This window comes from Perna viridis, chromosome 1, assembly GCF_037379345.1.
Source record: "Perna viridis isolate PV_CMFRI_1.1 ecotype Kerala chromosome 1, ASM3737934v1, whole genome shotgun sequence".
Classification (NCBI taxonomy): domain Eukaryota; kingdom Metazoa; phylum Mollusca; class Bivalvia; order Mytilida; family Mytilidae; genus Perna; species Perna viridis.
This window is the reverse complement of record NC_142445.1, coordinates 31,418,084-31,647,059: the sequence shown is the minus strand read 5'-3', so window position 1 is coordinate 31,647,059 and position 228,976 is coordinate 31,418,084. Positions and strand designations below refer to the sequence as shown.

The window sequence follows — 228,976 nt, the reverse complement described above, 5'->3', positions numbered from 1 at the left end:
ATTACCGTTTCGCTAATTAAGTAGCCCCCAGATCATCAGATACGCCACTGTTGTATTTTTTCTTACTTCCTAGGGTAAAATCCGAAAAAGCGGTCAGTGTTTTAATGGGCAACTCATCGAATGTGAACAGCCAACAAAAACAAAGATAAAACGAAACAGGATATTGACCCCATTGAATCATGCTTCATGTGTAGCAAAGTCTTCGTCTCTTTAAATTTTATTGGTGCTGTTTGCATGTTTCAGTCAAGACGGACCGCATCTTTAGTTTATTTTTATGCTACTTAGGGGCAATTCTTTCGCTGTGTATATGATGTTTTTGTTACCAGCTGCAGCCTGCCCTGTGCACGTGGTGTGACGGTTTCCACGTCGTTCCAATTGAGGCCCAATGGCTGGTATTGGGCTGACATTTTCATCCAGGTGGGGAAATGGGTCTGTCACTCGAAAATGGTCATTTTTGTCCGTTTCTGGTCATTTTTTGCTACATGTGGGGTTCAAAGGGAACAAAACAAGAACCAAAACACATTCTTCCATAACTTGTACACTGTGAAGTCCATTGACGCCAAAGAAGGTTCGTTACAGTGAGTGGGAGGCCAAGAGTCCACTGAAGGGTCACTCGTGTGTAAAAATGAGGATTTTTCCAGTATTTGGCCTAAAACCGGAAGTAGTCAATACAAGAAGTCGTGGGCGCCATCAATCTTATTTAGATTCCAGACAAAAAAAAAGCACCAAAGATTAATTTTGCTCTGACGAGGGGCCGAGAAATGAACCTTACTCCCTAAAAAATCTTTTTTTTTTTCGGAAGCAGAAACTCATTACTACTTTTTTTTTTAACCCTCCAGTCATTATTTTTTTTACAAAATGTATATCAGATAAGTCTCATTTTAGAGCAAAGTCACGCTTATTGCAGATGGAAACAAATTGACCTTTCCTAAACTAAGATGAACACTGCCAAAACCAATGAAGCGGAAACAGGGCCAATTCAGCACAAGGGTTTATTCAGTCTCTCAACTTTAAGTATAAAGAAATGTGCTAAAAGGTAGTGTTACTGTTTTGATCACTAGCGATTTTTGTTTTTTTGTTTTTTTTTTTTTTTTTTTTTTTTTTGGTTTTTGTGGTTATGCCGTTCCTAATCAAGTGCATAAAACTTAAAAGTCTGGTCAATTGTATTTTCCTGCTTTTAAAAAGTTGAACATTTAAAAAAGCACGGTTTCCTCTTGATAAAGAGTGTTGAAAAGTCACACACGGTAGGCAAACAAAATATTTATCGGCTACGGCGTTTCCATTAAAGCCCGTCTTTTTAAGTGATGGTTCATAGTTAACCAACGAAATTATCATTACCACAATTACAAATACGCAACTTCCTCTATCAAATCAACGGTTCCAACACAAACAAGATTGAAAGGATCGCACTCTCAGTATTTTCCTTTAATGTTTTATACTTCCGAGATAAATCCTTTAACCGTCTTTGCTTTGTGTCACCCATAAAATGGAAGACGTTTCAGTTCGGTGGTCGACGGCTTGAAATTGTTTATATTGCAAACCCCGTTTTCTTCTCCTTCGGGTGAAATTATTGAGCAAATTTCACTGATTTTGTTCCCTGTCATAAGCGAAGTTAAAGTTACTTGAGTATTCAATGAGTTTCCTGCTGTTTTTGATGTACTAGAAAGTACTCCAATAAGTCTCCTGTTGTTCGTTCTCCTGTCCTCTAAGTAAACAGAAGCACCAGAATTCCCAGTGACCGTGTCACAGTGGCTTACTAATATATTCCCATGGTACCACACCCTGCTTCCCCAACCTGAGCACTCCGATTTCCACAGTTGTAAATACGTTAAAAGTGAATAACCCAGAAAGTAAATGTCATCTGATATTATTGGACCGGGTACATATAAAGGGGTGAATGAAGTTCGCCCCCTTACCGGTTTCTGTAACTTTATAAGTGCATAATCATAGGCTGGTTGGAACGTAGGCGGGTCGTTACTAGCATCTAGCCAAGTCTTGGGTACTATTATTTCTTTTACGTAGTGCATTCTATAATTTATCCGATGAAGCATTTCTACTTTCAGAAGGTTTATCTTTTCTTTGAATTTTTGTCCGTCATGAACACAGTGAGCAGCCGTCAAAACAAAAGACGGGGAAATAAGTGTCCCCGTACAACCCACAGACAGACGGACTATGTTGTAGTAAGGGTATTCTCTAAGGTCGGCCGTTGGTACTAGTTGACGATCATCCCTCCCACTTATAAAGATTCTATGAAAATATCTAGGATGTCTCTTTTCTACGTTACTTAGTTCTATGTACACACTGTTACTTTTTTCACTGCTGTCTTGTGGGAAAATATTTCTGTAACTAATATAGTAAGATGGTGTTTTGTCTGTAGCAGGATCATTAGGCACATGGACAAGCTCATTTGTTGTATGGATGATACGCCGTGAGAGTTGATCAGTAAATTCTTGCTGAAGCTTTCTGAGAATTTTTAGCGTTGTTTTGTTAGTGGTATGCATAGAGGAAGCTATAGTGAGAACGAAGAAAATTTTTAAGAATGATTGAAAAATTTCAGAAAACGTCAACATTCTGTGGTCCCAGGCATCAGCGGTTTTCCTCTCCAATCATCTTCCTACAAATAAAAATATTACTTAAGACTATGTCTTTCTCTGATAAGTTTTTTCCTTTGTGTTTTAGTATAATCAGATATATAATAGATTAAATTAACGTTTCTAAATGTCATTTTTGTGTTAAGCCTTCAACTTTAGAAATTAAGCTACATTGCATAGGCTTCCAACATTTCGTCTTTGGAGATATTCATTATAGATCGACAAATGTAGTCTTCCTACATCAATTTAAGTTACGTATGTTTATATTGTGTTATTGAATTTCCATATTTTGATATGGCGTGGATATAAAACAGCCATGAATCCACCCACAAGTTCGTGTACAGTTAAGGCGCTCAGCTGGCACAATTTGTCAATATAAAATTAAAAAGGTCTTCAAGTATACGTAAACTCCGATCTGTAATAATGATAACAAATGGCTCTACCTGAAAACTTCATGTCAATATTGAATAAAAATACACAAACCAGTCATAATAGGGAAAGAAACATTTTGGTAATAACAAATTATGCCCGAACTTACAAACACATTATTTCTTTATATACCGAATTATCGTTCACAATCAGTGGCGGACCCCCGACACCCCCTCCCAATTGTTAGAAGCTTTTATTAATTTCGTGCAAAATTACGGCGTAAATGAGCATAAAAAAATAGACTGGACACCTCTGGTCCTCCCCATTTTTTTCAAAATAAATAATAAATCATAATAAAATGCGAAGAAAAGAGGAGAAGACGAATAACCACTCATATGTCAAACATATATCTATAGCTAGCCACTCGAAGATTTTATTTCAGATGGTTTTTTTTCTAAGGATTATTTTTTTTTCATTTTGTCTGTAGGATGGTATTTTTTGTTCTTTTATCCATTTGTGTTTTATTACACTATTAAAAGAAATTTGAAAACACATGTGCCCTAAAACTAAGTTTTCCATTACAGAAAGTTAGTGATTATTAACTAAAATGTATATTAAATAATATTGCGCCATCCCTTTCGTTGTAAATTTTCTTTGAAATGTTTTTTTTATTATCATTAAACGAACATATGTTTAATTATCATGTATCATTACGTTCGTTGCAATGAAAACAAAAATGAAAGCAAGTAAAGGTGAATTCAGCTAATTGTATCCACCTACGACTCAAGTGCACATACACCAAGAATGAATTAAGTACCATTACGTGTAAAAATCAGGTAATGGGTAGCACATCATTGATCTCAATTTAACTTTTAGGGCTAAATATTTTCAATACATCTAAAAAACAACCGAAAATTTAATTAAATTCATCCTGTGACACGGGTATTTTTTTAGTTTTTATTCTTCATGTGCCAAACCTTAGACACATATTGACTGATTCTTAGGCATAGAAGTACTTAACTCTTCTACCTGACCTAAATTAGATTCATTATTTGAAACCATAAATAAGAAAAGGGATGGCTAGAGCTCAGAAAGTAAATTTATTTTACCTACCTGTTCAGTTTGTCAGTTTTTAAGTCAGTTATGAGGCACATTGCAGGCATTTCAGAAAGCATCAAAGTTATAATTATAATTTCATATCCATGTTCCTATGTGTGCATGTTTGTGTTTGTTAACAGACAAGAAAAACATCAAATTATAATCCGGTTTGTTGATCATCTGAATTAACAAAAGTAAGACTCCTTGAAAATGAATATATAATCTAGTTAACGGGTAGATATGGAAGGGATTAACCGACAAAATGTGTACATTGCATCTTTGTTTTAGTAAGGTATTTACAAATAGGGTTGTCATCTCAGTAGTGTTTTCTTAAAACTGAAATTCTCTGAGTTTTTTTTTCTGAGCGTGAAAAGAAACATTTGTATGTATTGTGTTGGTATATATAACACAAATTTAAAGCCAATTCTTGCCTATTTAGCACTTGGTGTTGTTACTCAAAACCCAGTCTGCCGGAAGTTTAGCGACTATTTCTAATGCTGGTAGCTTTGATGATTTCGTCACTCTTTTTGCTCTGAGCTAGATTTCAGTGACTGCGAGCAATCTCTGTCTGTATATTGTTTATTGAGATGTTCCGTGGAGGCAGTTTATGAATTATTAAGTAAATTTTACTTGGTGTCTGTCGTTAGTTGAATTTGTGAACTTGCATTAAAAGTGGCACAGAGGCTTCATTCCTTGTATTGCGAATAGTAGAACCTCTTGGTAGTGAATTTGGCTTCCTATCTCTTTAGTTTTGGTTTTGAGTACTTCGTGTGTACAATTATTTTTTTTAAGATTTAGATCTTCTTATGTATTTGATTCTAGTGCTACTGATTGAAAGTTACTCCTTGAAACACAAGTACAGCATATAGACATTTCCAATATTCATATAATTGGTGTTTTTGTATTTAAAACAAGTTTAATCTCATGGCAGGTTTCACAGTAAGCAGTTTGTTGGTCATCAGTTGTGTTTTTGTGTCGTTACTTTTTAATTTGATTATGAGTAGTTCTGTAACCATGGATTAATTCTAACTTTTTTTTGACGGGGCATTTTAGAGCATGTCATTACTCATACTGAAGACTTTAAAGTGACTTCTGAAAGTATTAAACTACTTTGGATTTAAGTTATGCGCTGATGCATTCGTTGCGTTTCACCATTTTCTCCCATAATTAATACTTTCGTGGTTCCTTTGATGACTTGTGGCGATTTTCATATTCAAAGCTTATCAAATATTGCGAAAACAGGATATTCGGTTGTGTTTGTGTGTGTTTTTGTTTAATACAAAAATGACTCTAAAAGTTATTGCACGTTAAAAACGTCTAAAACTCAATATCATTCGATAGTTTCTGCATCATGAAACCAAGAAAAACTAATTTTCATACACGATTTTTTTAAAGAAAATTTAAGATATTACCCCTATTCCTATGAACCATAGCATAGTAATATAAAAATTGACTCTACAAGTTATTGCACGTCGAAAACGTCTAAAAATATCATTCGATATATAACATACATTGTGAAATCATGAAAAACTAATCTTCACACAAGAATTTTTTTTAAAAATTAAGACATTACCCTATTCCTATGAACCATAGCATAGTTTCTCTGTTAAACTCAGTATGGATTTTTTAACATGATAAGTATGTATTCAACATATCTAATAAATTCTGATGCTTACGTTGCAATTATTATATAAAAAGAAGATTTTCTTTTATTCCACCCTTTCTTGTCAGTTTAAACAAGCTGTTATACGATAAAATACATGTATATAGGTTTCATAGCTTTTGAATTAGTCCAAATGATAAATATTTTAAGTACCGCAAGTTCATTGGGAAAAAACTACGATCTGTACCTCAATCAATGTTAACGAAATTGCTGATCACTGTAACTTAAACAGACAATGTTTAAATTTCGGTATATGCAACATATTTGTAATTTCAGTTGTTGAATTCTTAGTTTCCAGGTGACAATAACAACCTTATCGAAAAAAAAATTTAAATTTGAGATTTTTTAACATTGTACCTGTAATTCGCATTTTTTTTCAAATACCATATTTGAAACAACATATATAAACTGCATCTTTGGCCCCTTCACCTATAATGGGTATTTGTACAACTTCAAGGGCATTTAGGGCAAAGAACGATACCCTTACCCCGCTATAATTTGTCTGTATTTGAACGGAAGTGACCTGGGCCATTTTCCCCAGAGTTCAGACCACAAGTAAGGTCAATTAAAAAAAAAATTAAAATGTCTGTATATTAAAGCTTTATAGTTCCCAAAAATGAAAATTTGTGAAAAATCAAATGGAGGACTAGTGCAAATGTTGGCAACTAAAGTAATTGAAAATACATTTTTGACATTTTTGCACCAAATTGAAAATACAGAATCGGAAATTTCCAAAGAAACACATTTGCAACCATTACAATGTACTGGCTTTTGCGTTCTGTGGTTCAAGACAAAAATACAGCATCTATAAGCGCAAGATGGTTGGTGATGTGCTTTTAAGTGAAAATGTTAATTTTTGATGACAAAAAAAATTAAGCACCTAAGCATAAAACCTTAAATAGCTTATTATGACAACTTTTCTGTGTAGTGTTCGTAGTCCAGCTGATCTTACAGTTATACTACTAAATAGTGTTTCGTAATTCATTCTCGGTATAAATGCTTTTTAGTTCGAGTCTGACCCTGGTAATTAATCAATCAATAATCACTTCGTGACGTATTGAAATGCACAATTTTAGCATTAACTCGTGTGTACATTTTAATGAACGAAGTACCGGAATAGTTGGCCCATGTTCCTTAGCATATGACAAATAAACACAATGCCTTTCTGACATTTATGATGAAGATATTTATGCATCAAAAATATTGTCTAGCATGGGTGTTATATTTCTCTGCTTAAATATCCAAAATGACGACAAAACATTAACGAAGGAAATTTCTTAATAATTACAGATTATCACCAATTGTACCAGTTTAATAACCAGAGAAAACATTCCATGGTTTATGATAAGGTCATAGTGTCGCCTCAAAACTGAGAATTAAGCGTGTGAAATTAATGGGCATATGTGTTTGGATACATAGATATTTAAAATCAGAATCCTTAAATTGTCGGTTTTACAGTATTTATTCGCTAAAAAGCACATTTTTGTTTATAATAGGTTGTATTTTATGGATGGGGTGGCAATTTTCTCCCAAAAGACTTTAGATAGTCAAAACAAATGACTTAGGGTCCGTAAAAGCTAAGATCTTATATATATGCACTGTATCGTATAAACGTTGGTTCGAACTATACCATTTAAAAAAGATACAATAACGATTGAAATAGAAGAAAATCTGAAATGGTGAATTCTTTTATTATATGATAACTGTAAAACGAAGAACTAAGCACACGCATTGATCAGATATGTTGCATACATCGTTGTCTTTATAATGAATGCCCATGGTGTGAGTTAAACAGTATAACTATGCTGTGAATGAGCATTTCGTTTCATACTGAGAGCTGTTTTATAGTTATGAGGGTAATATTTGTTTTTTGAAAATTATTAAATGAAGATTAGTTTGACCCTATGATGAAGCAATTTATCTATCGAATGACACCAAATTGAGATGCCGGTATTTTCGAAGTGCAATAAGCTAGTAGTGTCGATTTTTACTACTTTTTGTGAGGAAATCAAATATCCGTTTTAGCAAATATAAAGATCACCACAAGTCAACAAAAGAACACTTAAAGTAACAATTGTGATATACTACTAAACACAAAATACCAAAATAATCCTTTTTCACTGAAACACTAATACTCTAGGGCTTTTTTTTCAGTTTAAACGATTTTCCTTTGTTAGGTAGGGGTACATATTCTGCATTTAACTAAAACCTGTATGTTTGATCGCAACCTCCTTGATACCATTAGAAAACTGAGATATTAAAAAAAATTCTGCCTCAACGAGATATGTAAAGTAGCCAAAACAATATATAAATGCATAAGTTTATTCGAAAAATGGGAGGCATAAAGGTACCTGAAAATCATATTGGTGTTGATGCCCTCTACATGACTAAATAGATATTGTTATTTAAAAAATTTCGCCATGAATGATATAAATATAAATATTTATAGATCAATGCCAAAATGCGTAGATATAATAGCCAGCTTCTTTATTTCGTAATTACATAATTTGGAACTCCGAGGACGACACAAAACCGGAAACACAAAGAAAAAAAAAACGGAAAATAAGTTACACAATGGAACTAAAACAAGCAGCATGACCCCCAATAAAACCCGGATGTGAACCAAGATTATCCAATACTTCAATTGTTTTAACACATTTTAAAGGTCTCGGATTTTGGACACAAGCACATCTAAAGTTGATATAATTCCATTAAGTCTGCAAATCATTCGCGCCTTTTCCCATTTCCATACCGGTTTCACTATCCCTACTTGTTCAAAATATTTTTTATTTTATTATTTTTTTATATATATTTTTAGGCAGCAAAGTTCCTTTATAAAAATAGTGAGAATCTAAATCTACCCAAAGACCAATTGGAGAGATTCCAGACACAGATACATTTGTATATGCCGTTGTGTGAATAAAGTAACACAAAAGAAACATGATAAAATGAGGTTGTTTCAACAAGGGAAAAAATCAAATACTTTTCTTACCTTAAAATGATTTGTATTTTAAGCTGTTCCTCTACTGATAATTGTATGTGATAAATGATTTGTTTATGAAATAAATTCTTCATAGTTTGTAGAATACTATAATAATAACACCCCCACAAATCTGCGTCGGTGTTCGTACTGGTCAGAAGCTACCACCAATTATTCCAATGGTTCCACTATTTTTCCACATTCAATTAATATCGTAGTAGAACAATAATTTGTCAAGGAAAATTGAAATTCGGACAGAACTAGAAATTCCAAGTGAACGCATTGTCCTATACTACTTCAGAATTTTCCCTCTAAGATCTTGATAATTGACATCTATGAAATAATTATGAATTGAATTTATGTCTAGATTTCGACGAGCGTTTAAGACTAGTGGGTGTCCTTATACAATTAGTAAAAGAATAAAATTACTGAATGTATATATATGATAGCCATTTAGCCGTAAAATACGTCAGAGAATTCTGCAATTGCAAATAAAATATTCGTAAAAATGTTTGAGAAAAAGACTACTTAAAAGTTAAAATACAATCTAAGACATCAACGAATGGGGAAAATTGACCACAAACGCAAAAGAACAAAGGAAAACACATATTAATCAGATTTAACACGCAATTATTTAAAAATGAGTGTTAGATGAGAATACAATTTAATTTCAGGAAACAACAAAGGAATTTAAAACAAATACATATGTGTTAAAATAAATAAATGAGTAAATAAGACACCACTACAAATTCAAACTATAAATCATGTGTGCCGAAAAGGCGATTAACATTTGATTTTAATTATGCCTTTGAAAATTTTACAAATTAGTAATTCCCAGTTGACTTCGAACTTAATGTTGAAGACTTCTATTTATGTTAACTGAGTGAAAATGAGATATGATTGTGTAAAGGACACATAATAGCATCATTCTCTTTGCAAAAATACCAATAAAAAATATTGGAAAGCCAATAGAATTCTCTACTCTTAGGTGTATTTTCTAGGTGTGTTGAAGGAATTTCACTAATAAAAAATTGCAAAATAATCAAGGTGTATCTGATCACTACCTGCATGAATTTTGGACGGATATGTGCCCAAAATGCATCCAACTGGTAACTGAAACTTTCATGTAAAGCTGTGTAGATGCAGTCGTGTCTGCTCGAAAAGTTCATCTTTTCCCCTTCGTCCGCATTTATTCAATCTTTTTTTTGTACTAATGCTGTGTTGGAGTACCATGACTGATTTTAAGCAGTCTTTTTTTCGAGTTGTCTTTATCTATTAATTGTTCGTTTGTTTTTTAATTCGAAGCAATTTTGTCGACGGTGTAATTACGCTTTGTTTGTCTGGAAGATAAGGCTGACGTGCGGAACAGTCTTCACACACAAGTCAAATTTAAAGCAGTCTTCTTGCCATTTGCTGAGCTATTTGATATCATTTTATAACATATACAGAACAACCACAACAAAGCAGGGTTTTCAATTGCGTAGTTGTTCAAAGCAATTAATTATTCAGTATACCATACACAATTGTTCTGATTCAAAACCGTGTTGGATTGTTTTTCGTTATGAGGTTTTGGTGTGGTCAGCCTTGGGAAACGAAACTGACACGTATATGTCTCTTTTTATCAATTTAGATCGAATATCAGAATTGATATAGCAGTCACCGGAGCCTTTAGATTTGTAAAACCTGATAGTATCTGCAATTAACTAACACTACCTCAGGAAAATAGTCTCATTGGCATTCCCCATTAAGGTTCAAATGCAGATTGTTAGGTCCACTTCGTAGGTATTTCTAATATATCAAATTCAATTTTATGTTATTTACGCCAATAAACAAACCAAATAAACAACTATAATTTTCTGCGAACTAAATCTTCTGATCAATTAGATTTATTTTAACAACGATTCAATTAAAATAGTTGACCGCTAACCTCTTATCAGTACTGTACCTGTTTGTTTCTATATATTTACCCGATTAAGCCAATCGTTCAGTGTCGATATATTCAAGTTGCCCATCTATGTTTAGACGCATAATAAATCATTTGATGTTTAGCTAGAAATGAAAAGCCTGTGAGATTATAAATAGTTATCAATCATAGAATTGAATTATGAAAAGGAATGCAGAGTACCAATTGGAATACCAGATATTCCATGCAGACCATGGTGGATAAAAGGGGCAGTGGTTCCGATCAAGAAACTTGTATGTAGAAAGGGGTTTCAGGCTATTACTTGCCCTCATCGTTTGGCCATTTTTTACAAAAGGGTAGCATAACCCCCGAAACCATCCTGACGTATCACCTACGGTATCGTGTAGTTTTATTACGGTTATCGCCTCGTAACATCTGAAGCCCGTAGATGACAAATTAAATGAAACTTTACCTAGACGATGGCATAGGAATTTCGATAATGCATTTCTCCGGAATTGGGTCATTTTTGGGGTAATTTGTTATTGCTTTTTGCAAAAATGAATCTACTTGGCTACTATAATAGAAATGTAAGTGGTCCATGACTTAAAAGTACATGGCTAATGTTTACTGCACCAGACATGAATAGTGAAATTATATTATAAGACATTATCGTTTATGTTAATGTACGTGTCTGTGGAGCTATAGCTAGGCGCCCAGAAACTAAGCGCTTTTACATGGCACATAGACGTCTATGGAATAACTTGTAGCACTTCAGCTATAAAGCTTATCAACTGATAAATGTAGCTTGTAGAGAGGAACATTTAAGGATAAGATTCATTTCAATGATTGCGGATTAAGTTTAAATGATTTAACAGACGGTTTCGACCTAGAGGTCGATAAATTGAATTTCGACCTGAAAATTAAAAAGCAAACTGGGAATGGCCAACTAGTAGTTTGTAGTTCAAGTATGCACTATGTCCGAGAGTTTTGTATTCATTCATCTAAGTGTCCTATGAAAAGCGATATCGAATCTGAATATTATGCAAACTGGCGCACTGCTACGATGAGTTTTGGTGTGTGCATTTCGTAATCAGAATAGTGAATTTAAAACAAATAAAACAAATAGATCGATATTACACATTTATAATAATATCAAGCTTGTGTTAAGAAAGTTTGATTTCGATCCCCGTACTTCTCTTTTATCCCAAATTTTTGCAATTAACGATTATTTGAGGCATAAAAATTCAAACAATCGATATAAGTTGATTCAGTACATGAGTACTTTGATTTAATTTAAAATAATTTTCATCAAATCTTCATTCTTAAGTGATTTGATTGGTTAATATTTGAATTGAGAAATGATTGGATTGTTACTTCGACGCCGATTGGTCCGCAGTCCGCGATTCAATACTTCCAAACTGATTTTTTGTCAAGAATCAATTTGGACTGGAATCGATTATGAAAATAAATTACAAGAATTGTTTTTAATTTTTTGATCAAACTACTATTGCAAATTCAACTTAAAGGACAATTTACATTTGTTCCTAAACTGCCACAATGTTAATTAAGCGTTAACTAGCCAAAGTTGATTATATAAAAAATTGAAAAACAATCCTTCTACACCAACCTTTTTTTTTAACTTAGCCAGCGTCACTTGTAAATAGAAAAATAAACGAAGTACACGATTGTGTTTGGGGTGGTAAGGAGAGTTTTCCTCTTTTTTTGTCTCATTTTTCTTCTAAAAATGTCATACATGTAATTTGTAACATTTTAATAGCTGCCCGTCGATAAATTATTGTGGTTATGATATAAGAACTCAAGCATGACAATTGTTTCTATCAAATGCACCTTTTCTCCGTGTGCATCACTCTTTCTTAACACCACAAGAAAACCTGGAAATATCATCTGTATATTTATTTTTTTAAGAACTTGTATTATCACGAAAAAGAGCAACTGCAGCGCGTCTCAAGATTCTTCTTCTGTGCATCAGAAAACAACACTCCATCCCAAACCAAATGATGATAAGTCCTATTGTCATTGTGGCACAAAAAAATGAAAATGCTATACAAATAGAAAATATAATGTTGGAGTTGTCGATTTGGTCTTGTGTTACCCATGGATTTGATGAAAGGCGTTCGAATTCTCTGTCTGCACTAACAGTCAACATAGCGGTAACACAAGTCACAATGACCAAAAATACAATAACTGCTGTCATTATTGCACGTTTCCGTCTATTGAATGGACGAGTCCTCTCAATTTGCCATGCTAAATTGTCTATTGCCTGCAATTCAAGTTGGTAATTACTAGCAAGCAATAATGTAGCCTCAGAGATATCAAACATTCAATACCCATGGCACTTTCGCAAAATTAAATCAATAAGGAACTAAACTTTATTCGTTTGTTGAAAGTTTGTTGAAATATTGCTTTTATTCGTCTTCTGCGAAGTTATTCTCTTAAAAGTTTCTGTAGGACGGACGTTAACTCGTGTTCATTCTATGAGAACCAAGGAGCTTGGCTTTGTGAATCCGGAAACGTGGATAACGGTCGTTTTAAAATCGTGAAATGGCGACTCCTTCATGCAGTTTTCTAACAAATAAATGATCTACAAAGATACGATTACTTTAGAAGACTTTAGAAGTATGAGAAAATATTTACCTCCCTCTGTAGTATTCCTGGCGAGGATGGAGGAGTTACAGAACTGAAGCGTCCTTGACATATCTCACATCTGTTGGAACCTTTGTAGTAAACCCATTGCCTTAAACAACTTTGGTGGACTGAGCTCATGTTGCCACGACAATGGCATTCTGTCGTTTTCATTTCTTCGCCTAAAATAATAATGGTTCAAGTTAATCTTTCAGTGAAAAAAATTGTTTGTAAAAGCTTTCTTGGAAATACCGAAATGAAACACTATTTTCTTTCGATTTCGATAGTATTGGCAGTAGTAAGACTGGTGTCTATAGAGGGAAAAGTAAGCAGATAACAAACAACTCTTATAGTGTGTGTTTTAATAAAAGTTTGTCTTGGTTGTGTGGTATTACACTGAAAAGAAACATAAAATCCAGATCATAATTCATTAATGTGGATATTAAGCCCTTTTGCTACTGAATAATGAACTTTACCTGTTTCTTTCGAAGCAAGTTGACAAATTCTACATACTGATTCTGTAGACGACGAAGAATCTGATTCACCAATCAAAAGTCTATTTTCACTGTCTTTTATTCCTACAGAACTCTCGGTTTCTGTGCTACTGGAACCTGTTTCTTTTGAAGCATGTTGACAAATTCTAAATACTGATTCTTTAGACGACGAAGAAACTGATTCACTGATCAAAAGTCGATTCTCGCTGTCTTTTTTTCCTAGAGAATTTTCGGTTGTTATAGTACTCGGTGGATCGTTAATATCCTACAATGAATGATTTGATTATGAACGGGTGCATCAATAAGGCAATCGTTACAGATGTAATGTATGGAACATTGGAATTTCATTGGTTCACCCGTAAGATAACTCCTTACTCACCCACATCCATCTAGACATTCAAAATGGCACATTCATCTTTTTTTTTCGGTACAGGAAACTACTAAGTAGTTCGTTCTTCTGTTTATTCTTAGAATCCCATGAAGCAATACTGTGTTTACCACAGAAAGCAACTATAAAACGAAATGTAAGTTTTTTTAAGAATCAGGCAAAATGGGAAAAATCAGAAACATACATGTCAGAAACCCATCGATCTGACAATATAATTTCACTCAAGGATGCTTTACCATAATTTGATCTCTGCATTACTGAATTTGCTTATTTTTTTTCTCAATAGAACTTAGGAAAAATGAGGTTTTTGACAGAGTTATCTCTTGGAATGTTCACTTTCAGTGCATATTTAGCAAAGTGATTTAAGAAATCTTGTCTTTTTTCCTTTATTCTGATTGTGCAAATAAGCAAATTAAACTTTCAAACTGGTGGTATTTCTCATACCATGTTTCACCAACAACCTTGTTTTTACGAAGAATGACACTTAATAACGTTACCGATATAGCAAGAAAGGCCCTTAGATACTACAACAGTTTTAAGCTTTGCAATACAAAAAGCAAACTAGCTTTAGTACGTACATAGGTCTATACAAAGTACATAATGCACTATCCCCTTCACTAAAATTATTTTTATTGGAATTACAAGTACTCAAAATCGTTTCTTTCAAATTGTGTCCAGTAAGGCTACCTGGGCATTTGCAAAAAATAAACTAATTTAACCTCTTGTCTGACATAGGGTCGATTCCCTAAACTGCATAAAAATAAAGGAAATAAATACAAGTGTACTACTTACTGATTTGTACAGATCAATTACGCTTAAAACTTACAGGAGAACGGAGTGTATAGGGGACTAATTCAAGACTTCACATACAATATCTGATATGAGTACATACTATAAGGGTTCATGCGCGGATGCAGAGTTTTGGGAAGAGGTGTTCCACGCTATTATTGGCATTTTTTGCAGGCCAACCGCAAGCACCTCCCCCAATGCAGAGGCGGGTCCAGACACTTTGAAAGGGAGGGGTGCCAGCCGGGGTTCCTCAGAAAAAGGGGTTGGTAGGACATTATTTACCATTTTTTTGTCAATTTTACACATGAAAATGACGAAGTTTCCACCAAATAAAAGGGTTACCCCCCCCCCCCCAGTACAATCCCTGGATCCGTCACTGCTAAGGATCTTTTAATGGGGTTATGATCGTCAAATTGAGAACACGTATGAGTTATAAAAGTTCTTTCGTGGGACATATGATATTAACAAAAATACCCTAAAATAAGTATGATTTTTTTTTCTCAAAATGCAGCTTGTCCGCTTTTAGCTGGCCTAATACACTGAATGAGTAGTAACTTGGTCGTGACAAAAAATGGTGCATTTGCTTTTACGAAATGAGTATGAGGGGTATTAGAAATTGATTGCTTAACACCTTTTACAAATTAATTGAAATTTTACCTCCAAAGGAATTTGTTCCTCCTTTTCCATACTAGACATCTCTATGTTGTTATTTTGTATAGACGCGTGGTCTTCATCCGTATCTGTTTTAACAAGGGGATTATCGTCATCTAATTGATCCATAATTAGATCCTTGAAAGGGTTTTACAAAGTAACAAACTTACTGTTTACAAGCGGAACTGTACTGTTATATCATTCATAACCGTAACGGTCAACAATATAAAGACCGACGTCATAATTACTGAAAAAAATGCGCGAATGTTGGGATTATAAATACGAGATTTTAGGGCGATTAGCACACCACACCTGTAGCCAATTTCTTAAAGTCGGTAAGTGAAAATTTTGTCGTTAACATCGTAGGACTCAAGGTTACGGTATGTACGCCTACTGCAGTTCATTTTTCATTCTTATTTTTCACTTTTGTTTAGTCAAAGAAGTCCCCTGCCCTTTTTATAAATCTCTGGATCTACCACTGCTATCAATCGAACACCAATGCTTCGTTTAATTTTAAAAAGTACTATTGATTGCATTTATCTTTCTTTTCTGTATTTTGCATAAAATATAGAGATAAGTTGCACGACAATTTACATGCAAAGAAATCAACGTATTGATTGTCATATACATGTTCACCCAAATCGTGCGTGAAGCAGTCGAGTTGAATTCTCTAATGCGGATAAATCTCTATTTGTTACAGGCATGCAGGCGGAAGATTGATGATTTCGGGAGGTTCCAGCAAAAAAAAACCAAAAAAAAAACCGAGAGTCTCGACACCTTAAATGATGATTCAGTTTCAGAGGACTCAGGCGGATCCCCCCAAAAATGTAAAAGGTAGAGAAAGGGGTAACAGGCTTTCTTTTGCCATTTTTGACAAAATTATGCACACAACTCTAAATTTTCCAACAAAAGGAAAGGGGTTACAACCTCGGAATCCCCCTTCGATTCGCCCTTGGCTTTAGCTTTTCTTATTGTGACCGCTTTTGTTAACTAATACTGTGAGCCTGTCGAATACAGAACACTCCGTATGCCCACTACGGGAAACAGAAAAATAAACATGAAAAACTTTTCCTTTTTGTCCTTTGGAATGGCATTGTCATTTTTAGCAAAGATCATTATTTAAGTGCACAATGGATGTGCATTTTTTAAAAAAATAATGGCTCATTTTGTAGCAGTTTATATGTTACTGATACATTAAGCAATATATTGGTGTTTTTAAACACAATCTGTCAGATACAATCAAAGGAGAAAGTTCGGTAAGAACCTCTTTTGGCTTCTTAATTTGGGCATTTTTGAAAATTCGATTACAGCGGATTTCTAGTTAGTAGTAAAATAGTAAAATGGTCGCAAACACTGAATATAAGATGTATTTGACGAGATTTATAAAGGTTATTCCAGAAAAAACATAATGCGTTTAAGTAACTTTTACAAAAACCTTTACTTTCGCCATTTCTGCAATTTTTAAGATGTTCTTTATGTGGAACGGAGGTGGCCATATACACAAGATTGTTGACTAAGGTATTTTACACGATTTTTAACTGACAATTATACACAAAATTTGGTGTTTTCCAGCCTTCTTAACAGATTTTCCCAATCTCAGCCTGGTGTGAAGGGCATGTAGGACAGTATATGTTCAAATTATTACCATAAACCAATCAAATCAACTATAAAACACATTAAAGAGTAGGAGAAACATTGTTAATTCTCTTCTGGTAGACTGATTTTGAGACCAAATTTTGCCCTTACCGAACCAACTTTATCTTGCATGTTTCATAATACCGAGTGTAAAAAGAAAGTTCTCAGTCCACGACAATAACTAGTTATCAGCTCGCGGCTGATAACCGCTTTTAAGTTCCTGTTACTGAGAAAGTATGGGCATTATTATATCAGGGTGGATTTGCCAGTTACATGTATTTGAACTGTAACAATAATACAAGTAATGAAATTAAAAAAAAACTACAAATAATAACACAAATATAAAAGCTTTCAAGTCTCGTGAATCTAAATTTTCTGTTCCTCCAGATGCTTTCTATTAGAAATGAGACAATCGATATTTATATAGTATTACAAGTGACCAGAAATTACATTTTTTTGTGATGAAATATAGAACTTCTTTCCATTTTTACTCGAGAAAAGCTTTTGTTCTTTCTTGGCTTGTTGGTACTTATACATTTTAGTTGATTCAACTGTCGATAACTGCATTTGATAAGTGTGTAATAAATATGTTGTTACATGGCATATCAGCTAATTACAAGTATTACAGACGCAGCTTGATACAGCTCTCCATATGGATAGTAATTAAATACTTGTCAGAACTGAATTTCAATTTTAAAATTATAACGAAAACAAAACTTGACTACCGAGTTAGAAGTGCTAATCCTGCCTTTTTCTACACGTTTTTTGGCCACAATCCCTCAAATCAAACCCTTTCGTTTTGGTATAGACCCTTGTAGCACAATGTTACTGCCTGGCCTTCACGCCTGAAGTTATAACCTTGAAATCCAAAATCCTGGTCTTAACTTAACGTGGTATTTGCCATTTGCTACATTTTCATTAATACATACACTGTTTTATAAAAATGTTTGCTTTTGGCCCCTTCTTTTGTCTTTCTATCCTTAACAGTAAGTGGCGTAATCCAAAAATAAACAGACGACTTCTGAAGGTATGACAATTTGTAGTACAATTTCAAAGATCCACTTTTACTCAAGCATTTGTCCGGAAATTGGAAACCTCATTTTTGCCGTTTGTGCCCTAATTCCTAAACAGTTATGGTAATTACTGCCAAAATCAGTCGAAGTCTTTCTTAAAAACCCATACAATTAAAGCTGCATTAGCTGTCAAATTCGTAATTTTTTTTTCTGTTCAAATATACCTTTAACTTAGAATTATTTCTACTAATTTGCACTTTTCCTGTATAATTTCATTTGATATCCACTCATAAAATGCATTAAATACATTAAATAGGTTTTTATATATTGATGACCTTAATACGCGCATGTGCTGTAAGGGTCGCTTCTAAAGTAACAAATCTGATTGCAAAAGCGGAAGTGGTTATTCAACGGCAAGGAAGACCGAATGACTCAAGTCGTAAAAGATTGAAGTTCAAATATAGCGCAAGGATTCTTTTGAAATTTACGTATTGTGATATAAGTGGCTCAAATATGGTCATTATTCATTTGAAAACTAATCAAGAAATAGATCAATGAAAACAAAACACGTGTTTACCTGTGTAGCCGTTATTGTTATTTTTTTTTATACCAAGGTTAAAGTATTTTTAACCCACGTGTATGTCCTGTCGGCAATCTTCGGAAGTAATGGCGAAAAATAATTAGATCAGAGATATCGATCTTCTCTGATTGAAAAGACGTTATTTTCACAATATTCTGCAGGTATTATCGACATCGATTGCTCCAATTGCAATACTACAAACTTATTTCATTGAATCAGCAAAATTCAGTAGAATCAAACCTGACACAAATTTGACAGCTAATGCAGCTTTAAATAAGGAGTTGGGCCAGAACTACCTAAATTGGTCCTGTTTATACAAAATGACAGATGTTAATTAAGGCTAACATTTATATTTTTTTGGGAGTCAAAACCGAGAGTAAACTAACAAACAGAAAGAAACTATTCCAAGTTTTACAAGAATCAGTGGAGTATTTCGAGTAATGGTGTGAAGTGGGAACAGCAGTCAGACACTGGTATACCATAATGAACTGCATAATTTAGTTGCAAAACTAAAACTTTTTTTACTCAGATTTATTGAGTATTATCAATAGATACTTAAAATATTTTTACAGCAGATTTCAGCATTCATAGTACTTAAAAAGATTTTTGGTTACGTAATGTGTCGATATTTTCAAGGATCCCAATATAAGAGAAAACCAAGGACACTAAGAAATCACACGAGTCACGAGAAATGGTCAAGTACAAATCTGGTAACAGAATGTTCAAGACAACCTTATGAAAATGCAGAAAACTGATTCTGAATGAGCAACAATGGATCCACCATAATACCTATATCAGGTATATCTGTAAAGCACTGATTTCATCCTGTTCATCACGAAAAGTATACAATGGAGGAGATCAGGGGAATTAGTATTTAATGTGCACACCATACCAACCATGTTACTTTTTTATGCCATGTGATAGCTCCAAGTAAAATAGATCTCGGACATTTTGTAATCTGAACTAAAAATGTCAACTCTCAATACTTGATACATTTGTATTGCCTACTATTTCTTCCAACAACATAGTAAGACACGCTCGTGTTGTTGCATCAGGCAAAACCCAACAGAAGGTGAGCTACTTTTATATCTTTCTACATATTTGTACAAACTTGTTTACAACTGTACATATTTACATGTTACAGAATATTTACATAACTTTACAATAGAAATGAATATTTACAGATGATATCAAATGATATATACAATGAACATAGACAGTACTTACAATATAATACAATGCAAGGCATACTGCTAACTGCCTTTGAGATCATAGTTGAGTGATGATGCAGTATGCTTTACCAATAAATAACTATAGAAGAATATTGAGCCATGAATGGCTGAGAAACAGGCTTAACATACCCCTTGTGATTCTAAAAGACGGCTCAATAACTACCAGCATCATGTGCTTCAGTTTAAATTTAAATGAATGAAATATCTGGTAATTTATGAAGTATGCCACAACAGTAGTAAACAAAATGCTCAAATTGTACAATACATGAACAAAGAATTGCTTATATATTAATTTGCTGCCCAAAAACATTTTCATATAAAAAAATACTGCTGTTACATTAAGGTAATATACAACTCTTGAGGGTCCAAATCACTCACTAGGATGATAACCATAAAACTTCCTCACCTGTTATCTTATCAATATAATATAAGTATGCCCCAGATCTTGTTTTACTGAACAATTACAAAACTTCATAAGTAAAAAAGCTAGCTATCTTAACCAGACACAACAATGTGCAATCAACACAGATCATCTTTCTGGAGAGATAACAGGGAAAATACTGGTTTATAAACACACTTCTTTCATGTTTCTACATTGTTTGAGAAGTAACATGTGTGAAGTAAAAAAAAGAAAAAAAAATTTAATAAAATTTTCTTCTGTAAATCCCATAGGTAAAATCAAAATCCGAAGTTCCAGGAGGAAGGAAACACCCAGTGAAAGCTTTTGAGCAAATTGATTATATGTGGGTTTTAAAGTTCATGACGACAAATACTAAGTGATACCTCCAAAGGACCTCTAGTCCAGGTGAGTTAATAAATTAAGTATAACAATGCCTAATAGTTTCAGTGATAGTGTCCTCCTCCAGAATCTTGGTAACTATTATAATGTTTCCGTTTAAATTTCTTTGATTTTTTTCGTTGATCTTGTGTGTGATAATGCTTTTGAATCGGCTGTTCTGAATTGTTATATCCATGGTTATAGTCACAAACTAATGGACCATTGGAAGGTCTATTTGTTCCATTAAATGTCTGTTGTGTACCATTGGAGGATGGGTAAAATGAAGTCTGTGGGGTTGTTCCAACTGGCGATTGGTTAATGTGATTAACAACTAAAGACTGGTTTGATGGAGTATCTGTAAAAGGAAGAATCACAAGTTACCATAACAATATCCTCTTTTCAAAGCCCTCAACAAATGTTTGCCAAACCTTTTTATTGCATCAAATTTAATGAACAGCAAGGAAGATGATTAACAAATCTTGACAGGTAAAAAATCCAATAAAATTATGTGCCCTTGTAAGCTTCCAGCAATAATAATCTTCCTACATGCACTTATACATTTAAAATGATTTTTTTTTATAATGGTTTGTCACTTAACATTAGTCCTAAAACATCATCACTATTTTCATTGCTGCATCATGATTTCTTACCTTGACTTTTAGACTGAAACATATTTGCTTGGTCTACTCCTGAAGGGGGTGTTGATCCTGTTTCACTTCCATTAGGAAGATTCCTGGAAGGAAAAGTCTTGATCGATAAAAGTGAAGGAATTGCTTTTCCTCCACTGGCTGGGAGCAGTCCTTGTGGCTGAGGAGCCCCATTAATTAACAAATGAGATGAGGGGCCTTTGGAAGAAAGTACAGGTGATGACCCCATTGGTCCTGCTCCACCACCATTCATATTGGTCACAGTAGGTACTGGCCCTGGTGAGGGTCCATTTGGTACCAGGCCAGGAGTGGGTCCCCTTAACATAACAGGTGGATGTTGGAATACTGGTGTTTGTTGTACAGATGATGTGGCTGGGGTAGACACAGCTTCTACAATAAAAATATTGCATTGTAACATATTTTATCAAAAACAATAGCTATATTTAATTTGTGTAAAATTGAAAAATATTAAGAATAATTAACTAAAATACAGCAACTGAAATCAAAGCAACAACTGACTAATTTGAATTGGCTTTCGATATACTGCAGATGAATTATTTCGGGTACCAATATCCACGAATAACTACCTGTATTATGACCAATCATTTCAAATATTTATATTTACCTGTGCCCTTTTCAGTGTCTTTTTCTTCTTCTGAATCTTCAAGTCCAAATTCCATACGTAATCTTTCAGAAAGGCTTAACTGAGGTCTCTTCTCCTTTACACTATCAGGAGACTTTCTTCTTATCAAATCTGATGAACCTGTAAAAACAATTAGATGTAATCATTGAAAATTCAAATTAACTTCAAGATGGTTTTCTAAAAAAATAACTGAAATGTTAAAATAAAGATTCAGAATTTGTTTTTGTTTGCAGTAAAAATATAGGAATCAACAGCAGCAATAATGAAGGTAGCGATATGATCTAAAATCAAACTGAGTTTGAAAACAAGGGCATAAAATGGTTTGAATACATTGTTTGTATAATGCTTTTGATTGGTCTAAATCCGTGGGAATGCAGAACAAGTAAGGATTCCTATAATCAAGACTAAATGTACAATGCAGGTCAAATTTCCACTATGCTCCGTAAGATCAACCAGAAAAGGTTGTTACATTAAGGTTTTACTATACTTCAAGTTTTAAGGATCAAAGTGATTCTATTCATTTCCAACACTAAACATATAGATGACACATCAATTGATAAAACTCACTTTTAAACTGATATCTAGAAGAATGATCTTTTGTTGGTGATGAATCGAACAGTGGCAGAGATGGAAGTGTTGAAAATCTGTGGTGTCGATGAATTGGGGAGGTTGTTGATGAAGGTGCACTGACACCTGCTGAGCCTGAAGACTTGCTACAAGATGGGGTAGATACCGTAGTCTTATCCTTCAATCTTTTCCTGTATTCTAGCAGACTGACCTGGAAGTAGATATCAAGATATAATTGGGCCAGAATTTCAATTCTTAAAAGTAATGAACAATTAGCAAAAACATAAGTTCAATCAAAATTTTATGCTGAGAAGAAAATCTTGTCGCCCCCTAATATCATTAAACATCATGTGTATGAGGTGCCAATTTTTTGCAAAGATATTAAGATGCGCCACAGTAGAAAGATAACATTTACCTTTTTCTTTGTAGGTTGATGGGCTTCTTGTGGAGTAGATGGTTCCGAAGAGACACCAGAATCTTCTGCAATTGATGAGCTGGCAACTGGTTCACCTACACTTTCAGTAGCACTAATATTATTTACATAATGAACAGAATCCCCAGTACCAGAAACATCAGAAACACATACATCAGAAAGATCTGTTTTCTGATCTGACATAGAACTATCAGCAACTCCACTTTCTTGCAAGTTTGAGGTAGCACTATATAAACTACAAGTTTGTTCAGTTGAAGACACATTGACACTATCAGTCACTTGAGATGATTCCACATGGGTAGCAGACTGATTTGACTCACTACTGCTACTCACATCAAAGTTACTAACCAGTACATTTCTGTCACTACTACTGCAGACATTTTCCGGCAATAGAGAGTCATTGCCTCCTGACATGTTACCTACTATCGAGTCTGCATTAACCTGAACAACCTCACTAGACTTTTCAGACATGTTTACATCTGAACTACTGTCTACTAAGGAAAGTTCAGCAACAGTTATTGACTGAGAACTACTACATGCTGGATTGTCCTCTACTTTACAGGTACTATCACAAAGTGCTTCCTTTTTATCTACTTCTCGACAGGAATCACTTTGTGTGCTATCAACTTCCATAACTTCTGTCTTATGACAATTAGTGTCACAGGTATCAGCAATGTCCTCCACTGAATCTATTTCCTGTCTACTATCACATTCATTTGAGCTTTGAATAACTGAGTCTGTATGACTAGTTACACAACTTGAACCAGTGTCACATGTCACTCTCTCTGCTCTTGACACAACTACATGATCTATGTTGTGTTCAGGATCACTGCTTATATTTTCTTCTGTATTTACAACACTACTTGAAGCATCCGCCCTTTCTTGTTTAACATGAATATCCCCTTCAGGCTGGTCATCAATGTGGTCCTAAAATACATAATATATATCTACATGTATATAGGTATTAACATAAATACAAATGAACTTAGAAAAGTGATATAAAGCTGAAGCCAATTAAATAACAATCCTGTGTGAATTAAAAGGACTTGTACATGAGATGATAGTATGACTGTTTAACATCATGAATAACACCTGCATGTACCAATTAAATTCAAAGCAATAGGCTTACAAGTTACCTGAAAGTTCGTGAGTTGCTGAATTGAGGGCATAAGTTCATCATCAAGAAGTGATATGTCGCGGAGAAAATTCAGAACAACGAAAACAGTCCCCAGTAGAGAGCTGTACTTTAAGCGTATGATATGCCAGTTGCCCTTAATAAAAAGTAAATAAAAAAAGCAAAAAAAAATTGGAATTATCAAGGCTACCTCAAGTTTAACTAAGTTTGTTTTCTTGATTTTTCACCCATGCATTTCTATCTTGTTCAAAACACTTTTATGACAAGGTTACCAATTTTAAAAGATCTACAGTGTTCAACAAGATGTAAAAATTGTCTTAAAACAGTTTAAAAACAAATTTTGACATAAAAATTACAATCATCTATTACTATGATGAGATAATTGGCGGGAAATTTTCTATGTCTCACTAACCACTTCAGGGTCAAATGGCCCCCCTGTATCTAGTACCAAAACAACCTGAACCTAGATCTAAGCATTGCAAGTGCATTAAGTGTGTTGGTCAAAAGTAGTCAAAATAAAGCTTAGAATGTGCTCTTAAAAAAAAAACAAACTTGTATTTTATTACAAAACTGTATGAATACTGTTCACATGTTTGAGTAATTTGCCTCCATGCCGTCAGTTAGCAGAAAAGGTAGTAATGTGGATTTTTACCATTTCTTTTATTCAGGCAAATTTTGTAAAAAAAAAAATTTAACAATCATCGTACCATTAGTATAATGATTTTGAAATGCTTACTTTTCAAGCTTTGCAATGTTATGCGACTCTTTCAGATGTCATTCGCGCTGGGAAATCACAGTAAAACTTTGAAAACTACTTTTAAACATGTAAAGTAATGAAAACGTTGGACATGATTAGTGAGCCTATAGAGATGTGATAGGAATTTTAGTTTTTGTTTTTGTTTTTTTTTTTTAAATATTCCAAGAAGTTAGGTGACCCCAAATTTCTTCATTTTTTTTTCAAGTATTAAAAAGTATGTCAGAGAAGTGTTCTTCATACTAAGTTTAAAAACATTCAACATGCCAGTTTTAGCAAAAATTACTTTTAAAATATATATCATAAGTTCCTTATATTATGATCATTTTTTTTGGGGGGGGGGATCCCACAACATGGCATACCTACAGGAAAAATGTGTTAACATTTCAAGCCGTTGTGATTAGTTGCCCAGAAAAGTGTAACTAAAATTTAAACTTTCAAAAATAACAAGTCAAAAAATAAAGTCCTAGGTATACAGAAAGTTTTTGGCAAATTTTTCCGAAAATGGATCCCATCACATGGCATACCTACAGGTAGAATGAGCCGATGTGATGAGTAGTTGCTGAGAAAACTGTGACGAAAAAAAATTGTTATGGAAACACGGACAAGGGTAAAATAGTATACCCCCACTCCATAATCCATATAAAATTTACAGTATGTTCATTCAAGGTTGACATTAAGAAAAAATAGGGAAATGTATAGACAAAAAAAATAAAAGGTATGATTGACCTTAAATATCACGAGAACTGAAAGTACCTCAAATGTTCACCTATCAGAACATCACATTTCAATCAATTTTGTACCTTTTACTTTCATCCCTAATATATATTCTACAAATAATAATTTCCTGACTACTGTTCATGCATGTGCCAACAACTATTCATCATTTATATTGAAATTGGGTCAATAAGAAATACTGTGCTTCCTTGTAGGTAATGCCCAGTCCATAGTAAACATACACATCTTTCAATATACAGATACTGTGTCTGTCTGGTCTTGTGACATACCAGAGTGCAAAAAAACAATAAAGGAGTATTATACCAGTACCTGAATTCCTTCAGATGATACAAGCTCAGAGTTGTTTGTATCTAGAGCCTCATCTTCTGCAGCAGATGATCCAATATCACTGGTCCCTGTATAGGGCTGGTCCAAGGATTCTCTGTAACTAGCAAGTCTCCTTTTCTTAAGTGGAGTAATATAATCTGAAAGACAATATTTCCTTCAGAGCAGCAAGGATTTTTCAGTTCGGCATTCACTGCATTAAATACTTAAATACAGGTAAACACTATGTGTATGCCAACATTACTGGATTATTATTAGATTTTCTATTTTAATTCCTTACTGGAAATGACAAATATCTATGAATTTTTCCTGCAATGGACTAATTAATAAAGTATAATTTTAATGATTTTTGCTTCATATACATATACTAACCACCAGGAGGTGAGCCGCCAGGGCTAGGTAAGCTAACATGGGGGTTTGGACTAGACCCACCAGCAGGTCCTAAGGGAGACATTGGTCTTGACAGGGTGCCAGGTACAGGTTTATCAAACATTGCTTGTCGAAGCCATCTCTGGAAATATACAATAATAGGATTTTAATATGAAATATCAATAAGCCTGTTAAAATAATAAAAGAAAAAACATTGACAAACAATCTTAACCTGAGGATATTTTTGGAAAATATACGAAGAGGAAATATTCTGGTAAACTCACTAGACTTGCCATATTCTAACGGATGAAATCATTTTTTTATAATCTGTGTTCAATATCCAGTGTCACTTTCTTGATCACACTCAATTCAGTTGGTGAACATTGTGAGGAAATTAAAAGCTGTAATAACGAACTATAAGTTTTGTAAGAAAAAAACAAAGCAAGAATAAGCTTAACTGAACTACATCTAATTAGCAAATCTAACATGCTTACCTTTTTGGCAGAACCAATGCTGTTTTCTCCACACTGCTTATTCAAAGAAGCAAGAGAACTATACGGACTACTTCCAGAACTTGTACTGTTTCTTCTCAGATGATCTAAAGCATTCCGTGGGCTTGGTTTACATGCAACATACATTACTTCCTCAACTTGAACTTCCAAAGGTTCTATTTTAGATGGATGAGGAGGCGGCAATGGTGCAACATCCTGATTTTTCTCACTTAACCATTCATTCATTAAATGCTAAAAATTAAGAAATTACATACATATCAATAAATAAAGCAAAAGCTAGTGCTACATAATGTATAAGGAGGTAATACCTTCTATCAAAAAATTAAGTAGTACCTTCAAGGCAGAGAAAAAAAAAAAACTTAAGTCATATTTTCAATGTTCTGGTGTAATGAGAATAAAAATCAGTCAGAATTTAAGTAGTACTCCAGATAAGAATCATGCAAAATGTGATTCATGTTTGGAGAGCCTACACATTTTTATTTTGGATATTTTGCTTAAAATGCTGCAGTAAACAGAAATCAACATATGGCTTTTTATATGACCCTTGTTTTTAGGAGACAAGAATTAAATAGAATGTACTATAGAGTTCAAAAATAAGGAAAATAACTTTGTAAATGACACTAAAATACAATTGAAACTATTGGATTTGCTATGTGGAATATCTCCCAAGAGCAGACAGATTGGAATGAATTATTATACATTATATCATATAAACCTATAAAGAAATGTAATAACAAAAATAAAAAAGTGCAGGGGTAAAGATTGACTTTTTGAGGCCAGTAGCTACCTGGGCTACCAAAGTATAAAATCAATTAGCCAAGAAAAAAAGTTGGTAGCCCAAACGTTTTTGAACAAAATTTTGGTACATAAAAATACTTGTTTGAGCGTATGAACCATTTGTTCATTGTTGAAGACCCTCATGCAACATCAAGATGCAGAACAGGAATAAAGAGCCCAGTTCCTTGATATTTTTTTTTCACTGTATGGTGTGATTTGTTGTCACACACACATTCACTCATTCACTACATAGCCTCCCTACTAATATGCATCATGGAAAACCCTAAAATGTGCAGTTGGACTTGTGAAATGTGCTTTGGATAATATATCTGTTTCAATGAATTAAAATTATACAACCAATTCATATAATTTCAAAACTTTAATACATAAAACAGTAGACTGTTTGAATAGCCTAGAGATTAATTTTTATTCAGATTCTGAACAAATTAATCTCTAGAATATTCAAACAGTCTTGTACAAACAGAATCCTTTTCTAAATCACTATCACACTCTGACATGTCTGACTAAATTCATCAATACTGGAAGGCTTCTAACTTGTCTGTAAATAGTTTTGTATAGCATGTATTTTATATATGTTTACCAAGTATGTGGTTTATGAGAATAAAGATTGTTGTCGACTCATAATCGTTGTCATCCTAGCTTCTCACTCACTTCTACCCTTTATTCCTGATTCTCTGCTACCTCTATCTCTTCTTCTATCTGACTCTCTCTCTCTTTTTCACCTGACTCTCTCCTGCTGCCTCTCTCCTTCTCCCTGTCCCCCTTCCTCATTCTCAGTAGCAAACTCTTAAGACTTTACCTCTTCCCTTCCTTATCATCATTAATATTCTTTTTGGTACGTCTTTCTCTTGGCTGTGGTGTTGGTTTCTTGGGGTTTTTTAACCCCAGAAATAAAATTCCACATTTTACAAAGTACCGGATGTGGAAATTAATAAGCAATTCTAAATAAGAAACTGACATCGGTTATGAACAATTTCCGTATTATTAGAACTGGTTACCGATCAAAATTTAACAAAGGACACTACGTTTCTGATCAAATGGTAACCAGTTAAAACTCTGACCACATTTTTGTTTACAATATTTTTTTTTGCAATTTGCCAGCTGGGATATTAAAATAAAAAAATGGTCACCCAGGCACATCTCTGGTCGCCACTGGCGAGTGGATGACCGTTAATCTTTTTCCCTGATGTGTACCTTTTTTGGGAGTCTCACATACATGTATTATAGAATTAGCATGATTCTTACAAAGACTACTACCTACAACACCTAAAATTGCTTCCCATTACATAGGAAAACATTATCACTATACTGGTAAATAACCTAAGTGCTGTTAGCAATGGGGGAATTTGATTCTTGCGAAAATAGTAGCATGAACGAAATTTCAAAGTTTACATGATGTAAAATAAAACTATGACCATACATTTGCATTTACAACTATTTTTGCGGATATGTATATACTGAATGTCAGAAGTAAAAATATAATCGATAGTCAAATGGTATCCAACATTACACACATTTACAAATTTTGTTCTGTTTCACCTTTTTCCCCTATTTTTAAAACCTCCTATATCTACCTGTCCAAAAGTTAATTTTCAATCACATTCTAAAGTATCAACAGAGCATTATCCCATGACTAGATCTTAATTTTACTTGCAGAAATAATAGATTATTATTAAGCAGAATAATTGCCAAAAACATATTTACAGGTTATAAAAGACGTATTGGATGATATAAAAGAAATTACATTGGACTATATTTAACAGTAGGGAAGTTCCAAAGCATGAACTGGTGATAAATCAACCCCCGACCACCAAAATGCAGACCGTATATGTATCATAAAATCTCTAGCGAACACCTGTTCTGGGTAAGTGTTTGCCATTCATCTTTACTTAAATACTAACCTTTTTTGTTTTCAAGAATTTAAATGATGGAGGAGTATTTGGTACATCTGGGGGTGCTGAAACAGGTGTTGATGGACAACTAGGAACAGTATTACTTCCTTCATCATGTGACTGAGGTTCTGATTTTACAGTATTTGTACTCTGAGCTCTGGTTTTTCTGAAATATAATAAAATCAGGTGTAACTGGTCTTAAATTGTTAATCAAAGCTACAAAATAAGATCAATCATAGTACTTGACATATATATCAACATCTAGTATATAAAAGTCTGAAAAGATGTTAGAACTGTCAAATTTGCAATGCAGATTTTTGGTTGTTCCCACTGTGGGACTCTAAACTCGTACCGCTGCGACATCTATGGCTACACTGCCTGCACATAGTCCAGTGCCCTAGACCAATCGGCCAGCTAGGCTATAAATCTATCTATCTATCTTTCTATAAAAGTTAGTTTTCTTCTAATTTAACCATGTGAATCTCACTGTTATAGATATAAATACTGTTGTTTCATATCAAATCTCTGTATGGAGGAAATAAATGAATGAATGTCTAAAATTGTTAATTACAAGACAATTAGCATCAACAATATTGAAAATGTTTATTCAAGACAATGATTGGCTATATACATGTGTGTGTATACACATATACACGTTAATAATATTCTGCTATGATCTAAATAATCTGATTTTTCAATTATTAAACAGATTTGTTCTTTTTATCAGGTATTTACTTATATTACTTACCTTTTAGATGAAGATGATGTCCTTTTTCTTTTTCTGAAAGTATAGAACAAAACATGTGTGCTATGAGTAGTCAATAATCATGTTATAAAATAATCTGGAATAAAGAAGATCAGCTATCATTTAAATAAAAGAGAATAAGAAGTTTCTGGATTCAAGAGTTTTTCGAGCATTATCTTGTAGCATCATAATCCTTAGAGTATTTTAATGATCTATTTTACACATTTTTTGCTTATATTTAGGACAACACAGTGAAGTTCACTCTGCATTTATATGAACCCAAACCTTTAATCATAAAAATTATAATGTATTTCTTAGGTCTATGTATATGTAATAATTGATTGATTTTGACTCAAGAATGCTCACAAGGGATTTATATGAATGCAAGAACTAAGTTTTCATTTCATTCCTCATAATAAACAAATATTAAAACATTTTGAATACATTTAATGTAACCTCGAATTACATGCATAATGAAGTTAAATAAACTGTGGTCATAAAAAGATTTACTGCAGCTAATAACATGTGATAGAAAAACCTTTTTTTCTTACTTGTGAGAAACTTTAACTTCCTTCTTAGGAGACACAAGAGGTGGAGAGGTATCTTTAATTTCTAACTCCACTTTCTCAGACTTTACTTTTGCTGCTTCTTTCTTTTCTTCTTCAGCACTATTGTCACATTCATTTGCTTTTTTGGACTCCTTTGGATCTTGATGAACCTGAAAGTAAATGTAACACTAAAGCATAATCATAATCCAAACCAAAAAGAACAGTTTCATATAATTTGATCTAACAATATATTGTATGTACGTGTAACAAAAAGAATTAACATCCAACAGACTTAAAATTAAGAACAAGAAAGTTTAAAATATGGAATGACGAATTTTTGCCACTTATTTTCATCAACACGTACAACTATTATCTGATTAAATCAAAGTAGTTTACCAGGTTTAAGAGTTCATTATTTTGTTTGTTTGGAAAAGGAGTATTTTCTTACCTTGCTTTTACCCTTTTCTTTCTTAACATCTTCAGCAGTCTTGTTACTTGTGGGTTTTTTTGTTCCTTCAATTCTTGCAAGAGCTTCCTTTCGCCTTTCTTGCCTTTTTTCCATTTTTTCAAAAGCTTTCATAATTGCTTCCATCTTCCTATCTTCCCTGGACTACAAACAAATACACAAAAAGTTTTATATCTCTGTATTGATGCAAATCAAGTTCTTAACAAATCTTTTTCAAGGAAGAAAGATGCTAATGAAAATACTTTGTTAAATTTTTGAAGGAACGTCGAATGTAGAAGGAAATCATATAATTATTTTAAAATAATCATCTTCTAGAACGAAAGAATAATCTGGACTTACAATCTTTTCGAAAGAATAAGAAGTAAGTCATATGCAACATCACTTCCCACAAAGAATGATATTACTGTATGATTAGGAAAATGCTACATAAAGTATTCATATCTGTTTCGTTTATCATAATAAATGTAAACACTACCATTCTTCTTGTTCTTTCTGATGATGGATTTTCTTCACTTTCACTATGAGTATCGTGATGATCTGTACCACTATCTGTATTGTGATCAATGGGAGCTTCCTGCAAGGACAAAACATGCTACAATTATCATAATATAGTAGTAGACAGAATATTGAACCAAATCTTAGGATTTTAAAATTTTAAAGTTTGAAATTAACACCTACAGTCAAACTTCACTCGAACTCATCAGCCATTTTGTCAGCTTGGGTTATAAAAGGTGTGAAAAACTGAAATCCTATCATTAATCAAAGAGTCATTTTAGTTAATTACAGGTAATTTAAGTCATGATCACTAATTAGATAGTTTCAATCTAACAAAGTACTGAAAGAAGTTTGAGAATGTTCTGAAGTCAGCATGATGAAAGCATGAAAGAAATTTTAATGTCAACAAATTATTGACGAAGGAACTTAACTCTGAAAGTTTTTGAAAGTAAACACAGCATTTTAAAGTCAACAAATCAACACAACATTCCAAAAGCGAATAAAAAATAACCAAGACCAAAAAAAAAACTTCATAGGAAGGAAGCAATTTCTAACAATAAAGTCGAACTCGGATCGGCAACGAAAAAAAAAATCAGGAAATCTACAAACATCAATTTCTCAAACTCCCTCTAACTCAAACAATCTTCAATGGTCCTTGGAGTTCAAGCTACCAAAGTTTGACTGTATAACATTCATAAGGTCTTTGGGCTGTTCCAGTAAAACATATGAGGGTTCTATGGGTGACCCTTTGCGATAATATGCCTTCCCCTGTTACCTCATATTTTTTAATGGAACAGCCCCTATTGTTTTACATTATAACAGTTCATAGAAACTGTTGGTGCCAAAATGTTTCCCCTACACCTTACCTCTTTGACCTCACTTGCTCTCTCCTCCTTCACTGGTGATACTACAGAGGGAGGTGGAGGAAGAGGAATTTCAGGTTCAATCTCCTCTACCTCCTCCTTAATTGTTGATTCTTCCACACTAATGGACTTTCTAATAGGTGATTTTGTTGGAGAATGGGGAAGACTAGAAGCTGGTGATTTTGGTGACTTCGGATGTTGATTTACTACAACTTTAACTGAATTTCTCCCATTTTTTGATGGAGATTTACCCTGTCTTAATGATCTCTTAGTAATAACCTTCTCTTTCCTACAAAAAAATAAGAATGAAGTAAAAATCATGCTAATGGTCTGACAATGTGGGCTGTATAATTGTGTTTAGATATCAAACCAATGTCAAAAATTTCTTTTTGCCATTCACAGGCAACATACATAGCAAAGAGAAAGATTAAGTAGTTCCTGATCAATAAAGAAGCTCAAATTTGTTGAGAATATATATTTATAGGATTGTGCAGGAAGAAAACAAGTTTTCATCAGATACATGTATTATACAAGTAATATAAAAAGCTGCACATCACATTCATGAATGTGTGCTAACAAGTAATTATGTGGGGAGATAACTATCTCTAAACCGGTAAGAAGGAATGATGAACTTGTACGACTATTAAACAAATTCAATTTTTATATAAATACATACCTGTTTTGTGCATTTTGCTTCCTCTTGAAATATTTTGCAACTGGGCAATTATTTCTAAGACAGGCACATTCAACACAATAGGTGCTGAAATAAAGTGCATTCAATATTGTTATCACTGACATAAATGAAATTTTACTTCACACATTTTTTCTAATTGCATACTAATTTCTATCTCAAAACCTTAAACTATCATAGAGACCAAATTGTAACAAGATTACTTTTCTAGAAGCATGAATGGAAGAGTAATCAAGGGAACCAAGGTTATAGCGGTAATCAAAAGAATATAATCCAGGGACAAAGACCAGACATGGAAAACAGACACACACAACAAAGAACATAAAGTAACTAAAATCATATATACAAAGTAACAGAAGTAAATGGGCAACTCGGACCACTAAAAACTGGGAGCATGGACCAGGTGCACCGGTAGGGTAAGCGTCCTCTGCTTTTGTAGAAAAACCCGCCGAGTTGCTCATAAAAAGTCAAGTCCGGGGTAGACAAACGAGGAAAGGCAAACTATGACCCGTTGAATAAATCAGTTTTCATGATGCTGATGGATACATCATACCGATCCATGAGTTCATGATGACGACCATAAAACTTTTGTAGTGCTGACTTCAATCTTGTAGCAACATAACCCTATTCCAGAAGCCTATTTGTGAGAGTTCTAGCGCAATACAAAAAGTCTGCGTAGTTTTGGCAAGCTGTATGAGTTGTGATATGAACACTCCATACGCAGGAGCCGAAGGGATGTTGCCGCAGATGAAAGGAAAGTTGACAATTCTGAATGAAAAGTCATCACGTTTGTCGTAAAGTTTGGTCAATAGTTTTCCTTTACCATCGATTTCTAAGTGTAGGTCAAGATATGAGGCTGACTTCACAGTGTCTGTAGTATCCTTTATCTCAAGTTCTTTTGGGTAGATGCGATGACTTCTGGAAGACTTCCAGTAAATCAGACCATCATCATTAACTTATCAAAAGGTCCGAGTTCCAATAGTAACTTGTTCAATACTTTATACATCTCATCCAGAAGACATAAAAGTTGCATACAATTTTAACATTTGTTTTTCTTACCATTCTTTGTAGTTATAATCATATGGTATTGTAATTTCTGAGCCCCTTGGTATAACTTTAGTAGCAACAACAATAAAAGTCAGTTCTCCATCTTCAAATGTATGTTTGACCTACAAAAAAAAAAAAAAAAAAATCAACAAATTTAATCCAAAATGAAAATGTGTTGGTAAGAAGAATATTAAGATCCACAAAACCCTGTAATGAAAATTCAAAATATGAACTATATATATCTAAAATCCTTATTGTGTTGTAATACACTTATCTACATTTCTTCCTCAAAAATCTTTGGCAAGGCTCTAAATGGTAGGTTTTTTTATTTTCCAATTTGTCTTACTCATTATAACCCATGACTTTAAATTATGAACTCAAACGGAAGGAATACTAAAGATCAAAGACTGAAGTTTTCATAGTCAGTTATCGTCAGATTTTCTCTGTCACTGATTTTGGCTTACTTTCAACATACCAAATGGCATGAATGCGATATGCTCTAAAATCTGGTGATTTTTGCTTAAATCTTGGTTCCCTTGATATGATGGCATACTCTTTTGTAACCATGATGACCCAAATGTTTTCAATTACCCAGAACCAGCTAACAACTGGCAATGGCTGGATATGTAGTCAATTGTAATGAGCCTTGTGTTTGAATCGGAAACTGGGTAATATTAATCCAATGCTAACCAATCATTACATCTTTAAAAGTTAACTTTCCATTCTCAAACAAGCAAAACAACACAAAAATACACGTGTATGATATTTTTTAAGAGGTACAATGTAGCGATCTTTGGGTAGCTTATGATATAGACCAGGGAACGAGATTAGGAACCAGCTTAAACTATTGGCAATGAATATTCACTTGTACATGACCTATATAGTCTTGTAATGAGCCCCTGTGCCTGAATTGGAAACTGAGTTATGTTCAATGCTAACTGAACACTTCATGTCAACTTCTTGTTCTCATACAAGCAAGAAACACACATGTATGAGGTACATTTTTATCTCGTACAAAGGTAGAACTATGACGCTATGGCAGTAAACAAGGCACAGATCTGCAATATTGTGTGGAGTATAAATATATAATTATGCAAATTGTATGCAAATATAACGTACTGAAATTACAAGTGCAAGAAGTCATTTCGATATAAGCGAAAAATGGCAAAAAGGAAATAAAATTTAATAGAACACTCATTTTCCTCTTCCATATTTCTAAATACCATGCTAGCAAATATATCATGTATTGTGTAGGAAGTTTTGATAACTTAAAAATAATTATTGTATGTGTAAAAAATAATACTAACCTCAGCATTTGATTTGCATGATCGCCTAATAAACCTGGCAATATTTCCATAGGAAGTAGCATCAATGCACAGCTCTATGTTGTCAAACATCGAGTTGAATAAAACAAAAGGATTCAACCTAAGGGAGAAAATCATGGAGTTGTAACCTTTCATCTCATTTGATGATAGGATAAACAAATTTATCAAAACTTTACAAGTTTGCATCAATTACAAATTTCGTTAGATACTTTTATGTGAATAGTTCAGGATAGGTTTTCTTTATATAAATGATACTGTGAAAGTACTATTGTGGGTATCAATTTTTGTGGTTTTTGTGGGTAAGCCAAAAAATGAACTTTTGTTCCAAACAAAAAAGAGATTTCCATTGACTTGTATACTAAAAACCTTGCACCCAAGAATTCAAGAACCCACAGAAATTGGTATCAACGAATTAAAGTACTTTCACAGTATGTCTGTTTCAAGAATAGTATTGTACTGTTGTTGATTTAGTCGTTTGATGTCATTTATAGACAATTTAGGAAAAGAAAGCTTGATAAATCCAGTGGTTCCTGCAATGAGAAATGCAGAAAATTTACTTAATATTTAAATTATATTTTTTGTATTCAAACAAGCATACAAAATACACCGTCCAAAAATAGCTGTATAAACATTACCTCTTGTAAAAGCTTTCTTTATTGAACTGTTCTCTCAGCATAACATGACCAGTGTATTCAATGATTGCCTCCCCTTCCCCAATGGTTTCAGATGCTTCTAATCCCTTAAAATGCAAAATCAGGCAGAGTTACAGCATTCACACTTCTCAATGATACTATAAAAATCTAAAATAAATCCAGTATGATCTCAATCAATCTATAAGCTTATTTTTTAGTCTGGATGATTATTCAGTTAAAGAACCATATAATTTTGACAACTTTAGAAGTAAAAGAATATAAGCTATTCATTTAAAATTACTTTTTAACTTTTCATTGTTAAATGCAAACCAAAAAATATCATACTTTTCTGTTTTTGTTCACTTCTGTAACATGGCATAACTGTACAAGTATCCTTCCATTTCTATTATAATTGTAATTTCCAGACTGAAATTACAAAATGTACAATTCAATTGCTAAAAATATTTGGCGAACATAAAATGACAGTATGAAGGTTACATGCACATGCATACATATTTCTCTAAAATGTGATATTAATGAGGATCAAAATTGAATTCCGACATGTCAACACTGAATTTTCAGTCCACATTAAGCAGACATAGAAGACCCTTGGTATATACTTGCTCTCTTAAATACAGCAATTAAGCCTTTCTATGATAGTATAAACACTTTTTTTTTATTTTATGACCATATTTATATCGTAAAAAAAAACCTTACACTTGACAGTGACCCATTCAGCTTCTTTAAGCCAAGTATAGCTTGCATATCTGAACTATACTGGTTCTCTTTTGCTTCTTCATACTTGTCAACCCAAGGACTAAAATACAAGACAAAAACTATCAAATATATAACAAGTCGTCAAGTGATGATTTTATTTAGTAATTTTTAAACAAGAGTTTTTTTTTATCACAACCACTGTGCTACTAACATATAAGTACGATGTTCCATGTCGTGATAAGTTTACAGAAATTAAAGAACCTTAGTGAGCATGCTCACATACCCCACACATTCCCATGTTGGATACTCAAGTAAATTTGTTCCAAATATAATTACATGTAGAAAGACCCAGATAAAAAAGGAATTACAGATTGTTTTTCTGGCATTAGAAGATTGCAACAAAATAAAATTTAAAAAAGAATTTTGAAAATGATTTTTTCTTTATCTTCTAATTTCTGTAACTCAAAATGGTAGTTTCAAACTCCAGACTGTGATATCTTTAAGTTTTAATTAATCCTAAGTAAATATCATCATAGTGGAACAAAACATACACTTGACCTGTAACTTATCATGATCAACTTATATACCAAATATCATGTCACCATCTGCAAGCATTTCGAAAACACAAGAGGCTCCCAGGAACCTGAATTGCTCACCTGGTTGAATTTTGCCTTTCAAGGGCAATAAATTAGACAAGAAGTTGTCCAACAATTTTGACTCAAGAAAACTTTAATAGGACTTATTATAAGGATCATTTCAGTAAATGAAAGTCTAAATCTATCGTAGTTTTCAAGACTGGCTGAACTGTAAAAAAAAAAAAAAAAAAAAAAAAAAAAACTGTCATTTTCCCCTGATAAGGACAATAACTCTTATAAGAAGGCGTCTGACTTATTCTATGCCTGCAGACTTAAGTAGTCCTAAATAAAAGGATCATTTCAGCGATCGAAAGAATTTGGCTAAACCTAACGGTTTTGGAGATATATATGCGAAAAACTACTGTGTGATCCCTATGTTCTATTTTTAGTAACAGTGGCCATGTTTTTTGACGGATCAAAAAACCACACTTTGACTCTATGCAAGATACCCAAATGAACATTCAGACAAAGTTTGGTTCTAATAGGTCTAGTAGTTTCAGAGGAGAAGAGTTGTGAAGAATTGTCAATGACGACGACGGACGACAAGTGATGCCAATAGATCACATGGCCTTCGATAAGGTGAGCTAAAAAAAAAAAATTTCCGTGAATTTTGCTGAGGCCTGTAATTTGGGTAAAAATCAGAGAGGAACAAAACACAAACATGTCCTATAACTTATCATGGTGAATTCATTTACCAAAAATCATGTCAATACAGTGGATTCCGCTTAATTGCATAGCCTATTTGCCTGTAAAAATTATGCAAATAACCGGGCTACTCTTGTAACCGAAATTACGATTTTACCGGAAGTGTGAGTTCAGGTAAGACGACAATACTGTGGATCAACCAGGGATATCACTGTTCAACATTTCTGATCTTGTATTTAATTGTTATAGAATTTCTCATTGTATTGTTCTTTTATCAATAAATCATAATATATATTGTGTTTGTCTTGTTTATTGACCTTCTTTACGTTGTGCGTATTTATAAGTAAAACCATGTGTTTCTCATCTATAAATAGTCAAGTAATTTCCTGACCTTTCTATGAAAGAAAATCCCATATTTCATATTTCAGCTGGGATTCAGTGTAATATTCATCAATGTTTGCAGTTTCTGGGCTTTTGAAATGGTCTGTGCATTTTTGTTCCTCTGTTCAATCACCATTGTACACTAATAGTTGTGTATTATACGAGTCATTGACCTCGATATATTCCTATGAAGTGTGGATCGTATGGGGCACCTGAGGGTACTTAAATTTCATTAGACATTGTACTGCATGAATGATGACTTTTAACTTTCGGTTGATATTTATGCCTAGTAACCCAAGCTCACTAAAAACTGTTCAACTCATTGAAGAAAATTAAATTTACATTGATAATCATTTGTAGTCGGAAGAATTTAAATAGGGACAAAAAATAACCCAAGCCGCATCATAAGGTGATGTTTGGCATGTCGTCAGAAGCCATTGTTCACCTAGGTGCTTGTTTATTTTAATGTAATTAGAAATCATTTAAATTGTCTTTTATGTCCATTATGTTTTTAATCCATTATTAACACCTCCTGATTGATGATAGTCTAGTTTTTACAACAATAAATATGATCAACATATTTATGACCCGAAGCCTTAAAACAGAATTTGGGAAAACCTGTCTTTACCTGGATGAGGCAAAACTCTCTATGCAATGAACCGAAATGCACCTGCAAGGCCTATGCAAATAAGCGATTTTTTCCCTAATAGAATAATAGGAAATGGTTTTGTGCTGGAGAAAATTATGCTAATAACCAAAATATGCAATAAAGCGATATGCGATTAAGTGGAGTCGACTGTATCTGCAAGCGTAAAAAAAAAAGTCTGGAGAACAAAAGATGGACTGACGAGTCAAAAACATTATACCGTCTCCACCTTAGTTACGTGGGGTATAATTATACCTCGATTTATCAGCCCTACTGAACTATCCAAGGAGAAAACTTGAGACTATAAGTTGAAGTTACACACTAAATCTTTTGATAATACTGTACCTATTAGAACTGTCCCAAGGATCTTGCTGAGCATTATCATTAAATTCCATTGATGATAATCCAGGCTTTTTACTTTGCTGAATATATAAAAACAAAATATATCAATCATAGGAAAAAATCAACAATAAATGGTGATATAAACACTTTTTACCCGAAATCAACTTTCTTTGTCAGCATTAAATTCATTCTTTCTGCACTTGATTTATTTGTTTACAAAGTTATCAAGCACCAAACATTTGTTCTATTTGTTTACAATGTTTTCAAGCACCAAACATTTGTTCTATTTGTTTACAAAGTTCTCAAGCACCAAACATTTGTTCTATTTGTTTACAATGTTATAAAGCACCAAATATTTGTCCTATTTGTTTATAATGTTATCAAGCACCAAACATTTGTTCTATCTTTAACAGTTTCAGGTTTCTATTTTACTTCCATTGAAGTGTACATTTCATTATACTGTCATTGGGCTAATATGTTCTGAGGCCTTACTTACTAAATCAGATCATTCTGCACTCTCTTTAAAGTGAATTTGATACAGAAAATTTAAAAAAAAAGAACAAACATATAACAGTACCTACCTTATTTTTCATGTTCTTCCTGAAAGACTCTTTTAAGGAAATCTGAAAAAAAAAGATAGCATAGTCATAATAAAAGTTAACCTTTATAAAGAGTTTGAAATTTAAATTTGTGAAAAATTTAACAAATAATGTTAACAAAAAAACTTTGAATTTAAACAGTTTACTACCTATGTTATAAGTATTTCACCTTTAAACTGGCATGCAACACCAAAATAGTTTTTACATTTCAGACCATAAAAAATGACATCAGATAAAACAAAAAATCTGTGAGGGACAGCTCACTAGTGATATCCAAGCATTCCATAACGAAATAAGGAAAATTCATTTCACAACACAAGATCCCTATAAAAAGCTTACTACAATATATTAGCAACTAGTGATTAATAAAAACTGAGAAAAATGAGACTTAATTTACCACAGTATATGGAAAAAATTTTTTTTGTGATTAACAGGGAGTAGATGTCATAGAAGTATAAAAACCCATTCCAAGATTCAGTATACTCTTACGAAGTTTAGTATAAAATATCAACAGCCTAGGAGTTAAAGAAGCTGAAAATTTTTTGACATAGGTAGAACAGTGCCCCCCCCCCATTTTCCCATATAATTATCTTTACTTCTTACCAAAGAGTGCATTTGATATTGGGTAAAGTATGAATAAGCTTCAACCCAACTGAAAGATTAAGAGCTTTAAACCACATGTAGCATGTTACATACTGAAGATAATTTCTCACCCTAAGTTTTTTATTAGTATCTTTATTTTCCTTTTCCTTTTTAATATCTTTTCTGTAGTTTGTCATTCTTTTTCCTTTTTCATCTTTGATCTTCATAGTCTTAGTTCTTCGTTTGGTCTTGCACTTTTTTATCATATCCTGTGACCTTCTCCTATTAGCAGGTTCTTCTGGATCTGTGTCTGTACTGGAATCAGCTGAATAATGTCGAAAAAATTAAAGATCAGTAGAACTTGTACACAGAAATTCATAATTCTACATCATTTAATGTTTGCTAGGATATCTTCTCATTTTTTTTTGCAATTCAAATATACATGTAAATTCACAGATATGAATTTAATACAGGAACTTACCTCCTAAAATAAATTCCCTTTTCCGTACTTGAATTTGCCTAGCTCGTTCTCTGTCCATAGGTCTAGGTTCACAAAGCTCACAGAAGTAGTTATCTGGAATATTTGACCTGTCAACTGCCATGCAATCAATGTGTTGCCAAACACTGAAAATAAACGTTATAGTTCAGAAAACTGAATGTTTACTGAGAATAAAAAATATGAAGTTGCATACCTCCACTTCTACAGGAAATTGATGTGTGATCGCCTACAATGTATGCTCAATCTTTATTAAGCCCCACAAAAAAATTTGAAATCAATCCATACATCGAGTTAAAAAAAAATTTCCAGATTAATTTTTGTGTCTGCTCCAGAAAAAAGTTCCTATTTTGAAAATTTGTCATCAGGATTGTTTGCATCTTGACGGGAAGGTTAATAAATGGTTCAGCAAATGCAGTAACTTAACCTCAATTAAGACACAGCACTAATTTTAGTGCTAAATTGTTTACTCTATCGAGATTTCAATACTATGTAGTATTATTCACATTCCTGCACATGCACATTTTCTGAATTGTAAAATAAATATTTAACCAAAAAAAAAAAATATCTCCGACATCAATTGTTAAAAAAGAAAAGTGGCCTGAGACTTATACATTTTGTAAATCCTAAATTTGGTATTAAACAAAACAACAGATAAATCTATAAGAGAACAAAGACAACTATGTTACATAGTGAAATTTTACTTCTTAATTCCTAAATGTCAAAATATTGTATTTTCAAGAGAATAATATGCATTTATATATCGTATGCAGTGCAATTTTGAAGGTCATCACATGTGAAAAAGTTTTTTTGGCTTGAATGCAGTAGAATTTGTAAAATGAACGATCAGTATTTGAACTTGGTTGGTCAATTTATTTACATTGATACAGTATTTTCAACAAAAATGTAAAAGAAACTTATATTGCCACAGGATGTATGAGTTGGCTTATAAAACTTAAAAAACAAAATCAGAAGTCCAGAAAAATCAGAATTTCCATTTTGGTTTTAACATTATTTTCATAATTTATTAAAATTTATATCAAAACATACTTTTAAGGAAAATAAACTGTTATCACAGAGATAAGCCTCCCCTGTTCAATATTGTCAATTTAATGGCATGTTTGTTAAATATTATTTTTTGTGTTGCTTTCATATTTTGAATAATAATAAAAAATTATAAAATTATCATTTTTGTGTAACCACTACAAAATGCCACTAAACTTGCGGAGGTATAAGCATTAAATTTGCACTAATTTGTGATGCAATGATGGTAATGCATCTGTACACCAAATATCATTGATTAACGTAAGGGGTTCATGTTGAAATGAACTTATCAGAAAACTTAACATTAAACTGTAACATTGAATTTTTAAGTCAACAGACGATGACTATGGGGGTATATGTGTAAAATTGGCATAAATTTGTGATGCAATTATGGTAAAGCATCTGTACACCAAATATCATTGACCTAACATAAGGGGTTCATGTTGAAATGAACTTATCAGAAAACTTAACAATAGGTTTGTGGACGTCATCGGGGCCGGCGGAAAAGCAAAACCTAAGTCTCGCCTTCTGCGACTTTTGTCACTGTTGAGACAAAAATCATTAGAAATAATCAAAATAAATTTCAAAATACTCATTTTCAGCAGCAAAAGCATTTCATAAACAGGGTTTGACAAAAGAAGACTTTTTACTTTTTGGTTAATAGTTGTTTCATTTTATTCTCTAACCCTGTTTTATAAGAAAATAATATTGTGCAATTCTTGTCTTCAGCATGTTATATTAAGACATTAAAAATGATTTGAAGAAAACATCATTTAAAATTCAATACTTATTTTTAAGATGTATATGATGATTAGATAAACCTTCTTTCAGTAACATTTTACTGCCAATTCGTTTGTTCACATTATGTGATCTCTTTTTCTCTCACACTACATTTTTTTTTGTGGCCAATTCTCATATACTGATGCATTACATATACCCCCATGCTCTGCAAATGATTTCTATGTATCAATGCGTACATTATACACACCAAAATGCCATAAAAGCCAAATAAGAATGGAACTTAATTCTTAACAGGCTTTTATAATTTTATGAAATCAAAAAGAATTCATATACACCAATTAACCTCACACCGAAAGTAATTTACATGGTTTTTAACAACACATGCATACATCTCACATATCCTATAAGGGACTAACAATTGTTAATGAGGTAAAAAATGTGGTATACAAATTTATCAAATATTATCCCTAATATTTGTAACAACATATATAGTCAAAGGAATTAAGACAACATATATACAGGACAGTAGGACCTGTAAACATCTTGTATTTACAGGACCAAATCAAAACATGAAAAAACACTTACATAATATAGCATTTGCTTCAACCTACGTTACTTTTCTCTTCATGGATTTTCCAGGCATAGCCCCATCAATGTATTTTACCATAAATGCCAGTTTTTAAATTGATGAACGACACACTTCTTGATCAGTGATATATTGAGTGACTGCCAAAGACCGGAAGTGATTCCGAATGAAAAGATAAAAACATCGACCAATCAGCACTCATTTCATGGTCAATTTTAATTCTAAAAATAGTACAATGCATCAACTCAAGATAACCAAAAAAAAAAAAAAAGGTCATGATATGCAAAAAGCATATTTTATTCTTGGGTAAGGGCTAAAATTTCACCAGACTGATGGACCTACAAAACTTCCAGATATATCAGACTGCAATATTTTTTAACCAGTCACAGTCTCTTGGACCGGTGCTAATTTTGATAACTGCATATAATACACTCTCCCTGAAAAAAAATAGTGGTGTTTAATTGTTAAAACTTGAAGAACTTAGAATACTAAGAAAACCTAAAAATGAAAACATGAACACAAACCTGCATTTGTCACAGCAGATCATGTAACCATCATCATGAGTAAAATCACAAATACATCTTGTAACACTATCATCAACATTGTCACTGGTTATATCTACATTGGCTTGTTGTACAATACGGCTGGTTACGGAAACTTCTTCAACTTCAATATGACCATTAATCTTGTCAACAAATCCTAGAGGAGATGAAACCTTGGGAGGTGGCGTTGCTGGAGGTGGCGCGCCATAGTTATGGTCCTAAAAAGGTAAAAAGATCATGGCAGCTGAAAGTGAACTTGCTACATATCTTTACAAAAGCATCATAGTGGAAATTTTCAAAGTTTTGTTATCATTCCTTTTCAAACATACTCATCGGTTTCAAAATGTCACTGTACATTCTTCTTAAATCAAATTTCACTACATCAATTTAGTAAGGGAATATTTTCACAATCTCAAACTTGTATTCAAATGTGAAGAACATTAACAGTCTACCTTAAAGTTTGTTATAAATCAATAATAGATGAATTAGCCTTTGCATGACTATCAAATTGATCAATATGCAACGTTTTTTTAAATGATACACTAAACATTATTGCATGTACATAACATTTTAATGTAACTAGATTCTTGGGTCTTACATGTAACCAAGATGCATTTTACCAGGATGTCAAAATTCATATTTCATCTGGAGTGGTCATTTCTCTATATTCTTCAGTAAAGTAAAACCAGACTAGAACCTTTCTATTGAACGACCATGTCATTTCTTATCTGTTTGATGATATATGAAGCATTTTAATAAACTGACAATGTCTACAAGAACAGCTTGTAAAATTATGTTAAAAACCATCATTTTTATTATAAAGGTATGATTGGAATTGATTTTTTAAAGCAGAAATTTTCATACGTTAAATGAAAACCATTGGTAAAGCATAACATTGTCTGCTCTTTCTTGGCTACATGTGTTATATGATTATGTCAATTTTCTGAAAAGTGTAACCTCCTTTGAGAAACTACTTGATATTAGAGGCCACCTCTGCTAGGTAGAAGGGATGATATTTCAAGACTAGTTCCACTATATAGAAAATGCACTTTTATTTTTGCCAAACGAAGTTTTTGAAGATTTATTAAAAAAGCAAAGAATATCTTAAATGGGATCCTTTACATCAAATATGTAATGTAGTGGCAAACTTAGGTCTAAATAGAGTGTATAAAGGTGTTAATTCATTTAATTAACCACATTTACCTGATAAGGCAATCCAAAACAGCCAGGAAAATAATGGGAGGGAGGTCTTGAATAATCCTCAGGAGCACTTCCATCATCATAGGAGTCAATGCTGAAAGCAGACAATCAGATCCACAAATTTATTCCATTTGTGCAAGAAATCAAATTAAGAACATAAAAAATGTTCAGGTTATTAAGTAGTACTCCAGCTAAGAATCATGCAAATTCTGTAATATGATACATCCCAAAAAAGGCTACACATTTTTATTTCTGTTATTAAGTTCCTTTATAGGTCTGTATGATGAAATGTATAATCATTCATTACAATCTGTCTGCCCTTAGGATAATCCACATTGAAAATCCAACAGTCCCTATTGAATTTTAGTGTCTTTTACTGAGTAATCTCCCTTGATTTTGAATTCTACAGTACATTCTATACAATTTTTATCGCCTATGAACAAGGGTTATATAGTTCACTTTGTTAATCAATCCAAATGTGTCGTTACCTGTACTAATCACCTATTTGTCTTCCAATAAAATGTATTAGACAAAAAAAGAATCTCTTACGGGAACAGAACTTGCAACATGTGAAACGGACAAAGCTGAAATTGCAAATTTACTAGTCAAATTCCTGCAATGCAACGTATGCTCAAAATTGTGTGCAATTATATTTTTTAGCATGAAAAAAAAGGGAAAATTCACATTAACATAAACACTAGGTAGTTAAGTACAGAGATGACCTATCGCCACCAAGATAACACCCCAACCAAAATCACCCCCCCCCCCCCACCAAAAAAAAGAAAATTTGCAGATCCAAGAAAACTTCCATCCCTGTAAGTAGGACAGTGGAAGAAATCTAAGTATCAGACCCTGGGTACTAAATTCTTGAAGAAACATAAATCAGCCAAGGTCCATGAAAAGTAAATTGAAATTTGAAAACCCTGAAATGCTCAAACAGTACTACACTGTAGGTTCAGGGCAAAGAAATTCAATTGATATTCTAAAGTATTATATGTACATTTTGTACACTAAGCTTTGCAAGAGAGCTGTTTAAATTACTAACTAGCCTAGCTATATTTGTATTGAAATTGGAACTGGCCTATTTCAAATAGCTGTAACAATTTTTCATATTGCAGTTATGAACAAGAGGCTCCCAGGAGCCTGAATCGCCACCTGGTTAAATTTTGCCTTTTAAAGGCAATTAATTTAACAAGCAGTTGTCCAACAATTTTGACTCAAGAAGTCTTTGATAGGGCTTATCATAAGGATCATTTCAACAATTGAAAGTTTCTTTTAATTTATCATAGTTTTCAAGATATTGACTGAAAACTGTTAAAAAATTGTCATTTTTCCCCTTTCAAGGGCAATAACTTACAAGGAGTCATCTGACAACTTTCAGGGATAAGACTTGTAGTCCTAATAATAAGGATCATTTCAGCTATTGAAAGAATTTGGCTATACCTAACAGTTTTGGAGATATCTGCGAAAAACTACTGTCTGACCGCTATGTTCTATTTTTAGTAACAGCTACCATTGTTTTTGATGGATCAAAATTCCCCACATCAGTTCTATGCAGGATACCCTGAGGAACATTCATACCAAGTTTTACTTGGTTAAGTAGTATCAGAGGAGACGATTTTTTAAAAGAAATAACATTAAAAATTGCAAAATTGTTGAAAAAGGCCAATAACTCAAAAATTGCTTAGGTCTCACTAACCACTTCCGGGTCAAATGGCCACCCCCCTATGTAGTACCAAAAACACACTGAACCTTGACATATGCATTGTAAGTGCATTATTTGTGTGCATTATGATTTAAAGTAGTCAAAATAAAGCTGAGAATGTGTACTTTAAAATCATTTATGTAATTAACTACGCAAGTGTATGAATATTGTTTACATGTGTGAGTAATTTGCCTTCATGCTGTGTCAGTTAGCAGAACAGGTAAAAATGTGGCTTTTCAGTATTATTTATTCAAGTAAATTTTGTGAAGAATTTCTACAATCATCGTACCATTTAGCATAATGATTTTGGAAGCCTTATTTTCCAAGCTTTGCAACGGTATGCAACTTTAAGATGTCATTTGTCCTGGGAATTCACAGTGAAACTTTGAAAATTACTTTTTTAACATGTAAAGTAAAGGAAACGTTAGAAGTGGTTAGTGAGACCTTAAAGGATTAAAAAGAAAATTTGACAAGAAATATATCTCATCATGTTCAAACACTTTTACCTGGGTCAGAATTTAGCTAAACCTAATGATTTTTCAGATATATGCAAAAATCTGCTGTCTGGCCCCTAAGTTCTATTTTTAATAGCGGCCATGTTTTTCAACGAATAAAAAATCCCCACAACAGTTCTATGCAGGATACCCCAAGGAACATTTGTAACAAGTTTGGTCTCAATTGGTCAAGTAGTGTCAGAGGAGACGATTTTTGAAAGAAATAACATTAAAAATAGCAAAAATCGTTGAAAAAGGGCAATAACTCCAACATGGTTTAACAGATTAAAACAAAACTTAAACCAGAGATAAATCTCATCATGCTGAACACTTTTATTCTGTCTGAATTTAGCTAAACCTAACAGTTTTGGAGATATATATGAAAAACTACTGTTGGACCCCTATGTTCTATATTTAGTAACATTTTTCGACGAATCAAACATCCCCACATCAGTTCTATGCAGGATACCCCCAAGGAACATTTATACCAAGTTTAGTTCTAATCAGTCACGTAGTTTCAAAGGAGAAGAGTTTTGTATAATTGTTAACGACGACGACAATGGACGCCAAGTGATGGCAATTCCCTTTGGCCAGGTGAGCTACAAATGACTAATTTTATCAATAGTCAGGGCATCACAACTAGAGGTTAAAAAGTCACTATGATGTCATAAAAGAAATGAAATGTAGTGCTACAGGTACTTACTCTGCACATCCTCCATCTTTACCAAAGTCCGTATGAACTGCTCCAACTCTCAAGACAACACTCATTGTGATAAACTGAAGTCTTTCCAAAGATCAGTTAACAGCATTTTCAATTTGTAGAGCTGCATTTTAAGCTAATTCCTGAAAGATAAGATACATGCTGCATGATACAAAAAATGCCAAAAAAAATAATAATAATAAAATAACTTAACATTAGTCCTTCAAAAGACTCACAATTCATTTTCTGGTCTTGGGAACTTCTAATTTTCAAATTAAATCCAGTAATTTGTTCAAAATTCCAACAATTGACTGTCTGACATACAAAAGGTTTGAAATTAAATTTAAATTTAAAATTTCTACTGTGACTGTAAAGAGCTATACATATTGACTACCAAAATTGAAGCTGTAGGCTACAATGTACCAAAGCCAAAATTTTAGGTTAAAACCTGGAGTCAGGGTACTGTACCAGAGTTATCTGTTGGTCCTGTTTCTACTAATTTTAAAAGGATACTGTCAAGAAAATTTAATTGGTACCACAGTTCTTTAAACTACCTACATGTAGCCAGAGACTAAGTGTCAAATCCTGGGTACTAAATTCCTAAATAAACATGAATCTGCCAAAGTCCATGAAAAGAAAATTGAAATTTGAAAACCCTGAAATGCTCAAACAGTACTACACTGTAGGTCCAGGGCAAAGAAATTCAATTGATATTCTAAAGTATTATATGTACATTTGTACACTAAGCTTTGCATGTAATAGTACATTTTCAACTTCCCATCAATGTAAAGAACTAATGATTTAATTTTACACAAGTATCAATAGTATGGTTAAATACATATAACAGAATATCACATGCAGTAGGTAAGGAATTGTGTAGTGATGATCTTAACAGAATGTATTATGTTAGTTATCATATTTATGTGCAATAAAAATAAAATAATAGATACAGTGTTCTAGGATTCCTATTTCCCGTTACCTGGGGCAAGTGAATTTTGGGTCAGGGAAAGTCAGGTACTTAGTTACACTTTCCCATGGCAAGTTGAAAACTTCATATGCTGTAAGGATTTGTTTTGTACAGAAAGCAGTCATTGACTGTGGGAAAGTTGATTTTATATGGATTTTTCCTGAGGAAATTTCAATTTCTGAAAAATCCTAGAACACTGAGATATTTATGTTTTATCCATATATTCACTTCAGATGCTGGGCACATGCCACATTACCAAGTTTTTAAAGAGTAATTGAGGGAACGAAGATTCTTGTGGGAAATCAAAAGAATGTAATCCAGGCACAAAGACCAGACAAAACAGGCATTAACAACTAAATACATAAATAAATAAAATAATACATAAAGTAAACAAAAGTAAATGAGCAACTGGACTCCACTAAAAACAGGGAGCATGGACCAGGTGTCCTGGCCGGGTAAGCATCCTCTGCTTTTCCATATAAAGTAAAATGTAAAAAAAAACCATGTCTACATAGAAATTCAGTTGGATCCAATAATAAACGTAACCCCTGTTGGGCATTTACCGAAAGACACCATCAAATTAATTGCAAAAAATGACTTTTCAGACAGGGTATACCAACAATAACCCGGCTTTCCCATACAATATTTCACTTTACTGGGTAACTTGAAATGGGAATTTTCATGCCCTGGGTTCCCTTGATTACAGTTTTAAAGGGGAAATGTTAAATTTACATGCTGGTACTAAATGGGAAGTGCCAACCCTCACAATGTTCATTGCCATGATGTGGTGTGGGGGATCAACTTCTGTTGTCCAAGAACTAACACATTGGGGGATAGATGGTCATAGTTCATGACCATGCCAATTCTGATATTGTGACCTAATAAATTATTGCACAAACAGCTTTCTGCTTTTTTGATTTATATGTATGGCTTTTTTTCCCACCAAATATACATTGTATATTAAAATAGAAGATAAAAAAACTTCCTTGCATTAATGACACTTCTGATACTTCAGTAGATTTAATTAATACTTTCCTTTATTTGGAAGACAAAAAACGTTTCAACAAAATATTGCAACTTTCCTTTCCTAGACTGACCCATGTCATAACTAAATCAAATTCCTGTGCCTTATTCACAGTTTAAATGTAGAAAACACAATAAATGCCTTAATTAAATGAAGATCCAAAGAATATGTGAAGTAAAATTGCAACATTTAATTGAAATGATCAGTATTTCTCATTTTGATAATGCAATCAAGATGTCACATACAGTGTTAAATCTAGGATTAGAAAAGGGCATGGTAAAATTTTTTTCAAAAGGGCACTTTTTGTCGTGATGTTTGATGTTAAGAGCACATTGATTGGTTTAAAAATCAACATCTTCAGGACATATTATGCAAACTGCATGGATTTACTGTAGTAATGTATGAATGAGACAATAACTGTAGCAGTAATAGGCCTCTTTCAGTTGAACATGTGCATGCACTATCATAGATTGAAGTTTGTAAGCCCCCAACTTGGTGTTGGATTCCTCCCAATCAATTTTAAAGTTTTTTTCAAATAAAAAAAAAAAATAATGAGAAAATTTATTTAAAATCAAATTCATTTTTACGATTTGAAAATTAATACATTGAACACTTGTTTCCTTCTTTCCATTCATGCCAGTTGAGGATGTCTGGAATATTCATCATGTTCATGTTGTGAACTTGAATTCTACAGTTCTGCAAGTATTTTGGGGTTAAATAAATCTACATCAGCTATAATGATTGTGTGATGCTTACAGTACAGTTACAGGGAAACTTGGGCAACTCTAACTTTTCATTAAATGCTACCATGAGGTGCAGTATTTGAGGAAATGTAACAAATTTTAAGAATGTTGAAACTGAATTTCCAAAATCATCTTTATTGGAAAGGAATGTCATTCTTTTTAACTATTGCAAACAAAACTTTTTGGAAAAATACTGAATTGTTGAAATTACAAGAAACGTGAAGACTGCAGGGGAGGTAATTCATTTTGTACAAACATTTATCATTTTAAAATTTGTTTACACACATGGTTCTACAAATTCAAGACCTGTTCAGATGACAGTATTGTCAAATTGAGGAGTAGAATTTAATCTTTAGAAAATGATTGGATGTTCATAAAATTGTGGTAGATCCATTCGGGTTTCATTTTCTAATTGTCAAACCCTGATCAGCTGATTGCTTCTGGGAGATTATTTACCTGTCATGAAACGTAAAACTTAGGCCTTACCTGTTTAGACAGCAATTAACACCTATTGTGAGATTAATTAAAGAAATGAGATTGAAATGTGAATTAGGGGTTTGATTACAGAGTTTTTCTGTAATTTTGACAAAATTTGACCTAAAAATCGTGTCAAGTAAACGACAAAAATGGTTTTTAAAAAAGTTTCATGGTTTCGAGAGGGCTAAAATTCTAACAGGCACATTTTTGTGACTGAAAACGGCAATTAGCATGTTGGAAAAAGGGCATGGTGCCACGCCATGCTACTTTGCTTTAGATTTAACCCTAACATAAGTATGATGTACAAGTAACAAAAATCCAATTTTAAACAGATTTTTTTTTTTTTACAGCTACTCCAATCAGTGGGAGATATCATGTAGAAATATTACTTCATATTTTTATTAAGTGATAATGCAATCTTTTGATATTTTAATTTTGCATTAGTAAATTGATAATTACTATTTATAAATATAAATAAAACACTTTGAAAGTATTGATTTTTGTAATTTGATTCGAGTGACGGACTTGTAAAAACAGTCTGGTGACACTTTTAGTTTCTGAGTTATAATAATTGAACGACTTTTCTAGAAATAAAAAAAACTAATTACAGGCCCAAGATAATGTGTACATGAGACTTGTAATGTAGAAGCCATTAATCAGGACAGAGAACATTGTCAGTAGTAATTATATAAGTTTAATACAAGACGTTGTCCAAATGAAGATGAGACGGCATCCTCTGCTGGTCGTTTTCGGCCTCTAAAATGCTTCAAATTCACTCTGAGAAATTTCTTACATAAAGTACGTTTCAAATACAATCTACATATGTCTTTATTTAAATTAAGTTTGTTAACGGTTTCGAACTTTCATTGATGACGACCAATGTTTACTCCTGTATACAAATAATTCCTTGGCGAACCTCGTACATGTATAGTTGTCTGGTCTATTTTTTGAAATTTAAATAACACATTGTTTACAATGTCTCCTATGCCTGTCTGGTTATCTCATGGACTGCAATTAATTATAATTACTCAATACAGGACAGTCGTGAAGTATATATCAACGATAAATGTCCTTTTTTTTTTTCGATTTTCACATTACATTTGTCAATCTTTAATACCACGTGCTAATCGTCTCAACTGCTGTTTTATTGTGCCAACGGCTTTTATTAAAGTTGGGCAAATCAACTAGTATCACTTTTGGCGATAGGATTACGAATTTTCACATGTCCTCTGGACTCCCTTGTAGTGGTTTTCTGGGGTCCCACATGAATTTTCGTCTATATTGTTGGCGAAGATCAATGAGATTAACTGCAATGTGCTGGGTGATTTTTCACCCAGGTTGGTGGTTCTCCGTACACAATAAAAACTGGAATATATGATGTCCCAGCTGGGTGGGTGTAACTCATTTCACAGTGAAAAATCCGACTGACCGTGGTTCACTGACTAACACGAATTTAAAACTCCAACTTGAGTGATAGAGAAACACAAGTCGCAGAGTGTAGTGTATATGTATGTGACAGCAACATTAGGACATAAAGCTGTTTAGTTTACAAATAGAGGCAAAAATACATATTGTCTGCAATTAAATGCAATTTGTAATACATTTAGACAGTGTGCCATAAACATTATCAGTTACTAGCCCAAACAGTCAACTTCAATAATAAATCTAAAGAACCAACTGTAATTTTCAGATTTTTCAGTTCAAACAATTATTAGTAGTCTTGGGCTTCGGGCTAGTGACAAATAACTCCAAAATTAGTTTTTATTTAATTTACCAACTAAGTAATGATGATTGGAAAAGAAGTACAATTTTATTATCTGCATTCCTGCTTCTTAATAACTATGTAAAATAAACGACCGCCGCTGTCGATTAACATGGCGGCGGTGTTTTTTTTCATAAATTGGTCATGTCTAGACAAAATTATTTGACAAGTTCGCTTTTTCTTTGAAGTGAAAGCACATTAAGTGTATGTACTTACCTCTTAACTATTCCAAATTCAACAATTATCCAATGTTCATGCTTAGATACTCGTGGTATATGTGAAAACTGAAGTATCTTTCGATATAAACACAAATGTCAAAACAAACCATTTTAAAAACATAGCATTTCAAGATGAAAATTATCGGATATAACAGTTTGCATCAATTCCATACAAAAGTATACACATTACACAAACCAAAATATTGTCAAAACGACCTTGTCATGCACAACCAATGTCGTAATTGGGCAATATAAGCCGATATTTTGATACTTTCAGGTATAACAACTTAGGTCAGCCGCCATTAAAGCCAAAGTTGGGGGTTTTATTTTGTCTGCAAGGGCTTCGTTTCCGGGTTATTTTTTTTAAGTTTGTTATTATAATAATTGTCGAAATTTCATTTAAATGAAGCAATATTGCCACAATTTTGGTTTTAAGGGATTTTAAAAATATTAAAAATTAAAGTGTTCGGCATTTCAAGTGTGCACACAAAGAGTCAATGGGTACCTTGGACCGCCTTACTACTTACACGTGAGACCTACCATTACATTCGACCGAGAAAAAAATCCGATTTTAACTTACTCCAACGATGGTACCCTTTTAAATTGATTTTTCAAATGTTATATTTTTTTTATGAAAATATTGGAAAATACTCAAAAAGCAATACAGTTCAATTTATTGTCAAGCAAATTCGTTGTTAAACGTATTGTTAATGCAATTTAATACATATACATGTAACTTGCATATTTTGGAATAATCTTTAATTTAAATATTTGATAATTGGAAATAGTTTACTTGTTGAACCAATAAAAAAAATTGAGTTGAACCAATAAAAAATTTGAAATACGAAAAATAGTACAGTGATCACACAGTTTACCAAATAAAATCTTAATCAGATTTGGTATTTATAAAGCGTGATTTTGCGTGGGCTATCTTTTTCAAAGATAGTACTTGTTTTCACACTGGTTTTTCTTGGGGGGATTTTGAGGCCTAGCTTGGTCCCTTATTTCGTAGATATAGAATTCAGTAAGATTTCTTTTTTTCCTTATATTCTGTAGGGTCTCGAAATTGAGCGATTCGGTACTCTAGGAATCTAGGAAGGTCAGTACATAACGATACGATACGTCGTTTTGACATTAGTCTAGCTTAAGTATATTAGATTGGCCACATCCACCCCACAGTTCACATGCATATGAATTCAAGAATCGGCAATATGTGTGTAAAATATAATTTCTCTTGACTATATCTATTTAATGAACATTTCAATTTTCTTAAAATGGATATTTTTTGCGATTCATTTCTTGATACACAGATATTTATATCAATATTAGTAAGTGTTTTGAAGAACATTGATTCAGTTTTAGACGGATTCAAGTCATCTAGCCATTTTTCATAAAGAATATTATAAGAGAAATCAATATAAATCTTTATCTGTATCCTTGTACAATCTTTTAGACTTATATATAATCGTCTAAATAGAAGTCAACAATCACTCTTTCGGGGTGATGGAGCATTAAAAATGATGCTGAACATAACCAAAAAAAATAAATAAATAAACGTCTAAATATGTTCAACATCACCAAATGATGGTAAAATTTACATAAATATTTCGGATAACAGATATCCTTCTTCAGCATAAAATTAACAAAATTCAAGATCAAAACATTGACTCTGAAGCTGAATCACGCTGTGGGTGATTGTACCTTTAAGGGCAAACATAAGCAAATGATAAGGAATTTGAATGAAAACGAGACGGGGTGTTTTAATCAAAAACTAGAAATGAATTAAATGTGGAAAACAATTAAGAAAAGTCAAATTATAGTAATACGGCGTATTGATGTATTACTATACTATTATATATTATTATATAATTATGTATAATTCATTGTTAGCTGCTGGTCTAAAGCTGGTGCAGTACTATAAACTATAATCAATACGCCGTACTACTATAATTCATTAATACTATATTTCACAACTCATACGTTATGCCAGAACTTGCCATAATTACGCAGACTTTTCTTTATATCACTAGACTTCTTACAGTTAGATTTCTGGAACAGGGTTGTGCAATCTGATTAAAACCAGCTGTTAGGATACGCTACAGTACAGGGGAGCGTAAGGCATTGTAGCGTATCCTAACAGCTGATTTTAATCAGATTGAGGGTTATGTTGCTACAAGATTGAAGTCATCACTACAGAAGTTTTATGGTCGTCATCATGAACTCGTGGATCGTTATGGTGTATCCATCTGCACCACGAAATTGATTTTTCAACGTGTCATAGTTTTCCTTTTCTCTTTCGTCTACCCTGGACTTGAATTTTTGTTAGTAACTCGGCGGGTGTTTCTAGAAAAGCAGAGGACGCTCACCCTTCCAGTGCACCTGGACCATGCTCCGAACTTTTAGTGGAGTCCAAGCTGCTCATTTACTTTTGTTACTTTATATGTATTATTTTGGTTTTTTTATGTTCTTTGTTGTGCATGTCTGTTTTCCATGCCTGGTCTTTGTCTCTGGATTACATTCTTTTAATTTCCGCAAGAATTTTGGTTCCCTTGATTATTCCTTTATAAACCAAAAACAATTACTCCCAGGCTGCAATCCAAGGCCGGTACTATAAGTTAAAATTATTGCGCAGATATTGGAACTACTTTTATTACTTAGGGAATTTTTTGAGCGTAAAATTATTCTCATGTGACATCGGATTCGGAAGCTGAGAAATTATTTTGCCTTGCGCAGTAAATTGAAAATTGTCAAAATATCAAATGTAAACAGATTGTAAACCCTTTCCTTCGAAAATGATAGATCCGTCATCCAGTGAAGAGGAATCTGAACAAGAAACAAACGAGGATGAAAATTCAGATGTTCATAGTTTGCACAATAGTGCTGAACGTGGAAGTTTATCAGCAAGCGGAGATAACTTGAGTGTAACTGGTCCTCAAAGATCGAACAGTATCCGACCATCTAGCCCAAGTCCATCCCTTGTTAGCGATAGAGACAAGATAGAAGACGCAGAGAAAATAGAAAGGGAAGAAGAAGAAAGGAAAAAGAAATTGCAGTTATACGTATTTGTTATGAGATGTATTGCTTATCCATTTAATGCCAAACAACCTACTGATATGGCTAGGAGACAAACTAAAGTAACAAAACAACAACTACAAACTATTAAAGAAAGATTTCATGCTTTTTTGAATGGGGAGACTGGCATCATTGCTGATGAAGCATTTACAAATGCAGTTCAAAGTTATTATGAGGTGTTTCTTAAAAGTGATCGAGTTGCAAATATGGTAAGAAGTGGTGGTTGTTCTGCAAATGACTTTAGAGAAGTTTTTAAAAATAACATTGAAAAGCGAGTGAGAAGCCTCCCTGAAATAGACGGTTTAAGCAAGGAAACAGTGTTAAGTTCTTGGATGACAAAATTTGATGCCATTTTTCGTGGAGAAGAGGATCATAGAAAACAGCCACAAAGAATGTCGACAGCAGCATCAGAGCTTATTCTTAGTAAAGAACAACTGTATGAAATGTTTCAAAACATACTAGGGGTGAAGAAATATGAACATCAGATTTTATACAATGCATGCCAGGTTTGTTTGAAAATTAGTTCATAAAATGTAAAATATAGTTATTTGAATCACCTGGTTTTTGTCATACTGTAAAAAAGTTATGTCATTCTGTAAAAGTACTTTCATTCTAGACATGAATTTCTTCAGCGTAAAAATAAATTTTGATTTTTCAAAACTGAATTTTACCATTCCGTTTCTTTCAGTTTCACCAATTTCTGTTTTTTTCTTTTTTTTTTGCGTTGTAAAGTTTTGACTATCATTTGCAGCTACCTACAAACATGTTGTAACATTGTATGTGTATACATTTCTGTAATTTTGTTAGTTCTTGGATTTCATGAGGCCCACTAATTTAGTGATGACAACTTCACATTTTGTTGGAAACTGAAATCAACAGTTTGTCCAAATCATGAAAACCATTAATCATCAGTACTTCCACAGTAACAAACTGACATTGCCCCACTTAGATTGATTCAGATCCTAAGACTAATTTATTAAATAAAGGGGAAACAAGATGCTTTTTTCTACAGATGGCATCTGTTTAACATAGAAGCATGTACATGTACCAGTATTTAAATAAATTATTCATAGAAATAATGTATATTATCAGATACATATAATGCATGGGTACATGTACATTTCTGCCACTTTATGGAAAAAAGAAAATGTCCATAAAAATTTATACTTTTCTGAGAACAATGTAGAACATAAATAATTGACAACTGCTCTACATGTATACTACCAAATTTACCCATCTGTCATATCAGCATGTACAAAAAATGTGCATGTACATTATCATCACCCTCCGTATATTTCAATCTACTTACATATATTACCAAGCTTAACCTCTTATACACATGCCCCTCGGTCCATTTTAATCAAGCATGGTGACAACTGCCCATACTTCCAAATTTACCCATCTGTCACATCAGCATGTTCAAAAAAATGTGCATGTACATTATCATCACCCTCAGTATATTTCAATCTACTTATTACCAAGCCTGACCTCTTATACATGTGTCCCTCGGTCCATTTTACTCAAGCATGGTCTTAGATACATTTTGTGCAATTATTAACAATAACATTACCTCATGTTAAAGTTCACATGTATTAATACATGTACCAGGTATGTACAAAAAATGTACATGTACAACATTATACATTTGTATATACATTGCATTTGTACATGTATTGGGGTTACAATTCCCTTTAATTCTGACCGTATTGACTTCAAAGAAGTATTGCAGACCTTGAAAAGTTGCACACTAATGAGAGTATTATTGTGTTCCTGAAGTACATGTACATGTATAGCAATATTTTTTTCTTGGCATGTTATGAAAAAAGTCCAGATGTATGTATCAGGTGAATTAAATTTCAGCTGCATTATTGATCTTGAGCTTGCCTTAGTTGTTTTGCGCATGGTCGTGACAATGTAAAAAAAAAAGAATTTTATTTGAATTTTGATATCAATAACATAATATTTCAGTGTAGCAAATCAATATGAATGAACTTCTTGTTTTGTACATTGTACATGTATGTACATGAACCTGAGGAGCAGTGATCCATGAAGAATCATAACCTTCATATGAATATTGGATGCCTAATTGAAAGGATGTTCCCATTTGTATTAAACTTTGCACGTTTTTTCCTTGAAAGACTTCTAAATGTCAATATTAAAGTAGCATAAACAGTGTGCATGAAATGATTCGGGTGGTGGGTAAAAAAACTTGCAGAAGTGCAGCTTAATACATGTACTGTGATTGATTTATCTATTATTGTTGCATAGTTTTACCCCTGTATTTCTAGATCATTCACACTTGTTTTCGCACAATGATTGGGTGAATTATTTTTTTATTATGAAGGCCAAATAAAATTATACCTCTGTTTCCTGTCAACCCACCAACTTATGCCCTTGACACTCTGAGTGACTTATTTTCAAGTTAACAATTCAAACTACAGAAAGTACCACCAAACATCCTGACATTTTACAGATGGGAGTCAATTATCGGTTTCCACAAAGTCTGGGTTGTTAGTAATATGTTTTTGAATTAGTTTTCTGTGAAATTTGGGAAAAAATCAGTAAATAAAATAAAATGAAATCCTGACCTATCAACCCATTTTTTTTTACATGTAACAGGAAACAGGTAAAACCTTCAACCTTCATCAGAGGCAAAAAAGTATTGAAAAGAAGACTGACAACTGACACCACAGAGGCAAGGTGCCCTTCAAAATGTTTTTGCATACATATAGCAAAACTTGTTTTTTTTTGTCATTTAGGAATAAGGTACACAGGGGTATGCATCTTTTACTACATCTCTGAAAGGAAATTAATGGAACTTCATAGAATCTTTATTACATATTGATAATCACATCATACACCTCTTATTTTAGGTCTGAAAGTGCATATTATCAAATGGGGGAATGGGGGAATCAATTACGTGAGAATAGTTTTTCTAGTTCATATTATACATTTTTTAACTTTATCAATAAGACTATACGTGTATATATCTGAAATTTGCCTCCACCTACATGACATTCAAATCATTGTATTGCCATGTAATTATGGTGAAAGGTTTATTTCTTTTTAGTCTATGCTTAATTTCACTTTTTAATGTAAGTTTTGTTGGAAGTATTTAACACAAGTTATTTGACCACTTCCATTATGGTCAAAATCTTAACTTTTGTAAACATTTTCAGAGCTGTATAGAGCTTGAAAATATGGATTTTGCCCCCATCTGTTCAGGTTTGAACTCTGCAGGCTGAAAAGCATTTTATGCTATAACACAACATTTCCCTTTTGATCAGCCCTGGATAAACTTATAAAATATGAAGTGTGTGGAAGATGTAGGAATTGTTCCTTTTCCTAATCAGGGTTAATTTGCAGAACACTTCAAGTTTAGAAATATTTTGTTCAATTGTATTAATGGGTTTATTACACTGACATTGTAGAATTGGTTTATTACACTGACATTGTAGAATTGGTTTATTTAATCAAAATCTTTTCAATAACATGAATCATACAATGATGCTATAGGATGACTATGCTGGTACAATTTGTAACACATGTCGCAAATTAGTTATTGAACAGTTGACAAAAATTCCAAAAAAGTTTTTAAAATAGAAAATTCTCATCATTATCTCTCCATATCCCTCTCTGGAAGCAATCTGATTTCTGCTTCTCTTCATGTTCAACATTAGTTGTCTTGGCAACAAAGTATTGATCTAGTTAATTGTATATTAAGACCAAATACTGCCTTCAGCTCTCCCCAGAATAGGTTTTATTGATGTTGTTGGTATAGATTTTTCCATGGAACAGCGTGTCTGCATGTATGAATATTGAATGTAACAAATAAACAAACATGAATGAAAAATATTTGATATCCTGCATAATAATATACTACTTGAAATTATTGTATTTGTTCAGTTCTATTTTTTCATATTTGAAAAAAAAAATGTTATAGAAGTTTAAGTTTGGATGACATAAATGTTGGATTTCAGAGAAATCAAGAATGTAAAAACCTACAGAAACCAACTGAACTTTGCCAGGGCACTTTTATCTATATCTAAAAATATGGTACTTTTGTAGCATTATTGATTGAAAAGTAACAAAACTGGAAAAGTTTCATGTTTAATATTTGATTATTGACATATAACTCTTGATTCAACTTTTGTTATTACATGTTAATGCTGTTACAGTTTATTTTTAGAATCTAAATGAAATAAGGTAATGGTATCATTTTTTTTCTGCCCAATTAACATAGTTACCAGGTAATCTCTACCTGTACTAAGAGGTTTTACACACATGTATAGTTTTTTATCTGTCTGTCTGTCTGTCCAGGTAATCTCTACCTGTACTAAGAGATTGTACACACATGTATAGTTTTTTTGGTCTGTTATCCATACTTGGTCAGGTGCATTTTCCACAGACACATATTGTTTTTTTAAGACTAGCATCAATAGTTTTTCAAAAACAGTTTTAGAATATCTCATTTTGAGGCTTCAATCAGATTTTTTACTTTCGCAAATATCATGAAGGCACTATTTTCAAGGACTACTAATTTGATTGGAGTTCTTTAAACTTTAGATAGTTCCTTTGAAAGTTTTTCGTATTAATTTACACACATACATATACATTTGTACATGTATAAATGTTTTCACATTTATCCTCTGTCCTGAAGCTTAAGAGGAGAGGGTCCAAAAGTTAGAAATGATTATGAACAAATAGATGTGTAAATCTTAAAATGTAATTGAATTTTCATGATTTATATATAGTAGTAAAGATGTGGTTTTGTCTTTTTAAAAATTATCCCATGATTAAATAAAGCTAGTCATATACCGTAACTGTGTATGAATTTCCTTGATATGTGCTGTCTGTAATATGGGCAATTTCATTCAAGAATATGGTTTTCTTTTATTATAACAGTTAGACAATGCTGATGAACAGGCTGCACAGGTCAGAAGAGAGTTAGATGGAAGATTACAGCTAGTGGAACTTATGGCTAGGGTATTTATTAAGTAGTCTTTGTATCAGACAAAAGGTGATACTGTTTTATAAGTTCTGTATTGGTCTGTTTGAAAATAATATGGTGACATTTTATCGAAGTTACATGTATGTGGATACAGATAATTGCTGTTCATTTATACCAGAAGAGATTTAACTGATACTTGCAGTTAGTGTTGCGCAAGAGTACAATGAGTCACATTGTATATGTAATTAACTCTTGAGGTGATAGAAGAAGTCATTGACTTATCTACAAATTGCAATGACTAAGTTACAAAGGATACATGCATGTCAAAAACTTATGAAATTTACTTTTATTTTTTATTCAGAAACAGCTACAGCCTTGTCTTAATTAATTATTCAGCTATTGCATTTTTGAAACAAAAATTATGTAGGTTATATATGGAATTGCGCTTTGCAAGATGGGTTATTCATTCTTGATTTTGTTGATTTAAAAAGGTGATGAGTTGTAGAGCTATAGTTTGGTGAAAATATAGTGTATGTAGACCACAAAAGTTTTGTTTGTTCCATGGGTTTTTTGCAACTTCAATTTCTTCTATTATTGGCAGTATCTGAATTTTATGTGGATGAATACTTCAGCTATATGAAAAGGATTGGTGAGTTCAGACTGTCATTCAAGTCAAAGTCTGTCTATTTGTGGGTCGTTTTCATACTATGTGTTTACCTCTTCATTAGTTTTATATTTCTAGAATGTAGACTATGATATCATCCAGATTATGTAAACCATAACTGTGATCAAACTGAATTCTTAAGTACTATTGCATAACATGAACTTGCTGCATTTGATTAAATTTGTCATGACTATCAAGTGTTCAAGGGAATGTCTTAATATCATTTGCATATATGAATGTTTTCTTCTAAGTCTTGCATTGTTATTGGTGATACCTTTTAATTTCAATCAATAATTGAATTATGAAACCTGTATATTGTTCACACTTGTCTCATTGGTCAGGGTACATTATTTTGTGGTCTTTAGTAACTGCATTATGCAGAACATTTAATTTTCTGAAAATATGTCAATGTATTTAAAATTTAAGTAACTTATTATACCAGTTATTGATTGCAGCATGCATACCAGTTATGACAAATGTACTGAAATAACAGATTTTTTATTTACAGCAAAGAAAACATCCAAAATTTGTTGTAAAAGAAATGGAAAGTATGTATGTTGATGAACTGAAGGCCGCCATTAATTTGTTAATGGCAAATCTAGAGAGTTTACCTGTTTCTAAAGGAAGCACAGATTCAAGACTTACAAAATTTACTGGAAAAAGAATGAACAGGTAAAAATGTGAAAAAATGAAAAAAAATATGTTTGGAATTATTTACTGTAATCCATCAATGGCTATATTGTTCATTAGATTAAGGAATTATTCAATTATTAGACTGTTAATCTCTATCTAACAAACTGTGTAAGTGACAGGAAAAATCTGCTTATTGTGCCATTACTGCTGTTTAATCTGTTACAGTTATCAGTAATGCTGTTATTTTGTTAACAAAGAGTAACTTATGGCTTTACATTCATGATACGATACCAGTCCCAATTTTCAGTGTCTCTTTATTTTGATTTCTTGCCAAAGGAAGTTTCAAAATCTTATTTAAAGGTTACACAGTATAGATTACATTCTGTTTTTAGCAATTACCCTAGGTCTGAAAATGTCATTGATAACCAAGCCCAAGGCTTGAGTAACCACACTGGATGCCATTTTATACATCAATATACCTTTTTGTCAATACTTTCAAAGTTATGATACCAGTAGTAATAATACTACGTAATAATGATTAGGTACTATGATACCTGAAGCTGGTTGCACATTTGGCTTGTATGCACTTAATACTTGTTGTTTTAGTATTAACATAAAGGTTTCTCTTAATTCAAGTTTTCTCAATAGTTACATTTGGATTCAATGCTTCTGCTACATAGTAACCTTTTAATCCATTTTTTTTTATTTTGCCTTATAGTGTAATATTTATTCAAGCACCAAAATACTTTGAAATGATTGAAATATTTTTTTACAATTATTACTATAGATTACACACACATCTGGCAAATAGAAGGTGACTAAACCCCTTTTCTTTTTTTACAGCCTTTGCTAGGGATGTGGGTACTATTGTCATATATACACAAGAACAATATACTGACTTTGGTGATTGAGATAATACAGACATTTTAAGGGTTCATTTCATATTTGCATGTAGTCCCTTTGTTTATTGTAAAATTTTATATACTTCCAAATGCATATGATGTTGGTAGCAACCTAAATTTCATTTTTCATTAACTGGTACATGTACATGAAGTTGATCTGTGTAAGAATTGACAATTTGAGAATTTTTAGAATGTGAATGTACCACTGCAAATCATAACTTAAAAATTACTAGAATATAGTCAAGGTCTCATAACAATACAAAATATGACTCTGATATATACCTAAGATATGCATCTTAAACCCGAAATATCATTGCCAGTATATCATCAACATAAATTAATCATTTGAAAAATCTGTATTAAGGCATTTTAATAACTAATTCATACTTGAACCCCCTGCTTTTGTTACTATATAACCAACCTTACCTTACAGATATAAGGCAAACAAGAGCTTGCTCCTCAATGTAAGTTGTGATCTGCTTTTTACAGCATTAAAGGCTAATATATGCCTTCATATAAAAAAGAAAATATTGTGCACTTAACATATTTTTCTTAACAGGTTTTACAAAGTTTTGCTTAAATCCTCAATATCATGTCATTGCTTCAGTAACTTTACCTCAATCTCCTCATGTATGTATATATATTGAGGTATATTATTTCTATTGAACTTTGCCGGAGTCATTTAAAGTTACATGAGGTCTTGAAAGGCTGTAAGTTTTAATATGGAAATCTTGTGATTGTTAGAATATTTGTTTGAAATAAGTGGCTTTTTGAAAGCTAGATTTCTGAGATTTCATATAAAAAATGAAATTAAGGTCTAACACATTCAAGAATTGATTGTAAAAGATGTTTTTATTGTCATTCTTATATAGAAATCACTCAAAGCTGTATATGATGCCCACTTGCAAAATCTCTGTATGTATTTAATTTAAAAAAATGGTTGAATATCTAATATGACTGTGTCAAAATTTTCATCAAATTACATGTTTTATTTTTAGGACCCACACATCATCTCTGTCAAAGATGGATATATCTGATGATGCAGAAACTGGATTATCCAAACTAGATGTAGTGTTGTCTTTTACTCTAGAGGTATTTAACTTTTAATCATTCACCCCTATTATATTAAGATTTAGTTCACTTGTCACTGTTTAATGGATGAAGAGTTTTAAACACCAAACTGAGATATGAAAACATCAAAATTACTGAAACTGGAATTTTGTAGGTACATGTTGTAGAAGTGAAAGGGCTGAAATCATTGGCAAACAATAAGATAGTCTACTGTACAATGGAAGTTGAAGGTGGAGAGAAGTTACAGACTGACCAAGCAGAAGCATCTAAACCATGGTATGGTCAAATGATTAGTGAAAGGTTTAATCAAATAGTGCAGATGCAACATTGTTTTTTAAGTGAAATAAGAATTTTCTGATAGTGTTTACATCAGTATGATTTTTTTGTGTTTATTATCAAATCTAATGTATTTTCAGTTTGATTAGTAACCTCATGTTTAAGATTTCTCATTTATATGGTTTCTATTCTACATTATATAGAGGTTATACATATTTTATGAAACTTGTTACAAATGGATATTATGATTTTATTATGATCATGATAGTTATGTACAATAAGATGTTGATCATGATTGTTATGTACATTATACTTTGAAATGATCATGATAATTTCCTGCCCATGTAGAGCATCTGTTTACATTAAAAAAAAAGAATTTTACTTCCAGTTGAAGTAACAGAACAAATATATTAAATAGTTAATACTTGTATTGTTAAATATTTTTCAGTTGGGATACACAGGGAGATTTTACAACAACCCATCCATTACCAGTTGTTAAAGTCAAGCTTTATACTGAAAGTTCTGGCATGTTGAGCTTAGAAGACAAAGAACTTGGAAGGGTATTAGTTATACTGTAAACATAGAAATTCTGGCATGGGGGTCATTTAGACAACATTTGCAGACATGAAAAAACCATGTGAAAATTTCCTTGTGTTTCATGTTTAAAATGTTCAGATGTCTGACCTTGAAATTTACACCCATGCCAAATATTTGACCTAGCAATTCACAAGTACATCCTACAAACATTTTCATGTTTATAGTATTTATTGCTATATCATTTTTAACACAGCCTGTGTTACACTTTAACTTAAAAGTGAACTAAACAGGGACTCAGATTATCTAAACACAACACTTACTAAGTAATAACTTTTGTTACTACTTCGTTAACGAATTATATAAAAAGTCTTTAAATTACATGTAAGTTTATAGCTAACATGGAGAATACCCAGTATGATAAATATATTTTTATATCCTGTTAGATGCACTTGTAATTTTTAATTATTTTTGTAACAGTTATTTTTTATTTGTCAGTTTGTTTTCTTTTTGGTTGGTGAGTTATTTATTAAACAGTTAGTTTATTTTTGTTCAGGTTGTTATAAGACCAACAGCTAACAGCAGTAGACAGGCAGACTGGCACAAGATGGAAACAAAGAATTGCACAGATCCATTGTCGATTAAAATTGCTGTCAGAATGGATAAACCTCAAAACATGAAACATTGTGGGTAGGTAGTTACTACTGATATCTTTTTAAATTATTTCATTTAAAAATAATAGAATGTTGACTTTTGAAATTAACCAAATAAAAAACTCAAAATGTCTCGTATTGAAAACTTGGTTTATCATAGCTTAATTTTGATCATGTTAATTGGTTATATTTTCTTTATAAAGTTATTGTATAGTCTTTTCTACTTCTGTTTCAGGTATTTATATGCTGTTGGAAAAAATGTGTGGAAAAAGTGGAAAAAGAGATATTTTGTTCTTGTACAGGTATAGTCGAATGATGTTGATTTTTTTTCTCAGGTACATGGATAAAATATATTTATATGCGAAATATAGTTTCATTCAGTATTAATAGATGTATGTACTTTATTTCATGAAACACTTTGAATGTAGTAGATAATAGCTATGGAGTAAGATTTCATGAGACAATAAATTATTAGTTGTCTCACTTAAGTTGAAAGCAGGTCTTGTAGCTTCTCAACTGTGTTTGTCTTTCATATTTAGGGGGTACATACTTTGTAATCTGTAATTCAAATAGTATTGAACCAATATTATTCAATTGTTGTACATTGTTTAAATACATATTGAAGATATGCATCTTATATTATGGAGAAATTTGATGAAAACTTTCCTGCCATTTTATGCTGTTGAACTTATACATTTGTTGTCACTTTATGTTGTGTAGGGTACCTCAAAAAGTACTCAAAAAGTATTGAACCAACAACGTGCAAACATTTTTTTATTTCTTATATCATTGTCAAGTTTTTACAAATCTTTGTACATTGCTCCCTGACAAGGATATTCAAGGAAATATGTGTATCATACAAACTTTTCTCAGTGTATAGTACATGCTTTTTGTAATCTGTAACTTAAAAAGTATTTACCAATGTTGTTCAAACTTTGCACAGTGTTTATATACATATTAAGATTATGGACAAATATTACGAATATTTAATATGAATTTCTGTCCATTGAACCAATTTGTTTGCTATCGGAAGCTCATACTTAGGTAATCTTGCTTATTGAAGAGTTGGATGTGCTGACAAATTTATGATAGTGATATAGATCCAGACATGTTATCAGTCTTGTTCAAGGTAGAAAGAACCATTTCAACAGCATTCCTACAATAAAGTTGCCACCATTTTCAGATATTCCAATGTACAAGGTAATTTATGATTATATCTTGTCATTTACAGGTATCCCAGTATACTTTTGCCATGTGTAGCTACAGAGAGAAGAAACCAGACCCTACAGAGATGATGCAGTTAGATGGCTTCACTGTAGACTACTGTGAACCTTTACCAGGTAAACTCACCTACTTATTAAGCACTTATGTTCTACAACTGTTTCCAGACATGATGTGCAGTAAAATAATACATGCAGTGTTTTATTTGTATGCCTTATACATATTTTATTTTATTGTAAGTCTTCAAGGCTAAAACGTGATCAAGTTTCTGTGTGTTTACCTATCTTGAAATATGAAGACACGTTTTGCATTTCACTTAATTTTTTTATGAAATAATTTAAAGTAATTGTTGATGTTGACTCTTCATTATTCAGAGATCATTTTAATAACTGTCTCCTGTTATGGATTTTATATAAAAAAAGTTATTCTAAATAGTGCATTTTTTCTCTTATTAAAGTTAATTAAAAGACTTTATTATTATTATTTTTTTCATTTTAACCTCTTTTAGCTCCAGATAATCATTTTAGGCTGTATATAACCTTATTTGTATCTATTACAGATGTTGATGGAGGAAGATACTTTTTTAATACAGTTAAAGAAGGAGATAATGTAGTACTAGCTACAGATGATGAAAATGAGAGAACATTGTGGGTTCAGGCAATCTATAGAGCAACAGGACAGACACATAAACCAGTACCTCCAGTAATACAAACAAACAGAATCTCAAATACTCAAATATCTAGAATGCAAGGAGGTAATCAGTTATATTATATTATTTTTGTTGTATACCTTGTTTTTTCTACTACCTTTCTCTATTGGTACATTAAATAACAAAAGTAACCTTCGGAACATTTCTTGTTGAAGATTCTTCCCCCTTGACACTGTCTCATGTAGAATTTTTAGGTAGTAGCAAATTTTTTACGTTAGAATTCAATTTTTTATTTGTTTTCACAGAGAATATAGTAGTTTTAACCAAAAATCCTACCACTAATCATACATTTTCATGCAGGAGTTTCTAAATTTTTAATTGAATTTGTGGGAATCTCCCCAATAATGTGGGAGGATTAACTGGTGTGGAAAATTATATAATGAGAAGTTTAGCATTATTAGTAGAGTAATAAAAGGTTCACATCTAAGTTATGAATGCTTTTTTTTCAATTTTAATTAAGATTCAATTGAATTGGTAATGAAGCTTTATCTTAAATTAAATTGATGAGAAATCAGAATTTAAAATAGACATTGAATTGCAAATTTTGCAGATGCTGATCGAGCAAAGAAACATGGATTAGATGAGTATGTACAAGCTAATCCGGCTGAATTTGATCATCATGAACTCTTCCAATTAATGCAGACATTAACATTAGACTACAGATTAAACGATGCTTACACATGTCTGGTTAGTATGTACTGTTTATCTGTTTATAGTTAGGGTTAAGATGATATTGTTTATCTGTTCATAGTTTTGATGATACTGTTCATCTGTTCATAGTTAGGGTTTTGATGATACTGTTTATCCGTTCATAGTTAGGGTTTTGATGATACTGCTTATTTGTTCACAGTTAGGGTTTTGATGATACTGGATATCTGTTCATAGTTAGGGTTTTGATGATACTGTTTATCCGTTCATGGTTAGGGTTTTGATGATACTGTTTATCTGTTCACTGTTGGGGGAGGGATTAGTGAATGATTTGGTGGTCTATAGATAGTATGTTTTACAACAAGAGCAGAAGCTTGTGGATTTTAAAAGTACTATATTCATATGTCTGGCATTCTTTCTTAGCTGGGTCATGAAATATCCAGTTCATGGCTTCGGACTTGGAGAAGAATATTCCATTTGATTGATCATAACTTGGAGTTATTATCCTGAGAAGTAGGAATGGTGTTCCATTGGATGTTACACTTCAATCAATCAATGATGTTTTTTTGTTTAAGTGTTTTTTTTTGTTTTTTGGTCAATGTTTTAATTTTTTATATATATAAATTCGCTGTAGATTTTTTTTAGATGTTGACACTTAAAAAAAAAACACCTATCCTATTTCCCTAAAATTAAGAGTTATAATCTTATAATCCTTATATATGGTATATCCTCGGGTCTTGAAATTTATATCAGGCCAATTAAAAACACCAATTTTTTAAACAAAAACAAATATTTTCAGTCTGCAAAAATTTTTAAAAATCCAGCTCTATGGTGTATTTTTTACTGTGTGAAATATTTTGAACTTATCGACTAGTTTCATGTGTAATATAAAACACAAGTATATTGATTACATGAATTGGAGGAGAACTGAGAAATAGAAATGGAATTCTGATCAAGTGTTGTTTGTTTGGTTAATGTTAGTATTTTATTTTTGCTCTGTTGGACTTGTCTTGTGGGACAGCATATAAACTGCATTTAAAAATAATGAAAAATTAAGTGTTTTAAAATATAAATTATTTGTAGATGAATGAATACAGCACAAATCGCTTACAGTAATCCATTGAACTGAAATTAATTTATGTATATGGTGTTGTAAGAGTTTTTTTTTAATTAAGTAAAATGTATTTGTGTTTCAGGGTTGGTTTAGCCCTGGGCAGGTGTTTGTCTTAGATGAGTATTGTGCAAGGTATGGTGTTAGAGGATGCCACAGACATTTGTGTTATTTGAGTGACTTATTAGAGAGAGCAGAAAGTGGGATTTTGATAGACCCAACATTAATTCATTACAGTTTTGCTTTCTGTGCTTCCCATGTTCATGGAAATAGGTATGTAGAATTTAATGAAGGGCAAGTGTGTAATGAAAAGCTATAATACATTACATATTCATTTTTCTAGATTTCCAATTTTCCAGCATCAGGACAATTAGAAGAATACTAAAAGCAAGTTATTTTTTAATATGGAAATAACAATTAGAAAGATGAATTTTCCATTGTTTAAAAAATGATTAAATCAAAAGTATATTTTGAAGAAAAAAATATGTGAGGATTTTTTTTTCTATGTAGTTAAAATGTTCATTTTATAATTGTATAATTATTCACAGGCCTGATGGTATAGGAACAGTGTTATTACGAGAAAAAGAAAAGTTTGATGAAATTAAAGAGAGGTTACATATTCTGCTTGAGAACCAGATAACACATTTTAGGTATGGATTATTATAGAGTAAAATAGTATACATCACATAAGTATTTATTGTTCATAAATTTTAGAACATAGAATAATGTAGAGATAGACCTGTTATATGACTGTGTACAGCTTTTATTATTTACCAGATTTGGGATATGAAATAGACTTTGATATACAACTTCTAATTCATCATGTATTTATTCCCTGAAATTGTAAAAATTCTGTTTGCTTAGTTTCCTTGGAATTATGTGAAAAAATGATGATTGATTCAGCTTTTTTGTTCTTGAAGGTACTGTTTTCCTTTTGGCAGACCTGAAGGAGCCCTGAAAGCTACTCTGTCCTTGTTAGAAAGGGTTTGTATACAATAAATCTGAGTTGATTTTCTAACAAAAGATATTTCTTCAGAGTAAGAACCTTTCAATCAGCATACAATATTTCCTAATTCATAGTTTAATGAGTATTGAGAGTTTGTGTAAGGCAGGTTTTGCTAAATTTATTACCTTCTTGCACACAACTTTTCAATTTTCAATGCCCTAAAGGAATAAATATTCAGGCACCAGTTGATAATGACACAAGTTGTACTGCTTATGGTAATTTTTAGCATTGGTTTTCTCTGAAGCTATGATAACTTTATTTTATTGTTGAAAAATGTGTAGTGTTAAAAATTGTTACATGTAATTATAGCATTTTAGTAACTTTAATATGCCAGTATTTACTACAGACCATGGTTCATTTTGATTCTTTATATCAGAGAAGATTTTGAATGGGATTGAAGAGTCTAATTTTTTTGGTAACTGCATTTTGTTTTTATCCATATTTACAAAGCATTACATAATAAAAAGGTCATTTAGTACTACTTAACAAATATCTACAATGCAATCTGAAATGGTAAAATTGGTACATTTATTTCATTATTTTTGTTGTTATGTAGGTGTTAATGAAAGATATAGTCACCCCTGTGCCACCAGAAGAAGTAAGGAATGTCATTAAAAAGTGTTTAGAAAATGCTGCCCTGGTCAATTATACCAGAATATCTGAATATGCAAAAATTGAAGGTATTGCTTAATAAAGGTTTTCTGTTTGATGAGCAATATTACAGAGATTACAGTAATGATGTTCATTGGATAAAGTTGGTTTTCCATTCATTAAGTGTCAGTCCCTGTAAGAATCAGGCAGTAGGTGAAACAAAGTATGAAAAAAAAAACCATCATTTTGATAGTGTAATTTGACTATTTGCACCATCAAAATCAAGGAAAACAGACAAAATTAAATTTTCCTTATCATGCCAGCCATTGAGTTACAATTTCATTGAAATGCACTGAAAATGAACATTTCAAGGGCAGATAACTCTGTCAAAAACCTCATTTTCAAGATTCTATTGAAAAATTTCTGAATAAAGCCAGTGATGCAAATGTTAAGTAGTGTTATTTTAAAATAGTGAAATTATCTTGAAATGATATTACATTGTTGATTGTTGGGTTTTTGACATGCATGTTTTCTGATTTTTCCCATTTTGCCTGATTCTTACAAACACTTACTCTTAAGTAACAAAGTAGTTTACTGGACATTTGGGAAAGAGATTTAAACTTTTGTCAGATTAATAGATATTGATAAAAAGTTTAAATCTTCTTGTCAGTTGTCCAGTCAAATTCCTAAGGAAGTTCATCAGGTGAAAGTCATTCAAAAAGTGAAAGTTTGAATACCAACTCTGTGCCTTGAACATCAAAAAAGAAACTCTGAATTTAATGGCTTATAATTACCTAACTAATGCAAATAAGGTGATTGCCATATGATTTGCTAATGACATGACTATTATATTCTGCTTCGGAAGTAGTTTTGATTTGAAGAAAATATCCAACTTTATAAAATTGTTAATGAGTAACAATATACAGTATTCAGCATGTACTAATGTAAGTCTTGGATTAAAATGTTGTCACTGAAAATCCTTCACAAAATTCTATAAGCCCATATTTATAAAGTTGTGTGGCATATTGGAAACTAACTTGGCATATACAGCTCCCATTATCTTGTTATTTATAGTTCAATTTTTAATTTTACAACACATTAAAAATCATTTTTAATAGGTCTTATACACTTGTCTGGTAAATATTGCTGCCATCATTACTGGTTATTTAGCCTGAAATGAGATTATACCCCCCAAAGTATATAGGAATCACCACATCTATCTGTCAGTCCATCCGTCCATCCATCTGTCTACATATTTTGTCAGTGCAACTTCTCCTAAGCACTTTCCTACAAAATTTTGTTAAAAAATGAGCAGTTTAGGAGGAGTTGAGCTGACAAGGTTTTAATATGTAAAACCCTCAAGTTTTCATGCACATCTACAACTTCCCTGTACAATTTCATCGAAATCTTTTGAGCGGTTTAGGAGTTCCCTGTACAATTTCATCGAAATCTTTTGAGCGGTTTAGGAGTTTGTGAGCTTGCTCACAATATTTCTAGTTCATAATCATTTTCTGGACAATTCAGAATTGAAGATTCTTTAACACTTATCATAATTATTTCATTAAAAACTGAGTTGTATTATGCACTACAAGCTTGTTAATGTAGTAAATGAAACAATGAAACTGTTACCTGATAGGTTGTAATTCTGTTTTACAGGAAGGAAAGGTGAATTCAGTGTCAGATTCAGTTACATTTTATAGCACTTAGTGTTTTATAGTCATGGTTTTTAAATTATTACATTTTTATATTATATTTTAAGTTACTATTGTTTTATAGATAATCCATTACTTAGAGAAACATTGATAACTTTCCTTATTTATGGCTCTCTGAAAACCTGTTTCTAGAATTCCCTAATCTTAAGTTTTGTGCATAATAGGTTGCCACACTAACAGTAGGGAATTTTAAAAGGAGAAAGTTGTTGTTTGGCTTGTATCTGGTGTAAAGAAAGGCTGTCATCCCTGAAATAGAGCCTTGAGACATTTATTAAATTAGAACTCTACAAGCTTCATAGAGATGAAAGTTAATGTCCTCTTTTTTAATAAAAAAAATGAACCCTTTCTGTATTTTGGCTCATGGAATGTTTCGAAAAAAAACTGTAAAATTCCCTCACCAACGTACAGCATTAGTATGATTACAACTGATTCATCAAAATCATGAGAGGACATCAAATTTATTTTCTTCTCTTAAAATTGATAAAATGTTCAGTATTTTTACTTAAAACTCAAAATTCTAAATATTATAACAGAGGTAAATTATGAACTGTTTGATACATTAAACAGGAGCCGGTTCGAGTGGTATGTTTCTAGCATGTTCTGATTTGTTCTCTTTATCATTAATGCTTGATATGTGTTTTGTTTTAAGTTGCATTGTTTTGATTTTTAGCTTCTATTTACTTTCAAGTCTGTGTTTAATTTCTCTAGCAATTGCTTTGTTAAATTTATTACCTTTAGTATAATTAATCTGACCATATCCTTTTATATCACAGTGGTAAGAGTAAAGATTTGGTTACTGTAAACATGGTAATCAGTTTTTTTTGTGCTTTTTGCAATGACCAGGAAATTGTAAAAAGTAGTATCAGTGAAATTGATTTTCAACTCTGTATCATGCTTATATGATTTTTTGGAAGCTTGAATGTGGTCTGCATAACAAAATTCGCAACAATCTGCTGCCCCAAAAATATTGTTTTACAGTTAATGGCAATAAGGCAATAACCTTGACAGTAAATGCCAAATCAAAGGATAATAAAGTTCCTTGAAAGTCCTCAATGTGGTGTCTTAGTGATTGCAAGCTTTCCTAATAATGTTCAAGTTTAAAAACTACTTTTGAGTGATGTTTTGTTTTCAGTCTATATCTAGGTGATATATGTTGATTTCCAAATTAAACCTCCCTTTATGTTTTCTTTAAAATTGTTTTAGTTTTTTTTGTTATAATTGGTATTGTGCATTTAGTCATTTCAAATATTTGTGGGAAATCATTGATAGTTACTTCATTATTGTTCTGATGCTGTATTAGACTTTCAGAGCTACACAAATTAATTAGTCAAGATTGAAAACAATTCTACAAGAAATGTCCAAAATTTTGTCTTAAGTGGAACCTTAATTGTTCCTCTAAACCATCTATAATTAGAAACAGCCTAAACCCTTGTGAGTCTTAGACTTCATTAGCCCAATTGACCCAATAAATGTGCTAATGTTAAGGGATAATCCTATCACGTCAAGGATATTTTTTTAAAATAGCAAAATCAAATTTGTCTTAAATGATATTGCAATAGTTTCTTTTTTTATTTATTTCTCCTAATAATTTTTTTTATGTTTTCAGAGTCATACAATGAGAATGTTTCACCCAAGAAACGTCTTGAGGATGTGATGCACTTAGCAGAATTATGTATTGAAGTTTTACAACAAAATGAAGAGCACCATGCAGAGGTGAGGTTTAAAGTGTGTGACAGCCTCTAATTTATTGCTTTGTAGTTGTACCATTAGTTTGAAATGTTGTTTTGAACCCTCCTTTAACAGACATATCAGGATCACATTGGACCATTTTTAAGTACCGGTCCTTATAAAATTCAAACACTGCCTGTTGTACCTTCATGGTGAAAAAAAAAAAACACTGAACAAATGATGCTTTTTCAGTCTACGTAAGCTACTTCATGATAGTTTTTTCTGTATTCAGATCTGTATTTTTGTGAGAAAAAAAACCTTACATTCATATCCCTCTGAAAAATCAACCAAATCAAGAACGATAACTCTTGCAAAGTGCTAATTTCATACACAATCTATGTAGTTTTCATCATGCAAGTACAACAACCAAATGAAAAAACTATGCCTGTTAATGTGGTCTGTAATTGTTTCTGAACAAGAAATAAAAGTAAATTTGGCAGGTTTTTGACATATTTGAATCTCTTCCTGTCTGATTTTTATAAAGACTGCTACTTAAGTATTTATCAGCTTTATCTTAGGCTGATTATTTGGTATGACATCTTTGATTACTTTGTAACCTCTAAATTCTAAGTACAAATCAGAAATTTGTTCTTATTTGCTCTCATGCTTTTCATTAAATGACATTTTGGTGTCTTATGATATCTATGATGAAGCACCTTTTACAAAATTATTGTTCATAGATATAGATGAGGCATGTTACATTTGTATTCCATTGAATAACACATGTGGTTTATATTGTACAGTAATATTGATATTTATTGATTGAAATGAAGAAACCAGGTGTCATTTTATCGAGAACAGTGACTTGAGATTTCGATTATCATTTACCCAAATTTCTGTAATTTCTCTTTTAAAAAAATTATTAAGCATGATCTAAAGAGTAAGTTTTTGTGAATATTTCTTCAGATTTCAGTATAGATTGTATCAGCTTAAGGATGAAAAATATGAAAAACTATATCTATATGTTATACTCCATCTTGTTAGTGAGGCTCTCTATGTGGTTAATGTTAATATTTTGAAAAGAAATTCATATTTGTGAAGTTTTTTACTTTTCTGATCATTATAAAAATAGGTTTTTCATAGGACCAGTTTGTTGTCTCTATGAGCTTTACTTCTTACTACACAGAAAAATAAGTTTCCAAGGGATATAATGATTTATATTAGATCTGTAGCATTTTCTTCATGATGGCTTGTACATATCTAGATATGACCTTCAATTTTTTTTGTTTGACTGACAGTTAGTTTGAATTCAAGATGATGAAAGGTGTCTGTGACAAAAACATTATAACCTTTGTTGATTAATTCTACATTTTCCTCATGATGATTTAGAACTTTTTAGTGAAATAGCAACAATTTTCATTGATGAACATTTAAATGGTATTGTCCATATATATATATATGTGTGTGTGTTAGATTTGTACATTTTTCATGTTCATACGTATGAACATTTTGTACTTGTTTTTTTTTTGTTATTGTTACATTTGACTGTTTTCAAGGAATCATTGTGAAAACACTGAAAAATTTGTGTTATTCAATATTTTAAATTAATTTTCAAACCATTTGATTTATAAGCAAAACTCTATTTGTATGGTAAATATGAAAATATTTTGCTAAGTTGGTTGGGAGTATTTAACTTATTATGCAGAAAGAAAAAAAAAAGTTCAGTAGTTTATTTGATGTTGCTAAATCTGTGTTTTGCATGAAAGTTTTTAAGTTATTTCCCAGCGAGCATGCTTAACTAACCCATGCCTTTGTATTTTTACTTAGTCTTTTATATCGGTGAGTCTCTGTGTTTTTTTTTCAAAGCTTCAACACAGTTTGCACTCTATATTTACTGTGGCGTGCATTTCTAGTGATTAATCTTCATGAAACATAGATAGTTTTTTTCTCTGAAATTAATTTTACTAGCAGACTCAGTTCTATCGCACAGTCTTTTGTTTTCTCTGTGTGTTACGAATAGATAAAATAAACTAACATTGAAGACCCATGGGTGACCTTGAGCTGTCATTTTTTATCATGGTGGGATTGTTGTCACTTTGACTCACTATATCCATTCTCATTATAACAGTGAAGGTACTGATAGCCCAGTTAATCAGTAGACTATCTCCTACTTTCACAAAATTATTGATTAGGCAGGTGAATAGTTTCTAATTTTCTAATGGTGTAATGTGTACTTGTAAGAAATGGTCTAGTTCTCAAACCTCTTCCCTTTTCAAAGTTACAGATCTGTGTTTAAATATTAATACTGTATTCCCTCAGTAACTTCTTTTTGATATCTCTTTGTGAACTTTAAATAACTCTCCGTCACTTAACAGATTATACAAAAATGTACCTTTTTTTAAATCTTTAAATCTTGATTTAATTAACCTTCACATAATTTGTCTTAGTTTTTCTTGCAAATATTTTTGATTTGTTTTATTGCATTTTGTTTTATTTTGTTTTTGTTTTGTTTTGATTTCCCTTTTTTATGAAATTAAATTAGAGACTGAATCATGTCATCATGAATACTGGAAGTACAATGAGTCAGACAATTGTTTGTTTGTTTTCAAATGATGGTGTTTAACTTATAATATGACAAAGGAAATGTGAGATTTTGTTAAGTTTGAAAGATCAACGAGAGAAACACAATAGAATGTCACCAAATCATTCTCTAAATGTGAAAGTCTCACACAGAATTTGTGAGAGGTAGCATTATTAGTTTAGCTTGAATGAATAGTGTCACAGTTAAACAGAAAGCTCTTCATCTTTAAGTAAAAATATTCAAACTTCATTGTGAGTTTCTTTCCCTGAATCAATGAGATGCCTATTACAAAATTTCCAAGAATTTTAAAGCTAGAAAAGGTAATATTATATACATTTTATTCAAACTGGCTAGTGCTACATTTAATCTGTAGTCCAGGCCTTGGTTTCTAAAAAAATGTCAACTTGAGAATTTCCTCAAGTCCTGTGTTTTTCGTCAAATCTTCAATTTCAATTGATCAGATTGGTCGAAATTTGAGTTGAGGAAGGATATGAGAAAAATCTCAATTTGAGATAATTATGAAACCAGACCCATTTTTAATAAAAATATAATAAGCTCTGTATTCTGATTAACCCTTGTCAGCGAGGATTACATTACATTTTGAACTACATGAACTTGTACTTGAAGTATCATGCTGTACTTGTCTTGTTATTTCCATTTTTGATTTTCTTTAATTAAATTATTTTTTATTTCACTTGAACACCTATTTCCATACAAATTAGTTTATTATGTCTCTGCTTCTCCACATATTGGTTTTATGATTAAAGTTGTCAGTTACAATTGCCAAGTTTAACATTTTTAACCAGTATAAAATTATATATTTTATTCCATTTTATTGATTGATTTTATGACTTTGTTTATGTTTGGAATTATTTCTTTTTAATTGCAATCAAATAAAAAGACCCATGTTAGAAAGGAACCCCATAAGAAGAATTCCAAGGAAGTACAACCCATTTTACCATGTGAAAAGTACATAGTAGATATTGTCCAATCAGGGTTGATTTTAGAACCTTCAAAGGTATCAGTGTCATGCACAGTTATACACAGGCACTTTGATTGGATGTTTATATATATAAACTACTACTTCTACAAATGCATGACTTCTTGATGCAAAGGTTTTAATTTGTTTGTTTATTTATCTATTTCTGGCATATTTGACTGGTGATATAATGGTTACATTATATATAACATTCAAAGTTTTAGGGCTGATTATGAATTTCACTAGCATCTTTCTTTGAATGGGAAGCTGCAACTCTCACTGGCCTGAATGTGCTTAACTTCATTTCATTGCTGCCCATTTTCACAATTTAATCAAGATTAAATCTTAAATGTTGCTCCCCCTTTTTTCTTATCTCCTTAGAAAACCCAACAGCAGTCTATTTGGTTATTAAATTTAGCAATCATACACCAGAAGTTTTCTTTAAAGTCTTATTGAAATCAGTGGACTCTGCCATTATGAACCTTTTGTGCCACACCAGAAAGGGTAGTCAAGTCAAGAATGTTATAAACAAGCTTCCAGTCAGCCATTAAAAATCCTATAAGCAGGATCTTTCACATGCTAGCTTATACAAGCAAGAGATGACCATTATGTTTGAAGCCAATTAAGATTATTGTGATAATTTTAAATCTTGAATGAGGGGACAAAATTTAAAGGGTGAGCAAAATTGAAAGATTTAATATTGAATGGATTGCTGGTTTTCTGAAAATGCATTTTGTAAATGTAAGTTTGTTTGTCTTTTTGGAAAGAAATGTGTTCTCATTTCCTGTCTGATGATGATTTGATTCCATCTTACAATGTGCAACTTTTAAAAACTATTATGATTTTGTATTGGTAACATTGACATAAAATTGTGTTACATGTATATATACTGTGTAAGGTTAACATATGTGGGTGGAAAAACCAAGAAATAGTTCTTTTTTGTTTTATTTAGAGCTTTTACACGTCAGCACAGTTTCTGTATCAGTACTGATTTTGATCTAATCTGGATGAATTGAAGTGAATTATTACAAGATTATAGTGTATTATACACTTGTTTGCCCATCTTTTGACTTACATGTTATGGTATACCTCTGTCTTACTGTATGTTGCTCCATCCACTTTTGACAATGTATTATCTATCAACACTTTTGGCATTACTCAAAAATACATTGAAGAAATTTAATAAAATTTTGGTACAATGTTTGTCTTTATCGTATTGATAGAAACCCTTTTTGTTTTGGGTTGTTTTCTGAATTTTTGTTTCTGAGTTAATTAGTTGGTAGTTGGTCTCTAAATGCTGAAAAAAGAGATAGGGATAATTGTGTGCTTATGTGCAGCTTTTTATTTTATTAGCCATTTATAAATGGATTGTCATGTTCAGTTCAATAAGTTTAAATGTACATCTAAGTCTACAGCAGATTTTGTTAACCTTTTGGGTCAATGTTTCCATTTAAGTACTTGCAAATTTCTGTATTTTGGTTATGGTCCTTATTAAAAGTTTTCTATAAGCATTTTTACGGAACTTCCATATTTTCACTTGTTTTCTTTAATTGCATGGATAGTCATCTTGCTGTAGAAATTAGCATTAAGAATAATTTAGAAAAAATTCTGAGTAACATGTACATATCAATTTTGTCTCAATTTAACCACCAATCATAATTGAGACTTTGAATAAGTTACCGTTAGTTGACAGTTCCGGCAGTATGTCTAAGTTAAAATCTGTTCTCAGACATTTGCCATGGTTGTTCAAACAAATGAGATGCACCTTCATTAACACTTTTGTTTTGACATAGTAAAAAATACATGATTTTCTCTTTTTCCTTGTCATCTAGCACGCGTTTATTTATAAGTATGTTCGTTTTTAAAAAGTTTTATTTTAATACTTCTACACTATATACATTGAGCAGTTTTAACTAATCATCGGGCAAGACCATTTGATCATTGTAATCAGTTTGAAGGAAAACATGGATGCAGATTTTGCTGGTCTAAGTTTTAGCTCACTTAGGAATTAGTTTCTGTCATCAAATTATGACATTACAAATTTTATCTCTGTATTACCCGTCTGCAGTTCAACTGTAAGTGAGTGTTGATACTGTGTTTTGTCCTGCTGTTATGATCGCTTGAATTTCCTCTGAACTTTTATTGGAGTAATATTGGAGTAAATATGTGTTGGTTAAGATTTAATCAATTGATTTCCTCAAATTTTTATTTTAAGCATTTTGATTGATTGAGATTTTAGTTAAGGAAGGATTTGAGGAAAATTTCAATTTGAGATTTTATATGAAACTGGGGACAGGCATGCCTAGTATGTCTTAGTGCTTAGCCTTTTGAGCATTTCATTTGTTAACCATTGTCTTGGTGAAAACTATCTGACATTTTTTTATCTCTGACTGTTCTAAGAATATCGAAGACTAAGATAACCACTAGTCTTATATTTTAGTTGTGATTTTCACTTTGAAATGTTAAGGTCAAATGTGTATAATTATCAACATTTGATGTTATGAGAGTAGAAGGGACAACTCACTTTAGTACATGTATCATTGAATTTTATGTTCTTTTTGTTACTTAGTGCACCTTATTGTTTTTGTTTTTGTCCGCAAAATGTTCTACATCCAATGTTTATTATCAGAGGTAGATGTAGAAAATAATAGCTGTGATAAGACCTATACTGCTACCACTCTCTCCAAAGAAGAGATTGTGGAAAACCATAAGTCTGTGCTATCCTCTCTTGGTCTCTCTACCAAGAACAATGATTGTGATTTACCGTCTATGTACTGGATTCCTAAACTCCACAAGAATCCATACAAACAATATTTCATAGCTAGATATGCAAAATGTACCACCAAACCTCTTTCAAAACTTTTAAATTCTATACTTACAACTGTCAAAGAGGGTCTGCAGTCTTACCACAACACTTGTTACTCCCGTAGTGGTATTAATTCAATGTGGATCCTGAAATATTCATAAGATCTTTTGGAGACAATCAGTTCAAGACTATTATCTGAATATGATAGCATTAAAACCTATGATTTTTCAACACTGTATAATTCTATTCCCCATACTCAGTTAAAATCCCAACTTAAAAACATTATACATCGTTGTTTTTCCAAAAAAGATGGTACACCTAGATAGAAGTATATAGTTCTTGGTAGAGATTCCCCATACTTTGTAAGAAATAATTCCAAATCATCTTCCAAATATACAGAGGAAGATGTTTACAAAATGCTGGAATTTTTAATCGACAACATATTTGTCCAGTGTGGTGGATGTGTTTTTAAACAAACGGTCGGCATTCCAATGGGAACAAATTGCGCTCCTTTACTTGCTGACCAAATCCTTCACTCTTATGAGCCTGACTTTATAGCTGATCTGATCAGAAAGAAAGAATATCGTTTGGCTAGATCCTTCAATCTCAGTTTCCGCTATATAGATGACATATTATCTTTAAACAATCCTAATTTCGGGGATTTTGTACATCGCATCTACCCAAAAGAACTTAAGATAAAGGATACTACAGACACTGTGAAGTCAGCCTTATATCTTGACCTACACTTAGAAATCGATGGTAAAGGAAAACTATTGACCAAACTTCACGACAAATGTGATGACTTTTCATTCAGAATTGTCAACTTTCCTTTCATCTGTGGCAACATCCCTTCGGCGCCTGTGTATGGAGTGTTCATATCACAACTCATACGTTATACCAGAGCTTGCCGAAACAACGCAGACTTTTTGTATCTTGCTAGAACTCTAACAAAGAGGCTTCTGGAACAGGGTTCTGTTGCTACAAGATTGAAGTCATCACTACAGAAGTTTTATGGTCGTCATCATGAACTCTTGGATCGTTATGGTGTATCCATCTGCACCATGAAAACTGATTTATTCAACGGGTCATAGTTTTCCTTTCCTCGTTTGTCTACCCCGGACTTGACTTTTTATGAGCAACTCCGCGGTTGTTTCTAGAAAAGCAGAGGACACTTACCCTACCGGTGCACCTGGTCCATGCTCCCAATTTGTTACTTTTTGTGTATGATTTTAGTTTCTTTTTGTTCTTTGTTGTGTATGTCTGTTTTCCATGTCTGGTCTTTGTCCCTGGATTACATTCTCTTGATTACCGCTATAATCTTGGTTCCCTTGATTACACTTTATTTCAAATAAACAGCTTTAAGGTTCTTGTGCCATTATTTATTTTTTGTTGAAGTATATTGGGATTTCAGTGGCACATTACAGCCTTGGCAATATGGGATTGGCTCAGGTTCTTGCACTCTAATTCTTGCACATTATTCAATTTCATTGTTTAAGAAAATTTTACAAAAATGTTTTTATGGTGACATTCACAAATTTTATTTCATAATGTTTAAAATTAAAATTAGTGTTCTATTGTTGGTTGGAACAAGTTTGCCAGGTCTATTGTTTACACTTTCATCTTGGCTGAAGCTAAATCATGGTCATTGTATAGTAATCTCATAAAGTTACTTCCATATATTGTTGATGAGAATGAAATGTTATTATAATTGTAATAAAACTTATATTTTGTATTACTAGTACATACACATTTTATTTTTTTAAGTCAACTTTATCCTTAAATTGGCCATTACCCATGTGTAATACAAATGTTTGTGATTGTCATATGTGTTATAAACTTTACTAAAAGTATTTTATTCCTTAAGGCATTTGCATGGTTTAGTGACTTACTGGTTGAGCATGCTGAGATTTTCTGGTCCCTGTTTGCTGTAGACATGGACTCCTCCCTTGATATGCAGCCTCCAGACACATGGGATAGTTTTCCACTTTTTCAGACTCTTAATGATTATCTTAGAAATGATGGTATGTGAGGTTTGTGATGACTTATTGTTAATAGACTAATCTATAATGCTTCTTTGTTAAATACTAATACAATCTCTGCCTTTAGCTCTTGACATTACAATTTATAAAGTATAACAAAACATGAACAGGTTGGTGGAAATACATTCAGTTTTGTTAGCTTATACACATACAGCAAAAAAAAAATAAATTGAAATTTAGATTTGGGCCACTGAAAGAGTTTAGACCACTTATAGATAATCTAACAAAAGCAGATCTGTTAATTAGCCTTGGTTGCATGTAACTTGTGTTCCTTCATAGTGATAAACATCTACTAATTTTGACTTCTAAAAGCAGCACGACAATCAGTTATATAACTTCATGTAGTGTAGTTACTTTGTGGTGCATACTGGAAAAAACTATAAGGAGTTTTCTTTCCCTACACACCATAAAATTCTTTCATGCTTTGTAGCTTGTTGAAGTATTATTCACCTTTCTACGTATAATTGTGTATGACTGTATGCAATTTGTCATTAATTGCGAGTAGTCTTACTTAAAATATTTAGTAACCTAGTTTGCACCTTCATTTGATAATTCCTAAACAGTCTCTTTATTTGGTAGTATTTTCTATATTTCAGAGAATTTGTGCAACGGAAAATTTCATTTACACCTTAGAAATGTATTTGCCCCTCAAGTTGTGAGATACGTAGACCTTATGGAATCATCTATTGCCCAGTCAATACATAAAGGTTTCGAGAAAGAACGATGGGAACCTCAGGGGTATGATTTTTTTTCTTACACCACCAAGTTGTTATAGAACTTCTTTAATATGTTTCTATGTTAAATAAAGGGCACAACTGTCTGTCCATCCTTTTATCTTAACATTTTGACCATGTGAAATACCAGTATTTCTTTAATGTTGAATTAAGGTGAAGGTAACAATATGTATCCCTTATTAAACCTTCCATCATTCTGAATCAATAGTAGAAAATACCGTCATTATTTATCAGTCTTGATTAGTTATTATAGAATTTGTAAGTAAACTTATCTTACAGGGTAAAATAATTCAAATTTAACAAAAATTGGGATTTTACATAGTGGATTAAATACTCTATAAGCTTGTTCTTAATCTGAACAGCTTTGCTAATTCTTACAATACATGAAATTGTCTACCTACACTCTATGTTCATGTTACTTTCTTCCTAAAAATAAACTTTCCCTACTTTTGATGAATAATACTTACTCTTGTTGCAAAATGTACTCTGCACATGAACTGAAACTTATTGATATAGTTGGAATAGTCTTTTTGTATTTTTGGCCCATTAAGACTGGACCAGTTAGTTTTTAAGATGAAAGAATTTTTAATGATTTTATATTAATCTGTGTGACATATATTGATTTAGAAATGGCTGTACAACATCAGAGGATATGTTATGGAAGTTGGATGCTCTTCAGTCATTTATCAGAGACCTGCACTGGCCTGAAGAAGTCTTCGCCGAACATTTAGATCACCGGTTAAAACTAATGGCTGCAGATATGATAGAAGCTGCTGCTAAAAGGTGTGATTATTTTTCTTTTGAACTTAAGTGTAAAGTGATGTATTTTACATGTATGTTGTCGTGAAATTGTCTATGAGGCCACAATGCCAATAATAAAATCTTGATCAAAATTACAAGAGGGCACCATCTATTTTCATATGACTGCATAAAATTGCAATCTTATTATGATGCTGTTATTATTGTTATTGTTGTTGGTGCTGTTATTGTTTTCATTTCAATGCTATAACTTAAGTTGTAGTAAAACAAATGTCATGAAATTTTGATATATTGTAACTTGTTTAGAGGAAGCTTGCTATTTAACATGGGGTCACTGGCCCCTACCGTTCTGCAAAAAAGCCACTAAAAGATGTAAAGTAGGTGTTTATTTAAAATTGTTGTAGAAGGTTTATTCCTCATTCCATTTTGACAATTCCGGTTTTGATTTGTTTTTTTTTAAATTCTGTTTTAAGAATATGTAACAGATCTTTAACAGTAGATAGCATTTTCAATCTATAGGGGCCAAAGTGGAGCCACACCCTAAAAATCCTAAGCCATCCCTGTTTCTCAAAGTATTCCATTTGACATGCCTGTACTGAATGAAATTAGTTCTTAAGCTGGGGAAAAAAATTGAATAATTTGGCATATATTAGCAATTTATGCTATGTTCTCAATGTACAGTAAAACCTGTCTAAACTGAACCCTGCATAATCTGTCTAAATTAGATACTACTTGGTCTCTTTTTTAATGTACTTTAACCTGGGTAAACTGAAATACTTTCTAAACTGAACAATTTTAAAGTCCGAAAGGGATTCGGTTTAGCCAAGTTTCAATGTAAGGAATTTTTATATTTCATATCTGTAATGACTTCAGTTTTTCACTTTTGGACTTTCTTGCTTCAAAGTGTCACAATTTTTTGCTCTTGTGACGTGCATATTATTTTATGTCACTGATATTTTATACACCATTCAGGCTAAGTGTTTAAAATAATCAAGGGAACCAAGGTTATAGCGGTAATCAAAAGAATGTAATCCAGGGACAGAGACCAGACATGGAAATCAGACATACACAACAGAGAACATAAAGTAACTAAAATCATACATACAAAGTAACAAATGCAAATGAGCAACTTGGACTCCACTAAAAACTGGGAGCATTGACCAGGTGCACTGGTAGGGTAAGTGTCCTCTGCTTTTCTAGAAACACCCACTGAGTTGCTCATAAAAAGTCAAGTCCAAGGTAGACGAAGGAGGAAAGGAAAACTATGACATGTTGAACCAATCAGTTTTTATGGTGCAGATTTATACACCATAACAATCCACTAGTTCATGATGACGACCATAAAACTTCTGTAGTGATGACTTCAATCTTGTAGCAACACAACCCTGTTCCAGAAGCTTATTTGTTAAAATTCTAGCATGATGCAAAAAGTCTGTATAGTTTCGGCAAGCTCTGAAGTAGTAGAATATCAATTGGTAGTCATGAATTACTAAAATATGGTAGCTTGTGCTAAGAACATGAGGAGATTTTACTAGTATACAGAACAAGTTAAGGGCATTGGTTAATTAAGTCTTTCATCATCATATTTTGGTTAGTTGCTCTTGTTAAATAATATTCTTATAACTTGTTTACAAATTATATCTTTAGGACATTAAAGGCCTTTGAACAGTGGTTACGGAAAGGTGGGAAAGGAACAGATTATGTTATATACTCAGAGATCTGTGTGATGATGAATGTTATCATTGATAGTAAAAGTAGAGTAAGTATTTTTTACTACATGCATGATACTTTCCTTAAATTTTCCTTATTTCTTTCTCCATACAGCAGTATGGAGTCAGTAGTGTCTATTTCAATGTCTTTTTTTCAATGCAAATAATCAACAATGTCCCATATAAGAAATCAACAAACAGGTTTTTATTGGTCATCTTTACTAAGATGTTGAAAATATGTTGCTAAACTCAGATAATGACTAAATTTGATATAATAAAGATGATCATCGTTAATTTATTGTTGGTATATCAAAACAATTAGATAATGAATACTTCTAATTTCTGTATTAATCATGTATACATGCTTGTATTTTGTTTTCACTATTTGACTTTTTTTAACCAAGATATTATTATCTTCATAATCATGACATCAATCTTACCTGTTTTTCCTGCTATTAATATCCCAACTAAGATTAATTTTGGCAAAACCATGATTACCAATTATTAAGGTTGTGTCAGTGAAATGAAAACAAAGATAAACATCTCTCACCATTTCTTTCTGCCCATGAACTACTGAAAAAAAGACACTTTTTTGGGCAAAAAAAAAAAAACAGTCAAAGAAATGATTGCCTGAACCAAAAAGTTAACTTTGAATGGTCTTTGGAGTGCAGGTCCGGGTGTAAAAAGAATAGGCCTGCAGCAGCGTTAAGCTTGTCGTAAAAGACGACTAAATAGTGTTCAGAAACCTAGGCGGGGCTAGGTGCTCTGCCCACAGAGCAACTGGGATGTGTGCCCCAGGAGGTGGAATGGGGTACCCCTGGCATGTTACATGCTGGGGTTGTTGGGCTATAATACTGAAAACCTGACCGCAAACCATGGTGCACCATGTTGGGAAAGATGCCACGTTCCTCACATATTAAAGAACCCTGCTGTGGTATCCGATAGGAGTAGGAACCTTTGTGCTCCGCCACAGGAGGCTAAATTGCCCGACTTTACCCATCTCTCCCTTTTTCTGGTGGCAATCAAAATTTATCGACCCGTTTGTCCTTGTGTCCCACCCTTTTTTTTTCTATTTCGTCATCATTTCATGTTCATTTTATCATCCATCTCATGTTCATCATCTGAATATAGCTGAAATATTGCTGCTCGGACTTTAAACCCCAACAATCAGTCTTTGGGGTGTTCATTTTGTATCCCTGCGTCATTTAACAAAAGTCTGAAAATTGGTTTTAATTGAATATGAAAGATTGCATTAATCTATTAAAAATTTATTTCATTGGTAGTTGTGAATTACTGAAACATGATAACTTGTTGCAAGAACACTTATTGAATATTGTTAGCACAACATATTATTCCATTTTTCAGGCTTTACACCTTTGTGCTTTAGACAGTGGAGAAAATATGGTAAGTAAAAAAAAGATGGAGAAACATTGAAAAACATGATCTAGTTTACTTTTATTGACAAGTAGCCAGCTGCTTTCATATTTAGGTACTTACAATGACACTTCCATACAACAATATGTCATGAACCAGTTCATTAGTGACATAAGATGCAAAGATTTAATCTGTAGCAACTTGTATAATAAAAGTTTTCAATTTAAACTGAATTCCTCCAGTAAAATCGCCTCAGAATGTATTTTTTTATAGTTGATTAAAGGATAATTACCTGAAATATAATTAGAATGATTTGCAAGTTTATTACCAGTATGTTAGAAGATGTACATTTACTATATTTTGATTTTTTTCCATCATTGTATTTAGCATCAATACCACACTAAAATAGAGGAATTTTTGGAGAGAGTTCAGGCTCAGATGGTCAAATGTTTGATTGAGAAGGTAAATAACACAATCGAGTTGTATTATCTATAATAATTAATTAAGATATTGTTTTTAATCAATTTATAATTTGTTATTTTGGCTAATATGATTTTGATTTTTTCAATAATGAGAACACCGCCTTATTGGACTTGTGGTAACATTAGTGTGAGAGGTTGTAGACTATGTCCTGGCTTAGTTACACCAAAGGCTTTTAATTGGTAGACACTGATTCTATTAGAGATAGTATAATAAAATCTCACTCACTGTGTCAGACTTATACAAAGTAGTACCTGTTTGATTGATCAAGCATTTTCATCCAGAAATTATGAATTATTTTCCATATGTTGTAAAATCACAAGCAATCAATATTGAGGAAAAATTCCTTTTCAGCTAACACTGTATTATCGTGTGTTTCCAATCTTGTGATTACAGTTTACAAATTTCTATTTCAGTTGCTTTCAGTACTGGAATCTGTGCTGAGTAAACTTGCTAGATATGATGAGGGATCATTCTTTTCATCTATTTTATCATTAACTGTAAGTTTTTATATAAAGAAAATGGCTAATATCCATTTGATTGATTTATGAAATTATGGCACTTGTTTGCCTATGAATTGAAACACAGAAGTAATTCGAAAGGACTGATTCTTTATGAATGAGGCAGGGTAATAATATTGGTTAGACACATTTCTTCCTTTGGTAACAGTAAATTAACAATGTAGGAATAAAACAATGCATTTTAAAAACAAACGATCTTTAACATAAAAAGAATTGTAGTAATTAAGAAGAAAAGGCAGAAACTAATTGCAAAACCAAATTTGAAGGACATATTATTTATCTTATGGTAGAAAGTGATAATGATAAAGTCTGAAATTTACCTGTGGTTAAAATTCTCATAATGACAACTGAAAGTTAAATGTTTACACACTTCAAACTTATGGGTGGTTATACCAATTTGTCACCTTTTAATCACCATATGGTTCACACAACCAGTAAATCTGAAGAGTTTCATTCAGTAGTACCAATTCATTTCCAGGAATAATAAATGGTATTGATTACCTTCACTTACAATTCATTTCAAGGACTTGAAGTAACTTAAGTTGAAATCTGAAATGTTATATAGATCCGTTAGTAGCTTTATTTCTTTTTTACTTTTACAGAAGCCAGTAAATGAGCTGGGTAAATCATATGTAGATTTCATGAGATGCAGCCTTGATCAGATTAGGCAAAGAATTGCTGACGAATTATTTACTTTGTCTATTTTTGAGGTAAGAGAAAATCACTTTAAAATATTAACTTTAATGTTTGGAAATTTTAACAGATTCGGTCAAAAGAACCTATTCTTGAGTATTAATTTTTAGAAATATATATTTCTTTGTATGAAAATTCCATTATTTGTTTACTGTCACAGTAATGTAAATAAGTAGACTTAGAAAAAGGCTTGGTTCACTATAGTCAGCCATGGCTACAGAAAAACAGGTTTTTAACTGAAGCCATGTTTTTCTCTATTTTTATATTTACTGAAAATAGAACATAAAGGGTCAGACAGAGGTTTTTCCCATATATCTCCAAAACCGTATGGTTGAGCCATATTCTGACATGGATCAAAGTATTCAGCATGTTGAGATTTTTTTGGTGGTCAAATTTTTGTGTAAATCTGTGAAGCCATGTTGGAGTAATTGCCCTTCTTCGACATTCTTTGCCATTTTTAATGTTAAGAAATTTTCTCCTCAGAAACTTCGGGACAGAATTTAATGAAAATTGATATGATAGTTCCTTTGGTATGAGTGTTAGAAATTTTTGATTCAAGAAAAAATAATATTGCCTATGGAGCCAGTTGAGCAATTCAGGCTCTTTAGAGCCTCTAGTTTTGTTAAGGTTCATTAGTTATGATGTTGAAATCAAATAACTTGAATTGGTATTTTGTATGATATTTAAATTTCACTCATTATCAAACTTCGAATTCTACTTTTGTAACAGAAAATTTTGCACAATTGGATTTTGTTTTTGACCTTCTGCTTTTTCCTTATAATATGATCTCATAATAGCTATCTTTCATAATGAAATACATGTACCAGTAAGTTCAGATCTCATCCTTGTCTTGTCTCTTTTCAGCAATGGTATACTAGTCAGATGAAGATGATATATGACTGGTTATCAGATAGACTGGACTTGTCCTTACATCCTTACCAGTTAACATGTATAATGACTATTGTTAGAGTAAGTTTTTGTAGATTTAAAGACATAGTAAAACTTTGAATAACATCAATGGTCCGAATTTTGTCCCATTTATCTCTGCTCCCAATGGATTGATTAATTTTGAAATTGGTGTGTGGATTTATATAGATTGTTCATACAATGTAAGTTATTTTAGGTGCTATCCATCATCAACTTCCTGTTTTGAGGGACTGAACCATTTTCACTGTATGGAATAATAGAGAGGATAATCTTGGCTCCAAATAAATGGATTGATTTCAAATTTGGTGTGTGGCTTTATATTGATGGGGCATAGGTTATAACAGATTTTGGTTGCTGTCCAATATCCAGCTTCCTGTGCAAGTGGGGGTGTACCTAGCATGATAACACCTGCAACTTCATGTTTTTTTTTTACTGTTCTAAGCAGTGAAATGGGTATTTATATTTGCTTTACAGAAATGCTACTCTGATTTTGAATTACAAGGTGTGTTAGAGAATATATTGAATGATAAAACGTACCAGAATATCTGCAAACGACTACAGGTGAGTCAATACTAAAGAAATTACATTTTACTGGTAACCGAACCTTGAACATGGTTAGCAGAAAAAGGTCACTTTGTATTATCTTGATTTTCCTTTTTGTCTTATTGTTAAAGTTTTGTGCTCATTTTACCCCATGCAATGAAGTTGTGAAAGGTTTATTGATTTTGATGTGTCTATTCCTTTGTTAGTCCTTTTCTGTCACACTACTAAACAGAATTTCATGAAACTTAGAATGTAGTAAAGACACAATATACAGTTATACTTAAAACATGAAATTATGATCCCTTCAATATTATGGGAGTTATATTCTATTGAACTCAGTTTCCCTTAACATTTTTAGGTCACCTAGACAAAGGCGTCTGTCGTCTTCATTGATTATCGTTAACAATTTCTTCTCCTTTGACACTACTTGACCAATTGGAACCAAACTTGGTATAATGTTCCTTGGGGTATCTTGTATAGAATTGATGTGGGGATTTTTTATCCAACGAAAAAACTTGGCCGCCATTACTTAAAATAGAACATAGGGATCAGACAGCAGTTTTTCGCATTTATATCTCCAAAACTGTTAGGTTTAGCGAATTCTGACAGGGTAAAAATGTTCAGCATGATGAGCTCTACCTGTGGTCAAATTTTTGTTTTAATCCATTAAGCCATGTTGGAGTAATTGCCCTTTTTGATGTTTTTTTTTTTTTGCTATTTTTAATGTAATTTTTTCAAAACTTTTCTTCTCTGACTCTACTTGACCAATTTGAACCAAACTTGGTATGAATGTACCTAGGGGTATCGTGCATAGAACTAATGTGGGAATATTTGATCCTTTGAAAAACATGGCAGGGTAAATAAAAATAAATCATAGGGGTCAGTCAGTAGTTTTTCACACATATCTCCAAAACCATTAGGTTTAGCCAAATTCTTTCAGTATCTGAAATGATTGTTATTATTAGAAATACAAAAGTCTTCAGGGATAGAAGTTGTCAGATGACTCCTTGTAAGAGTTATTGCCCTGGAAAGGGCAAAAATGAACTTTTTTTTAGTTTTCAGCCAATATCTTGAAAACTGTGATAGATAGAAAGAAACTTTTGATTGTTGAAATGATCCTTATGATAAGTCCTACCAAAGTCTTCTTGAGTCAGAATTGTTGGACAACTTCTTGTTAAATTTATTGCCTTTGAAAGGCAAAACTCAACCAGGTGAGCAATTCATGCTCCTGGGAGTCTCTTGTTTGTAAAACTCCCCCCATTATACAGTCAAAAGTAACCATACTGTTTTACTTGCTTCATCAGTTTATGAAAACGTCCAACTTAAAGCTCAAACAAGCTCTTCCTCCAATGTTGGGTAATAGGATATGTGAGTGTACAGACCAAGTTCTTTCATTTCGTCTTTTCAATATGTTATAGGTTGAGGAAGCAACACATTCAGTAACCCAGAGTGAGAAGCGATCTTCAGGCTTTATGTTGGGAGGAACTAGTAGTAATGTTAGCAATGAAAGTGAGGAAGAATCAGATTAACAACTTTATACCTCAGCATCTGATCACTGCTTAAACTTATCCAGAGTAGACTCGGAACTTCAGTACTCTGTAGTAGTTAGAATTTATTATCCTGTATTAGTACTCCAGAGTAGATTGAATTTTGAAGTACATTGAATTAATGTTACAATGTTAGAAGTAAGTGCTTGCCAATGGCCAGCCAGAGTTGAAATTAATTGGTGCAACTAGCCATCAGTTACTCTGAGCAAATTGCCTTTTTACAAGACAAAGAATGAAAATTATACATTGAATCGCAGAGACAGAGAGAGATTTCATCAACCACTGGGCTAGATGATATTCAGTTTAACTTTTCAGGCAGATGACCTTTGGCAAAAAGTTATTTTTAACACTGTTGTGCCTAGTAGATATGAATTAGGATTCAAGGTCCAGTGATTTGGTGGTGGACCTTCAGGTTAAGGAATCTAGGGTTTTCTGGCCTTATTGATCATTTCTGAAACTATTGTATAACTTATAGAATTACATCTCTGAATCTCAAACATTTATCTACTCTTTAAATTTAGTTTATTAGCTCCAATATGTATCTATCCATGGTTGGTTTAGTGACACGTGTGATCAGTAGAAAAAAAACATCATCTTAGTCTTTTTTTCTTTCAATTTGTTCTTGTTTTGTTTATCTGCAAGCTGGATTTGTGTTGGTTTTCAAGCTTCCAAAGCTTTTTTTTATTGTTATGGAACTATTTTCTAAAATCATATAGCTTTTCCGGCTATTAAAACCTTCATTTCATTTTATATAACTATTTGTAAAACTATAAAAGAAATGAAGAATACACTTTCCTAAGTATAATGCATGTGGTAGAGCACAAATTTTTTTTACCGTTGTTTAGATATATGAAGACTAAATAACTTCAGAGTCTTGTTTTTAGAAAATATCTGATCTATTAAAGAATACAATAGAAAAATGACAGGCAGATAATTTAAACAGAAGCAGCTTACCATTATCTACTGTTGACCTCTATCTATAAAAGTCAGACTTTTTACCAACTATTTAATTTAATTGTACCAAAGTATTTTTAAGCTTGGACCTATTAACACTTGGTGTCCAGTACAGTAAAATGTCTTAATATGGGTTCTGATAGTATTCTTTTAAACACAGAAAGGCATATTAGCTCTGATTGTTGCCTTTTGTTTACTAGTTTACTGATATGACTGAATATGATCTGTGCACCTACAATATTTATCGACATTAGAATGACCTTTATTTATGTGGTTCAGCTTTAAATAGAAATGATTGCAGTGCATTCCAACATTCAGTTAAAAATCTTGCTTTAGCATGTGATTAGATAATTTTTACATTGGCAGCTTTGAGTAGATTTTTGGCGAACAAAAAGGGTTGTTAATGATCTGAAGTTGTGAAGTTACCATTTAAAACTTTATTTTCTTTCTTTAATTTTGCTCTTTATCCTTATGGATATGTAAGGAAGTTTTATAAGGATTATAAATATCTACCATAGGTGCTTTTAAGTTAGTTATTAATGTCATAAAACTTGTCTATTGAGACTATTCAAGTTTTGTGAGAAATCCCGATGAATAACCAATCCAATTGTATAGAGAACATTTTTTTTTTTTTGTTATACATTTTAAATTTTATTTTATTATTTGTTTATTTTTATTCATTCTGCAATTAAGATTTCAAATGTATTTTTTTGTGTCAGATAAATTTGAATCATTATTTTCCACTTTGGTTTTAAAAAATTATATGTCCAATCATGAAAATTGGTGCATAAAGTCAATCATGTAGAAAATTAATATATAGTCAATGAAGTAGTCTGGTATGACCTAGTTGTGGTATGTACAAAAAGTTGTAAATGTAAAATTGGTTTGTAAGTGATGATATCACAATGTTTTGACTTTAGACAACCAACTTAATACTATGATTTTTTTTAAATATAACAATGTATGTATGTATATCTTTCTTGACTATCTGGTTAAAGATGGATGCATATTCTTCATTACTACCTAGTTAATGATGGATGTATTTCCTTTATGACTACCTAGTTAATGATGGATATATTTCCTTTATGACTACCTTGTTAATGATGGATATATTTCCTTTATGACTACCTAGTTAATGATGGCTGTATTTCCTTTATGATTACCTAGTTAATGATGGATATATTCCCATCATGACTACCTAGTTAATGATGAATGTATATCGTTCATGACTACCTAGTTAATGATGGATGTATTTCCTTTATGACTACCTAGTTAATGATGGATATATTTCCTTTATGACTACCTAGTTAATGATGGATGTATATCGTTCATGACTACCTAGTTAATGATGGATATATTTCCTTTATGACTACCTAGTTAATGATGGATATATTCCCGTCATTACTACTTAGTTAATGATGGATGTATATCGTTCATGACTACCTAGTTAATGATGGATATATTTCCTTTATGACTACCTAGTTAATGATGGATGTATATCGTTCATGACTACCTAGTTAATGATGGATATATTTCCTTTATGACTACCTTGTTAATGATGGATATATTCCCGTCATTACTACTTATTAAATGATGGATGTATATTGTTCATGACTACCTAGTTAATGATGGATATATTTCCTTTATGACTACTTAGTTGATGATGTATGTATATCCTTCATGACTAATCAGTATATCAGTGTTGTTGGTTCTTTTCTAATGGTTGTAGACATGTAGTAGTTGTGTATTCTACCCTTTTTCTTGTTTTGTCTTTCACTTTATTGTTATAAAATGATATTTAGACCTAAATATGCAATTGATGTGCAATATCTGTCACTTTGAAATGGTGCAGACCTTTATTGTGGTATTAATAGATTGTTACAAGACTGTAGTTGAAGTTTTGTTTTCATTGCCATGCTGCACACTTAGGGAACAACCATTTGATTTTAGGAGGGATTGATAGGTTTATTACAATTTTAATCTTATGGCAGATTTTTCTGGACAAGAATGTACTAGTATGATGGCTTGAACAGATGCTATTTTACACTTGTCTGACAGGCTGAGGAAGATTTTTATTGTGCTAGCTCTCAGGTAGGCATGTCAAGCCACTCCAGCACACTATTTTGACTCAGAGCAATCAAATTGTCACTGTATCTCTCATATGCCACATGATTGGTGGAATGGCAGTTGCTACACATTTTTAAGTCTTCATTAAATTTTGTTTGTAAAATTGGTTGTAGGCCCAACTGTTATGGAATTAGGGGCCAAAAAGGGACCAAAACAAGAAATAAAATTATCCGACTCCAGTAAAAGCAAATGGATGTCTATAATATTGTTCTCCAATATTCTATATTCACAATAGTTAATACTTTATGCACTAAAGAATGAGGGACCAAAATGAGCCTATGAAATTGTACCACAAGGTGCCAAACTTCTAAAGGAAGAAAATATGTCAGGAACCATTTAGACATTAGGGCCACTTTTATTCTGGTCAATTTCCTATCCTGTGTATTACGTTTTATCATAATCAAAATTCGAAGCTGTATCAAGCTTGAATAGTGTGTCAATACATGTCCACAAGTTCAGGTTTGGCCTCTGCAGTTGTACCAAGCTGCACCCTGCTAATCATGTTATTTTTTATTCTTACTACACCAGCTTTTGATACTTTGGTGGCCTTTATGATTTCTGATTGTGGATAGATAAGTTTACCGAAAACGATATCAAAGATTTGATTCAAGCCCAATTCGGAATTCCAATCTTTTCTGTTCTAGGCGTATGAAGCCTTTTACATTGCAGAATAAGAAATGAAAAGAATTGCCTGAAAATTGATCAATTGACTGAAGTAATATTCGGACAGACAACTTCTCAAGCAAACGACTGACCAGACATGGTGATTGCAGATGAGCATCCTTCACTAATTTATTAGGATAAGGATATAATTATTTTTTGCATGTCCATTCTGGTCTTCCGTATTGTCCAAATTATAGCACGGATGACCTCAAAGGAATAGGACCGCATTAATGTTTAATTTCACATTTAGTTAGAACATGTTGTGTTGTCAAGACAATGAAAATGGGGTTAGTCACAACCATACCCTTATTTTAATTATAGGTCTATGGCACAAGTAATACAACTTAAAATACCTTCTCTACTACATAACATAAAACATTACCAAAAGATATTATGGGTATGTGCGTTTGACAGTCCATTGATAAACATCTGTATGTCTTGTTTGACAGTCCACTGATAAACATCTGTATGTCTTGTTTCGTTTTCTCCTTTAATATATTGTTTATGTTACTTGAGTTTATATGGGCAACTTTCGCTGTACCTGTGTATAAAGAAATTTACCTTTGATCCTTGATACATTTCTAGTATAAAAGACTGCATAACGTTAAGCAAAGCATTTGAACGAGTATGTATTCGGGGTCTAATAAACCCAATATATACACTTTCAAATGCTTTGCTCGACGTTATGCATGCGTTTAGCTCGTATATCAGTTTGTTGATGAATAGTAAAAAAAATCAAGGAAAAATCCAGACTGGTATCTACAGACCGGTGCACCTGGTCCATGCTCCCAGTTTTTAGTGGAGTCCGAGTTGCTCATTTACTTTTGTTACTTAGTATGTATTATTTTGGTTATTTTATATATAAAAACTTAATATTCGCCAGTTTCCAGTTGAGATATATTACACCCTAAAGACTTATTGAAAAGCAGGTACAATTGCTGTGCTTGTTTATTACATTTGATTATTAATGAATCTTGCCCCGCTGCCTTTTGTTGACTCTAGTAATGAATACTATTTCTGGGAAGATGTCCTCTAACACAAAATGCTGGTAATGTTTATCCCTATTTTCCTAATCTAGTGACTGAACAAAAGTAATCGTATAGCACAATGCATTTGTATGAAATATCAAATACATTGTACAAAAAATATGCCATTTTTGGTTATTGATTGCGTAAACTCTATGCAAATGTACTTAGAATGGCATTTTGAATTCTTCTACATTTCAAGCCATGTACTCAACAGATAGTCATTACTGACCAGTAGTTTCACTTCATTTATTTTGGGGCCCTTTACAGCTTGCTTTATGCCAGTTTATGATATGGGTTTTGCCCATCATTGAAGACTGTGTGGTGGCCTATAGAAGTTTAATTGTTCGTTGCTTGGCTTTTGGTGGATGATTGTTTCATTGGCAATCTTACTACATCTCCTATGTAAAAATATATTAGTATGTCACTTAGACTGACACTTAGCTGCAACTTTACAACATACGTATGGGGAAAGTTTCAATAAAATATGGTCACAATTCCACAACCATTCTCATAATTATTTAAAAATGTAACCAGTTGCAGCAGGTATGTAAAACTTGTGTTTTGAGTACTGAGAACATGTTTTGAACTTTGTTCACGATCATGTTTAGGTTTGCTTCCTCCTTCGCGATCATAAAATGTTATTTTATCTAATTAATGAAAAATTGTAGCATTAAGAAATTAAAATTTGTAAACTTTATATGTAAAATAAATACATGTATGTGAAGTGTTAACCAAAATAGTACTTACATGTATTCCGTTTACACTTAAAAAATAACGTGATTTGTTGATACATGTATTGTTTTGGTGTCATAACATGCAGGGATTTGTGGAAACTGTGTGGTTTCATAAGTTGGCTATCAATGGGAAATAATGTGTACGTAACAGCATTTCGACAGACTTCTATTTTTTAATAAAAAAAACAACTTGTAATCTAATTAGTAGACATTCTGGGTGACCCTCATGATCATTTCTTATGCACACATCTTTCTGATATAACTCAAGTTGAACAAAGGTATGCAGAAAAAACTAATTACTTATATTTATAAATCGATACATTGTATAATTGTACAATTTCTCTCGCTTGACAGTGTGATGAGGTGTACATAGATAAGTGATAATTATATTATCGAACGGTGAACATTATAAACATTTATCTCGTCACACTGTCAAGCGAGATAAATGATCGTGAACAGATCGATAGTATATGTCAAGTATTGCAGGTTGATCGTAAATTGAAGAAGTTAAGGGTAGTGAGCAAAACTTTTGTTACTTTTTCGACAATTTCAGCAAACCTCCAACTTTTATAAACAGATCAAAGATGTCTGTTATTTGAATTAGACATGGAAAACCTTTTTGAGGTATGTAAAAATATGATTTCTGCTTTTGAAAATATGTCTCCGTTATTTAAAAAGTTAAAATATTATTCCAACTCCGAGCAGTACACTTTTGTTGGCTGTATGTACCTTTAGAATCAAAAGAAGGTCCACACCATTGAATAATTGTTGCGTTATGTACAGGTCTTATGTCTGTGTATCTTGTTTTTGCTTGACCTATTATGGGTGTATTTCGCAAATAAAGATGGTAAATGTCGGCGTATTTAGATATCGATGGTAAAGGAAAACTATTGACCAAACTTTACGACAAACGTGATAACTTTTCATTCAGAATTATCAACTTTTCTTTCATCTGTGGCAACATCCCTTCAGCACCTGCGTATGGAGTTTTCATGTCACAATTCATACGTTATACCAGAGCTTGACGTTAAACTATGCAGACTTTTAGTATCGCGCTAGACTTCTTACAATTAGTCTTCTGTAACATGGTTATGTTTGCTACAAGATTGTAGTCATCACTACAGAAGTTTTATGGTCGTCATCATGAACTCGTGGATCGTTACGGTGTATCCATCTGCACCATGAAAACTGATTTATTCAACATGTCGTAGCTTTCCTTTCCTTTCCGTCTATCCCGGACTTGACTTTTTATGGGCAACTCGACGGGTGTTTCTAGGAAAGCAGGTGATGCTTACCCTATCGGTGCACCTGGTCCATGCTCCCAGTTTTTAGTGGAGTCCGAGTTGCTCATTTACTTGTGTTACTTTTTATGCATTATTTTAGTTACTTTATGTTCTTTGTTGTGTTTGTCTGTTTTCTATGGATTACATTCTTTTGATTTCCGCTAAAATATTGGTCCCTTTGATTATTCTTTAACACACAATTCATTCAAATTAATTAATATATAAACATATCAACATAACACGTTTTAATTTTCAGCTTAGTAGTCTATAGCTAATTAACTCGAGATGGTGAAAGTATTCACTTGACCAAGTATCAAGGAGTAAACCCTCATCAGCAGCATAACATGTTGTACCATAAGAACCACAAGTTTGATCAGAAGTCGAACTAAATACTTCAGTTAAAATTAAATCATGTGTTGAGTACATAAGTTTAACTTATAGGCCTAAGCCAGTGGCGGATCCAGGGTTGGGCGGGCCCCTTAGAAAAAAAATGTTAAAACATTTGTGTGTTAAATCATGAAAACACACTCACTTCGTAATCCTCACCGGTGATCGTGTCAAGAAATTTTTTTTGGGGCCCCCCTTACCTAAAACTCTGGATCCACCATTGACGGCAGTCTTGTTCCGGTTAGTGACAATCATTTTACGTACGTTTGTGACGTTCCGTTTCAACGATGACAACGAGAGGCGTCAGTGAGTAGGAGTGGTTGCTCACTTAGACAAGGTAAATATGTATTTACTTTTTTGATTTTTTTTTTTTTTTTTTTTTGTTGATTTTTTGTGTTGTGTTTTTGTCAGGTTCTCTGTCTAAAAAGCACCCGAGCAAACTTGTAGCTTCCATATGTTTTAGATCTTACTTATACGTGCTTTTTATGAATAAATATATACATATTTTCTTACCACCCAAATAACAATCATAGATATGATATTATAAACAAAAACATGAAGCACGTAAGAATTGTGTACACATTTTGGTGCTTTTGTAGTTACGCCTTCTAGTTGAGATACCAAATTATGTCAATACCGCGAAAACGTGGATTTGCGCGGGGATTGATTGCCAAAAAAGCCTAAGTGTGATGGAAAAAGCAAGTGGTTAATACCTTGCAGAGAAGTCTAAGATTTCTATTGAGCTTCAGATAAAATCATTGGCATGTCATCCTCGATGAGACCGAGATCCATGTGTCGGTTTAGTTTAAACATATTTTATTTGTAATAAACAAAATGTATCAGACGCAAGTAAAATATTATGCTTATGAAGTCTTCTCCTGAAATAATAATAATTACAATAAAGTGTAGGCATACAAATTCAGTAGTGTTATTTATTTATTTATTACAAAGTTCAGACGAGACAGTAATAAATAACATTAGGTGATGTGGTGAGATGTGATGTGATGTGATGTGTACTAATTCAGCTCAAGCAATAAAGAATCTTTTCGTGCATTTAACGAAGGAATATAAACGGTCCAACACAACCTGATTTTGTTTTTCTGGTAGATTTTCTGAAAGACCAACAAGTAGATGTAGGTCTATATTGCAAAATTCAAGAACCCACTGTAGGTATCTCATTAGTTTGGTTCTTGCATTGCTATGAAGAGGAAATACAAAAAAGTAATGTTGAGCAGTCTCGTACTTATTACAACAATGACACGACGGACTTTGTATAATATTGACTCTATACAAATCAAAGTTTAAAAAGGATGAAAAACTACGAAGTTGAGTTATCAATAAATTTAAATATCTTGGGCCGTAGCAAAAATATTTGGGAAAAGTTAATTTATCACTGGTGTTCAATAAACACGATTTAAATTGTTTGGGTGCCTGCATCTCCCTTAATGTTATGTCTAGTTTATTCCATTCAACTATTGTTGATAGAAAAAGGATTCACGAGTCACCGACAGCCTACAAAAGGGAACAATATCTTCACCATTCCGAAGCGGGTATACTGTAGTAGATTGAATCTTCGGTGGCATTAGATCTTGTAAATAATTCGGAACCATTTTATTATATATTTTATGAAATTAATTTAATTTTTTACATTTTCGTCGATCTCCTAGTTTTTACCATCCGATTTCTCGATAGACTTGCTCCGATTTGGTGAATATCGGTAAGCCAGTTATTATTCTAGCAGCTTCGAGTTGTAAAGTTTCTAGCTTTTGAGTGTTTACTATCCCACAATTTTCCCAGACTTCTGAGGCATATTCAAATAAAGGTCGTATATACACTATGAATAGTTTTTCTAAGTGATTCCGAGAAAGTTTAAATTTTAATTTTCTAAGAATACTAAGATACTTTCTAATCGAGGTGGCTAGATTTTCTATGTGATCTTTCTATCTTGCGTCGTCACTAAAAGTAACTCCCAAATATCCATGAGTTTTGTTAAGCGGAATGTCTTTTCCGTTCAGACTGAAATTTATAGTTGGAACAACGACTTTTGAAAACATCATAATTTCTGTTTTATTTGGGTTAAAGTCCATTAACCATGTTTTTTACCATTTGTCCAACGATAAAAGATCGCGATCAATGACATTTTTATTTCTGTTATGTTGTTGCTTGAGTAGCCGAAAGATGTATCATCAGTAAAAATTCTACAAAGGGAAAATAGATTATCTGCTATATCATTTATATACATTATGAATAAAAGAGGTCCTAATACTGAGCCTTGCCGCACTCCGGCCGACGTATTGCAAAGATCTGACGAAGAAGTCTTTATGACTGTCTGTTATTTCTTATCTTTAAGACAGCTATGAAACCAATCCAAAAGTTTACCTTGTATGCCATATGATTTCATTTTATGCAAAAACCCCCGATGATATACTTTATCAAAGGCATTTGAGAAATCGCAGAATACAAAACATGAAATTTCTTTCTTTTTCAATGATTTGAGTATATCATGTCTCGGTCTTTACTGATAACTGTCTGATCATAATATGCCTAAGTAAAGGGCCTTTCAGAGACCCAACTTACACAGGTTTCTTTTTTTTTTACTTTTGCAAAATATTTTAAAAATGCCTATTTACTAGACTTACGATCTATTTAGGTGAAAGGGTTATAGTTTACTCTAGTCATTTCAACTATAAACGGCGAGCTGAAGTTAAATGTAAACAAGAAATGTTTGTTTGTTTGTTTGTTGGGGTTTAACGTCCGAGCAGCAATATTTCAGCTATATTCAGACGATGAACATGAAATGGATGATAAAATGAACATGAAATGAAAAAAAGGATGGGACACAAGGATAATATGGTCGACAAATTTTGATTGCCACTGGAAAAAGGGGGTATGGGTAAGGTCGGGCAATTTAGCCTCCTGTGGCGGAGCGCAAAGGTTCCTACTCCTATCGAATACCACAGCAGGGTTCTTTAACGTGTAAACAAGAAAAAGACACTTCCAAAAGTACAGTGTTAAGATCAATATCTCCCGATATCGTTGACCAATCAAAAAAGAGATACGTACATCAAACGTTTAAACCTTCGTAATTTAGGGTATACCATGATAATAGTTCCTGACTGAAATGATAGGTATAAATACGACTCAGGTCCCACTAAAATTAACAATCCAGGTTTACGGGGATGTTTTGCACTTTTATTAATCTAGATAACACACCACCACCCCCTTAGACAAAAAATGGTTGAAAATTGTGTGTGTTAAATCATGAAAAAAAAAACTCACTTCGTGATCCTCACCGGTGATCCTGTTAAGGAATTTTTTTGGAGCCCCTTCTTACCTAAAACTCTGGAACCCGCCACTGTCAGCCACCTTTATGGGTCTCTGCTAAACCCAATGGACAAAATACGGAGTCATATATGAAAACCTATAGTCCTATAATATTCGACATGTTGTATTGTTAAATGTTCTGATTAAAAGCCTTTCTGGTTTTATTACCACAGTGGCAGTAGACTAACTCATGAAATGTCAGCATTGCAATCTCAATCTATGAACGACAACTTTCTACTTATACCAGATGTCGCTACGTTCATTTATCATTCAACATGGCGTCTGCTTCAGCTCAGCTGGATTGGGTTCCTGATTCTTTGTATAACACAGCTGTCTCTGCCACTGTTGCGTCATATTATAGACACAGAAGAGACGTTAAGACATTACCAGAAAACGTCCAGTTTGATGTTTATTACAAGGTCATTGTTTATAACATGTTAAAGTAGAAACGGCTATCGTAATTTCTGATTTTGTTTACATTTTTATTGGTGGCAGTCACAATCATGTAGTCATACCCCTAGGGGCATGGTGTTAGAGTTGTATTTGAATAATAGTTTTGATCTTTTTCGTCTTCTTTTCACGGATTTTGTATAAACTTTGCCATGGGACTGGATGTAAACTCATAGTCATACTACCCAAAGACTAATTGTATCTTCACACAGAAATTGTAAACTCTATTTAGAAAAAGTCGTAGATGACACCCATAATAGGGTACAGCGTGGATACTCAAAAGGAGGCAATCATTGTCAGACATAACTATGACATTCTTAATTTAAGCAAACGTCTGTATGTTTTACTTTAATGTGCACTACTTGTTCAGGGAACTGAATGGGCTTTGCCAATGTCGCAATTTGCGATTTTTATTTGATCTGGCAACAAGAATAAACTGTTGGGGAATTTCTTGGTGCCTAGGTTTTGTATATCAAAATTGACAAGAAGTTTGTCAGCAACGGGCATCCCCTCCAATCAAGCAATTGTGTTGCATCTGGTCAAGAGTTAATTGATCATACCAATTTAAGACTGAAGCCAAGCAAAGGTTATTCGACTGGGTGACCCTGTCTCATAATACATTAACACTCCTTGATACGTTCAGGTTTCCCGCATGCTTAATGCTTACCAAAGGCACAATAAACAAATGCTTCTATTGTGTGTTGAAACAAATGCTCCTATCGTGCATTTAAACCCTTGATAAATGAATGCTCCCAGCGTGGGTTTAAATGCACGATAAACGAATGCTCCTATCGTGCATTTAAACACACGATAAACGAATGCTCCCAACCGGCATTTAAACGCAAGATAAATGAACGCTCCTAGTGTGTGTTTAAACGCACAATAGACGAACGCTCATACGGTGAATGCGCGATACACAAACGACGAAAAAATAATAATATTGACATATAATGAAGACAGAAAAATACAGAAAATGAAATTAATGAAATAATATAAATTAATAACAGCAAAAAGTATAAAAATAACAGTTAAATCAAGGAAATAATCAAAGTACAAAAATAAATGAACACTTCTATTGTGCATTTAAACGAATGCTCGTATCGTACGTTGAAATGAACACTCCTATCGTGCGTTTAAACAAACACTTCTATCATGCATTTATCGTGCTTTTAAACAAAGGCAAAACAATGTGTAAACGCAAAGATTCACGAAGGCTAAAATGGGAAACGTGAACATCTCAAGGAGTGTAATTAGTCATCCCTTCAAATAAATTTTCATGGGAGATGTCAATCAGATGTAAATATATAATTGAACCAATCAAAACTCATTTTGTGGTTAAAGGTAAACACATTTATGGCCATCAGTGATTTTGTTCAACTTAATTTACCTCCAAATTTCGGCAGTTTCCCTAAGATAATTTCCCAATTCTGTGTATTTATTACCCAGAATTATAAAAATTCCCAATGTAAAACTGGTAAATATTTGGTTGTTTGCTTTTGAAAAGCCTCTGCGTAGATCTCAAGCGTTTTGGGATCATGTTAATTTTTGTTCCCTGAACCGCTCAAGTAATTCAGATCGTTTATTTTTGGCCCAAAGCACGGGTATGATATTCCATCCGGAAATTCAACTTTACTTCGTTGCACTTCCTAATACACAATCTTCCCCAGATATTTCTGGAGACAAAACCATGTCTCACAACAGCAAATACTACACCAAAAAGTTAACTTAACGTGATGCAGCAGGTTCTAGAACCATAAAGGACCTGTTCTGTACATCCTCATCTACAAGTAGTGATAGAAGTGACACAAAGCCAAGGAGATTGTACAGGAAATTGTTGATGGCATTATTCTAAATGTGTTTACATCTTTCTCCAATCAGTCCAGTGTTGACATTTGTAAATCAGATGACCATATTGAAACGCCTCCATCAAAAATGAAGAAACTTACAGTAAATAAACCACCTCTTATGGATCCTGTGCAATTACATTTTTATTTAGAAGTCCAGTTGAAAAGTTTCAAAATTCAGCTTTTTATGTTGAGGTATACTGGTCTGCTTGTCAACCATTTGACTTGTAGCAGCAGTGAAAAAAAATTAAGAATCTGTTTACTCATGTTTCATTTTAATGTTTTTACTAATTGTGTTCCAGCCAGGAGTACCTGACTACATGAATCAGATACATGTCAAATTTAATCATGACTTTTTCAACCTTTTTTATCAAAATGTCCAAAGTAAACTGTGTTTGCCTTATTATAATTGTCTAACTGCAGAAAAAAACAGGCTTAGACAAACAAACCTTGATGCAATCATGAGAATTTGTCACAGAAATGAAGAGTTAACAAGTGGAGACCTACAAAATGTAGACAAACTTGTTGAAATGTTTAATGGACTTGAAGACAGGAAAATGAATCTATAGTTAACAAAGTGAAACTGTACTCTAAACAGTATTAAAACACGTCAGATTCACTTGTTCTCTTTAATGTTTAAAACAATGAATCAGTTTTACATGCAAATACATTTTATTTGTATGTACAAATGTATATGGCTGTTATTTGTTTTGGCGCTTTTGTCGTTGTCTGCATATTTTTTTCTTAATTTAGTGTAAATTTTCCCAATGAAAAGGGTGGAGGATGCTTTGAAAAAAAGTAACAAATCACTGGCCATGTGCACATGGCTGCATACAAGCTTCACAGCCCTGTTAAACTGTATGGTACATTCAGAAACAGATTTGCCTTATGGAAGAATATGTTAAATCTAAAACACTTTGAAATGCAAGTATTGATAAATGAAGATGGATTACTTTTGTTTACACTTTTCTTAAGATCATTTATCATATTGGCGAGAAAATCAGTAAACAAATAGAAAATGGTTCCCCAAATCCAAATATAGACATAATGGAAATGAAGTAATAATATTCAAATATGAAATAGTAGTATAAGAAAACATGTGAAAACAAAAAAGGGATGCAGTTTATGGGCCATGGTAGTTTGCCATAAATTTTATCCCATGAACATTTTTTTGAATAGAGAGAATTTTAAAGTTTGTTGAAAATTTATAAAAAAAAAAAAAACCAAGTTAACTATATTATAGGATAAATTTAACAGGACAGAGTTCAACATGTTTCATAATCAGAGACTATAGTAATATAAAGTCACTGATAAAATAAAACACTTATTTCTAGATCAAGGGTCAGGCAATTTTGACAGTACATGTTGGGCATTTTATCGAACTTGAGCAGATGTTTGTGTAAGTCTTTTTCATGCTTGAATCGAGAATAAACTTTAAAAAAACACCTGTTTTGTAGTTATTTAAAGATAAATGTTGGATTTTGTGTCATTTCATCAGATACTCTGTCTTATACAAAATATCTGAACGAGCCAATGAGTTTGGTTTCGACCACACATGGACATTCTGATATGTAAACAAAACATCGTATCTCTTGGGGTTTTTCACAACATCCGCAAACTGTCGAAAACTTCTGAGTGATAAAAAAAAGTTGATTATTATTTGTAAAAGAAAATCATGAATACACTTTGTATATTGATTTAAATGGGTTGCTGACTTCTGTGTTAAAAAGATTCAATCCATAAGTTAATAATTACAAAACTGAGACTGATTCGTAGTTTCAGCACCATGTGCCTTGTTACCACTGAAAGATCTGCGGGAAATTGATGGATTTGTCAATCTTTTTCTGATTTAAAGCAAGTAATAAATGTACGAAAATGCTCCAGGTCACTTCCAATAATTCATAAGCACAATGGTGCTGCACATGTACTGTTAATTTAATTATGCTATCAACAAATAAGTTGCTGGTAAATCACAGTCACAGGTGGCTGCACATCGGCTAATATTGGTGCCTCAAACTGTCAATTTATTTCCAATAAACAATTAGGACGCAAGTAGATAGGATGTTTATACACTAATAAAACCATGAAGACTCTAATTCATAAGGGTTTAATTTTTTATGTCCGATATTGGAAAATGGTGGTCGGTCATTTGCAAAATACTGCCCTTCTTTTACATCTTTTGCTATTTTTAAAGTTTGCTTTCAACAAATTTCTCCTCAGAAACTACCAGGGGTTGAAATTCCGAATTTTTACCATTAGCTAAATTTAGCAAGTACTGAAAATTGACACTCACTAAATTTAAGTTTTTTTTGTTATTTCTAGACTTTACCTATATGGCATTCAGAATTCCACCAACAAATTTCTGCAAGATGAAAAATTTTCTACATGCAAAATTGAATTTCAACTGGCATTTAGCAAGTATTTCCCCTTAAATTCTATCATTGGCTACTGGACAGAATTTAATGAAAATTGATATGATTGTTCCTTTTGTATAAATGTTAGGAATTTTCATCCAAGGAAAAAAATGTTGGCTTTTACAAAAATAGAATGTTGCTTATCACACCAGGTGACCGATTCAGGCTACTGTTTACTGGAAATTATCCTTTTAAAAATAGTGCTGAAAAAGTCCGTAAAAGATACTTGTTTAAAAGTTACGAAAGTTTTGTTATTAATTTTTTAAATTTCATAAATATTATTAGTCTAAATGATGACTGACTTTTCAACATAAAAAGCATGTAATTTTAAAGCTTTACTTGTAGTTTAGTCCTGGCAATTCAGATACTGAATGAGTTGTATCTGGTTGTTGAAAAAGAACATTTACATAGTTTAATCCACATGATCTACAATATCATAAATAAATAAATGCAGTCTGTCATTATTCTATAAAAAATTAACTGATACATGTATATACTTCAGTTTTCCACCATGTAATATGTATATTCAAATTTAGATTCAGGCATAAGTTTATTGATACCTAGATATATGTCATTACAAAGTACTATGTATATTATAACAAAATACAAAACTGTTGTTTATTTGAGAACGACTAAAGAGAACAGAGCCCTGTATGAATTTTGAAGTAGTTAGAATTTAAAGTCATTTAGTGACACCCATAACATTACAGACTAGACATGAACTAAATTCAGGAATGTTACATATCATGGGTGTAAAGGCCCTTTCTGCACAATTTTAGTAACAGGCTTAAGCACAAAAGTAGAGGGATTTGGGCTACTAAGGCTCCATTGAGTTTTTTTCAGATAGGATACAAGCTTAGCAAAAAAGTATGTTGGCCAAAATACTGAAGTACAAGGTCATATAGCCAGCTACCGTCTTCAAAAGAAATCACTAGATGTAGACACATTTTACCTACCTTCTAAACTGTAGTTAACATGATTAAAGAATGTGTATGCCTTAAATGAAATTGTGTTCTTTAATTTTAACCAGTGCTAGGGATAAATTGACTTGGCTGACTGTTCATTATTGAAAGTTCCCAGTTTAGGACCACGTATATATTGGCCAGTTTTAACTTTGTACAACTATTGTGAAACTTGGTTACATTTGTACTTCATATATAAACTTTATGTATATATATTGAAAATATATCCCAGAAACCCTGTGTATATGTGATAAAATGCTCTATAGAACTATTTGTTTTTATTGTAGTTATACAACCAAGGGAGGCTTTGCCAGCTTGGAATGGAATTCTCTGAACTTGACACTTTCTTGAAAGTGCTTAATGTTAATGACAAGAGGTAGGAATTTTATTCTCCCAGTGCTCGTATTAGTTACATGATTGTTGTCTAAGCTTTATATAACTTCTACATTCTTAATTATTAAATCCTTATTTCGTATTGGACATCCACATGTACATATTTATTTTATATTACAGTGAAACTGATATGAATTATACCCCTTATATATGTGAATCAGAAACCTGTTTTTACATTAGTTTAATTGCATTTTAAGCCTGTAAACCAAACACCTGCTGATAATTGAACAAAATCTTCAGTCTGAAAAGGGTTCGATTGAGACAGGTTGTCCTATTATCAAAGAGAAATCTGCTTTAAATTTTCCCTACTTTAAGAGGTGAAATTCAAATTTGTGACTAGAAACATTGCCTCAAGATTAGATGATTAAAATAGAGATTTGTATGGTGTGCAAAATCCTTGTTCTCTCGGTATCATATTTGTGATTAAGGGTTCACCTCATCGACATCAATACAATGGAAACAGTAATGGTCCTCATCAAGGGTTTTTATAAGAAATTTATAAATATTGTATAAAAATCCTTGATCTCATGTACAATGTACATAGATTTTTTCCCAAAGTTGCAATTTTCAGTTGCATTGGCCTTAGGTCCTGTCCCCTAAACAGTAGAAAAGTCATAGATCTCTCTGCTCCCACTAAATGGATTGATTTCAAATGTGGTATTAGGCTTTATATTCATGTAGATAGGGCATATACATTGTACTGTAAGTAATTTTGATTGCTGTCCAATATCAATTTCCTATGCAGGTATGGTATACTTAGCACAACTATGCATGTAACTTCATGTTTATTGCTTATTTCTGTACAAACAATGTTTTTTTTTTATTTTAGGCATTTATTACACCACTGCTTCCAAGCTTTGATGGACCATGGAGTTAAAGTTTCAGATATATTAGCTGATGCCTTTGTAGGACAGTTTTCTTCCTCTATGCACAGCGATGAATCATCTAAAGAAAAGTCCATCCAACTAGGTTTATCTTTAGGTTTGTGGAGTTCTTTTTCATGAACATAAATGGTCAATACAAACACATATCTGAACAAAAGTTTTAATTTAGGTACCATGTTTTTCCTTTATCTAGTGTTTAGATTTATCATTGATCATGCATAGTATTAGTAGCAGATGTATGGATGTTATTATCATTTTACTTATTACTACATGTATGTACCAGTGTATTTCAATCTGTATAAATAACTGTTTATTCCATTTTGATAAGTAGATTACATGTAAGAAAATAAACAATAAAATGTGAAATGAAATCAGACAGAAAACTACATGGTACTGATTTTTCTGATTTTCAATATTTCCTTTAAAATTTATAGGTGGATTCTTAGGAGATGCTGGATGGTTTTCTGCTGCTGATAAAGTTTATAAAGTGTGTTTAGAGATTGCACGAACTGAATCATCAAAAGCCAGCCAATGCAGAGCAATGGAATGTAGTGTCAAGTATGTCATGTTGCATTGTGTTAAGATTTATTTAATAATGGTCATAGAAAAATGTTTAATCTTGAAATTTTATTGTGCAATGTGTAAGTTGCTTTATGAAACATTTTGTAAGTTTTTAAGGATAACACTAATTGATCCCTTAGAAGTTCTCAACTACATTTGTTCTATTTTATTTTTTCAGTCTTTAAGTAACATTTTGTCATCTGTTGGATGTGTTTCTTATTTTACTTTTAAAGGAAATGTCATAAGTATTACATTTACATTTTTAGATACTGCTTTTATTAACAAAAAATAGCCAGGAAGATGAATACAAATTTCACCTTATTGTTTATATTGCTTCTATTTTTAGACTTTTACATGTGCAAAATGCTAACTGTAAATACACAGAGGCCAACAGTACTAGTCATTTAGCTTCAAAAATACTATTGGCAGTCACTAATCAGGGAATTAAGGTCAACACATCAGCCTACTACATGGAATGCTGTGCTCTGCTGTTTGCTGAGAGCCAATATAATGAGGTATCATTTCGTTTAATATTGAACAATATTACTTGGGTTTCATTTCTATGTGCTAAGAGCCAATATGAAGAAGGGATATATTATTATAAAAGTTAATAATATATGTATGTATGGCCAAGAAAAAAATATGTCTGTTTTAAGTTTCATAGGATGAAAAAATAGGATATTAGTAGGTAGGTAAAATCATTTTCATTTTTATGTAGACATCTTAACTTTAATAAGGCTCAACTAAAAATGATAGTTAAGCAACATTCCATAAATATACAAATAAAATGTGCTATGTTAGGCAGAAGCAATAGGATAGGTAGGAAAACTTTAAACAAACATGTTTCTTTTGCTGGCCTTGTAAGGGTGGTATAATTGATGGGTGTCATTTGTATCTAGCTCAGCATTTTGTGCAGTGGAAATGCAAATAATCAGTTTATGGTGAATAGTCATGGTTTTGACTCTGTTTTTTTTTAATCAACTTTCAGGCAATGAAGTTTTGTCGGTTGGCCATTAAGGAACTGTCCTTGGCATTACCAAGCAAAGTAAGTTGTGCTTATATGATATGTAACATCCTTACAGCACAGTTTGTCAGGGAACAACTTACTAAATTAATCAACCCCTTTGATGTTTGTGATCATGATCATACTACTATAATGAATAATGATATATTTTTGCTAGTAATATCTTGAACAGTAGATTGATGGACTAGTAATTATGTCTCATATTGTTTTTGCCATGTCTGTCTTTTCTTTGCACTTTTGTATGTGCAACTCCTCAGAAACCACTGCACAAAATTTCATGAAACTTTATAAGTAATTAGGACATGATATGTAGTTGTTCCATGATAACAAAATTTGATATCCACCTAATTTTGTAGGAGTTATTCGTCTTTGAACTCTGGAGGTGGGGAGACCTACATTTTTTGTTGGCAAAAACAAACTTAAATATTTTTCATTGAATAATATATTTTGCCATTTTATATGTATAATATGATTTTTTTTTATTTTTCAGACCATTGTGAATGTATTAAGGCAATGTTCAAAGGTAAATATGTAAGGACAGAATGTTTTTTGGTTAACTTTTAATTTATTTCCTGCTTAAAAAAAATTGGTCCTATGATGAGTCTTTTTTCACTTTTCACAGCTGATTTTTTCATTTTATGAGAAACTATCAAAATGACATGAGTGCAGACATGATTTTCTACTGCTTTAAAATGGAATTTTTATTTTTGGATTTGATATTTTCTTTTATTTATGTGTGGTTTACTTTTGATTTTGCCAGTTTTTACTTTTTTGTTGACTATAAAATCATGTCTGATTAATATATTGAATAAATGGCTTTATCAATTCTCACAGGTGTTTGAATTGATGTCTTGATTTTCTGGAATCCTGTACAATCTTACACTCTTTGTTTTTTTTTTGTTTGTTTTTGTACTTAATTAAGTACTAGTCAAAACTAGGAGTGGATTAGATAGCAGAGCAAGTATAACTTCATTGTATATTTTCTGTTATAAAAAATGTATTTTTTTTTTTAATAAGGCATGTGTTGTGAAAAGAGAATTTGGAAGAGCAGAAACCTTGATAAAACATGCTGTTAATTTTGCAAGGTACACTACGCTCTATTTTATTTAGCTATATGTGATGATAGATATCTATAATTCAATTATGCAGAATAAATTTTGAAGGTAGAATATTGAAATCATTCAAATTCAGAACGAAGAATTCGAAGTATTAATAAGAATATAGTGGCTAAATCATGGAAAATAGTGCTTTTACTGTTTTTTCAGTCTATTGTACATGTCAAACACTTCGTTTAAAACCCTATATAGGTGCAAGATTAGAAAAAGTAGAGGTCACTTAAAAATCTTTTTCAGTTTTACAAAATTTAAATTTGACAAATCTTATTTTTACAGAGAGAAATTTGGAGTGCACCACCCTGTATACGCTGATGCTTTGTTAGATTATGGTTTTTATTTATTGAATGTAGATTCTATAACTGCTGCAGTCAAGGTTTACCAAGTAAGTTTACTTTAAAAAAAAATAGACATCGAAAATTTAATAAAGTGCTAATGAATAAGTTTTATTTTCTTCTTGCTTCCAGGTAAATCATTCATTTGCCCACTTATTCCAATAAAACAATACCCTTTAATTGATTTTGACCATATTAGGTACAAAATTAGTCCTTTGTAATATTTTGAATCATATAAAATTTCGAGTTCAAAGGTGAAGGTTGAAGGGTCAGATATATAAGCAATATGAATGTTGTGATTTACCTGTTATTTTTTTATTATGTTGAGAAAGTTATAGCAATTTTCTAAGTATCACTATAAAAATGAATAGAATGTAGTTAAACCTTTGCAGTGATGATGAAAAATTGAACTATAAGTTATAATTTAGATTCATGATTGCATACCATCGTGGATCTAAATGTATATAATAATAATAGTTTTTATTTAATTTTTCCTCTTTATTTACTATAGCAGTTTTTCCATGGGCATTTTCTCCACATTTATCATTGTAGATTGCATTAGACATCAGAATGGCTGTATTTGGAGGGAAGAATCTGTTTGTAGCAATAGCACATGAAGATTTAGCTTACTCTTCCTATGTAGCAGAATATAGTACAGGGAAGTTCAGGGATGCCAAGTAAGTATGAACATTTATAAATCATGAAAGTTTGAACAGTAGGCTTAGACTGCGGAGCTTAATCTTGATTTATGTTGTTGGATATTTTCACCCAAATAAGGTTAAGGGATAAGTACTTGAACTTCTCTACCAGTGATATAACCATCCAGGTTTGGTGCAATAGTTGTTGATCTGCTGAACCAAAAGTACAGTAAGCAATACTAAGCATTATGAAATTATTACATGTAACATAACAAATGTCCTGTGAAAGTTATTTTTGAACCAGTGTTGTCCAGGCATACTGCATTTTAATTTTGGAGAGGCACTGTTTAGGACCTAAAATTCTTTACCTTGATTTAATGAATATTCTATCTTTTTCTACCTTATACAATAACTATATGTGGGTCTTTCTGTTCTTAATAACAATAAACAATAAAAGAAAACCTGTGCTATATTTTTCAGAGAACATGCTGAAATGGCTATAGAGATATTAGGATTAATTTTACAAGAAGATCATTTGTTATTATCTTCTTCAAAAAGAGTCAAAGGTTTGTACACCTGATGTAATGATATATTTCTTTTAAATCTCTCTTTATAAATGGTATTGTCCATCCATATATAGTATGGTAAGAATTCTGCATGTACATGACATAGTCGTTACTCTCCTGGTGTGACGAAAAAAATCATTTTACCCCAAAAATTTAATTTTATTTTGTCAAACAAAATGGTGGAAAGCCACCTTTACAAAATTCTTCAAAATTTGATCACTGGTCTCTGAGGGATATAAACCAATACTAAATACTATTAAGACACCATGCTAAAACAGTCAATAATATAATGCTTGAATTTTGTAGAAATTTAGACTTCAGAAATAGTGTTATCATTATTGTTGAAGTACTGCTACCTGTTAAAAATGAAACCTGTCTTCGTGGCACATTTCATGGCTTTAAACAAACTATGATATCTGAATTCTTAAAAAAAAAATGCATATAACTATCAAACTTTATGCAACTTAGTTTTTGGATAGTTTTTGTTTGCAATTCTTACCACCACAGCTTTTCTAATTTAATTGTTCCTCATTGGCAGCTTTAATCTTAGAAGAGATAGCAATTGATAGCCATGATAAAGAGGATGAAGATAGATACTTACAGGAAGCCCAGGACCTACATTTACAGTCCCTTGCTCTTGCCAAAAAAGCTTTCGGTGAAAGTAATGTACAGACTGCCAAACATTATGGAAACTTGGGGAGATTATATCAGTCAATGAGAAGATACAAGGTATGGTGTCAAAGAGAGAATTTAATATACAGTAAAACCTAGCAAACACCTGCACTCAGCTATAACCTATCTTAAAATACTGATTAAAATATCTCTATGTAAAAATAACCTGTTTATCAAAGAACCCCTGTCTAATTTGTCTATTTTGTTTTTCCTTTGGAAATCACTTAATACAAGTTTAACTGTATTTATTACTAGAAATTATTAGGACTGATGTGTAATAACATTTAAAAAACTTGCTTTAATATCTAGTCAGTCTTTAAATTCACCTTCTAATTGAACAAAAAATGGCATTGCGTTTCATTTATTTATTTTATTTTTTTTTGGAAGGGGGGGATAATGAATATTTCTTGCAGAAAGAAAATTGGAAATTTATAAATTATTTTACAGGAAGCAGAGGAAATGCATTTAAAAGCCATAGCGATCAAAGAAAGAATTCTGGGTTCTGATGATTATGAAGTAGCTTTATCTATAGGACATTTAGCCTCTCTGTATAACTACGACATGGAAAAATATGATGAAGCAGAAAAGTTGTATCTTAGATCTATAGCAATAGGTATATATGTCTGTGTTATAATTATTCACCCACTCAAAGAGATGTAATACAAATTACCAAAACTTTTATATGCAGACTTATGATTGGTTTTTCATGGATTTTGGTACTGAGGTTTTTCAAATCATGCACATAATTTTCCAGAAAACTCATTATTTATGTGCCTCAACCTTTTTTTCTTTTGCTTACTTTTACCTATACAATTCTTTTTTTTACTGAATATTTACCTCGGATTTTGCCAATTTCTTTTTTGCTTGTTGTACTCATAATATCAGATATTGGTGACTAAACCAAAATTTTGAGTACTTCCTTTTGTGTTTTGTTGTTTCGTACATGTTGAAATCAGCATTTATGTAGCTGTGTTTGTAACAGTCATGCAAGTTCTGTTATATGTGATACACCCCAAAAAGGCTACACATTTTAAATTTTGTTATTAAGTTGATTTATGGGTGTATGTGATGAAATATATAATTATTCATTCCAATCTGTCTGGTCTCACAGATAATTCAACAGTTTCTTTGTATTTCAGTGTCATATACACAGTTATATCCCTTAATTTTGAATCCTTCAATACACTCTGTATAATTTATATCTTCTTAGACCAAGGGTTATATGAAAAACCACATGTAAATTTCTTTTTTCTATAACATTTTAAATAAAATATCCAAAATAATGATATGAATTCTTTCCAACCATGTATCAATTTTGCATGATTCTTACCTGCAGTGCTTTTTAAATTTTGTGCAGTTAGAATATATGTGTTTAAAAAACAATTGTTTGGAATGCTTAAGTGTGTGTTCTTGTAATCACTGGTATTGAGCACTATTTGTAATTTCTAGAATTGTCTCACATATGTTTACAGTAGAGTGGAAAATAAAAAGAAAGTTATCATCTTGTTGACACCATTGTTTATGATGTTTTTTTTTTAAGATGCATATTTTTCTTCAGGAAAACGTTTGTTTGGTGATGGATATAGTGGATTAGAGTATGATTACCGAGGACTTTTAAGACTTTATCGAACAGTAAAAAATGATTCAATGGCTGAGCATTATCATGATGTATTACAACAATGGAATCAGATAAGAGACAGATCAAATCAGGCAGAGGTTGAACCACTAGAATTTACTGTGCATTTAACATTAGAAGAACTTGTTAAAAGTGTATTTGAGGAGGTTCCTTGAATGTTGTAGATTTCAGCTTAGATCTATCTCAGTTGCAGTATTAGTGGTTTAATTATGATTGACCAGAATGAATCATAATGAACAAAGTTTCGAGAATTGTACTTGTCCACAAGTTCCTGGTAATGATCAAGATATAATGAATGATGTAGTAGAAGAGAGATTTACTTGTAACATTGATGTTTTCCAAGGCTGTTATTGATCATGAAATTTTGCCCAGAAAAAAAATCATGGTTTTGACAAGACCTTGCCAAAGTAGTTTATGTTGATACTTTGTTATATAGTGAAGTTTGTTAAGTGTTTGTTACCTATTTGTGATATATGACAGTGCTTTCATTTTTAGAGGCTGTGGTCAATGTTAAGATATTGTTTTTCATTTTTGAGCTATATTGTGTAATGTTTAAATGTATGTATTGTATTTACCATAACTGTGCTGTTTGTCAAGGCTTAAACTAGAGTGGTCTGTTTTCATAGTTTAACTTTAAAACTAGGAACTTAAGTATAACTTTTATATCTAGACCTTTTATGTTAGATAAAAAAAGGGATTCAACTTTTTTTATGTTTAAGTGATATATTTTGGTAGCATGATCTTGTTTTTCTTTGGTCAAAGGAAAGACTGAAGTAACAAGATATGTCGAATTCAATTTATTTCAGTCACATTTATAAGTTGGGCTTTTTTTTCATTTTTGATTGAAAACATCAAAACAGAGTCTGTACACATACTGAGCATTTTTTTAATAAAACTTGTAAAGTTAAACATTATAATTCTTAATTGGACAGGTCAGTCATTATTCTGTCTTTGATATGCATTGTTTGTTTTAAGTGTAATTATATGTGTGTTTAAACAGATGTGATACATATGAAGTTTCTTATATAAATGATTTTGATCTATTAAATTGGAGTACTGAAGGAGACCACCTCTGAAAATGAGATATTTCACCACTTGGAGAGAAATTCACCTTTATGTGTGTCTAACTTCAGAGGAAACATTTTCTTTGATATCTGTCTGTTATTCATGAAAAATCACCACCATTATCTCAATCATGACATTTGTATGACTATTCTATACTATGAGTAAATGTGTTCGTGCATATGACTGGAAAAATGTACCAGTATTTCTTAGTAATTATCAGTACATGATAATTGCATAAAATGAGGCATTTTTAATTCCATACAGTCGAACTTCACTCGCTCGAACTCGGATGGCTCGAACACCCGGGATTTCTCGAACACAATTCAAAGTACCAAAATTTTCTCCTATATAATCAGTATAAATAACCTTGGATTTCTCGAACTTCCATTTCTCGAAAACTTGAACTGACTAGTTGGTCCCTTCGGTAATAAATCTCTGAGAATAAACCTCACTAACTCGAACTCGTCAGCCATTTTGTCAGCTTGGGTAATATAAGGTGTGAAAAACTGAAACCCTTTCATTAATCAGTGTCATTTTAGTTAATTACAGGTAATATTTAAGTCATCACTTATTAGGTAGTTTTGATAAAACTGATTGAAGTTCGAGAGAGTCAGTATGATGAAACCATGAAAGAAAATCGGATGAAAATAAATTATTGACCAATGAACCCGCACTCTGGACGTTTTTAAAAGAAAACGCAGCATTTTTAATGTCCACAAATCAACATAATCTTCTGAAAGCGAATGAAAAAGATCCACGATCTGACATAACTTCGGAGGAAGTAAGCAACGAAAGAAATCCGGAAATATACGAACTTCAATTTCTCAAACTCCCGATAACTCGAACACATTTCAATGGACCCTTGGAGTTCGAGCTACTGAGGTTTATCTGTATTTTCAACAAGTTAAACATTGCACAATTTATAGTGATGAAATTGAGAATGGGATTAGTGGCCTGTCTGTTTGTGCACACCTTGGTCAAAATCTATTGAAGGATGTAGGTGCATACTTAATCTTAACATCTACATAATGTATCTAGAACCCTGCTAACGTTTAAGGTTTTTCCTTTTGAAGGTCAAGGTAACAGATTTGAATTTTTTCATGGGGAGGGGTTGTCATGTTCTGCATTGCCTGTTATTTATACTAGTAGATGAGTGTGTGTGTGTGTCTTCCTTTTTTATCTGAAAACTCTAAAGCACTTTTGCTCTTCTGCACAAATACTATTAATGGTCTCTGATTTTCTTTATTAACTCTTGTACAAACTTTTTTTATCATTTATGAACTGAACTCAGTCAAATTTCCAATTTGTTATCAGCATTAAGATTTTACCCCTACTACAGTTGATTTGTGAATCTCAGTCTAATTGAGAAGGACTCCATTTTCCACTCATAATTAAGGAAGAAAGGTCATTTTTGAAGTGAAAATTGATTTTTGTGTTAAGGCAAATGGAAATAGGGAAGGGTTACCATACAGGCTCTGTTTTCATATACCTGTTTGATATGCAAGAGAATTTTTGTATGACTTGAGAATAATTTAGATTTTTTGATTTTTTACACATACTGCAATTCATGGTGCTCTATCAAATAATGCTTCTATTTCATCATCATTTTTTGTCAAGCCATGAACATTGTATTATTGTTGTATGCATTCTTATTCCATTTTTTCAATCATTTTAGTAGTATACAAGTACTTTGGTGAGAGTTTAATTTATTTTTTTGTGCAAGTATTTAAATGACTTTAAAATGTGAACTAGATGTTGCCATGTGTTATTAATGTTAGGTATATTTTTTAACAATAAATATTCTTTTTGGGATAAATTTAATAAGTTATTCTAATGGCCTATGCACTTACAAGGTCCATGAAAGACTGTGTCATGGAATATCTTCATTAACATGCAAAGCTTGTGCTGAACAAATAAATGGTCACAGTGGTAGCATAAATTACAATTTTTTATTATGTTGTAATACTGAAATAATGTAAATTTAGAAATTTGTATTAAAAGCTTTTTTATAACTCTGGAAACTGAGATATAATTGCAATGATGAAGTAGTTAAGTAGATATTCATAATGTGTTACCTCATAATTGTTTACTTTGTACTCTAAATGTACATGTATATGACAATGGTTTTTCTTCATTGGTTTCAATTAATGTTTATTAAAACATTACTACACATTTACAATCATGTAATTTATTTGTACATTTATAAATTGATCAAGATTAGCAATGGTATACATTTCTTTGTCAGCATTTTGTTCTTGTATTTTGACATTTCTAGTCAGTTTTTTTGTACCTGTTTCAATACATAAATATTTCTTACCATTGCCATTGTGTAATAATTTTTAGAAAATTAACATCTTAATAAGGATCGTAGATATAGCCATATTGCCAAATAACTAGCTTCCAAGAAAGTCTTATTATAGTACAACACAAATTTATCAATATTATTTTCATCATTGTTTTAATTTGTAAAGTAAGAAACAGCAGTAAGGTAACTGTGCCTTTCACATGCATATTTTTATTTAATTGAATTATTTTTTTTGTTGTTAGTTTTGATTAATGTCTTTTTGTTAGGTCAGAATTTGTATCAACAAAAAACTTGTGTGTATGATTGTGTAGACCAGAGTCAAATAAATATTACTGAGTGCAGTTGTTTTATTTTTCAGACTTACTCCCATTATGTAGTTTCAGTCAAACAAGTCCTTAAATTTTCTGAAGGTGGATGATAATTGTTTTGTTTTTTTTTTATTTGTTACTGGTATACTGTCAAAGTTGTACAACTTTTTCTCACTTATAGTTCATGTCATCAATAATCCATCAACTGATGTCTTTAAGAAATAAATCTTAAAGATCAAAGTTTGAAGTTTGTTTTACCATGAATAAATGTTGAGATAAACAGAGATAATTAGTATTGTTTCCTCTTCCAGGTAAATCATGAAGTAAATTATCAACCTATAACAGAAGTAATCATGCATCAATAAAATTTTCACTAATTATTGTGTTTGGTCAAGAGTTCGACCCGCTTTCTGTTCAAGTACTTTCAATTTCTCATGTTTCTATATTTTATCATACTATAATTGTTTTACTACATGTACCAATTATGTTTTACATGTACTTCTCTTTCTCAATATTATTGTAGTATGCTTTAAATGTGGTTAGTGAATAGGCATTGAGAAAAAAAAACATTGATGTATGTTTTAATTGTGAGTCCCTCTAAGTTAGGGACTAAAAATTGATAATCATGTCATTTGAATATTAACCAAAATTGCTTGATATTAAAGAATAAATTCAATTGTTTATTATGTTTTTCTTCTTAGTTTCAACAGAATCTTGGTTCGACTGGGTTAAGACATCATCTTTCTCTCAGAAACCAATTTACATTTAGCTTGAAAATTCGCTTGGCTTCGGCACACATGATCTTAAGGACAATAGCAAATTATCATTGTTGAACTTTAACACTATTTTTGTGAGTTTGTTAGGTGTGACATTTTGGCAGAAATTGAGCATGTCACACCATATTTTATATAAAGACTATAATCCATGAACATTTGCATGATTCTAGTGCACTCTAGTGTCTGTTTCTGTTCCTTAAAGTAGCAAGCACTGCCAAACTACTGATGAAAAAAATTTCAAAATATCAGCAGAACAGGGCTATCATGTAAAATGATCAAAACTTTAATCAAATGTGAATTTTTTGTAATGAATATGATATCAGCATACTGGAAAATGAATATGGAATCTTTTCTAAGTGGGTGTGACATGCACAATATCAGTCGGAAGCATTTGAAGTGTGGTACTTTTTGGTACATTTGTATATCAAAAAAAAAATCCTACTGTTCGTGTATGGAGGATAATAATTAAATAATGAAGGCAGTAGTCAAAAGGAACAGTCTAAAAGGAAAGTCTGCATAACAAATGGCAATACAAGGCATAAACCTGAAAGTTGGTACTCCACTGCAATGGTCCTGACTTGGTGAATGCATTTCAAAATAAAAGGTGGGTTAAACCAGGTTTTCAAGCATGCTGAACCTCCTGCTTCCTGGCATTATGGGTAATAATTTCTGGTATATTTCGACACAAATGGGCAGTCTAAAATTACTACCAGTCAAAATTGGTAAAGCCAGTAGTCAACACATGACAAAAGATAACATGTAAATCCTAGACCACTGGAGTGGGGTGTACCCACTATGTATTTAAACATTTCAAGTAGCATGGATTTTTATAGTTAACCTTGACTGTAATAGGAGAGTTCTTCTGATGTCATCACGCCCCGTGCAGGTCCGGGTGTTAAAAGAATAGGCCTGCAGCAGCGCTAAGCTTGTGAAAGGCGACTAAATAGTGCTCAGAACTTTAGCCGGGGCTAGGGCGCTCTGCCCACAGAGCAAATGGGATGTGTGCCCCAGGTGCTTGAATGGGGTACCCCTGGCGTGTTACATGTTGGGGTTGTCGGGCTATAATACCGAAAACCTGACCGCCAACCATAGTGGTGCACCGTGTTGGGAAAGATGCCACGTTCGTCGCACGTTAAAGAACCCTACTGTGGTCTTCTCACAGAGTAGGAAACATTGGGCTCCGCCACGGGAGGCTAAATTGCCCGACCCTACCCACCTCTCCCTATTTCCAGTGGCAATCAAAGTTTGTCGACCCCATTGTCCTTGTGTCCCATCCCTTTTTCATTTCGTCATCATTTCATGTTCATTTTGTCATCAGTTTCATGTTCATCCTCTGAATATAGCTGAAATATTGCTGCTCGGACGTTAAACCCCAACAAACAAACAAACAAACTGATGTCATCACTCACCTGTGATTTGGATTTGGTTGGCAAAAAATTCATTGAGTGGCATGGGGCATCAACTTTAAATCATCATAACTTTTTCGTTTTTTAAGATAATTGAAAAATTATTTTGGTTCACTACACTGCCAATAATACTCTTTTTATCCACAGAATGTTAAAATAAATATTCAGTAATTAGACTATGTGAGCATAAAAATTTTAAAATTTTAATGAAAAAAGAGGTTTACATATAAATATCATTTCAAATTTATTTTTTAAGTGAAAGAGTAAAAAATTCACGTACAAAATATGAATTATTTTATCTAAATGAAACATTTTACAGAACCAAACAACACAGCTATAAAGTTTTGAAAATTGGGATTCTAATCATGAAATTGTTAATTGTCTATTTCGTTGTTTATTTTCCAACCAATTTGACACTTAATGATATGCAAATTTGTGAATATGACATCACTAATGAGATTGGCGAACTCTCCTTAAGCAAGAGAGTATATACAATTTACATTTTATGTTAAAGAAAGTAAATTTTGTTTTGTCTCGTTTTGTTAATTTTATTTTTGTCCAGTTTCTACAATATAGAGAACCTTTACACTGGTTCACTGTTCATGGAGATCATCAACCTCCTGCTCTTCCTTTGGCGTACCAGTGTAAAGGTTGTTGGACGGGAACCAGATCACTATTGACTTAGGCACGTGAAATAATTCCTTTCTCGAAGAATCCATTTCCAAGGACACATTGTGGTCAGTTATCTAATATTCGAAAATGTCTTTCAAGCTTTTGCTTAGATTGTCAACAAAAATTCCAAAAAGTGTCACGAAGGGATGCATAACGTCGCTATTTAACTCCACTTGTCCTCGTCCGATTTTGAATGGTTTGGTTTCAAGAGGATGTTGTACGGTAAAGAAATTGTGGCAAAGTGCATGTGGTACACACTTGTCATTTCTTTTTTTAGGAAGCAACGAAGTAAATCTTTATTACATTCGGTACTGTCGACTATATTATTAAACAAAAAAACTCATTGGTTTATAAACTCCCAAATTACCAAATGCAAAACTGTGTGTGCCACAAAGTGACAAACTGAACAACAAATTTTTCATTATTTTTTTTATTTTTTTTTTTTTTTTGGGGGGGGGGGGGGGAGATAGGGTTACATTACAGTGCATGACATTTATTTTGCAGTTCTAACTTTTTATATGTTAGTTTCGAGCAGACTCTTTTAATTTCTAGTTCAAGAAAAGCGAACTAAAAATTGTACGAAGTCTGTGAATTTTAACCCAGCTATAAATATTTATGTGTTAGTGTGTGCATCTCAGATAACTGTTTTGATTTACATGTACATATAGTTCTTTTAAATGATAATATATACATTGGTACATTAGCCATGAAACATCCAAATCAAAGGTCATGTATGAAGTATAACAGGTGCAAAACTTCATGATGCAATCAGCTGATTAGCACATGGACTATCAGGTGATAACATTGATAATTACCTGTAGTCAAATTTTCATTAACCTTTCTGGTGAGTAGTAGAAACTTAAATGAGCATTTTCTGAGTAGGGTTATACATGTATGTAATAGTATAGAAAGAGTGAAGCTTTACATGTGTAAGTATCAAGAACTAATTGGGTTTTGATTAGTAGTACATGTACAATGTATGCTATGCATTTGAGCACTTAGTTTTACGTTTTTTACCAAACTAGCTCTGTTGTACATGTATATGATATGACTTTACAATGAGTAATTCCTGGCTGTTGATTCATGACAAAAATTTGTTTGATAGTCGAAATTTCAGTTTTAGAATTTCACATATATTGGACTTAATCTAAGTTTGCATTGTTAATACTTTCACATGTTCTAACATTTCTGAAGAATACTTTGTGAAATTGACATCAGACTTTATACAATTAACTCTTTAGACTTTCAATTTGTATTCTGTTTCCTTATTCATATTGTTTGTTTTTTTTTTTGGTTTGACAACATGGTATAGCTTCAAGTGAAAGAAATTTCTTTGTTTCTATGAAAAATGTATCTTTATCTCGATAAGTTTGTCATTAATGGCATAGCTTTTTTTATTAAATACATGATACCAGAATTACAATCACTTGCAATTTGGTCAATTAAAATTAAACAAGAAATTAAAAAAAAAAAAATACCCCAAAAAAACAAACTGTATTTACAACATTAACTATGAAATTAGTTTGTTACATACTGGTATGTTGAAACCATTTCTCATAAACAGAAGTCACATGCGAAAAATTGAATTAACTTTTTAAAAAACCTTTACTTTCAATGATACGTTGTGTATTAGCAGTTACCCACACTAAACTGGAAAATAAAGGGATTGTAAATCTGTTAGTGAAGTTCAATTTTTTTTTTCATTATTCAGTCAACTACATCTTATGCTAAAGTTAAGATAGCCAAATAAAATTTAATTAGTTGATTTTTAATCCCTCCTGCCCCTAAAAAATTGACAAAAATGAAAAAAATTGGGGTTGGAATTTCTGTCAGGATATTTTTTCGTGTCAGTTTCTAGTATTGAGCATTTGAGATACTGATATGCCAAACATAAAAATATGTTTGTTTGCTGTTTCCCTACCCTATGGTTTGAAGCTTGGGTTGGTAGTTAGGGAAAAAAAATATTTTATTGAAATTTTGGAGAGGAAGAAATGCAGAATTGAACATATAAGAGATGTGACATACCGCTATGCAAGGCAATAAGTAAGTCTCCGTATCTTTGAGGACTTGTTATTATATTATCTGTATTACTTTGTTGTTTATGAAGTTATACAAGAAGTGTGTATCAGTTACATCATTGAAAAGCTAATTTGTAATGGTAATGTTCCATATCTTGAATCATAATGCAAGTACATCTTTCTGTATCTTTTGTCGGTGTTTGATACATGGACACGAGAATTTGAAATTGATAGCAAATGATCTAATAGAATGGAACAAATTGTTTATTTAATATCAAACAAAACTAGCAATGTCTAGAAACATTTACTAGTGAATGTTGACAATGTTGTTGCTCGACCCATCATAACATAAGCACTTGGTCAAGGTCTTTAGTTATTGTTTGTGTTACTGTTGATTGTTTTTTGGGGTATCTCTCAAAACTTCAAAAATTAAATATTTATGTTTTTGATCAAAATCGTGAACCACTGTAATGGCCTCTTCCAAGTCCTGTTTAAAATTTACTGAGAAAATTTATGACCTTATCTATTTCTCACTGTGGTCAAGGGTCAAATCATTGGGATGTATTCAAACACATCTAAAGATCTTTCCATGCGAATTTTGTTGGGAAATTGTAAAGTACAAAAATGTATATTTATAACAACGGCACAAATTTTGAAGTGTTCCTGTATTTTATTTTGACAGAAGAACAGAACGTAAAGACTTAGCCTTGTTGGGCTGAGCATCCATTAAAATCACATTAAGTCAGTCGAGATAGTGCATTAAAAAAAAGATCAATTACCAAACTTTCAGAGTGTTTCACGATCAGAGCCCACCAAAAAAAAAAACAAAACATATTTGTAATTTAGGCCTAACACACAAATCTTTCATTTCTTAATGACTAAAACAGTATTCCTTATCTGAAATGTGGCTATTGATTTTGAATATATCTATACTTCAAATAGTTAAAAATTAGGTTAGCAAATTTATTTTTTGTATCTGGTATGAAATTAAAAAAATAAAATGAAATCCTCCCATCCATGCCATATTTTTTATTTATGAAGATCGGATGAAAATCTACCATTTAAGGTTACTTAGCCTAAGATTGTTCTGCAAACAAAGGATATATCAAGCCATAATTTTTTAGACATTTGATTTCGGCAGTTGGTAAACCAACTTTTTAACTGTAGGTAAAATGTATATATACTACATTGTAAGAGGCATATGTTTAACATAGACTGGCCATGTTATCATGATCACGACATCTCAATTACTAGCTTTTGTTTTGCTTAATGGAGACAGAATGCAATTTTCAGGCTTTGTTATCTTGAACTACTAACACTGTATTATCAATGTAATATTCATAAATACCATGTATAATTATATACAGGACCCACAAAGGGTAATACACACCTGTATATTCCATACACAGTTGTTCCAGTAGTATGAGATATATACTATTAATTTTAACCCTTTGTCCTTTGATGATGGTCTGTTGATCAAAAGCAGTGTAAAAACATTCTCCATGTTAAATCACCTTGTAATAAACAGATTACAAGATGTCTATCTTCACATTGTCCTGTAGAATGTTGTTTATTTGAATTGTTCTACTTACAAATGTAACTGCTTTAAGTACAGTTGTAATATGTATTTATTGATTGATAACATGTTGTGTAATTAAAGTGACCTTTTACCTGAGAAAGTCAATTAATGCATTTGATTTTTAGATTTATCGATAGAGTTTTCTTTAAAAGCAGATAGGTGTAAAAATGATTCATTAAATATTGAGTATATATGTATAGGGAGTATTTGAGATTACTTAATTTACAAGATCGTGTCATACCCATTACACAAGGATACAATTTAAATTTTACTGTTGAGGATTTTGAAGAACCAGTCATGCCGGTAAGAATCCTTAATTTTACTTTTTGTACTACAGTGGTTCCACTTAATTGCATACCTGTTAATTGCATAAAAACATTTCATAGCTTATCCATGTTTAAAATTCCCCTTATTTGCTTAGCATAAGGCAAAACATGAGGAGATTCCTCTTAATTGCACATTTTGAAAAAAAGAATTACTAAAAAATGCACATAAATGGGTAAAAGCACAATACATTGTTCTTGAAAGCCTCAGTGTTCTTAAGAAATATGTTTCTACAACATTTTCTCTTTCGTTTGACTAGACACTAAAGCAAGAATCTAATTAGACATGAGGAAAGAATATACCTCACTTAAACATTGAAAATATCAGGTATTTTCCCCTTGAAATGACAATTTCTGTTAATTGCAATTTTTTTTTAACGCAAATAGGTTATGTGATTAACAAGAATCCACTGTATATACTTACAATAGTAAAGGATACATGTATAATGAAAAAAATTCTTGTCTTCAGGGTTTTTTATTTGCAATGCAGGTACGGTTGGTTTGGTAGGAGGTACTTTTCATCATTTTCTTTTATAAACATACAGAGATGTTAATACAGTTGTATTCAGGCCTTTCATTAAGAGGCAGTACCAGGTTCTTTTACCCTTCTTAACTACTGAAAGGTACCTCCAGAATTTTAAAATGTATATGAAATTTAAAAATTCTGGATGTATCTTTCAGTAACTTAGAAGGGTAAAATTACCTGGTACCGCCTCTTAATGAAAGGCCTGGTCTTGACAGAACCATTTAGGGTGTGTTTATAAAGCTGATTTATAGTTTTGTTAAAAAAATCATAAAAGCATGACTGCAGTAATATAGTTTAGATCCAGGGTTTTTAGAAAGATATACAATGTACTAATATTAACTGTTCTATTTTAAAGTGGAACAGATTTGTGATATATTGTAAGTACAATCCTGTCTTCTCAACAATTGCATCTAATATTAGATTCCTATGAAATGTTAATATAAAGGACATAAATGAAACGTGGATAAGCATGTTTTATATAGATCTGTTCAGTTTTGTTTGCCCAGACAGTGATAAGTATGAAAAAGTGTACAAGTAATAGCTCTGGTTGAAATGTCCATGTTTTCTCTCATTCAGACATCCTAATTATTTAGCACACTGTAGTGCCTGTGTGTGTTTTTGTACCATTTTTTTGCCCTTGCTTATGTGTTCAAAGGGCATTCAGTTCTACAGCTGTCTACATGAACTAATGTCTGTCTCATAATTTAAATGATTAGGGAAACTTGTTCAAAAATTAAGCATGATTGGTTGAATAGAGTGTGCCACATTTTCAGGGTCTTCCAATCACTTTTAAGAACAGGAGAGTCTGTTTTAATTGCAGTTAGAAACTGGTTTTACAGCCTCTTTTGGGAAAAAAATGACAATAATTGTTTTGATGTCTAAACACAAATAACATGATTTCTTTTTTTATTGGTAGGCAATGTCCGAGTTGAAACTTACCAAACCTGCCCCTGAATTTAGAGGAACAGCTGTAGTAAATGGGGATTTCAAGGAAATTTCACTTGCTGATTACAGAGGAAAATATGTGGTCTTCTTCTTTTACCCCCTAGATTTGTAAGTATCTTTTATATATCATTCTAAATCATTTATACAATACAAATTTGATTATTGAAAGCAATAATTTCTTAGGAATTAATATACCCCTCACAAACAAATGGCCCTCATTTCAGGCACTGTATAGGAATCACCCTGTCTGTCTGTCTGTCCATTCATCTTTGCACATTTCTTGTAAGCACAACTCCTTTTCTACCTCTCATATACAGATGTCTATGAATATAATTAATTCTGAAGATTTTAAAGGGAAGTAATCAAACTTTGATAAAGGGTTTACCTTTTTACATGTTAATATAGCTTAATTACAGCTCTTCCTGAACTGCTCAAGAAGTCAAAAAGGCATAAGATGAGCTTGAAGAAATATAATTACTGGCAGAGGACATACTAATTTAACTTAAGGGTTTTACATGTAAATTCATTTAGTAGATGGGACACTTTCTTTGTTAGGCAAAAAAAATCATGTCTGTTTCCTGCTACCCTATGTACCCTTTTTTGTGATAATCCTAAACATTTTATGGCAACTTTGACTCAAGCATTGTTAAAGTCTAGATATATAGTTTCCTTATAAACTTAATGTAAATATTTTTTGAAAAATAAAATAATTTCCCTACCTACATATACATGTGCCTACCCTATTGTTTTCTTGCTCGTAGCAGGAAACAAGAAATTTTTTATCTAACATAGTTGGTATTGAGTTTGCTTTAACATTATAGGACACTTGTGATGCTTGACTTTGGTAAAGTAATCATTGGAGCTTACGACCTCTCATTTCATTTGACAAAAGTAATAGCAACTGTAACATTCAAATCTTCACTGAGGGCATTGGTATCCAGAATATTTTCTATCACTTTCATATGTTAAATAAATTATAAATAGTTTACTTGTTGAACCAATTAAATACATGTAATTTATTGAAAGAAATATGAAACAAAGCACACAGTTTGCCAAATAAAATCTTTATCCGATTTAGTATTTTAACCATTTACATCACAAAGCAAGGAAGTGCATCCTCTACTTTTTTTAATGATATTACTGGATTGGCCTGAGCTTGCTCACAGTATTCATAGTTAGACTTAGTTATATAATATAATCTACAAGTACATGTAGCTCTGCAAGATATTAGTTCAGTATTATTTTCATTTAAAGTTGAATGTTTTAAGTATACTTCTGTGATCGTTTGGATAGAATTGGAATCACAATGTCTATCCATGATGTGTCTGTCTTCTACATATTAGTCTATTTTTTACAACCCTCCTCCAAGTTACCTGCTGAATTGATTTTATTGGAACTTAACATGAAGGTTTGGTATCATGTGTGGATGTGCATGAATTTGGAAGGTGATAATTGTTAGTGAGGGGTTAAATGGTCAGCATGTGGTAAAACATTGATAAAATGGAGTTTCCATGATTTATTTTGATTCTCATATGAGTTTCTTCGTATTTTTTAATAGACACAGCATGTGTGTTGCATGAAATGGTGACTGTTTTGGAGTAAAATTTTGGTTTGACACATGTAAAAAGTCCCGAAAAAGACTGTCACAAGTCTATGACCTCGGTCATATGTTTATCAGTTTTTTACCACGGCTGGGAAGCATGTCATATTAGAATATTAGAAAATCCAATGTAGTTGTTTACATTTTAGGGGCATTGGTTTTGTGAGCCTGCCAATGTATTTCTAATTTCCTTTAAAAGGAAGTTTGGTTCCAGATAGCTTGAGAACTTGTATTTCTCCAATGATTGTATTGAACAATTTCAAAGCTCTTGAAGAAATGATTTTTTTTATTTGTTTATTTAAATCAAAATTTTAAATTGACTTTAAACTTGAAAAATGAACTCAAGTACATCTTCAACAAATACAGTTTTCATCCACCATTCTCCATTGATCAGAGCATTTGTTTACATTTAGTTTGTGAACTACAACTGTGGTAATAATGCTGAAATGTGTTTTCTGTTTCTAGGTCAAAACTTTAATTTGGTATAGGTATAAAATGGCTTTTTTTTTGTGCACAAACAATAGGTCTAGAAATGCTGGTTGGATCTGAATAGAAAAAAAGGAGAGAAAATTCTTAAAATCTTGTGTTTACATTTCATGTGAGAAACGATATATCTCTCCATAAAACCTTTAAATTTACTCCTAACCTCTCATCTTTTGTCCTCAGTGCATTCCATTCCTAACTTTGGTCTATTTCTCCCTGATTTTAGTAATATAACAATTACTTTACTCACACACATACACTCAGGTGGGGTGCTGGTGAATTGTACAGAACACATTCTGTCTATTTTCATCCATTTATCTGTCTACATATCTTACAAACACAATTCTTCCTAATCTACTCAATTTACAAAAGTTTTGAATTTTATGGAAAGTTTAGGCATCAGATATATACAAGTAGATATGTATGATCAGATGATACTTTAAGGATTTGTGTTACACTGATTTATTTTGTAAAAAAAAAATCCTCTTTGCACTGTGATTTTCCAACCTTTATTTTTTATCTGAACTTCAGTCTCATTCATAGAGTGAAAGAAATATGCCCCTAATTTCTGATATTTCATCTATGAAATTCTCAGATGCTCCAGATTTTGTTGTTTTCTTATCCTATCTTTATGAACAAACTGATTGTTCAGAGATTTTCATCAGTCATCTGTAGGCACAAGACTGTAATTAATTTTCAAGTGCATTTCAATATACACATTTGAGCAGATTAAATAAATTCCATCGGCGCAAACGGAATAAAACTTCTCTGGCCTAAAGATATGTACAAACAGGATTTTATATATAAATTGTAGAAAATTTTATCATCATTTTCTGAAATTAATATATATAATTGGGAGATGGGGTAAACATGACAAATGAACTGAGTTAAAAGTCCTAAATTTTAATCTTCCTCCACTGAACCAAATCAAAACTTTTAGTCAGAATTGATTAATGAAAAAAAATCCCATGTAATTTTAACCTATTTTCTATCAGTTAGAGGCAAAACTTCAGCAAATAAGTTTCCAGTAAAAATATGAAAAAATGTGGAAGGTACCTACTACCAAAGTTGGAACTATATTCGTATACAACGAAAACCAAGGGGAATTAATTGTGTTCTCGTACCTGTACTCTTCATGTACTATAATTATTATATTGCAGTCTATTTTAATCTTAAGTCGACCTTGAGCTTGAAATGAATGTGAGCACAAGTAAAGCTTAAAGAACAAGCAGAAAATTGAAACATACAATATCATGACTATCAGTAGGCAAGTTTGAAGTATTATGTTAAAGAATTCAGAGCCTGATGGTAGCAAATGTCAGAAGGAAGAGACATTCAAGTTTAAAATTGTGCTTCCTTCTCTGTTTTAAAATACTATGATCCCTTTACCAATAGCACAGAAGATTGGCAATCAATATAATGGAAAGCTTGAATTTAATATTATACATGTACATTAAATTATTAAAAATTCATATGTTTCTTATAAAACTTCAAAATGTTCATGATTTGAATAAAGATGTGATACAAAATTCCTTTTACACTTATATCGTATACTTAATGTACACTGTATCTGTATTGGTATCTAGAGTCATACAAAATTCACCTCATGGAATTCACTTCAGGGGACATAGTGGTGGTTCTCAAATATTTATGTTTAATTCTCTGAAATCACAATTTTAATCACATTTTTCTCAATTGCAATTGCCTTGGGTATGTACCAAAAACCTAAAGGATAACCACTGTTGTTAGTAGTGTAAACAATAATATGGTTTGCAGTTGAAACCATGAGATAGTGATAGGTGACTAGTTTGCAATAATAAGATTGTCAAACAAGTAAAACAAACACATGAAATGGTATTTTATCTATTTTCAGTACATTTATTTGTCCAACTGAGATAACAGCCTTCAGTGATAGGGCCGAAGAGTTCCGTTCCATTAACTGTGAAGTTGTTGCCTGTTCTGTAGACAGTCATTTCTCACATTTGGCTTGGTAAGCTATAGGCAGTATGGATTAGACAAATAGAAATACTGTTGAATGTACAAATGTAGGCAAGACTGTTTGCAATAAATATATTAGAAGCAATAATTTGGTAAGAGGAATTGGTTCGGTAAGGACAAAATTTGGTCTCAAAATCAAAGTCTGCCAGAAGAGAATTAACGATGTTTCTCCAACTCTTTAATGTGTTTTATAGTTGATTTGATTGGTTTATTTGCACAGTTTTTTACTCTTTTTAACAATGGCTGTATGCATGTTCATTCTCATGCTTCATATATTTTGTGTATAATTGTCAGTTACAACTCATGTGAAAATACCTTGAGTAAACAAATGTGTGACCACTTTTGTTTCACTCAAAAACCGTCTTAAAAGAAATATTAAAAGTTTAAGGTTTTTGTAAAATTTATGTAAATGCATACTGTTATTACTGGAATAACGTCATATATCTCATCAAATGCAGCTTGTTTTCAGTTTTTGTGACCATTTTACTATACTATTACTACCTGGAAATCAGCTTTAATCAAATTTTAAAAAATGCACAAATTATGAGGCCAAAAGTGTCCTCACCGAACTTTCTCCTTTCCAAAAATATCAAGATTTATTTAACCATTACAAATGTACTTGTATTGCATTAGTGTTTAAAATAATAATGGCCTCAATGCTCTCTACAAATGTTCCACTTTTTGTGTGGCTCAGTGGGTGGCAGCAGCCACTCAAAGTTGCCATTGAAACCCAATATGGAAACACATTTCGGCCTATATACATGTATCTGCCTTAATGTGGCTCAGATGGTTCAGTGGATGGCAAGAATGACGGAAGAATGTATGGAACTATATAAACCCTTTGTTGAACAAACGATATGACAACATGATTTCAAATTCTCCAGGTGAGCTATTCAGGGTCTGTAAAGCCTCTAGTTTAATTTGACATTACTCAACTTAAACTTTATTTTTCTGGAATAAAAATATTAACATGTAAATTTTATTCATATTCAAGCCACTTATAACAGTAGCTTCTGCTGATCAAAATTTTAGTTTGCTGTTTGAAAGTGTGCATAGCTTACATGACAAATGTATTGACTGAACCATAGCAAATTATCTCCAGTTCTTCAACTTTTATGTGTATTCAATGTGCTGTACCACTTAAAAGACATTCAAAATATGTACTTACTGGTTAGATTTATTTAAATGAATCATTTCAGAAAGTAAAGTTTGAATCATAAATATTGATATTTCATTTATAATTGGGCCCAAAGTAAGTCTAAATGGCCCTTCTCCTTAGTCATACAATTTAGGAGGAATTTATGATACATTTATATTCACATTAGTTTTATGAGTTCATGTGTAAAAATTGTTCCTTTTCCTTTGTTGCCAAAATTCAATGACCCAAATATTTAATTTAGCAAATAAAAAGTAGAAACTGTATAAAATAAAAGGTTATTCTTCGGCTTTTATTGTTCGGCATTAGCAGTCTGTGTTTTGTAGTCATTTTGAATGTTCTGTAATCTGCGTCAATTAGTAGTTCTTGATTAATTTAAAAAGTAAATTATTAAAAATGATCAATTTTAGATAAACCTTGTAATGGAGTAATAACTTGTGATGTCAGATTTTCTCAAATTCAGTATAATTCTACATGTAGATGGCTTTTTTAATTCTTTTAAAGAAAAAAATGATCAATCAGACAATGCCTGGATTTCTTTGAACATTTACCTAATTTCATCAGAGTTACTCTTTACATCATATTTCATCTGCAAACAACATTTTGGGATTTAAAGGAAATGTGTTAGTGATGTTGTTTGCCTTTAATTACTCTTGAAATAAACTGTATACCTTAGATAAAGAAATAGTTAATTTTTCCCACAAAAAGGTGTAAAAATATTCTCAAGTAGTAAAGAATTTGTACCTAAAACCCAAATGTTATATAACCGCAAAACAAGGATTATTTATTTAGTACATACTGGTACATCAACATTTCCCTAATTCCTGTAAATGACCTATATCTTCCAGGGAAGTATAGAAAAATATTAATCACTGCATTAACAATGTATATTGAAGGTATAACTACTAATTTAGTATTGAATTTTGATCAAACTTTATATAAGATTGGGTATGAAAGAAGATAATCCAACTTGAGGGTTTTCAGAGTTAGAGTTCAAGTGAGAGAAGAGATAATATTAGTTTTCATTTGCTTAGAGGAGTTTTTTTTAAATAATTGTATATTTTTTTTTCACTTCATCAAGATCATTTAGTCTTTCAGGTTTGATTTTATTACATGTTAGTATGAAATGAACCCAAAGTTTTTAGTGTTTTGCTCAACGTGTCAGTATTTACAATGCCAAAAATTTATTTCTTGTTTCCAGATGAGCTTGATGTGTGTCATTTTTATAGGACTCCAAAAAACATTGTGGGGTCATATAATGATATAATGATTTCATCATGTATTGACTTTAAGTTTCGGGACAATAATTTTACTGTAAGTGAATGGATCACTTTGAAATTGTTCAAGATGCCATGCCACAAAAGGAAAGCTGGAATTGATATTGGGGCTTGTGACATGAACCATTAAGTTGAAACAAGCAATTTCAATATGTTCGGTCAATAACTTGGCAATAAGTGAATAATGGATTTTTTCAAAATTGTTTTAGTAAATTGAAATTGCTTGTGTAGTGTGTCCATACTCTCCCCAACTGTTCAGGCTTTGACTTCTTGAGTAATGTCATGCTGCCCCATGCAAAGCATTTTATTTGTCCTTGTTGCAGAAATGTATGTCTTGTTCAAGTTAAATATCTTATTCATAGTAATTCACTTAATAATGTATCATTTAATTTGCCTACATAACATCAGGATGTGTTTCCTAAGATATTTTTTTATTCTTTTTTTTTCAATTCATTATTTATTCTTCTTTCAGGGTAAATACTCCTAGAAAGCAAGGTGGATTAGGAGCTATGAAAATACCAATCTTATCCGACCTTACAAAAGATATCAGCAAGGCATATAATGTATTGAAGGAAGATGAAGGAATTGCCTTCAGGTAAAATGCCTGATTTTAGGCCATTCTAAGTTAATGTTGCTGCCCTCAATGAAATTACAGTGACATGTAATAGAAAAAGGCAAGTTTTTTTTCTTTTTTTTACATTTCTGGGATGAATTATTAAGACAGTGAACTTTTGTCTTTTGACTTGATATTGAATGAAAAAAAAAATGATCATGATTTATTTAAATGTTCAGTTGTATATGGTTGTATATTACAGAGGCCTGTTCATTATTGATGACAAAGGAAATCTTAGGCAGATGACAATCAATGACCTTCCAGTCGGTAGATCTGTTGATGAAACACTACGTCTTGTACAGGCTTTCCAATTCACAGATAAGCATGGCGAAGGTATAAATGTTATCATTTGTTAAAAAAAATCAGTTTTTTTTATTTGTTTTTTTCTACCACTCTACACATTGCCATGCTAAGTCAAAACACAGTATCTTAATGCTTGGGCACAAGAATACCTAACTCAGTGAGGTAATAATAAACTGAGGAATGCAGAAACTTCAGGCTATTTTCATTTAGATTAGATTCTTATTTAGATGAGAAGCAATTTTTATACCCCGTCAAATGAAGTGGCAAGATTTTATGTGATTTTCCTCTGAAAAGTAGCATATCTGTAGGAACCAATTTTTATACACTGCCTCACAAAGTGGCAAGGTATTATGTGATGTCCTCAGAAAAGTCATGTGTCTCTGTCTGTCAGTTCGTCTCCTGACAGTTTCCAGATGATAACTTGAGAATGTATCAATGATTTTTTGGAAACTTTGCAAACATGTTTAGCACTATAAAATACATCTTTAGTTTAATATACAGCAAAATCCAAAATGTACTTGTTGAGTTATGCCATTTTGAACATTTGCTATCCCCGTTTTTTCAACATTACGTGACAAGGCATAATGTTCCATCAATGCCCTATTTTTATTTAATTTGTTATAGCTGTTTTTTTTCTATAACATTTGATACCACATGACATGTGGGAGGACTGGTATAAAGCAGAGGCTGTTTGACTGATGAACTGTCGGCATGTGGGAATAGTAGAATGCAGGGTCTTTTTGATTGATAAACTCTCAGCAAGTAGGACTATTACAAAACAGGGTCTGTTTGATTTATAAAATCTCTTCCTGAAATGCATGAGATATCTGCCATAGGTTAATAAGCTTCAACCACAAGAGAATTTAGGGTTCATCAGATTTGTTTCCCAAAAAATGACAGTTGAGTTTCCATACTGCATTCTAACCAAAACTGATTGTAGATAGCACAGCACTACAGATTATACATATTCATTAACTCCATTCAGTGGACACCTTTGTAACATGTACATCAGTCACCTGTTTATGTCCGAACAGACATTTCATTTGTTTACAACACCCATTTTTTGTGTCTACATTCAGAACTTGATTTGAGTCTATATTTTTTTTCACCTAAAACGCCCAAGAATTACAAAAAGTATTACAGGTGTTTGAATGAGTTTGCCTAAGGGGTCAATGATTTATTGATCATGCTAATAAAAATAATTACACATGTATAGTTTAAAGGAATTGCCAAAAGGTGTGGAAAAGACAATAAATAATTTCATAAAAGACAAGATCACTCAATCAGGTTGAAAAATATTGACTTTTTATCATACCGTTTGATGCCATAACAATAACTTCCTTTATTGACCAACGTTTGATGATTAGCCTAAATATGATCAAAACTGCCAATTTAGAACAAAATACAAAGTGTACCAATACAGAATTTAGCCATCCAATACGGCTATATAATATTGGCATGGCTAAAATCCATATTGGCCGATACCAATATGATGTATTGGACTAGTTTGTCAATAAAGGTATAGTTGCGCAATATGTGTACTATATTCTATTGCTAAATAAAATACATATAAAGTAGACACATGCATGCATGTCTGTTCAACTTTTTACTTTAGACTTCGAAAATTGTGGCATCTGGCTTAACTTCTTTTGAAAGGTCAGCTCTCTTGAGAGGTCTATTTTACCATTCCCCACCAGTGAGTGCTAAATACAGGTTGCACTGTATAGAAATACAAAACACAGTGCTTTATTGGCTTTGAAAAATAACAAGTCCTGATACTTTTTTCTTTTACTGTATTTATTATTATATGTTTTCCAGTGTGTCCAGCAGGATGGAAGCCAGGCTCAGATACAATGAAGGCAGATCCTAAAGGCAGTAAGGATTATTTTGGAAAGCACAACAAATGAACACCTGAAAGAGAACAAATGAACAATAAATACTCTTTGGATTAATGTGTCTCTAGACTGCTTTTTTCCTTGTCAAGCATTTATTTTGATGTTTTTCTGAGGGTATAAACATTGTAGAATATATGTTGTGAAACTAATTTGTTAGTGATTGTCTTTGCAAGTTACTGCCAACACTAGGTGTGCCAAATTTTACAAATATCAACTTTGCAATGATTTCTTTTCTTATTTAACTACTGTTGATATACAAATACTTTGAATAGCTAGTAATGTAAAGTGAACAAATGTTCATTTTGTCTGAGGTAAAAGATATATTTTTTGATAATGCTATCCTATTTATCTTATTGGAAGAACAGATTTGGTATTTTAAGTCCTTACACATATTTTACTGTTTTACAATATTGATATTATGATATAGTAATTGGATCTCGGTGTAATAATCATGCTAACCCCACCTATCATGTTTCAATAAATTCACACCAATAAAAACAATCTACACTCTAATGTAAAACTTGTGTTGTTGTTCATGTGTAGAGTTTATCTTATTTCATATTTATACAGTCATTTTTGCTTTATTATTTGTTATAAGACCACAAACAGTTATTCTAATTTAGGGGTACAATAAGTGTTTCGTTCTAAGGTTAGTAGGCCTCATTTTTTATACCCCCACTTGTAAAATGGGGCTTTTATGGTTATTTGATTTAGAGTTCTGGAACTTGAGCTGCTGAAATTATGGTTATTTTGCTTTTGCTGAACAAGTATTAGTTATTGTTGGATTCTTTGAGGGGTATTTCTAAAATAGGTTAAAACTGGTGCAAGGGAAATCAAGGGAACTAGAATTAGAAATTCAGTCAAAATGAACATAATTCACTGATTATGGACTAGACAAGGAAAATAGACACACAAAAAAGAACATGAAATAACCAAAATAACACATGCATAGAAACAAAAATAAATGTGCAACTTTGTACACTATTAACTTGGAGCATGGATCAGATACACTCCTGGGATGAGTAACCGCTGTTTCTTTTAACGCTTGCGGAGTTGGACATAAAATGTAACATCTGGAGAAGAGGAAGGAAGAAAATTAAGACTTTTAAACTCATCAAATGCATTACAAAAGCAGTGGTGGATTACTTCTATTCAGTAATATATAGCACAGTTCTTATAAATTAATATTTTTTATGCATTGAAAATGCTTAGTGTTGGAGTGCATTAAATATTGTAATGAATAAGGTGTGGCTATATATGATTCTTAATAGGACCACAATGAAATTGCTACATTATACAGTGCATTGAATATGTTAATATATTAATGAATAAGGCGTGGCTTAAGTGACATAATTATTACTTCCCAAATTTTGCACAGTTGTCTGCCACAAAATCTAAAAATGTTAAAAGGAATGCTACCAGATTGTAAAGAAGTGTAATGTTTTGCCCTATATATATATATATGTGATATATATAAAAAGATAAAAAACCTAAATGATGTCAAGAACTTAGCACTTTCCCAGTTTTGTTGGGGATTAAATTCCTTTGCATTGTGCAACTTCCCATAAGATTTAGATCAAAATCTAAAATGAGAAATGCACATAAAGGTTAATAAAGATTCTGTTAAAGCTTGGTTCAACTTCATTCTACAGTGTCAAAGTAATGGATAAGAGATGGGTACCTGTGTTATAAAGGTATCACTGGAAGGATAGACACCCTTATCACTTTATTCCCCAAAATTTGCAAGTCTGGTAAAAAAAAAAACAAAACAGTACTTCACTCACCTCTCATCGCACATCTAATGGTGAGCAATCCTAGATCAGCCATTTTCATTATAACAAAAATGAAAGAACTGCTGTTGCCGAATAAAATTTACCACTTATTTGTCCAGGATCATAATCATGAGAACTGCATGAATATGAGAAATGAAAGTGTGATAAATGATCCATTACAAAGACTTTACAATAAAATTTATTTTGAGACATGTTAATACTAGAAACAATTTGAGGATACAATGAGAATACTTCCTCTCATACATGGGGATGGACTGATACCACTGAATGGAATTTGATGAAACCTTTATTTTTTTAATCTGAAGGAGCTTTCTTTTAGGGGGGAGGTTCCTGATGCAACACATTGACTGCCTTTCATCAATGAGGAGGAACCATCTTCTAGTCCACAATCTCTAAGACTGCTGAATGGAATTCAATGAATCTTCACACATTCTTTATGACATGATGCCATTGTGAACCACCTACATTGTATCATGTTTTTCCATCTGAATAACTTTTGAGGTCCCTGGTTTCTGGAGAGGGGATCATAGGGTATCACAAAGTGGGTTTTGCTCACAGTTTTTCTAGTTTTGATTGTGATGAAATGTTTGATAAGATTCTGACCAAAAAGAAAGTGGTCTAAGAGAACTTTATATTTAGACTCAAGAAAATGTGTGATTTAAACACCGTAAAAGAAACCTCTTTTTTTTAAGATAAAATACCTTCACCAAACCCTTACTTATGTGGTTTGTAATCTAGTGGTACAATTCTGTAGAGATAAATAAACTCTAAGTTTTTATCCTGAAACCAGAAATGCTTTTGGACCCCTGTTCCTTCTTTATATGTTTAAAACACCCCCTGAAACATGTCTAGCCATTAACTTTAGTTGTGTGGATCCTTGTAATAAAATTTAATAGTGATCAATACACATATACTTCAGTTTCATAAAATTCTTGCTTCTAACCTCTTTTTCTTCACAGTATGAGTAACCAAAAAAATCAATAAAAACCTTCCTTTTTTGGACGTTTGGAACCTTATGGCACAATATCATAGAGATCTATACACAAGTTATTGTCCAGACAACAGGAAAATTTTGTTTTATAAACAGTACTAGTCACAACCCCAAAATCAATACCAACTTGAAACCTTGTAGAATTTTATCAAGATGTACTAACAAATATTGAAGTTTAGCATGAATAGGACCATACCCAGAAGTTATATTCACTGCTTTCTTGTGCCTAAATGAAAGTAAGTTTCTCGAAGTCTTGATTTTTCCACATACTAGTATCTTTCTTATATTACATGTCATCTGATTGGTAAAAATTTGAGTTGAGAAAGTTTTTGAGGAAAATGTAATTACAAAAATATTTTTTTAAGAAACATGGCTCATACTCTTGCTATTGACTACATAGAAATTTAGGCCATTCACCTCAACCAACTTTATAAATAGAAATAAAGTGCCTTCCTGAGTGAGGTGTCATTCTCCTAAACAGCCCTATTTGTAAATTTAGAAAGGATTGCAGTGGTATGTCGTCTTAATACAAGTTATCATTTTCCTCATTATTCAGAAATAAAAAGCTACCACAGCAGCTAGCTGAACTCTGTTCACTTAAGGCAAGTATGGACATTATACACACTAAACAAGGGACTCATTTGGACGCAATATTGCTCACTTATCTGAAATTCATTTCAAGTACATGTATAAAGGTCTACTTCAGGGTGCATTCATGGATTACTTTGTACCTCATTATGTCAAAAACTGTAAATGATAGGGTTAATTTGGTAAGCAGAGTTTCCTTGTTGTTCATTGAAGACTTATGGGTGGCCTAGAGCTGACATTTTCATCCTGGTAAAGTTGTTGTGTCTTTGACATAAACACCATACCTATTCTCTTAATATTCTTAAACTTCTTGTATGTAAGCTGGGATTTTCATATGGAATCCTGTAAATAATATATTCTAAAATCGCATCAAAAATAAAAACGGCCACTTTTTTTCACTTATAACTCGAAAACTGTCAGAGATATCTGAAATCTGATTAAAAAAATGCAGGCAGGGATTTTTTTAAGGAATCTAAAGAATATGGTAATTTTTTAATTTTAAAATAACACCAAAAATAAAATTTTTTAGGTGGTCTCCTTTGGCACCTTGTAATTCAAAAACTGTAAAAGATATCGGAAATCTGACTGAAAAGTGCATGCAAGGATTTTCATATGGAATCTAAGAAAATAATTTTTTAAAATCAGACCAGAAATAAAGAAGCTATCTTAATGAAATCAGAAAAAAATACTTGTTTCTTGTCCCTTCGAGGTCCCTTACCCTTACTTGGCTAAAGTCAAGTCACAACCCCAAAAATCAATCTAGTATTCCTTCTGTGGTATGGCACCTTGTTATACCATTTCAAAAATATTCATCGACTAATAGTCAAGTTATTGTCTGGACATCAGGAAAATGTTTCTGGCCCACCTTTTTGGTCCCTTATTTCTGAAAAATTCAGTCTTTAACCCAAAAATCAATCCAAGTCTGACCGTTGTGGTACAGAATATAGTGGAATAATATCATAGACTTTAATATGCTTTTATTGGAGTTACATAATTAAATTCAATGAAAAGCTTGTTTTGGCCCCTTTTTGACCTAATTCTAAAACCGTTGAGGCCATAACCCCCAAAATCAATACCAACCTTCCTTTTGTGGTTTGGAACCTTATTATAAAATTTTATGAAGATCAACCAATACTCAAGTTATCAAACGAAAACTAAGTGTCTAGGACAAAGACAGTGCCATACAAATATACGACCCCAATTTTTATTTGTGGTTGTACATGTATAATTAGTTGTCTTAAAAAGTGAGAGCAATGCTAACTAACCTAATATCCCCAATCCCCCTTCTTGATGACATTCATCCTTAGACCTCAAAATTTGTTAGGATCAAAATTTGAAATAGGAGGCACACAATGGGAATATGTAGTTAAGATTCTGTGACAGTTTGATTAAATTCCATTCAGTGGTGTAACAAATAAGAGATGGGTGTTCATCCACATATGAATGGAAGGAATTACGGGAGACGGACACCCTTATCAGTATATATCCTCACTTATAGTAGGGAGTATAATAAGAATTATAAATCACATAAAATGCAACAAGACCTGATTTTTACGGTAAATCAATTACTTGAAAAGATTTTAAGACTAGAATGCACTTGTAAATATATATTATAATTTATTACATTTCAGTATTGGCAATAATAAATACACAACAGATCACAAATTTGATAGTAACATTAAAACTAATTGAAGTAACATTGAAACATTCCATACTTAAAGTAAAGTTAAAGTCTGGTGGATATTCTTCTACAAAATTAGGATTAGATGGTGGAGGTTCAGAGGGCTCCCAAAAATGGGGGGGGGGAGGAAGAGAGTTTAAGATTATTTGCTATTTTTTACCCAATTTGAGCCTGAAATTAACTAAAATGAGATTCCAACCCCCAAAACCCCCTGGATCCACATTGTGAAAAAATAAACATTATGCATGTAATATATACAATTATTAAAAAAATGATTGCAATATCACACAAGGATGTGGATTTATTTTATAAGCTTTATCAATAATTTATGGCAAACATGAATATGCTGCTAAACAATCAATGACTTATTGCAAGAATAATGATGAATATCATGATAGAATTAGCATTGCACTGACAAGCCTTTAAATTGACAATATTCATGCAACCACCTTATAATACACCTAACAATACACCAAGTAAAAGTACTATTTGCGTAATTCAAATGTATTAACATATAGTTGAAAATATTTATAGTAGAAATTTACATATTAAGGGCATAGAGCACATAAGACATTAAGCACCATTAGTTGGAAACAAAATACAACAATTTTTAATGTACAGTGGATCTTGCTAAAGCTGAACTATAAATAAACCAGAAACATGTCTAATCCAGAAATACCTTGAAATCCATTTTTGTCTTTTATGTCAGTTTCTGTAAGAATCAGGCAGTGGTATGATAGCACCAACACTTTGAAAGTGTAATTTGACTATCTGCACCATCTAAATCAGGAAAATAGGAGAAAATTTTCCATATCATGTTGGTAAATTGACTTAAAATTTCATTGAAATGCCTTGAAAATGAACATTTCAAGGGCAGATAACGCTCTCAAAAACCTCATTTTTCTAACAACCTATTGAAACTTTCTGAGCAAATCCAGTGGTGCAGTGACCAAATGGTGGTCTTTTCAAATAGATAAATTATCCTTGAATAAAATTATATTGTCTGATTGGTGGGATTTTGACATGCATGTTTCTGAATTTTCCCATTTTGCATGATTCTTACAAATACTTACATTTAAAATGCTTTTAGAACCGGTTTTAACTGAAGTCTGAAAGAGGTATCATTTAGACAGTTTCAATGTACAATAATATCAGAAATTATTGCATGCATTTATTAGTTGAGTTTTTCTTGTTTAAGACATATACATGCCATATTAATTTTTGCAACATTGAGTAAACTACCTTTCAGTTTAAGTAATGTAAAAATTAGCATAATGATTTTTTTTTTTTGCAATTTTAAAGGAGAAGACCATGTTATTGTGCAAGTCATAAATATCGGAACTAATCTGTTAAATATTCATGAAAATTAAATTGAAACAAAATAATTTCCTTTTCTTAATTAATTAATCGAGATTTATTATTAGGAAATGTCACGAAGTCAGTTTGTAAAATGAGAGTAAATAGGTAATTGATTACGATGTCCAAGGAAATCGCAAATTTTGGACTTTCCCTCTATAAATTCAACCCAAAATAAATAGAAGAGGAGATTGACGCACAACAGGTAAGCAAATGTCAGACATCATTGACGAACAACAGATTTGCAGCCAGATGGCTAATTTTTGTAAAGAAAATCTTATGGCTACTTCCATGACTTCTGAAGAATGTTTGTGTTGCTGGTAAAAAAAAAAGAACTTTTAGAACATTTCTCTTTTATCATTTGTTCAATCATAAGCTTGACAAGTCATCATGTTTTGGTGATTAAATAAACAGGATCGTAGAAATATTTACGGAATATTCTATGTTTACATATTATTTGCAGTACTTGTATCAGTATCAAACTGACTTAGTGATGTCACGAGTCAATCGGAAGCTATCAGTAAAAATCAATAAAGTTTGACTATGGTCTTCCTTCAGACAGGAGAGTTCTGCAAGATGGCTATCCACTTATATTTCAAGGATTTCGAACTTTGCATAGCCTTGAGCATTTTTTTAAAGCGCATTTTGCATTAAAGGTTGTTTATTTTTGTTTATGTGGGTATGATTTATCGTAAGAGACTAACTTAATGCAAAGGTGGTCTTTCTCTTTAACAATTATAAAAACATCTCAATAATTTTTGAATTACAACATTATCAAACACATTCTTCATATAAAAAAAACAATATGATTATAAGCACTATCTCAATTTGCCATAATGGGATCTTCATAATTGCAATTACAATTATCAGTTTAAATTTTAATACCAGTGCTTTACAGCAATCAAAGACAAAACAAAAAGATTTTAACCAATACAAAATAACAGAGAAAACTACAAAATTATTCCAATACACATTTAGAATAATGATAAGCATACTTTGTATATTGTGCAATACATGTAACTAATATGGAATTTGATGATCACAATTCAACCTTTCATTAAAGTATCATATGAGACATTATATTGGCTACAACAATGAAGAAAATAATTATTTGATAATTTATAAATGGTTCTTATAAAATAAATTCAAAGATTACAAGCCTTTACAAAAGTAGAAAAAAAATAGAGATTGATGATTAAATCTGATAATAACAAAATTACCTAAACTGACTGGTCAATCCCTGTGACTGATTGTGAAATGACTGTTGACTGATCATTGACTTCTGGGTGACTATTAATTAAATGTTTGAATCAGTCACCTGAGACACCTATCATAAGTGATTTTTTTTGGTGATAATCTGACGATTGATAGTTGATCACTGATTGATTGCTAATTTTATTGCTATGGTAAATGATTGTAAAGAATCAACAAATTAAGTCATTCATATTGAATACACACATAATAACATTTCAAATCAAAAGGAGCACTTTCTATTCCAATTTTAACAATAAATACAAAATCAAGATTGTCACATAACAAGCAATCTGTAAAATATGAGATAATGCTGTATGACAGTTGTATAGACCAAATTACATCAAAATATTTAAAACTGCTGGTTAATGCTGAATGACAGCTGATACAAATCTATTACATCAACATATTGGGAACTGTCGATGAATGGAGAAATCCTTTTCTTTGTTTCTGTTTTCTCTGCTCTGTCATCTAGAAATTTCAGAAAGTATTCATAATCATTATGTATATTGCAATAAAAGTAGAGCAATTTAATACATTAGCTCCATATCATTAGAATAATTAACTTGGAGCAAAGCACATACATTTGTGTCACATTTGAACCTTGCAGATTTATAACACGTTGAAGTTAAAAAAAAACTTTTGTTGTTTGCCAAAGATTTGTTACATGGAAGTTATTTAAATTTGTGGATTTCATATGAGTGTATGAAAAACTTTTTAGAAGTTTCATCGTTTATCAAAGATTGATTAAATTATAGTTATTTAAATTTGTAGATTTCACATGAGTGTATACTTTGCTGGAAACTTGAATTTGTGATTTGACTGACCAAAAAAAAACAAAAACAAAAAAAACAAACAAACATACAATAAAACCCCCACAGCTCTGAAACAGTGCAGACATTCTAAATTCACTCTATATGCTGCAGCCAGCCCTCTCAGAAAATGCAAGTATCTTGCAAAGTCAGGGAAATTTGAATGAATTCATGCAACTTTATCTGATAGTCTAACCATGTATAATTTGAATTACGTCTGAGAATTTTGAAAGGCCTGTCTACAGCAGTTAGCAAGAGAGGAGAAGAACATCTGCCACTGCGTGGAGCTTGTACTACCCCATGTAACAAGTACATGTAATAGTGAAAACCTTAGCAGGCCTGTCTACAGCGGTTAGCAAGAGAGGAGATGAACATCTACCACTGTGTGGAGTTTGTACTACCCATGTAACAAGTAATAGTGAAAACATTAACAGGCCTGTCTACAGCGGTTAGCAAGAGAGGAGATGAACATCTGCCACTGCGTGGAGTTTGTACTACCACATGTAACAAGTAATAGTGAAAACCTTAACAGGCCTGTCTACAGCGGTTAGCAAGAGAGGAGATGAACATCTGCCGCTGTGTGGAGTTTGTACTACCCCATGTAACAAGTAATAGTGAAAATAGTAACAGCACTCCTGGCAAAACAGAAAAAATGACTCAGAATCAACCAATACACTAAAAGTAAAGTAACCTGAGCAACTCAGAATCAACCAATACACTGAAAGTCAAGTAACTAGTTTTATATGTCAGAATCAACCAATATACTAAAAGTCAAGTAACCTGAGCCACTCAGAACCAACCAATACACTAAAAGTCAAGTAACCTGAGCAACTCAGAATCAACCAATACACTAAAAGTCATGTAACTAGTGTTATATGTCAGAATCAACCAAGTCAAGTAACCTGAGCAACTCAGAATCAACCAATACACTAAAAGTCAAGTAACCTGAGCAACTCAGAATCAACCAATACACTAAAAGCCAAGTAACTAGTTTTATATGTCAGAACCAACCAATACACTAAAAGCCACGTAACTAGTTTTATATGTCAGAACCAACCAATACACTAAGAGCCACGTAACTAGTTTTATATGTCAGAACCAACCAATACACTAAAAGCCACGTAACTAGTTTTATATGTCAGAACCAACCAATACACTAAAAGCCACGTAACTAGTTTTATATGTCAGAACCAACCAATACACTAAGAGCCACGTAACTAGTTTTATATGTCAGAACCAACCAATACACTAAAAGCCACGTAACTAGTTTTATATGTCTGAACCAACCAATACACTAAAAACCACGTAACTAGTTTTATATGTCAGAACCAACCAATACACTAAAAGCCACGTAACTAGTTTTATATGTCAGAACCAACCAATATACTAAAAGCCACGTAACTAGTTTTATATGTTCTTGTAAATATTATCAAGACTTGATATTTCATTACCTGTTCCTTTAATTCATTAAGCTGTTTAGTAAGATTTATGACAAGACGATTAGTATTATCTAACTGGGCATTGAGATTCCTCATATCATACTGTTCCCCCTCAGTGTCCTCTGCTTGCAGGGACATTGCTCTCATCCTTGGAAACCAGTCCAAACTCTTCTCCTGTAATAAGGATAAAAACAGGCTTCAACAAAGGTTCAAGGGAGCTTCTTGATTGGCACACTTGGCATTTATATTTAATTCAAATATTTACAAGATAGTAAATGATTGTGAGAGCTATATCACAAAACACGGACTGCCCATGGTTAGTGATATGGCCGATGAAAACTGATATTGCCCAAGTTATAGGTGAGGCGCAATTTTCTTTTTCTGATCTATATCGCAACCCACGGCAGTTCATATTTTGTGATAAACCCCAATCATCATTTACTATTCTGTTTATTACATAAAATAACCATACCTTAATATTTCAAAGATACCGATAAGTTTATGTTTTTATAAGTGGAATAAGTCACCAATAAGTAGCAGTCCAAATTTTTTGTACCGACCAACAATGCCAGATAATCAGAATGGTTACTTTTAATACTTTGGATTATTAAATATCAGTTAATGTCAGAATTTATTACTGATATGCAATTAATTTACATACAAATCAAAAATGTTACCAGTGAATGATGATGTTTTTTTTCTTTTTTTTTATTACTTAAGGAACTGATGTTTTAATTGCAAATTGAAAAAGAGTTCTTCTGATATAATATCCAATTTAAAATAATTTTATTACATGTAATATTATTATCAAGTCATCAGGCTTAAGTCAATATAAGACACAAAGTGGTTGGTTTTGCACAAATCAGAACACAGTGTCATCCACAAGTTCTGAGTGCAAAAAGGGGAATCAACATGTATTCATTATTATATAGATAGCAGTGATTTACCAACTGTTCCCTGCGTAATAAATTTCTATAATTCACACTGAAATAATACTGTAATTTCACTCTTGGACTTTCTCCTGCCAAAATGTCACAACAGGAATATCAATCTGCCAATCACAAAATTAAGGATTTATGATAAAAATAGCCAAAAAATTCTTTACTTGTGCACACTCATTAAATATAGGCATTCTTTGACACTTGTGATCATCATTACCCTTTCAATATCCTGAATCGCAAGAAATTCTTACTGTACACATGTTCAGAAGATCAATGTGAGAGAATCCAAATTTTACAATGAAATGCTGGTAACATGACATGCCAAACAAGTACATTTACACATTTAATACATGTACCTTTATTGTGTTTAAAAGGTATGAAATATAATTCTAAAACTTTAGACGTTATTGAACCTGGTTCAACAGCTCTTTTTTCAGATATAAACTAACCTTAACAAGCTCATACACGTAACTTTCAGGTCCAGTAAATTCTGTTTTCTTTTTCACAATGGCCAGAACAATAAAGTTGAGATAGTGCCACATATTATGTTCCCGGTTAATGTGTTCCTCAAATGATACAGATTTGTTGTCAAATGCAGATCTGTTTAGGCCTGTAATATAAACAACCAATGTTTAAGCTTTCCATATCATTTCTAAGGAAACGTCTTGCAAATTCATATATAGAGATGATGTAAAATTTAAATTTAAATTATTTTTAAAGAATTTTTCACATAAAACTAAGTATAGTATAATAACAAACATTTTTTTATGCACAAAAAAAACCAAAAAAAAAAAACCCAAAAAAACACTTTCTTTCAATTGGGTGCTAATTAGAACAAAAATGTTCTGTAGAACTGTAATGGGAGTTTTTTTTAGTATTTTGAAGATAACAAGAAAAAAAAGTTAGATAAACAGATAAACACCTTTCTAACAAATTTAAAAAAAAAAATGTATTGACTAGTTTTTGCATTGTTGTCGATATAAAGAAAATTTCTCACATAATCTAATATAAATCTAAAAAAAATATCCAAATTAAAACAATACATGAAATATATATTGAAATGAAATTTTCCACTCTACCCCTATGAAAATAAGCTACACAGTAAGCTTGAGCTGAAAGGAACATTAATATACATTACATGAACTAACTATAGGAAATTAACTCACCACATATGAAACATGTGTTTTTAAGAATTTCTTCCTTGTTCTGTTTCTCACTCCTGAGATCAGCAAAAGTATCAATAATGACACCAAAGATGAGATTCAGTACAATAATAATGATGATGAAGAAGAACAACATATCATACACCACTCTGGCTACAAATAAAGGCTCCTGTAAACAAAAAAATGATGTCAGATGCAATGTTTACAAATAACAACTCCTGTAAACAAAGAAATGATGTAAAATACAGTGTATACAAATAAAGGCTTCAATAAACTGAAACACAATATTAGTTTATATGACCAATAAAGGCTCAAATAAAGAAAATAAACTGTTGCTAAGGCTGCAAATTAGGACTCTTACACATGAAATCCAATGTCAAATAAGTCCAAGATTAAATGTAAATTAAAAACAAAAGCCTATCAAAAGAAAAAAATGCAATTTCTTAAAATAAACAACAATATTTTGGCTGAATTCCTGGATATCTCTTTATGAAATATAGATCTAAATTTTACACTAGAGAGAGGACACATAGTTTAAGTCAGAACTAGGCTGAAGGAGAATTAGTTTATTCAATTAAATCTGTTAAAAAGCAGGAAACCTCTTGCAAAAATTCAAACACAGCCCAGTGGCTAAAAAGTCAAGTGCATTCTTAATCACTGGTTCGGAATGGGAGAAATTAACACACCTTCATATCAGGTTTGCGAAGAACATCTCCAATACCACCACCATTCCTCAAACCTTCATTTATAGCTGTGATAATACACATTATCAAAGATTCACAAACTCTCTGTTGTACCGGCTCATCCTTCTGTGCTACAGCTAAAACAAACATATCATATTTTGTTAGCATTGAAAATTTGATCAAATAAAGACTTTCAGCAAGCTAAAGGTTATGCAATAACAAGAAATTTAGACAGACAGACAGACAGGCAGACAGACAAACAAACAGACAGGATTTCCTATATACCCAAACTGTTTGTGGGGGCATAATAAAATAAATAATAGAGAGACTGATTTTCACTTTTTTTTAATTATCACGTTACATCAACCAGCTATTTACATCTGCTACAGTATTGACTATCTGTAGGTAAAAATACTAAGAAAAAAATTAGTAAACATCAAGAAATATGCACAGGTTATCTCCCCATTCAATATGGGGTTGTTATATAACAAACATTGCCATAAGAATCACTCCATCCATGGAAAACTTTCATTTACTATGTAGATTTTGGAGGAAAATATTTCAATAAAATTACATGCTCTGTCGTAAAAATAATTGCACAGACCTTAACATCTTATTTTTTTCTATGTTTCCAAATTGTGAATAAGAAATCCCTATTGTTTTAAGTCAGCTATATAACAACTGGTATTTAGATAAATCTTTACTGCAATTCTACAGTTGAGACAATTAACCTTTCAAATTTCAAGCATCTGTCAACAACTTTTGGAGACTGTAGAAAACTATATATTAAATACATATAGTATATAATTTAACACTATTCTTCTCTAACTCTTATAACTCCCAAGTATTTTTTTCAAAAGGACATTCTCACTATGTTAGCATTTTTTCATACTGATTTTCTAGTTATATTTGCACATAATAAAAAATCAATATTTATCAAAAAGATGCTTCATATGATGGTTCAAGTTTCTTCTCCCAAAAGAGATTTTGTTAGTTAGTTTTTGATTAGTGCATGCCTTTTTCAAAACTTTGCACGTCTTCTCTTTTACCTTATGGAACGGGGTAATGCTAACCTTATTGCTTTCCATAAATGCCACTGTAACAATTTACTAGATAGTCTGGTTTGTTCAAAACAACAGAAACAATTTTTTTTCATTAAAAACTCACTTGTAGTATGGGCTCCTTCTGATGTGCAGGTTGTTTTATCTTGGGCATAACAGACATCTTCAACTACAAAAAAAGTAAGCATTAAAACACAAGCACAGATTTCACTGGATTTTTGAAGTAAAACAGTAAAACATAGTTAAACATCTAAATATTCTACAAATCTGTTTTATTCAATTGTTTGACACTCCTGGAACCATTAATATTGGTAGCTTTACAACAAATGCATAGACAGTAGCATTGCTCTGACTCAGCTTAAAAGTGATATACAGAGGAGTCCAGACCTCAAGAGAAAATGTGAGGCTACACAGGAACATTTTTATTGGTTGCCGCCCAATTTACATATTAAAAGTTTCGTAAAGTCTCAAACGATACTAGATAACACCATGGACAAATTTTGGCAGCCACCTTGGTTCCTGCTTCCTCTCCATTAATTATCAAATTAGTACTACATGTAATTATTTTGTTAAACTTGTTGATATACCTGTGTTTTCGACTATTTTAACTGGTTCTATTTCCATCAGGAAGTCATCTTGGAAGAAAAGGAAGCCAAGAATAGAGAACATATAGATAAGAATAACTGCCAACACAGCTGTCAAGACGATAGATCTACCATTTCTTGTCACAGATTTGATAACATTGGACAGTGTTTCCTCTCTGTAAACTATATCCAATAGCTGTAAGAAAATTAAAGTGAGGTATAACAATCTGTCACATGATGTCATTTCCAGTAACAAATATATATAGATTTTTTTAAAAAGTCTAAAAGCTTGCTTATCTAAATTCTAGAATCTATGTGAGGCTGCAAATTAAGTGATCCCTCTGCTAGATTTATATCCCTTCTCTGTTCTGATATCTATGACAACACAGTTATCACAAAGTCCAACACTATGGACCACTCCACCAACTATGCTATATAAAATTAACCAGGTGATACTTCCTTAAAATTTGATCTGATCAAACCTGAGCATAAGCACATGATGTGCACTTTAAGTGTCAGTCTCTGTAAGAATCAGGCAGTGGGTGAAAAAAAAACCACCATTTTGAAAGTTTAATTTAACTATTTGCACCACCAGAATCAAGGAAATCAAAGACTTAAGTCTTCAGTCGCTTATCGTCAAATATTCTCTTTCACTGATTATGGCTTACTTTTAACATCTGAAATGGCATGAAAGGGATATGCTCTAAAATCAGGTGACTTTCGCTAAAATCTTTGTTCCCTTGATATGATTGCATAAATTTATGTAACCACGATGACCTGAATGTTTTAAATTACCTGAAACCAGATTAAACAACTGGCAATAGCTACTTATAGATATCCTGGTCCTGATAACATATATGACCTATATAGAGTCAATCGTAAAGAGCCCCTGTGTTTGAATCGGAAACTGGGTAATATTACATAAATTCAATGCTAACCAATCATTTCATCAATTTCCCGTTCTCATACAAGCCAAAAAACACACACTGACATGTGTATGATATTTTTTAAAAGAGGTACGTTGTAGTGATCTTTGAGTCCATTATGATACTGACCAGGGAACCAGATTAAACAACTGACAAGAGCAGATAACTCTGTCAAAAACCTCATCTTTTTCTGTGGTCTCACTAAAAACTTCTAACATTTCCATTATTTTACATGTTAAAAATGTAATTTAAAAATCAGTATGCCAATGGTATGATGATTGTAGGAATTTTTCACAAAATTTACTTGAACAAATAATACTGAAAATCCACGTTTTTAACTTTTCTGCTAAATCACAACATGGAGGCAAATTACTCCCACATTTAAACACTATTTATACACTTTTGTAGTAAATTGCAAATATGATTTTTTAAGTACACATTCTCATCTTTATTTTGACTACTTTTGTTGATCAGAACACACACAAATAATGCACTTACAATGCATAGATCTAGGTTTGGTGTGTTTTCTGTACTACATGGGGGGGGGGGGGGGGGGGGGGGGGTGGCCATTTGACCCAGAAGTGGTTAGTGAGAACTAATATTTCTGAGCAAACACAGTGATACAGAGATCAAATAATGTTTTTTTATAATAGAAAAAGCATTCTGGAGTGATATTATATTGTCAGATCGGTGGGGTTTAGACATGCATGTTTCAGATTTTTCCATTAGCCTGATTCTACAAAAACTTACACTTAAGAGTTAACAATAAGACAATTTCTGATGGTATCAAGTCAGATAGGTCATAAAATAAACTGTTACACTAAAACATCAAAAAAACAATCTGGTTTTTGATACACTTAAACATAGACCCTTTTCTTCAATTTGAAATTACAATTAGAAATATATACACTTTCATTACAATACACTCTAATTGTTAATTGCACTGACAAATAAATATGCAACATACCAAAAGACTGTAGGCAAATTCATGTATGCATAAACCAAAGACACAGATTAGAAGATACATGATGTGATACATGAATTCAAAATCTGTTAAAACTTGCTGCCATGGTTTTGTGAAGGTTCCTCTATTACCCATTAAACTTATCAGGAATATTCCTTTATTTATAACCTGTTAAAGAGGAATACAATATCTAAGTCCATACTATGTTTTATTATTGAAGTAACGTGTGACGTTTGTTAGAATAATAAAGTTTATGTTTTATACACAGAAAAGTGATGCTGTAGAATTTATATTCTATTTAAGAATAGCTAGTGTAATCCTTCTCAAAAGTGAGTTGTAATTGCAATAAATCACTTAGTTTTTTTACATAACTGTTTTTTTTTTTGACAATATCATTATGACAATTATTTGCAGTTTAGTCAAAGATGTGAAAATCACAATAATACACATATACAAAAGTTTCCAAACTTTAATTGATTAAATCTAAAATGAAACGGCACTAATATGAAATGTTTCCACTTGAGCAAGTCAAAAGGTCAAAACTTAAAACCAAAAAATACTTACATTCAAAGCTCCTAACATCCACAAAGTTGGTTCAAGTCCAAAGGAGAAAATAAATCTTAATATGGTTGAAGCAATCAGTGTTCTAATGGCAGATGGATTGACACCAACAGTGATTACTAAAGTTAGAGATCCAAACATTGCTGTCCATACCAACCAAGATAACCTTGGATCAAGTTCTGCAAAGAATGTGATAGAAATAAGATGAAGATGGTTTAATATTGTATGTTAAAAAACACCAAAATCAAATGTTTGATGTTTATATTATACACATACTACTCCTAGTAGAGGGTGTTACACTGTAGTAGCACACGAGGTAAATATATCACATGAGATGGTCTAAAGGTTATATATTTACAGAGTGTGATACAATGCATAACACCCTCTACTACAGGCAGTATGTGTTGTATCATACTGAATACGAGAGTGTGATATAGTGTGACGTCGAGGGTGATATATCCTAGAGGAGGATGATATATTGTGATGTCGAGGGTGATATATCCTAGAGGAGAGTGGTATACCTTGTGATATATCGCTGCCGTCAGGGTGATATATCGGTCCACCAATCACTGTTCAGTGGGGGCAGGTTTGTTTGTTTGTTGGGGTTTAACGTCCGAGCAGCAGTATTTCAGCTATATTCAGACGATGAACATGAAATGATGAAATGAAAAAGGGATGGGACACAAGGACAATGGGGTCAACAAATTTTGATTGCCACTTGAAATAGGGAGAAGTGGGTAGGGTTGGGCAATTTAGCCTCCTGTGGCAGAGCCCTATGGTTTCTACTCTGGGAGAATATACCACAGTAGGGCTCTTTAACGTGCGAGGAACGTGGCATCTTTCCCAACTATGGTTTGCGGTCAGGTTTTCCTTATTATAGCCTGACAACCCCAGCATGCAACACGCCAGGGGTACCCCATTCCACCACCTGGGGCACACATCCCAGTTGCTCTGTGGGCAGAGCGCCCTAGCCCCTGGCTAGGGTTCTGAGCACTATTAAGTCGCCTTTTACGACAAGCTTAGCACTGCTGCAGGCCTATTCTTTTAACACCCGTACCTGCACGGGGAAGTGGGGGCAGGGGAAGTAAGGATGTGCGGGGAATAGACTAAAATAACTCATCACCCATTACCCAATCAGAATTCAAGATTTTTGTAAGAAGTATATAATATATGTAAATAAGATGCTACAGATAGACAAATACCATTATTGTGTCTCTATAATATCATTCTATATCACTTTGATGCTTTAATCTTGAAGATTAACTATAACTAAAGTACACATTGAATTTTGCTTCAATTCTAGCAAAAAAGATTTCTCACTTATATGTATTCTCTCACATTTCACATTGCTCCTCTTGAACTCAGAACCATAGTTTGAAACAATAATATCATATTTGTACATGATAACTTCTGTCATAACAGAAACCTAGCAAACAATCTGGATCTATATAATGGACAGCACAAAGTAAACACAGATAAGATTTTTATAATAGGGATGATGTGTTAGCCACATCCTTTATATGTAGATGCTCAGAAACAAAATGGCTCATAATCTTTCTGTTGGAAGTGACATCATTCAGAAATGACGTATGCAGTAAGAAAGTGATTGTTTGAACATTTAACGCAGACACAGAGCGTGTATTATAGGAAGTCATGCATATTTCTGTTGGTCAAGATATCAGTGAATTAACAACGTAAAGGTGCTTTATCAACTATCTCAAATGTAATTTGAGTACAAATAGCTCTGTCTCTCATTGGCAAAGCATATTACATGGTAAACCATCCATAAAGAGAACTACAAAAATTATTCTGAAATGATAAAGCCAAAAAAGAACTCAAAAAAAAAAAACAAAAAAAAACATGACTTACCATTTTTCTTGGTATCATTGAATGGGTAGAAGAATGCAACAAGTAGATTAATCAGTACAGCAAAGTTAAATGTTATACTGCTCCATAGAGACATATGACTACTGAACCAGGATAGGTAAGGATTGGCTGTAAAATAAAGAATAAAATGGTGCAAAAAAAATGCAACAACAAAATTACCTAACACTAATCCTATTGATAATAAAGTCAAGTCCAAAATAAATCTAGCAAAATAGACATTACACCACCAGAGCAACTGGTACTGCAATGGTCCTGACTTGATACAGGCATTTCAAATGGGTTTTACAGTGTGCTAAACCTCCCTCTTCCATTGTGATGTGAATATTCCAGTGACGATTAAAAAGCATTTGCATGCTATTGCCATAATCGGTAAATCAGCGGTCACTTCAACACAAAGATCAATTTACAAAAAAACAATCATTACTCATTGTATTTTTCATCCAAGGACTGATATCTAAAAAAGAATTTGGTAAGAGACCTTTTAAGACGCATTTCCTCATACATTTGATTCAGGAGTCTGTTATGCAGATATTTATGGCATTCCAAGGAAATCAGAGTAGTTAGTACTTGCTCTAGGGTAGCAAACAGATTGTGAAATATAAACACCATAAGCAGGAGATGAAGGTATATTGCTGCATAGGTAAGGAAACTAATGATATTTTAATTTAAATGTAAGTTCCTGTAAACATACTTTTATTTTTTGGTATGATTTGCTAGTTTTTTTACCTATGGATATGAATAAAGCAACTGATTTTTGATAGAAATATTTCACTGGCACGACTTTGAATTAATTGTTTCATCAAACCATAAAAACAACTTCTATCAAGTAAATCCAAAGTTTTTTCCTCAGTAACAAGAAAATAAAAACAAGCAAATGCTCAAATTTGTTTTAAACATTTTCTCATTTGTTTTAAACATTCACAAAATATAAAACAATTTTGTACAAACATGTTATTTCTCAAGATGGAATAATTAAATGCTTTACATAATAGCTGAGTAAGGTAAAACAAAGATAAAAAAAGTATCATGAACAAGTTGGTATCTTCTAAATAGGCAAATTCATGTATCAAGTAATACCAAACCTCGTAATTTCTTTTGCCACTTCATTTCAGCAAACATATCCTCATGTCTTTCAAAGAAATCTGACACTTTGCTACCTTGGTCATCCCTCTCTGCTGTGTTATATACTTTAACTTTAGTCTCCTCTGTCAAGTATTCACAAATCTCTGGTATAGGAAACACTATTCTTTCCATTGTTCTATCTAGTCTGCAGATCTGAAAATAATATGTGTTTCATTATAGGTAAATAATTAACAATGTTAACAAACTTAAATCTACCATGTATAACTGATTTATTAACAAAACTATTGTTTTCAATAGTTTCAGCACATCTTGATAATTTATTTGTCCACTCTATATTTTTCTTTCCATTGGCCTTAAATATAAGTTATTTGTGTGTCTGTCTCTGTTTACTTCATTAAATTTAAATTTGTTCCTGATGATTAAATTTATATTACCAGTACTTGTTTATGATGCCAGAACAATGTGGCATCTACCCCCTTTGTATAAACCTTGACATCATATTAGTGTGAGGATAAGACTTTGACTACTAACAGCCTCTTTGTTTGATATAGATTATAATATTTTTCATAATTTAACATTTTTGTCAATATTAATTTTAAAATACTTATTACAAATAGTAAAATGTAAGAAGAAATATGTGTATGATATCCATTACAGATCTGATACCATTGTACACCACTATCTCTCTATGATACAAGTAGTTGTACCAACACATAACACAAGTAATGGTATATACAGAAGATTTTCATAAATAATTCCATTCTCAAACTTTACCTCAATCTGTGCTGTATGTTTCTCATAGAATTCCAGTGCCTGGTCACCCCATAAATCTCCACTGGGTCTTAAATGACTTGCTAACTCTCTGTTATGTAATGCCAACTGTGAAAGAAATTAAAAAAATCCATTCAATTGGAAACCTTTTTAAAAAGAATAAAGTATCCCTTAGAAAATGACAAAACATCAAGACCTGTAAAAGTTTCTACCATCTTTGGTGCTTAATTCATAATGATTAAGTGTGTTTTTATTCAAATTACTTATATGTTAATGTCAGAATCTTTTTATCGATCTGAGATAATAGATCATAAAGGTAACATTTTATATAATGAAAATGTGCTTGGGGTCATATTTCTTATATTCATGGTCATGAAATATCTGTGAAAATTAACTCTATTCATATTTTTTTTTCTTAAATTTGTTTTAAACTATCTAAATGAAGTTTTACTGAGAAATGTTGAACCTAGCACATTGCAAAAATGACACCTTATGAAAATTTCCACCTTTATAATATGCCATACCTGTGTAGCCAAAATATAAATATTGTGACCGACAGCTTTAGGTGATGCTTCTCTTTCTTCATCATCTTCTTCATCATCATTCACTGAATCCTCTTGATGAAAGGCATTTTTGGCAATATCAACCTTAAAAAAAAAGAAAAAAAGATAAAATGAAAGTTTCAAAAAGTATTAAGATTATCATAAAAGCATTAATAGTGTTAAATTAAGACGTATTTTTAAAACTACTAAGTATAATTAAATTATCTATCGTAGAGCAACCAATCAACTTAAAAAGACAGAATTCCTAGAACAATGTAACAATTATCATCCTTTTGCTTCAATGTAAAATTTTCAAAGTACAATGAACCCACTTCTTTATATAAACTTTTAATACAGTACCTTTCATCATATGTATACTATATGAAGTAAATACTCAAATACTGTAACATGTTCTGCGGGAGAAACCTTATTAACCAATGGTCGGTCATCATAGCATTTGTTATTACAAATATATGTATGGCATGAAAAATGAAATTACGAGATAAAGGTTGAATGCATGAAGGAAAATTCTTTTTAATCAACAAAGTCACTAATGATATCTGTTAATTCTATCTTGCATCATTCCCTTACAGAGAAAGTGCTTCTCGGTATTCCTATGAATCTGTAATATACTTTATCATGATTAAGTTTTATAATAGTCTTTTTCAACCTCTTGAAAAAAGACATTTTGGCCACAAGCCTTCTTCAGTTTCCTTTTACGGTTTCTTTTCTACAACCTGTGGCTGAAACAATTTTTCAAGAGGTTGAAAAATACAATTATATACTGTAAACTTTCCCTGTGGAATTCAAACACAATGATCAAGTTGTGTTGAATAATTTCAAAATACAGATATTCAGATTAAAAGTACTAATATTGTCAATATCAAATTATTAATTCATCACTAAAGGCATAACCTAAAAAAAACAGTAGAAATTTTTAGAGGAATCATGAGCTTTAAAGTGCAGCAAGATACCTGCAGTTAAATTTAAAGAAAAGTCATAAGTGTATAATTAGTTTGTAAGTAGAAAATAGCATTGTGACATCACTACTTACAATCAACTTGACATTTACAAATACTTGTGAAGCTAACATCAGTGCCACATGCAGACTTGTCATTATTAAAAGACTTGATTAATATACCAATATGCTCTTACAAGTTTAACAACTAGATGAATCTTGTCAGTGAATAGTAAATACAATTGGTTTTTTCTTTGACTGATATTAAAACTGGTTGAGCAATAGACTTACATTTTCAATAACTACATATTACCTTAATGTATTAATCAAGAGCAGCCTTCCTTTTTAAAAGGATTAAAGTTAAAATAAAAAAGTGACAAAAATGCACTATGGGCCATAATTCATCTACATGAAATGACACATTAGCCAAAAAATGATCTAAAACGTTGACAACATATAAAGAACATACATAACAACATTGATATAACATGAGAAATCTTACATCAATTATGATGAGTTTTACATTAAAAAAAAATTTAAAAAAAAAACATAAAACAAAGAAAATTGTAAGGAATTACAAAGCTTGAATTTTCTAAAACACATAATAATATAAAAAGGTTATCTTTTGGAACATGCAACAGATTTCATCAAATGATATTTTTACTGAATTTCATCAGAAATTAAAACTCTACTAAGCAAAAGGAATGGTGATGCATGTAACAATAATAAGACATCAGAAATTTCATTCAAAGAAATTAATGACAACAAAATTGAAACCTTGTTTTTATAATTAGTAATAAGTCCATCATCCACTGCCTGCTTAAAAACTGTTCCTAAAGCTTCAACCTAACAATTGATGATGCAATAGTAATATATCAAATATATCACAATCAATGGCAGAATTTATAAGCCTTACATCAAATTTTCATTTTTTTTTAACTCATGCGCAAAACTATATTCCCTTTTAGTAAAAAGCTTTTCATTATAAAGAGATGACAAAATTCATAGAAAAATATCTGGATTCTTTTCCCTAAAAAATATTTCTTCAAAATCCATCAAGTTTTCCATTCATACACGAGAACCAAAAACTTCATAAAAAAGAAATAAAAAAAATCCCCCATATCAGTATTTTGTTAGGATTTTTTTGGTAGTCTAAGGTGAATGGGTATGGATGACATAGTTTTTGTCAATCTGAATTTCTATATACAGTAATGATTATATCAAAAGTAAGTTATAAGTTGGCTATAGCTCTAAGAATAACAAAACAAAAGTATAACAAATGCAAATGTTAGTTGTAATTGAAGCAATATCATCACTTAATCAAGCAAAAAAAATTTAATATCAATTGTAAGCACTGTTAATATCATAATGAAGATATGTAGACAATAACAGTGTATTGACTTGAAATAAAAACCATGTACATATGAGGTTTAGAATCTGATTAAACTGCAAGTTCTTGCCGAGCGTTTTTTTTTTTCAGTTTCATGCCAAATTTGTATATCTTTTTGATTTCTTGTCAATATACTGTTATTGTCTTTATTATACAATCCTAACAGTTTTTAAGGCAAAATGGGAGCACACCTTTAAATCAAGTTAACATGTTTATTTAATTTCTTCCTCACTAGTAGTCCCTGTTAGTGATGCTACGATAAACAGGTAGTTCATGCAGGGGTAGGGAAGTAGGCTGATCCAAAGTGTTACATACTATAAGTGACCTTATATCATCAATAAATACACTTTTAATGTATTATAGAATGATTGCAGTATAAAATCTATTCTACATCCTACATCTATGATGGCTGAGATTTACTAACACCAGTATCAGGCCTAACTATTTTGTGTTATTTCAAATCACTTTCTACATAAAACTACATTCTTACTACTAATTCCTTGAATATTTTTTTACAATCGGTTGCATAATCAAAATGTAAAGAATGACATTACAAAATATTGCTTCTGTATAGTTTGCAAAAAAGCTGTATGAATGTGGAAGGGTTAGGGTTATTTTTTTAAACATGAGTGGTTTGGACGACTAAAAATATTGCTTTGAGTTGCCATGATACAATATGCTCTTGTTTTACAAGTAATTAAGAGTTTGGAGCATATGTTAATATATTTCTTACAAAAAAAATGTCTTATGAAATGAGAATTCTTAAACTAAAGGGGCTGGTTTTGATTATAACTAAACCTACCCATTTAATAATGACTGAAAGGTAAATGTATATAAATACTAATTAAGATGATGTCAATATACTAACGACTATTATTTGAAATCTTACCAGCTGTTTAGAGTTCATACTGTACAATATTCTTTCAGCATTCTCACTATCATGTCTACTTTCCATAATAGCCAGTAATAATTTAGAAGCATTGTTCTAGAAAAAAAAATTATATCATTGATAATGAGCAATCATAATTACCAAAGCTTATCTTAAATAGTAGTCCCCTCAATACTGCTGGGAATATAAAATAGTACCCCCTCCGTACTGATGGGGATATAAAATAGTAACCCCCTCCATACTGCTGGGATATAAAAGAAGTAGAAATACCTATTATACAATCTGTTGACAAAACAACTACATGAACTTCAAAGGACAACAAAGAGATAATACACTACCATCCAAAAATCAAAGAACTCAAAGCTTTTTAAGTACAATTTTGCCATTCATTCCAACAATGTGTTCTTCATTTCCACTGAAGACTTGTATGAGTGGTCTTTCATTCCAACAATGTGTTCTTCATTTCCACTGAAGACTTGTATGAGTGGTCCTTCATTCCAACAATGTGTTCTTCATTTCCACTGAAGACTTGTATGAGTGGTCCTTCATTCCAACAATGTGTTCTTCATTTCCACTGAAGACTTGTATGAGTGGTCCTTCATTCCAACAATGTGTTCTTCATTTCCACTGAACACTTGTATGAGTGGTCTTTCATTCCAACAATGTGTTCTTCACTTCCACTGAAGACTTGTATGAGTGGTACTTCAAGTTTGTATAAGTAAAATTTAGAACTTTACATCATCATAATAGAAACTAGTGGTGTTCAGTTGAAAGAAAGACAGAATTCTACCAAAAAAGCTATTATAATCATTAAGTGATTCAATGTGTTCTTCATTTCCACTGAAGACTTGTATGAGTGGTCCTTCATTCCAACAATGTGTTCTTCATTTCCACTGAACACTTGTATGAGTGGTCTTTCATTCCAACAATGTGTTCTTCACTTCCACTGAAGACTTGTATGAGTGGTACTTCAAGTTTGTATAAGTAAAATTTAGAACTTTACATCATCATAATAGAAACTAGTGGTGTTCAGTTGAAAGAAAGACAGAATTCTACCAAAAAAGCTATTATAATCATTAAGTCAGAAGTCTACCTAGTTTTATAATGAAGCAAGTATCAGTTCATTTTAAACAGCCATAATACATCTACCAATTATAGACTATGGACAAAATCCAGTAAGTTATGATGGCAACAAGAAGGTGATGTTTCAGTACTGCCTATAAAAGTTCAGACATTCAGATACTCAGATCTTTAACATGCAAATTACTGGTAATCTTTCATAGCTTCAATAGTATACATAAAATCTGTACCAACACATTCAACCTGAAAACAAATATATATTATGGGGGTACCTTTAGTTCCAGTACTAAGTCCATCCTATGTTTACCAAGTGGCATGATGTCATTCAGAAGGAGGGCTATAATGATATCTATCCCATTACTTTCATGTAAAGCTATAGCATTCTGAAAAAAGTAAAAAATTAATAACTACTTGTATGAAGCTGAACTTTAATAGAAAAAAAACTTTTTAACACAACCAACTACTGGGCAATGTAGCCAATCAATAACCCATAAATTTGAGAATTCCCTTCCTGGAGTTGTGAATGGATTTCTTCTTTTGTTGCATTTTAACATAATGGTAAGTCATATTTTTTTGATTTTATAAAAGAGTAATCAAAGGAATCCAGGGATAAAGACTAGACAGGAAAAGCAGACATACACAACAAAGAACAAAAAATAACCAAAACGATACATACAAAGTAATGAAAGTAAACGAGCAACTAAGACTGCATTAAAAATGTAAAAATTTGTAAATAATAAGAGTAAATGAAGGCTTCTTAGTATGAAAGACATAAATATCTTAAGTATACTTCAAATGTCAAGCTGAACCTTGGGAGAGTATAGAAGAATAATAATCTGACTGAAAGAACATTGCTATCTATAAATCAATTAAAATACCTGATTTTCATGGCAAGGTCCTTGGCAATACTCAGTTAAGCTGGATAGGGCTTGGTTGATAAGATCAACATTATTTTCATTGATATAAAGTCCCAGTAATCCTAATCCACCAGTAGTACTGCCACAAATACAATCAAGAAACTGGAGTGTCTCGCATACCAAGTTCACAGACTTGTTACTGTGATTTCGAAGCAAATTCTAAAACAAAATATCTTATATGACTACATACTGTACAATGAATAAATAATCTGTAATGTTCATTACGTGTAAATAAAACATTGTCCTTACATCTAGAAAAGAAAGAAATCAGTTTAAAAAAAGGATTCATCAATTGTAGCAGTTAATTAATGCATTTCAGAACAAGATCATTTTGTAACTTGACAGACCCTACTGTACTAGTCAGAAAGGCTGAGCTTGATTCAAATGAGCTAACTCACAGAAGCTAAAGCCTACAGGAAGGCATGTTACCAAGTGATTTTGAAAGACAGGGGTCATAAGCCTTAGGCCCATTGAAGCTGAAAATGGTCCATAAAAGTTACAGGATTTTATTTAGAATGTTAGAAATTGGGCATTTAAGGAACATTTCCGGTAAGTGATATCCATCCCAAAATGGTGAAAAAAGGGGGATGGCAAAATGTTCAGAATAGCCGAACTCAAAATCTGAAAATTGCTAAAAATTAAACTAAAACCAATATTTCATGGTACTAAACAATTGGGTTAAGTTCTGAAAAATTTTGTTCATCTGTTCCCAAATTATCATCTGGAAACTGTCAAGGATGGACAGACGAACAGACAGATGGACACACAACTATTTGGAAGGTATCACATAAAACCTTGTCACTTTGTGTGGAGGGGTATAAAAATAGCCCACTTGAAAAAGTTCTTAACCAACCACTGGAACTTACCACACTGGTACACATTACTCTGACACCGAACCAACCAGTCTTAATTGTATCTCCTAAATGCTAGTGTGTAGGTAAAAAAAAAGTAGTTCTGCCTTAAAAAAACATATTTGTTGTTTGACACAGCTATGCTTCTCACTACAGAGTTAATTCCTTAGAAACCATCATTATATACCTGTAGATCTCTATTGTGATTTTCACATAACAACTGTAGGTATCTAAGTATTGGGCGCATCATGGCAACATGTGGGGTAAGACGTTTATCTTCCTTCTCTTTTGTGTGTTTATCGTTACCATCATCTTGACCAGAGCTCTGAACTCTCTGTAGATCATCCACATCTTCTGGTGACTTTGGCTGTCTCAGTTTAAATCTAATGCTACCAGTCTCATCCTCACCATCTTGTCTCCTACCTATACCAGTAATACAAAGATTAGAGTAAAATATCAAGATAAGAACAAGTCAAAAGATTGTGGTTTATGGAGGCAGTATAGATTAACTGAGTAAAACAGCTTGATATGAACTTACTGTCATATACTTTCCTTCTGCCAAGTCTTTATACACATGAGTTTTTACATCTTAAATGAACAAGAGCATGGCATTATAGGGGTTTACATCAAATTAAGTCCTGAAAATAAACTCAAATAGGTAAGGAGATTGCATATCATTTTTTTAAAAAGAGTACTTTCTCTGCCAAAAAATCCTTTTTTTGCAGTTCAGTCACCCACAATATAACCTAAGTGCAAAATGGAGATAAAATGTATAAGTTCTGTCAAAGTGGGGAAACACTTTTATTACATTTTATTGGCAGGAGATTTCGGCCACATGCTTAACAACTTAAATGTTCGAGCTGCATAGTCCTGTCTTGGTTTAGTCATCTTTTTACCTTAAAAAATATGCAAATAAGTTTTAGTTAAAAAGCACAAATTTCCAATAAAATATAAGGCCAGAAACTGATATAAACAATTTTTCCCATTTGACAACTTTCTTTATCAAAACTAAAGGCTCCCAGGAGTCTGAATCACTCACCAGGTTCATTTTTTGCCTTTCAAGGACAATAACCCTGACAAAAAGTTGTCCATCAACTTCAAGCAAATTCAGACTTTGATAGCCCTTATCATAAAGGTCCTTTCCATATCCATTATGGTTTTCAAGATATTGGCTGAAAACTGCAAACAATGTCCTTTTTCACTATTCAAGGGCAATAACTCTAACAGGAATGGTCTTATAACTTGTCTCAAAAAGGACTTAGGCAGCCATTATTATAAAGATCGTTTCATCAATTGAAAGCTTTTTTCTGTCTGTTATTGCTTTCCTGATATTGGCTTAAAACTGCAAAAAAACTTCATCTTTCACATTTCATGGACAGTAACTCAAGGAGTTGTCCTATAACTTCGACAAAATGAAAACTCTGTCGAACTCTTCAAGCTAAATAAGGAAAGGTCACATCTACTTTCCAAGGTAGAGATTGGTGACTTGACACCCATTATCTAAAAATAGTAACAGGGGCCAGGTTTTACTCATCATCAAACTTTGGTAATAACGAGAGACAATGGATACTAAGTGATGGCAACAGCTGACATGGCCTTTGGCAAAGTGAGTTAATGAAAGTCAACATCTTTTCAAGTACTATTATAAACCTTCAGTATATGTAACCATATGAAAATCCTAAAAAAGGTTAAGAAATCTGAGAAAAACATCAAAAACCAATTTTAAAAAGTTCTTGCAAGCACAGCAATCCTCAATACAGTAGATTCCGCTTAATTGCATAGCCTATTTGCCAGTAAAAATTATGCAAATAACCGGGCTATTCTTATAACCGAATTTACGATTTTACCGGAAGTGTGAGTTCAGGTAAGACGACGATACTGTGGATCAACCAGGGATATCACTGTTCAACATTTCTGATCTGGTATTTAATTGTTATAGACCTTCACATTGTATTGTTCTTTTATCAATAAATAATAATATATATTGTGTTTATCTTGTTTGTTGACCTTCTTTACGTCGTGTGTATTTATAAGTAAAACCACGTGTTTCTCATCTATAAATAGTCAAGTAATTTCCTGACCTTTCTATGAAAGAAAATCCCATATTTCATATTTCAGCCAGGATTCAGTGTAATATTCATCAATGTTTGCAGTTTCTGGGCTTTTGAAATGGTCTGTGTGTTTTTATTCCTCTATTCAATCACCATTGTACACTGATAGTTGTGTATTATACGTGTCATTGACCTCAATATATTCCTATGAAGTGTGGATAGTATGGGGCACCTTAGGGTAGTTGAATTTCATTAGACATTGTACTGAATGAATGATGACTTTTAATTTTCGGTTGATATTTATGCCTAGTAACCCAAGCTCACTAAAAACTGTTCAGCTCATTAAAGAAAATTAAATTTACATTGATAATCATTTGTAGTCGGAAGAATTTATATAGGGACAAAAAATACCCCAAGCCGAACCCCAAGCCGCATCATAAGGTGATGTTTGGCATGTCGTCAGAAGTCATTGTTGACCTAGGTGCTTGTTTATTTTAATGCAATTAGAAATCATTTAAATTGTCTTTTATGTCCATTATGTTTTTAATCCATAATTAACACCTCCTGATTGATGATAACCTAGTTTTTACAACAATAAATATGATTGACATATTTATGACCCAAAGGCTTAAAATAGAATTTGGGAAACCCTGTCTTTACCTCGATGAGGCCAAATTTTCTATGCAATAAACCGAAATGCACCTGCAAGGCCTATGCAAATAAGCGATTTTTTCCCTAATAGAATAATAGGAAATGGTTTTGTGCAGGAGAAAATTATGCTAATAACCGAAATATGCAATAAAGCGATATGCAATTAAGTGGAGTCGACTGTATATTAAATCACGTAAGTACAAAACCTTGTAAGAATCAACCAAAATATGAAAAATACATGTGGAAAATTCATCAATCTGATAATTTACTTTCACTCAAGAGAGTCTTCCTTATTTGAAATAAACACTATTGAACTCAACATAACTGGTGTTTGGAATTTTTTCTTCAGAATGTTTTTGATTAAGTTATCTGCCCCTGGAATGTTCATTTGTAGTGTATTTCAGTGAAACCCAAACCTGAAATAGAACACTGGTCTTTATTCTTCAATTCTGATGATATTTACAGTCAAATTGTATGGTCACAGTGGTGGGTTATCTCATACTATGTTTCACCAACTTGATTGTTAAAGACACTTATTTTAAATGTTTTACCTCTAGTCCTTCTAAGACCGCCAGAAACATCTTTATGTTGTAAATCTTTGTGTTCATCTGATCGTTTCTCTCCCTCTGATGTACTGACTGTCACTGTTGATTTGATCTCCTCACTGGCTTTAACCATCTTGTTATGGAAAACTTTAAAGAAAGCCTCAGCACTTTTATCTTTTAGAAGTCTATTGTAAATGGACCTCTGAAAAGTTAACGAAATAAATTTTATTGCCACTCATTTCAGTACATTCAATGTCATGGTTAGTTCATATATGTATATTGAGAATGGAAATTGCATTAATAAATCTAGATTTAAAAATCTGTCACTTAAGAAAAACAATAGATTAACAAGTAACTAGTATCCCCTCTGCCGCAAAAAAAGTAAAAAAGTTCCATAGCTCCTATAAAATTGTTCCAATTTAAATGATGGGCAGTAATGACCAACAACAAAACATGACTAACAATCCTAAAAGTTTTTAACAAAATCAGTCAAGCAGTTTCCATGGAGTTGCATCCAAAAGTGTGACTGGACTGATGGACACATAAACAAAGGGATATTGGTATTTCTATGTCCCCTTCCGTACAGCAGCATGGGACAAAAAAAAGTTATGAGTTTATAGTTCAAGGTCCTGTCAGATTGTCTTTTATATGATCAATGTAATGGTAAAAAGTTTCATTTTCCAAATTTTAGAAGACAAATATAGTATAAAACCACATTTAAAAAAATTAAATGACTTCTGATCTATCCATCATCTCTCTTTTAATGTCAAGAAATAAATTAAGATCAATCTTGCCTGAATGATAGGATTGCCACCTTCCAATAAGGCAATACCAAGTTCTACAGTCTCCTGAAATATCCTGTTGTTTGTTTCCTTCATAATCAAATCAACAATCAGATCAGCAGCTCCTTCTTTTGCCAAATGACACTACAAACAAGGTTCAAGGAGGATTTATAGATCACAACCAAAGCATTATTATAATCTCGTTATGAAAATTAAATTCTTTTTACCCTTATATTTCATATTAACAAGAAGGGGACAATGTTTATATGTTCCATACAAATAAATTAATGTAAAACAACTTATTTTCCCCAAACAATTTAATTTTGCTAATTTCACGAGGGAAAAAAACATTAAAACTAACAGCTACATGTACTTCCTTTATTTAATACAGTATAAATATAAAGAAAGAGTTTAACTTGCAAAAATTAAATTGAATTGATTTTCTGAAACATAAAAAAAGTTTTTGCAATGAAAGTTTAATTTACAGCATTGAAGTACATGTATTATCATTCTACAGTCATTAACAAATATTAAGTAGAGGCTCCAGAGAGCCTGAATCACTCACCTGGTTTACCATTTGCTAATTTGAAAAACTTGACTGAATTGTGAAATGCAAGAAATGCTTTTCATAACATTTTTATGACCTGAACCAGAATTCTGCTAAAGGCAACAGTTTTTAAATTATTTAAAAAAAACTGTCTTCCGACCCCTATGTTCTGGATTAAAAATCACAAGTCATTTTGAGCAAAATACACTAAAGAACTAACATGCTCATTTTTATTAAATGATCTTGAATAGTTTTAAAGAAGATTTTCAAAGTTGTACATGTGGGGAAAAAATTAAGAATTGTTTCAGGAGCCACAATTCCTACATCAGTAGACTAATCATTTCGAAAATTTCGGCATTGGTCACTCTCATCATGCAAAAAAATATTACCCTGCAAAAATTCTGTGAAAGGCAACAACTCTTGAGTTATTTGCAAAAAACTGCCTACTGACTGCTATGTTCTATTTTTAGTAACAGGAGCCATGCTTTTTCATGGATCAAAAATCCCAACAATTATTTTGTGTGGGATACCCTAAGGAACAATTATACTTTCATTAAATTCTGTAAAATGGGTTTTTGAGAAGAAGATTTTCAAAATTGTACATGTGAAAAGTAAAAAAAAGCTGTTTCAGGGGCCATAACTCCTACATCAGTTGACAGATTGTTTTGACAATTTCAGCATGGGTCTGTCTCTTGATGCCGAACAATCTCACCATCTGCCAGAATTTTGCAAAATGCAATGGTTTTTGAGTTATTTGCAAAAAAACTACCTTCTGACCCCTATGTTCTATTTTCAGGAACAGTGGCCATGTTTTATCACAGATTATAAATCCCAATGGTCATTTTGTGCAAAATACTCTAAGGAACAATCATGCCATCTTGTCAGTCTAGTAGTTCCAGAGGAGAAGATTTTTGAAAATTTGTCCATGAAGACGACGGATGCCAATTGATGGCATATAAGCTCACTTGGCATTTGGCCAGGACATCTAAAAAAAGCCAAAAACAGTATCCCATCCTCTGTTATTTTAAAACTTTTAACAACTACAAGTCACATATGTTTAATACTGCACCATGATAACTGAAACTCTGCATACCTGTATATCATACAAACTCATTCTTTCTCTACCAAACATATTTGCTTTAGAGTTACTCTCTGCGACTGGTCTCCCAATGAGTTTGCTTCCACTATCTCTCTGACCTCGTAATGGTGCTTTCTCATAATATTTTGTCAAAAGACACTGCCTTAATGCTTCTCCCTGCAAAATAAAACAAAAAGGTGCTATATTTCCTACTTCATTTGTTTAGCTTACCTGAAGACAGTTTTATTTTTGTGATCAGTCTACAGGTGCTTATTTAAAAATGCAGTTATTTGTGCAGTAATGAAAATTTAGGTACAAGGAATGAGTATGTAACTGGTTTGTAAGAATCATTCCTATGTTTAGGCACTGTAAAAAATGTTAAGAGGATTTAATTTTGGATTGAATACAGTACCCCAAATATCTGTTTTACTCACTGCCAGATACTCATCTGTACTAATGTTACCACAGAAAATTGACTTGGTGACCAAAAACACCCCCTGCATTCCTAATTTCCAAAATGAAAAATGGCCATGATTCCTGAAATATGCAAAGTATGCATACTGTATGCATATTTGCAAGAAATCTAGTCAATAGCAGTGTGTTATAGTTATTAAGAATTGTTTGAACAGTAATTTTATTTCCACTATAATCTTGAAACAAATGACAAATGACTGAACAGGCAAACACATGGGCATGAGCAGCACTTTTATACCCTCACTTTTCAAGCAGGAATGTAAAAATCTATAGTTTAATACATTCATAGATAAAATGCTAACTATTCTGTATATGTACACTATCTAAAATCATGCATCCTCTGTAATGATAATGAGTAATGAAAACCATGTAAAGGAGCATTCAACATTATCTGCAATATGACAGTGTTGATGAAAATAAATTTGTGACTTGATTTCAACTGCTCTATCCTCTTATAGAATATGCATGCCTTGAGATGGGAAACGTTAGTATCTCATTTGAGTCATGATCTAAAAGGCATAGTCACATTATAAAGTAACACAAAAAAAAAATACAATGTACAAAACAAACACAATAGAAATGTACAGAAAAACGATGTTTCAATATTTAAATAACACAAAAAAAAATCAAGATCAGCTCTGAGGAAAAGAGAAAAGCTAAACCAGTAAACTAAAAGCCTAGAAAAATTAACATGATCTCAAGGTCATCATGTCACAAATTATAATTAGTAACTATGTCTTCAACCTTTCACTAAAAAAGAATGTGGGTGTTTGGCTTACACTTCCATCTGAGTACTTTAGAACACTATCCAGTTATGCAAAATTAACAGTAATGCAGTGATGAAAAATAGGATGAGTTCTGTAGCATTTACAAAAAAAGGGACTATTTCAAAATAAAAATTTACTTTTTTTTTATCAAATCACCATTTTGTACAAAATAAACACAAGGGGTATATACACAAAAAAAAGAGTTTAAAAAAAAAGAGATATAGTTTCTTGGCTTATCACAACAGCACAAAACCCCTTTAAAACATTGGTTTATACATTTATAACCATCTTTATCTAAAGTGTATAGCTAATGTTATAAGTAGGAAGAAAAACTATGCCAAAAACATGTGTAATAAAAAATGTAATATCAATAAGCAGTGATTAGTAGATAAACATGTCCCTTGAAATACAGAACATAAACCATAAATTAAAAAAAATGTAAGAAAAACAGGGGGATAACTCTAACAGACTAGGTTAAACTAGGTCAAATCGATGTCCTAAATTTTGATTTATTGACTGGAACATGAAAATCCCATTTGATGATATTGAAGACCTTGATGTAAAAGCCAAAAAAAAAATTAAAAATGACAGTTTGATACTTCAATTGATTAAAACTCTGAATATCATAGCATGCAAATGATTTCCATGTAAGATGATCGGATGATTACTTCTCACTAATTACATGCACAAAATTTGGATACACAATAAAATGGCAATGTTGAATCTTTCAGGAGGCAGCTATTTATTAATATACAATATACAACAATTTTCCCATCATGCATCTTACCCTTCTATGATCGTCCAATTCTTTTTTAGCCAATGTTTTCACGTCGACCTTAAATTCAAAGGTTCGCCATAATTATTTCATACATTGTATTGCACAATGAAAAGCTCTACATAATTTCTTCTTTGTGACAAGCAAAAATATTGGTTTCTGGCGGAACATTAAAAAGTCAAAAGTGTAAAGGTGAAAGAATTCAGAATAAAAACATTGATAGTGCAAAATAACAGAGTCTAACAGAAAACAAACCGTTTTATACAAGGCTCTATTACAAACTGTAACAAAAAACCTTCCCACTTTAGTGTGTATCATGTGATTCTATTGTGCTGGTTATGAGTGTATTTCAAATGATTCATGTGCAAGCTAATAAATAATATGATGTGACTTGTATGAGTGCATTGTACAGTTTTGTGAGTACAATGTGTCAATCTATGTAAATGAAATGTGTCAATTAAGTGAATTAATTATTTGAATTATATGAGTGCAATGTGTGAATTATGTGAGTACAGTGAATAATGTGATTGCAATGTGTCAATTATGTGAGTAAAGTCTGTCAATTATGAAAGGGCATGTACAATGCATTGTAAGAAATTAAAAGGATAGAGTCATTAAGACCTAGTTCAGGTCCTATAATACAATATTCATTCCAAAATGTTGAACCAAATTTTATTTAAAGACTATAATGTCTCAAAATAGACTATTTTACTGAAACTTTAGAACATTTTATATTTTGAAGAAGCAATTCAATTGGAACAGCACATTAAGTGTCGGTAATTTGCTCAGATTCTGTCCATATTTTAACTTTACTCTCATTTAAATTACAAATCTGAATTTTACCAAGCAGAATATACTGTTATAAGCAACTTATTGGTAAAACATCTTTTTGTAACATGCTTGTGAACACTGTCCTTTCATATAAAATATAGTTAGAAAATAACAAATTCAAGGCATTTTCGAACATTACAATTAAATTAATCATTTTCAAGCATCTCAACAGACTAGAACATTAAACCTTTTTGCAAAACCAGTATAAAATGTGTGTCTGCATGTGTACATGTATATACTTCTAAAGTTGTATAACAGGAATGAAACTAAACAAATTTCCTTGAAACTATTACTATGCCACAGAATATATTTTTCTTAGTGAAATTAATAACTTCATGTAGACAATTTGAATACCAGTATTAGAGTATATCCTTTGTTCTGCTGCTTTTTTTCAACACATGTGTCAATCTTGCATTGTTTTGATTATATTTATGAACAAGAAGAACCTCCAACCAGTGTTAAGTTAAGTAAGTGTGTCAAGAGCAGAATATTTAAAATATATATAATATCATAGGAATAGTGAAACAACAATCGAAATAAAAAACTGTGTTTTTCACAACATAGAAAACTACTTTCTCAAAGGGTTAAGTACGTGTACACTAAATCTTGTTTAAAATTCAATAACATGCTAAATTGTTAGTGATGTCCGATGGCATAAAGCTAAAAATAAGTGAAGACAGAGGCAGTGGGTTATTTGAAGCAGTTTAAGAACTGAAATTTACCACTACAAAATTTTTAAAACAAACTTTCAAAACTACAAAGTTTTAAAATATCAACAATTGATGAAAAGTCATCATAAATACCATACTACTTATTTTACTAACAAGATCCCAAAGTTTCAAGTACCCTAAATTGCAAGATAAATCATTCTATACTTGATCTCAGGAAAAAATCATGAATCTATAAAAAAAAAGTTACATAATAATAACACAATTTACACATCAACTGAATAACTAATTAGGTAAAGAGAAATGACACATCCACTGAATAACTAATTAGGTAAAGAGAAATGACACATCAACTGAATAACTGCTTAGGTAAAGAGAAATGACACATTGCTTAGCATGTGAAAAATGAAATGAAAATTATGATATTGAAAATTTTCTAATGTAAACTCAACAAATAATAAATGAGGACTTTCAACATACCAATGCACTAGTATGCAATTTTCTTATGAGAAATTCACGTAAATTACATCATGAAAAGTTAAGTATCTTCTTAGCAACAATATGACTTCTTTACACTTACACATGATAAAATTGTACATGTACAGATTCTTTCCAAATGAAGTTTACCAGGGCTCAGGTGTAACTTTATCTAGGTTCCCCAGGTTTACAGCATATACAAAGGTTATGTTCAGGGTCCAGGGCTCAGGTGTAACTTTATCTAGGTTCCCCCAGGTTTACAGCACATACAAAGGTTATGTTCAGGGTCCAGGGCTCAGGTGTAACTTTATCTAGGTTTCCCCTGGTTTACAGCACATACAAAGGTTATGTTCAGGGTCCAGGGCTCAGGTGTAACTTTATCTAGGTTTCCCCAGGTTTACAGCATATACAAAGGTTATGTTCTGGGTCCAGGGCTCAGGTGTAGTTTCCCCAGGTTTACAGCACATACAAAAGTTATGTTCTGGGTCCAGGGCTCGGGTGTAACTTTATCTAGGTTTCCCCAGGTTTACAGCACATACAATGGTTATGTTCAGGGTATCGAGTTGAACTTCCTTGATTAAATGACAATCACCTTTTGAATGTTCTTATTATCAGGGCCTTTCAAAGTATTTAAAGGTGTGTTTACATTTATTGAAGAACTTTTGGTGATTTCTGTAAGTATCTACTATTTTTATAAAGGTTACAAGATGGCGTATTTTTTGCATTTCACCATATTTGTTTCTATTTTCTATTAGGTAGTTAGCTGGAAATTTGAATTTTCTATCACAGGATTCATATGGTGATTAACAATCTGAGGCAATTCTTTAGATAATCATACTTTAATCAAAGACAGACAAACTTTATCCCATAAACTTCATCATTGCATTTGCTGTAAGACACTTAAAATGCTTATTTATATTTATATCAAGGCAAAAAAAGACTTAACTCACCTTATCCCCATAATCATTATCAACAGTCATCATTTCTCTGAGGGTCTGTAAGACCTTGATACACAGCTTCTCCTCCTTTTCTTCTAATAAGCATTTGGTATGTCTTATCAGTCTAAAATATAAAATTACAAAGTAGATTATTTTAACAAATTAATGTCTTGGTTCATAACACTGACAAACATCTTAAAACAATTTTTTTACTACAAAATGAATAATTTTGAGATAACATCATATGCGTCTTTCAATCTATCAACGGAACTGTAGTAACAATGAAACTTAAAACTATTTGTTTATTTATCTTTTAATACTGTGCCACCTTATAAACAAAATAAATACACACAGGTATTAAGAACTTAAACATTTTATGTATATAAAGATTTTCATGAATATAACTAGAATGAATATAGTGAATATGTCCAAGAGACAACAACCCCACAACGATGTAATATGTCAGCTCAAGGCCACCCATGGGTCTTCAACATAACATGTATCAAATATTCATATTATATTGTTTAATTACTTCAAAAACCCAGTATACAGAAAATGGATTAGCAAATGTAAAGTATAAGGCCAAAGGACATGGGCAAAGCTTTGCTCTCTTCTTACAGATATTCTAATAATTACCTTGATATAAATCCACTAATTTCACATTTAGTACCTGCTGGGAACAAGTGTTCAGGAAAATGAAGGACATCCACTAATACAGACAACTCTGCTTGAACCAAGGGCTTCAGTCGGTCCTCTAACAGTTCAACTATTTCCTAAAACGATATGAAATATGTATTGCCTTTGAATAAAGTATAAAATATTGACAGTTATTGTAGTTGTTACCTTTATATTGATCATATTTGAAATTGCTCCATATTTTCCAAAACAAATTTTTTAGTCCTCAATTGTACAGGGTAAATGTTTAAGTTCCAAAATGTATAATACTATAAATACATGAAAGTGTATATACTATTGATTAAGAAAAATATTAAATTTCCAAAGAAATGTTGGGAAAAATATGAATGCCAATACATGTAATCCCTCTATAATGGTACAACCCATACCTGTTATCCCTCTTTTATATTTCTATAATGGTATAACCCATACCTGTAATCCCTCTATGATATTTCTATAATCTCTGGACACTGCAGCCATTGATTCTCTTTTATTTGATCTAACAGACATCCATTGCTTGGCTTGTTTAGCTACAATCTGTACTTTTTCAAACATTATGCTGACCTGACTGTCTAAATCAACAGGTATAGCTATTCCTCTTGTCTTGGCTGTTAATGGGAAACATGGTTTTATTACATTATTCCAGAAACTTCCTACATAAGATAATGTACATAAATACAACCAATCAATTAAGAAAATACTTGTATATCCTACATGATAACAATCAGACTGCACTGTGGAACCTTTTTAATTTTGAACTTATCTTGCTTGACTTTAATTTTGACTGTAACTTGGAGGGGTTATTTTTTAAATCAAGGAGCTGTCTAATTTGAACCAATTCTTTATTGTTTAAAGATGGTCATTGAGTCAACAATAAGTTTGAGTTTAAAAAACATAACGGTGTGTTGGTGTCAGAGGAGTTTATCTTTGAAATACATATATATAAAAAAAAACTTCAATGTATCTAATGACCATTTTATTTAAAAATTAAGTTAAGACAAAGGTGAGTCTGCTATTAAAGTTCATCCATTCATGACTTCTAACAAGTTTCTTAGCTGAGAATTTTAAAAGTTAACTGAAACATGACAGTATATGACTGAAACATGACAGTATATGACTGAAAAGGGATTCCAAGTGGAGTCAATTGAACCTTTGATCCTGATGAGTTAATAAATGAACAAGAAGAAGTAAGATATGTTATAAGCACATTTAGTGATATAAAATTCAATAAAGTCTCTAGAACAAAAACACATACCAATATCTGCAAGAGTCTTGATGCAGGTTTCTACATGATATTTTTGTGATCCACTGAGCCAGGAGCAATCAGAAACTCGAAATGCACCTTGTAATAATTTTACAAAAACTGGCTGCCTTGCCTGCAAAAAGTCCATTGATACAAAAACAGTGATAATCAACTTCTAACATAAAAATATGGTGGTATGACTGCCAATCAGACAGTCATCCACCAAAAGCTAAGCAACAAACAATTAAACTTCTACAAGTCAAAGCCTACTGAATGCTTTGTATTCAATATGTACAAGTCTTAGTGATAAAAACGTGCATATCTTAATTCAAAAAAGTGTCTATAAAACACATCTGGTAAGAACAATAATCCCTACATGGTATAAAATGTTAAACAATACTTAGTTTCAAACTTATACATATTTATAGCATTAACTTCATGTGTACCAGGTTTTTTCTTATGTGGCTAAGTCTGTATAACAGAATAAAAACCCAATACAAATATATGCTGAGAGAGGAACTCTTTAACAGTTCTTTTGTCCGGAGTGTTGGTACCAAAGCAAACTTTTGTAGGTTCATTGAATCATGATCCAACTAAATACATTATAAACTGACCTGTCACATGGTCATTTTAAAATTTATAAAAATAGTTACTGTGAAAGTACTCGTTTGTTGGATACCAATTTTCATGGTTTTTGTGTGAAGGCCAATCCACGAAATTTGGTTCTCATCGAAAAGATTTTCATTGATGTGTACATTGAAAACCTCAAAACCATGAATTCAAGAATTCACAATCTTGTGTTTCTTTCCTTATCCACGAAAACTGGTACCCACAAATTAAGTACTTTCACAGTAGTAGCATAGGTATTACATTAGGAGGTTCAAGAAAACATTTTTTTCATTGATGTTAATTTGGTGTGTAGCATGTAGCAGGTCTTATTTTTTATCTTTAAATATATCATACCTGTAGAGCTGTTGTTTGGTCAGAAAATGGAGAACTAAAAAATGTGTAAATAACATTCATCACAGTCTCTGTAACATAATTCTCTAAAGCAATGTCAGCATGTCGACGATCTGTTGTTGCTGTTGAGACCTATTGTCAAAAGAGTTAGCAAAAAATTGTATTATTTTTTTTTTCTAGCAAATAAGTTTCACAGAAATTAACTAGAAAATTTCAGTAAATAAAACATATGCATTACATTTTTGGTTAATCAGTTGAATCATTAGGCTTACTTAAAATACAAAATGTTCAAGGTCTTGGTTCTAGAGTCTTCACAAGCAAATAACATACATAGAAAAAATATATAAATTCCTTGATAAAAGTCATAAGATTCTAATATGTAAAGAATGGCTTGCTAACATATGTTTATCATATGTTAGTGAAAAATAAATATGACTAACATCAGATTATCATATGTAAACAGAAACAGATCATAATGATATTGTGCTTTATATGATACATTTGACTGTATATGGGAACATATATGAGCTACACCTACAGATAAAGTAATAAATGTCATGTGACCACTGTCACAAACATACCATTCCCATATCTTCCAGGAAATTTTTGAAAAGATTCCACATATGGGGACTTGCATATATTTCTTTCATTTCAACCTCAGTATCAATATAGCAATGGTTCAGAAAGTTTATGTATGCAGCTTTTACCTAGAAAAAGGAAAAATTCAATCAATTTAAAATGAAATTTTACAACAAAACAAAAAACAAAAAAAAAACATGTTTTCAAGTGATTATCCTTTTGTTAAAAGTTCACATGCTTTTTAAATTTTTTTTAAGATTATTACAGGTATTTTATCTATAAATTAATCCTACCAATAAATTTTATTTTCTATTCAAATACCATATACAATTCAGAGCAATGGGGATAATTACCACCACATTTCGAAACCTATCTTTTTTTACTTTGTTTGATGCAAAAATACCTAATATCTACATCACAGAACAAATCAATTAAAAAGCTTACAAGAATTATATTTGATTGAAAACTTACATTTGAATGTTTATAAAAATCAATATCCCTCTTACTGTGATTCTGTGTTTTTTTAATATGCAGTGTTTTCCATAAAAATGGATAAGCAATTACCGGTACAAGTTTGCAGAATTATAAATTTAAAATACTGAGAAACATCTTCATAAAACAATAACTGCCAATAATATTAAGAAAAATTGTAATTGGTAAAACTAATAAATACGACTCACTTCAGGAATACAGTCAGGATGAGAGACAACACGAACTATATCATCCAAAGGCAAGAGAGAATGGCATTTAATTTCTGTATAAACATTCTTGCCCTCTGTACACAGGGCTAACAGCTGGACCAAGTTGATATGATAAATAAGAGGACTCGCAGCATCAGTTCTATGGCGCTCAGATCTCATTAGTTCTGTATAGTCTTGGAAGGACTTCCTGTCATTGTAGAACAACAGAACTTCTTCACCAACATTCACAAGCTGAAAATGCATAGTAAAATTTACCAATCATATTTTGAGGATTGAATCGACAATTTATGTTTAAGAAACATGAGGATAATATTAGCTCAAAAACTCCCTTCATGAAAGAACTTTTGACTTTGACAAATTTTGAATATACATGTATATCTTTTGTTCTTATTGCCAATTTTTTTTTTATCTTAAGCATCAAGATTGATTGACTGAAGTTTAATGTCCTATGACAGGGCATGACTAGTCTGGCACACTGAACAAGATTCAAAATGTGCTTGCACAGAGAAGTAACAGCCTGCAGAAAGTCATTTTATCAAACTGATTAACATTATATTCTGTTTCCAAGGCAAGGAAATCACTTAATCTACAATGTGCCATGTGCAAATTTTTAAAGTCTTTGGTATAAACTAGCTGAGTGAAAAACAGTCACTCGAGGAAAGCATACTACCACAAGACCATGCTTGCTGTTGAAGTTAGATAGTATCACTAGAATCACACCAAACCACATTCATTTATAATATTCTAAGTGTATTAATTTATGTGCTTGTTTATTTCTCCAGATTCTGTCAACAGAAAACATTTGTTGATATCAATTGTTTGTGGTTTCAATAAATGATTAGTGTTAAAAAAAAACAATTTTTGAGGTACATGTACTAATTTTTGTGTTTATCTGTTCACTGCAAAAAACGGAAAAAATAGTACACCCTGAAAACTTATAGATTAATTCCTTACCTCTGCCATTACCATATCCTGACATTTCTTAATATATTTATTTTCTGCCTTAACTATTGTTTGTAAAAACTTTAAGTAAGGAACATGTCTTCCATGAGTCTCAATACAGTGGACGAAGTGTTGAACAACCGTTTCTGATATATCACTACACAATACAGCATTGTCTTGGAATATAGCTGTCATGGTTTCAGCTTCCAATAACTGAAAAAAAAATCATTTTTTTCATGGAGTTCAATTCCAGGCAAATGTAACATGTTTATTTTTCCTAGATGCTAGCTAGGATGTTCATCTTTATTTATCTATTTTTGTGTTAAGGTCAACAAGCATTTCTTGACAGGAAAGTTATTGGGTCAGTTTAAAGTTTACCAATAAAATAATTTAGTGTTCATGTTTTTTTATTTCTATGGCACTGTTTAGTAATATTTTTAAACAAACAAAATTTCATAGATAATTGATGAATCAAGGCACAAATGTCACTTTATTTTTAATAATGATAACATCATAGTAATTATCAAGCTTGTCCTGGTGAGCTCATCTGAATTTAAGTGATAAAGTCACTATCAAATAACAAATGTCATTTACTAGATATATAGCCTATATTTGAAAAAAAAATCACATAAAATCTGGCCACCTCAGAAACAAAAGAGCCACCAAGTACATCTAGAAAATACTGCTACAATTAGTACACAGTAACAGTAAATCACTATTGACTTTACCCCTTGTTGCAGATGAAAAGTGCTAAATCTAAGGCACATAAAAGAGCAAACAAATATGTCAATATGACACACTTACCCCAGGATTCATAAATAGTTCTAGATTCTGATGTAACAAGGCTTGATTCTGTTGGTTTTTCAGACAGAAATTCTGTAGAAACTCATGAGCAAATCTCATTATCTCATGCATTCTGACATCATCATTCTGAAAAAAAAATATATCATGGAAATCTCATTATCTCATGCATTCTGACATCATCATTCTGAAAAAAAAATATATCATGGATTGTTTCTTCACACCAATAGCCACACAGTCTTCAATAATAGCCTGCTATATTATGACCCATTATAATGAGGAGCATAAAAAGTTTCTAACATAAACTGAATATTGAAGTAGTCCCTCAAAAAAATTATGGCTGTCATCTTGAACTTTTAAAATCAATGTGGTGTTTTCATCTCCACCACAAGGAAAGATTAGTATATTTCCTTAAAGTTTTCCTCTGGGATATTACACTAGACATAACAGTAGCAACTCCGCACATGTTCAAGAAAAGTAAAGTTAGGTTACCCTGCCAGTGCACCTGTTTCATGCTTCCTGTTATATTTTGTAATAGTACACCATATAGCAAGGTAATTTTTGCAAGGTTATAAATGTTGCTATATTGTGAGTATCACTGAAGTGTAAAAATAAAAACTAGCTAAATTTAGGTACACGTTTTACAATAAAATTTCAACCTGCTAAATTTGATTACCCTTCTTCATGTGAATTTAAGAAAACCAAGCAAACATCATTAGGATTTACTCCTCATCTACCCAGAAACCAAATAGGAAACTTTTAAAGTCATTTACATGGAATTGCAAAGTTCCTTAACGTATCCAGTACACAGTGTGTTGTATATTTACTTGAAGTTTTGCTTGTTTTACATTCAATTGTGGTATGTCATTCATGTTACTGTTTCTCTAATCTATCATTGCCTGTATCTCTAACACTTTTGGTTCTGTAAGTTTTGTATTACAATTTCTATGAATATCTTATCAAAAATGTCTTACTTACTGTCTCATATGGAATCTGAAGTAATTCTAAGACTACTTGGTGAGCACTCATGTTCCTTAAGAGTCTTTGTTCATGTGTTTTAGGACGTTTACTAGTGCCATCAACAGTTTCTTGTACACATAGTCTTGTTAATCTCTTCAGTATCTACAAATAATGCATCTTTGAATATTAAACTAGAATAAATGGTTATCACAGAGATATGTTTTGCCTGTAGCATATGGACACTGTTAATAGTGACGATATTACTAATTTTATATAATATGAGCAATTTATCATAGCAATACAACTATTTGACATCATCAAAGTGGACAGATTCCTCTGGTATAGTTTATTGTTTGCATATATGGAACTGTGATAAAGTGATGAAATGTAAAATTTCAAAGTCAATAGATCTTGACTGTGGGGGCATATGCATAAAAGAGATATGGAACTATGAAGTAGTGATGATAATGCAACTACATACCAAAGACAACTGACCTAACCAGTACAAGTGATTCATGTTTAACTGAACTTCTCAGAAAACTTAAAATCTGAACAAGAAATTGCAAAGTCAATAAACTGTGGCTGTGGGGGCAAATACATGAAACAGATACAGCATTGTGATAGATCGATGCTAATATAACTGCATTCCAAATATCATTGACCTAGCACAAGTGTTCATATCATACTGACCTAATCAGAATCCTTAATATTAAAATCTAAACATGAAGTTTGAAATTTCAAAGTCAACAGACCATGACTGTGGGGGCATATGCATGAAATGCATACAGAGTTGTGAAACAATGATGCTAATGTAACTGCATACCAAACATAGTTGACCTAGCACAAGTGGTTCATATCAAATTTAATAAGAATCCTTAATATTAAAATCTGGACACTGATGCTGAAAAAGCAATACCTTAGTTTTGCCTCTGGGGCAAGACCCACACTGAGAGCAATGCACACTAAATTGATACCCCATACTTCCCCTATTGATAACATGCACATTTTGAAAAATTACCTTGAAAATCAATAGTGTATAAAATTTTAATAAGAACTATTTATGAAGTATGTTTATTCTTAAGTGTCCACTAAAAGCCAATCATTGATGTAGGTGGAGAAGTGGACCAGAGAAAGGTACCAACCTTCTGTGAGATGGAAGTGTGGAAGGAATGACAGACAACCCTATCACTATATACTTTGCACGTGGGGGTATCATAAATTGCACTTATTTCACCTTATAAAGATATATCATTCTAGGCTAAAAATTAGAAAAAAACAACAAAAAAAATTAACAAAACAGACAATACTTTTGAATATTGCAGAATTTTACATCAAAATATACAATTGTTACTGAATTCAAGAGTATACTAGGTTCCATCTATAACGTACGATTAACCCAATGAAACATTGATCTCGTAAAGAAAAAAATTAGGCAAAAAATTTTAAAAAAAAACACTTACATTTTTTATCTTTCTGTAATTTTCTGCAGACTGTGGTTCAACAGGTGGACCTAGATCAAGATCTATAGGTGATCCTTGGTCAGCTGAAATATTCTGTAAAAAAATATTACATAAACAATATGATTTCTATATCATAGAACAGTTATACAATGAATTGTAAATGCTGAAGCAAAAAATACAAAAAAATAAAATCTCCCTGATGCTTTATGTTTGGCTCAATATGTTTTCAATATGAGAAACTTGTTACATTAAATCCAACTAAAGGATAAAGATCATCTTAAAATAAATACACACCCATACAGAAGGTTGCTTCACTTTCTTTTTAACTTCTATGTCAGATCGGTCTTCTTTGCTACCCTGAAAAAAAATTCCCATCTTTTTTATATATTGATTTGATGAAATTCAATGATCAACTTCACAATTAGTTGTTAGTGTAAAAATAGTCATAAGCAACGATGTAATAACAGAAATAATACAGATAATACAACTTACCATAAATTTTATACATGCCATGTTATTTGTGATGGTTTAGCAGCATTGACACAAGGCTAACAATATAAACATGACAACTGAAATATTGTGGCCAGTTAGCATTTATGCTCTTTCAATAGGAGTGATAAGTATAGAAATTAATTGGCTTAGAAGTTATAAATTTGGCTAAAATCACAAACAGATATCAAAATGATGACAAAAAAGAGCAGAAACAAAATTCTTTACTCTCTTATCCAAAAAAAAAAAAAAATTGAAGGGACAAATAATTGTGTGATTATGAATCTTTCTTTGTTTGTTTGTTGGGGTTTAACGTCCGAGCAGCAATATTTCTGCTATATTCAGACGAGATTATGAATATAGAAAGAAGAGTAGCTTTATCTCATGATTAAATGATCATACCTTGCTTTCACTGTCATCTGGCTGTTTTTTACTCTTCTTTTCACTAGACTGTTTGACTTTATACACCCACAGTTCAGATTTCTCAACCAAGTTCCTCAGTTCATCTAGGTCAGTTTTGATTTGCTTGTAATTTTCAACATCACTATTGGTAACAAGAAGCTGAACCTGTTGGTAAAAACATGGACAGTGAAATAAAGCTGGTTATAAGATTATTAGTAGTACAAATGTTTTATTTTAATTGCCGTAACACAACAAAGATTTGGAATTCAATGTAAAGTACCAGCATACTCCAGAATTAGAATAAGACCTATTAATACTTCCATCCAGTCACTACATGTAGGATCATTCTTTTTTTCAATTCAGATAACCTTTTAAGAATCCTTGGAATTTACATGTAAAAAATGCCTTTCAAATTCTGATCAGAAATATCAATTTGAATTTCATACAGTGACCAAATTTACAAACACATAAAGTAGTCCTTATCTTAATCAGCTTGGCTCAAGTATGAAGACTGTTCCTTTTTTCTTCATACTTTTGTAAATCTAAGTTCTTTTGCTACGTTATCGATTCTCATTTACAAGATATAAACCAATTTTCCAGTTGAGAATTGAAAACTTCAATTTTCAACATGCAAGCTTATTTAAACATCAGCATCAAGAATTGAGAAGTGAACCAAGACTTGAATGAAGAATCTCAGGAATATTTCAGGAAACTCAAGTAAATGTCATCATCCATTGGTTAAAAAAATGTGTGCTTTTTTCAAGTATATAAAAAGTACAATCATACTAATTTAATTCAGTGCAATTTTAAGCTTGTCACATTTTTTTCATAATAAACATTTCTTCTTTACAATATTTCTGAGAGGCGAAGATTACAGAAGATAAATAATAGTAGTCACTATCAATTTTTAGTCTTTTCACCTGTTTGAATGCTTGAAGAACTTCTTGTCTCTGACTAAAATGTCTAAACAGTAGCTGCAGTGCACCAGACACCAGTGTTGGGTAATTGTGCATCACCAGATTCAACAAAACTCGCAAAAACACCTTGCCACCTTGTCCATCTAAATCTAAATCTTGAGTTTCAGAGCTACAAAAAAAGGTTCATCTTACAAGAATTTAAAACAAAATTGAAATGTAAATTTTTCAATATCAGAATGAAGTTAACGTTTACTGATAGCAGGTAATTTTTTAATATTAATATGTTTGCCTTCACTTGTTTACAAAATAAAAAAAATTAATAGAAATAATATTTTCAAGCAATAATTTTGCAACATACTGATACAGTCAATCTGTCTTAAGTGACCTTCTAATGGTTGGGAAAAATATTAGACAGTAGGTCCCTCAATCTCAATAAAATATGAATTATCAATTGTTCCATTCAGTCACTGCATGTAGGATTTAACAACACTCCATTCTACTTTCTGTTCTGTAACCTATCTGATCCACCAATCAGATTTAATCTGTCATAATTTTGAATGCATTATTCAATGGGAAATCCCTGAAGAATCCAAAAAGGTCATCTAAACAGAAAGTTCACTGGAGTGTTGTTCTACTTGTAGTGATTCATTTTGAATTAGATTGGTGATGGCTAAAACAAGTTTGACTGATTTCTGACTACAATTGAACAAGACTGTTTATTCTTTATCATAATTTACCAATAAAACAAGCGACCAAGTAAAGGAAAGGCTAAGAAAACAACCATAACAGATTGACCTAGACTGACAAACAACCTCTGTGTATGTAACAGGTGTTAGGAAAGTAGTTAAGTCATAATATATAGTATTTTTGCACATGACATGTTTATTGCATTCTATAAGGAGTAAAATGTACTAGTTTTGAAGGCTAAACAGAATGCCTTGGTTAATAAAAAAAGTTTGCTCCTAAAAGTTAATAGTCTCAACTGTATTTTCCCAGTGTCTCTGTAACACTCAATGACAACAAAAACTAACATTATATTCTCCACAATTTAAAAGCAATGGTATTTTGGTGAAGGCCAAAAAGGGTGAGCTACATTAAATATACGAAGAACTTTGACAGGGGCTTACAGTGATAGCAACTGTACAACAGGTATTGGCCCTTAGCACCACTAAGAAGTTTGTTTTACAATCTTAAATCTTACCTCCCATCAAATATACCCTCTGCATGAGTACTTATAGCTTCCAGGTCTAGACCTGAAAATAGTAATTCAAACTCTTATATCAGTCTACAAAATTATGAGCAATATTGATTGATTAATGTTTATTTAAGAACTTATTTAACTTTTGTAAGGTCATGAACATGTAAAATCTAAACTGAAAATTCTACAGTACTTTAATTTTATTTTCATTACATAATTACAATAATTAATTAATAACATTAAATCTAAAATTACAAAATGCCAACTTTGACAAACAGATTATAAAGTATTTTCAAATCTATTTTTTATACCCATGTAATTCAAAATTATACATATTTTTTTTCAAGGTGTCTTTTTTTATTATATTGTGTCAGTTCTATGATAAAGGTTCTGTTCTGAATGAAAAATTACAACATAAAAGCATGTAAAGGGAGATGACATTTTTTTAAAAAGTGTCTTACTTTCATTTGTCACACTTTATGAATAAGTAAATAAAAAACATAGTCATACAGTCTAGCAAAAATATTTTTAATTTTACTTTAAAAATTTTAATAAACTACACAGTTATCAATTAGAAAATATGTTTTATATAAAGTAATTAACAATGTTTCACAATACTCATAGACATGGTTAGTAAAAGACATACTGAGTATAAAATAGAGTAACTACTGAGTTATACAAGATGCAAACAAGATTACCACATTAAATACAGGTATTTCTAAGAATCATGTAGATCTATTGTTATATAATTATAAATCATTACATTTATATGGGAACCAGTCATCAATTTCACAGGTGTAAACAAGTAGTAAGTTATGAGCTGTGACATCACCATATTATTTCCTTTAATGACATAACTTTCAACTTATTTCATAATTACAGATTTTTATGAAATTGACTCCTTATTTGTTACATTCATACAATCATAATAGTTATTTTTATTACTTTGTCTTGAATAAAATTAAAAGACAGTGGCTGACCTCATAAAAAGATGTAAGTGTAATATTGAATGCAAGTTCTGACACTACAATGAGAGACCACATTGTGCCCACAATAAATTTTACCATTAAGCCTATTTGTAAAACTTGATTTTTTGTTATTACATTTTAATTACTGAACATTTGTAAAGACAGGGCCTGACCACTGCATGATTCTTAAAACAAGTTTACATTTTCAAGGGGAATAACAACACCAAGCAAACCAACTCAGAGATGTTTCAGGCTTAATGTCTGTATGTTGCTCAACTTGACTTTTGAATATTGATAAAATCCAACTCAATCTGTAATCCATTCTAACATACATCAGATACTGAAAAACAATTTCCAGATTTCCAAATTGTCTAAACTGTCTGACATGACTGTTTTCCAACTGCATGGTTCTGGTCATACCTATATCTCTCATACCAAGGTAAATTTTAAAAACACAGGCCCCTAACAGAGGAAATTGGAAGTGTACCCTTTTATGGAAGCAAAACAGCTGTAAAGCCTAGATATTGGTAAATCACTAATAAAAGTGAAAACATTTTATTCAAATAACCCCCTCCCAAACCCCTTAAAATGTCTGGCTATGGGTATGTATAGTACATGTATCATCCCAACATAGACACTGACATCCAAAATGGTAAGGAATTTCATATAGTGACAAGAATTTTGAAGATATATGTATTTGGGTAAGTCACAAAAAGGTTGAACAAAAAGGATCTAATGCAGGGAGATGAGTTCTATGTAATGTATAAATGTAAAAAATTTCATTACACAAGCACATTTTGTATTAACTGTAGAAAAAATACAGAACATTTAAATAACCAGGAAGGCCTATAGAACTTCATTTATTTACCATGATAAGGGTAAATATAATAAATAAATGTCTTCCTTAGATGCTTTTAATTTTAAGTTGTTTTTTTAACCAAATTCCCTGTTCAAAACATTCCTGCAATGTATTATTATATACTGAACGTTTCACACAAGTGACATAACACAACCAGAAAGACAAATCTAGCCAAATATATTTAATATACACCAATTCCTAAATAATTTATAAACAGGCAAGTGGATATGAAAGGGATTGTTTTTCAAATTGCAAAAATATAAGGTCTAGAAAGTCTGAATCACAAAAAATAAGAAAGTTTACAAATGTGTCAAACAATACCAATCACAAATAAGTTAAAATTATGGAGAATCAGTCATCATAAATTAAATCAGAACTATTTACTGTAAACCTTTTGTTGTAATTGAAACTTACCATCTAACTAATAAGTTATTAAAGATTTTTAAAAATCTACAAAAAAGATTTCACCATGAACTGCATTAGGTACTTGCTGAGAAAAATGAAGAGTGTTACTCTGGGTAGACTATATATATACAAAATTTCTATTTATCTGACATGAATCTCTGGTTTCCTAGACACTATACATGATTGATTGATTGTTGGGGTTTAATGCTCGAGCAGCAATATTTCAGCTATATTCAGGCGATGAACATGAAAGGGATGATAAAATGAACATTTAATGATGATGATGAAATGAATAAAGGGATGAGACACAAGGATAATAGGGTCGACAAATTTTGATTGCCACAAGATAAAAGGGAGGGATGGGTAGGGTCAGGCAAGTTAGTCTCCTGTGGAGGAGCGCAAAGGTTCCTACTCCTATCGAATACCATAGTAGGGTTCTTTAAAGTGCGAGGAATGTGGCATCTTTCCCAACACAGTGCACCACTATGGTTTGCGGTCAGATTTTCTGTATTATAGCCTGACAACCCCAGCATGTAACACACCAGGGGTACCCCATTCCACCACCTAAGGTACACAACCCAGTTGCTCTGTGGGCTTAGCGCTGCTGCAGATCTAAGGTTTTCTTGAAAACTTTGTTGCAGCAAGGCATCTTGATAGTTAGCATTTTTGAATTCTACTGGAATATAATTTCCATTCTAAAATATGAATAAGAATTATCTAGACAAGAAATCTTCTAAGACGGGAGTTTGAGATGGTACAATGATCAGTAGCATATTAGATGTGTTATAATACATTGTTAGATGATACAGTCCAGGCAGACAATAGGCACATACTTGAACTTTCTTTTAAAAAAAAACAACAGAATACTGTATTTGGCTAACATACTTTTTTTTAACTTATATTCTAACACATATATTTGGTGAGACTATAAAATTTCTTAAAAGTCCTTTTAACATTTTTCATACTGCAACCTTTCAATCCTAATAGACCAATATAATGACCATATTTTACAAGCGATATATGATCACTGACTGAATATTACTTTAGTTGTTCACAAGCCTGAAGTTACCAGGATATCACTTTCCTTTCTCCAAATCAATCCCATTATTTATTGTTTAAACTTAAACATTATCCATAATTCTCATTTTTTCTTCTGAAAAAAAAATTCTTGCTATAAAAGGAGGCATAAGATTTTCATTTTTATCATTTACAATAAATATTGCTACACATTCAAGTTTTTTTTTTTTTTTTTTTTTTTTTTTTTTTTTCACAGAAGATAAAGCCTGGAGTTTTTTTTTTCAAACAACCATAAATCTAAACTTCCTTAAATTTAAGTAGCACTCAAACTAAGAATCATGCAAAATGTGATTCATAGGTGAAAAGCCTACATATTTTTAAATTTGATATTTTGTTTTGCTATAGTAAACAGAAATTAAGGGAGATAACTCTGTAAATGCCACTCAAATACAATAGAATCTATTGGATTTTCAATGTTGATTATCTCCTAAGAGCAGGCAGATTTGAACGAATAATTACACATTTCATAATATAAACCCATAAAACAACTTACAAAAATAAAAATATATGTAGTCTTTTTAAGGATGTATCACATTTTACAGATTTTGCATGATTCTTACAAAGACTACTACTTAACACCAAGTACATGTATGTGCCTATTTTCATATTAGATCAAGATGCATTGTTAGTGAATACTAACTAGCAACAAGCAATTTACCATCTGAGTCTCTCATAGAATTATTGTCATCAAATTCACGTTTGAAAATTGCCAACAGGCAAGTAATTCTATAGTCCAGACGTACATCTAAAATAAACTACAAGACAACAAAAAACAAGTATGTGTATAATATATGTAACTGTGCATCAAAATTTAGTCTGCAAAACCTCTTATTTATCTTTATAGTACATGTATATCATTTTTTCAATAGAATAATATAAAGGTTCGATACCCATGTATTAAAATATAACTTCAGATCTTTAAGTAAAAACTAAAATGAAACAAAAAGAACTCCTAAAAAAATAACCATAAACTTGTGACGGTCAAATTAATAACCCATAATAGAACAAATCAAATATAAATACCCACCTTCAATATTTCAATGATTTTAAGTTTTGTATCCATGACAACAGTGTCAACTTCCTCCTCTGACTTTTTTGGTGACATGACATCTGAGATAATAGTCTTGTCTTGTTCTGAAAAGATAAGTAAAATCATAAATAAAACATGAAGTTGCATGCATTGTTGTGCTAGATATACCCAACTAGTACAGGAATTTGATATCAGGCAGCACCTAAAAATGCTTCCTACATATGCCCCATCTATATAAAGCCACACACCAAATTTGAAATCAATGAACCCATTAGGAGCCAAGATTTTTGTGACGTTAATTCCCCTGTCATTCTACATAGTGAAAAATGGCTACACAGAACAGGAAGTTGGTAACAGACAGATATCAAAATGAGCATACAACATATGCCTAGCTATATCAGTGTATCCATTGGAAACCAACATAATTGCAACAGAATTTGAAGGGATGGATGGAATGAGGGATGGGCGGACAAGGTGATTCCAATATTGAGTAGGGGTATAAAAAAAAATCTGTCTATAATATTATTTCATATGAAGAAGAGTTATTTTGAAATGTAACTATAGTTATTTTGATATTGCATCTTTGGACCTCCAAAAAATAACCTTAGAGTGTTAAAAGGCTAGCCATGTTAAACTTTTAATCAGAAGAAAAGTTAAAGTTGTAGGAAGCACATGTCAACTGTTGTTGATCTAAAGCCATGTTTTACCTACAATGAACTGAATCCAAGGAATTCCACTTGATTATTGTCTTTCTTTTGTTTATTCTGTTAAATAAAAATATTTGTGGTTCCAAAAAATGAGTATCGTTATATATTGTTAAAAATCAATTTCCCTGATATCATTTTCACGCTTTTCTGTCCACCACAAAAAAAAAGGAAAAATTAGTACACTGTGAAAATTAATACATTTACAGTGGCCACAGGTGCCACATGTAGACATCAGATAACTTGGAGGGAATGCCATGCCTACATACCACATGTAGATATCAGATAACTTGGAGGGAAAGCCATGCCTACATACCACATGTAGACATCAGATAACTTGGAGGGAAAGCCATGCCTACATATCCCATGTAGGCATCAGATAACTTGGAGGGAAAGCCATGCCTACATACCCCATGTAGGCATCAGATAACTTGGAGGGAATGCCATGCCTACATGAAAGAAGTCTCAATTTATTTGTGACATGCAGACACTGGTTTACTTTTTTGTTTTACCTTCTCCAGAAGCAGCAGGTAGTGCTACAGGTGTAATGTGTTTCTCTGGAACATAATCTAAGATGCTGAGCAGAGTTTTGGTAAGCCTCAACAAATCACTGAATGAGTAAAATCCAAAGTAAATCAACTGCTTGGCCATATTTACTACCTAAAAAATTAAACAAAGTAAATCAACTGCTTGGCCATATTTACTACCTAAAAAATTAGACAAAGTAAATCAACTGCTTGGCCATATTTACTACCTAAAAGTATAAACAACACTGACCTTTCACAAGATATTTTACTAAGGAAATGATATTTGATTGGAATTTCAACGAGATCTATTCACTTTTACTCAATTTCTGTTTGGACACCAAATGTCCACAGATAATAATGACAATGACAGCAAGTACGATGCCATTATACAGCTGCAAATTTTGTTTAGTTTATATATAGCATATGATACAGTAAGAAAGGTTTCATTGATATACCTCATAGGTTAATTTGTTCTGTTTCATGTCTGAGAATGACCATTTTTCTTCCACAACTTTTGTCAAATAATCTTCTACAAACATAATTGTGAGTGAAAATCTGGGCTTCACTTTCTCTTTTTCTGGATCTTTGCTGACATTAGATTCATAACTGAAAGAAAAAAAAAGTAGAGTAAATCATTATAATGAAGTTATAAGAATAAAAATTATCAGGTTAAAATGTATTTTCTTTTTTTTACAGAAAATGTGTTATTAATATGAGTTGTTGAAAGAAAATTTTCATAGGTACAATTAATTTATATAAGGTTCAGTGAAATATTGTCAGTATTAGAGTCTTGTTGATCAGATCTATTTTATTTTCTAAATGATATGGTTGTTTTATCTATTCTTTGACATCTAGGTATTTGTGATATCAAAACATGGACAATTTGATACAAAGGAGTGATATAAAAAAATTGCAGCTGCAACTGGTTTTTGTGTTATTGTGTCACATTGTCTATAAAACCAGTCTGGTCATAAGCGACATTGTTCTCCCTTGGTCATATCATAGACAGACAATCATAAGAATTTCCACTACAACATATGCCAAATGTCAAGTGGCCAAATATTTCAAAGGAATCCCAAAAAAAAAAAAATAGAGTTTTATAAGTCACTAAACTTAAAGAGCACAAAATATCAACTCGCTATATTTAATTTCATCATTATAACAAACTTCGCCAAGGCTCTTTCGTCTTAATTTTAAAATTAAATAACTTGAATTGATATTCATTCATTTATTAAGATAACTATAATTTCACCAATGAAAGATTAATATCCAGCGGCATAAAACTTTAGGTTTTGGAAAATTGACTAAAATAATGAAAATGGAAATAATAGTATACTTGAAAAGAAATGTCTTTTAATGGTATAAGATGGAATACATGTAGAAACAAATATCTTACTTCATCCAATACTTACTCTTCAATAGATATCTGTGTTGGAATTTCAGACCATAACCTGGCATATTTCACTGGCTTGATTATTTCCTGAGGATCTCTATCTACATGCATATGTAGCATCAATCGGCAGAAAGAAGCACGGAGGTCATAGGGCAAAACATCATCAGACATACACCTAAACAGGCAGAGAGGAAAATGAAGTGAAAAAAAAAACATGTTTCAAGACAGAACTAGATATCATGAGTAAAATCCATCTCTGTGGCAACCTGTTAATAAAATCTAGTGAAATGTTCAAAGTTCATAGACATTTTACATACAGTGAAACTTCTCCAAACCGGCCATCACTGGGACAAGAAATAATGGCTGGTTTATAGGGGTGACCGGTTTTGTGAAAAATAGCTATGCATTCTAAGAGCTGTTCCCATTAATGTGTTCTATAACCTTACACCTTGTCAGTTTGTTGGTCGAGACATGTTTAATGCCAATTCAAAACTTTTGGCCTTTTATTACATTTCAAAGCTTGCATCATTTGTAAATGATATGATTTTACAATACTGCAGACAAAATAATGTTCACGTTCTTGAAAGAATGTGTCTTAAAGATCGAAGTGCTATTAATGGTAATTATTTGTATTGTTTTCATAAATAACCTATCAACAAAGCCTAATAATTTCACCCCTATGTTGTTTTGGCTTGGGTACAGGTGACATTAATAGACAGTTTAAAAGATCGTAAAGATTGTACTATTAAATGACCTCAGTTGCCTGACGTGTTTACACACCAATTAACACGCAACCAGTGACAAAATGTAATATCTGGATTACATTTGTTGTTTAAACTACTGTCCCCTTCAATTATCACTGATGAAATGCAAATGGGTCAGTGAATGAATTATTAATTAAATAATATTACGTAATCATTTACAGTTTTGCTGACACATTTATTACAAGTGAACAATAACTGGGCGGCCGGAATTGAGCGATTGTTTTTATTTGAAATATGTAACTAAAACTGTGAAAAACCGGCTGATGTATGGTTTTAGGGGGTGGCCAGTCTATTGAAGACAAAACACAAAGGTTTTAAGGTATATCGGCCGGGACTTTTGAAAACGGCTGGTTTGAAGGGAAGACCCGTTTTCTGAGGGTCCGGTTTGGAAAAGTTTCACTGTATTTATCATTACATTTCAATATGTGTCTCTCGTTATGTTTCTATTTTATGTAAGATTTGTACATAGAAAACAGGCAATGCAGAGTGATAAAAAAATACTCCACTAATTGTGAGCGTGGTCTATATAAATAGTTCGAACATGTGTTTCATTGATTCATGAAACATTCTTTAAACGTCACATGTAAAGCTGATTATCCAATGAGATTAGCATACTTTAATAATTTGCACAGTAAATGTAATTATCAATTCTTAGTTATTTGTGTTTTAATACCAAATAGTTTCAAGTTACTACCATATTCAAGGAAAATAGAAATCAACTTTTGACATAATTTTTTGTTTTGTTTCTGTATATATACATACCTTAAGATAAGATCTATGTGAAGCTGCGGTGACAGTTTATTGATAGCTAGATATTGCCTCTCTAAACACATATGGGAAAATAAATCCAACTGATGTCTGAAAAAAAAAAAAAATTGAGTACATATATTACTAGGTCTGTCATTGTGACTTTGATGCTATGAACAAAGTAGAAAAACTATATGCAATTCTCAACTTATTGACAACCCTCATTTCCCGTTTGATGAAATGAGGATTTTGACTACCAATCTAAAATAGGAGGTGCAGCATGGGATTCTGTGAAAGTCACACTGAATTCCATCCAGTGGTGTAGAAGGAGTTACAAACAAGTGATGGGTACACTTTATTCATAAATGACTGAGAATTCCATCCAGTGGTGTAGAAGGAGTTACAAACAAGTGATGGGTAAACTTTATTCATAAATGACAAAGTCCATGTCTTGCTATGTGAACTCAAAATTGACTGCGATCAAAATCTAAAACATGATATATGCAATGGGAATAAATGAAGATTTCATGAAAGTTTTAATTCCATTGACTGTTGCAGGAGGAGTAACAGATTACGGTTCAAAACAAAAAATGTCATGCACCTTCAAGACAAAAATATCATAAACATTTAAAGTTGAGATAATAAGAAGACCAGTTTCATAATACATGGTAATATGACCTGATCGTCAAAGAAACAGAGGCTTAATGAAGCCTATATTAATCAAGAAATATAAAACAAAACAAAAAACATAAAAAAAGAGCTTCACAAAAGGCTACATTTTCAAATCTGTTTAATTCAAGAGGTATTTAACAAAATAAAACAACTGCACAATGACATATCCAACCAACAAATTATGAGTTTAGACCTATGTTTGGTTAACTGTAAAATATGACCTTCACCTTATATTACTGGGAAGTAAAAAGATAACAGCATCATATAATTTCAATAGATTTTGAGTGTATACAGTAATTAGGAAATCTGATAATAAGTAAATTACAGGTAAGGAAATCTATTATCTGTTAATTCTGGTTTTCAGTTAGCTTCAATTCTAAAAAATGTACTACTTTCAAGTTGTAACATAGTTCCCAGGGCATACATCTTCCATTCAATTGGGAAAATAAAACTTTTTTGTATGAAATCGGATTATGTCTATAAACCTCCAAAAATGCTTTGCTTCGCTTATCCATTATTTTTTAACCCTCCCTTTTATCACCTGAAATCATGGATCTACCCTGGATACCATGGATAGACCTGAGACGGTAATAAATTCAAAAGTGACACCCATTGCCCATTCCTCTTTATAAATCATATTTATGGTTGTTGGTTGGGGGACATACATTTTACTAAGTCTTGTTTCTGAATCTTGTAATTCATTTGCTATAGTTCTTTTTCTTCTATCATCCTGACTAGATGTTAAAACACGCAAATTACTTAATAAATATGTTGAAACCAAGTAAAAGGATCAGGAATATACATTCAGATGACACCTTGGCACATTATTTCATATATTTTCAGTCCATTTAAGATAGCTGAAAACTTACACACAGTACAAACCTATTGGACTAAAATTTCAAATTATTCCCATGAAGGATTGATGAGATTATTTACAAGAATTTACAAAGCTCTAAAAGCAATAAAACCATTCAAACAAACAGGAAGTAGATGCAAAACCAAGCCAAAAACTTACACACAGAACAATAAATTGACATATGTTGCATAAAAAAAAATATTCCAATTAAGGGGTGTTTTAACAAACTTTTGTGACTGAAATTTTCAAAACCTTCAAAAAGCAACATACATGTTCCAGCAAATGAGAAGCTAATACACAATTGGGATTAAAAGCTTACCATATCTAAAAATACACCAGAGAGTTGAGTAAAGACTAAAGCAGTGCCACTATTAAGGGACAATTTTTTATTTAGCTATCAAAAATCTGGAACTACTTATCATAATATCAGCAAAACATAGTAATAATCCACAAAGCTTGTCTCCATATACAAATTACACCTGGGATTGATGTTATTTGATAATGACATTAACCAATTTACAGGAAGCACTTTTCAACATAAACTAGTTGTTCAACCATGTAACAAAGAAATGATCAGCATTCACAGAGTGTGATTCTGCTTGAATCACAAAAAGGAGTTCATTGATAAAAATCAAAACTCTCATAGTATGCACATCTTTAAATTCATGTCAAAACATCAAGCAAAGTAAATACATGTACTTCCAAGTATCAAAACAGTAGAAGTTATCTGGAATAGATAAATTGTATGGATCCAAATATGCAAGTATATTGTAAAATAGCTATAAGTGACATAGTTAAACTATCCTCAAAACAGAAATAGTAAGTAAAAATCAACACCATGGTGAAATGCACATCTTAAATACTTTTACAAAAATCTAGGTTGTGAACATTACCTAGCATTTAAACTAGGGAAGAAGCTATCAAACCTAGATAAAAAAAAATATACAAGATTACAGGTAGATGAAAATGTTGACCAAGTACAACTGACCCAAAAAAAATATATATATAAAAATTAACAGTTTACAATCCTGAAAATATGCACATTTATATACAATCATCTAACAAAGAAAGAACTTTTTCGCAATCATTCTGCAGGAGTAACTGACTGAAAAACAAAAATTCCATAAATTCTATATTAGACAAACAGAATTACAAATGGAGTGATGGGGTAAATCAATATGTTTCACAACTAAAAACATAAAAAAAAAGTTTTGTTGTATAGTGTTTTTTTATTTATTGTCAGTAACTAATTATAATTCAATTTGTCTTCATTTCTTTCACAGGTGACAATGGCAACAAAAAACTGCAGTGTCTGCCAACTACAAGAAAAGACAAGCACTCCAGAGGTATGGTGTCCAGAGTGTCAAGAATTACTCTGTTCTACATGTCGACAACAACATCAAGTACAATAAGCAACAAGGGATCATAGCACCATTACGCATGAAGATTACAGTAAATTACCTCCTTTTATACTTAATGTTCAACTTGTTTGTGAGGAGCACAATGAAAAATTGGAGTTTTATTGCAAGTCACATGACTATCCAATTTGCAAAAAGTGCCTTTCTAAGTCACACAAAAAATGTGATGACACTCCAGAGATTGATGCAGTTATCCACAATGTCAAAGCATCAGCAGTTTTTGAAGATGGGTGGAGAGATTTGAAAGAAAGACACAAAACCATCTTGAATGCAATCATAGACAGAGAAGAAAATTTGGATCGACTAAAGAGAAAAAAGAAAGAGTTATCTAAACTAGTAAAAGAAAAATCACTCAGACTTATTGACCAAATAAAGAAATTGGAAAATGAAACAATATCAGAGTTAGAGTCAGTCATAAAACAAAATACAAGTATCACTGAAGCAACTGTCCAAACCCTAAAATCAAAGCAAAGAATACTTAATGAAATGGTGGGGCAGAAGGAACTCATCAAGAAACATGCATCAAATTTCCAAACATTCATTGGAATAAAACAGATGTAGAGAGAAGTTTAAGATTCAGAGGAGACAGTATTATCTGAAAAGGGAGCAATGGATAATATAGGAATGGAAATTGAGGACTACATGTCAGAGGACACCATGTCTGCAAAGAAAAATCTGTGAGAAATAAAGTAAACTTAAGAAAAAAAGAAGAAATCAAAAGATAAAGACAAACCCAACAGAGGTCAGGTGATGGTAGAGACCAGATTTCTAAAACAACTGACACTTAAACAACAGTTTACATTAGAGGAAGGGGTTTATACCAGTTGTTGCACCCTGCCTAATGGACTGATGGTATTGATTAATTTTGACAAAAGTGTAGTTAACATACTACACAGTAATGGTAAACTGAAATCATCAGTCAGCTTTAAAGGACAATGCAGTGCAGTATATGATGTAACAGTCATCAATGAGAACCATGTTGCTGTTTCTAATCATCACCTAAAAACGATATCTATCATAGACGTTCACAGGAGTAAAGTTATTAAAACACTTCAGATAAAGAGTGATGTTAAAGGAATTATGCATAGTGAAGGACATTCATACTTTTGTGTACCTTGTAAAGGTGTAATGAAAATCAACATGAAAAGTAAAAAAATAGACAAGGTACATGATGACCAGACTGTGGGAGGTGATTCACCCATAGACACAGATGGCAACAGAATACGCTATACAAGTCCTCCAAACAACAGAGTTACTGTCATAGATTCTGACTTCAGAGTTATCTTCTCATCCAAGGCTAACAACTCATTTTTACGTCCTACTGGCATATCAATGGATCAAAATCAGAATATGTTTGTGTGTAATTATCACGGTCATAATTTAATACTTATTTCAAGAGATGGAGATAAACATGTAGTACTTTTCAGTAAAGATGATGGGTTATCTTATCCTATGCCTATGCATTATGACAAGGACAGCAATCAGGCTACTGTTGTTGATGGCAATAGGATGGCTAGAATATTTTCTGTACAATGAAATATCAAGTGTACCAGTACAAAAGGATTACTTAACTCATAAGTCATAACTTATTTTGAGAAACAGAGATAAATACAGTGCTTGAAGTTAACTTAAAACAGTTGGCCTTAGTAATTTCCTGTAAAATGAGTGAGTTCTAATGAGTACTTCCCCATCATCAAATATTTACATAAAAGCATTAAAATAAACTTTGAATTACTACTAAGCTTATGAAATAATGTATTATTATGAAACAGGATTCACAAAACTATATCCTCTAAAAACACAAAATATAATATAATGTGGTTTATTGATTTATTTTTATGAAAAAAAATATATTTAACAAAGATGCAAGCTGCTTAGGGCTGGCAAACATCACAGCCCTTCAAAATATCCCATTCCCTTTTACAGATATTATGTCATGCACATCAAATCAAAACCAAGATAATGAATCTCTATTACAAATTGTTGTGCCATAAGGAAGCATAGATCCCTCAGCAAGAAATACTTCTAAAATTGAATAATTAAAGGAATATTGAAGCCAAACATAGTCCTGAATAGCAATTTTTCTTAACTATTGAGTTAATTATCTATTCTGGGTGAACACAGTCGAGTCCCGTGAACTTCTTAATCATACTGTAAATTTGGAAATGACTGCAAAAAAACCTGACTTGGTTGTAACTGCAACAATGCAACATTATTGAATTTTATCATTATAAAAGGTCATTTCTTATGATTAATAAAAGTTTGAAAGCATTTTTCATCCAACATAACAAATTAATGAATATGCATGAAAAAATTTCTTAATTTATAGCATCTTTATTTACTTTGCATTATAATCAAGTAAAATAAAGTGACTGGATTATAACTGATACTGGCTAAATATAAGTCTTAATATAATAGCTAATAAAACTTCTGATGTGGGTTTCAGACACATTACTGATGTCTTGATATTTTCCTTGAATTTGGTCAACTTGGAGAAAATGAAAATTACGAAGAACATAATTTGTAACTGATGTAAAACTGTTGAAAGAAACGGTGTTCTATGTCCCCTCTTAAAAACAAATTTAAAAAATGATGTCAAAATCAAAGGTTTTTTGGGGGGTTTGGAATGGGGTATACTTGGACAAAGTCTATCAATTTCAAAAGTGCTTCACCAATTTTAATACAGTTTCCACATTTTTGATTTTTTTTTGTTTTTGTTTTTTTGTTTGTTTTTGTTTACAGTAGTTGTCATCATAAACCCCTCCCCCCATCAAAGTAAAATGTGTCATACCTGTAATACTCTAGAATAGCAGAGTCTTCTGATGAATCTAACCCTGCCATATGGTGATGTTCTGTTACACTCTTGGCCAGTTCTTCTATACTCTTCTGTTTCTGTCTGTGATCAGCATCCTCCCAAACTAAAACAACCTCTTCTACCTCCTCTACAGTGACAATAGGGTCAGAGGCAGTTGTACCATCAGCATTCTCTACTTCCATTTCTACCTCCATTTGAGTCTTCTCAAGCCTTATTTTAAATATTATTTTAGGAGTAAGTTAAAGAGCCTAATTATGTAACCTTTTATATAACCACACTTTGATTAAAGTATGACCTGACAGTTTGTCTACCATAAAAAAGAAAGGTTACCAAAAGAATTTGTCAAGTTCACACTTTATTTTGATGGGAGACATACCACTGGACCAAACTGTAATGAAGGTGGTATTTGGTAGTGTAAAAAATACTTTGGCAAAGTCTAGAATGAAATTAACATGCTTCTACCTGTACAATAAAACATAATTTTATACAATAAGAAACTTCTATAACTGGAAGTGTATGAAGACCATTATGAAATTACCATGAAATTATCCTTATGTGGTACATTACAATGTGAACTTAATGATTATTTTTTCACAACAAATGGACAAATACCATGTGGCAGTGTTTGATGAAATAAAGTTGTATGGTATCTATATATTATTGTAAAAAGATATCATCCTAAATGCACTGTATTTTGTCTTAAATTGAATGAATTTTACTAACCCTTATCACATGTCTAGTTCAGTATCATTTTGAAAATTGAAAAGCCAGGTTTGACACTAACACTAGCTCACTACTTCATTGGTAGTTTCCCCATATTGTCTTATAAAATACTTTTACTTGTATTATTATATTTTTAAAGGGCTTGGCAATTTGTTTTATTGCTAACTTTGTGGACTAGAGGGCTGAAATAGTGACAAATCCTGAAAAGAACTTCATGCTACATATTTTACTTGTTTAATTTATTGATAAATTGATAATCTGATTTTATCGCTATTTTGTTTAAAATCCCTTTGATCTTGCTACAATAATTTTCAATCTCACACCAGTCGAGTGAGAATGAAAATTATCGCTAGTTTCTATGTCCTCGCATGACATACAAGCAACATCGTAGGAATATTTCATGACCCAAATAACCATCCGTTTGTTTACTGCTTATGAAATAATGGCTAATTTGTGGCAATATTTTCTAGTCTAGAATGGAAGATGATCAAATACAGTAACTTACCCAATAAGAATGAATATATCTAAAAATTATTTAACAAATTTTAAACATGATCGTCATAGTTAACCGATTTAAAAAAAAAAATATGTATCACAGCTGTACAACATACGTAGAATGTTGCTGAAAATAGTCCCAAAAAGAAATTTTGAGTGCTTATTAAACTTGAATATTTAGGTCAAGAAAACTGAAAATAAAAGAAAACTAACACTTTACAATTCAGCACAACAGTGACAAACAGATTATTAAATATTTTTTTCAACATGCTGGAGTTTCTCATACTCATCTCATTTCGCTGCATTTTTTAAAAAAATATCTTGGTCTCACACAATGTGATTTTAAACAATTCTTTACGAGATTATTCACACGATTTTAGAGAAGATGTTAGGTACCCCCCTTAACAAGTACTGTGAAACCCTTCTTGGACTATAAAATTAGTTTGGTTTAGACAGGTGTTTGGTTTACCAAGGTTTGAAATACACTTTTATAAAAGGACTTCAAAAAGTGTCTGGTTTTCAGAATATTCAGAGCTAGACAAGTTTTTCTGTGCCTTACAGGTTTTATTAACAAGTCCTGGTTTTCATTGGTGACTTTACAGGTATCTACCTGGTTTCAAAATAAAATGTCCTGGTTTTCATTGGTCACCTTACAGGTACCTACCTGGTTTCAATTAAAATGTCCTGGTTTTCATTGGTCACTTTACAGATACCTACCTGGTTTCAATTAAAATGTCTTGATTTTCATCACTCAACAGACAGTTACAGATCAGATCCTGTGTAGCTGGTATTGCTGATCCATTGGAAACACACAATACATATAGATAATCTAAAAATCTGTAAAGTAAAGTATTCTAAGCATTTTCATAATAAAAGTAGCAACACATAAATATCAATAAAAGGACAATGTCTACTAAAGTAACCAAAATATTAAATAATTCTTATTCAAATATTTCAATTTTCATATTAGTTGTGTAGTTTTATACATTAAGTTCAAAGTTTCAAAGTTTTATGTATTTATGTTTTCCTCTTAGTAATATTTGTTTATGGTTTCAGTATAGTTTTATTGGTTTATGGTTTCAGTATAGTTTTATTGGTTTACGGTTTCAGTATAGTTTTATTGGTTTACAGTTTCAGTATAGTTTTATTGGTTTATGGTTTCAGTATAGTTTTATTGGTTTACAGTTTCAGTAAAGTTTTATTGGTTTACAGTTTCAGTATAGTTCTATTGCTTTACAGTTTCAGTGTAGTTTTATTGGTTTATGGTTTCAGTATAGTTTTATTGGTTTATGGTTTTGCAATTTTAAATTTTTAATGTTTATGGTTTAAGTTTTTAAGCTTTCATTTTAGATTTAAGTGTTTTGAAGTATTTATGCTTTCTGTATAGTTTTATGTGTTTATTATCTCAGTTTAATATGCTTATGTTTTTCTATTTAATTTTTTTGTAAGAGGTCATTTGTTTATGTTTTCTGTATACTTTTATATGTTAATTCTTCAATTGCTATATGTTACAATTTGCCCCTGACAGTCAATATGGTCTATCTTCAGACATTCAAATTGTGAATATTGTTCTCACTGAATTTTCAATATATAAAATATATTAAGTATAAATAAAAAATGATAAAGGCACGTAGCAAAAACAGAAATTATAAATTTAATGTATCTGTACCTTGGTTTTCTGTTTTTCCTGACAAGTCTAACAAATGTTTCTATCTCTTGTTTCGTGATATTGGCTTCCAGTAGTTTGCGGTTATTATTCAGCAAGGCTGTAATCGTTTCCTCTGCTAATACATCATATCCAATTTGTTTTTGCATAAATGCAAAGTGTTTGGCAATATACTCCTGAAATAGTATACGAATAGAAGCATTAGAATTCACATATTCATTTTCCTTTTGTAATTTATGTTGTTTATTTTTTCACAATTTGCTAATCTAAATTATACTCATACTTTTGACCTTATAATTACCAGTATTAGGATGAATTTTAAAAACTGTAAAGAGAAGCACAAAATCTTCTGTATTAATTTTTATCTTTTGAATACTTATAACATATGTTTTTTTGCACTTTGTTAATTTAACTTAATGAAAATCTTTTATCTTTTCAAGAACTTAAGTTGTGTATAGCCATCAAATCCTACATTGTTTATCCAATTTAAATTGATTCATTATTTTCTATCATTTGTAATATTTCAAAATATACAAAGCTAAAATAATTTGTTGTATTTTATAGATACATAATGTATGTTATTCTACGGCAGGTTATTTTGGGGGGTGTAAAATTTGGCCATTTTTAGGCAAAAATGTATACAAGAAATTTTCTCAGACACTAAGTGGTGCACTGAGTACTGAATCAAAGAGTAAATATTTTGCTTAATTAATTTTGACGTTTACAGACAGGCCACTATAATATTCCAAAATTAGCACCATGTGAAAATTACCAGCTATATGGTATGAGTTATAAAACTTCAAACAATGTTTCTCTACACTTATATTAAGTAGCTGTCTGTTAAAGAATCATACAAAATCTGAAAAATGTGATACACCCCAAAAAAAGGCTACATATTTTTATTTTTGTAATTAAGTTATTTTATGGGTCTATACTATGAAACGTGTAATTATTCATTTCAATCTGCCTGTTCTTAGGAGATAATCAACATTGAAAATCCAATAGATTCTATTGTATTTGAGCGTCATTTATAGAGTTATCTCCCTTAATTTTGAAATTTACAGTGCACTCTATATAATCTCCTAAGAACACGGGTTATATGGAAATCTGAATGTTAATTTCTGTTAAGTATGGCAATTCAAACAAAATATCAATAATAAAAATATGTAGCCTTTTTACCCATGAATCACATTTTGCATGATTCTTATCTGGAGTGCTTCTTAATTATTCAGAGACTTTTCATTGTGGGCTACAAAACATTTGCGCTCTTTAAAAGTGGATATTTGCTCATTTGCAACATGACATTTGCACTATTTCTATTTGGCTTGGCATCCACTTTTGTATTATCCTACATGTACCTATTATTTAATTACACCTGAGTGCCACAAAGCTTAAGAATCAAAATGTGAAACATAGCACTTCATTATTAGTTTTTATGAGCACATTGATATGAAACGAAAAAACCTTTTAAACATTCACAGGGCAGTTTAATTCAAAGGCATGATTAGAAACTTTCTGATGTTAAATTTCCATAACAGTTATACATGTAAATTTGCTTTTCGAAAAATAATTCTAGTAAATGTAAACATCACAGCAAGTAAATGTCACTAAGATTCTCCAATTTTTTACTGGTATACTGAAATCAAAAGGACAAAAGAGTTCAAGGTTTGAAGTGCATATGTCCATTGACCAAATGTTTAAGGGGTTACACAACATCTAAGGGAAATATCTCTGTAAAAGTCAGCAAAACTTTTTATTTCGTGACATTTTGACATCAAATTCAAAGCATCTTAATGATCAAAGTTTTGTTGATGAAGCTACTATATGTTCATGGAAATTATTCCCATGGAAAATGTGGTTTGAAATTTCTTGAAATTAATATATTTTGCTTCTTTTATAAAAATAAATCATCGAATAAATTTTCAAGAAAATTTAACAGGACAAATAAATTTGAGAGATGTTAGGTATCCCCTTAGAACTTTGTACTGAAATTTAGGTAGAGAACTTTATTCAAATGGTCACTTTGTAATACACTTTTCATATGTCTAATTGTAAATAAAATTATATGAGCATATTATTATATCATGAAATAAAAAAAAATATAAAATATTATTACCTGATTTCTTCTATAATCCTGTTGTGACAACCGTAAAATATGATAGCATAGCTTACATATTTGTCTGAAAGGTGCATGTCTTTGATTGGCTAATTCTTCCATTTCAATCACTGGGCCTTTTCCACTGAATGGAGCCTTTAAAATCTGGAACACCTGGAAAATAAACAGAAACAAAATGTCACATATTCTACAATGTACCATCACTATAGAAAGCTGTTGTCAAAATTTCACACTGTTTAGGCAAAAACAACAGTTGTAAAAAAGATGTGACTGAAAATTTGGTTACAAACAGATGTATAGATACACATAACATCAAGGCACAAGGAACAAAACCACTTGTCTTAGAGAGGATATATTTACTCAGAATCAATAAAGGGAAGTAATTCATTTTTTCCATATAAAATCACAACTGTCACATCTATTAACCTTTGGAATAGATCATGTGGGAGATTCTCCTTCAATGACATTGTCTCATGTGGGAGGTTTTTATATAAAATTGCTATTCTTCAGAATTTTCGCAGAAAACAGTGTGATTTTAATCTTCCTCGAATCTTTCATTTTTAAGTGGGAGATTCTAAATTATCATTGATTTTGTGGGAGTCTCCCTCCTGCTAATGTGGGATGGTTTACAGGTATGCAACTATAGATAGAAAAAATGAAATAAGATAGAACATTTCTCCTGATCTCAGCTAATAAGACAAACAAGAACAATACAGTACTACTACCTCACAACAAGAACGTATATCATTTGATATACAATCGCTGAAGAAAACTGAAGTACTTAGGACTATAACTTTAAATGGAATACTATTATCCATATCTTTATGACTCACATTGCCTTTATCAATACAAATGCTTTTTTCTCACCTGTTTGAGTATGTTCTGTTCCCTGAGTAGTTTCTGTCTCTCCCTGCACTCTTTTGACTTTAACATTTCTACCTTCAATGGGTCACCTCCAGTGTTGTGAGATTCTTGCATAGTCACAAAATATATCAGGTCTGACAACAGCTGTGTCAGTACCCTATAAATTTATGGTTAAAAAAGATAATAAACCAATGGTTTTGATTCATATTTTTAGATATTGCTGCTTACCTAAAGCATACGTCTTAAAAAATGTTGTTCATTTATCACCCTAACCTAAAAACTCAAGTTACAGCATGAAAGCTTAGCATTTATAGGTGCCTCCAATAATGACAATGCCATACCATAATTAGACTGCATTCTTCTTAAATGTCATATAAAAACTTAATTGGGTTTTTTTTCATGCATTGGGTTGTCTTTCTAGCACTTCTACAGCATTTTATAAAGAGTCCTACAAAGAGTTTGTTATGGGTTGAATTTTATCCGGTTGTGTTCATTTAATGACAATCTGTGAATGTCACAATAAGATCATTTCTTATTAATTACTAGGAGGTAAGAGCCAAGGTTTTATTTGACAAATTGAGCAGGCTTCTAAATACTGATTTCATAATAAGATACACTGGAAGAAAACTAAGTTACAGCCCAGACTCAGTCTGTTATCCACAGACAAACCAACAGATGGACAGACTGATCACTATAAGGCATCTGCCACTTTTGTTGGTGGGGATCAAAATAAGTTATATTACTGTATTTCTGGTGTGTACTGTGCCCACATTTTTACATAGAAATTATTTCCAGAACATGGGATACGTTTTTTACATCAATATATAAGGTTTGGCCAAGAAATAAAAGATTTTGGTACAAGAAAAGACATTGCGTAATGTAAACAAACAAACTGAAAGTGAAATGTTACTGAAAGAAATTTTATCCAACAATCAAATACATCTTTAAGTATTGAATTTTTAGTGATATTTTATCAAATAAAGTTCAAATGTCTTAATAACATGTTTCACACAAAGGTTGTACAATATTTCCTTCTTATAAAACACAGAGATTAAAATGAAACAACTCAAAACCCAAAAGTAACAAAGTGTTTTTTGTCAAACCCTCCTTATCAAATGTTACTGCAGCTGAAGATGATTATTTTGATACTTATTTTTCATTGTTTCTTACAAAAGTATGATTTTAAATTCAAAATTGTGAAATTTGAGTTACAACCAAAACTGACTTTCGATTTTGTTTTATAAGTCATTTCATACATTCTGTGTCAATTCTATCAAGCTTCAAAATTAAAATTATCCAATTTATGAAGCTACTGATCTTTACATGATGTTTTAGTCTACATATAAGTTTCTTTCCTTCACATTTTCATAGGAAATACAGCATCAAGATAAATAAATTGACCAATCAAGTGCAAAATATAGATCTTTTGTCTTACAAAATTTTACTGCAATCTAAGTCTAAAAACTTTTTTTCATTCTAGGCCTTCAAAATTGCCCTGCGGACAATACATGAATGCATATCATACCAAATATGGTAATTCTGATCAAGTTTGTTGTTGTTTTGGTTATTGCTGTACTAAATCTTAAATTAAAGCTGGTTTACAATTCTGTATGAAATAAATGCATACCTTCTTTCATTTTGAGTAATAGATTCTTTCTCCAATTTCTGGGCAATATCTGCTAGAACTTTACTGGCATCATTAGCAAAATCTAAATCCCGAACCTCTTGTGGAGAAACAGGTACAATAGCAAATGCTTCTCGATCATCTTTCATTTGGGCACAGCCAACCTTAAACATTTCACCACACAGAGTTGAACGATTTAAAGAATTTTAGTAAACAATTAACATATATATATATACATTTCCATGCCATAACCATTTTGTCCTCAACAGTAGTCAAGAATTCTGTATTGTTTTTACTTTGGAAAAAAAAGCTGTATACTGGTACTTAATTGGAAATATTACTTGGGACAAGCAGTGCAATGTAAGTGGTAAAATATTTGTTCCATCGCTTGCGGCAGTAAAATCCCACCTTTATGCTGCTGTTACATAAATGGACAACCACTCTCTTGAGTACAAAAGGAGTGAGTGTTCCATTTACACGTTTATATTGTTGATACTGGACCTTCTAAGATGTTTGGCACTGACAGTTTTCTAGTCTCTTAAGGGTTCAATTTAGACAGTTTTCACTATAAAGTACTAAAATACTCCGCAGCATAAAATACAATATAAGGCAAATACATAACTAATCCCTTTTTTGGCAGGATGGGGTTGTGAAGTGGTTGCTGTAAAAGAATGAATCTATTCCAGACTGTACACCTTTTTTGTCTAAGTTACATCATGTCTCTGATTAACTAAGGAATATTCTAAAAAAAACAGTCATCTAAAACTCATTAGGACCAATTAATTACCTTTTTTCTAATAGGCTTGTCCTCCTCTCTATCAACAAATATGTTGGTACTATGGATCCAGGTATTGGTACATAAATGGTGTAAACGGACAAAGGAATTCCTGAAATAAAGAAAAGAATATATCATAGCCCATACAATGATAATGTAGAGTTGGTCTTTTCTTAAAACATAGATTTAAATAACTATGGAATGATAGAAATCTCTTGGTCAATTCTCCAGTAACTTCTATGGCTGTTCAGGCAAAAAATAAACTTTGAGTTGTCACAAGAAAATATAAACAACATTCTACAATTATATTTACCATGAAATTAAAATAGCACCAAATATTAACCAGCATATATTTTATAAGATATTGATTCTTGAGAGGTTAAAGATGCTTCAAACTGTACATAGGTTTTAGATTTGAAAAGATGAGAAGAGTACATAAAAATGTCATTGTAAACAATGTCATTCTCCCTTGATTAATCAGACATGGCTGTGAAGTCTACTTTTCATCTTCTTGGTCTATTTAAAAATCAGCTGATGATTTTAAGAACTACATACCTTGGAACATGTGAGTCCTTGGTCATTGATGTGGGTTCTAATTCAAAGATAGTTGCCACATCATGGCCATGGGGAACAGAAACCAGACAGTATACTGGTGACTGGATATTTCCTCGTAATTTGCTACGCATACTGTCCTGTGATGGATCTTTATCAATCTGTAATTAAAAAGGAGTTTAGCTTCCAGAATAACAGCAAAACAATATTAAGCACAATTATGTCAATCAAAACGCTAAAATACTGAAGCTTTCTTGTACTGCACTTCTTAGTGCTGGATTTGGCTTCCTATTTGATATTTTTGATTTTGAGTACTTCATGTACACTATTTAAATTTGGATTTTGATCTTCAAGTGTATTTGACTAATGAGAGCAAGTAAACAGCATACCCAAGTATACAATACTAATATGAGCATGGATCCGGAAACAGTAAAAAATGCCCATCATTGACTGACAAATTTTGCAAAAGACCGACGACAATTTTCCAATATCGGCCAAAAAAAAAATCGTCAATCCTTATCAGTTAGTCAGTGTGGTTTTATTAGTGTATAAACATCCTGTCTACCAGTCTCCTAATTGTTTATTGGAAATTAATTGACAGTTGTGTGTCAATTTTAGCCAATGTGCAGCCACCTGTGACTGTGATTTACCTGTAACTGGTTAGTTGATTGCATAATTGAATTAACGGTACACATGCAGCCCATTGTCTATACTAAGTAACTTCGAAAATCTTCATACATTTATTAATTAAGAAAAAATTGACAAGTCCACCATTTTCCCACTGATTTTTCAGAGGTAATAACGAAAGCACATGGAACTAAAACTACGAATCAGTCATACATTTAGTTTGTAATTATTAATTAGTCAATTGAATCGTTTCAACACAGAAGTCAACAGACCATTTAAATCAATATATAAAATGTGTTCGCGATTTTCTTTCATAAATAATCCTTTTCATCATTTGGAAGTTTTCGACTGTTTGCCTATGTGATGAAGAAGTCAGAGATACGATATTTTGTTTACATTTTAGAACGTCCATGTGTGGTCGAAACCTAAACACGTTCACTCGCTCTGATATTTTGTAACAGACAGAGTATGTGATGAAATAACACACTTTCCAATAGTTATCTTAAAATAACAACATACAATCGTTTTTTTAAGTTTATTTTTGATCTGAGCATGTAAAAGACTGACAAAAACGTCAGCTGAAGTTTGATAAAATGTCCGGCATGGGCTGTCAAAATTTCCGGACCCTTGAATATGAGTGGTATTTCTGCATTTAAGAAAATAAAAAAATAACATAAAAAGAGTAAAGACACTGAAAATCAGTCTAAAAATTGTATAAAATGTATTTCTTAAGTTGCAGAACATGCATGTAGTAATGATAATAAGAATACCACAACTTTTTTTTCCATAAGTGATTTTTTTTCCTCTTCACATTATATGTCTCAGATATTTTACCAAAATCACACAGTATAATCCAATTATTACAATCATAACAATACCCTTTGACTAACCTCTGCAGCAAGGTACTGTCCTGTAGCCAAATGTTTAAATCTAAACAAACTCATCCATTGCCCAGCTCCACCTCTACAAGGATCATGATGCACCACCTTAACATTCAAAGACAAAATATTCAAGTTGAAGATTGATTAAATACAGAAAAAATTATTTTTTATTTGTGTCTGAGTAATTAATCTACCTCAAATGTGTCCATAACTTTCTAAGAAACTTTCTTGATAGGTGGAAAGTACTTTTTCTTCTTTTAGACAGCAAAACAATCGTCAAAGATAAAATCCTGCAATTCATTGTGCTTATATTCTTTGTAAAAAAGGTAGTATAATCAACAAAAATATCACATCAGTATACAAAATCCTAGTAGTCAAAAACTTGAAATGATTCAGGAAAGACCCATACAATTCTTAAAGAAAAAATACATACCTCAACTTCCCACAATGCTTTTGAACTGGTTGCAGCTGTAGCTGTAGCTCTTGCTGTCATTCTAAGGAAGACATATTGCTTCTTTCTGTAGTCATCTCCAGTTAAAAACATTTGTTCTTCTGCATGAAACAACCTCACTACATCACCCTGTGATATTAATTGAAGTCATGTACTTAATCAAGGAAGTTGGGCTGATGGGACATGCAGATCACTGGTAGACTGTGACAGTGAAAAAGACCTTATCTAGTTGTGACTATTCAGTAAGGATTTTCAGCTATACAGAGCCCTTTCCTCATAAGTTTGAAATAAGAAAAATACATTTGGAGTCAGGATCATTGCACTAAAATTCAGATGGATTGATAGCAATCATGGTGATTCTTAGATACCATCCACTATACTGGGCGTCACAAACATAACATATCATTCAAATTTGAAATAAAATTTGGTGTTCAGTTTAATTGACACATACCGATATTAAAAATGTGTTAAATATCTTGCTCCGTAAAATGGGAATTGTTCAAATCAGATGAGATTTTAGATTCAGATCTATAAACTTTTTATAAACTGAGAAATGCACAACAAATAAAAAGAAAGATAATTCTTCCTCAATAAAAGAACGACTTAAGAAAATTATGATTCAATTGAAAATGGGCTCGAACTAACGTTGAGTATAGTTAAGTTTGGTTATAATTTAAAGACAGTCCGGTTTTTATTAACAATTCTAGTAATAACAATCTCATTAATACAGTTAAATATTGACTGGAATTCTACACAAAATTTAGCTTGTTAAAAAATTTTATATAAAGGACATGCAATATGATGTAATGTTTAAAAATTAAATTAAACCTTGTATTACTCAGCAGATAACTTACCCCCTTCAAGACATCCTCAACATTTTCTCTGTAATCCATAAAGAGAGTCAGACGCCAGGATGTTGAACAATTCACTGAGTTGACCTTAAATAATAAACAAAGAAATATGTTGCTATATGAAAACTTCTTTGAAGTGGTAATAACTTTAGTTACTTATGCTCAAATTTACATTTATTTCTCTTATTGATATAGAGAAATTATCATTAAAGCCTACCATATACACTCTAGTGTTATAACAGTTAAGATTTGTAATTATCATTAAAGCCTACCACATACACTCTAGTGTTATAACAGTTAAGTTTTGTAATTATCATTAAAGCCTACCACATAAAGTCTAGTGTTATAACAGTTAAGATTTGTAATTATCATTAAAGCCTACCATATACACTCTAGTGTTATAACAGTTAAGTTTTGTAATTATCATTAAAGCCTACCATATACACTCTAGTGTTATAACAGTTAAGTTTTGTAATTATCATTAAAGCCTACCATATACACTCTAGTGTTATAACAGTTAAGATTTGTAATTATCATTAAAGCCTACCACATACACTCTAGTGTTATAACAGTTAAGTTTGTTAATTATCATTAAAGCCTACCACATACACTCTAGTTTTATAACAGTTAAGATTTGTAATTATCATTAAAGCCTACCAGATACACTCTAGTGTTATAACAGTTAAGATTTGTAATTATCATTAAAGCCTACCAGATACACTCTAGTGTTATAACAGTTAAGTTTTGTAATTATCATTAAAGCCTACCACATACACCCTAGTGTTATAACAGTTAAGATTTATAATTATCATTAAAGCCTACCACATACACTCTAGTGTTATAACAGTTAAGTTTTGTAATTATCATTAAAGCCTACCATATACACTCTAGTGTTATAACAGTTAAGATTTGTAATTATTGTGAAAGGTTTTTTTTATGTGTTAAAATAACTGTTGCATTATTATGAAGCCTCCATCGACAGGAAATATCAAACTTTTTTTTAAATATCTGTAAAAAAAAATATATTCAACAACCTTTTTCCTGCTAATTTGACATTTATTTTTTTCCTATTCAAATTTTCAATGAAAACAACTGAACTGAAGATAATACTAACCTCTTTGCATCCTGGGTTATCAGTCAACTCATAATTACTGACATGTAGAGGTTGTGCTGCATTAACTGGACTCAAAACAACCTTGTCACCAACAACCACCTATACATATAAAATAAAACATCATTTGTCTCATCTATGATCAAATTGGTATTCGGTAAGGATTTGGAAGGAAGGAGGGTTTGGTGAAATGCCTATACACTGAAAATGATTTTCCTTTCATGGGTAATTTATTTTTTAATACTGAATATTGACATCCTAATTCTTTTCAATTAGACTTAATGAGCTAAATAAAATGGCAACGTGATAAAACAGATTCTTCTCAAATCCCTGTTTACATGCTTAGTACAGTACACAGGAAATTTTTAGAGCCAGTTTTATTTTCACTACTTTTGAAATAAGACACTAACACAAAAATAAAGATACGGCAAATATTTTCTTCCAGGCTAATTTGATACACTTTGGGGAACAATCTTGAATTAAACAATTGGCAAAAGTATTTAGATTTGGAAAAACCCCTAATATATATCATTCACTCAATGAATGGGGAGTAATATTATACAAAGCTTACTTACAGTGTCTCCTGATTGTCTGAGTTTATAAAACGGATACACATAAAACCAGGATCCTTCATTGCCAGCAACATCTAAAGTCACTCTCATTGCATTCTTCTCCAACAGTGCTGGCAGCCTTTTATTCACAGTCAAATATTTGTTGCTCTTTAAATGCAAAAGCTACAGAGAAAACAAAATGATTATGACATTATAAAGTAAAGTAAGAAGGTAAATAAAATCATAAGTAGCATCACAGGTCATATTCTGTTCAACTCGGGAACAGTAAGTAAAAGAATGTTGAAATACAAGATTTTAATTGAGAATGAATTTCAGCAAGAAAATAAGATACTGCATTAGTACTTAAATTCATGGATACACACATCAATGGAGATCTGCTTTTTGTTGGGAACCAATTTTGTGGCCTGGCTTACCCATGAAAAACCAGGAAAACTGGTACCCCAGAAACAATAGTACTTTCACAGTACATGTAATTTCAAGACTTTGTTTCTTAGTGAGTCAATAGTACTTTTTGCTAAAATAACTATTTATCCAATCATGATGTACAATTTCATACCTGTATTACATTGCCATACTGTATTTCACTGCCAAGTTGCTTTTTATATTCTTGTTCATTTTGTTTCTTTTCCAACTCAGCTGCATGCTGAAATATACATGTACAAATGATTTTCATCAAAATGAAAATATGCAATGTTATCTTCTACTAGATCCCTCAAAATATCAACAGATGTGAGAAAAATACCGGGTATGAGCCAACACATTGAATACAGAATTAACAATATGTTCAAGGTCTTGAATTATGACAGAAGACACGACAAACCAAAATCATAAAGGCACATTTTGTACATTTTGGTTAAGTTAAGGATTATACCATTGTAACTTGACAATATACCATTACAAATGTATATATTTCTAAATTCCTAAATCCTTCTCAAAGTAAGTAAAAACTTAAAACACACTTTCAGACTGTGTATGACTGTATTTATTAAGAATGGAAACCATATGTTTCATCTGGAATTTTGAAATTTGAATTTGTTTTGACTAAAATCAGTAGTCCACTAAAAATATGACATGAGCTTACATGTAACCTCAATGGTAACTTACAAGTAACTTTTTTCAGTAAATTATGTGAAAGTCTTTATACATGTATATTCATCTGTCATTTAACTTATTTAATCAGTAATTTACAAGTAAGTTAAATGTAAGTTTATCAGTGCTTCTTATATGAATTTATCAACAACTAATTTTCCTAGTAATCTACATGAAAAATAATCAGTTAATTACATGTAACTACATCAGTAACGTACATATAAAAAATAAGTAACTAACAAGCAACTTGATCAGTCACTAACATGTGATTATCAGTAACAATACATGTAAAAATTACATGTACAACGTAACTTAATCAGTCACTTACAAACAACTTTACCATTCGCTTACATGTAATTTTATCAGTATCTTACATGTAACTTTTTCAGTAATACAGTATCTGGACAGGTGGTGGTTGTTGTTCCAGATCTATGTGCTACCCAAAACTGTTTCTGAGCTGAATATCTGTTCATAGGACATATCTTAAATAGGCAGTCTGAAACAAACAATGTTTAAATTCCAATTATAAAATTATACCAAGGCATGCTACACAAGATTTTAAAAACAACTCAGAAATTGAATTTTGAATCTAATGCTGAAATTCCGATTTATCACACATTCTTAACCTTACATGTATATAGAATTTCACTTTGTGCATACTTCCACTTCATACAAAATTATTATTACAAATCATAGAATCAGACACATTTTTTTATTGAAGAAATCATATTCATAAAACACATTGTCAACCTCCCCATTGTAAATTGTGCAATCAAGAATTGATTCAGATGTAGCTGTTTCAAGTCTGTACCAGTATTTGTTTTGTTGTTATGTAATGTTCAGTGGAGTCTAAGTTGCTTATTTGTTTCTTTGTACATGTTATTCTGGTTACTTTGTTCTTTGTTGTGTGTGTGTGTGGTTTCTCTTTGTGTGTCCTTGTTCCTGTGTTGCATTCTTTTGATTTCCAATAGAATCATGGTTCCCTTGATTTTTCTTTCACCCACTAGCAAGAGGGTTTAATCCTGGAAAATTACCTTTTTATTCTTGACATAAATGCTAGCTACTAAACACTAATGGCTTGAAAATGTCCTATTGTTACAATTTTGGCCCCACATTTTTATTGGAGCTATTTCCCCATTGGTATTCTCTCAACATCTTCTTTTACTATTAAAACAACAATTAGTGAACCTTCTTACCTCGGAACTTTTTCGGGGGACTACTCAAATCCCCAGCATCAGCTTCAGTTTGTACAACACATCTGTCATCAACTAGACTGAAATGCAAGGAATACATTTTTCAGTTTTGAGTAACATTCCAGAAACGACTTCTAAACAATAAGTATTGCCAATGTGACTCAAGCTCAGATGTATAAAAGTTAACCATTGTAATGTATCCAGAAAAAATTGGGAACACCAAAAGAGGTACTAAGCATGGTCAGCGTCCTCCTTTGCCCCACTACATGCCCTTGTAAGCTCATAACAATTACTTTCTGAACACAACTGTAGAAATCACATATTGGATTTTACGGTAATTTGGTTGGATGGTTAAAACCCTGTATGGGTAAAACTTATTGTATATTTTGTTACATTTTAGTTTAGAATCTACCCACATAATATAGATGTAACTGAAGTAACAGATTATTTTGTTCTTCATATTTCATGTACCCCAAAAAATTATTACTACAGATTGCCAAAATTTCTTCCTAAAAAAGGATTTCAGAATAACATATACACTGCAGTAAATATCATGTATTATGTCATATCAAATGTGCTAGCTTTCATGACCAATTGTGTTCATCAAGTTTATCAGGTTTTCATCCAAAATAGCTGACTACCAAGTGTAGAATAGTCAAAAGATTATGTGACAAATCACAGTGTAATAGGCTTTAAAATAACACAGTAACTACTGGTACTTCAAATATCTAACCAGTATTTTCATGCCTTTCTTCCTTATATCCAGAAATAAGGGTATTGAACTCTTTAGCTTCATTATTAATAAGATTGATGGAGATAAATGACATCAATATACCTTAATAGGATTTAATGGGAATTATTTCAATAGTACTCCTCACGACATATTGATTCAACCATTCTAGCAGTAGGTAATCTATTTACAGGATGAATTCTCCTCATTAATTCCCTCTATATTTTAAATGGCATCGAAGTACAGGAATAGAATGTGCAGTCCTTCAGCAAATTATACTCATAAATAAAACATATTAGGAAGAGAGAAGTCTCATAACAAGACTTCTTAAGTTTGTGACATTTTGTATTAAGAAGTTTATATGTGACAAATGAAGATGTTATAGGCTAAATTGATAAGAAAACTGGATTTAATACCTGCTGAAAACAAAGTATGGAGGGTAAAGTCACACACAAAGGTCAGGAAATTTTGACAACCCATGTCAGACATTTTATCAATTTCAGCAGACATTTGTGTCAGTCTTTTACCTGCCTGACTCACACACAAACTACATGTAATTCGACCAATGAAGTTTAAGTAAGAATAGAAACAAAAATAGATGTACCCAGCAGTCTTACACAAATTTTTAAATCAACAGATCACTGTGGAATAAGTCCCCATAAAATTTTCCCACTGCAAGGCATGATATTTTCAGGGCAATTAGTAATTAGTGTATAACTGAAACCCATGTAAAGGACATCAAATATTTTCTAGCCTATACACATGTACAAATAATGTAGGCTCTTGGTCTGCATGTCCATGTACTCTATAATGGTCTAACTAATCCTTGACTAATTTTTAGCTTGATTGAGCAACCATTTCTTAAAAGGCACATAAACAATTTGGTATTTACACAATGTAAAAGTTGATAAAATTGTGGGACTCATGCAGGAGTTATATTTGTAAGTGTCTCCCAGATGGTCACCATTGGCTAATCCTGATATTGAGCAAAATACAAGGAGGCATTTGCATATTCTGGAAAGGTTATCAACCTTTGCTACTTTTATGCAAACAATTTTTTTTTCAATAAATGTTTATTGTGATTTGTTTTCTTTGTTGGCTTAAAATAAGGGATTTTATTTAGTATTTATTAAATCATTGAAAGCTACTAATCAAAATATCAAAAAAGCTTAACTGAAGGAAGGGGAAAAAACCTACAGGGAATAATTTTTAAAAAGTTGGCCAATTCATATATAAATCCCTTGAATACATGTATATTAGTTAAAAGTAAAATATATAATACATTCTTTTACAACATTTTCAACATATGGCAGCAAACATTAAAATCAGACAGGTCCTTTCGGTACCAATATCTTGTGAAAACAAGAGTGGGTGAGGGTAAATATTTAATTTAATAGCAATAACCTCAAATTTGTATATTGTCATTAAACAATATCAACTGATGAGATTGACAAGCTGCCAAATTTCAAATATTTATTGCAGACCTATGAAACTTGATCAAACAGCACAGCATTTAAAATGAATTGTGATGATCATCTCAATAAACACTTACCCTAAAGTTGAGATAAATCCATTTACATTTCCTTCTGCATACAGAGATACAATGTCCCCAAAATGAAGTATAGTGGCAGACATTTTGAAGATCTTTTTATTCAGTCTTGTACATCATCACATCTTTAAAAGCACTCCTGTAATAATAAATATATATACATAAATATTTGACTTTTCTTTTATTTAGATTAATGTGAATCCAAATAAATGTACCAAAAATGGCCTGTTTCAACCCAAAATGTGTAAAATTTTCACTGATGTGCATGTAGTGTATATATTGGAAGGCTTTGATCATAATCAGCATGGTAAATTCTTAATTTGAATTTTAAGAATATGGAATTTTCATGACCACATGTATGGATTATTCACTTCAAATTTTCATTTTCTATTATTCTTAGTTCTTCTGGTATTTTATTAAAAAAATCAATAAGTTTTTAATCAAACCGAAAAAGGTAAATGTAGAATAATCATTTATAGTAAGGCTACATGCTAAGGTACAAAATATGTTGTATTTTTACAAATTGAATAGTTAAAGAGAGAAGCTTAGATTTGAAGTAATACACAGAAGGGGTGCATCCAGATTTTATTTTAAAAGGGGAGGGGGGTGTTCCAGCCTTATTATTTGTTCATTTTTGCCAAAATTTTCTACAAAAATGAGGGGGGGTGGTAAAAAAAACAGTCTCAAGTCATGACATATGCAGTAAATGTTTTTATTCATACATATATTTTGAATAAAACCCCAAAACTTTATATCTCTAAGAGGAAACAGTACAATTATGGATAAAAAAGAAAATTGAGAAAAAAATAAAAAATACAGAAGAGCTAGCTCCAAGCTGTTAAAAAAAATAAGTCCTAGAATTAGTTAATATACATGTAGTGCTGTCTTGGAATATCTATTAACATATATTTCTATATTTACATTAATTTAGAAGTTGCCTTTCATATTAACCTGCCTATAAAGTTTTCATATTATAATTCATATGTTATGCAAGAGCTTGTCTTAACTATGAAGACATTTTGTTCCATGCTAGACTTCTAGAACAACCTTTTGTTGCTACATATTAAAGTTTTATGAATGTCATTATGAACTTGTGATCCTTATGATTTATCTATCTGCACCAGAAGAACAAATTGTTCACCATGCCATAGATATCCCTTCCTCTTTCTTCTTCCACAAACATGACATTTTATGATCAACTCAGTGGCTGATTCTGAAAAAGCAGAGGATTCTTACCCCAACATTGCATCTGGTCCATAATCCAAGTTTTTAGTAGAGTGTGGGTTGCCCATTTACTTTCGTAACTTTGTATAAATCGTTTTGCTGTGAGTGATAAATTGTACATGTACCTCTTATTTGCTGCCTGGGATACTGATTAATTATAATTATATATACATGTATATACTGCATTTGTTATACTTGACTTTCTTTACAAGTGATATACAGCTACTGACAATATATAATTCTTTATTGTGATCTTACAAATGTTACATTGTTTTGAAGTTGCCAGATTGTCACTCCCTTGAGGTCAAAATCATTGTTAGGTATATGTGGTTAATAAAATGCTTCACAGAGGTGAACCCAGAGCAAATGGGATAAATATGGACACAAAGTTCAAGCTTGATACACGTCTGAATTTCAATTGTGAATGAATATATGAGACACAGGATGAGATATTGACCAGAATGAAAGTGGTCAAATGACTTTACTTGCAATAAGACTTCTACAAGATTACATGGACAGATAAACAGAAGGACGGACAACCTGATTGGTATATTATTTCCCAAAATTAAATTTTTGGAGGATATGATAAACGAAAATCAAAAACCTAAATCAAACAAAAGTAATATTTCTCAATGTCACAGTATTTGGTAGAAGAGTTTTGAGTTATAGATGGAAAACAGGAAATTTCTCCATTTTTGTTTGAATTAGGACCCATTCCTCAAAAATTAATCTAAAAAAAATGACAAATTGTATAAAATCGAAAGGGAGCTAAAAAAAGTAAATAAAAATTAAACATTTTAATAGTTCCAAGTTTCGTGAAGATTGCTTGAAGCTTGAAGTTATTGTAATAATATTGGAAATCCCCCTTTCCCATAACTCAAAAATGGAAAAAAGTATTTTATCTAACTTCTATGTTGCAATGTGAAGATAATAACCACACAAATTAAGTTGAAACATGTATAATGGCTCAGCACTCAGATTTTTGTTTTTTGTTTTTTTAATCTGGGCACAGTTATTGTCTATTTATTCTTTATTACTGAAAATGAAAAATATGGTTCCAGTCTAGGCTATTTTCAGACAAGCATAAAACCTTCACTATGTCACCCATTCCCCCTCCCATCCCTCTCTTACTGTCAGTTGAAAGAGGGATGGGTGGGGAAATGGGTCTTATAATGGAAGGTCATATAGAAGGTTTGCTAAACTTCCAATCAAAAAAAGTTTTTAAATGGGATGAAAAAGTATAGGGACATGTACATGTAATTTGAGCAAATATGTATGACCACCCCCTCACAACCCCAAATGATTAAAATATATTGTACAACTACAAGACACGTAACTATCCATTTTAGAGATGAAAAGAAATAAACATCACAAAAACTAATTAGGATATATATAGTTGTACAAATTGATGCATCTACATTGTTCATGTAAGTAGGAAATAATGAACAGAGTTGAATACCATGAATGTTATAAATTCATTAGGAATTTATTTTAAGAATATAACTAATTACTTCTGAAATATTCTGTCAGATGTGGAGAAATGTACCACATTTATTACAATACATGTGAATGACATCAAAATGTACAATGTATCCATGCAGATGTTTTTTCTCTGTTAGATAAAATGTAATTCATTATTGCCATTGCTCTTAGGCAAATACATATGTAACTAAAGGCTCAAACAAGCCTTAATGGCTTCCCTAGATGTAACCTAAATGTTAGTGAAACAGTAATAACCTATTTTGAAGATATTAACCAAAATGAGCTACCCATAAGATTTCAAGGGAATGTTTCATCAAAGAAGACGCCTGAGCAGAATCAAAATGGATAATTGTGAAGGTCATAGCAGACAACATTTCATCTCATTTAAAAGTTTCAACTAATGAAAATAAAATGGATATGGTGAAATGCAACAAATGCACCTAAATGCAAAAATAGTAAATACTTTCAAAGATTACCGAAAAGGTATAGTGGCATTTTCATACTTTTGAAAACACCTAGGCCTATACTGGCTAAAGATACTAAAAGGTTTCTTGAAACATCAACAGTCAATAAGAAACCTAAAGTGGATTAGCTATGGAGGTCCATACTTGTTCATCCCTACCTAGATTGCAGAGAGTAGGGATCAGAGGGGGTCATGCTCTAATTATGATAATCCAATTGAAAATGTCCATTAAAATCAAATTTTTATACAAAGAATTTGAAAATTACCTATTTTGAAAATTATAATCCAATCACAGAAAATGACAAAGACAAGAAATCTTTGAGTGACAGCTCACTAATGATGCCCCTGCTTTCCATCATGATATAAACAAAGTTCATTTTTTTTCTTTTTGGCAAGCAGGAAGTAGATGTCATATGAGTAGGAAAACACATTCTCTTTAAAAAGCTTAGTGCAATATATCAGCAACCTGTGATTAAAAGTAGCTGGTATGAATGTGATGTTAATTGTGTATACATGTAAAACCACTGTACAAGTACATGTATAAGGAAAACTCTTGTTTTATTAGGAAGTAGGATGTAGAAGTCATATGGGTAAGAAAAAGCATCCAGTGATAAAGTATAGCAATACAAAGCTTTGTATAAAATACATATCCTGTGATTTACAGAAGCTGAGAATTTAATTACGAAAAAAATGTGTTGCAGAACAGACTGACAGAATAAGAGATATGGACCATAACATGACTTCCCATTGGGTTTCAAAAGAAAATTTAAGCACCTACTACCAAAGCTGTCAGAATAACATCAAAAGTGGAATATTGAATTTTGCAAAGGTCCTATCAGGTTTTAACACATTGATTTGGAAAACAGCTTTGAAACTGGCCTGCAATCAGACTGATAAAGCTATGAGTCGATCATTGTAGGTTCACACATCATCAGAAAAATTGGTCAAGTAGCTTCATTTGTACATGTATTCAGGTTTTGTGTTATACATGTTGATGATGTAAAAAACATTATTTTATCACATGTACATGTACGTATACAAAGTATATGCATCTTCAGTCTTGTAAAAATGTATGCCCTTAAAATGTTTTGCATTTTGATTCACTTGCATGTTCCCATGTACAAGAAAAATTATGTACTAACTTCAGCATGCTTATAGCCAACTACAATGTACATTTTAAAAGAAATGATTCAGCAAAAGACACAAGTCTACCATTAAATCACTAGCCACCTACATTTGTAAATCAAATATTTTGCAACATACATGCACATACATTTTCTAGCAATCCTGTGTGAAAATATGATGAAACTGAGAGAATTTTTTAAAATTCCAACAAGATAGTTACAGAACAACTTGCAGCATACACTGATAAATGCTGATCCAGGCTCAGCATTTTGAAAATAATTCCATCACTTTAATGATGAGCCAGGTTCATTTTACACTATACATGTATATATTTGTATTATTACATATTAAATATTTCAAAATATTATCAAAGCATAATATGTGGATTATTAATTAAAATTCTAGAAAATTTTGTTTGCCAGTCCTGTAAAATGATAGGCTACCAGAAACTGTAACTCAAGCTCAGCAACAGAAAAAAAAATGATCACAGGCAATCATGCAGGAAGAAACTTTGAACATGTTAACCCTCCTACATGTACATCAAGGAAAGACTCCCACAAAATCAATAAAAATTTGAGAATGTTCTGCATCAAAATGTAAGATGTGTGAGAGGTTTTGGTTAAAACTACTTCATTTTCTGTGAAAAATGCTAATTAATAGAAATTTTTCATCAACAATTTGCTTTTACAGAGACAGTATCAATGGGGGAGAATCTCCTGAATGAAATGTTCCATAGGTGAGGTTTGTCAAACATGGACAAAATTATTTTTCAAAGGTTGGTTATGAGTCTCCCATAAAATGAATGGGAGGGTTATCTGCAGAACACAGGAGTGTTAGCAGCTTTGCATGTATATCATACATGTACATGTACATATATACATATCTATCAACATACATTTTTTTGTAATGTGGCTATACATGTTTATAGTTCAAATAATTACATGTACAGTACAGATCCCAGCATAGTCTGATAAATGCCAGGTATACCTCCAATACATGGCATACCTGGCACAACTCTTTAATTAAAAGATAGTTGTGGTATCGCATGTAAATTTTTCCTGTTCACTGAAGAGGTCCAATTAGATAAGTTAAATAGGTAATTAGTGAATTTCTATTGAGTTATGATAAGTATTTTAAGACAAAAACATGGGAAGAAATGAATGTAACCTTGATTATTATGCAGCCAGGCTACTGGATAATCGTTAAGTTAAAATAATTTATATAAATCACAAAAAGTTGTACTTTTGCTATTTTTTCCAATGCAAACAAATGCTTTTATTTATTCAATTTAAAATAGAAAAGTTAAAACTGATTTAAAAAGTTACAAATGTAAAGGGTTTGGTTTTGCAATTTGTTCTCAAAATGAAATTGAAAAAAAAAATTAATATATACCAAAATGAAAAGTGCGTAATGTGCGCATCAATATTAGGTTTGAAATTAAGATAATATTTACTGATATTAATTGTTGCCTTCTTTTGATGGGCAGTTTGGGGTCTGAGAGGAGGGATGCCTAGGTTTTAAGACTTTTTTTAACAAAGAGTGATAAATACAGTACACTTGTATATATCTGAAAATTGAAGATAAGTAACACCATTATTTTTAAGTTCAGCAAGATAAGTGACATTACTATTTTTAACACTTAAGGATACTCAGAATCTAAATTTCTCAGAAAATCTCAACCAGTAAAACTTAAAAAGTTTGTCACATCCTGTGTATATTGGAACCACATGGTGTGCTATGGAATGGGGTCCTGTTAATTAAGAGACTATAAGCAATACAGGTTAATTCCTGATCATCCAACATTTTAAAATTATGGAGTTCTGATTCTCCTACTTTAATTGACGTTAATTAAACCATGTATGTTCATCATAATAATTTGAGGGTAGCAAGAAGTTTGTATTGTAAACAAAGAAATAATAAATAAATATTAATATACATGTAGATTAAATATTTTTTTTTCGAAAATAAATGGAAGATACATGTACTTTTGATATGAAACATATATTTCTTATAATATTGTTTTGGATATTTTAATCTTAAAATATGAAGTATTCAGGAAAGGACACATGCACGACACAAAAAAAAAAAAAAACCAAACAAACAAACAAAATCTAAGACAAACAGAAAACACACTAACATCACAAACCTAAAACGGCACTAGTTTATTTTTTTCTTTTAATGAACACCCCTTTTAGAACCTCAAAACTATCTTTATCAATATATTTTCTAATTAACCAACATGTATAATTCTTATCAAAACATTCCCAATTGTCCAACATTTTTTTACCCTTTTTTAACCCGTAATTTTCAAATTTTGGACAATCAGGAAGACACCACAATAAATACCTGGCATTGGATTCCAGGTATTTATAAGACTATGCTGCAAGCTGTACTGTATATGTACGCTGTCTTAATAGACTAATTCATATTTTGCTTGGTTTCCTCCCTTTGACGTTAGTGAGGCATAAACATCAAATAAAAAATGCCTCAGCACTTTATCCAAATAATTATGCCATCTTTGGAGGCTCATTTTTATTTTGCTTGGTCACGTCCCTTTGATGTTAGTGACCCATAAACATCAGATAAAATATGCATCAGCAAATGTCATGAATATCTGGACTGGGCTGTATAGTGTCACAATCATTGTAACTACAAGCATGTCTGTTCAAAAATATACAATATATACATGTACATACTACATGTACTACCAATATAACGATCTGAGACAGTCATCATTTCATTTAAAATATTTATCTACAATGATTTACTCAGTTTTTCACAGAAAACTAACTTCACTTACTCAACACCTGTCAAAAGTCTCAAACAACATTCAACCAGATATTATTATAATGGGTTTTGCCAAGGTAGTCAACAAAGTCTCACACCAATATCTCCTCTATAAAATCAGTCACTATGGAATTAATTGCAATGCTTTTAACTGAATAAACAATTTCTTACAAAACATCACAAAATATAGTCCTTGAGGGAGAAACATCAAGTAATATACATGTACCAGTAACATCAGGATTCCCTCAAGGCACTGTCCTTGGTCTCATATTATTTCTTATTTACATCAATGACCTATCTGAATACATGCAATACAGTATACTGAGATTATTCAGAGATGACAGCATAATCTATAAAGAAATAAAAAAAAATCCTGAAGATTGTCAAAAGCTACAGGAAGACTTGAACTCTGCTGGCAGGTTGGAGCAGGATTGGCTCATGCATTTTCACCCTGACAGATGTATTAAATGTTTTCAGTGTCACTAAAAAACAAAAACCCATAACATATACCTGTAAACTTCATGGCCATTCTCTGGAAAAAGTTGACGAAACAAAATATATAGGCATAACTCTACAATCAAATTTAAAATGGGATAAGCATATCAACAACATGACTACAAAAGCAAATCAATCTTTAGGCTTCCTCAGAAGAAATCTCAAAATATCATCAGGAAAAGTTCAAGCGCATGCATTCAAAGCTCTAGCAAGACCAAAATTAGAATATTGATCAACTATTTGGGACCCTCATCAAAAACAGCATATAGCACAAATAGAAAAAGTTCAAAGACGAGCAGCCCTCTTCACCTACAACCGGTACGAGTTCAGTCACAGACATGCTTTCAATTTTAAATTGGTATCCTTTACAAGTCAGATGTTTAAGATATAGATTGGTTTTCTTCTGTAAAATTATTCATACTGTATTACATGTAATATTGTAGCAGTACCAACATCAAATTTACTCATTCCATCAGACAGTAGAACAAGACACAGCAATCAAGCAAATTCAGACATCAAAAGACTGATACATACACTCGTTCTTTCCCAATACAATTACACAACGGAATAAACTACCAATGCAGTACATATCAGCAAATAGAGTAGAGGTAATCAAGGTGCTGGTCACAGAACAAGCCATTCTTTAAATCTTCTATCCATAGCCTTCATAACTTAAGATACTGTGCAGTCAGTCTCATATCTTGACCTACACTTAGAAATCGATGGTAAAGGAAAACTATTGACAAAACTTTACAACAAACGTGATGACTTTTCATTCCGTATTCTCAACTTTCCTTTCATCTGTGGCAACATCCCTTCAGCATCTGCATATGGAGTGTTCAAATCACAACTCATATGCCATGCCAGAGCTTGCCAAACCTACACAGACTTTTTGTATCATGCTAGAACTCTAACAAATAGGCTTCTGGAACAGGGTTATGTTGCTATTAGATTGAAGTCATCACTACTTAAATTTTATGGTCGTTATCATGAACTCGTGGATCATTATGGTGTATCAATCTGCACCATGAAAACTAATTTATTCAACGGGTCATATTTTACCTTTCCTTATTTGTAAATTCATATCAGACCTCGGCGTATGATCTTCAATAGCGAGGGAACGCTAGAACTGAAAAAAAAAAATAAAATTATGTCTACACTCGTCTACTGTACTGTTGTTCGTGTCGTCATTGCTCTAACATGCACGAAAGAAAAAATGCATTGAGTACCAGGCTTGGTCTCAGATCGTTAAGAGTCAGTCTTTAAATATCATCTATTCACAGAACTCTGTTTTGCCTACCTGCTGCAGTAACTTCCCAGTTCCATCAATTAATTACCTGAACCGACATTTGCCTAAAAAATTCAATGCGACTATTTCGTGCACAGAACAGAAATAACGGTGAAAGTGTCTAATTACAATACGCAAAATTCGATCCTCTACCCAGAATGACAGTTTTGATTAATCAAATATTTGAACATACGTCATTTGTGCCGATTTTGAAAATTATCTATTTTGTTACTTTTGCGCCAATAATAAAGATGTTTACTTTAACCAGGGACCTTTAGTTACAGGTCTATGCTTTAACAATTATTTCCTAACAGGATAATGGTTACATGTATCAGTTCATAAGTTCAAATAAACATGTATGAAATGTCTATTAACGGTCTGTTATTATAGAATAATTTAGGAGAAGAATAGTCGTGGTCTTTCAGAAAAAAATGATTATAACTTGAGACAAAGAGAAGACTTGAAAGCTTTTGATGCGAATACAGGTATATCGACGCACAGGGGTTTGCACCCATTACAAAATATGCAGTACGACTAGTTTACGTGTTTATATAGTATTCGGGCTGCAAATTTGATATTGGGAGCAAAACCCTGTGATCATTGTACAAGAAATTCATGCAAGTTATGTTAAAGTCCGTGTAACAACAATGAACACAAAGTAACTAAAATAATACATATAAAGTAACAAAAGTAAATGAGCAACTCGGACTCCGCTAAAAACTGGGAGCATGGAACAGATAAACCGGTAGGGTAAGCGTCCTTTGCTTTTCTGAAAACGCCCGCCGAATTTTTCATAAAAAGTTAAGTCCAGGGTAGAAGAAAAAGGAAAGGAAAACTATGACACGATGAACAAATCAGTTTTCATTGTGCAGATGGATACACCGTAACGAGTTCACGATGACGAC

At 31.9% G+C, this 228,976-nt stretch overlaps 8 protein-coding genes across 24 annotated transcripts; 4 read left to right on the top strand and 4 right to left on the bottom strand.

Annotated features, from left to right (window-relative positions):
* Positions 1 to 620: 620 nt before the first annotated feature.
* On the bottom strand, positions 621 to 8,802 carry LOC148628377 (serine protease 23-like). Its single transcript, XM_088586310.1, has 2 exons — positions 8,714 to 8,802; positions 621 to 2,614 (listed from the first exon to the last, which is right to left on the bottom strand). The coding sequence occupies exon 2, from the start codon at positions 2,568 to 2,570 to the stop codon at positions 1,476 to 1,478; it is 1,095 nt and encodes a 364-aa protein (XP_088442436.1). The 5' UTR covers positions 2,571 to 2,614; positions 8,714 to 8,802; the 3' UTR covers positions 621 to 1,475.
* A 3,558-nt stretch (positions 8,803 to 12,360) lies between these two features.
* On the bottom strand, positions 12,361 to 15,801 carry LOC148628376 (uncharacterized). Of its 2 annotated transcripts, XM_088586295.1 has the most exons (5): positions 15,740 to 15,757; positions 14,121 to 14,251; positions 13,724 to 14,006; positions 13,260 to 13,429; positions 12,361 to 12,885 (listed from the first exon to the last, which is right to left on the bottom strand). In XM_088586295.1, exons 2-5 carry the CDS (start codon positions 14,136 to 14,138, stop codon positions 12,526 to 12,528), a joined length of 831 nt encoding a protein of 276 aa, XP_088442421.1. In that variant the 5' UTR covers positions 14,139 to 14,251; positions 15,740 to 15,757; the 3' UTR covers positions 12,361 to 12,525. The 2 variants fall into 2 exon arrangements, with proteins under 2 accessions (XP_088442421.1, XP_088442413.1); XM_088586287.1 differs by lacking the exon at positions 14,121 to 14,251 and having other exon boundaries at positions 15,576 to 15,801.
* Positions 15,802 to 19,865: 4,064 nt separating this feature from the next.
* On the bottom strand, positions 19,866 to 54,002 carry LOC148628375 (uncharacterized). The gene is made up of 28 exons (XM_088586284.1): positions 53,676 to 54,002; positions 48,490 to 48,629; positions 45,591 to 45,681; positions 44,370 to 44,605; positions 41,460 to 41,602; positions 41,110 to 41,303; positions 40,379 to 40,420; positions 39,801 to 39,877; positions 37,149 to 37,248; positions 36,777 to 36,857; positions 36,435 to 36,538; positions 35,782 to 35,899; positions 34,487 to 34,596; positions 33,413 to 33,496; positions 32,740 to 33,025; positions 31,854 to 31,952; positions 31,361 to 31,522; positions 30,916 to 31,082; positions 30,368 to 30,400; positions 29,629 to 29,785; positions 26,912 to 27,160; positions 26,421 to 26,559; positions 26,034 to 26,188; positions 23,080 to 24,024; positions 22,665 to 22,875; positions 22,080 to 22,217; positions 21,458 to 21,844; positions 19,866 to 21,162 (listed from the first exon to the last, which is right to left on the bottom strand). Exons 2-28 carry the CDS (start codon positions 48,552 to 48,554, stop codon positions 20,873 to 20,875), a joined length of 4,863 nt encoding a protein of 1,620 aa, XP_088442410.1. The 5' UTR covers positions 48,555 to 48,629; positions 53,676 to 54,002; the 3' UTR covers positions 19,866 to 20,872.
* A 2,365-nt stretch (positions 54,003 to 56,367) lies between these two features.
* LOC148628374 (calcium-dependent secretion activator 1-like) lies at positions 56,368 to 95,636 on the top strand. Of its 8 annotated transcripts, none has more exons than XM_088586253.1 (30): positions 56,368 to 57,255; positions 61,655 to 61,735; positions 62,873 to 63,036; positions 63,785 to 63,811; positions 64,898 to 64,991; positions 65,125 to 65,246; positions 65,695 to 65,806; positions 66,337 to 66,470; positions 66,669 to 66,735; positions 67,665 to 67,773; positions 68,214 to 68,408; positions 68,914 to 69,050; positions 70,208 to 70,395; positions 70,671 to 70,772; positions 71,043 to 71,106; positions 71,685 to 71,808; positions 73,999 to 74,013; positions 75,038 to 75,144; positions 78,582 to 78,698; positions 83,330 to 83,486; positions 84,101 to 84,242; positions 84,866 to 85,021; positions 86,645 to 86,756; positions 88,072 to 88,110; positions 88,468 to 88,542; positions 88,977 to 89,060; positions 89,684 to 89,791; positions 90,639 to 90,743; positions 91,176 to 91,262; positions 92,663 to 95,636. In XM_088586253.1, exons 1-30 carry the CDS (start codon positions 56,470 to 56,472, stop codon positions 92,771 to 92,773), a joined length of 3,921 nt encoding a protein of 1,306 aa, XP_088442379.1. In that variant the 5' UTR covers positions 56,368 to 56,469; the 3' UTR covers positions 92,774 to 95,636. The 8 variants fall into 8 exon arrangements, with proteins under 8 accessions (XP_088442379.1, XP_088442383.1, XP_088442394.1 ...); XM_088586268.1 differs by lacking the exon at positions 78,582 to 78,698 and adding an exon at positions 76,732 to 76,749 and having other exon boundaries at positions 56,369 to 57,255; XM_088586257.1 differs by lacking the exon at positions 73,999 to 74,013.
* A 4,617-nt stretch (positions 95,637 to 100,253) lies between these two features.
* LOC148628373 (amyloid protein-binding protein 2-like) lies at positions 100,254 to 121,141 on the top strand. Of its 2 annotated transcripts, none has more exons than XM_088586249.1 (14): positions 100,254 to 100,304; positions 109,249 to 109,337; positions 110,184 to 110,335; positions 110,673 to 110,796; positions 111,146 to 111,314; positions 111,788 to 111,844; positions 112,314 to 112,346; positions 112,841 to 112,908; positions 113,215 to 113,320; positions 113,823 to 113,947; positions 114,389 to 114,474; positions 115,013 to 115,203; positions 115,594 to 115,759; positions 116,705 to 117,827. In XM_088586249.1, the coding sequence occupies exons 2-14, from the start codon at positions 109,282 to 109,284 to the stop codon at positions 116,935 to 116,937; spliced, it is 1,566 nt and encodes a 521-aa protein (XP_088442375.1). In that variant the 5' UTR covers positions 100,254 to 100,304; positions 109,249 to 109,281; the 3' UTR covers positions 116,938 to 117,827. The 2 variants fall into 2 exon arrangements, with proteins under 2 accessions (XP_088442375.1, XP_088442368.1); XM_088586242.1 differs by lacking the exon at positions 100,254 to 100,304 and adding an exon at positions 103,550 to 103,710 and having other exon boundaries at positions 116,705 to 121,141.
* A 2,098-nt stretch (positions 121,142 to 123,239) lies between these two features.
* Positions 123,240 to 138,179, top strand: LOC148628372 (peroxiredoxin-1-like). Of its 3 annotated transcripts, none has more exons than XM_088586238.1 (6): positions 123,240 to 123,379; positions 128,677 to 128,813; positions 132,662 to 132,778; positions 135,692 to 135,814; positions 136,035 to 136,165; positions 137,954 to 138,179. In XM_088586238.1, the coding sequence occupies exons 2-6, from the start codon at positions 128,680 to 128,682 to the stop codon at positions 138,040 to 138,042; spliced, it is 594 nt and encodes a 197-aa protein (XP_088442364.1). In that variant the 5' UTR covers positions 123,240 to 123,379; positions 128,677 to 128,679; the 3' UTR covers positions 138,043 to 138,179. The 3 variants fall into 3 exon arrangements, with proteins under 3 accessions (XP_088442364.1, XP_088442349.1, XP_088442357.1); XM_088586223.1 differs by having other exon boundaries at positions 123,356 to 123,536; XM_088586231.1 differs by lacking the exon at positions 123,240 to 123,379 and adding an exon at positions 127,193 to 127,214.
* A 4,820-nt stretch (positions 138,180 to 142,999) lies between these two features.
* LOC148628370 (inositol 1,4,5-trisphosphate-gated calcium channel ITPR1-like) lies at positions 143,000 to 228,184 on the bottom strand. Of its 6 annotated transcripts, XM_088586185.1 has the most exons (62): positions 228,084 to 228,143; positions 227,846 to 227,912; positions 219,211 to 219,346; positions 216,932 to 217,008; positions 216,110 to 216,231; positions 215,203 to 215,289; positions 214,650 to 214,808; positions 214,078 to 214,176; positions 212,967 to 213,050; positions 212,095 to 212,241; positions 211,671 to 211,766; positions 210,157 to 210,314; positions 209,614 to 209,713; positions 208,830 to 208,990; positions 207,206 to 207,359; positions 206,339 to 206,491; positions 204,226 to 204,398; positions 203,274 to 203,393; positions 201,315 to 201,548; positions 195,593 to 195,688; positions 194,086 to 194,241; positions 193,129 to 193,279; positions 192,659 to 192,806; positions 191,440 to 191,546; positions 191,071 to 191,167; positions 187,107 to 187,158; positions 185,909 to 186,074; positions 184,989 to 185,153; positions 184,392 to 184,454; positions 184,098 to 184,190; positions 182,656 to 182,799; positions 181,681 to 181,806; positions 180,889 to 181,089; positions 179,914 to 180,165; positions 179,236 to 179,361; positions 178,658 to 178,786; positions 177,707 to 177,827; positions 176,884 to 177,059; positions 176,413 to 176,549; positions 175,789 to 175,900; positions 172,875 to 172,922; positions 170,862 to 171,023; positions 169,234 to 169,365; positions 168,446 to 168,641; positions 165,380 to 165,615; positions 164,303 to 164,500; positions 163,697 to 163,807; positions 162,345 to 162,440; positions 160,843 to 160,911; positions 159,090 to 159,212; positions 158,569 to 158,673; positions 157,794 to 157,986; positions 156,694 to 156,819; positions 154,828 to 155,003; positions 154,267 to 154,431; positions 152,377 to 152,569; positions 151,896 to 151,958; positions 150,732 to 150,865; positions 150,049 to 150,214; positions 149,332 to 149,492; positions 147,954 to 148,115; positions 143,000 to 146,161 (listed from the first exon to the last, which is right to left on the bottom strand). In XM_088586185.1, exons 3-62 carry the CDS (start codon positions 219,291 to 219,293, stop codon positions 146,087 to 146,089), a joined length of 8,115 nt encoding a protein of 2,704 aa, XP_088442311.1. In that variant the 5' UTR covers positions 219,294 to 219,346; positions 227,846 to 227,912; positions 228,084 to 228,143; the 3' UTR covers positions 143,000 to 146,086. The 6 variants fall into 6 exon arrangements, with proteins under 6 accessions (XP_088442311.1, XP_088442306.1, XP_088442317.1 ...); XM_088586180.1 differs by lacking the exon at positions 227,846 to 227,912 and having other exon boundaries at positions 228,084 to 228,184; XM_088586191.1 differs by lacking the exons at positions 227,846 to 227,912; positions 228,084 to 228,143 and adding an exon at positions 222,643 to 222,784.
* Positions 196,471 to 201,321, top strand: LOC148628371 (uncharacterized). The gene is made up of 2 exons (XM_088586214.1): positions 196,471 to 196,576; positions 198,389 to 201,321. Exon 2 carries the CDS (start codon positions 199,274 to 199,276, stop codon positions 200,057 to 200,059), a length of 786 nt encoding a protein of 261 aa, XP_088442340.1. The 5' UTR covers positions 196,471 to 196,576; positions 198,389 to 199,273; the 3' UTR covers positions 200,060 to 201,321.
* Positions 228,185 to 228,976: the final 792 nt, after the last annotated feature.

What these genes read in the sequence shown, in the direction of transcription:
- LOC148628375 (XM_088586284.1), bottom strand. Translation starts at nt 48,554, where the DNA reads ATGAGTGTTGTCTTGAGAGTTGGAGCAGTTCATACGGACTTTGGTAAA. An exon ending in ATACTAATAAAAAACTTAGG is followed by an intron (nt 40,421 to 41,109) that starts GTGAGAAATTAT and finishes TTTTTTTTTCAG; the next exon opens with ATTTCCTTAAAAGAGTCTTT. An exon ending in GCATTGGTTCTGCCAAAAAG is followed by an intron (nt 26,560 to 26,911) that starts GTAAGCATGTTA and finishes GTATATTTCCAG; the next exon opens with AGATGGCTTCGACAAGCAAT.
- LOC148628371 (XM_088586214.1), top strand. Translation starts at nt 199,274, where the DNA reads ATGGTAGAGACCAGATTTCTAAAACAACTGACACTTAAACAACAGTTT.
- LOC148628370 (XM_088586180.1), bottom strand. Translation starts at nt 219,293, where the DNA reads ATGTCTGCCACTATACTTCATTTTGGGGACATTGTATCTCTGTATGCA. An exon ending in ATTACAGAAAGATAAAAAAT is followed by an intron (nt 182,800 to 184,097) that starts GTAAGTGTTTTT and finishes CATTATTTGTAG; the next exon opens with ATACTGAAGAGATTAACAAG. An exon ending in GGATGTTAGGAGCTTTGAAT is followed by an intron (nt 154,432 to 154,827) that starts GTAAGTATTTTT and finishes CCTCTTTAACAG; the next exon opens with GTTATAAATAAAGGAATATT.
- LOC148628374 (XM_088586253.1), top strand. Translation starts at nt 56,470, where the DNA reads ATGATAGATCCGTCATCCAGTGAAGAGGAATCTGAACAAGAAACAAAC. An exon ending in TGTTGTCTTTTACTCTAGAG is followed by an intron (nt 64,992 to 65,124) that starts GTATTTAACTTT and finishes GGAATTTTGTAG; the next exon opens with GTACATGTTGTAGAAGTGAA. An exon ending in AATATCTAGAATGCAAGGAG is followed by an intron (nt 68,409 to 68,913) that starts GTAATCAGTTAT and finishes CAAATTTTGCAG; the next exon opens with ATGCTGATCGAGCAAAGAAA.
- LOC148628376 (XM_088586287.1), bottom strand. Translation starts at nt 15,698, where the DNA reads ATGGATCAATTAGATGACGATAATCCCCTTGTTAAAACAGATACGGAT. An exon ending in AGGAACAAATTCCTTTGGAG is followed by an intron (nt 14,007 to 15,575) that starts GTAAAATTTCAA and finishes CATTCATTGTAG; the next exon opens with GATATTAACGATCCACCGAG. An exon ending in CAGGAATACTACAGAGGGAG is followed by an intron (nt 12,886 to 13,259) that starts GTAAATATTTTC and finishes CTTGAATTGCAG; the next exon opens with GCAATAGACAATTTAGCATG.
- LOC148628377 (XM_088586310.1), bottom strand. Translation starts at nt 2,570, where the DNA reads ATGTTGACGTTTTCTGAAATTTTTCAATCATTCTTAAAAATTTTCTTC.
- LOC148628372 (XM_088586223.1), top strand. Translation starts at nt 123,402, where the DNA reads ATGTCTTTCAAGCTTTTGCTTAGATTGTCAACAAAAATTCCAAAAAGT. An exon ending in TTTCAAGAGGATGTTGTACG is followed by an intron (nt 123,537 to 128,676) that starts GTAAAGAAATTG and finishes TTTTATTGGTAG; the next exon opens with GCAATGTCCGAGTTGAAACT. An exon ending in GATGAAGGAATTGCCTTCAG is followed by an intron (nt 135,815 to 136,034) that starts GTAAAATGCCTG and finishes TGTATATTACAG; the next exon opens with AGGCCTGTTCATTATTGATG.
- LOC148628373 (XM_088586242.1), top strand. Translation starts at nt 103,567, where the DNA reads ATGGCGTCTGCTTCAGCTCAGCTGGATTGGGTTCCTGATTCTTTGTAT. An exon ending in AGTTTGATGTTTATTACAAG is followed by an intron (nt 103,711 to 109,248) that starts GTCATTGTTTAT and finishes TTTTTATTGTAG; the next exon opens with TTATACAACCAAGGGAGGCT. An exon ending in TCTTAGATCTATAGCAATAG is followed by an intron (nt 115,760 to 116,704) that starts GTATATATGTCT and finishes ATTTTTCTTCAG; the next exon opens with GAAAACGTTTGTTTGGTGAT.